Genomic DNA, 288358 nt, shown 5'->3' with positions numbered 1-288358 from the left:
AGATGCTAATGTTAGGGGAAGCTGAAGAAGGGTATACAGAACTGTATTCTATTTACAGTTTTTCTATAAGCTTAAAATTATTGCAAAATAAAAAGGTTTAAAAAAGTACATTGGATCATGTTGCTTCTCTGCTGTAAAGTTTCAAATAGAACCTAAGGTGAGATCCAGACTTCCATACCATAGTCTATAAATTCCTACATGATCTGGCCCAGCTTGCATCTCCAGCCACTTTTGCCCTTACCCACCATGTCACCTGAGGCCTTTTGCGCTCACTGTTTCTTCTGTCTGGAATGTCACTGGCCTAATCATCTCGAGAGTGACCCCTTCTTGACATTTAGAGCCCAGCTTAATGGTCACCTGCTCAGAGAGGCTTTTCCTGACCACCCAGCCCAACGCATCTTCTCTCACTCCCCTTCTTTTATTGCTCTATCTGGTATTTTTCTTTTTGTGTTTTGTGTTTGTGATGACAGATTTTTTATTTTCTGTCTTCTGTTACAGAAACAAAAGCTCCATAAAAACAGGGACCTTGTGTGTCTTGTCCATCTTTATATTTCCAGTGGTAAGAACAGTGCCTAGTACATATTAGATCATCCATAAATCTGTGCTCAGTGAATTAATGCTGCCAAGCTAATTGGTTTTATAGTTCTTTAGTTCCCTTTTTAGGATACATCTGAAAATCTAATCAGCAATTAAAAATGAATAGGGTTTTTTTTTTGGTGTGTCTGAATTCTTAAGTCCCAGTTAATTTAGACCTTTTAAGTGGAAACTGGCAAGTCATCTGATACCTGTGTTGCACCTGAATTTTAAACTTCTATAAATTAATTTCAGTATTTGAATTTTAAAGTTAAAATTAAGGAATGAACATCCCTTCTCGGAAAATGACAGTCATCACTTAGTAACCCAAGCTGGAGTCTGATGAGGCTGAGATGTTTTCCACCTCTCTCTGAGTAACACTGCCAATTAATTAGAGTCCAGCTCTTAAAAGGAAACCTGTTTCCCACCCCAAGTTTAATACTCAGGTGCATAAAATAACAAAAATAATTTTTCAAATGCTTCAACTTACTTGGGCTTATTTAGGAAAGAGTACATTTCACCAACTATATAATCATTTAGGTACAATGAATTGGTTTCTTCGTAGCCTTAAGCTAAATATGTTCATTTGTATGTGACTTGAGACTTCAAGGTAAAAAAGGTGACAGTAGTCTCATGCTATTATGAACAAAAATGTGAAATTGCTCTCCATAGGGACATATTCATTGTGGAATTGAGTGAGTCCTATATCAGTAAGTAGAAAGAAGTTACAGAAGGTATTAAAAACAACAAAACTTATAATTATAGTTTTTTTTAAATCTACATAGAATCATGGCATAAATATCAAATAAGCATTTAAAATGAAATAAAGTGGGATAGGAGGTGGTGGGGGAAAATAGTATATGAGGATAATGAGGCAAAAATTATAGTTAATTTAATTTTACAAGCACTTAACAGTGCCCTGAATGCCCAGCTTGGGGAATCCAGAGTTGGATGAGGTCCCTGTCCTGAGAAAGTTAGAGTCTCATGGGATAGACAGACACATACCCAACCATGAACACCCTAATATCAGATGCCGAGAGTGCGCTGCTATCCAGAGAAATGGGGATCAACTAATTCACAGCCTTTGAGCTTTGAGTAGTGAACTTGATTCTTGAGGGACAGAGAGAAAGGAGAGTAGTCATTTATTTCTCAGGAAGAATGGATTCCAAAAGATTCATCCTCTGCAATGTTTAGTGTGAGCTACAGTCACAAATTAATAAGGAAGCAGTAGCAAGTATAACCTTCACCTTTGGATTTGTGGTTCCTGGCTTATGCTCTCATTGGAGAGGTTATGTCAGGAATGGGATGCATTCTGAAGGAATTGTGGATTGTTTATGAAAAGGGACAAGAATCCTAGTAGCATTTAAAAAGCATTTTTAGAGACACATGATGTGTAAATGCATAAATACAGAAATGTGAAATAAGAATAGTGTTCAGAGTAAGTCCATAGAAATGCTGTATTTAGAAAAGAAAACATTTAGGAAACTCAGTGTCACTCTTTGCTCAGCTGTTGGTAAATGTGGATTGGGGACCAGTGGCTGTGTAAGAGCCCACTGTTCCATTGTTTGAAGACACACAGTTTTATAAATCAGCCCCAGTGTAGAGAAAGAGAGTGTTTTGCTATTAAAAATATTGATGCTATGATTATCTTTCCATATGCAGCTTTGTGCCCATTTCACTAATTCCTTGGAATGTACTCCTAACAGTAGAAGTGCACTGTTAAAAGATACATAGAATTCTGTAACATTTCATGTTTACTGCCAAATGAATCTGCAGAAAGCATGTACCAGTCACTAGCTTACCAACAGGGCCATCTCAGGTTGTCTTTAGAAATAAAGCCAAGTTTAGGCATGACCAATTCACGGTTCCAGCTCTGCATTTTTTTTTAAATTTTTTTGAAAATTTATTTATTTGACAGCCAAAGAGAGAACACAAGCAGGGGGAGTGGGAGAGGGAGAAGCAGGCTTCCCGCTGAGTAGGGAGCCCGATATGGGGCTTGATCCCAGGACCTGAGATCATGACCTGAGCTGAAGGCAGACGCTTAACGGACTGAGCCACCGCCCCCAGCTCTGCATTTAAAAAACCCATGAAGGCATAGGGTACCTGGGAGACTCAGTCACTTAAGCTTCCAACTCTTGATCTCAGCTCAGGTCTTGATCTCAGGGTCATGAGTTCAAGCCCCATGTTGGGCTCCATGCTGGATGTGATGCCTACCTAAAAAATAAACCCATGAAGACATTAAGCTGATTACCCCCCACCCTCAATCCCTACTCCCACTTCAAACCAAAAACCCACATCATGAATAAGGTATTGGAATTGCTTTATTATCAAGTAGAATGTAACTCAGAAAGCAGAGATCAAAAAGTCAGCGAGAGAGAATAAGCAGAGGAAACTGGCTCTGTATTATAGGCAGCCACAAAAGATTCCCACAGTCATAATCGACAAACCCAACTTTTTTATTTCAGCTTGAAACAGCACATTATCGGCTCGCTTTTCAGTGCAGAGGTCATTTTCTGGTTCTGATTACAGGGCGCCAAACACACTGACAGATGTACTCAAGTGAATTTGATCTTTCCTTTTGTAAATGGAGGGACAGCATGAAAGTTAAATGGTGGGAGGGGGGGAGCTTACCTTGTAGCTTGCCACGTGGATTTAATTTCATCCCGTCTTTGCCTCTAAAAGAGCGAGGACCGTGTGGTGTCTCTCTCCGCTCTGTAATAAAAATGCTTATTGTTCATGGCTCCTTTTGGTCTTTTCTTCATCAGTCTTGTCTCAAGAAGAAAACGAACTGGGAAAATTTCTCCGATCCCAAGGCTTCCAAGATAAAACCAGAGCAGGAAAGATGATGCAAGCAACAGGAAAGGCTCTCTGCTTTTCTTCCCAGCAAAGGTGTGTGGCCTTCACTGGGGCTCCATTTGGGGGGTCGGCAAAGAATCTGGGATCCACCCAGCCATGGAGGGGACTCTCCTGTTGTTCTCTAGAAGGCTCTTGCCTGAGACTGAGGAGCTACTCTGTTCTCAGTTATTAGTCTGTTCTTAACTCTCTGATTAAGATAACATGTATGATTTATTTTCCTCCCAGTAATTTTTAAGTTTTTTGGGTTTTTTTCCATATTTCTTCTGGTCTGTAGGGAGCATGTTATGTACCAATCACTGTGAGTGCTGCCTAGGCTTATGTTTGACCTTTAGCACTGCTAATAGCATTCAGTCTGGTCCCCTACCAGCAACTGATTAAAGCAGTAGCCTAATGAGACCAGGTGGAAGGGTTCCTTCTCTGCTCTCTGTGGGCCAATTAACTTTGGAGAGGTGGTGTTCACGATGCCCTGAACTATTCTGCTCAGACCCTGGACCAGCAACATCAGCAGCATCCCCTAGAAGCCTTTTAGAAATGCAGAATCTAGGCCCCATCCCACAACTGCTGAATCCAAATCTGCATCTTAATGAGATCCCTGGTTGATTTCGATGAACATTTAAAAGTTTGAGAAGCTCTGGTAGAGAGGAAATTGTGGCAGATGAGTGACATTTTTTTTTAACACTCTCATGACTCATTTTTATGGTTGGTGTAGAATAAGCAAGAGCCCCTGCACATAGTTGCATTTTGTGCCTGAGAAAAGTAACACTCCTTCTCTACTCCTCCCCACCTCAATAACAAACTAGCCCAAAAATGTCACTCACTAATATTAGGCAAGATTATACCTAAATAAGGCGTTGTAGGTAGTTTCCAAAAATGTTCAGGCTACAAAAATTTCACTTAAATTGTTCAACATTTTCTTCTCCTAATTTCTCTTTCTTTCCTTCCCTGTGGACCAAGAGCAGACATCAGCCTGTTACACAGGTGTTCCTATGAAATCCTGAGAAAGCTGGAGTAGCAGAAAGAGACCAACTGTGTCAGTTTCCCAGGGTCCCACTCCTGGGTGTGTTGGTTCTGCCTAATAACATTTGGACCCCAACTTTGTGGACAGTGCCAACTTTCACAGTTGAACAATACCATTTCCAATAGTTCTGTATCCATTTCCCAGGAAAAGTGTTGCTTATGATTTTTAATTGTACCTTTTAGGGGTGCCTGGGTGGCTCAGTCATTAGGCATCTGCCTTCAACTCAGGTCATGATCCCAGGGTCCTAGGATCCAGCCCTGCACTGGGCTCTGTGCTCCGTGGGAAGCCTGCTTCTCCCTCTCCCACTCCTCCCGCTTGTGTTCCCTCTCTTGGTGTGTCTCGGTCAAATAGGGAAATACAATCTTTAAAAAAAAAAAAATTGTACCTTTTAATCTAATCGTTTTTCCTTGTAAAAAATACGCATTGTTTCAGAGAAAATTAAAATGCAGACAAATCAAAAGAAAATTAAAAAGCAATTAAAATTTTACTAATAGAGATGACCCACTTTTAACCCCTTGATGGATATTTTCTATGCATATGTACTTACCCCACCCTCACCGAGATAATTGGTTCTCAGTCTTTCAAAGAGTAAATTCTCATATGTTAAACATATAATTATCACTAATTTCAGTGGGAAAAATTCTTATACCTACCAGTATGCCAAAACTTACATCCGTTTATGGGAAACAAAGCCAAATCCCTGAAAACAATCACTACAAGAGGTACCATTACTGATCCCATAATTATTTTATAATATGACTCTCTAGCTACACCCTTTCAGAGTTGGGTACCAAATTATCTCCCAGAGCACACATAGGGTACCTTGAGTTTATATAACCTAACCTTTGGTTACAAGCAAAAACAGAAATCGACAAAAACAATGCAAATGATACTTCAAAGCATCACTATAAACTAGCAAAGTGCACTATATCCATAATTTAATGCAGCTTGGACAACTTTAAAATTTGGAAGGTGACCTGCTGCAAGATGGCTCTGGTTTCATACCACTCAGCTGCTGACCAAGCACATGACATCCCAGCCAGTCCTCCTAACATAAAGACAGTACAGGATGACCTAAAACTCTCACGAAGTTAAATTTTCAGATCTTGAATGGATGTAATTTGGGATATGCCAGAATATGTTTTTAATATAAACAGCATCATGCCATACAGTTTTTGTATAGTAGTGCTTACTGATCATTTAGCAAATTGATTTTTTGATCAAATAACCGTAACACATTTTGCTTCTATGTATACATTTTTAAAAACATCTATACCATAGTATTCCAGGGCATCCACGATGCATTTAACCTGAGCCCTTCTGTCTATTACTTAGGTCGCTTCCACATTTTCCTACTAAAGGATAAATGTCTTTGGAGTAGACCTGTAGATACTTTATTAATCTTTCCCTTTGTGTAGATCTTCATCCATGAAAATGTGCAGCAGTCTTCCACTGAAGCTTGATATTTCTGGTTATTGCATTTTTCCTTGGTCTAGATGCAGTCCCTGGTACCACCAGGAAACAGGTTTTCACCTTTCTAATCTTATATGAAGCAAGTTACAGAAAAAAATTAGGTGATTTTATATGCTTTTTTCTTTTCTTCAAGATCTTAACATCTGTCATCATGTCATTACCTCTTCAGAGGTTTCTTTCTAACTTTACAATAGTCAAAGAAATCGAGAATATTTTATTCACAAGATACTTTTTCAGCCAGTTTAGGGAAATTGGTAAGATCCAAGGGAAAAGAAAGAGGAGTCCAGAAATGAACAGGATCCTTAGGGGGACAGCTGAGGGCTGTTTCTCTCTTTAAATAGAAGTCCCCAGTTTAAAAACCTTCACAGCAGAATTTGTTTTACTGACTTATTTGATAGTCATTGCTACAACTGTGCATTCAATTTGATGAAAGGTGAGTATTAAATTTAATCCAATGGCGATAAAGCACAAGCTTACTTTATGGCACCATAATATGTCTAAAACCACCTGCAACACTTACGTAGGATGATGTGAGCAAACTTTTTAGAGAATGCTGACTATTTAAAAGCAGTGTTTTACAGAAAAGAGGAAAACAGGAGAAAACAGTAAAAGGGTTTTTTTTTCCTTAAACAGTTTATTGCCCCCATCTATAATCTGATAGTACTGTTGGAACTGCCAAGCACTGACTTCAGCTCACTAACATTACTGTTCTCTTCAGCTTCATAAGTTTGCCTTTAAATTGAAATGTAATTACTCATTTTCATGTTTTGAACTTATGTGCTGCAATCTCATGGAGACAACTGTATTTTAAGAGTGTAGGTCATGTGACATTATTCATTTTGGGTAGGGAAGAAGCGGTATTTCCCTTCCCTGCAAAATAAATATTTCATCCAAAGTTTGATAAGCCTCAAACATTTTTTTCTTGCTAAATAATGTATGTTAAAGCTAACATTATAATTATTTTATATCCACCTTGTATAATATACATTCACTTATGGTATAGGATCCTCAAGTTTTGTTTCTCTATAAGGATCTATCATATACCCTATCTGTGCCTAACATGTAGATCCACAGTGCTTCTCTCCCTTCCTAGACCATTTAAAAATGCTTCTGGGGCGCCTGGGTGGCTCAGTCGTTAAGCGTCTGCCTTCGGCTCAGGTCACGATCCCAGGGTCCTGGGATCGAGTCCCACATCGGGTTCCCTCCTCGGCGGGAAGCCTGCTCTCCCTCTCCCACTCCCACTGTTTGTGTTCCTGCTCTCGCTATCTCTGTCTCTGTCAAATAAATAAATAAAATCTTTAAAAAAAAAAATGCTTCTGTTTGGGCCACCTGGGTGGCTCAGTCAGTTAAGTGTCCGACTCTTGATTTTGGCTCAGGTCATGGTCTCATGGTCATGAGATTGAGCCCCATGTCAGGCTCCACACTCAGCACAGAGTCTGCTTGAGATTCTTGCTATCCCCCCCCCCCCCCCCCCCGGCTCGTGTACTCTCTCTCCCCTGTCTCTAAAATAGGTAAAATCTTTTTTTAAAAATGCTTCTATTCATGCTCCATTCTCTGTGACTGTTGGAGCACGCAGCAGATTGCCCTGGCATTTGGAGAGTAATCCAAAATGACCTAGCAGGGGAGACCCTAATCATGCACAAGTCCATCCCTCCTCAAAGGGCCAGGCTTCAGAGGAGCAGAGACAGGGATGTCAAGAATAGAAATGGGAAATGATTGTGCGTTGACCTTTCTCCATTAACACAGGATTGGTTCCAGCTCCAGACAGATACTCTTTGCTCAGGCATGAGACTATCCCCAACAATACTGTTGGAAATACTTCCCAGTGGTCCAGTTAAATAACAGTAATCTAAGGGATCAGTACATGGCTAATCTGGTTGACTCCTCAGTTCATCTATTTCAATCAAATATTTCTGCAGCATTGTCTATATTCCGGGCACTCTTCTAGGCTCAGGAATTTAAGATTGGTAAACTGTCAAGGATGCAAACTGCTGGCCTGCTTGGTTTCAAGATTATGGCTTTATCCCCTTGTCTAGGTTGGCCTTGAGAAATCCTTTGTGTCGATTTCACCAAGAAGTGGAGACTTTTCGGCACCGGGCCATCTCAGACACTTGGCTGACGGTGAATCGCATGGAGCAGTGCCGGACTGAATACAGAGGGGCATTATTATGGATGAAGGATGTGTCACAGGAGCTTGATCCAGACCTCTACAAGCAAATGGAGAAGTTCAGGAAGGTAGGAGATTTTATGAAGGTTACCAAGAGGGGTACCTGCTGGAAGGTAATGAGGTGTGATTTGAATCACTCTAGTGAAGAAGACATAACTCAAAAGCACCAAGGATGCAATTAATCATTGCCAGTGTCTTTTTATGTGACAGAATACCAATTAATGTGATATATAATTCTCTAAGGGTAAGATAGAAGAGACAGCTGGAAATTGCTGGGATTTAGTAACTGGTTCTAATTGAAGTCGGATTTTCATATAATGTACACTTTTTGTAAGGTTGTCACTTTAAAATGCTTTTTCATGCATAACTAAAGATCAAGATTAGATCAAATGAAACTGGAAAGTGAGGACAGGCTATTGGAGAATCTTTTTTAATTGCTAATGAATTTTAACATTAATAGAATAATACTCCTTTGTTTTGTGAAGTGGTTGAGAAGTGGTGGGGTTTGGTTGGGGATTAACTAATGTTCCATCTGCAGTAGACCTCTTCATAAATTTGAATAGTTAGCTGAGAAGATGGGTATGCTCTTAAATTTCCCTGAAATAACTGGTGAGCAGCAGAGGAACAATGTTCCCTTGGTTTTTTAATTATCTTGTGTCAATTTAGCTGTTTGGGTATTTGGCCATACAAGGATATATCCCACCACTAGGTGGCAGTCATACACTGAGTATTTATGAAAATGCAGCGACTGTTGTGTACAATCTTGGTAGTTCTTTGTTTGGTTGATCTGGCTGTATTTCAGGGTGTGAAGGAAAAAAAATCAAGCAAATGTCAGGTTTGACATAATATTGTGTCAATTATCTTACTCATTTCAAATGATCCGTTTGTAATTAGTGATGTTGCTTAAAATCCCTAGATTTCTTTTTAGGTACATCATGTGGAGTTGTGAATGGGAAACCCTGCTAGTGCATAGGAGGTGAAGCGTGTGGGATGGGGGAAAGAGGGGACCTTCTGTTGCTTAAGAATAGGGTCACCAATTCTTGACCTACTATTAGATTGATGCATATTCTTTTAAAAGCCAAATCTTATTTTCATTTGTAATTTGGAGTCCCTCTCTATGAAGGAAATCAGAATTTATTTTATTTCTGATTGTAGATAACCTTAATGTGGTAGCAGTATCTAAATTCTTAGCAAGGCAGATTTCTGAATTCATGGAAAATCTGAACTGAAAAGTAAAGCTCATTCATTCTATAAAAGAGAAAATCAAGGCCCAGGCCACATTAGAAATTTCCTGACTTTCTAATCAGGCCAGTAATTTGGTTTGTCTTTGACACTTTTTTTTGCGGGTTAGAGGAGGATGGAGTAGAGAAGTTAAAACAAAACAAAAAAAACCTTATCTGCAGAGAATAGTGCTAATCATTTTATATCTACTACCTCCTTTAAGCCTCACAATAATCAAGGCACAGATTTAATTTTATAGATGAAGAAAATGATACCTATGTTAAGTAACTAGCCCAAGGTCAGACAAGGAAATGAAAGAATCCTAGAAAATATGAATGATTTTTTCCTTAAGAGAGAAAAAAGGGAATTGACCTAAAATTGACATTTTCCTAGTAATACCTGTCCTGTGATTTATTCATTCAAAAAATATTTATTGAGCACCTTTTATGTACCATGTAATAAAAATTAAAATATGGGGCACCTGGGTGGCACAGTCGGTTAAGCGTCTAGCTCTTGGTTTCGGCTCAGGTCATGATATCATGGGTCATGAGATGGCGCCCCAAATTGTCCTTGGGCTCTGCACTCAGCGGGGAGTCTGCTTGAAGATTCTCTCCCTCTGCCCCTTCCCCCAACTTATGCTTGCATTCTCTCTCAAGTAAATAAATCTTTTTAAAAAAATTAAAAATACAATTATTCTGGGAGGCAGGAGAATTTCACGTAGACCTGTGTTTATTTGGTTTTATTTTGGAGGGTGGTTACTAGCTGTGTAACAATGAAATAAAAAGCAAGCCCTTCATCATTTGGTTTGAATGTTGAAACATTACCCACTCTTTAGTGTCATCAATCTGTTGATTTTGGAAAATATGGTTTAAAAGAATCCTTTTCCATGCAGAAGTAGCTGAAGAGATGCCTTACTCTACAATCCCATGTGTGCTGGATTTAATTTAATAGCTGAACATGGTGTACTTTGAATTTAGGGAAACACTTCTTTTTTTTAAGAAGTCAATATTCAGGACTCCATCCTCCTCTATATTAGGCAGGACTGTCCATGAGGACAGGGACCATATTCGTCTCTTCACTATCATACCCCAGGGCCAGACTAGCATTCATAGAGCATGGTCAGATTCTAGTCATTGAGTTTCAAGTTCCAGACCCATTGTTTCTCAAATCAATTGGGCATTCTGATCCCACGCAACTCACCTTGTGATGTGTTGGAATTGACATAGGGTTTTGCAGTTAAGAAGTAGTATTATTAATTTGTGGCTTGCTGCTTTCTTTGGAATGAGTTTAAATTGTGGAGTTTGCTGTTTGCTTGGAGTTGATAACATGAAGTTTAACTGTGAGCAAGCTTTAGCGTTTTGTCCCAGCAGAATTCCATTTTAAACAGAGTCTCCATTTATCTCTCAGAAACAAGTTACCAAAACGCATTTCTGTGACCTCTGGAAGAGGGGTCTGGCTGTGGGTGGCTCCTTAGGAGTCACTGTGGGAGGGAGAGTCTCAGCCTCTGCAGAGCCAGCTGCCACCTTCACGTTTCAACTGATGAATCCAGAACTAAAGTAGCATTTTGCTATAAATTCAGTTCTTTGGAGTTTACACTTTCCGAGGAGACAGAATTCTAATTCATCCTCATAGATGAGATCCCCCTGGTTGCAGTCTTAAGTATGCATTCATTCATTTATTCATCCTCCCAACAAGTGATACGGAAGCCCCACTGCGTGCTGGGCCACATGCACAAGGATATAGTAGCAGATAAGCAGACAGGATCCCTCCTTCCTGTCACATGTAGTCACGTGGGGATGGAGCAAGTAAACGTGATGTAATAGGATGAGGTGTTGTTGTCTGAGGTGACCCATGGTGCTGCAGGGTCGCTAGGAGGGGCTTCCACAGGAAGTCACATCTGAAGGAGACAGGAAAGGATGAGTGGGAAGGAGCTGGGTGGAGGGAGTAGGGACTGCTGAGCAGAGTTCCAGGCTGAGGGAGAAACTTAGACAGTGGCCTTTAGATGAAAGCAAACAGGGCACCTGGAGGACTTGAAAGGTTTTTACAACCAGAGCACAGAGGCAGAGCAGGTGTGGGAATGGGGGTGACCATACTATGGTAGCTGGCAAGGTAAGCAGGACCAGGCTAGAAAGGACATCTCCGGAAGGCCGGGGGAGTGGGAGGGTGTCGAGGTGGGGAGGAGCATGATCGTCTTTGTGTGCTCACCAGCTCACCCAGAATGCAAGGTAGAGAAGGGATTGGGAGGACCCAAGCTGCTGGGAGGACGTGGGGAGACCTGGGTGCCTGAGAATGATGCTGCACGCAGACCCGGGGAAGTGTATGTTCTGCCCTCTCCCACACTCTGTAATTGCACCACTTTAATTACAGAGCTCTTCACTCTTCTTAGAAATGAGCAGAATAAGTATAAATAGCAAGATCAAGTGTACTTTCTCTTCCAACCATTGCTTTTCTCATCATGTTTTCAAGGTGCTAAAAACTTTTTAAATAATACACAGTGAGCATGACCAAAATGATGAATGAAAAACTTAAACAAAGCAAATAATCTGTTTTCATTCTGACACCGTTTGAAGCACATGGGCCTGATGACAGATCTCTCAGCAGCAACCCTAATAAGCATTTATTAAGTGCCTACATTTGGGGATGGAAATACAAAGAGGTGAAAAAGCTTGATCCCAGCCCTCAAGAAGGACCCTGCTAGTCATCTGTTCCTTGTCAAAATTACCATGATAAACAAGACACCTGGAGAGTGTGGCCATATGTAGCTCTTCTCTTAAAGACCAAAAAATAGGAAATGGTGGATGAATTTCAGTGCTCAGAACTGGATGACGTAGGAGCAGTTGGAAGCCCCCTCCTGACAGTGTGATTCAACCCAGGAGGGAAATGGATGGGAGACTACGCCATGAAGTATTTTATGAGCAGTTACAATATGTGATATATGTGCCCTTTGAAGGCAGAGTAAAAGGGTATGATTTAAAAATAGAAGTCAGCTTCTTGTAGCAGATTACATCAGCTTAAGTTGTGAGCTCACAGAAGAGCTTTTGCAGCCTGATGCCCTTGAGAGAGTCCTCCTGTGGTCAATTAACTGTCTTGTTTTTCTTGAAAGTCAGAAATGGGATGGAGGGTAATTATTCTAAATGGAATAAAAGCTGCGTTAGGTGTAAGAAAATAGTTCTAAATCCTCTAAAGAGATAATATGGAAATGTATATGTGGGCATTTGTTATGAGTCGGAGTCCTTATAGACAAGGACAAGGGAACCAGCGTTTTAATGAGGGCCATTTATTAAATGGCTTAATCAAATCCTACAGCATTTGTCTAGGGTTTCATCACCATAATTCAAAAGGGTATCTAAAAGGGTATTGTAGGAAATGTGAATGATACACACTGGTATTCTTGGGCTTGTGTCTATTTAAAATAGTGTTAGATTTTGGAGAGCTGTCAACTCACTAAAAGTCCTGTTATCAAAGGATATGTTACTGTGAGAGGTTTGTTAATAAATAACAGTGGCTTAATGTGTGGGGCCTTATTGGGGTCATCAGCCAGTGGTGTTCCTGTGTCCGACTGAAGGTTTGGGTCTATAGAGCTTGGGCAAGGACTAGTAAACAGCAGTATTGACGTTAGAGGCTCCTTTTTTTCCTGTGGACAAAGACTTGGGTTAATTAATTTGACAGTATCATTAATTACTGCTGAAATCATTGGTCTTTGTCAGAGGTCAGGCTCTTTTAGCAATTGAGGGCAGGTCCCACGGGAGCTGGAGACGCCAAGTAATGCAGGAATATTACCGCTCAGCCATCTCCTCATTCTGTGTTAAAAGCCTTTCCTTTTTGCCCAGGCCATCCAGCTTTCTGGCTTGCACTGGTGTTCTGCTTCAGTTCAGTGCCAAGGGCAGGGCTGAGACCGCCCCCCCCCCCCCTCAGTGAGTTGTGTTGAGTGAGCGTGGAGAATTTCAGGTTTGGGTCCACACAATAGACCAACCCTATGAGCCTGCTTAAGCAGTGCCTTGACTCCAGGGCTCTGCTTTAATTCATACATAAAAGGGGAGGATGTTTGACCCATTATCTTTTCTGTCTCTTCTAGGGCTAAAACCCTATGCACTGGCTTGAGTTCTTTGATGAGGTGAAAGTTCCTTTTGTAAAGCTAACACACTCTTGAACCTGTCTGTTTCATAGGTTCATTTGCTGGTTTTTGGTGTGTGCTTGTTGTTTGTTTTGGCTGTTTAACTAGGGAGCCTATTTTTTTGTGGTCCCCAAAAAGATCAAATCAAGTTGCTAAACCCTACCCCTGGGTGGTTGTTTCTTTATCCTACCTAAATGCCATAGGAAAAACGTGCCATTATCATACGGCACAAGTGGGAAGGGAACACATAATTATACCCTTGCTTTCATTTTTGAATTTCATGAGATGAGGCCTTTGGGGGTCTATGTGTCTATTGATTTCCCCCTTGAACTCAGTGAATGGCAAAAATTAGAGTCAGGGTTAAGTCAAGACCATTTGGAATCGCAGCATGAAACATAACTTGCAGACCTGGCGGCCGGCTGGCTAATGCTCCTGATTGGAAATAGAGAGGAAGGAGCATGACCTCAGAGTTGGGATGGCCCTACCCTCTGTCCCCAGCCCTGCCTACACCAGCTGTGACAGCTTGGAGAGGTCTAGTGAGCCTATTGCAGTTTTCCCATTCACTAAAGGAGAAAGAGGTACTAGATGATCACCAAGCTCTCTTCCAGTTGTAACATCTTTAATATTCTTTAAATTGTTAAGCTCTGGAATCATTAAGCTCATCTGTAGAGAAATGTAGATACTGGGGGTACAGAGCTAACCTGTCCTTTGTCAGTGTAGTGTTTTCCTCCTACTACAGGGTAAGTGCTGGTCTTATTGAGTCTGCTTGATCCTGTTGCTCTAATCTCAGACTCTGGAAAAGAAGGATATTTCACTCATAATTCTTGGGTAGAGGAGACTGAAATTTGTACAAAATGATTCTAATTATCTTTTATTTAGATAATACTTGTGCAAGGGTCAGAAACCTCTGGCCCACGGGCCAGCCACCTGTTTTAGTAAGTGAAGTTTTTATTGTAACATGAGCACGCACATTCACTTATGTATTATCTCTGGCTGCTTCCATGATACTGTGGGGAGTTGTGTAGTTACAACAGAGACTGTGGTCTGCAAAGCCAAAATATTTACTTTCTGCCCCTTTACAGAAAAGAGTTTGCTGGCCTCTGATTTATAGGCACCTCTAGTGCATGCTGAAGTTAAGAAGTTTTAAGAATTTAAAAAGGTTTAATTATGATAAAACATAAAACATAAAATTTGCCATCTCAGCCATTTTTTTAAGTGTCCAGTTCAGTAGTGTTAAATATATTCACATTGTTGTACAACAGATCTCCAGAACTTTTTCATTTTGCAAAACTGAAACTCTGTATGCATTAAACATCCACTCCCCATTTCCCTCTCCCCCAGCCTCTGGTAACTATCAGTCTACTCTCTGTTTTTATGAATTTGACTACCTTAGATACCTCATATATGTGGAGTCATGCAGTATGTGTCTTTGTGACTATCCTATTTCACTTAGCATAATGTCAAGGTTCATCCATGTTGTATCATGTGGCAGGATGTCCTTCCTTTTCAAGGAATAATAATAATTTTAAGGAACAATATTTCATTGTATGCTTATACCACTGCATTTTATTTATCTATTCATTCACCAACAGACACATTTAGGTTACTTCCATCACTTGGCTAGTGTGAATAGTATGCTACTTTATGAACATGGGTGTGGAAATAACTCTTCAAGACCCTCCTTTGAACCCCAAATACATAATAAACAAACATAATATGCATCTTATAAATATTTCTATTACTGAATGTAATTTAATCCCGCCGTTGAATAAAACTGAGACCTGGGCTCTGCAAGCAAGGAGTCATTTGATTTTATCATCCTAGAAGATATTGTGTACACATACTAATTCATAATTTATATTATTTAATTTCTGTGAGAATAGTAAATATTGCTATGTTTTTTAAAAATAAACCTATATAATGCCATAAAAGCAAATGTTTTGGTTTAAAATAGATTTTTTTCCATGGGGGAGTGAGGAGAAGTACTTCTCTCTTGAGAGAGGTATCACATCTTTGCATATGGCATTTCTCCAGTTGTTTGAGGGAAAAGCTTACTTAACTCTCAAGTTTCAGAGTAGACTCTGGACAAAAGTGTGTTATCTGAGTGTGAACTGATCCCAGCCAAGATAGTTTTCCTTTTGCCAAATTGTCTGGCTTTTCTTCCTAACACTTATATGTATTGGATGGCATATGCAAACCTGGTTTCTGGAATTTTGTGGATGATAATATACAAAACATAAGATTTTCCTGAGTAGAACCATCAAGTTCCAGATCAAAATGCTGCCATATAATAAGCCCATTTTATAACAAGGGCTTCTCAGTGCGTTAGCAGCTAGAATGTCTTAGATGGATTCCTTATTTCCATGTTTCATCATGTTGTGCTTTTGGCTGCAGGGTCAGAGGAGTGGTTGGCGCCCGTGACACCCTCCCTCCTTCCCTCCCCCCCAGCCCAACCGCAGACTGTTCCATCTGCTTCTGTCTCCATTGGTAGCTCCTAAAGAAGGTGTCATTTTAGATTATGCTTAAATGGAAAATCACTGTATTCAAGTAGTATGATCTACTAGTTACTGTCTCTCTAATTTCCGTCTCCAAGTTTGCCCTATCTGTCTACCCCTCCAGATTACCGTCTTCCTTTTGGTTAACAGCTCAAATATCATCTTTCCCAGCTAGTCCTCTTATTCTCTCTTGGCAAACTGGTTGCAATTCTTACCATCTTCAAAAATTTAGTATAAAAGAAGACAGTTGTGCCCTCGTGGGTTAGCTAAGCACTCTGGTTTTGAATGTTTATACTTTAGGGATCCATCCCACTGTGCTATTATTCTTATCTTACAAAATGGTGGTTTACTTAGGTACACAAAATAGAGTGTGATTTTATTTAATTTCAAACAGAGACAATATATCTACTATTTCCTGAATGCCAATAACGTTACAGTACTGTAAGTTACTTTTATTAGAGTTAAAAATAATTTTCTTCAGATACATTCTTCTTTACAACCAGACTTTTCAGTGACAGGAAAGAAAAAATAATGATTTGATGGTTGTCTGAATTGTCACTTTTACATCAGACTGGATTTTTTAATTGGCTATGGAGAATTAGTATTTCAGAAAGAAAACTCTAAATCACAATTGCTTTTGGGAAAAACCTGTGTTCTGTATTAGTTTGTCATCAGGGAATATTGAAAGGTTTTGAGTAGTACTTTTTAAATTATTGGGTTATTTTTTGAGAATCCTCCCCCACACAAAGTGTTTCTGACAAAATTTATCCAAGTAATATTGGCTATGTGATGGAGTCACAGACTGTTAGTGGTTTCACAGTTTTCCTCTCAGTAAAACTCAGAATCTTCTTGCATCCAAGTCTTAAGTCCATCTATACTTCGTGTTTGAACTACCACAAGAATGAGTTCATAGAAAACTGGTATTTCCATTCATAGTTCTGAGGTTAAAAAAAAAAAGACATTTGATGATTACTTGATCTTCAGTAAACTGACATAATAGCAATCTCAGAGGGAGATTAGCCATGGAGGCCCACATGTTATCCAGCGTATGACCTGGTCCGTGGTGGCTCTGTTCACTAAAGCATGCAGTTTCTCCACCAGTTTCAACTCACATGTCTCACAGTGGCTTCACTTTGCCTCCTTTAGTAAGTTTTGGTGAACGGAAAACCTTGAATAGAAAGCAGCTTTAAAATGTGTATGCTTACTCTTCCAGCATAAAATTTTCAGGACAATTCCAGGTATAATAGAACTATCCCAAGGGAAAAAATTCTTTTTCATATTCAACAGTTATCCCACACTTAATCATTACACAGGATGAATGAAATTCATATATAGGAGTCCTAAAATCTTACACTGGCCAATTTCACATGGACTCAGGGAGTCCTAAGAAGAAGCAGGCCCTTGAAAGGCCATTGGTATAACTTTGACATGAAATTCCCACATGCATTAATCAGGCCTCTGTTGTTCCCATCAAATGAAATATGATTTTAGGTCTTGGTAACACTTCACAGTTGATTGGCTCTTTCTATCCAACTACCCGTCTATCTGTCCATCCATCTATTTAAATTCACTCCCCAGCTGTGATCCTGAGACAACCATTGTCATTTAGATGCTGATTCCTTACTGTGGTTCTTCTGGTGACTGCTGACATTGGAATAAGGGATACTTCTCAGGATAGATTAATTACATAAACAAATTGAGGGATGGGTTTTTTTTCTGCTTTGTTCTTTTAAATAGCTGCCCCTCCCTCCCCCACGCCTTCAGAGGTAGGACTCTGCATTCTTCTAAGCAAACTTAGTTCATGGGTATTAGTTCATGTTATGAGAGAGGTCCAGGCAGAAAGACTTGGAAAATAACCCACATATAGAGAAGAAGGACCATATGAAAGTCCCATAGATTAATGCATGGGAAATAAATAAGTTTCTCAAATAGACTGGGAAGCTGAAAAGAAGCTAGCAGAGTAAAATTTATTACATTTAGGGCCTTGTTCCCATTCAGTTTTTTTTGGTTTTGTTTTGTTTTGTTTTGTCTTAAATTAGGGGAAAAAAGATATAGGAGAACCTGGCAATAGTGATTGCTTCTGCAGCAGGGGACTAGATTGGGGGATGGGAGACGGGGTATGAGAATGAGGTTGGAGTTGCACCGTACGCCTTTTTTGGGCTTTTAAAGTTTGTGCCCTACGCATGTATTATCCTTCCAGTTACATGTATAAAAATAATGATAATTAATGACATTCGAGTGAGAACAGATAATATTTGGTAGAAGGAAAGAATATGGATAGAAAATTCTTAAGTTGACAAAAACAGATGAAAAGCCAGGTTCCAAAGATGATGTCACATGAACAGCCAGATGAAGAGTTTGGAGGCTGAAGTCATTTTCAAGAGCCATCCGCAGGGAGAGAGCCATGTGAGGTGGTTAAGTCACTGAAGAGAAGAAGGATCAAAGGCAAATGCCTGAGGGAAACCCACCAAAATCCAGGAAGAGGAGAATGTTTCTTTTGAAAGCCTTCATGGTCCTAAGAGAACTGGAACGAGCCGAGTTATGCTTATCCCAAAGGGTTTGGGGAAAAGGTGAGAAAGTAAACAGATAACTTTTCCCATCTCCTCTCAGTCCTAGAAGGAACAAGTTCTCTGATACACAGCATTGAGAATGTAGAGAAAATCCTTTCCCAAAAAAGAATCAAAGGGGGAGCAGGCAGCTGTTTCAACGGGAGCACTCTCCACGGTTTGGACCCCATGTTAGGTCCTTGGAGTTGGGTTGTAGCATCACGTAGGCTGATATTGAGTCTCTTAACTTGGAGGTTTTCTGCTGGCTTGAATGACATGTTGTGTGTTCACTGTCCACATCTAATTCTCATGCATGCTAATTAATATACTCAGACAACATCTTTCTGGCACTACAGTCTCTCTCTCAACCCTTTACTCTAAATTTAGCAGTTTCATCAGTTCCTTTTTATTGGTAGCCTTCCAGGTTTTACAGATGAAACCAAGCATCCTTATGTGCCTGTGAGCACTGATTTTGTCATTAAAATTTCTGGAGAAGTAATATCAGTTGTCATAAATCAATCTCCACTTTGGCTTCCTAGTATTTATTTATTACTCGTTTATTTTTAATACTCTTACAAGGGCCTCCTAATGCTCAAGTCTAAAAAGAAATTGAAATACACGCAGATGCTAAACCACATGTCTTTCTGTGCACACATTATGAATTGGGCTCCCACTAAGCGAATGTACACATCAAAATCAGGTATGACTGGGAAGGCATAAGGGCTTTGTAGCTACCAGGGCTCCCAGAGACTGCAGTGTGCTCAGGTTTCACTGAGATTTTATCATGGTCACCATAAATCAGTGTTTTAAAAAGTTGGAAGCATCTTCAGTTTTAAAGATTTCTATATCTTCCTCATCCAGACAGTGTAGGCGATGCTTCCTCACCCTCCTTCCCCAAGCCCTGCCGGGAAAAGCCAATGATTTGTAAATTGAAGCTATGTCAGCTCAAGCTTTTATTGGTACTTATTACCCGGGCCTCCGTCTGCTTTTAATTTTAATTCTCTGCTGAAAGAACTAGCTCGGCCTTTTTTTTTTTTAATTTTTGCATGTCTTTCTACTTTAAAAAGCAACAGCTAAAAGTAGTGATGTGAGCCAGACAATGGTTTCCAAAGTTAGCCTCCCTCTTTCCTATCCTTAGTGTATTTTAGGTTTGGGGCAAACCTCTTGTTTTCAGTATTGACCTACTTGCCTCTCTTCTCTCCTGGCATGTCCCCATTTCCCCCACTATCCTGCAATTTCAGCTAATAAATCATGTAAGGAAAGTAGACATTAAGAAACTGATGTTAGGGAAGAGGGTTTTGAAAATAAAATGAAGATTTGATCAATTTTTTCACCTATCCTTTGAGAAAGCAAGAACAACATATTTTAATAGAATGTTAAACATAAGTTGTACAAAAGTCAAAATACTGCTCACTTTAAAGATATCTTTTTTATAGTACAAAAGCACAGCGGATATTTAAGTTCTACACTGAACAATATGATCGGTTTATTTATATGAGATAATTAACATATTTGAATTTTTTCCCAGCCAAGGGTTTTTCTTAGCATTCTGCCATATAGATAGATGTAGCAGCTACTTAAATATGTACACAATGCAGAATATTTCTGATTAAATATTTGTAAAATGCTCTTCAATTTAAAAAGCTGTTTCATATTCATTACTTCATTAAAGCTACACAGCAGTTCAGCAAGGGCGTGAATTCTTTGTCGTGTTTCACAGCTAAAACTGAAAAGGCAGAGTCTAACAGACTTGCTCACGGTCACATATTTGAATCAGGATTTGAACCCGAGTCCTCTGAATCCAGAATCAGTGCTGCTTCTCCCATTTCTGCCCTGAGTTCTTCCTAATCCAATGAATGGATCCCTGTGTGTAGTGAAGTCGCTATGGGAGAAAAGGTTTTTGTGGTGGAGGAGACCCAGCCTTGCATTAAAGCAGGAGCCACATCTTCCAGAACATTCTGCATCCTCCGTTCTCATTTTCTCTGACCCCAAATGACCATTTTACTAGTACTGTTAAAGAGTATTTGGATTTTTTTCTTTCTTCTCACTAGGCCAGCTGGTCAATCTGTCTTCTGAACATCTAGTCACATTTCTACATTCAGCATTTAGCACTTTTCTTCTACCTTGCTCTCTGAGTGCCCTTTTGAGGTGAAATGGCTGGTGTTCAGCATGGGTTCCTTGGGGTCAGGTGCCTAAATCCCACAGCAGGATACTTCAAGCTCAGAACCCCACATCCGAATGAATGATATAAGGCTCATGGATGGAAAATAAACATCACAAAGGCCAGCACTCTGTCCAAGGATCTTGTGCATATTGGCTTGTAGGTTTAAAGCCAGTGCAATATGGAAAGACTTTGACTCCTGAGAAGAAAGGAACCGACAGAGAGGCCCTACAGCAAATAGGCACAGATAGACAACAGTCCTCTGTGATGTTTCCCGTGAAGGACACACATACAACCAACCCTGAGTTAGGGCCTCTTTGGTTCATGTTGAGTATGAAAATCCTCTGAGAAGCAAGTTGGACATGGAGAATCCTGGATTCCACCTGAGGATCCTGATTCAGGAAGCCTGGGGTGGGGCCCAGGGATCTGATTTTCAGTGAGCTTCCAAGGTGATTCCCTTGCTGGGGAATCCCTTGACCACATCTTAAGACATATTTTCCCAGAACACCACTGTGGGATAGCTGATGCTCACAGTGATGACTAATCCATCAAAAAAGGTGATTTTTCTCTAACAAGATAGATACTCAAAAGGATGAGTGTTTAATGGACAAAGATTTCTCATTTTTAAAGTTTTTAAAAAATAGAGTACATTTGAATTATATGGAAAAGTCAGTTAAATGAAACCACTTGATTGTCCCAGGGGTCCTACTATATTAAGCATTATTGTGCTTTTTGGTAATCACCATATATGTTTTCTTAAACCCTAGAGCCTGGAGATTTGGGAGACACCCAAATATACTTACTTTGCTCATCTACAATCAGTATTAATCTTGCTAATTAAATCTTTTTTCCTGTTTCCACTAAACCCTCCTTAGTGTTCTCCAGGCTGACTCAGAAAACTTGAAAAAGCTAGAATGGAGCCTCAGATTAGTTAATATCTAGAATTGATTACTCAAGATCATACTGCTTTGTGGGCACACAGCAAATAATTCTGAGAATTAATTCACGTATGTTCAACACAGGGAATTTTCCAGGAGCAATCTGGCACTGTTAGTGTCCTGATACGCATGTTAAAAAATGACTGCCGCATTACAAATAAATCCTGCCTCCCCCCACCCCCCTGCATCCTTCCTGGTTCGTGTAGTTTGTCTACTGCCCGTCACTGGTCCATGTGCTTAGGACTAGATCAGCCTAAGATGGAGAAGGCTTCACCACCAGGTCCTGCAACACTGCCGTTGTTGTACTCTGTGGCTTGTTATGGCTACATTATTCATAAATAATGTCCTGGCTTTGAGGTACTTTCTGTAGTGAGTACCAAGATGTTGAGAAAGAGTCAGGGATGGTATGAAAACAGTACTTCTCATTTGTTGCAGAATGACATTTCTGTTCTTGCAGGGATGGATGAGAGGCTGTGAAATCATAAATGAAGAATGCCAGGGATATAGTACTTTGGCATTTCTTGACAAATGTTCAGCCATTCTTGAATAAGACAAATGAAACTTTGAAGTTGAACGTGATAGTAGAAATGATAACAAAATTAGTAAATGCATTATTAAAGATTTCTCTTGTGCCAGCATTTTACATAAACAAACTCATTAAAATTCTTCAAAGGATAGGTATCATGATCCCATCTTGACAGATGAGGATTTTGAAGCTTGAAGAGGTTAAATAACTTACTCATTGTCACACAAAATGTGGACCAGATGGGAAGGGGTTGTAAATTTACTCAGATCACCTCTACATACATATATCCTTATTTTCTAGACCAGAATTGTTTTCTTTATGAGCACGCATGGTGGGGCCTTCTAGACTTGTCGGTTAAAGGAGGTTAAATATTCTCCCTTGGTTCAGTTTAAATGCTGAATCTATTAAAAATGTGTCTTCCTACTAGCACTAGTTTAAGTAGTCTCTTTGGGATGCTCTTTCAGAATTCCGTCCTGCTTCTCCACAGGAGGGCATTGGGCGGACTATGTCCTGGAGGTGGGCAGGGAGGACGGCATTCTTGAAGCCACCCTGACTCCCCTGGCTCCTTTCCTTGTCTTTGCTGCAATATGGCCAGTCTGTGCTTGCATGGTATGTCCCTGAAGCCTGCGGCTAGGATAAGCCCTGGTCTCTTTCTCAGCTCTGACAACGTTCTAGGAGCTTCAGCCTTCCCTGGATGAAATCACCCTAATGGCAACTCAGACTACCTTAGACTCCAGTTTGGCCTTTAACCCAGGGCCACTTCCTGGCAAGCTCACCAGCCTGCACCATCAGCCACCTTCCACTTCCTTCCACAAGTCAGGTGAGATCTTCTGGATTTCTTCCTCTCCACACCCCAAGAGCCCAAGGAGATCCTGGGGAGCTAAATTCCACCCTCCCTCATCAGTTGCACTGCTTTACTTGGATGCAGCTGATCCTGTTTGGAGGAGAGACAGGCTTGAGAGGCAATCCCCTTGCAAACGCCCAAGCAGATAGTGAGGAAGACTATATTCTACCTTTAGTGTGTCCCTCCATGCTGGAAGAGAGGCAGACACATACATGATAACACCAGTGCTGTGAGCTATGCCCAAAGTCCCGGGAATAGGGAGGAAGTGATTTCTCAGCTGTTCACCATTCTGCTTCTTCTGGAAAATTTCCTTTCTCCTTCCCTTCATTTCACTAATAGGTACCTTTTCTTTCTCAAGCTGACTAGCAGGGCAGCCCTCAAAAATCATCATCAGATCCTCTGTCCTCTTTCACTATCCTCACATTCTGTAATGGACCTAGTAAGTTGTCACAGGTGCATTGATCACTGGATCTCATCCATTAAGCCTGATTTCTCACTTAAGATAATGGGACCCCATAAGTCTCTTTACAGTTTGCAATCCACTTGACATGACATTGCCTTCTCTCCATGTCTAGTCTCCTCAGATAAGCCTTTTGTTTTTACAATTTTCCTGGCTTTATTGATGGCCCTACTGTCTCCTAGACTCCAGACTCAAAACCTGACACCTTCCTTACTCTCATTCCCTTTATCTAGTCAGCTATGATATTTAGCCCACTGAGACTTCCTTCAGAATGCCCCTTGCCTTGGTCCCTTCCTCTGCGTCTCATGCAGCGACACCAGTCTTGGATTTTCATCACCTGGGGCTTTAATGAAAGACCTCTTAACAGATATGATTCCCCCTGTCTTTCTTGCCCTTTTCATATTCCTCTCCCCTCCCCCCGCCCACCGCATATAGACTCATACTAAATAGTACCTTCTCTAATGGTCTTGATGGTCTTGTCATGCTGTATCTCTGCCCAAGGATCTACTGTGCTTATCTGTTAACCATGTTCCCTGTGACCTTGCCCACTCTGTCCATCCAGTGCTAGCCCACACTCCAGTTTAAGGTTCTATAATCAGACCAGATTGCAGCACTACTTGGCAGTAGAGATCCTAAAGGAATAACTATTAATGTGGGAAGAGTCCTAAGGGAGCTGAAAACATCCTCCCGTTTCTATAGATTTTAAAGCAGTAAGAGGTAGACTCATTTGGATGTTTTAGATGCAGGAACCAATGGATGATCTTGTTGTGTCCTCTTCAGATGTAAGTGTGTATCTGTCCACATGACAGTTGCATCTGGTGAAGAGGTCTGGGAAGCCTTTTGCTTCCAACCAAAGAGGTAAGGGCGCTATCAACCTTACCTGACTGTGTTGTTTCTATCTTAGTAATGAAATGTGCATGCTTCCTCTAGAGACCCAATATACCTTTTGAGGAACTTAAATGAGACTATGCTTTGTGACTCCCTTTGGTACCTTTTATTAATTTTTACCCTCTGCTTCAGCCAAAAATCTTGTTCCTTTTGTATTCTGTCAAGCATTTTTATATGCCTGTTTGTGCATTAATTGAGAAGACCTTGTCACTTAGAGAATAATTCTTGTTTTCGAAAGCACTTTACAACCTTGCTGTTCCTCATCATCTTCCTGCAAATTGAGTAAGCAAGATCTGCCTTGTCCTTTTCACATCTTACATTGTGCCTTCTATAAAGGCAGAGTTTTTCCTTGAAACACTGGTCAGGATTCTGGTTCCCCTGAGTCTCCTAGAAAGAGGTTCCCAGAGAGGTAGACTGACCCTTCTGTGATGAACAGAAACTGGAAAATTAATGGGAATGTTGATCAAGGAAAGAAACAGATTTTTAAAAGGAGATGTGAATTCCAAGATGTTTGCCTTCTCTATGGCAATATTTGTGGGTTTTGGGTTTTTTTTTACCATTTTGCTTTGGTTTAGGAGCAAAAAGTTACATTTGCAAAAAGAGCACTCACTTCAAAGATAAATTGACTGTTAATAGAAACTCTAGGCTTCCTTTCCATTCTTTGATCTTCCTTCAGTGGCTTCAGTGACCCAGTTATTGAATGGGCCTGTTGTGTTGGATACTATGGAGAATAAAACAGATATATAAAATAGTTCCCTCCTCAATTTTACAGTTTAGTTGGGGGGATAAGGCATACAACTGTAAGAGAGACTATGCTTGGTTGCTTGGTATTCAGATGAATACTATTGTCCATGTATGGCATTTCCTTAGATTCCTGTCCCTTCAGAACTTCATGAGAGGACATGAAATCCCATCTAAATTGGGTGAACTTGCCACTTTATTCTAAACTAAATGTATTTGTATTCAAATTAAAATTCATAAGCCAGAGGAGGGAATGATCTCTAATAATAGCTACTCACACTCAAGAGTGTTCCATTTTTTTCATCTTTCATTTTATAAGTCATAGCTCCCATGCCATGAGAGAGACATCATAAGGAGGAAAGTAGAGGCTCCCAGAATGTGATTTACACATGGTCCCATTGGAGAGCCGGATAGAACTGGCACACACACTTTCCTGGCTGACTCCAGATGGAGTGCCCCTTTTAGCCAGAGCATGACTTGGTTGAGAGCTGGTTACAAGACTGCATTTACCAGTCAGGCTTTCTGCCTGGGAAATAGCAGGAAAGAAGCTTAAAGTTACTTCTGGATTCTAAGGTTCTGCTTAATTGGGGGGAAGAGAACAAGGAAAAACAGCATTATGGTGACTACCTTTGTATGGAAACCTAGAGGCACTACCAGGTGTTGGGGAAGTGTGTGTGTGTGGGGGGGGGGGACAAGAGAATGAGGACGCACAACCGGGAGTGTAAGAACACACATGCACCCTCAGAACCAGCAATGCAGCTGCTTCCAGCATTTTTCTGCCTGTCTTTACATGATTAAACCATAGCTGTAAGCAGTGAGCTACATTTGTAGTGGATGCTTTAGTCCAGCAGCTCTCCTCACCAGTGGGCACCTCTGTATCCCATGGCATTTGGCCTGTTTTCTGCATTTTCTTCATTGTTCCAAAACAATCCTGGGGTTTCTCTGTGTTCTGCTTCTGGTGCTTTGGAAGTTTCCATCCTCAACTCGGTGTAACTCATTCTCCAAGCATGTGTCAGTTTCCTCCCATTGAGCACGCATGTTGTTAGGCAACCTTGAGGGCACACAGCTTAATGGGAGACAGCAATTTAAAGAAAACAAATCCTAGATTAATGCAAGTGATAGATATAAGTGTGTAGATACCAACATGTAGCATTCCCCCAGGCATTTCCTGGCTCTCTGACCATCTCATTACTAGGTGCTATTTTATATAAATTGGACAAACTAGCTACCTTATTCTTAACAAGCTCCCATTAATATCGTTATTCAGCCTATTGTAATAATGGAAGAAGAAGAGCAGTACTTCAATTCACAGGTGCCATTAAGTGTTAGCATGCACTCATTTAACAAATGTTTTGAGCCCCTACTGTGTGCAGCACCAGGGATACAGTGCTGAGAACAGGCATGATCTCTGCCCTCATGGAACTAATAGAGAGATAGAGGTAGACGTGCAATAAATATTTCATACTGAGGAAAACATAACTCAAAATTGTGACATAATCTGTGAAAGAAAATTATAGTGTGCGATGGGAGTATGTGGATGGAACCTCGTTTAGGCAGGAAAAGGAGAGCTCTGCGTAGGGTCACTGATTTTAGCTTAGAGCTTGAGGATGCAGTAGTGACAACCAAGTTTCAAGGATGAGCTCTATGTGGAAGTAACAGAGTATGTGAAAGTCCTGGGATGGGAAAGGGCTGGGAGGAAAGAGACCTAGGTTGTGGGAGCACAGTCAGTGAAGGGTAGGAGCCACGTCACGGAGGACTTGTAGAATGGGTAAAGGTCTCAGAATTTAAGTTCAAGTACACTGAGAAGCTATTAAAAAAGAAGTAAAATGATCAGATTTGTGTTTTTAAATGGTTATTTTGTTGTATTTTTGAAAGTATACTAGGAAATGGGTGAGGAAGGGAGTGGAGAACAAGCATGGATTGGGGGAAAACAATGTAGAATTAAGGTGACCAATGATGGTGGCTTGGAGAAGAGTAGCAATAATCAGTGTGAAGGAAGGTTGAGGCATTTGAGATCTGCTTTGGGGTTAGCATGTACAAAAGTTGGTGAAGGCTTGCCTATGGGGAGAGAAGAGTCGAGGATGGGCCCCATGTATCTGGTAGCATTTACTGAGCCATGGAAGACAGGATGAAAGGCAAACTGGAGCATAAGAACAGTAATTCATTCTTTGAGTACATTATGTAGGAGTTGAATATGAGATACTCCCAAGTAGGATTGTGTATTTCATTTTGGAACTCCACAAAGAGGACTAGGTGAGATATTTACATTTAGGATTTGTTGGTATCTGTGACTGATAATGCATGAGAAAAGATGAGTTCCCCTAGGAGAGGGTTTGGAGTATGAAGAGAAAACGGACTGGAATTTCACCATTTAAGAGTTAGGTATGGGAGAAACCAGCAAAATAAAGAAAAAGCAAGACTATTTGGTGTCATAGCAACCAAAAAAAAAAAAAGAAGGTATTTCAAAGGAAGAATCTGTCAATTCTGAATTTCCCCACTGTTATGTAAAGTATGAATATGAATAAAAGTGTTCCTGGATTTAGCATCAGACAAATCCACTTTATAGAATTATTGAATAAGTGTGCATGTGTGGAAAGAAAAATGGGGAGATATGAGGAAAAGGATATATGGACGTGGGAACATCTCTTTTTGAGAAGCTTGGATGGGAAGTAGAGTGTACATAAAGGACAGAAGCCTGAGCCTGATTTTTCCTGATAGGAGACACTAAAGCATGTTTGACTGCAGATGGGAAATGGGAGGGAGATGGAGTACAAAGCTAACGAAGAGAAAGGGCTGTTGTGGTGCTAGTGGGTCCTCACCAAAAGACTAGAAGGATTGGAATAGACGGCACACAAAGAGAGTGGTCTTTGGTCGGACGAGGAAAGAATGGGGTGGGGGGGGCAGGCAATGAACAAATGGTGGAAAGATTGTGGATTTGATGGTAGGAAAATTAGGGAATTCTCATATGTTGGTTACAGCTCTTTCCTTGAGGTATCAGAAATAGACATCCCCTGAGAATAAAGGGGAAAAAGAAAAACAGAGTTGGGTTTAAGAAGGTAGGACAAAGCATGACCTATTTGACTAAAGGAACATTTAGTGGCTTGAGTGCCTCGTTGAAGGTAGTCATCAGGGCCAACGTGTACAGCTGTGTAGGTTGTATATTGCACAAGCTTGCCATACCTAAGAGGGGTGCTATTCACATCATAAGCGTAGATTTGTACATGTGTTATAGCAGGTTAGTGATAGAGGGCAGTAAAGTATCTAGTTCTTACAGAACCAAGATATCACCCTGGCTTCCTGACAGAGAAGTAAAGTGTCTTGAGGAAGGGACATCTTTTTTTTTTTTTTAAGATTTTTTATTTATTTGACAGCGAGAGAGAGACAGCGAGAGCAGGAACACAAGCAGGGGGAATGGGAGAGGGACAAGCAGGCCTCCCGTGGAGTAGGGAGCCCGATGCAGGGCTCGATCCCAGGACCCTGGGATCATGACCTGAGCCGAAATGAACAACTTAACAAAGCTGAACTTAACAACTGAGCCACCCAGGCGCCCCTTGAGGAAGGGACATCTTATTTTAATTCACACACAGGCACCATATGAGATTCTTTTATTGGCACTCATGCAGTTATAGGATAATACCACTCTGTCCATGGGTGACTTTTCTTCAGCAGCATACAAGTTACAGTAGGCACAGACATGAGAAGGTGGGTGATTGGCTCCATCCATTGCTGGAGTTTTCTCGGCAGTTGTGACATGAGTAGAAACGAGAAATGCTGATAGGAACCGAAGAGATGGTGCTCGTACAATATAAGCTAGATGAGGAGGAAAATGAGGAAGAAGATCAGTGGATCTGAAGCATCAATGAGAATGAAGCTCTGGCTATTACACTGGGGATTCCTGAGAAAGTGAGTCCCCAGGATAAGAAGCTATAAGCAAAGAGTATGATATTTAATTGGTGATTTTGGAGGTAGGAAGTTTCTGGTGAAGTCAAGGTCATTGTGAGGGAGGGGAAATTATGCTGAAATACTTAGTATTTAGTCAGTAGTATTAAAGAATGCCTTATATTTTTTTCCTTCAGTTGTCAGTGTACTCAGTCTAAACTAGAAAAGAGATAATGTACCCCAAACCAAAAACATATGATTATCTCATTTTTCTGCATGTAAGCTCCAAAAATATGAAAATAGAAATTAAGTAGAAACCATGGTCAGTGTTTTAAAATACAGTTTTATATACATGTGCTTTCTCAGTTGTTGCTTAGCTATTTCTTGGAAATTGCTAACAGGATTTAATTATTTTGCTCTTTAATGACCTGAAAAATATTTCAGCTCTGTTATTTTGACATATCAGTAAGGCTTGTTTTAAAAATAAGCCCTGTGTCTGGGTATGTCTAAGTTAATACCCAAGGATAGGAAAAGGTAGTATAGAGACTCAATAAATTATTTTTGAAAGTAGGCTAGCACACTGGAAAGCTACTTAGATGGGATAAAATACTAATTACCATGAATACGAAAATAGCAAAACAAAAACAGAAACAAAAACCAAAACCCTCAGAGTTAGTAAAGTATTTTAAATAAAGACCACTGCATAGACATTTAGGGTACATTTAAGCTGAAGTCTGGGAAATGTGTAAAAATATTGTCTTGAATTCAAGAGGGATCAGAATAGTACCTTCCAATATGTCTTATGACTATGTCTTGGATACAGGAATATGTTGTTTCTCCCTAATATTCATGTTCACTCGAATGGATATTTGGATGCAGTTTCAGTTACTATGGCTGAGTAAATTACTCCAAAACTTAGTAGAATGAAACAGCCATTTATCATGCTCACAGGTTCTGTGGGTCAGGAATTCAGACAGGGCACAGAAATGACCCTTGTGACTTCTAAGGCAAAGGACAATACAGCTTCAGACTGGTTCTGTTTTTGGGGGTGGTGGGAATGCTTGCCCTTAGAACCTAGCCAGCAACCAGCATCAACCACTAGACATGTGGGCAGTTTGGGCTTCCTCACAGCATGGTAGCATCCCCACATAAAGACCAAGTTGGAAGCTGCATTGCCTTTTGCCTTGGAAGTCACACAGCATCCTTTCTGCATTCTATTCATTAAGGCAATCAGTTACAAAGTCTCACCCATGTGGGACTGGAAATACTGCTGTGGCCGTTTTTGCAAAATACAGTCTGCCATGTATACCTATATGTTCCTTTAAGCATTTTTCAAAGATATCCTCCTGACATCCATTGGCACACCCCTTTAAAATATATATCATTTGCTGAATTTGTGGTTGCAAAAGTTCTGCAAAATGAAAGAACCTCAGGTACACGCAGGGTCAACCCTCTGAGAACACCTAAAGAATAGTTACCTCTCCTGACTATCCCAAACCTTCGTAACTCCCCTCTACTTAATCCTTTACTCTCACTCTGAGCTCATGACCTTGCCTTGCCTCCTATTTCTGTGAACTACCTGCTTTCTTTCCATGCCCTCTCATCAAAAGTCTCAAAAAAAAAAAAAAGAAAGAAAGAAAGTCTCCACTTATCTCTTATAGTTCAGCCCAGATGCCCAGGTACTCCCCTGGAATGTTTATGCCTTCCAAAGTCCAAATCCTGTCAAGTTTGTTTTTTTTTTTTCCCCAAGCTTTATCTTAAGGCTTCTTCTGTACAGTATTTTACAATGTTGACCACTGCTTCCTGCTTCAAACTTTGTGAACTTGACCCTGATATTCTATACCCTGGTCTTCCCACCTTTGCTGTCTTTGACTGCCATCTCCTACTTTGACCACCATGTTAATGTTGGACTTTCCCAGGGCCCCATCCTTGGCTAAACAGTCTTCATAACTTTCATGCTTTTCCTGGGTGATCTGTTCATGCTCCTGATTTAACTACAGTTGACTCCAAAATATTTATCTCTAGTGTAGTCCTCTTCCTCAAACCCACCCAAATATGCCTGACTTTGATGTGCAGAGGGACCTGCACTTTAAATACAGAGCATCTAAAACTGATTTCGTCTCCCTGTGCCCCTGTATTACCACCCATCCCCACACCCGTAACAGCTCACTTCTTTATTCTCACTGAAACTAAAAACCTCAGAGATACCTGGATACCTTACTTTCTTGTACCTTCTACATCTAACAGATAACCAGATTTGTAGATTTTGACCTTCTGAATATTTCCCAGATCGGTATCTTCTGTAAGCCCACTATCTCGGCTCTCCTTGGCCTTGTGACACTTGTCTGGACTACCAATCTCCAATATGCCTCCCTGCTTCAAGTCTGCCTTCCACACAACCAGTGTGATCTAAATGAAACCAAAATCTAACCACATTATCTCTCTGCACAGTGGCTGCTAAGGCCACAGGATTGAGTTCAAGCTCCTCAACATCCACAAAGCCCTTTGTGGTTTTGCTCCTGTCCAAGTCTAGGGCCTTACCTTACACCACTTCCAGCCTCATATTTTATGCTGCAAAAACATCAAGCTGCTTGGCTTAGTTTCCTCCAAACAATGAGCTGTTTCTTACACTGGTATTGTCTCCTCTGCCATGAGATGGGCTGAGGTCAGTACCACTTCAGCAGGTAGGCGGTTGAAACTGCCTCGGCCTTGAAACAGAGAATTGAAATATGCAAAGGAAGGGGAATGGAGTAGCACAGTGTATAGGGCAGGATGGGTGGATGTTTGTGACAATGGGTGACATTTACTCAAACCACATTTTCTGCCCTAGGCTATTAGCTTGTATTCTACTTCCATATTTTGGCTTGTGGTATACCACAATCAGTTTTGTTTGTCACATGCACAACTTACAGAAACTTTAAATTTCAAAAAGAAAATTCATAGAAATATGTCACTCCAGAACAGTACTCTCCTGATAAAGTTATATCTTACAGCAGACATTTTTGGTGAATGCTCCAACTACCCCAGATGGTTAGTCTAAGATAGTAGTTCTCCAGGTGTGGTCCCCAGCCAGCTGCATTAGCATCACCTAGGAACTTGTTAGAAATGCAAATTCTTAAGCCCCATCTTAACACCTGTTGAACCAGAAATTTGGGGAGTAGGGTTCAGCAACCTGTGTTTTAGTAAGATCCTTCAGGTGATTCTGATTTATGTACAAGTTGGAGAAGCCACAGGTCTAAGACAATCTAGATTATTTCATCCTCTCTGTCACTAACTAGTTTTAGAATGTATACAGGTAACCATATTATGGCTTGTGAGAGGTGAAAGGAAGTCAGGTAGATGGGAGCCTTCTGGGAAAAGTGTCCTTGCTCCTGGGAAGGATACTCCAAAAAAGATCACTTCTGTACTTCCCTGAGTATTATCATGTCTTGATGTGACCCTTAAAAGTGCCTCAGCCTTCTCGAAGGGTACCAGCTTAATGTTAAAGCCAGCATGCTAAGAATGGCCAAACAGGGGCGCCTGTGTGCCTCAGTTGGTTAAGCGTCTGCCTTCGGCTCAGGTCATGATCCCAGGGTCCTGGGATCGAGCCCTGCATCAGGCTCCCTGCTTGGCCGGAAGCCTGCTTCTCCCTCTCCCACTCTCCCTATTTGTGTTCCCCCTCACGCTGTCCCTCTCTCTCTCTCTCTGTCAATTAAATAAATAAATAAAATCTTAAAAAAAAAAAGAATGGCCAAACAGGAAATTGGAAAGAACTTTATAGAACCATTGAATTAGCCAACTTTCTTAATTATTTAGTTCTGTTTGAATCAGTTGTCTGATGCTTATTTAAAACAATAATAACAAAATTTATGCATATACTTAATCTTTATGTGTCTGATATGTTCTCTCTAAGCATCTTTGCCATAGACATTTTCCTTGCTACAAGCATTTTTGCCACAAACATTTTCACCACAAGGCAGTTTTGCCATAAAAGATAAAATCATGAAAAATAAAAGAGGGACAAATGAAAATGTATATACAAAGGGTTCTAGGCATTTTTGCTCTAAGCTTCTTGGTGGTAGACATCTTTGGCACAAACGTTAATCTTTATATACATTACTTAAAAGAATATTCATTAAAAAGACATAATGAAACATGAAAAATGAATAATAAAATTAAATAGATTTCATCATGAAACAAAATATTTGAATACATTCAAAATGTATAGTGTAGATTCATGGCAATTCTGCACAAATGTCTGAATTTATTTTGTGAATTGTACCTAAGCACTTGTCTTCAAAGTCTTTTATTCATAGTATTTTATATATATACATATATATATATATTTTTTTTTTGCTTATTGATTTGCTGCCTCATTCAGCATCTCACTTTTTTTTTCTGAAATCTCTTCCTTCATTAAGAGAGGTATCAGTTTCCAAATACTAGGATACATATTTGTAACTGAGCTTTGTATTGCGTTGTGAAAGCCTTCTACACTGCTGTTTGTTCTTGGCATCTTGTCACATGTCTACTGATAGGCATTCCAAAGTTTATGGGAAATGTGGGTTCACAACTCTGCTCCACTGTGCAGACCATCGTGAGGGCTAAGATTTATGTAATATAAAGATGGGAGTACTGCATCAATGGAGAAATGAAATCAAACTGTCAACCAGTTATTTTTTTATCTTTTGTGGCAAGTTGCCTATAACCAATTAGCTGTGCAGTGAACAACGTTGGAGCAAAAATGTTTGCAGCAAAGATGTCCATGGCAAAAGTACCTAGAACCCTTTATATATACATGTGTTTATTCACACCTAGAGTTCTTTCTTTGTTTCTGTAGGTGGCAGTAGATGGTGATTATAATTACTTACTGTGCTAGTGAGGTTCTTTGAAATTAATGAAGCCTGGGTGGCCCACTCACTTCCAGAATACAGTGGTTATGCTTCACTTTAACAATCAAATAATCATGTTCCAAGCCCTTTTCTATTTTTTCTAGAAATAAAGAACATTCTCAGGAGACCCTGCTCAGGCACTCTCAACAATCCCTCAAGAGTGCTATGTTCCTCAGTTCTTTGACTGTTACTCGTGTCCTCAATCAGCTGTCAGCCCCCAGTCTGCCAGGCCACTTTCTGAAGGTCATCCCTTATCATCCTGTAATGGAAGAGAATTACAGTGCGGATGTGTGACTCCTCTAATCTTTCAGTATTTCATTAGCCGAGTACTTTCAGAGTCCACTTCTGGAGGATGACTCTCTCTTCCATACCCAGCAGGTCCCCATGTCACAGGAGACAGCTTCACTCCGTCACCCAGAAGTGCCAGTGGCCCCATCTTGCCCCGAAGTGAGGTTCACAGAGAAGATTAAAGTCTTCCTTGTCTACAAGGGAGATAGCCTTACAGAGACAATTCACACACTAGGAAGATTAGCCTGTACTTTATAAGGCAGGGCTTTGTGGCTCTGCTTTCTCTCTCACTGTTGCCTCCTTTCCAGAATATGTTCTTGGCTTTGCTTCTGTATAATCAAAGACCTATTAAAGTGCTTTTCAGGGCGCCTGGGTGGCTCGGTCGTAAGCATCTGCCTTCGGCTCAGGTCATGATCCCGGGATCCTGGGATCGATCCCCGCGTTGGGCTCCCTGCTCCGCGGGAAGCCTGCTTCTCCCTCTCCCACTCCCCTGCTTGTGTTCCCTCTCTCGCTGCCTCTGTCTGTCAAAAAATAAATAAAATCTTTAAAAAATAAAATAAAGCTCTTTTCCCGAAAACGAAGAAGCAATTTCTCCTCAAAGATGAAATCAGACCTCACTTTCGAAGGTTGTTTCCCTTCTTTTTGCTATCAAGGCTTTCAAAAACATGGAATTGAGTTCTTGCTGATGTAGCACTTCATACAAGGACGGAACGGTGTCTGAAGAGTGGTAGTCATGGGGACAGGAATAAGGGGGATCTTGGAAATAAGGCAGCTATTGGAGCTACCATGCCACGCCTTTCAGGGAGAACAATGCAACTAGACCTCAAAGACTCTAGAGCTAGGGGGTACCTCAGAGTTTGAAAACTGGCTAATCTCCTCTCTCCCTCAGCAGACAGAACTCTTGGATTCCTAGTTGAATGCATAGCCATTCTCTGAGTTGCTGTCTTATTTAGTTCCCCACTGCTAATTCTTTCTTTCCATGTTCCCCAGTTCACATTTCCAGGAGAGAGAATTTGACTGGGCTAGTTCATCAATGTCTTTTGTGTTTGAGCAGAGCTCTTTATACCAGATGACCTCACAGGTCATTGACCCAGATGGAATGACTCCCTTGGGTCAGGTGACAACCCCCAATCTAATCAGCTGTGTTGACGACTGGAGGTGGGGGTGAGGGACAGGGTCAGAGGGTAAACTACAAAGCCACTCCTTCAGCAGAGGCTGTGGATGGGGCACGTTGCCTCGGAAGAAGCCTGTGGGCCTGCCAAAGGCAGTGATTGCAAGATAACCAAGTAGTACAATGCAGTCTTTCCTACAGGGAACACAAGGGAAGTCTGACTTTTTTTTTAAGCTTTTATTTATTTACTTGTCAAAGAGAGATTGAGAGAGAGTGGCAGAGGGAGAGGAAGAAGCAGACTCCCCGCTGAGCAAGGAGCCCTATGTGGGACTTAATCCCAGGACCCTGGGATCATGACCTAAACTGAAGGCAGACACTTAACCGACTGAGCCACCCAGGTGTCCTGGGAAGTCTGACTTCTAATTCATGATAGACATCCACATTTTGGCCTCAGCAAGTTTTCCTTTCAGAGCCTCAGTTTCTTCGTCTGTAAAATCAGACAGTCCAGCTTCGTGATTTCTAAGCACCTTGCATTCAGGGCAGATCCAGGTTTTATAAGCCTAGGCTTACATGTTTGGAACTCTCTTTAGAAAAAAAATGCAAAATTCGGTACAAGGTCTTAGAAGGGGCCATAAAACTCAAGGTTTCTTAGTTTCATATATAAATCCACCTTTGCTTCTATTCTTAAATTCTGTGGTTCCTTTCTGGTCATTGTTTTGAATTCTGCCTACCTCTTGTGCTCACAGCCTGAGGCCTTTCTGATGAACCCCACACAGGCTGGTTTTTAGCTTAATTCCCAAAGAACAGTGTGTTCCCCGGAATCCCTTAAATAGACTATAGGCAATTTGGTAGTTTAAGAGGGCAAAAGAAATTGGGCCACAAGCATTTTATAAATTTCAAGTATAGTGGTATCATGACATTGAAATTAATTAGCATGATTTTTACAGAAATCTAGTTACTTTCTTTTTTTTTTTTAATTTTATTATGTTATGTTAGTCACCATATAATACATCATTAGTTTTTGATGTAGTGATCCACGATCCATTGTTTTCGTATAACACCCAGTGCTCCATGCAGTACGTGCCCTCGTTAATACCCATCACCGGGCTAACCCATCCCCCACCCCTCCCCTCTAGAACCCTCAGTTTGTTTCCTGGAGTCCATAGTCCCTCATGGTTCATCTCTCCCTCCAATTCCGCCGCCCCCATTTTTCCCTTCCTTCTCCTAATGTCCTCCATGCTATTCCTTATGTTCCACAAATAAGTGAAACCATATGATAATTGACTTTCTCTGCTTGACTTATTTCACTTAGCATAATCTCCTCCAGTCCCATCCATGTTGATGTAAAAGTTGGGTATTCATCTTTTCTGATGGCTGAGTAATATTCCATTGTATATATGGACCACATCTTCTTTATCCATTCATTGTTGAAGGGCATCTCGGCTCTTTCCACAGTTTGGCTATTGCGGACATTGTTCCTATGAACATTGGGGTGCATATGGCCCTTCTTTTTACTACATCTGTATCTTTGGGGTAAATACCCAGTAGTGCAATTGCTGGGTCATAGGGTAGCTCTATTTTTAAATTTTTGAGGAACCTCCACACTGTTTTCCAAAGTGGCTGTACCAACTTGCATTCCCACCAACAGTGTAAGAGGGTTCCCCTTTCTCCACAACCTCTCCAACATTTGTTGTTTCTTTCCCTGTCCATTTTTGCCATTCTAACTGGTGTAAGGTGGTATCTCAGTGTGGTTTTGATTTGGGTTTCCCTGATGGCTAATGATGATGAACATTTTTTCATGTGTCTGTTAGCCATTTGTATGTCTTCTTCAGAGAAGTGTCTGTTCATCTCTTCTGCCCACTTTTTGACTTGATTATTTGTTTTTGGGTGTTGAGTTTGAGAAGTTCTTTATAGATTTTGGATACCAGCCCTTTATCTGTAGTGTCATTTGCAAATATCTTCTCCCATTCTGTAGGTTGCCTCTTTGTTTTGTTGACTGTTTCCTTTGCTGTGCAGAAGCTTTTTATCTTGATGAAGTCCCCAAAGTTCATTTTTGCTTTTGTTTCACTAGCTTTTGGAGATGTATCTTGAAAGAGGTTGCTGTGGCCGATGTCAAAGAGGTTACTGCCTATGTTCTCCTCTAGGATTTTGATGGAATCCTGTCTCACATTGAGGTCTTTCATCCACTTTGAGTTTATCTTTGTGAATGGTGTTAGAGAATGGTCGAGTTTCATTCTTCTGCATGTGGCTGTCCAATTTTCCCAGCACCATTTATTGAAGAGACTGTCTTTTTTCCATTGCATGCTTTTTCCTGCTTTGTCAAAGATTATTTGACCATAGAGTTGAGGGTCCATGTCTGGGTTCTCTCTTCTGTTCCATTGGTCTGTATGTCTGTTTTTGTGCCAGTACCATGCTGTCTTGGTGATCACTGCTTTGTAATATAGCTTGAAATCGGGCAACGTGATGCCCCCAGCTTTGTTTTTCTTTTTCAACATCTCCTTGGCAATTCGGGGTCTTTTCTGATTCCATACAAATTTTAGGATTGTTTGTTCCAGCACTTTGAAAAATGTCATTGGAATTTTGATCGGGATGGCATTGAAGGTATAGATTGCTCTGGGTAGCATAGACATTTTAACAGTGTTTATTCTTCCGATCCATGAGCATGGAATATTTTTCCATCTTTTTGTGTCTTCTTCAATTTCTTTCATGAGTGTTTTGTAGTTCCTAGAGTATAGATCCTTTACCTCTTTGGTTAGGTTTATTCCGAGGTATCTTACGGTTTTTGGTGCTATTGTAAATGGAATCGTTTCTTTAATTTCTCTTTCAACAATTGCGTTGTTAGTGTATAAGAAAGCAACTGATTTCTGTGCATTGATTTTGTATCTTGACACATTACTGAATTGCTGGATGAGTTCTAGTAATTTGGGGGTGGAGTCTTTTGGGTTTTCCACATAAAGTATCATGTCGTCTGCGAAAAGAGAGAGTTTGACTTCTTCTTTGCCAATTTGAATACCTTTTATTTCTTTTTGTTGTCTGATTGCTGTTGCTAGGACTTCTAGTACTATGTTGAACAACAGTGGTGAGAGTGGGCACCCTTGACGTGTTCCTGATCTTAAGGGAAAGGCTCTCAGCTTTTCCCCATTGAGGATGATATTCGCTGTGGGTTTTTCATAGATGGATTTTATGAGCTTGAGGAATGTTCCCTCTATCCCTATACTCTGGAGAGTTTTAATCAGGAAATGATGTTGTATTTTGTCAAATGCTTTTTCTGCATCACTTGAGAGGACCATATGGTTCTTCTCCCTCCTCTTATTAATGTGTTCTATCACATTGATTGATTTGCGAATGTTGAACCACCCTTGCATCCCGGGGATAAATCCCACTTGGTCGTGGTGGATGATCCTTTTAATGTATTGTTGGATCCTATTAGCTAGGATTTTGTTGAGGATTTTGGAATCCATACTCATCAGGGATATCGGTCTGAAATTCTCCTTTTTGATGGGGTCTTTGCCTGGTTTGGGGATTAAGGTAATGCTGGCCTCATAGAATGAGTTTGGAAGTTTTCCTTCTGTTTCTATTTTTTGAAACAGCTTCAGTAGAATAGGTATTATTTCTTCTTTGAATGTTTGGTAGAATTCCCCAGGGAATCCATCAGGCCCTGGACTCTTGTTTTTTGGGAGGTTTTTGATCACTGCTTCAATCTCGTTACTGGTTATTGGCCTATTCAGGTTGTCAGTTTCTTCCTGTTTCAGTCTTGGCAGCTTATAGGTTTCCAGGAAGGCCTCCATTTCATCCAGATTGCTCAGTTTATTGGCATATAGTTGTTGATAATAATTTCTAATAATTGTTTCTATTTCCTTGGTGTTGGTCGTGATCTCTCCCCTTTCATTCATAATTTTATTAATTTGGGTCCTTTCTTCTTTTGGATAAGTCTGGCCAGTGGTTTATCGATCTTATTAATTCTTTCAAAGAACCAACTTCTAGTTTCATTGATCTGATCTATTGTGTTTCTGGTTTCTAATTCATTGATTTCTGCTCTAATTTTAATTATTTCTCTTCTAATGAGTGGCTTAGGTGTCGTTTGTTGCTTTTTCTCTAGTTCTTTAAGGTGTAGAGTTAGTTGGTGAATTCGGGATTTTTCTGTTTTTTTGAGTGAGGCTTGGATGGCTATGTATTTCCCCCTTAGGACCGCCTTTGCAGTATCCCATAGGTTTTGGACCGATGTGTTTTCGTTCTCATTGATTTCCATGAATTGTTTAAGTTCTTCTTTGATTTCTTGGTTGACCCAAACATTCTTGAGCAGAGTGGTCTTTAGCTTCCAAGTGTTTGAATTTCTGCCAAATTTTTTCTTGTGATTGAGTTCCAGTTTTAGAGCATTGTGGTCTGAGAATATGCAGGGAATAATCTCAATCTTTTGGTATCGGTTGAGACCTGATTTGTGACCCAGTATATGGTCTATTCTGGAGAAGGTTCCATGTGCGCTTGAGAAGAATGAGTATTCTGTTGTTTTAGGGTGGAATGTTCTGTAAATATCTATGAGGTCCATCTGGTCCAATGTATCATTCAGAGCTCTTGTTTCCTTGTTGATTTTCTGCTTAGATGATCTGTCCATTGCTGAGAGTGGAGTATTGAGGTCTCCTACAATTAACGTATTGTTATCAATATGACTCTTTATTGTGGTTAACAGTTGGCTTATGTAGATGGCTGCTTCCATGTTGGGAGCATAGATATTTATAATTGTTAGATATTCTTGTTGGACAGACCCTTTAAGAATGATATAGTGTCCTTCTGTGTCTCTTATTACAGACTTTAGTTTAAAATCTAATTTGTCTGATATAAGAATTGCTACCCCAGCTTTCTTTTGAGGTCCACTGGCATGGAAGATAGAGCTCCATCCCTTCATTTTCAGTCTGGATGTATCTTTAGGTTCCAAATGAGTCTCTTGTAGACAGCATATGGATGGGTCCTGTCTTTTTATCCAGTCTGCAACCCTGTGCCGTTTTATGGGAGCGTTTAGGCCATTCACGTTGAGAGTGATTATTGAAAGATATGAATTAATTGTCATCATGTTGCCTGTGAAGACATTGGTTTTTTGTTTGTTTGTTTTTTTTGTTTTTAATTTTATTTATTTTTGAGAGAGAGAGAATGACAGAGAGAGAGAGAATGAGAGGGGTGAGGGTCAGAGGGAGAAGCAGACTCCCTGCTGAGCAGGGAGCCTGATGTGGGACTTGATCCCGGGACTCCAGGATCATGACCTGAGCCGAAGGCAGTCGCTTAACCAACTGAGCCACCCAGGCGCCCGAAGACATTGTTTTTATAGATTGTCCCTGTAAATTTCTGTTGTAGATCACTCTTGGGGTCTTTCTCCTTTTATAGAACCCCCCTTAATATTTCTTGCAGGGCCAGCTTAGTGGTCACATATTCTTTCAACTTCTGCCGGTCTTGGAAGCTCTGCATCTCTCCATCCATTCTAAATGAAAGCCTTGCCGGATAAAGTATTCTTGGCTGTATGTTCTTCTCATTTAGTACCCTGAATATGTCTTGCCAGGCCTTTCTGGCTTGCCAGGTCTCTGTGGATAGGTCTGACGTTATTCTGATGTTCCTCCCTCTGTACGTAAGGAATCTCTTCCCCCTAACTGCGCTTAAGATGGTTTCCTTGGTTCTAAGATTTGCAAGTTTTACTATTACCTGCCAGGGTGTTGGCCTGTTTTCCTTGATCTTAGGAGGGGTCCTCTCTGCCTCTAGGACTCGAATGTTTGTTTCCTTCCCCAGATTAGGGAAGTTCTCAGCTACGATTTGCTCAAAAACATCTTCTAGCTCTCTCTCTCTCTCCACTCCCTCCGGGATTCCAATGATTCTGACATTGGAACGCCTCATGGTGTCACTTATTTCTCTGATTCTATTTTCATGGATTCTGAGTTGTTTTTCCCTGGCCTCCTCTTTTCCCTTTTTATCTATTATATGTCTTCCAGATCGCTTAGTCTCTCTTCTGTCTCAGTTACCCTAGCTGTTAGATTATCTGGATTGGATTGGATCTCATTGATAGCATTTTTAAGTTCTGCCAATTCCCCTTTTACTTCTGCCCTTACAGACTCTATGTTGCCATTAATTGATTTCTCCATTCTAGCCATTGTCTTAACAATTGCTAGCCTGAATTCCATCTCCGACATCTTGGTTATATCTGAATCCATTTGTAAATCTGCAGCATAAGTCATAATCTCTGAGTCTTTTCTGTTTTGGGGGCTCCTCCTCCTAGTCATTCTGTTGATGGGTGTTTAAGGGAATGTATAGAGTCCAAATTATTGACCAGAACCCAAGCAAGATGCACCTGTTTTCTTGGGACCTTAGGGTTGCTGGCCTCTTGTTTTCCCAGCCTGTCTTCTGCGGGAGGGACCTGCCGCGCTGTTACTCAGGCAACCCTGTTTGGGCGGAGTTGCCCTGCGCCCCTGTGGTGGGGGATGGGCTTAGTGGGAATCAGTCTTTGGGGCTTTTGTTCTCTGGTGCCTTTCCCTGGCGGCTTTCCGCGTCTCTTCCGCGAGTCAGAGCAGAATAGACGGTTTCCAACCCTCTGCCTCAGAGCAGAGAGACCGCAGTCTGTTCTTCAGTGAGCCCTCCAGGCCACACCGTCTCCGTTTCTGTCCGTGCTGCTATAAACTGCAGCGTCCTGGGTTGTGCGCCCCTCCGCAGCGCTCCCAGTCCTGCCTTCAGGTGGGGGCATGTCTCTGCCCTTTGTGCTTCTAAAACTACCAGCCGCTCCCAGTTCCCCGCTTGGGGGTTCTGTCCCGGGGACTGCAGTTCGCCTGCACGCGACTCCGCCGCTTGGGGTTTCCACCCCGGAGGTTGCAGTTCACCGGCAGGACCCCGGCGCACCGGGTTTCTGTCCGGGAGGTTGCAGTTCACGTGCGCAGGACCGTCGCTCCAGTTTCTGTCCAGGGGTGCTGCAGTTCGCATGCGCAGGACCCCTCCGGTCTGGTTTTCCACCCCGGGGGCTGCCCTAAAGTCCTTTCCCAATGCTACCGGTCTGCGAGTCTGTGCCCCGTCCGCAGTGCGCGAGGCTGTTACTCACCAGCGGTGTAGGATCCCCATGTCCAGGCACCCTCCCGCTGCCATTTATCCTCCGATATCTCCTAGTTACTTTCTAAGTGCACGTTATTCAAGGTGCATCTTCGCCTTAAAGATAGAGGCAGTTTATCTCAGCTAATGTACCTTCAGGGTCTTGATTTGTTGCTTTGTGTGTTAGTTGAATTTGCATGTATTGTTATCATTGTGTTGCACTATAATTGCCTATTCACACATGTGGATTAGTAACTCCAAAGAGATTGCAGGGTAATGTAAAATTTGAGGTGAAAATATTGATGTATGAACTCAGAATAACTTTATAAATGTAACAGTGAACAATACTCCAGTGGGGAGAGGGGGGATTATAAATGTATATTTGCTGAGCTTGGGTTTCACACAAGCAACCAAAAAGGAAAAGTTCTAAAAGGAAGTATGGCATTATTGAAAAGCTGGGTTTCATTGACTCAGTAGTGCCTTGTCCCTAATGACAAAGATGAAACTTTGTCAAGTGGGGGCAAGAAGAGTCGATTTCCTTTCATTTTCCACAAAATGTTCAATGACATATCTATTAAACTAAGGGGCTCCCCTCCCCAGCATGAAACAAAATGATGCTTTCTTTCTAGTAAAATTTAATTGATTTTATTAGCAAAAAACCAAGAGAAGAAAGAAATGAGAGAGGCAGCATTGTGAGTTGCTCTCTGAATATCAGTTCCTGAAAGAGTCCAGCTTCTCATTTCTGGGCTGATAAGGTAGGGACCAGGTTTGCTGAAGAAGCCTGGACAATGGTGCAAATGCCTTTATTATTTAGGCTTACTGTTTGCCAACACCTGATGGAGAACACAACTGATGATCCATTGTTTGGAACAACTTAAAACCATATGTAGGGCGCCTGGGTGGCTCAGTTGGTTAAGCGACTGCCTTCGGCTCAGGTCATGATCCTGGAATCCCGGGATCGAGTCCCGCATCGGGCTCCCTGCTTGGCAGGGAGTCTGCTTCTCCCTCTGACACTCCTCCCTCTCATGCTCTCTGTCTCTCATTCTCTCTCTCTCAAATAAATAAACAAAATCTTTAAAAAAAAAAAAAAAAAACATATGTAAATACTTCAGTTGACTATAAAGGAATGTTTTCCAGAGCCCAGTGTAGCAAAACACTGTGTTGGAATATACTTGCCATCATCCCCCAAGTGGGCACAGCTTTCCAGGTTTTCAGTGGAAATGCCATTCAGTCAGCTGGTGAGCTGACTGTGCGCTTCGGTCACAAATTTCCGTAGCGTTGGTTCATGCTCAGTCTGAATAGGAAGACTCCATTTTCTTTGCTCCTCTTGTTCTTCCTCCTCCTTTTTTACTGTGGTTGGAAAATGGTAGACAATTTTTTAAAGAATCTGAAACATAGTTTGTATCATTCTTCTTTCTTCTTTATCATCTCTGTTTTTTCCACCCTTCCCATAGGTATTTTTTTTAATGCCCATACTATAGGTTCATAGCAAAATTGAGCCAAAAGTACAGAGAGTTCCCACATACCTCCTCCCTCTACCACACACATCGCCTTCCCCACCATCAGTATACCACATCAGTGTGGTACATTTGCCATAATTGGTGAGCCAGCACGGATGAATTATCAACCAAAGTCTGTAGTTTATGTTAGGGTTGTATTACTGATTCTGTGGGTTTTAACAAATGTGTAATATCATGGATATATCATTACAGTATCATATGGAATAGTTTCACTAAGCTAAAAGAAATCAAACTAAAGAACTAATAGAAAAAATAAAGCATAAAATGTAACATAATTTACATACTGATTATGAGCCAAAATATGACAGAGTTGAGACCCAAACATGTCAGTCTTACCAATAAATGTAAATGGGCTTAACCCCCCCCCCCCCCCCCCCCCTTCAAAGGAGATATTTTCAGCTGGACTCAAGCAAGATTCAACTATAGGCTGTATCCAAAATAAAATTAAGAAAGGCTAAAAATAAAGGGATAAGCAAAGATGTACCAAGCAAATGGAAATAATAAAAAAACAGATACAGCATTATTGATACCAGAGAAATAGGATTTTAAAAGCATTAAACATGACAAAAATACTTTTTAGTGCTAAAAGTCACAATTTACAATGAAGATATAACATCTATGGATATCTATGCACTAAGTTATACCATAGCAACTTTCATAAAGCAAAAAGTACAAGAGATGCAAGAGAGGCACAGAAACACCTACTAACAGAAGAATTTAATGCACCACTCTCAATATAAGACTAATCAAACAGACAAAAAATAACCAAAGATATTGAAGATCTAAACAGCATAATCATTAAGGGTATATATCATCTTTATACCCAGATAATAGAAAATAATATCTTCTTCTTAAGTGCCATGAAGGATTCACTAAAAAAAGATCCTATATAAATTGAAATTAGAGAATTTCTTAAAAAATAATAATGAAAAATAACACAAGAATCTGGAATATATATAAAGCAATGATCAAAGAAATATTCAAAGTCTTAAAGACTTAATAAAAATTAAAGATGGCAATAAATGAATTAAAGTCTCAACTTAAAATTCTAGAAAAAAAAAAACCAGAATAAGCGAAAAGAAAGAAATAACATAAATTGAGGTAGAAGACAAAAAAAAATAGTAAGTCTAATGAATAAATTAATTAGATACACCACTAGCTAACCCAGAGAAAAAAGAGGAAAAGTACACAAATAAATGACAAAGGGGAAATAACTATTGAATCAGAAGAATTTGGAAGTATCCTAAAAATCTAATTGTAGATCTTTGCAAGTTTGAAAACCTAAATGAAATAGATAATTTCCTAGGGAAATAGTTCATCAAAATTCATCTCATTAGGAATGGAACACTTACATAGAAAAATTCTTTAGAGAAAGTTACCTAGGAACTACCTCACAAGAAAAGCACCAAACCCATACTCTTTTACAGGGAAATCCTGCCACACCTTTAAAGACCATATAAGCCCCAGGGCTCCATAAGTTGTTCAACAGTATTATGAGTGAAGGAAATTTCCTGAATTGTTTTTATTAGCCAACTATATATCCATACCTAAACCTGATGGAAACAGTACAAAAAATTATAGACCAGTATCACTTATGAATATTATTATAAATTTTCTAAGTAAAATATTAGAGAATAAAGCCTGATACTACATGAAGAAAATAATACACCATGACCAGAGGGGACTTATCCCAGGGATGCAAGGATGGCTCAATATGAGGAAATCCAGTAATTTAATATACCTTATTAATCTGAGGAAGAAAATCATATGATTATCTTCATAGATTCCAAAAACCTTTTATAATACTCTTCACTCATCTCTGATAAAGTCACTCACAGAAAATGAATTGATGAATATTTTCTTTTTTTTTTTTTTAAAGATTTTATTTATTTGTCAGAGAGAGAAAGAGAGAGCACAAGCAGGGAGAGTGGCAGGCAGAGGGAGAAGCAGGCTCCCTTCTGACAAGGAGCTCAATGTAGGACTTGATCCCAGGATCCTGGGATCATGACCTGAGCCAAAGGCAGATGCTTAACCAACTGAGCCACCCAGGCATCCCAATTGATGAATATTTTCTGAAAATATATAGCTATATGATCAAATATAAAACGTGCCTTAGTCTTTTTTTTAAACATTTTTATTTTTAAGATTTTATTTATTTGACAGAGAGACACAGCGAGAGAGGGAACACAAGCAGGGGGAGTGGGAGAGGGAGAAGCAGGCTTCCCGCTGAGCAGGAAGCCCGATGTGGGGCTCGATCCTAGGACCCTGGGATCATGACCTGAGCCGAAGGCAGATGATTAACGACTGAGCCACCCAGGCACCCCAAAACGTGCCTTAGTCTTAAAGCCAGCTTAATGGGGAAACACTAGGAAATACTACTAAGCAAAGCAAGATTACCCACTATCTCACTAACATTCAATATTGTACTAGAGGTATTAGCCAAGGCAAGTAGACAAGAGAAACCAATTAGAAGCATAAAATTGGAGGGAGAGGAAGTAAAAACTATGTCTATTTGCAGATGATATCCTCATGGACTTAGAGATCTCCAAAGACTCAATGGCAAAATCAAATCAAATAATGAGTAAAGTAGCAGGAGGCTATAAAAGATATACAGAGATAGGGAAAATTCTTTTTATAGTAACAATAAAGAAGATAAAATAAGAATAAATGTAACATGAAATATTGTAAAATTTTTGTAAGGAGAACCTTAAAACATTCCTGAAAGACATGAAAGTAGACTTGACCAAACAGAGGCTACCCTTTACTTTTGGATAAGAATACTCATACAATAAAGATGTCAGTTATCCACAAGTTAATTTATAATTTAAAACAACCCAATGGAAATACTAAGTTGATAGTAAATTTCATATGGGAAAAATAAACATATCAGAATAGCCAAGCAAATCCTAAAAAGGAAATGCTACAAGGAGGGGGTGCGGAACTAGCCTACCAGACGTGTTTACTAAAGTTTCTTCTTAAAAAGTGTGGTACTGGCACATGAATGGGCAGACAGACCAGTGGAATAGAATAGAAAATAAGAATAAAATAAACCCAAGTACATATGGGACTTTAGCATTATGATAAAGATAGTATCTCAAATCACTGGTGCGAAAATGAACTTCTTAACAAATGATACTGGGACAACTGAATAGCCATTTGGCAAAGATAAAATTAGTTCCACATTTCACCATGCACAAGAATAAACTTCAAATAAATTAGGGATCTAAATGTAGAAAATGAAACTATGCAAGTTTCTCTTTAACTTGGGTGTATACAAAGAATTTCAAATTATGTCTCAAAATCCATATGCAATTAAAGCAATGATTGATAAATCTGATTAAATAAAAATAAAAATTTCTATACAGCAAAACAACATAAAGTCCAATGATAACTGAAACTGAGAAAATGTTTGCAACATATATTGCAGATAAAGAGATAGTATCACTAATATATGAAGAACTTTTTTTAAATTAATAGAATAAGGTAAAAAAATCATAGAACAATGGGGAAAGACATGCATAGATAATTTACAGAAAGGTATACAAATGGCCTTTAACATATGAAAAAAGTATTTAACCTCATTCGTGACAAAAGAATTGCGAATTAAAACCACTTTAAAATACCATTTTTCACCTGTTTTACTAGCAAATTTTAAAAGTATAACATGATCTCTAGACAAGGCTGTAAGGAAACTCTGTCAGAGATAGCTGCAGGGGATGCAACTGATACAGCTCCAGTGGAGGGGAATTCAGCCATGTCTAACAAAATTGCCTAAGTGTTTACCTTTGACCTAGCAATCCCACTTCTAAAATTTGCCTTGAAGGTACACTCCCAAATATACACAAATACTACACATAAGATTATCTAGTGCAACACTGCATTGTTTAAAATTGCAAATTATTGGAAATAACCTGAATGCCCATTCAGAGGAAAGTAGTTGACTAAATTACTCCATGGTACCCAGTGGAGTAGTATGTGGCTGTGAAAGAGAATTAGGAGACCTCTGTGATATGAAGTGATTCCCAGGATATAGAAAATGAAAAAAGGCAAAGTGCAAAGAGTATGTTACCTTCTGTGTAATAAAGAGGGAGAAATGAGAAAATATACATTTACCCCCTCATTTAAGGAAAAAACAACACAGAAATGAAAAAAACAGACCAGTAAGATCGGTTACCTACAGGGTATGTCTGGGTGGCAATGGGGTGAAAAGGAGAGGGAATGGGGGAGGCATAACACTTCTCACTATAACAGGTTATACAGACGTACCTTGTAGAATTATGTTAACATTTCACATAATTTTGGGGCACCTGGGTGGCTCAGTCGTTAAGCGTCTGCCTTCGGCTCAGGTCATGATCCCGGGGTCCTGGGATCGAGCCCCGCATCAGGCTCCCTGCTCCACAGGGAGCCTGCTTCTCCCTCTCCCACTCCCCCTGCTTGTGTTCCCTCTCTCGCTGTGTCTCTCTCTGTCAAATAAATAAAATCTTTAAAAAAAATATTTCACATATTTTTTTAAATGAATGAATAAATAGAAAAGTAAATAAGACTCACAGGATAGTGAGGGACTCTCAAATGGGATACAAACAAAAAAAAACAAATTATGTTTCAAATAAGTAATATAACCCTAAGAAGACAGTGAGCAAGGCAGGGAGGCAGTGAACCCAAGAAGCTTTTGAATGCAGTACTATGACTGTATGCTCTCAGGCTAAAAACAAAAATAACTCTGAACAAATTCTGAATTCTTGTTAGTAGACCTTCCTTTTTTGTAGAACCTTTTTTTTTTTTTTTTTATGTTCTAGGATTAAACAAATAAGTTGTGGATGATGCGAGTCAGGTTTTGAACTTTGGGAGAAGGAAGTTAAAATTATGCTAAAAGGAAAAAATAGAATGAACCCTACAGTACTGGACTGCATTGGAGATAGAGGTGCAAACTCATGGGTTCTGCTACACACACACACGCCTGTACACAAGCATGCACACATATATGTACTTGTACATATATGTAAATGGATATAGATGTACACAGATATATGTGTATGTGTTTTGTGTGTGTGAGTGCATATGCACGCATATTTGTTTATGTGTATGTATAAGCATTTCCCAGCACTGTCCTCTTACTAAGAGGGTCTTGAAGCAAATTGCCATGATCTTTGTTTCTATATACCCCATTTTCCACAAAAAGGAATTAGGGCCCATGGAGAAGTGCTTGAATTCAAGATTGGGGCAGGGAAAGAATTGGAACACCTTGTTATGCCAAAAAGTAAGAAAAAGTGCTTAAAAAATGATAAAGACATGTCAAAATAGCACAGGAGCCAGCTTGAAGGGATCCCGTGAAATCTGGGATAATGTAATCATTAAAATAAAGTACTGATTTAAGTAAATAATGATAGTAAATTTAATACTACTTAATAAAGTAAGGAGCCATGAGCTACACTTATATAAATAAACAGGGAGAAGGGAAAACTTCAGTAGAAAATCCACTAATAAATGTCGAAGGACAGGGGGATTTGAAAGTCACCTTTCACAAGCCTTCATAAAAATAAAGGATACAGGCAAGAATCATCCGTGAATGCTAAAACTAATTAAATGAAAATTTGAGAAGAAATAGGATATTTACATTGTCTCGAATATATCCATATTAGCTACTTTTTATTTACAAAGGGTAAAATAGTGTAAGTGGAGAAAACTAGCAAACACCTTAACCAAAAGATTAAAGTTAACATTGCTACTAGTAGGACTAATCAGTAGTATGTGCTTCCTAATATGTTGCACAAAGAAAAAGTCAGAATCACTTTTTCCATATGCTGCCAGAGGCATTTCACATTAACCTAATCAGGAGGACACAGAGGATAATTCAAAATGTGAACACTCTATAAAATACCTGGCCTGTACAAAGACTGATCCAGGAACTGTCCCAGATTAAAGGAGACTGAAAAATCACAACAACTAAATGCAATGCATGCTTTTAGAATTTCTTTTACTATAAAAGATGTTACTGGGACAATTGATAACATCTCAGTAAGGTTTTATAGATTAGATAATATTTCAGTATTAACTTTCTATAATTATACTGTTTATGTAAGAAGATTCCTTGTTTTTAGGAAATGCATATTGAAATATTTAAGAATAAAGCAGCCTCATATCCACAACTTACTCTTAAAAAGATCAGAAAAGGGGCACCTGGGTGGCTCAGTGGGTTAAGCATCTGGCTCTCAGTTTCAGCTCAGGTCATGATCTCATGGGTCATGAGATTCAGCCCCACGTCAAGCCCTATGTCAGGCTCTGTGCTCAGCAGGAAGTCTGCTTGAAGATTCTCCCCTTCTACTCTCCCCCTGCTCCTCACTCGTGCGTTCTCTCTCTCTCTAAAATAAATAATCTTCAAAAAAAAAAAAAGATCAGAAAAAATATAAAAGTATATATTTAGAAAAAGAAAAGACAGAAGTAGTAAATGTTGAAACTTTGGGAATCTGGGTGAAGGGTATCCAGGAATATGAAGAATTCTTGCACCTTTTCTCAAAGTCTGAAGTTATGTTTGATGACTTCATGGTTTAAATTAGTATGCTCTTTTATAATAATAATGGTATCCAAATTAAGAAGCTAAGCATTCAGTATATGATGGAATGACACTGAAAAAAATGTGACAGCAGTAGAAGTTTATATTAATTCTACATATAATATTATATATATTGTAACTATTATAAGAATAGTTACAATAATGTACAAATACAAGTCTTTACAAATTTAGTGAAACCTGGTCTGTGTCTTTTAGATGTGGTGATCTAAGACTGGAATGGTATCAGTCATGTTATGCACCAAGAAAGTGATTTCAGTCATTCTCATATAAATTGAGGGGGGGGGGCAGATGGAAAGCTATAATCCTATTAGATTATTGAAGTTTATTATGATTGGAGCTTACTGGAGTCAGACAGTGGTTCCTCACATCTGCTAACTGTTCTCTGACTATGGAATAAACAACTCTGATGGCCATTTAGTCATCATCATACTGGAGTCATGTCTCTGAGGAATGTCAGGGCAGTAAAATTTTAGAAGCTAAATGTTTAACTTTCCAGAATGTCTGTGCAAGACAAAGCAAGGTTCACAGAAGCAAACTTCCTTATTCACTAACACTCAGCTCAGAAAAATTGAGAGATTGCACATGTAACTGTGAACTTTGCACTGCTGGATTTATAAACTTTGTAAACCAAAAATAGATTCTGTCAGTAATCCAAAACCTTACATTCTAACAATAAACTTATGGTGGGTAAAATATTTTAAATGTTAGATTGAGTTCCTGCTCTTTGCCTCTGCATGGAATTGAGTCAGGTTAAGTTGATTTGAGCTTTGAAGAAGAAACACATTGCTTCTGTAGGGTTTTCTGACATCTAATGAAAGGTACTAAATAACCTGTTCTATTAGGTTTTAGAATCCTCCAGGGGGCACCAGAACATTCCAGTGTAGTTGACCACATTTCATTAAGTCCAGAAAGGCTAACTGTATTACCTTATTGTAATTGATTCACCTACTGTAATTTTTTCATTTCCATTAACACTGGATTTTTTTTGTACACTTGGGGGATTTTTTTGTACATTTGGTTTTACAACATTTATGAGTTTATGGAATATTTCTGCCTCTGAGGAGGTGGAGGAAGGAAAGAGATCTCTCTTGGATGAGCCCTTAAAAACTGGAGCCATGTCTCCTCAGGGTAAATATGAAAGCTTTCAGCCCACTCTGAAAGTAAGGATTTTCCAAACGTTCCTAATCTGGCTGAGGAAAAAAATTTTTTTTGATGAAACTGAGAATTCATTCACTTTCTCAGCTTAGTGCTGTGTATAAGCCACTCTGTTATTATCATTATTAATAATAAACACACTGAATGTCAGACAGGCACTTCATGGTAGATTTTTATATGAATTTTATGCAGAAGTAAGGGGTTGCCAGGCTACTGCATAATATTACTCAGTTCTGGTCCAGGAGTACAAAATTCCAACAGGCCTCCTGAGCCCGTCCCTCCAATTAGTGGCTACTTCATTACGAATAAAGAACCCTCATTACCGTGGGCCTTCAAGTGAAATAGGATCCCCTACCTCTTGAAATCCGCCTTTCTAAGTACAGACAGTTCCCAACTTACAAACAATCCACTTAAGAACCACCAAGGCATTCAGAGGCTGCCTAGCCTCCTGCAGCTGCTGCCCGGGCCCCCTGCCCAGCCCCCCGGCCCAGCCCCCGCCCCAGGCTCCTGGTCTGCTCAAGGGAGCTCTGCCCTCCCCCCTGCAGAGCCAGCTGCCCACCTGCCCCCCAGACTGCAGGCTCTAAGCTAGGGGTTCAGTGAGGCCTCAGAGCTACCGCTGGTTTTATAGTTGAGCTCAGCTATGGGGTAAATAGGCTTTTGTGGCCTGGCCTGGGAACCGAACCACCATTTAAAAAAAAAAAAAAAGGGGGGGAAGAAAAAACCTGTCTCCATGGGAAAATGTATTCTGCATTCCCAACAACCAGCCAACAAACATTAGAATGATTGTGGGAGCTGTGTTCATGCTCCTAGCAGGGTGAGGAGGAGAAAGGATGTCCCGCGTGTTCTGGGTTCCCAGTCCAACTCTAGCACTAACAACCCCCCCCCTCCCCCGCCCGTGGGGCCATTAACCTCTTTGGGTCTCACATCATCTGTCAAACAATAGCACTGGACTAAATGAGTTATAAGCCTCCTCCTGGTATAATAACTCTTGTTAATCAAAACCCTACCTCATTTCATTCATTCATTCATTCGTTCATTCGTTTGTTCGTTCATTCATTCACAGGCATTTTACTCAGGGCACCTGCTTTGTGTGAGGCTCTGGGCTAAGTGTTGGGGATATAGTCAAATACTATAGTTCCCAGTTCTCCAGGGGCTCAGTTGTTTGTGGCAGAGAAAAATATGTAAGCAAACGCTTAAAATCTAAGCAGGTGCTGTGATTGAGGTGAGCACTGGGTATTGTCAAAATTCAGGAGGGTGGCATATAAATCAGATGAAGCCTTCCTCAAAGAGAGGATGCCTCCCTGGTTTGCCCCTGTCTTGGTTTGTTTTGATTCTCCCTTCTACTCGGTTATCAAGACTGGTTCACTAGGAAGCTTGGCTTCTGCATCTGCTGTTCTAACACGTCAGCTTAGTCCCTTGGCCTCTCTGGGGGAACCTTACCCTCTCTGGGGGAACCTTACCCTCTTCTTGCATCACTGAGAGATGGAATGCAGTGGATGCTTCTGCCAAAACCATATGCTTCATTCCCATGAGTGACTCTCCCTTCTTCTTGGGGCCTTCCCTGCTCTTGGATTGCCAACAACTGGTATTCTCAGATTTAAAAAAATCTTCACCCCCAAAATTGTTTCAAATTTAGCCACCAGCTTCTCACCTTTATTTGTAATCCCTGAACTTCTACCAAAACTCCCTGCCAGGCTACCACACTTATTATTAAAAATAGTAACAATAAAGGTGGTTCTGAAAGGTCATCTTTTATTTGGAAGGTGATACAACGTAGTGGTTCACGTTCGAATCTTGACTCTGTGACTTGGTATCTGACATTATGAAACCATAGAGTGGCTGCTGCATGGTCCCTTTAAATCCGTGGTCCTGACTTAACTGTTAATGATGCTCCTTTCACTTGCAAAGTGCCCCTGTGGGGACCATAAATTATATGGTCACCCTTCTGTTATCCCTTTGGCCAAACTGTGTATCCCATGATTGCTCCCCTTTTCCTTTCATCTGGAATGTCCTTCCCTTCATCTGTGCTTATCCAAAATCTTCCTCTTTTTAAAAAAAAAACCATTCATGTGTTGCTTCCTCCACTCTTCCACTTTATATACGACCTTCTTGCCACCTAACACTTTCTACTTTGTATCATGATTATTTATGCTAGTGTAGCTCCTCTTCCAGACTGAGGTCCCTAAAGAAAGACACCATGTCTGATGAACACAGTGTTTCTTGCAGCATAGAACAAGGGGTCTTCCATGCCTGGAAAAATAACAGACATCAGTTACTGAGTGCTTATTAGGCACTAAGCACTGTGTGTATGGTGTATAGACACTGTGTGTATGGTGTATAGACCACGTCGGAATATATTTCTTTAATCCTAACAATTGCCTGAAAAATGCAGTGTCTCTGTTTATGAATTTGGAAACTAAGGCATGGGTTAAATGACTTGATCCAGGTCATAGAGACAGTACGTCTGGGTGCAAACATCTGAACCCACATTTCTCTGACTTCAAAGAGCATGCTCTTAACCTTATCACTCAAGGACACTGGTTCTCAGACCTTACCATGCAATGCAATCACCTGGGGGGCTTGTTAAAACTTGTGCTGAGCCCCATCCTACTTTCTGACTTAGTAGGTCTGGGGTGGAGCCTGAGAATTACCCTTCTAACAAGCTCCCAGGTGGTGTTGATATTGCTGGTCCAGGAAGTACATTTTGAGAACCACTACATAAGCACAGTTATTCGTCAGTGAGTAAATGGACAGATGATAGATCATTTGATTTAAAGTTCTGTAAGTCTGCTCCGCACTTTATATATTAGGGACATTCATATATTCAGTTATTATAATTCTTAAAAGATCAGGGTTAAAATTGAGTTTTATTTTAAATACCACTTTTAGCTATCTCATAGTATTGTTTAAATTTAAATTGACTTTTTTCTATTTTTTTTAACCAAAGAAGGATAGAACTCTTTTCATTTATCTTTTCTTTTTCATTTTCTTTTGTATCTTAAAAATGATTAGTTCTAAGTAATGTTAAAGATGGCTTATAGCTCTTTCCCCTCTCTCTCTGAGGTAACTTTATCTTCTCTGTACTCCTGGGTACATGTTTAAGACACAATAGGTTTTTAAACCACAGTAGATTATTAGGTATGTATGAATTACTTCTCCAAACCAACATGTATTCTGAAGGAATTATTTGTAAGTAGCCTGGGAAGAAAGCTATCTTGTGACTTTTATATTGTGATATATTCCCCAAGGATCATGATTAAAGCAAATTTCCTTTCTTCTGCTCTGTATCACCTCTTACCAAAGCAAACCATGATATGAATTCAGCTATTATTTCAGAGTAAAGAGTGGAGCCCTTTCGACATTGAGCATGTTGCCTCTCATTGATAAAAGGTACAGCTGGAGTGGAGGCAGAGTACCTACCCTTTTTGCTCACATCTCATCTTCCCAGCCATTTGAAATTTCCTTGAGTGGGGGTCATGCCTTATGCATCATTTAAAACTGTTTCTAGGGCGCCTGGGTGGCTCAGTCGTTAAGCGTCTGCCTTCGGCTCAGGTCATGATCCCAGGGTCCTGGGATCGAGTCCCACATCGGGCTCCCTGCTTGGCAGGGAGCCTGTTTCTCCCTCTCCCACTCCCACTCCCCCTGCTTTTGTTCCTGCTCTCGCTATCTCTCTGTCAAATAAATAAATAAAAATTTTAAAAAAAAAATTTAAAAAAAAAAATAAATAAAACTGTTTCTATCTCATTTTACCCTCACAAACACCCTTACATGGAGGCATAATTGTGCTAACCACAGGACCTTGCATGTAACTCCTAATAAGAGCCTTAAGCATTACAATTTTTAAAAAAGCTTCTGATATACATTCTCTCTTTTGTTAATCTCATGCTTATTTTCCAAATCTAATGGCAGAAACTCAGAAAAGTTAAATAACTTGCTCAGTATTACAAAGCTAGGAAGTTTCTGACCCATGCATAGAACTCAGGCCTTCTAGCCCTGGATTGGATGCCCTTTCCACTCCATCACACTGCTAGAGGTTTTAACAACTGCTTGTTGACTGATTACCTGAAATTGTACCAAAACTGCCACCCTCTACAAACCCCACCCCCCCCAACATACACATCATTAGTATGTGCCTATGTCTTATTGAGTTGGATTGGCTTCTGATACGGCTGCACTCTTCATGCTGTAGGCCAGACCATAGATGACCTAGGAGTAAAAATAGCCTTTACAGGAACAAAGATTTGGGGAAGAAGGGTGTTCAGAATGATGTTTACCAGTCAAGATACAGCCTTCACTTTCTTGGATAAAGATTTTTAGGAATGTAGGGAAATCTTCCTGTCAATCTCTGCTTGCTGGTTGCTAAGCTGATCTCCCCCATCCCCATAGGGGACCAAGAGCTGAAAAAAGCAAACTCAATCTTGTAAGTCAGTCTATTTAACTGTAAGTTCCTTCTCTTATCTATGTTTCCCCTTTATTATTCTCAAGTCTTTAGGAAAGTTGTGGTTAGAGGGTCTAGTTTGATCGCCAGTTATGCAGTGGAAAGTTAGGGAAATGTCATTGCAAGTCCCTGCACATCCAGTGTTGTTAGTGGGGAGCTGTGCCCTGAAGACACTGGTCGTGGAGGCACAAGTTCAGGGATATGCCACCTAGGCATCTAATTTCCTCATGTGGAGATTCTCATTTACATTGCCAACCTTGGGGTAACAGTGGGTTTCCTTTCCAAAAGAACTGTGTAACACAAAAGTGAAATAGAAAGCTATAACATATCATACAAAAGTAAAATTTTTAAAAATGAAACATTTTCAAAAATAGGATAAATCCTAAAGTTTAGATCTGGTGGCTATTCTGGAAGATGGTCTTCATTCAAAATAATCTTTTGCTTCATTTTTATTTTCTTATCAACGATAAAAATTAGGAAGAAATACAGCACAGCACCCTTAAGACAACCACCAGGATTCCAGAGATAATGGGCATCCTTTTAACTGATTTAACTTTGGGACAGCCCCCTGGTTGATCTCTACTGCCTCTGGTTTTCATGGAGGAAAAGAAAAGAATCGCTTCTTCTGCTCTGCTCAAACTTCATAGTAAACCTGTCAAGTATTTATTGAGTAATTAAAATACGCCAGGTACTATGCAAGGCTCTGGAGATAAAATTGTGAATAAGGCCATCACTGCCCCTGCCATCTTAGAATTCATAGTGTAGTAGGGGAGACAGACATTAATCAAGCCATCAGAAATGTAGTGCTAGGAGAGAGGGTCTAAAGGATTTTGTTGGGGCACATAGTAGAAATGCCTAATTCTGTCCTGTGGATCAGGATAGGCTTTTCAGAGATGCTGTGTTTTGTTTTGTTTTGTTTTTAAAGATTTTATTTATTATTTGACAGAGAGAGAATGAGAGAGAGAGAGCACATGAGGGGGGGGAGGGTCAGAGGGAGAAGCAGACTCCCCGCCGAGCAGGGAGCCCGATGCAGTACTCGATCCCGGGACTCCGGGATCATGACCTGAGCCGAAGGCAGTCGCTCAACCGACTGAGCCACCCAGGCGCCCGAGATGCTGTGTTTTAAGCTGAAGGCTGTGAGTGCATAGTTAGTAGCCTGGTAAAAGGGAAAGGGGACGACAGGAATTTTTCTGGCAGAGATGTGGGATGTGAGAAAGCCCAGAAAGGGGTGACAGAGAGAATGACACAAAGAAATGAAATTAACTGGAATATTATGTTTTTCTACCATAAGCTGTGAAAATAACTAGTGATAATTTTAATTTCATAATAGAGAAGTAGGTTCAAAGAACATTGTTCCAGTAATAATATATGCTCAGATATGTTCAACTCTTAGTAAGAAGACTTTACCATTCAGATAATCTTCTAGATAGTTTTCACTGTATCTATATTATATATTTATTTTGTATGTGGGTTGTATTTTATCTTTTAAGGAAGATAATGCAAATCCTAGTAATGCCTCACATTTTTAAATTAAGCACTGGCTTATTTTCTTAGCCACATTTAAAAACTGAAAATGACAGGTACCTATGAATACATCTAACCAAAGACATGCAAGACATCTATACCAAAACTACAAAACATTGCTTAGAAAAATTAAAGCAGACTTAAGGGAGAGATATACCATGTTTATGGATTAGAAGACTCCATTTTGTTAAGATGTCAGTACTCTTCAAATTGATCTGTAGGTTAAATGCAACACCAATCCCAATCGCAATGGGAAATTCACAGGATAATTATGAATTTATATAGAAATTCAAAGGACATGGAATACCCAAGGTGATCTTTAAAAAACAAGAACAAAGCTGGAGGACTTACATTCCTGGATATTAAGACTTACTGGAAAGCTACAGTAATTAAGATAGTGTGCCATTGACTAATGAATATAATCCAGCAGACCAGTGGAACAGACTAGTAGTCCATAAACAATCACACACACAAAGTTACCTGATTTATGTCAAAAGCATTACTGTGATTCATTGGAAGAAATAACGATGCTGGATCAATTGGATATCCATATGGGAAACAATGAACTTGACCTTTATTTCATATCATACACAAAAATTAATGAGAGATAGATCATAGACAAAGTCCAAAGGTAAAACAATATATCTTTCAGAACAAAACATAGGTGAATATCTGAATGACCTTGGGACAAAGAATTTTTTTTAATTTTTATTAAAGTATAATTGACATATAGTGCCATGTTAGTTTCAGGCGTACAATATAGTGATTCAACATTGCTGTACATTACTCAGTGCTCATCATGATAACTGTACTTTTAATCCTCTTCACCTCTTTTCACCCATCCCCTTACCCACATCTCCTCTGGCAACCACCATTTTGTTCTCTGTATTTAAGAGTCCGATTTTTTTGTTGGGACAAAGAATTCTTAAACAGGACACAAAAAGCACTAACCATAAAAGAAAATAATTAATTGTACCTTATCAAAATTAAGAAAGTCTGTTCATTAAAAGAACACTGAGGAAAGATAAAAACTATAGTGGAAGAAGATATTTGTAGTATAAATATTCAACAAAGAACTTGTATTCAGAACATCTAAAGAAGTCCTACAGAAAGAAAAATACCACCTAGTTAAAAAAATGGGGAAAATATATGAACAGACACTTGACAAAAGAAGATCTCAAAATTGCCAATAATAATATACAAAGGTATTTACATTATTAGCCATAAGGGAATGATAATTAAAACCTACCAAATGGCTAAAATTAAATAAGACTGATAATCACAAATGTTTGTGAGGTGTGGAGCATCTAGAACTATTGTACATTGCTGGTGGGAGTAAAAACTGAAAGAACTACTTTGGAAAACTGGCATTATCTACTAAACATATATACTTCTAGGGTTATATCCAAGGAAAGTGAGTGTTCATGTAAAATTCATGTACAAAAATGTTCATGGTGGCATTATTTTTAATAGCCCCAAAGTCAGAACAAACCAGATGTCCATCAACAATAGCATGGATGAATTAATCCAATAGGATACTATACAGCAATGAAAAATAATTAATTGTTACTACAAGGCAGAAATATGGATGAACCTCATGAGCATGGTGTTGAGTGAAAGAAACCAGACATCACAGAGTATGTAGTATATGATTTCATTGGTATGAAGTTCAAAAGCAGGCAAAATGAATCAATGGTGATAGAGGTCAGAATATATAAAATAGTGTTTCTATTTTTGAGGAGATATTGATGGAGCGGAACATGAAGGAATCTACTGGAATGCTGAAAATGTTCTATATATTGATCCAGATAGTGTCTAGGTATACAGTATAAATATATTTTAAAGCATATTGAGCTATACCTTAATGTACTTTAATATAAGCTGTATTAATAAAACAGTAACAAAAACACAAAACTAGTCTGAGGAGAGAAAGGGAGGAATAGAGGCATAGTGCATATAAGAAAGAAAGCACAGACTAAAATGAGTTTTAGTGGTATAATTATTTAGAAGCACTTTAAGAAGAAAAGGACTGTTGTACTGATGGTGTCTTATTTGTTTACATCTTCAACTTTCTGATTTCCTGAACATTTCAAGCATATATCTTCCAGCCCTAAATATCAAGAGACCTCTTCTATGCAAAAATATAAAAAAATGACTTTTTCTCCTTAAGAAAAGTATAATTAGCATTTGGAAGTTTGGGGGACTTGGACTAAGAGCATCAGAAGTTCACCAGAGAGTCATCTAGGACTTCTCAGTTCTAATGATAAAAAAAAAAACAAACAAACAAAAAACCACCAAAGAATTTTTCAGCTGTTTCACTCTTTTCAGATTCACCCCACCACACTTATCTTCTCCACTGTTGCTGTACAACATTTCTTTTAAAATTCAGTCGCATTAGGGGCACCTGGGTGGCTCAGTTGTTAAGCGTCTGCCTTCGGCTCAGGTCATGATCCCAGGGTCCTGAGATCAAGCCCCACATCAGGCTCCTCTTCAGCTGGAAGCCTGCTTCTCCCTCTCCCAGTCCCCCTGCTTGTGTTCCCTCTCTGTCTCTCTCTCTGTCAAATAAATAAATAAAATCTTAAAAAAAAATTCAGTAGCATTAAAATGAATTTTTGAACACCTTAGTAATCACCTGATATTATTAACAACATTTTTTTTTTAAAGATTTATTTATTTATTTATTTGACAGAGACAGCGAGAGAGGGAACACAAGCAGGGGATAGTGGAAGAGGGAGAAGCAGGCTCCCCACTGAGCAGGGAGCCCGATGCAGGGCTCCATCCCAGGACCCTGAAATCATGACCTGAGCCCAAGGCAGACGCTTAACCGACTGAGCGACCCAGGCACCCCTATTAACAACATTCTTGTTGATGATCAAAATAGTAATGGAAATATAAAATCTTCGGATAGCTAACAATTGTCTATGGAAGTGTTAGACTGTAACCTACTTCCAACATTATGTCTAGCATCTTGTCATTTAACTCTTCTTAATCCCTATATTAGGTAGAATAGTCTAGGTTAGGCCGTGTTACAGAGAGGCACCCAAAATTCCATAATCCCATGGCTTAACCCAACAGAAGTGTTGTTTTGTTTTGTTGTTTTTGCTCACCAAATAGTCCTGGGCAGGTGTCCAGGTTGATGAAATGGCTCTCTTCCAATAAGTTATTCAGAGACCTGGGCTGACAACAGCTTTGTAATCTTTAAAACATGCTTCCCAGTGTTCCCTCGATGTGGACATCCCAGTTATCCTGAAAGGAAACAGAGCATGCAGGAACATGTGTAGAAAGGCTTTATGGGCTAAGCTTGGAAATAGTGTATGTTACTTCTGCTCACATTCCATTGGAAAGAACTTTGTCTCATGGCCACACCTATTTTCAAGGGAGTCTGGAAAATACAGAAGGGCAAATGGATTTTGGTAGATAGCACAGCCTCAGTCATAACAGCACCTGGTCATCATACTGAAAATTTGAAATATTCTCAGGCCTATACTGACAAAAGGAATTATCACCAACACAAACGTTAATGGATTGGGTGTATACAAAGAACACAAAACCCACATTTTCCAGAACAGCTGATATAGAGCAAATTGGAACAAGTTGATTTGTAGCAGGAAGGGGACAGAAATGTTACAGAAATATGTTGAATCTGTACACAGAAAATGTTTTAAAAATGTAGACTAATGGGAAATTGAGGAGATGGAACGGCTTCCTTATTGGCATACAATTACTGTGACAGTGTCTTCTTCTAAAAAAATAAGACATCAAGTGACAGAATGTCCATCTATAAAAGTAGACTATAAAAATAGAAGCTATAGACCCAAAGTGATGGTGTGTATTCCTAGGCACCAGGTTAAAAACTAGAATTTTTAGCTCTTACTGTCAATATTGGGATGATAAAATAAGATATGACCCCTGTCACAGGCTCCCTGGAGAATATAATAGAAGACAGTCAATTAAAGTAATAATGACTAGGAGCTCCTGGGTGGCTCAGTTGGTTAAGCATCTGACTCTTGATTTTGGCTCAGGTCATGATCTCTCAGAGTCATGAGATCGAGCCCCATGTTGAGCCCTGCATTTGGCTCCGCATTGGCGTGGAGTCTGCTTGAGAGTCTCTCTCTAACTTTCCCTCTGCCCCTGTGCTCTCTCTCACTCTCTAAAACAAAAACAAACAAAATAATAATAATAAAGTAACAATGACTGTGCAGTGTGATGAGTGTGAGATAATAGAGGTGTATAACAAAGTGGTGTAGGGGCCCAGAAGAGGAGTATCTAAAGTCATACTTGGAGATTGAAGTGTGCTTCTTGGAAGAGGAGGCACAAGCTGAGTTTTGAAGGGACAACAAAGGAGGAGAAATACGATATCAATGGGAATAACAGGCGCAAAGGAAGAGGATGCATCCCCTTTATGATTTGGGAGATTGCACTGGGAGAAAAGAATGAGAGAGAGACAGAGAGAGGCCAAAAATGAAAGTGAAGTGGTCCAGGGCCAGATCATGAGGGGAGTGTATGCAAGTTACAGAGTCTGGATTCAACCTCAGTGTTGAGGGAACCAGGGAAGGCATTGTTCATGCTTCAGTCTTTTTAGATATTTTTTTTTTTAAGATTTTATTTATTTATTTGACAGAGAGAGAGCACAAGTAAGCAGAGTGGCAGGCAGAGGGAGAGGGAGAAGCAGGCTCTCCATTGAGCAGGGAGCTGGACGTGGGACTCGATCCCAGGACCCCGGGATCATGACCTGAGCAGAAGGCAGCTGCTTAACCGACTGAGCCACCCAGGTGCCCCTAGATATTCTTGAACATCCAGATCCACACTTTGGAAGTCAAGGATAGCAAAATGAATCCATAAAGGGAGAGGCCTGAACTTTTCCCTATTTGCTCTATTCAGGACCCACTGCCGAGTAAATAAATACAACACCTCAAACAAGATAATTTTTAGCCAGTCAGTTCACCTGTTAATTTATCAGTTGATTTATGTTTGTGAGTTATGATTACTTACAGTGAATGATGACCATCAATCAGTAAGCATAATAAAAATATATGGTAATATAAAGGACAAACAGGTTTAGCTTGGGCAGCCAAGAGACACAAGCAAATTCCCCAACCTTTCACATGGTGCATAAACATGAATTCAAAAAGGAATAAAAAGAAAAGGAATAATGACATATTTTTTAAACCACAATAAAGTACAAGAAATACCAATGGAAAAAAAGGACAGTATTGTAGCCTTTTACTATCCTGAAGTGTGTGCTTCTCAGATAAGAAAGAAATTGATAAAGCGGGTGCCCTGGGCTCAGTCTTGTGACCTGAGTTAATACTTCCACTAATGACCTGAAAGAGGAAGTGAAACCAGTCAGTTACATTTTCTGATGACAGCATTGCTTTCTTAAGTTAAAAACAGAAAGCAGAAAAAAAAAAAAAAAATCACCAGCTGAGCAAACATTAAGGATGTTGGGACAGTGTGATAGCTAGCTAAATTAATCTGGACTGTATCTGCATATTATACACTACATGGTTGTGAATAATTTTAACTGTGTTTCAACCAAGGGCTTGAAAACAGATGACCTTTTATTCTTTGATCCTACATCAGTAGATATATTGCATAGTGAGTAATTTACGGTTTGAATTTTAAAACAAGAAGCCAGGATCATAAACTTGTAACATATTAGAACATTTTAATGTAATGAGTGACAGGTCACGAAGAGAAAGAGTGATAGATGAAATGCCGACACCTCCATTTTGGGTAATGTACAGTTGCTCTTGCTGGTTTGAGATTTGCTACAATTGGGAAAGCAAAGTGATTCAGTGAAATGAACATGGACTTTCACATCCTGCCCTGTCCTGCTGGTCAGGTTGGCTTGGGCAAGTTACCTAATGGTTCTGAAACCCAGTTTCCTTCTCTGTGAAATAGAAACAAAATTATGGTGTTAGGAGTATTGCAAAAATCAAATGAGAGTACGTGCATGTATGTATTTCACCTACTCAGTAAATGGTGTGGTGCTGGTGAGGAAGAAGGATGGTGTCTGGGAAAGTCTAACAGTAATTCAGCAAACAGAGCATGTTGTGCTTTCTTGAAGAGCGCCATTATGTAGTAGGAAAGCAGGACTCATTCTGGAATCCTCTCTTCATTCAGTGTTTTGCATACTGACTACCTGGAGGCATATAGCCACAGCCTCGTGAAATTAAATAGTGTGTAGCTTTCACCCTCATGAGGCTGAATAGTCCAGAGCATAGCTGGGTGTACATGGGAGCAGGTTGCACACACCACAATTCCGTGTCATAAGGGTGTTTGCAAAGAGACTGACTGCAGAGAGGAGAAACTGCTAACTTAGCTGAGAAGCCTTACAGGAAAAGGTTCTCAGAGGAGAAACCCTTTGAGCAGAAACTTAAAAGGTTGAGTAAGAGTTACCATGTGGACCATGAGGGGAAGTTTGTTTTCCCAGGCATAGGAATTGTGCAGAAGTGTGGAAGGAGGTTTGGCATGGTGTAGCTGGAGAAGGGAAACTCAGTATGCCTAGAGCATATGGTGCCTGGGAGGTGATGTGGGATGGGCCAAAGGCAGGATGCAGGGTATGGGTGCAGGGTTTGTATGTTACCCAAGAGGAGAGAGCATCCAACCCAGGCCAGGTGCTGGCCTTTCTACTTACCTGCTGGTTGGTTTTGGGCAAATCGTGTTGTACCTCCATTTTCTCTTCTCTACCAAGGAGCATAATGTTACCTACCTTGAAAAACTGTAGTACGAAACAGTTGTAAAACACTGCCCTCCGTGAGGGTGCACTTTTTTCCTTCTCACCCAGTTTGGAACACACGATTAACTGCAATAAAGGAGAGTTAAAACTCTCTTACCTGGAAACTCAACAGAGAGTGGATTGTGGGATGGGCCCCCACTTCCCCTGAATCATCACTGGGATCATTATTTGATTAAGGTATTCATCTGCTGCAATATTTTATACATTCCTAGAACATGACCCTGACACTTTCTTTGGTGTGTTCCACTCCTAGTTGACTTATGCACTCATGATCAGAACATGTTATAAACCTGAACTTGTAAAGCGCAGAGTAGGGAAGAAATTTGGAGTGATTTCCATTAGTATCTGAAAATGAGCATCTGAATGAAGGTTGCCTACCATGCTTGTGTAAAGGAATTGAGATTATGTCAGCTGTATGTGTGCCTTGTCCTGATTACACAGATGGATCCAAAACTCTTGTCTTGAATAAACAGTTTTCATTCATCTAAAGGGAATGCTAGCTGAAAGATTCAATTCAGTCTATAAATTCAGCAGTGACATAACTGAAAAACCCCAGAATTACCATTGTGTATTTGTTATTGCTGAATTGTTAAAGTTCAAAATATGTGTTTAGGAGGAAATGAAGTAAAATGACACACATCTTCCTTGTTTTTGGCAAAACCCTGGTAAGTAACCATCATAGCCACAGCATTAAACATGTATAGATTCTTCTCTCTTTTTCCTCTCCTTTTCTTTCTTTCTTTGACTGCAGCTTCCCTCTCTCTCAAATCAGCCTACTCTCCACCTTTCTTGAATTAGGTTGAAAATCAGCTTGGACAACCCATTTATTCCCCTCCCCAGTTTGCCACCACACCCCACACATTTTTTCCAGCCTTTCACTCCTGCCCCACCTGGTTCATTAGCTGTGGTGCTGAGTCTAGCAAGACCAGGGAGTTGATCCCTTCTCTCTTTTGTTTCCAGACTGTGGAAGTGCTTTCTCCAGTGCCATGTTGATCTACCTTGTCCCTCTATTTCCTTGTATCAGTGGAGCATGCCTCTTTCTCGGGACTTGTTCTAGAATCTCTCTCTCGCTCTCATTCTTCACTATCTTTCTCCTGGTATTTAGAGGTAATTCTCTGAAGTACAGTGTTAGAATGATGCTGCTAAGTGTGAAAGTATTTGTTTCCTGCACTATAGAGTGTAAGTTTTGTGGGGTTTTTTCTTGCTGTGTTGAGGGAAAATCCCAAACTACGATGTGTGTGTGCGCTTGTGTGTGTGCATGTGGGTATGTAGTGGGGTAATAGGAATGTGTAAACTTTATATGTACATCTAAATATCATTCAATTCCAATGGACTAGATTCATTACAAAAGCATAAAGGAAAAAAGGTATATAAAATGAGTTTTCTCTAGAAACTATAGAAACATAGTTATTCATGCTATCATATGTTGATTTTTAAAATATAGAACTTTCAGAATCACCCACCAGTTGATTAAGAACATCATTTTATCTATTTGTTAATAAACTTACATTTTAATAAAGCATGTAAACCAGATGTGGAAAGTGTATAACTAAAGACAATGATTATAGTTCCTTGAACAAGCCAAGCACGCTCCAGCCTCAGGGCTTTTCCACTCCCCATTCTTTCTGCTCAGAGTGCTCTTCTCCCTGATATCTGCATGATTTGCTTCCCCTAGGTCTCTGCTCCAAGATCACCTTCTCAGAAAGCTTTTACCAAACCATTCCACTTTAAACAGAATCCTCAACCACTGCTCCCAAATCCTGCATATCTGTCTTTCCTGTGCTGCTTTATTTTCACCATCTAACAAAATATAGATTTATTTTAGTTGTTTATTGTTCCATGTCACCCACTAGAATGTAACCATCATGAAAACAGAGATGTTGCTTTATTCCCTGTTTCTCTGCAGCACCTAGAACTATGGGTGCTCAATAATATTTCTTGGGAGGAGAGAAGGAATTCAAGAGGCAAGAATGGTTCCAAGTAGAGCTAAAACCTCGAATGCTTTGAGGTTTATGAAACATTCTAGTAACAACAGTACTATTGTGAGTGTGGGAGATAGGCCCACTATTGGGAACAGGTGGTTTAATATATTATATATTCCTTCTTTGTTAATAAATTTGAATGGTTCAATAATGAGTAACTTTTCCCTCATCAACTATCAGGTCATCCTGCTACAGCACAGTTGGACAGGAAAGGCAGTATAAATGTTTGGTCCTTTGTCAAAATATTGAGTTGGTTCACTTGGCATTTTCAACAGGTGCCCAGTGAGGTCTTTTGGTTTTCAGTTAGTGTGTTCATTTCCTTCTTTTTAAGTATCATTATGAACTCATAGATTTGAATATGTTTGATGGGTCTTCATTGTTGCCAATAATACTTTATTGATGCTCAAATTGTCTTAACTTTGGCTAGTGAGAGCCTCTTCAGGTTGACTCTTGGGTCCTTTTGACATGATCCTGGTAATGGTCTAACTTGCTTTCTTGTACAACAAAATATTTTAGGACCATCATATATTTCCTACACTAGCCCTAGAATCAGCCATTTTGACAAGGATCCCTGGTTATTTTAAGAGAGACATGGTAGGGGCATCTGGGTGGCTCAGTTGGTTAAGCGTCTTCCTTTGGCTCAGGTCATGATCCCAGAATCCTGGGATAGTCCCGCATCAAGCTCTCTGCTCCGTGAGGAACCTGCTTCTCCCTCTCCCTCTGCCTGCCGCTCCCCCTGCTTGTGCTCTCTCTGTCTCTCTCGCTCTCTCTCTGTCAAATAAATAAAATCTTAAAAAAAAAAAGAGAGAGAGAGAGAGAGACATGGTAGTTAGAGACCATGGTCTGGGTGCTTAGGATGCTCATTACTTCTAAATTAGCCATTACTTTGACCTTTACTGTGGACAGAACTAGAAAATATATTTTTGGATAATTTAATGTTAATAATGAAAGCAAAGAAAGCAGAACTACTAAACTTCTGTTGTATTTTCATTGCCATTAAGGGAAGTTGTATTAAAACTAGAAAGGATAGAAAGTCACTCTTAAGGAAACCTTGAAGCTTAGTCTATTAAACTGGCTAATACATATTAAATGTATTTAAATACACTTAGATGGATTATGTCACAGAAAGAACTTATGTATCCAAGTCCAGAAATACTGCTAGTAAGCTCTGAGAAATCAGAGATGGCAGAAATTCCACAATAAGCAAGAATTATCCTATTTGTAAAAGGGAATACTAAAAACTCAAAAATTTAATATAGTAAATTTCACTCTGATTCTTCATCAAATTTAGATCTGATTACAATATAAATGGCTTTAAGGATTTAGAAAAAATTGGGATTTTTCTGAAGTCAAATGGATTCACTCTAACACCAGACTAACACCATTTTGTCTTATTTATAATATTTTGTAAGTCTCATATCATGCTCTATTAGATAAAATGGGTAAAAATAAGTTAGAGATCAGATTAAAAAAAAACAAGACTAAGCTAGGTCTAGTCTCAGGACGCACTTTAAATATAAAGATACAGATAGGTTAAGAGTAAAAAGATTTTTTTTTAAAGTAAAAAGATTAATATATCACCTGCAAATCCTAATCAAAAGAATTCTTTTTTTTTTATATTTTTTTAAGATTTTACCTATTCATTTGACAGAGAGAGAGACAGCAAGAGAGGGAACACAAGCAGGGAGAGGGGAGAGGGAGAAGCAGTTTCCCCGCTGAGCAGGGAGCCCGCCGTGGGTCTTGATTCCAGGACTCCGGGACCATGACCTGAGCCGAAGGCAGACGCCCAATGACTGAGCCACCCAGGCGCCCCCTAATCAAAATAATTCTTAAGTAACTATATTAATTTAGACAAAATAGACTTCAGAGCAAGGACTTTTACCAGAAATTAATATAATCTTGACAAAATATGGTAATCCAAGGAATGGAGATCAATTTAAAATGAGTAAACATAGTTTGCTATGTGAAAAGACCAAAACCACACTATATGATCATTTCAGTGGAACCAGAAAAAGCATTTGATAAAATCCAATATCCAATTCTGATAAAAATTTTCAACAAACTAAACATAGAAGAGAACATCTTCAATCTGTCATTGGGTATATATGAAAAATGTACAGCTAATATTATACTTAATTATGAAAGACTAAACACCCCCACACACATACACCCTGCCCCAAGATCAGGAGCAAGGCAAGTATGTTTGTTCACACCAGCTTCTATTCAGCATTATCAAAACTAGTACAATAAGGCAAGAGAAATAAAGACATACAAATTGGAAAGGAAGAAGGAAAGCTGCCTATAATCTTAGATAACATGATATATGCACACGGATCCATAACTCAGTCAATCCATCCATCCATCCATCTATCTATCTAGAGAGGAAATCCTAAGGGATCTCCAAAAACTTTTAAAACTAATAATCAAATTTAAGAAGATCATAGGATACAAGATCAGGTTATAAAAATTAATCATATTTTTAGTGAGCAGTTAGAACTTGAAATTTCTATTTTTATAGCATCAAAAAATATGAAATATTTTACAATAAATTTAATAAAATGTCAAGGCTCGTGCACTAACATCAACCAAACAAAATGCTAGGAGAATTTTAAAAGACCCAATAAATGAAAAGATACACCATTTTCCTCAGTCTGAAGATATTGTTAAGATGTCAATTCCAAGTAAATCTGTAGCTTCAGTGCAATCCTATCAATATCATGAAGGCTTTTTTGAAGAAATGGAGAAGCTGTCCCAAAGATATAATAAGAATAACTTGGAAGAACCAAAACAAAAAGGAAAAAGAAAATGTCATAGGATTTATACTACCTGACTTAAAGACTCATTATAAAACTGTAGTAATCAAGAGTGCGGTATTGGTATAGGATAAACATATAGATCAAAATAATACAAGAGAAAGCCCAGAAATGGATCCACACTTAATAATGCCTTGATTTTTGCCAAAAATGTACAGACAGCATAATGGGCATTTGGATAATCTTTCAACAAATGATGCTGGAACACCTGGATGTCTACTTCTGGGGAAAACAAAATGAACCAACACCCCTACCTCACACCATCTACAGAAGTTAACTTGAAATGGGTCATAGATCTAAATGTAATGGCTAAAAATATAAAATTTCCAGAAGAAAAAGCACAGGAAAAATATCTTTATGATGTTAGAGAATGGTTTGGTAAGACACAAAAAACCAGAAAATATAAAAACAATTAGATATAATCAAAATTAAAAACTTTTCTCTTCAAAAGTCACCATTAAGCAAATGAAAGGCTTATTGTAGGAATCATTTCATAATGTACAAAAATATTGAATCACTCTGATGTATACCTCAAACTAATAGGAGATTGTATATCTATTACACTTCAATAAAATCAACTTTTTAAAAAAACATGACAAAAGAAGAAAAAATGAAAAGCAAGTTAAAGATTTGAAGAAAATATTTTCAAGCTTATGTCTGATAATGGATTTATATTTAGAACATATAAAGAACTCAGTAATAAAAAGACAAACCTAATTTTTAAAAAAGTCGAAAGATTTGAATAAGCACATTACCAAAGATATGCTAGTGGCAAATAAGACATAAAAAGAATTTCAACATCTTTAGTCATTAGAGAAATGCAAATTAAAATCATAATGACTGTGACTACACATCCATTAGAATGGCTAGAACTTAAAAGACTGAAAATACCAACTGTTAATGAGTATATGGAACAAATGGAACTTGGATTCATTGTTGGCGGGAATGCAAAATGATATAGTTACTTTGGAAAACAGTTTGGCAATTTTTTATAAAATTAAATACACAGTTACTAAAAGACCTAACATTCCTACTCCTAGATATTTGCCCAAGAGAAATGAAAAACATGTCCATACAAAGACTTGTGCTCAAATGTTTATAGCAGTTTTATTCAAAATAGCCAAACCCAAATGAATATACAAATTACACTGTATCCATGCAATTAAATACTACTCAGTAATAAGAAAGAACACAATGCTAACATATGCAACAACACTAATCTCGAAGGGATTATGCTGAGTGAAAGAATCCAGCCACAAAAAGACTAGACTACATTGTATTATTCCATTGATATGAAACTCTTGTTCCAAGTTCAAAAATCCTTTAAAAAGGGCTCTGATTCATCCAGCTGGAATCAGATGCCTTTTCCTGAATCAGGCAACCATGATGCATTGTGATTGACTCAACTTGGGTTAAGATGGCCATCCTTGGGCCAGTCAGTGGGAGTGGAGAAATGCCCTATAAAAGGATATATCAGCTCCCATTTAAACCACATGATTAGAATAAAGAGAAGGAAGATTTTCCAAAACAGAGTGAGGATTTTATTGAGGGGAGACCAAAAAACAGATCACTCCTAAGTTAACAGTTGGCTGCCTACACACATGCATGGTGCACACAGTCTCTTACACATACTTTCATGCATAATACAGTGTCAAAATTGCTCCTGCCACCAATGCTTAAGTATATGATGCAATCAAGTGATACAGTAAAGTGATTCAGGAAGGTGTTTGGTTCTCTGACCCTCAAAGGTCTTGGTTCAGTGGCCAGAAAAAAAAGATCTTTTAATGAAGCCAAATACCTGACCGTTTGTTCTCCAAGTGACTTCAGATGGGCTAGACTTTCTCTTGTGGCACCTTAAAGCCAAAAGAAATAATTGCTATATTCTCTGATCTTGAAAATTTTCCCTGGATGTAGGATTGCTGCCTCAGAGGAAAATATGATGAACAAATCAGTTTTAATGAGGGAGGAGTATTGAGAGCTGGTTGGGAAAGAAACCAAGAATTTTGATGTGGTGTGAGGTGTCCGTGAGAAGTTGATATGAGTAGAAACATCTGGTGGAAAGGCAAATTAGATGATGATACTGGGTTTGGAGTGGTTAGATCCATAGGAGTCATCCTCCATACCCCCAACATCTAATCCCTCACTAGGTCCTACCTGTTTTACCTCCTAAATATCTCTGGAATCAGAGCACTTTTTTCTCCATATTAGTATCACTACCCAAGTTTAAAGCTACCATTATATCTCCCCTTGACTCTAGATCCATGCTCATCTACACTCATCTCCTTCCTCCAATCCATCCTCATACTATAATGAGTAGACTTTTCAAACTGAAAATAAAATTCTGTCTCTCCCATGGTTAAAGACCTCCATTGTTTTTCTGCAGCTTTTAGGATAAAAACTAAAATCCTAAGCATATGCCTCCAAGGACTGTGCCCTAGAATGTGCCCCAGCCCACCTCTCTTGCCTCATCTCCTACTATCCTTCTGATTGCTTCAGCAACCCAGCTACACTGGCTTTCAGGGACCTGCCTTATTGCCCTCACCCCAGGACCTTTGCATATGCTCCTCTCTCTGCTGGAGTATTCTTGCATAGTTAATCATGTTCAGTCCTTCTGAATAGAATTTGAGCACCGCTTTCTTGGAGAATATTCTCTTAGTCAGATTCTTGCTAAATCATTCTTGTGGGGCAGTGGGGCTTTTCTTTGTTTGGTTTGATATTATGCCCTCACTGATGTGAAAATGCCCACTGGACTGTCAGCTCCATGAGGGCAGAGACCACCTCTGTTTTACTCACTACTACGAGCATGTAGAAGATATTCAGTGAATATTTGCTAAATGATTGGATGGGTGGATGGTGGAAGGCAGAGTCATTTCCTGGAAGAAAATGTAAGAGTAGGATTGTAGTTTTGCTTTATTTTGTTTTTAAAGGAAAGAAAACACAAAAAAATTTAAAAACCACTCTCAGATTATTTGGTTATGGAGTAATATAAAGACCTTTCCCACTGGATGGGGAAGTCAGATTGAAATAAGAGGATGAATAGCTTTGACTTCACTATATGTAATTCAAGTTGGGGCTACAAGAGGTAGAATTTCAGGTTAGGAGAAATAAGTACAGAGAAATGCCCTGTAGTTTTGGCACTGAAGACATTGCTCCCTTTTCTGATAAACTGAATTTCTGCAGCCTGGGGAAGGCAGGACTCACACTAAAGGGAGTTTAATATGCGTGATCATTTCCTAGAGCTTAGAGAATAAGAAGAGAAAGGTGGGGCAACAGAAATAAAACTAAAAAATAGATAAAGGGTACATTTATTTGACTGAAGATATTTTTAAAGAACTTTGAGAACCACAGGAGCTCCTCAAGATGTTTATGTAATTGAATATAATTTATCTGGGATTGAAAGGAATAATAAAACATTTTTCACTTAAGTGCTTCTGGAGGCATATGAAATTGGACTCTTGATGGTGGCCTATGCTTGACTGTGTCCTCAGTGCTTTGTCCTTGGGCTGCAGACTGGAAATGTGTTTTAGAGAGTAGACATGAAGTACAAAATATTAAATGAACTTTACCATATTCAAAATGCCCAACAGTGTAACATCCTCCTTGTTTGGCAGGGAAAGGACTCAACATTTGGAAACTCAGCAGTGCATTAAGTATTTTAATAATCATTGTTGACACCCAAAGCATATGGCCTTTCAGAACTCACTGGGTCAAATGTTGAAGTCTTCTTCTAGGTTTCTAAAATTACTTTACAAAATTAAACAAAATAAATTAAGGCACATTTCAAAGGATATTAATGCATGAGCTTTGTATTATAAGCAACTGAAGTAAGTTTTCTTATATGATAAAAGAATATCTACGTAAAGGAAAAAGCAAAATCCACAGTCCCCCAAATTAATTTGCATTTAATTAGAAGATCTCGAACCTCCCCATTAGCAGGCCAGTCTTGTGGATACGTTGTATTTATTGTTTACTCCTATTCATGCTCAGATATCCCCCTGCCTCATCTCAGAAGCCTTTATTGTCCACCTGCTTATCATTTATATCTGTTATCTGTGGCCGCAATAATGCTGTGAAATAAGCAATTCTAACATTCAGTATCTTAAAACAATAGGCATTTCTTATTGCTTACAAGTCTGTGGGTTAGCAGGGTAATTCTGGTCTCTGTTAGGCTCACTCATGAGTCTGTGGTCAGCTATAGGGTAGGGAGGGCTTCTGCTCATCATGGTGGCCTCCCCCACATCTCTTTGGGTCAGCTGGCCAAAGGCTGATCTGTTGGGACAGCTGGGCTCTCCTCCTTGTGTCTCTTGCATGCACAAGACTCTCACAGCCCTCCAGCTGGCCAGCCTAGACATATTCTCAGGTTGGCCTGGGCATATTCTCATGGCCATCTCAGAGAGGCAAGAAAGTGGAAACATGCTAGCATTTTTTTTTCAAGCTTCCAGTTTCATCACATTTGTTAACATCGCACTGGCCAAAGCAAGTCACATGCCAAGCCCCGAGTCAGAGTGGGAGGAGCCTACAAAGTTAAAGGGCAAAGAGTGGGGATACTGGGAGGCCAGTATTTGGGGCTTTAATGACATCAACCTACGTCCCTGCCCTACACCACCCCCAGCATTAATCAATCCCTGTTCTGCACTCTTAGTTTTATTGTTGTATTTTTCCCATTGCATTATAATATAGTTGCTAAATAGTCTTCTCTAAAATACTAGAGGGTCCTTATTCCTAATGAATAAATACTTATTCATTCATAAGTATTTACTGACCCATTGCTACAAGTCTTATTCCTTTATAGAGGCCCCAGTACCTAGCACTGGTCCTGACACATAATAGGCGCTCACCAAATATGTGCTGAATGAATGCATATGTGAAAGTTCATACCCATATTAATCTCCTTCCCCTTCTGAAGAAAAGGGTGGAGACAGATGCCTCTCAGGATCCCATTGAGGAAGTCTTCCTGGCCTGAGCAACTGGTGAACCAGTGAGGGCTTGCAGTGAGGTTCTCAGATGCTTTGATATATCTTTCTCTTCACATTCTCCCATTTCTTCCCTCTGGAACTTGGGTTTTCAATTAGCAGTAATCATGCCTCAGATAAACTCATGGGCTACGATCCTGCCACTGTGCAAAGCTGCAACTTGGGTTTTCTTTTTTGTGTCTCCTTATTCCTCTCACAGGAAGATGGAAAATCACTACTTTTAACTAATTCTAAATTCCTTTTATAGTCTGTGCTCCCAGGCATCTTTGCCTAGAGTTTCTCCACTCTACAGTGGGAAATGATTGAGCTCCCGGATTTATTTAAGCTCATGATGTGGTCAGTTTGGGAGCAGCTAGATGGCTTCTATTCTCTGGTTTTCCCGGGCCTGTAGACCAAAGATACAGAAGAATTTTTAGGAAATGTTTTTTTTTTTTTTTTTTTTTTTTTTTTTAAAGATTTTATTTATTTATTTGACAGAGAAAGACACAGGGAGAGAGGGAACACAAGCAGGGGGAGTGGGAGAGGGAGAAGCAGACTCCCCGCCGAGCAGGGAGCCCGATGCGGGACTCGATCCAGGGACTCCAGGATCATGACCTGAGCCGAAGGCAGTCGCTTAACCAACTGAGCCACCCAGGCGCCCTAGGAAATGTTTTATATAGTTACAGATACAAGACCCTATTCATACAGGATATTAATTCTATCAAAATGGTGTTAAATGCATTGGCTCATTTTTTTCCAATTCCATATAATCTACAGGAACAACTTGGGTTTCTGGATAGAATCATAATTCCGAGCTTCTTGATTTTCCAGTGACCAGTGTTAAGTTGCTTGAGAGGCAGAATTGTATGGCTTTGGAGTCAGGCAGGCTAATCTAGAATGGCAGCCGTGCTCATTAGTTACTTTCCCAGATGAATCCTCTTACCCTTAGCAGTCAGAGAGGGTAATAACAGAGGCTAAAAGAGAATGGCTGGCATGTGGTAAGTGAATTGTATTAATTGTTCAATTGTATCAATTGTATTAATTGTGAATTGTAGCTATTGTTAAATTGCTTCAATTGTTAAATTGTTGTAAATGGTAACAGTTGTATCAATTGTTGCTATTATTATAGAATGCCCTATAATTTTATAAGCTGTGACTCTAACTAGTATTATCAGTGATAAAAATTAATGTTTTATATCAATAATCTTCGTGTTTATTTTTATTAAAAAATAAAATCATTTCTAAAACAACTTTGTAGGTTATACCTTAAAATGGTACTTAGGCACTTTACCTTTTGAAATGGCCTGGAAAATTTCTTCATTCAGTCACCAAATATGTATTCAGCGCCTGCTTTGTACCAGGTCACTAGGTGCTGAACATGCAATGGTGATCAAGGTAGACATCACCCTTGCCTCCTGGTATCCTGTGATGGAAGAACTATCACTAAAGAGTCAGCATTACTCCCAGAGTAATTACTTACCATTACTTAACAGTTATCTACCTACTAACTACAACTGCATGAATTATCTGAAATAAAGTGGTATTTGGCTGGCTTTCCCTGGATAAAATATAGTGTGGTGATGCTTCAGATTTGAGGAAGGAGAAATTTTGAGTTCACCCTTTTTAAAGTAGCTGTATTATTTTTAAAACCTATTTTATTTTTTAAGATTTATTTATTTTACAGAGAGAGCATGCACAAGCATGAGTGGGGGGAGGGGCAGAGGGAAAGGGAGAGGGACAAGCAGACTGCACTGAGCATGGAGCCCAAAGAGGGGCTCGATCCACAACCCTGAGACCATGACCTGAACTGAAATCAAGAGTCAGAGGCTTAACCAACTGGGCTACCCAGGCACCCCTTAAAAGCTTCCATTTTATTATCAAATAATGTATAGAATTGACATTTCTGAATTTTTTACTGACCTCCATTTTGAACTACTACATGGCTGAGGGATAGAGGGAGAATTGCTTGTGTACATACTCAGTAATAAAAACTTGAAAGTTTATCAGCTTTTTAGGCTGTGTCACAATTCTCTTATGTGGTATCCTCGGTTGGATCTTGGAACAGAAAAAAGGACATCAATGGAAAATCTAGTCAAATCTGAATAATGTCTGTTGTTTAGCTAATAGGATTGTGTCAGTGTTGAGTTCTTATTTTTAACAAATGTACTGTGTTATGTAAGATGCTAGCATTAGTGAAGCTGAGTGAAGAATATACCAGAAGTCAGCTTCAAAGAAATATAGGGAAAGAACAACAGGGTGAGAGTTATTCCTTTGCCACTGTGCATGTTTCCAGACGTCTCCCCACCATGGTTACTCAGTGAATGCTCTGAGAGGAGAGGAATTTTAACTTTTGACTGACAAATAGGATGGCAAATCTGCTGTAAAATCATCATATGCAGTACTGTTGTTGAAGTCCTTTGAAGGTAAAGAATGGATGTTGCAGGATCTTCTTGCTTGCCTGGAATTTTCAAAGGTGTTTTCTTGTGTGAGAGAGATAAGCCCACTATGGGTCTTCCCTCACTGGCAAATTTTAACCACCTAAGAGTCTGAGTGGTTCAAAAGCTCCCTTTTACTTTCATAGGTACAAACACAAGTACGCCTTGCCAAAAAAAGCTTTGACAAATTGAAGATGGATGTGTGTCAGAAAGTGGATCTTCTTGGAGCAAGCCGATGCAATCTGTTGTCTCATATGCTAGCAACGTACCAGGTAACAAAGTGATGTTGGTTATAGTGAACCAAGAATGTTTCGAGGTTTAGGGGGACAGAAAGACAGTGTTGGAGCTAAAAGTATGGTTTGGGCATTATGAAGTTCTGAATGTCTTGCTCACAATTTACTTTCCACCCCTTTCCCTTCTAGTAGACCTACAGTTTACTCAAACTGAATATTAGCTATTTCCTGTGCCCACACTGCTTTCTCACTTTCCTGCATTAACTTAGGTGGTTCCATCTGCCTGAGTGCCTTTCCCCTCCATTGTACCTTTCCATAGTCCCCTCTGTTTGACGTACCAGTCTGAGTATTGCGTCCTTCAGAAAGCCTCCTCTGAATTCACTCTGCGTTGTGGCCTCTACTTCCCATGGCACCGTCAATCACCTACTCATCAGGTTGTCATAATTCAAGGAACTATTAATTTTTGTCTCCTTCTAGCCTGAGTTCCTTCAGGATAGTACTCATATCCAACAACAGTGCTTTTGGGCACCAACTGAGTGTGGGAGGCCAAATTCTGGGTGTTGTAGGGAATATAAAAATTAGTAAGACCAAATTCCCTGTCCTCAAGGAACTTAGTTTCAGAAGGAAATCAGAGATAGTACATACAGTCTGACTATATTGTCTGTATTTCAAGGAGAAAGCAGGGTATGTGTGCTAAGTGAAATAAGTTCTACAAAATCCAATGAGATTTTAAAGAGGGACAAATCGAATCAGCGGAGAGATCACAAAAGCAGATTGGTAATGATCCCTGGGTTTTGGGGGATGGATCACATGGGACAAGTACAGAAAACAGAGAGAAGAATGTCCCAAAATGGTGGAGCATTATTAGCCATGGGAGGCAGTATTGGGGGGAACTGGGAAGCATTGAGTTTGGCTGAAATACGAGGTATAAAGAGGGGCATAATGGGAAACAAGCCTGCAGAGGTGAGTTGGAATCCTATGTGGCCACCCTTCTCCAGGGCCTGTGGCTAGATCTGGGCATTCGAAACATTAATAGCTGCACTGTCTTTCCTTACAGACCACCCTGCTTCATTTTTGGGAGAAAACTTCTCACACTATGGCAGCCATCCACGAGAGCTTCAAAGGTTATCAACCATATGAATTCACTACATTAAAGGTATGAAAGCTAGAGAGGCCATTAGAAAATCTTATGAAAAGTAATGTTTTGTTTACATCAGAGTGTCCATGGCAGCAATCATCATTACTGCAACAGACTCCCAATGTCAAAGAGGGAACTATGTCCCCTAGTATAGTCTTTTTTTGCATAAGTATTCGTCACAGCAATACAAAAACACAGCTGGAACCTTGGGGTACATATTAGTGGAAGGTGAATTGTGGGGACTGGTCCTGCTTCTTTAAATGACTTGTTTGACTTTGTTAAAGGGAAGATTGTACAAGTCTAGTATACTCCATAACTTTTTAATTATTAAATTCAAATATGCTCACTTGAAGAGGTATTTTTCTTTCCTCTGTTACTTCTGACAAATGTCATTTTATTCTGTGAGTATCATCTAATACAGAATTAGATTCCTGTAAGACTACAGGAATATTTTCCGGTCGAAAAAGCAACATTAAACTCAGTGATTTCTCAACTTAAAGGGGATATATGCAAATATCTGATTCTCAGGATTGCAACTGAATGTGGAATCATTTTGGTTGCTGAGGGAGAATGCATGTCGAGAAGGAAGTGACTTGGGTTCCAAAAGGATTTTGAGAATGAGAGAACACTAGGTACTTTGTTGCCAGGTCATATCTTTGGGGGGAAAAAAGACCAGGAAAGAACTTGTTAATACCTTGAAATTACCTTCCTTCTAATTTTTCAGGCAATTTGTAAATGACTCATCACCTTGCTTGAGAAAACATTAAAAAGCCTTTTTTTTTTTTTTTTTTTTGCTTTAAAACACCTCTCTGATTTTGAAATGTTTATAATGTCACTGCATCTATAAAAGTACTAAGACAGAAACCTTTAAGACCCTGGCCCTTTAAATGAAAGTCCCTAGAGGAACCCAAAATAGTTCACTCACCTTGAGATGCACCTGCCCTGACTCCAGACAGGACATCTGGCCAGTGAAGTTTGTTCTTCATAATCCTCCCGTCAGCTGGTCATTTGCTCATTTATTGGCACTCGCTGACATGCTGCATGGTAACCGGATTCAGAATATGCCCCTTTTTTTGCTCTGTCAGCTGGACTGAAGCACTTGAGGGGAGGGACTTCTTATTTCCTAGGTATCCTCCTTTGTCCAGCCAAATGTTTGTATCCAGTGACCCCAAAGCCTTTCTTATCACATCATCAATATTACCATTGTTGGTAGGACTGTATTCCTTCCCCATAATTTATTACTCACTTTTACCACCTTAGGAAGCAGCTATCCTGACCAAGCCATGTTGATTAAAATTATTACAACTCACACTCTTCACATTTCTTATACAGGCCTGAACAGAATCCTGTCACTTATTCTTTGATAAGGCAGAGAGTTTTAGGTTTTAGGGTGTGTATGTGCATCAGATTTTATTTTATAATAAATACAGTTTCAGAGTTTGTCTTTTGAAAGACAACTGTACATAACTCAGATCAGCTAGGTGGAAGATGGAATGATGCATTCTGCAAAGACGATTTAAAAGAAGTTCAGGTTTGAGTTAATTGCATATAAAGCACACTATGAAATTGAAGTTGTGCCACAAGCATGGAAGAATCCTTATGTGTCGCTCTGGCCTCCTGTGCTGAGGAAAATATGGCTCTTTAATTGTTGCCATGATATTTATCCTGCAGAGAGGATCAAGCTGATTATGTTAGAGGATTTCTGGGCAGAGAATTTCGTTAAAGTTTGATGGCACTGGTTCAGGATATAATTACAAATATTTTGGGCACATGACTATCCATTGCCTTTTACATCCCCAGAGTCTTCCTTAAATATATGGTTTAAGTAACAGTTTATGGTTTAATTGTAATATAAACTCAGTAGAAATAATATATCTGTTGAGGTATAATATAATTATAGTAATATTAAGAATGTTAAGTGTCCAGTAATCAACCAACTAAACTAGGCTGTTATTACTTTTCTAGAATGCTATTCGTCTAGTCTTTTCAATGATGTTATATTGGAATCACAAGCTAGTCACTAATTATTTTCTTTATATGGACCTAAACCTATAGAATAGAATCCTGTTATCACACAGCTCATTATTGCCCACATAGAGGCATATTACATATCATCCTGCATGCCACAAAACATGAAAATGAAAATCACTAATACCTTGTGTATTACCAGCAAGCATGAAGATATTACCTGACTTAGCAACCTCTGGCACTAATGTATTTTTTTTTAAACATACCTTGCATTTAAAAGATTTTGATTTGATTGAGTCATTTTCAAAATGTCATTTTCTTCTGAATGGCACTATATATTAATAATGGATATTTTGAAATTCAAATAAATATTTTCACCATTTATTTGTTCTCTGGATTTACCTGAGCAAATAGCCCCTGAAATGCCTTTTGGGATCTGGCTGGAAAGAAAACATTGTCTTTGGAGAGGTTTGCCAAGCTCTGTTAATGAAAAGCAACCCATTTGTTTTCTTTGCTGCAGGGTGTATTCTGAGTGTTGGTAATTGTGCCACTGCAGCTGGATTTCCTGACTGTTAGTTTTATGCTTGATGAAGGATGATAATTAATGTGTTAAACACTCGATGCATCCTGTTTGGAGGGAAGAGACTTCTGCTGCAGAATTACGGGGATATAACTCATGCCCCAGAAGTTTTAAGTTTTATTTCTAATGAACCTTTCTCTAGAAAACATGTGTCATTCTTTCCCAGAATAATTTTATTGTAAAAATGAATTGAGTCTCCACCTCTTACAACTTGAAAAATACCCAAGTGACTATGTTGACATTTTGCAAATATTTTGTGGTAATGTTTTATGTGACAACTATTGCTTTTTTACTCAGGCCTGATATGGTTCTATTAATTGTACCTTTATTGACATAATCCTTCATCATTTAAATTTTATGATTAATAAATTTTTGTCACATTTTAACTTTATGGGAAATTTAGCATTGAAATTTAATATTACAAAAAAAATTTTTAATATTACAATTTTTTAAAATCTAAATACAGCAAAGCTCAAATTTAAAGTGGAGAGAACCATCTTTTGAAGTGATTTCCAATAAAAGAAGCAATGTTCTAATCTCGCATTTTCAAACAATAAATATTTATTGTTTCATTAAAGTGCTACTAAACATAGGGATTTTGCATGGGTTATTATTAATGTTAATTTTATACTGATTCCAAATCATCGGAGAATGTCTTTCACATGGTAGAAATAGTCATGGAGATAGGAATGGAATATTTCTAGCCATATCTCAAAAGCACTGTCACTTTTTTAGAGAAAGTAATTTAGACCATGAGTTTAAAAGCATTTTTTTAGAAAGCTGAATGAAATGCTGTTTGTAGGAAAACAGTGCCCTGTCTTAAATTATCGACCCTCAGATGTGGTCATGTTTACTTCATCCTTCCAGGATGCCGTTTACTTACACATTTCCCCACAGATCCAAAACAGGCTTCAGAGAAGGCAAAACAAAAACAAAAACAAAGGCAAAAGCAAAATACCCCTGTGGAGTCGAGTTGGCTTTTCCCTGGAAAAATCTAAAATTCTATTTGTATTAGTGGTCTTTTCTCCCCTATTATGTGGGTTGAGTTAGATGTCTTTATAGAGAAGTGAGCACTGGGGGCCCTTTGAAAAAGTGGACACACCCACTGGGAGCTGGTTGGGGAGAAGGCATATCCTTCTCTGATTTTTTTTTTTTTTTCTAAGAGATCAGAGTGCCTATATTTAATGAAAACGGCCAGTAGTAAAATGGAGTTCTGTGATGTGCCCCATTCCAGTGTTTTTAGCAGGAAAGCCAGGTGTTTTACTCTGGATACATGATAAAACAAAGTATGTAAGGTCAGAAGCTCTGGAGACAGCCAGACCTGGCTTTAACTTCAGCTCTGACGCTTCCCGGTTATGTAGAGGGGGTGGTGGCACCAGTGGTCCCACAGTGAGGGTCGTAGGGATGGATTTATCAAGAATTCTAAGGTGGATCCAGAAGACAGCCATTGGTAGTATCGATACAGAGGGTTTTGTTGAGGTTGCCAGGTTCTGTAGCCTAGTGTAAGTTCCTTACTGTTTTTACCCTAGATGATAAGTTTTGCAGTGAGTTTCGCAGGCAAGGCTGTGAATGGCAGTGGGATAGGTGTCCCAGACCTCGCCCAGGATGACCCACTCCCTCCCTGACTCCCACAGATGCTCTGGCAGCTCCATTGCCAAACCTGTGCTTTGGCCCTGCAGGCCCTGGTCTGGGCTGAGAGAATTCCCCCAGGGATAGGAGAGGGCAGGGCAGGCCTGCAAGCAAGAAAGGCAAGGAGGCTTCCCACCCTGCAAACAGGCCTAATTCTAAAAAAATGTACTTTGACTTTGCAACTGGCTTTTGCCCTGCGCCAGGATTTTAACTAAGGAAACCCGAATTTGAAAACCTAACTTTGGGCATGTTCAAAAATAACCATTGAAACAGATGTGCCCATGTTCCCTTTCTTCTCTCCTGGGGTCTAGGGCTTAGCACTCTTATATGGAACATCATTCTGGAGACCAAAATGCTTTTAGCTTTCACAATTCAAAAAACATCCTTCTCTAGATTTTGTTTTTCTCAAATTTGTATGCTTAACAGCCTTCTTCCACCCACCTCCACATTTCTCAGTTAATCACTTGAACATTTACCGACAAGCCACACAGCTCTGTAGTTACTTGCTTTGAAAATAAAGCCATAATAGTTTTTATGAAAATTGGGTAAATATCTCTGCAGTGCTATTTTAGTTGCCAGTCCCAACATGGCAATTATTCATGGCGAGCATCCAGAATATCCTTGTAGACTTTCAAGTTTTCTCTCAGTGTCATTACTTTACACAGCATTTAGCAGAATGACTTTTTTCCCCCAAGCTGCTCCAGGTCAGATCATTGCAAAATTAAGATGCATCCAAGTCATGGGAGAGGAGTGTGTAGGGGGGCTGACCATGGCCACCACTGTAGTCTGAGGTGGACAAGCCAGAGTGTGGGTGATCATCAGTCCGTCCATCCTTTGTGATGACTGGCATTGGTTCTTCCAAGCAGCTGGTGGTAGCTCAGGCTCTCCTCATAACGGTAAGTTTCCTCTCCATCCTTTGCTTCTCATTCCCTTACTTTTACTCGAGGGGAATGGAAAAATATTATCATTGTGTGGGCAGTTACTTAATGCCAGAAACTCTGCTAAACGTGAGGTGAAGTAACGTCTCAGAGAATTTGTCATGGTATGCGTGACTCTAATGTGCCAAGGTTGGATATTATAATTAGTAATACTGTTAGGTTCAGCACTAATATATAGAAAGTGCATATATTTTATCCTCAAATAACCTTGAGAAGTTGGGTCTACTTGGGTTTTTTCCCCCTGTGTTTCAAAATGAAGAAACCAAAGCTCAGAAAGGTCTAGTCATCTGTCCAAGGCCACATGCCCAGGATGTGATAGCTCTGGGAACAGGGATGCTCATGCTTTTCCCACTCTACCACATGTCACTTCTTCAAGGGGTACTTCCGGCTGTGAGGCAAGAGAGCAAGAGAAGGCACAAGGGCCACCTTTAAAAAGTCCAGTTGTAAACTTTCAATTAAAAGTAACACTTTGAGGGCGCCTGGGTGGCTCAGTTGGTTAAGCGACTGCCTTCGGCTCAGGTCATGATCCTGGAGTCCCGGGATCGAGTCCCGCATCGGGCTCCCTGCTCGGCAGGGAGTCTGCTTCTCCCTCTGACCCTCCCCTCTCTCATGTGCTCTCTCTCTCTCATTCTCTCTCTCAAATAAATAAATAAAATCTTTAAAAAAAAAAAAAAAGTAACACTTTGAAATGTTTGCACATAGGTGAAAAACATCCTCTGTATGTCAGTCCCTCAGATACCTAGGAACCTAGGACCCTTCTTTTACAGTTTGGAGTGGAGTCTCCTTAATCTCCTTTGGCACTTCATATGAAGGAGTTCAGTAAATGTTCTTGGCTCGGCTATTCAATACTATTTCTTAACTAGTTGTAGAAGACCTGGAATCAAATATTGCTTCTACCTGTTCATGTAATTCAGTAAGTTACTTCACCTGAGTCTCCATTTCCATATCAGGAAACCAGGAAGATAGTGTTTATCTGGGTTTTGTGAGATGTGTAAACATGGAGTGCGGTACCTAACACAAGATGAGCCCTTAAGACATCTAATTCCTTTTCGACCTTGAAAAATTGTTGATAAGAAAGCACATTTTGATTGCTCACGATGAGCTTGGTACTGTGCAGAAGCATTATCTACATTAATCCTCAGTGTTCCAAGGAAGGTATACTTGTCATTAACTCCATTGTTCTGAGGGGTGAGCAGAAGCCCCCAAGGGGTGAAGACCCTTTTCCATGCCCCAGCACTACTTGATCTATCCAGTAGTTGCACCTCTTTCCAGGACACTGTGATGCCTTCCCAGTAACAATTTTCCATCGTATTTTAAAGAACAAGATTATATATCTTACTTATGATTGTGTTTATTTTTCTCTAATCTTACCTTTTGTTCTACAGTACAATTCAAGAGTACCTTCTGGTCCTAGATTAACAGTGCTCCTTATATAGTATCTTCAGAGATTTATAACTGCATGGGTGGGGAGGCCACGTGTGCTAAACGTCCATGAATTGTGCGTCTCATACACATCATTGGCCTCTGCTTTTTATTCCTCATGTGCTACCAATTATATAAACACAAACATACACACACCCAACTGAGTTCACCATCTTTTAACCATGCCTCACTATTTTCAGCACTTCCATTTCCTTTTATAGACAATCACTTGGCACCTTCATATGCATACAGTATAATTAATGGAAAGTAGCCTAAGAAAATTAAATGTCGTAATTAAAGATTAGAGAAAATGTCACTCAATTGTCAAGGCTAAACTTAAACTTAGGTCATTATATTAGGGCTGGCTGCTAGCCTTTTGTCTGTGAAATTTGTTTTGTGAGTAGTTTTGCTTTCATTCAGATGAATGTTGCTCTTGCTTTTATTTTCCTAATACAGGAAGTAGTAACTCCCATTATTATATTAAGCTGCTTCCTTTCTAAGACACTTTTGCAAGCTCAGTCTGCGCATTTCCTCTGTCACGCTGATCTTATATATTGTGTGTGTGCTTCCTGAAACCATTTAAGCATTGATGGAAACTATTAGCATGTCAGTGCAGCCTTAAACAGAGAAAGGTTACTTAGTCTAAAAACATTCTTTCCTCTGTACAAAACGTTTCATTCTTGAACGATGCTGTATTGCTGCTAATACATAGTGATTTTCACAAGCAATTTTAATGAAGGACCCAGTTGGGTTTGGGGTCTAGAAACAGTGTTTTGACGTTTCATTTCTGGACGTGGATTTGAATGTGGCTTCCATCAGCCACTGATTCAAAATAGTTCCATCTGATGGCCACCCCTGGCTGTGCAATCAGCCAGGCCTCTTAGGCTCATTTTGCCTGACCAGATGTTCATGTCACACAGAAAATGCTGTCACCCCTGACTTTTACAGATGCTGTAGGGTCAAGCATTTTCAGCTGAGTTGTGGACTTTAAAATACTATAAAGAATTTACCTCCACCGCGGCCCCCACTTAGCCCTTTTCATCAAACTTTGAAGAAAGCACTGGTTCACCATGTAGAATATCCTGTATCGGACAGGCACACCCAGGAACTAGTGCTGAGAGAGGAAAGGGGATGTGATTCGTGCTCTGTGATGTTTCAAAGTGCCTCTAAGTTTCTTTATTAGCTATATTGTTTATCATCTTTGTAAGAAACAGGTTCCATATGTGTTGTTGTGGTTTTTTACCCTTGCTGTATGGAGGAGTATTTAGCTCAGTTTGATCTAAAAGTCTCTCTTGCTTCAAAAGATGCCACTTAAAAATATCCTAAAATTGACTATGGTGATGGTTGCACAACTCTGTGTCTATACCAAAAACCATTGAATGGTATACTTTAGATGGGTGAATTCTACGGTACATGACCCAGTCACTTTGTATCCCCCATGATAGATTCCCCACACAAGATTCCCCTTAGCTCAAAATTCTAATATTTAATAAATAAGCCCAGGTGTTCAGTATTAATTTTCTTATGGTTCTATAAACCTTTTCCTGTTATTCCCCTGAGGCTTTGAATTTCCTAGCTAAAGAGCTATAATTTTTAACCTTAAAGTTTAACCTTAGGTACATTAATTTATCAACCAAACACGTGCATATTTAGCACCTCTCTTGAGTGGCAACAGTCAAATGGTTATAGGGACAATGGTAATAGGAAGAGAGGAGCAATGGTAACAGGAATTATTAATAATAAATTAGCGATTGGAACTGTAGCCATTCTGTTAGTGAAGCACAATAGTGACTTAACTGTGATCATGGTGACAGGGAGCCAACAATTGAGTCCCTGCTAATGGCCCAACAGGGAAGGGGTTGAAAAGAAGGAAGGAGTGGTTTACATTACAAAGGGATTGTCTGAGAGCTGCTGGAGTGTGGTTATGAGGGGAGGTCGGCCTGGAGACAGAAGGGATGATAACCATGGAGCTGTCAAGGGCATCTCAGGGGCTTAGGCAAGCCCTGTGGCAGCTAGACACAGCTGGCTGAGAGCAGACATGTCCTGGCCCTGCCTAGTGCTGATTGAGAAAAAGGAAATGCAATGAGAAGGTAATTGAGCAAACCAGGAGGCCTGGACAAAGCGTCACAGAATTGAAAAGTATGTCTTGGGGCCATCAGAACCTCAGCTGAAAATACTCCCGGCTTCACTTTGACCAGAGTTGGACCATTCTATGGACAATAAAGCTGCTGGAAGGGTGTGTGTGTGTGTGTGTGTGTGTGTGTGTGTGTGTGTGTGTGTCTGTCCCTGTGTGTGTGTGTCTGTGTGTGAATAAAATGCTGTGATTGGCAGATCTATTGAAAAGAGTAAGTCTTTGACATCTGTTGAACTTCTCCTTATGGTTGCATATTTCCAAAATACACACACACACACACACATGCCCAGCTTTTTTTTTTTTTTTTAAAGATTTTATTTATTTTTATTGGAGAGAGAGAGAATGAGAGGGAGTACATGAGAGGGGGGAGGGTCAGAGGGAGAAGCAGACTCCCCTCTGAGCAGGGAGCCCGATGCGGGACTCGATCCAGGGACACACATGCCCAGCTTTTACCAGATGCTTTGGGGTATATGATTTTAAAAAAGAACATCTATACTACAGTCCATATTCCAGTGGCCTTGTTTGTTCCAATACTGTCCTTTATCACATTTCCCCCTCCAGCTGATAATCATGGATCCCGTTTCGTTGTCATGCACTGGAGAGATAAAAAGGGCAAAATAATATGATGAAGCCAGTGGGGCACAATGTTAAATATTGATGAATGTGGGTAAAGAAATGTTATCCCTGTGTGACCCCTGCTGGCCTCTGTATCTTGATCTCCTAGGACTTGTACTCTTGCCCACTATATTATAATCGCAGTGGATTCATTTTGTTCCTCCACCAAGCCGAGCTATTCCTTCCTTTAGGCCTTTGCCCTCAGGCCTCCGTTTCTCCCTGACCTGCACACGGATGGCTCCTGCCTGTCTTCTTTTTTTTTTTTTTAAAGATTTTATTTATTTATTTGAGAGAGAGAGAGAATGAGAGAGAGCACGTGAGAGGGGGGAGGGTCAGAGGTAGAAGCAGATTCCCTGCCGAGCAGGGAGCCCGATGCGGGACTCGATCCAGGGACTCCAGGATCATGACCTGAGCTGAAGGCAGTCGCTTAACCAACTGAGCCACCCAGGCGCCCCTCCTGCCTGTCTTCTGACTCTCAGCTGAAATGTCACTTCCAAGAGAGGATGTTCTTGCTAACTGAAGTAGTGACCCAGTCACTTTGTATCCCCCATGTTAATTCCCTGCCTTAGACCCATCATTAACTAGTAATTCTGTCTGTCTTGTTCACCATTGTATCTCCAGCACCCAAAACAGCACCTGGCTCTTGGTAAATGCTCTAAAACTATTTGTTGACTAAGTGTACTAATCTAAATGTCCAGAAATAGTCCTTACCAATGATGGCAATGCCTTTGGGATGCAAGAAAATGCTTCAGAACTACAATCATAGCACATATATTCAATGAAAAAACCTTGACCTTATGTTAGAAAAATGGTGAATGAATGTGTATTTACCTATTTTAATTTAATATTGAATGTTTATGATATATAAAATCTTTTTTATATTCTCTGATGAGGAATATTTTTTATTATGAAATATGTACACATATTGCTTAAGAAGACATCTATATGCAATGATTCCAATTATATAAAGTAGTATGAGTATGAAAAACCAGAAAGGAAATACATGCAAATAATAACTAACTTTGGGGGGAAATCAAATTATGAGTAGTTTTTCCTTTTTAATTTTCCAAGCATTCTACGTGTGGTTCTATTATTTTTCTAATTAAAAAAATACTTTTTTAAGAAACAAAACACAGTACAGAATAGATATAATCAAATGTGAATAGGACTGTAAATACACTTTGAAGATGGAAAGACTTTCTTGAATTTGGCGTGCTTAGTGAATGAAGCTTTAAGGAAAATACCAGTACTTGATCTGGGCTTTGCAAAGACTGATCAGACTTTTTTTTTTTTTTTTTTTTTTTAAAGATTTTATTTATTTATTTGACAGAGAGAGACACAGCGAGAGAGGGAACACAAGCAGGGGGAGTGGGAGAGGGAGAAGCAGGCTTCCCGCCCAGCAGGGAGCCCGATGCGGGGCTCGATCCCAGCACCCTGGGATCATGACCTGAGCCGAAGGCAGACGCTTAACGACTGAGCCACCCAGGCGCCCCCTGATCAGACTTTTGAGGGTGGACAAATAGGTGGAACTTTTTTGGGTAAAGAACCAGAATGAACAAAGATAGGAGGGGGGCAATTAGCACATAGAAGGCGATGAGGAGACAGGCCTACGTGAATGGAAAGCTCCCATTTGGAAGCCACAGGGAAGCAATCTGGGAGATTAGGATAGGATCCCATCTTAGAAGATCTTTCAAATCAGGCAGACAGGTTTAGACTAGAAGTGGAAAGAAATACAGAAGTACTGTGGGTTCTTGAGAAAAATGGTACCATGATTGCTTGGGTGTTATAGGGAAATTATTCTGTATAGGGAGTGAGAGCATAACACCAGTGTCCACCTGGCATCCACAGCAGACACTGCCATCCATCATAGCTCTGCTCTGCAAAGACTCTGTCTCCAGACCATCTCCGTCCAACCTGCAGCTAGACATCACAGATCTGTCAGAGTTGGTGTAGGGAACGTGCTTGTCACCTTCTGTGTGTAGGTCACACTAGAGAAGAGAAAGATGGGAAGGGGAAGGAGGACGAGACAGGAAGGCCCAAAGGACAGATTTTAAAGGTTCTAAGATTATAAGCAGGTTAAGTATCTTGAGATGTTTCTTGTGTAATTTGTAGGTTTGTGGTTTAATTAGAACCACAAGTAGAGATCTCTTTTTATAACTCATTATTCAGTTATTATGGAAATGTTTTGCTTTTTTCAGGTTTGCTGCTGGTGTACAGTTTTTAGGCACTGGATTTTTTAAAAAAGTCTTTCCTTAAATATTTAATAAAACTTGAGAACAATAACTCCAAGAAATTATGTTCCAAAAAAAGATTCCCACCCGTTTTTAATCTACAAAGATTTGGATGCACCTGCTCTGTCCACTTGTGGGAGTTGTCAGAATATGTTAAGCCACTATTTTGTTTTGTTTTGTTTTTTCTTAAAAAAAGGTTTTGTTTTCTCTTATTTTTCAAAAGCTGTTTTTAGATTATAAAATCACAAACAAAATTAAAAATAAAATGAAATTGTCTCATCTTTGGGGGAGAAAACTTCTATTTTGTCAGTGTGTGGGCTGCAAGCAGAACGGAATGTTTATCTTTGCTGCATGTTAAAGATGGAAAATAAAGTTAGCAATAGCCAAAAGGCCTTCTTTTGAATAACTTATCACGAAGGGGAAAGCATAAATCTAGTGGCAAAACAATTTTCCTCTATAGGCTAGTATTTCTTGGATGTGTCTGAGAACATTTAAAATCTCTTTTCTGTCTACTTGATAGGATCAAAGGTAACCTCCCCAAACCTTGAATTGAAGGTTTGGTTTCTGGACCAGAGGAAGTTGAGTTTTTTATTGATCTTTCTTTTTCTTTTTTTCCTTTTCATTATCGTGATCAAGAGCTTACAAGACCCTATGAAAAAACTGATTGAGAAAGAAGAAAGGAAGATCACCCAGCAGGAAAGTGCAGAGGCCACCGTGGAGGAGCCGAGGCAGTAAGTTATGGCTGCTTCTCTTGGCAAAATCTTTATTTCCACAGGCAAGGGCGGCAAGTCTGTTGGGGTCTCAAACACAGGCCAGTTGCTTTACTTCCTCACTTCTCTGGGTTGATGTATTAAAATGAAGCCCAGACTTGGCCTGCACATAGTCCTGCTCGGCCAGGACTCATCCCAATAAGAGACGCATTTCTCGGGTCTTAGAAGGAGCACACTTGTGAGGAGTTGACTGGGACGAGAAAAGGCACACGTCTCCAGTGCTCTCTGGCTCTCTGTATGGTGGCCTCAGCCCCAGCTTTCTGCTCTGTCAGGCTTCTGGACCCAATCTGGTCCTTTTGTTACCATCATTTACAGAATCCTGTCCCAGATAGGAAATCCCCTGGCTTTTTCTCTCGTAGAAGGAAATAATAACCTATGAGATTGCCTCAGGAGACATCGAGTACTAAGGTGTTATCATACAAAAGTGTTGGGTTCTGACATTTTGTTTCCTACTCTTCAGACCTTCTGTTTTTTCCTCTGTGAAGCAGAGTGCAGGAAGTGACTGCTCCATCTCCATTTCTTGCCACTTTACAGAGAAGGGGCCTCCAGTCATGTTACCTACTGAGACAAATTTCTCAACATATGTGGTGCATGATGTGTCCTGATCCCATTCAGCAAGGAAGTTTCAGTGTGAATCCTTTCCTATTGAGATATCAGGGCTTGCAGGAACAGGGTTAGTCTTGAACTGGCTGACCTAGGAAAGTGGATTACCTTACCTCCGTTTGGGATTCTTTCTCCACACAAAAAAATTTAGATGATAATTGTATGGTAAAACCAGCTTGTATTTTTACTGTGTTTCTGAAATTTCAAATATATATTTTTGTCCCACAGAAGTATTTGCTGCCAGTATTAGCCTTTTTAATTTTATTTATTTATTATTTATTTTTTTAGTGGAGGTAGGGGCAGAGAGAGAGAATCTCAAGCAGACTCCCCACTGAGTATGGAGCTCAACGCATGAGATCCTGAGATCATGATCTAAGCTGAAATCAAGAGTCAGACTGAGTCTTAACCGACTGAGCCACCCAGGCACCCCAAGCCTTTTTAATTTTAAAGCAAATACTAGAAAATTCCTTTAGTGTAAAACAAAGACAGGTTTTCACTGTGGGAACAGCTATAGAATATGATCTGAAACTAATAAAATTAACTATTTTAGGGAGAAGCAGTTTAACCTATTCCTGGTAATAACAGTAATGCTTAGTACCCTTTAGTGAGCTCTACTATATATTAAGTGCAATGTCAGGTGCTTTGTTATATGTTTTCTCTACTCATTCTCACAACAACCCTTTGTGTAATCAATGCCAACATTTCCTCATTGTTTAAATGATGGCAGTGAGGCTCAAAAGAAGTGAAGAGACTGCCCATGGCCCCTGGTGTAGTAAGAGGCAGGACCTGGAATGAGTTCTGGTACCTTCTTTTCACCCATATATGTTACTGCAATCAAAGTATTAGCCTTCACTCAGAAAGGAGCCACCCGAGATTGTTTCGATTAGTTCTCCTTAATTTCAGGTTTCTCCATTATGTTAGTACTTCTTTTTAAAAGCTCAAAAAGTGTAATCCAGTAACTATTTTAAATGCAAAATGGAAATTTAGCAAGAATTTTTTTTTTTTTTTTCAAAAATAGCAGGTAAAGGTGCTTTAGAGGGGGAGGTTCAAAGGTACCAGCTGAGTCTCAGGGTGGTGATATGTCTCTGCCGTGATCTTAACTGGTATGGTGAGAGTTCAGTAGGTGACAGTCTTCTGGATTTGAGACGGATCCTGCTTTTGCTTTTCAGCCTTAGTAATTTAGCTAACCTCCTGAGGTGTCCTCTCCTGTAACAGCAGGAATCAGAATAAACACTCACTTGCCCATCAGTTTTTTAACTACGTTTTTAAAAGTGATAACTATACAGTATCTATTTTAGTTATACCTAACTGCCCACCTAGATATTTACAGAATATATGACTTGTGATGAAAATTCAGTTATTAAGATGCTACTAACCAGCCTTAGGAGAGGAAAAAGCCAGCAAAAGTATTTCCTCTTAAAAAAATGAATAGCATGTAAATGACTGTATGTTCATGTGTGTGTGCACACGTCTTTGTGTTGTAAGTGCAGTAATATTGTACAGAAAAATCTGGCTGTATCATAAATATAAAATTTTCAGAACTAGATTACTAAACTTTTTTTTTTTTAATTTTAAGGTTAATTTCATTAGAGGATGAAAACCAGCACAAGGAGTCTTCTAGTTTTAAGAGTAAGTTTTGATTTTTATTTAGAATTGCTTCTGAAATACTGCTCAGCAACCAATTCATTTTCTTTTTTGGCAGACTCCTCCTAGGCCTTTCTTCTTTTCCATTTGAGAAAATACTATATTAATTTGCTTTTTCTTTTTTTACCATTTCGGTTTTAAATTTTCAAATATCGGTGATGCCGACTAAATAGCATTATTGGGAGAGGGTTTTATATTGTGAGCCAGAGAATAGCACCGTCAGTCACTTCTGCAGCAGCCCGTCAGAGGAGCATCCGAAATGGAGAATTAACAGAGAGCGATTTCTTTTACAACAGATGATAACATTTCTGCTATTGCCATTACTAGTTCTAACTGCCATTCGGGCTGTAAAGATAGTTTTAATAAGATTACATGATCAGATTGGGTGAGTTGGTTTCCACTGTGTTGTGGGGTGGGGGCTGGTCTTTGTTGGGAACAGATGAGGAGAGCTCAGACACGGCTCTAGCAGGTGATTCCTGGGTCTGCTCTGTAATGAGTAACACCTGCTCCCTTGGGTGTGCTGATCCTCCAATTGTTGGGAAAGCGATCGGAGAGTTAGTAGATGATGCAATGTGCCATGAAAGGTTTGTCAGCTATTCCTGGCTCCTGCCATGATGGCTAGTTCTTTCACTGGTTCTTCTCATAATGGAGTGGAGGGTACAGTAAAACGTGGTGGGACTAAGGTGATGTAATGCTGAGCTTTTCACTGGGACTCAAATCCTCAGGGATGCAAGGGAAAGCTTTACAGGTGATATGGAGAGAACTGAAATTACCCCAACCCTCTGCTCAGCCTGGCCCTTGAAGGGGGGGGGGCATATCCGCCTTTGCCTCACTCTACCCTTTGCTGTGGCAGCCCTTCCAGGAGATAGGAGGAGGCAAAGCAGACCCTGGGACTTCCTTTCTCTTCTGTTCTTTTCCTCCACTCTCTACCTTCCTTCTGTCTTTCCTCCTACTTTTCCAACCATTTGCTTCACCTGCTTTACTCTCCTCCCACTTTACTGCTTCATTTGCTTTTCCCTCATCTATCTTTCAAAAGAAAACAAAAACCTCTCACCTATCTGCCTCTCTAACTTGGCTTCATATCATCATTTCATGCACATACTCCCTCCTTTACTCCCATATTTGTTCATTTGTTCAACAGATATTTATTTTAAAATTTTATTTATTTATTTGAGAGAGAGAGAGCACATTGAGCAGGTGGAGGGGCAAAGGGAGAGGGAGAGAGAAAATCTTAGGCAGCCTCTGCGCTGAGCACAGAGCCGATGCAGGGCTTGATCTCACAACCAGGAGACCAAAGCCAAGAGTCAGACACTTGACCAACTGAGGCACCCAGGCACCCCTGTTCCACAGATATTTATTGAGTGCTGCCTGTGTGGCAGGTACAGCAGGAGGCTCTGGGCACACAGTAGTACACCAGACATATTCAGACCCTTCCCATGATGGGGCTCACAGTCAAAAGGGGAAGCAGGTGGTAATCTAATAATTTGCACAAGTAATTGGGCAACTCCAACTTTGATAAGAGCTGCAAGGGTTCTGGGCAGGTGCGATAGAGAGACCCCACCTGTTTAAGGGGCTCAGGTCCTAGCTAAGTCAAGTGCTGTTGCAGGAGTTATCAAGGTAAAAGAAACAGCCTGGGCCAAGACTATGAGCCAAAGAGGACCAGGAGAAGGTCAGAAAGACACTGTTCTGGAGACTGAGAGAGGGAGCAAGTGATAGAAGACAGAGAAGCAGGTCAGCCTGATGCTGTTGGCCATGTAAGAGCTCTCTGAGTGTATTGATCCACACCTCCAACCTCAGTATCTCTTGGGTGTTGACAGCATGAATTATGTTGTGGGAATCTAGAAATATTATAGTTTTGAGGGAAAATGTAAACTCCAGTTTATTATGTCTTCAAGTTCCATATCAATATAAATCACATAATAATACGAAAGAATCAAATTTTTTTCTTTGTGTAGTATGTTCCCTTGTTTGTGGTATTTGCATAATATTTTGAGATTGCAAATGTTGATTACCTTGTTTTAGGTATACATAGAATGGAATCCACCATAATTAAAGTGTCATCTGTCTTATTTTGTGACCTACAGAAAGTCTAATGTACACAGGAGCAAACGCAAGGTTTTTATTATTATTATTATTCATTTAGGAGAGAGACAGAGAACATGAGCAAGAGGGGAGGGTCAGAGGGAAAGGGAGAAGCAGACTCTCTGCTGAGCAGGGAGCCCAAGACGAGGCTAGATCCTAGGACCCCACGATCATGACCTGAGCCAAAGGCAGATGCTTAACCGACTGAGCCACCCAGCCACCCCAAGCACATCAAGTTTTAAGTCTGTTGTATTGTGTTGTATATACACACACATACACAGACACACACTTTATTATTTAGAGCAGTTTTTAGTTTACAGAAAACTGGGCAGAAGGTACAAAGATCTCCATATATACTCCCTGTCCCCACATATGCATTATTAGCATCCCCTACCAGGGTAATACATTTGTTATAGTCAATGAACCAACACTGACACATCATTGTCACTCATAGTTTACATTAGGGTTCACTCTTGGTGCTACACATTTTATGGGTTTTGACAAATATACAATGACACGTATTCGCCATTAGAGTATTATTCAGAATAATTTCACTGTCGTCAAACTCCTCCGTGGCTGCACCTTGTTCATCTCTCCCTTCCTCCAAACACTTGGCAACCACTGATCTTTTTACTGTTAACATAGTTTTGCCTTTTCCAGAATTCTGTATAGTGGGAATTATGCTGTATGTAGCATTTACAGGCTGACTTCTTTCACTCAGTGATCTGCCCTTTTTATTTTAGCCAGGCCCCAAATGGCTAAGGTTCATAGCACCATCAATAGTCAATTACTTGAATCACACATTTGTCCATGAAAGGAGAATTGTTAAGTCAGTGTCATATAGTTTTCTACCAAACAGAGCAAAGAGTCGAGGTTGTTAATTCAGAATTCATGGAGAGCCAACAGTTTGAGCAGAATGTAATCTCAGGACCCCTGCTTCTGTGTGATGAGCTGTGTGTTTACCTTACACTGCAATAGCATATGAATACACACCATTCTGAATTGGTGATAACCAAATGCGTGTGTTCTGTTGACAGCTGAAGATGGAAAAAGCGTTTTATCTGCCTCAGACAAAAGCTCTACACATAATGCATGCTCAGGTAATCTAGATTAAGGAAAATGACTCAATTTTAATAAATTTGACAAACTCCTTACAAAATGAAACTGACTCATAATTTTGTTTTCTTTCCCTTCCTCTAATGGACCTGTAGATGAACTATTAGACATGAAACCCGAAGAAGGTGGTAAGATTTATACATTTCTTTGGGGTTATAATTTAATTTTTTAATACTGTTTTTATGTGCAGGAAAATGTAATGTTTATCTTTTGAATAGCTTTTCATTCCCAAGCAAATTGTTTTTAGGCGACTGTCATTTGTCTTTATAAATGGCTTTAAATATGCCCAAGCACAAATTAGTATATATGGATTTGTCATCCTAAGTTTAACTACATAATGTTCAAACTCCTAAACCTAAAAGTTATGACATCAAAAGTCATATGCTGGGGCGCCTGGGTGGCTCAGTTGGTTAAGCGACTGCCTTCGGCTCAGGTCATGATCCTGGAGTCCCGGGATCGAGTCCCGCATCGGGCTCCCTGCTCGGCGGGGAGCCTGCTTCTCTCTCTGACCCTCCCCCCTCTCATGTACTCTCTCTCATTCTCACTCTCTCAAATAAATAAATAAAATCTTTAAAAAAAAAAAAAAAAAAAGTCATATGCTGTAGTAGAAAAAACATGGCTTGCAGAATCAGACCTGGATTTGAGTTATTAGTTCTACTATAAAGCTAACTATATGGCCTTAAGTCATTTGCCTCACCCTTGAACTCCTTCAGCCTCCTTTGCTCTCATTTGTAACATGGAACCAACAGCAACAGTCTTGCTGGGTTGTTGTCAGAATCGGAGATCATGTATATGGAGGGTCTCTCATGGCCGCTGACATGGGGACACTCTTGAGATGGGAAGCGGTTGAGAAAGTAACACTAGAAAGATTGTCCTGTGCTGCACCTCCACTGAGCCTTAGTTAAACAGAGGAAGAGTTTGCCTGGCTAGGGCACCCACCCAAGTTCAACAGACCTACAATCGCTTAGTAAATACCCCCCAAAAGAGAATCCAGAGGCATGGATCTGGATGAGACAGTCATAGTCTGAAACGGCCCCGGGAAATTGAGTGCGTTCAGCCTGATAGAACCTTTGCTTTCCATCCTACCAAGGGTTACCTTCTGATGATTTATCATGAGTCCAGAATACCCCTGAGATTCTGAGACAAACTTTAGAGCACCCTCTATCCTGGGTGGCTGGTACACAGCCTGCCCTGGTTTTACAGGTTTCTCATAGGACTGGAAATGGGGCACGATCATCCTGTAGGCCCCAGTTAACTAGGGCAGACAATTTTCTCTACTCAGTTTGAGCCTGATCTGGGTCTAATCCCCAAAGTGTGAGAGGAAGAAGGTCTGGGAAACAGAAGGCATTGGTTAAAGTTTTTTTCAAAATTGGAAAGGCAGTAGAGCTCCTGCATTAGGTTTCCAGGGTTTAGGATTATCAACTTGAGGGAAGAAACCTGTTTTCCTTTCTAATTTCTCTTTGCAGGCAGTACACTGTGCAATATCTCATGATGTCCCCATGTATTTTTGTCATAAGTACTACCTATTTGGTAAATATAGAAATCTCGTCAGGTTATGAAAGTAAAAAGCAAATAGTTTTAAAGCAAACCAGTCACTACATGGCCTCCATTTTCATAAAAACGTTTCCCCCTTGTATAAGGATAGATTACTTTGATGAAAAAAAGGAAAATTTCTTACACATTTTTTTTTTTTTTTGGAGGGGGAAATATTTCAGTCTTGCAAAGGTGGGCTACAGACAATAATATAACACACAGTAGGGGCCCACCATCTAGTTTTAGCAGATGTCCCCATTTAACAGGTTCTTTACAAGTAAACATATGTGTCAGCTTGTTTTGGTAGGAAGATTGTTATTTCTCCTTTTGCCAACCTCTTGTTTATGTAATTTGTTCTTTGCTTTTACTGTCTCCTATTTAATTTCATTATTTTAATAAACATAATTTTTGAATTAGGTATATTCACATGGCACATGATAATGATAATAAAACTGTAGGCAATAGAAAACTCTGACTCCCATTTCCGCTCTCCACTCCTCTCTATTCCAGTATTCCCAGCCCCATTCTATCCTCCTGGCATTTTTTTATGTACTCACAAGCAAATATGAGTCTATGTTCTCACGTTTCCCCCTTCTTACAAAAAAGAATTCTTGCTTTTGGATGTTGACTTTTTTTTTTTAATTTTATTTTATTATGTTAATCACCATACATTACATCATTAGTTTTTGATGTAGTGTTGCATGATTCGTTGTTTGCGTATAACACCCAGTGCTCCATGCGGAACGTGCCCTCTTTAATACCCATCACCAGGCTAACCCATCCCTCCAACCCCCTCCCCTCTAGAACCCTCAGTTTGTTTCTCAGAGTCCATAGTCTCTCATGGTTCGTCTCCCCCTCCGATTTGCCCCCTTCATTTTCCCCTTCCTACTATCATGTATCATATGACCTCACTGATATGAGGAATTCTTAATCTCGGGAAACAAACTGAGGGGTGCTGGAGTGGTGGGGGGGTGGGAGGGATGGGGTGGCTGGGTGATAGACATTGGGGAGGGTATGTGCTATGGTGAGGGCTGTGAATTGTGTAAGACTGTTGAATCACAGACCTGTACCTCTGAAACAAATAATACATTATATGTTAAAAAAAAAAAAAGAGGATTTTGACTTTTTCAACTTGGATAGTAATGGTACAACAAAAACTAACCCAGTAGCTGTGCATTTCTTCACAGAATTAAATCAGAAATGCTACTTCCTGTGATGCATGCTTACTTTCATAAGCTTCCTCCAGAGCATGTGCCATGGATACACTGGAATAAGATTGATGTCTTTCCACTTACTTAGAACTTTTATATCTCATTGGTTTATAGTTAACAGTCTTTGTTTCACAGAATAGAGGCTCATACCCTTTTTTTGAGCGCTCACGCAATTCTAACAATAGAGAGATGAATGTATTCTTCTCCAAAATGTGTACTTGTTTTCAGGCAGAAAAGTTGATTTACAGACTGTCTCAGTTAAATGCCGTGTCACATAATCTCTCTTTTCCTTTCCCTTTATCACTGCCAATGCATAAAGCCCTTCTAGAGGCGTGAGCCATGCTTTGTCACTATCTGACTCTTCTGCATTGGCAACCCCTAGGGCAGCATCAGCTTAAAGATTAACATGACCGCCAAGTATAGAAATACTGTCAGACCACAGAACTTGTGGTGACTGAAGAAAAGAGCACACGATAATTAGTTGACTTCAAAATGTGTGCCCTTCAGAAAACTGCCAGAAGGCCCAAATCCTGAATTAAAGCACTGATTATAATATGCAAGACATTAAACAATCAAGAAATAAAAAGAGCTTAATCCAGGGATGGCTGCCTTTATAGGACTTGGGGGCTATAAGCTCTAGCACCCTGCTGCTTGGGGGCCAGTTCACTCCCACTGCTAATTCTGTTAGACAAGTAATGGCCAAGCTGTGGCACAATGTTATCAAAAAGCAGACTGCTTATGACAACAACAAGGAGACAATTCTCCAGGAGCCATGCCCAGAAAATCACTCTGATTCAGTGTCATAATAAAATGTGTTTTCTCCTACTAAATAGATAATGTAAATATAAAACCAATATTTGGCCAGTTTATAAAAATTTTTAAGTAAAAAACTGAGTGATATTTTGCAATAACTTGAAAGTGGCTCTGAAATCACCTTGTGATGACATGTGACAATCCCAACCTCAATTCATGAGTTAGTTGTAACTTATAGAAGTTTTTGTGTTCCTCACAGTTGGGCTGAGAAAAATAACTAGTAGATCGGTAATTGAACAGAAAGTGATATAAAGCAGAGAGAGATGAATTTAGCCCACCTAAATCTCATTACTTGGATTTATCCAAAAGATCCTTCTCTAGGACAGGATTAACTGAAATTTTTAAGAATTGTAATTGTTGGGCACCTGGGTGGCTCAGTTGGTTAAGCGACTGCCTTCGGCTCAGGTCATGATCCTGGAGTCCCGGGATCGAGTCCCACATCAGGCTCCCTGCTCAGCAGGGAGTCTGCTTCTCCCTCTGACCCTCCTCCCTCTCATGCTCTTTTGTCTCTCATTCTCTCTCTCGCAAATAAATAAAATCTTAAAAAAAAAAAAGAATTGTAATTGTTACACATTACAATTAAAATGTTTTGTTTCCTGCCATTTCCTTGGTTACTACTTTCAAACTTGTTCTGGCCAAGCATCAGAACAACAAAGAGGGTCATTCAGTAGCTCGCTTAGGTCTGGGTGCAGATCTTTAGCCCTTAGCAATAATACAGGCTTATGTCCCCGTGACTGGTTTCTCCCAAGATGTTCAGAACTATCTCTTGCTGTTCTCCATATAGAGCTGACTAGGGATCTGATTGCTTTCTCACATGTAGTGAGGCAAAGACTAAGCTTGTTATCTTTTCTCATCAACTTTTCCTTCTCCCTGTCTCCCTCAGCATCTGAGGATGGACTGCTGGCTCTGGTCCTTTCATAAAATAATGGTGCACTTTTAAAACCAAACAGTCTACTGTTCTTACTTGATCACCATGGAGTCAGTAGTGTTCTATATAGAGTTACTCCTACTGCTCAGGTGTCAAGTTTTCCAGTAAGATTGCTTGCTTGTTGAGATCTCATGCTGAAATGGAGGACCAAGGCTGGGGACCATCAAGAAATATTTTTTGAATGCCTACTCAGGAACTAGCACTGTTAGGGTTTTTGTTTTTGTTTTTTTTGGAGGGCGTGTGCACGTGTATATCCCAGAGGGTGGGTAGAGATGGATTTTCCCCCATCTATTATTATTATTAGCTGTGTCTTTTTTCACCAAAAGGGAGTTTTTAGAAGCAGTATTCTTGGATTCCGAACAAGTACAATTTGTTACCAGAGCCTTTTATAAGGGCGAATACTTTTCTCGTTAGACATTTTTGTACGGTGGTTTCCCACCCCATCTTTCTCCCCCATACTCTCTGTTGGGTGGTGTGAGGTCTGTGTTGGTTGTTGGGGTTTTCATGTGTATTACAAGTGTGCAGCCTTTACATTAGTCATAATGCTGAGAGTGGGGACCAGGGAGAAAACCAGAGAAACAGTCTTCCTGTTTCACACACAGATGAAGGTAACTTATGTGACATTTACCTCGTTGTTTTCCTGTGCTCTCATTTTTGGTCTATGTAGCTATGTTTCCATCTTTTGGGTTCCTAATTCATGCTGAGGTCATGAAACTCAGTATGATTTCAAAAATATAACCTGAGTGGGCTGTCACCAGTTTCCCACATTTACTTTCTGTCACCCACCCTCTGTACACCCTCTCTGAACTTAAGAGAGCTTCCTCTGTATGTCAGTTTTCACTCTGAAAACTCGCTGGGTCAGAATCAGAGTGCATTGGCTCAGAATCCGTTTTCCTGGAGAATATTTTCCCAGGAGCATAGGATTTTTATTTTTGAACCCTTGGGCAGTGTGAGGCAAACATGCCGAGTAGGTCTGCCATCTCGGCCATTCTGCCATTCTGCCTGCAGCTGAGAGCTCTGCCTGGCTCTCAGTGCAGCCATCTGACCTTAGAAACCCTCCAAACTTTACAAAAGCTTGAATATTCATTTATATATGACATCTTGAACAGGCTGTGAGGTAAAAGCAGTGTATGGCACTAAGAAAACATCTTCACCTATAGCCAGGGGGCCCCAGCCAGATAATCTGTAACTAATAAGTTATATGACCTTGGGCAGGTCATCTAACCTGGATGTCTTTTTCCTTATCGGCAAAGTGAGTTACAGGGGATACTCTCTAAGATCCCTTTCAATTAAGTATGATTCTTCTCTCTAGGCATCTCACTGGGACAAAAAGAGCAGGTTCCCAGACAGGAAGGCAGGAAAGCACAATTGAAAAATGGCAGATGTGGCAGAGTTTTGCCGAACTGTAGGCTTCCCTGAAGGAGTTGCTGGAAGGGCTGCATTAGAGCTGGACCACAGAGGTCCTGAATACCACTATAAGGAGTGTTACAGGGGAGCCGTTGAAGGTTTTCAAGTAAGAAAGTAATAATCTCACAGCTGAACTGAGCAAAGGTATACAGCGAGAGGGTGTCTTTTATGGAGTGCCAGCAGGCTTGCCAATGGGCAGACCCCAAAGGACCCTCGAGTCAGGAGTTTGTCATCAGAGGTCAAGAAAATGTGGAATTGGAGATGGAGATTTGAGAATCTTCCCAGGTGAGATTGGAACCATGAGACTAGATAAAATGTTCTGTAGATAATGCAGGAAAGGGAGATATAACTTAGGAGGAGACTTTAGGGTAACTAGAGTAGGAAGAGGCAGCAGGGAGAGTATTGTCAAAGAGATGGAAGGACATTCAAAAGAGCCACTTCATGGAGACCCCAGGAGATGACAGCATTTCCAGGGTGGGCAACGGGGCAAAGTGCCACAGGGGTTGAGGCCAGAGAAAAGGGGATTGGAATCGGCCATGAGGATCTCACCAGTAACCTTCCGGAGGGCCACTTCAGTGTAGAGTGGGGGTAGGAACTTGACGGCAGGCCACCAAAACAAGAGTGGTTGACAAAGCAGAGTATGTGGCTGTAGAAGGAGAAACCAGAGAGGCAACATTGGGGGGTGGGATGGGGTGCTGGGGGAGACAGGAATCACAAGATTGGCCGTTGTTGGTACGTGCACACGTCTTCTGAGGTCAGGAGAGGAAGCTTTGGAGAGAGAAAGACTAGAAACGCTGGAGCTGAATCCCGGTGGGGGCAGAGCAGGCTCCAGCAGGAGGGGAGAGCGTACAGTTTTGTTTTTTTTTTAAGACTTTATTTATTTGTCAGAGAGAGAGAGCACAAGCAGGGAGAGTGGCAGGCAGAGGGAGAGGGAGAAGCAGGCTCCCCGCTGAGCAAGGAGCCCGATGTGGGACTCGATCCCAGGACCCTGGGATCATGATCTGAGCCAAAGGCAGTCGCTTAACCGACTGAGCCACCCAGGTGTCCCTGTTGGCCTCTGTTTCTGTAGTAATGTCTGGAGTTGTGTTATCTGATGTGATAGTGAACATGGAGACTCAGGATCCTGCAAGAGCATGAAGGGAGCTTGGAGTGGTATCTCTGGGTTTGGCACCTGAGAGCTAGGAACGCTGGTTCACCCTTCAAGGATGGGTCGCCATAACCCAGGAGCAATACTTGCTCAGCTCCCTGGTAGAAGCCCTGACACCACCCGTACAGCCCTTACCCGGGCTTCTCTCAAAGAGCTTATTCTGTGTGTGTGTATCCCGTTTTCTTACAGTTGAGTTGAATTATTCCCAAAGAAAATGATAGCTTGATTCTTAAGAGCCAACTGACTAGTGTTATTTTTCAAGTCTTGACATGTCTGGTTACAGACCTGAACCTGTCCTTTTTTACTTGTAATTAAGTTTTTCTTACAAGTTATGTATGGTAATTTCAAGCATCTTAATTATCAGGGCAATAATTGGGCTTCCCTGTTTTCTGGTTCAAGTCAGTACCAGTTTCATTGCTTTTAGGGAAGTAATAAGTTCTCTTAGAGAAAATGTCCGCTGTGCAGCCCACTTGAACAGTTAAATAACCAGGACACTAATAGGCCAATTTCAGTGTCGACCTCCAACTAAATCTCTATTCAGAACTAGCTCTAGACAATATCATCCTCACTGAGGGTCCTTTTCTCATTTCTGTCAGTAAAGTTGAGTTTGACAGGATACAACATTAGTCAGGAATCTTTTGGTTGGAAGTAACAGAAACCCTTCTCTAAGTAGTTTAGCTTTCAAATTAAAAAGAAAAGACTGTATTGGGAATTGGTCCATGAAACTGGGGACATACAGTGATGGATTGGCTTCAAGCAGAACTGGGACCAGGGCTTAGACAGTGTTGTCAGGATTTTCTTTCCGACTCTTGATGCTGGTTTGCCCTGTGTTCTTCTCCATCATCCCTGAGAGCCTCAAAACTGCATCTTTAGAACTTGCAATCTGAATGAGAGACCCTTCTCCTTCCACCTTCCATATAGCAAACTCAGGGAAGCCTCTGGCATGTGCCCATCGCTGAGCCAGTCACCATGGCCTGAGAAATGAAGGACACTGGCCAACCTAGAGGCACTGGACATGGTGTCTCCACAGGATCCTGTGGAGAAGGTGTTTCCCAAAAGGGAAAACTGAAGAGGAGGAGGGAAGGGATGCTAAGTTAACAAAACCCACAGAAATCCACTCAATACCCTTGCACACAACCTAAACAGTAAAAACAAAGATAGAGCTTTTGCAGTTTCTGATTGTTTGGGGAAAGCTTAAAGTTCATTATTTATTCTTGCTGATGTTAGTCATGATCTTCCCTGGATTGACATCTTGATGAAAGCAGGGAAGCCTCTCCCAGGGTTTGACTTAGCACTGGGCTGTAAAGTGACTTCAGGAAGACTGCACATAATTTTCAGTGCTCATCTAAAGTCATCCCTTCCTCTAGAGTCTACTCTTTGATTTGAATTGGTTCCAATAAAACAGGTTTGATTCAGCAATCATCTGATTTCAGTCAGGCCAGATAGTAAACCACGAGAGAAGGTTTGGGTATTCCAGTCCCAACTGAAAGTAGAAAGTACAGAGATTTGTGAAGTTAATACGTTGAGGGACACAGCCACGCTTCCTGCCTGCATTCACATATATGGGCTGTCCTACCCTACCCACCTGCCCTTCCACCACACACAGGCCAAGGTGGGTCCTGGCTGCCTACCCTCCTACTGCAGAACTCTCTCAAAAGCCTGTTTTCTAAAATGCCGTTTCCCTCATCTCCTCAGCACCCCACCTTACAAGCTGTGTCTCAGTGCAAATTTCTGCGATAACACAAACAATAAGAGTTCTTAAATTAGACATTTGTCCAATTGAAGTGATATTTTGCCGCTATTTTTAAACCAGAGTGATAGGAGAGTGTCTGGACTCCTCCCTTCCTGGGTGTATAGCTAGTCTGCCTAGCACATCAAAAATCCTCTCAATCAGAAGCCCGTTGTATTAAGTGTGGTTGAAAATAGATCCAGTAAAGCTGACAGATAAGCTGTATTCCTTAAAAAAAAAAAAAAAAAAAAAAAGCCGTCACTTACTAATTATCTCATATTTGAGGAAAACCTGTTAATCTCACTTAATATGACAGTATCAGAATTGCAGTATAGCTCAGAGAAAATCATGATTATTCCTTCTCTTCGTGACTTACAACAATGTTTGCAGTTTCCATGTGGCTATTAGATACCATAGCAAAGCCACAGTTAATAAGACCATCCATTCTTGATGTTCAAAATAGGTGGAAAACCCAATGCAAAGTCTTGTTGTAGTTTTCCTGGTTAGCAATGCCCCCATACTACTTATATTCCCTGTTCAGTATTTTGTCAGTGTTCATATTGCAAGAATGGATCTCTTCTTTAAAGTCTCCCTTTTGGATAAGCAATGAGATTTAAAGGTCCATTTCTTTTGGTCTTCTTGACAGTGCTTTGAGGTGGGCATTATTCATATTATAATTTTACAGGTGAAAAAGCAGAGGCCCGGAAGAGCTAAGGGTCTTGCTGTAGTCACAATGGTCTCAGGGCTTCCCCTCTGGTCGCGAGCTCATTCCAGCGCTCCAGGGCTGCGTCTCTGGCCTTCTCTGGGCGGATCCGTTATTTGCCCTGTTTTCCAGTCATTCTTTCACTGCTGCCTACAAGCAAACCAGACCCACTTTTCCTGTGCTTTGGCAAGGACTTGTGGTTGGGTTGCAGTCGGTTGCAGCAAAGGGAAGCCAGAGGCCTCCCTTGGTCATCGTTGGGTGTCCTGACATCCTCCGCTCCTGCCCAGCGTGTGGCAAGAGTCCTCTCCCCATCCTGGATGACAGGGCAGGCTCCCACATGGTGTGTTGGCTGCGGATTTAGGGCTTGTTGTGTGAGAAGATTCAGGAAGCTATGCAAACAAGGAACTAATATCTCTCACCTGCCTTCAATCCTGGCTTTGCTTCCTGTCTGAGAAATGTTTGGGTGGTAAATTTGCTTTTACATTAAGAAAAAAAAAAAACAAAACCCTTGAGTTTTGGTGGAAACTGGTTCAGTACAATTCTAATGATGCTCGGAAATGGAACTTGCTTTGGAGGAACGGGGATGAGGGACCATGGGACTAGAAATTGAATTCTGAAAAAAAAATTTTTTTAAAGATTTTATTTATTTATTTGACAGAGAGAGACACAGTGAGAGAGGGAACACAAGCAGGGGGAGTGGGAGAGGGAGAAGTGGTCCTCCTGCGGAGCAGGGAGCCCGATGCAAGGCTCGATCCCAGGGCCCTGGGACCATGATCTGAGCTGAAGGCAGATGCTTAACAGCTGAGCCACCAGGTGCCCTGAATTCTGAAATGTCTTAAGAGAGGCTATAATGAGAATAATTTATAGTTTGATAAACCTTTTCTTAAATCTAGCCATCACCCAGTCTGTTCCATCCCAGCCCCCACTACATTTACTCCCAAGGGCTTGGGCCCTGGGTGGTGATGCGTTTTGTGTTCTGTTACTTTGTTCAGCTTGCCTGGGCCCAACGGCAGGGACCCCAGAACCTGAAGGTGCTGACAAGGATGACCTGCTGCTGTTGAGTGAGATCTTCAATGCTTCCTCCTTGGACGAGGGGGAGTTCAGCAAGGAGTGGGCTGCTGTGTTTGGAGACGACCGGCTGAAGGAGCCAGCGCCTGCTGTGGCCCCAGGAGAGCCAGACCCCAGGCCCCAGACAGGCTCAGGATTCCTTCCTTCACAGCTTTTAGACCAAAACATGAAAGACTTACAGGCCTCACTACAAGGTATGTACCATGGGGATTGAAATAGGGGTTTTTTTGGTTTGTTTGTTCTTTATTTTTAATTCAAAAGCCTCTTCCTTCCTTGTCTTTTTTTAATGTTTCCTGATTTTTATTTTATATCTAGTGTCTTTTTGTGGCTGTTTTTTCATCTTTGTATTTTTCTTTTATATCCAGTGACTTTTTAGTTGAAATCTCAGAATCATATTCCAGCTTTAAGATATGTTGCAGGGTTTAAGATCTCTTACTTCTCATCATTTTCTCCTCATGTTCACATTTCCTTTTAATAAAAGGTTAGAGAGGTGGCCCTCAATCTTACTATCTTGCTCTGATCGTAGGCTTTTGCCCGGCATACTTTAGAGGATTAGATTGTCTTCACAGTCATGGACCAGTTGGCTTAGCCATTCCTGCCTGGACAGATCTCCACATGGCTATAGTCGTGCCATGTTTCTGGTGCCAAGTAACATCCCACTGGGCTTCTTAACTCTTCTCACATTGGATTTTATCTTGCTTCTTGCTGTCTCTCCTTCCTGGCCCATCCCTGCCCTGAGGATGCTCTCAGCTCAGCTGTTCCTGTTGTTTCTGAAACACGTGACCCAACAGCCCCATGCGTCTTGGCCACCACAGAAATGCAGTTGCCACACTGATCATCTGTGGCCGGCAACACTGGTCAGGGTGCAAGGCACGCTGGTTGAGAACTACCGGCCTGGGGAGCACCTTGATTTAGAGTAGAGAACTCAAACTCAGATTGAAATTGAAATTTTAGTTTGAGTTTCTAAATAGACCTTGGGAAGGAAACTATTTTCTAGTATTTCAACACCTTTTTCCTTCTTTCATGTCACCTTAATTGTAAGACAGGAATCACTATTAAGAAATTTTCAAATTGTTTTGGTTTTTCCATGAATGTGGGCTATCTCCTTAATAAGTGTTTATCTGGTACTTAAAGCTGAGAACAAACAGCAGAGCTGGAATGATTAAGTAATTATGAGCTATTAAAAAAAAAACCTCAGGTCTTTGGAGATGAGATCATGGACACAGCAAGAGTTGGTGGGCAAGACCAAAAAAAAAAAAGGTCTTCCCTCTTTTTTTTTTTTACAAAATACACCGTTCCTTTTATCATCTTCTGTGAGTCTCATTTTGTAGCTATGTCGTTTATTTTCGGTAACGGAGTTAGAGATAGGAGGGATGAATGGAATCCAAAAATACTTCACCCCCAGTCTCAGCCCTGGGTTTCGCCATCTCTTTCGTGGGGCTCCAGATGAGCCAGGCTGCCGGTGACTTGAGTTTCACCCCCGCCCACCTGTGGTAGAGGTGCTGACAAGCCGTGGGAGAGCTGGAAGGCCAGAGCCAGGATCCACTACTCAGATCTGGGGGCTGCTGGAGACTCTCCAGCTGTGCTACAGGATGAACCCCACTCAGGCCCCCAGCTGTGAAGGCCCACAGGGACCGTGGTGGCAGTGCTCCCCCTTAGCTGGGGTGGCTGCGTGTCACTCACTTGTGAGTAGCCCCCACTGACAGCTGAGAAGTCAGAGCTCCATGCCCTCTTCCTGAGCAGGCAGAGTGAGATCTCAGCTCAGGGCCCATGGCCCCGAACTATGCCTGAGAGTTATGACAGGAGCCGTGGCTGTGGACTTCACACTTTAGCCTTGTCCCAAGTCCAAGGAAACGGCACTGGAGAATGCTTGGGTCTAAGGAGGGAGGTGATCTGACAGTGAGAAATGTAAGCTTGTTGTAGAAAGAGGTATTCTTGTACTGGGAGACCAAGGGAGCCCATTTATTTCTCAAGGTACCAAAATCTCACATAAGGTTGCCACCCTACTCCTAGCTCCTTAGCAAGTTTCTCATTGATTCAACAGAGATTTATTGGGTCCTTCTCTGTGCCAGGCACTGGAGATTCATTTGAGAATATAACAGAAAAGGCTTCTGCCTTCCTGGAACTCACATTCTCATGAAGAGGAGGTAATGAACAATAAACATCATAAAGAAAAAAAATCACAGACTAGGTTAGAAAGTGATCCGTATTATGGAGAAAAGGAAAAATAGAACCAGGAGATAGAGAGTGCTGGGTGGATGGCAAGGCAGGTCAGTCTGTAGAACTAAATAGGATTCTTATAGAGAAGATGAGATCTGAGCAGACTTGCAGGAGGTGAGGGAATCGGCCATGGGGAGATGGGGACAAGGGGAACACAATGCCGGTCAGTGCCTAAGGCAGCACATGCTTGGTGTGGTCAGGGGTCTGCAAGAAGAGCTCTGTTGTTGGAGTGAGGCAGGGAGGCAGAGGCTTGGCCATACAGGGCCACATAGCCTTTTTTGGGGGTCCAAGCTAAGTTGGGAACCATCACAGTGTCTTAGACTGATGATGGACATGATCTGATTTACCATTTAAAAGGATTGTCCTGGCTGCTAAAAGTTTCTTTTTCTCTGCTGGTATTCTATGAAGACCAGTGTTAAAGGAGTTGTTTTTTATCCTCTGAGTTACCATGTTTCCTTTGCATGCCAACAGCCACAAATTGAATGTCTATGGGACTCAAAATGACAGAAAAAAAAAAAAGTGGCACCTAAGTGTTTGAAAGAGGAAGCCCATTTAGCTTCTACCACACCTATGGATTCCCAACAGGTGCTCCCACAATTCTAGCCCTGATGCTGTCCTGATGCAGGGAACCTTCAAAACAGATGTGGTACAAATAAAGAACAGTTACCCTGCTTCGATGACCGATCATATTACCCAGTTACAACCACATTCTGTGCTTTTGCCAGGACTTTCCCCACCTGCCTAAAAAAGAGGAAAAGATGAGTATTGGCTCTAGATTTTTTTTATTACTTCCATGTTCTAGATAAAGTCCATCTATATACATGAATTACAAAAGCATCTAACTTAAACTTCTGATACCTCGTATTGAAACTGCTTCCCCTGATTATCCAGATCAGCTCAAAAACCAAATTAAATAAACAACGGAAACAAATAAGTTTTCAAACACAGCATGGAGTAGAAAGGCTCTCTGGCATGTTGGTTTAGTGAAACCAGCAGTCACAGAGTTAACTTACCTAATCCTCACCACACCCTTCCCAGGCAGGTACTATCATCATTTCCTTGTTAGGGCTCAGGAAACTGAGGAACAGAGGAGCTAGGTAATTTGCCTGAGATCATACATCTGGTAGGAGGCAGACAGACTGTGAACCCAAGCCATCTGACTCTGGAGCCTGTGCCTTTCACCATTCTGTTGCCTCTCTGCACCAAGTCTCTGATGGTAAATGTGATTCCTCTGTGGGTTCCTTCAGGCCTCTCCTTGGATGCTCCCAGAGGAGCAGGACTTGTCGTGATTAGTCTGGCCCTGGGTGTCCTGGACACACACAGAGACCAAGGACAGGCGGTTGCCATGGAGGAGGAATGTAGGTGTAGGGAGGCAGGGTCCCTGTCGACCACAAAAATTGAATGATGTTCCAGAAGGAATCTGAAATCAAGATTGTCTACAGAATCTTCTCCTGTGCTAGCAGCCACCCACATCTTCCCTGGAGTGCATTCCTGCTCAGTCTCACCACCATTGTCCTAGTTCTATGTGAGGTCCGGGTGGGGCTGCATCCTCCAGGTCAGAGTGCCAAGAGAACTGAGGGGAACACTCCAGGCTCCAGCTGCAGCAACATCTCTCTTCCACAGGCTGCATTTTCGTCCCCTCTCCCCTCCACACTTCTCCTTTACCTCTTCTATCTCCTCCCCTCCTCTGTCTCCCCATTTTCTTCTGCTGCCCTCCCTCCTTTGTCCACTCTGCTCCCTCTGCTCCCCTATGCTCTGGGAGAATAGAAAGGAAGGGAGATTTAGTAAGATAACAATTATATTTTCCTCCTCCCCCCACCCCAACTTCAAGCTCTAGGAAAGCAAAACAAAGCAACTTACATTTAGGATCAAGTTGGGCTGAACATTTAAAAGAGGAGTTGTGGGGCGCCTGGGTGGCTCAGTCGTTAAGCGTCTGCCTTCGGCTCAGGTCATGATCCCAGGGTCCTGGATTGAGCCCCGCATCGGGCTCCCTGCTTGGCGGGAAGCCTGCTTCTCCCTCCCCCACTCCCCCTGCTTGTGTTCCCTCTCTCGCTGTGACTCTCTCTGTCAAATAAATAAATAAAATCTTAACAAATAAATAAATAAAAGAGGAGTTGATTTTATGTAGGATTTCTAAGAGTTTCTGAAGTTACCAGCATGATAGGGGCTGGGGTTTCCTGTCATACAGTGATGAGAAAATCGTACCTTCTGGAGGCCTCTTAAGGTGGCTAGAAAGAGAGCTGGCCAGAGGGGTTGCCCAAGGTGGGAGACAAGGTGAGGCTGAAAAACCTCATTTGACATTTTTCTCCATTCTCCACCAATACCCCAAATTTAATTTAGAATTAGATGCTGATACTGAAAAGACGACCATCTGCTCAAAATAAATGCACCAGGACATCTTTTAATTTAGGATTCTGCAAACCAAAGTTAGGAGTCTTGTTCCACATTCTCACAAACATACAGCCCTGCGTTCCTTCTGGATATTCTTTTGTTTTACACCATGCCTAGGTGCTATTGCCATCTGGGTGGGTTTCTATTTAAGGCTAATGTAATGTCAGACCTTGCATTATCTCAAATTCACCTTTCCTCAAACTAAGCTCACCTCTTGCCATTCCTGGCTTAACTTGCTTCCAGATAACTGATCTGAGATGAGTTGGAGAGGACTGTGGGGTGCAGTTAGAGTTTGAACACGGAGTAGGCACTCTCGGCATCAGCCAGTAGAATTTTTGTTCCATTAAAGAAGGAGCTTGTTGAGGAGCATCTGCAGGTCGTGGGTATGTGCAGAATTTAAGTGCCTCAATTAATCCATAGAAGGAGACTTGATGATCACCTACTCCACCCTCATTTTATAAATGAGGAAATCAGGAAATCCCAGATAGGTCTTGTGACTTGCCAAGTAGTTGCAGTTTTATATCCACCATTTGCCTAAGTTCTAAACTCCTCAGCTTAGCTTACAAGGTCCTTTAGAACCTGACCCCAGTCCCATTGCTGCCTACACTTCCCACACCTTTACTTAGCATGACTTAATAACCTTGTTTTGCCGGAGACCCATGTATTATGTCAGTAAGTTGGACTCTAGCCATATCGAACTTGAGTGAGTCTGGCACATGCTCTTTCTCCTCCTTAGAGCATGTCTCCTGCCTCAGACCCATGATGCTTGCTTTCCCTGGTTAAGTTCTCATCCTTCAGGTTCTCAGCTTCAATGTCATTTTATCCAGGGAGCCTTCTTGACTCCCTCTCCCCGCCAGCAGTCAGGGTTAGGTGTTTCTGCCTCCATTCCCTTTACACCCAGTACTTACTCATTCCTCTTCTCTCACATCATTGTAAGATTGGTGTAATTTTCTGTCTCTTGCTTTTGGTTGTTATGGGCCGGGCCCATGTTTATGTTGCTCACTGTCATATTTCCAGAACATGGCTGAGTGCCTGGAATACAATAGATGTTCAAAAAAAGACTAGATGGATGGATGGATGGAAGAATGGATGGATGGATGGATGGATGGATGGATGGATGGATGGATGACAAGAAGGGAGAGAGAGAACAACAGACATTGTATCAGTAGATGAAAAGAAAGCAATCCTAAACTAATCTCAGGGGTTGCTCCTCATGTCTGCTGAGCTGTACTAAACTTTAGATTCAGCTTAGATTTATTGGTGGCCTGCTCTCTAGCCTCTGTGCTCCCTGGTTTCACCTACAAGATCCCATTTTATTCATGCAACAACCTAATGAGGCAGGAATTTTTATCCACCCTTTGCAGATATGAAAATTGGGGTCCAGAAAGGGAAATGTGGATGGCAGGGTGGTACTTGACTACCATGATTGTGGTGTTCCCACTTTCCCCTTCACTGCCAACCCCAACTCAGTGTCCCCAGGCTGTGATCATCAACCCAGCCCGGGCTTTTGCTCTCCCAGCTAGTTAAATTACATTCATGGTAAAGTGCTCCTCTGGATGGTGTTTTTTTTGGCTTCACTTAACTGCTCTAGCTGGCCAGTGTTATTTCTGGCTGATTTATATTTTCCCTTATGTAAGTAAAGGGGGCAGGATTGCTCCAATAAAATTTTATATGTGTTTCCTGCAAATGGGTAGCACAGTTGACATATCAAAGGATCTGTGAGCTAGAATCATCATTTTGTTCACAGAGCTCTCCGCGCTTGCTCTGCAGCCCCCACCCTTCACCACCCTCTCCTGACACAATTACTCAAAGATGGGGAGACATCTTTCTAGCCACACCTTCATGTTAAAAACACCTCAGCCAACTAACACCAACTAGAGAACAGTTGATGGCAATTACAGGAATATTAGCTACACTAAGTTCTCTTTAAATAGCATTTTTTTCCTGACAGAAGCCAAGATACTTGAAATCTGACTTGGCATTCCATCCATAATTACTCTCATTGCACCCTTCCCCTAAATAATTCCCAAAGTGATATGAGTGAGGATGACATTGCAGCTGAGCTTGGTGTTTTCTTTTCTTTTTCTCTTAGCTGGTGTCTCGGCCATACCATTTTCTCCCCTCATGCACATATAGTCCATTGTTAGACTTACACTTAATAGCTGTTCTAAGGAAGCAATGTGACTTGGCAAACTAGCTGTTGTTTCTGCCTCTCACTATGGGGCAAGGGAATAATGATACCCTGTGTCTTTGTGAAAATTCTGAGGTATGCTGTCCCCATTATCTTAGTCCCCAAAGAGGGCGTATCTTCGGATTCATCATTCTTCATGTCCTCTGCTGCAGAGAAGCCCTCAAATCCATAGATTCTAGATGTTACTTGTATGGTTCATGAGTGTTTAGGCGAGCAATTAAATTAAATTAAATCATCCATAGTTACAAATGAATCCAATTAGAAGCCATTTATTGTCTTTATAAAGGAATATGCCATTATAATCCTTGAAGTGATGGGCTTGAAATATGATTTATATTTCTGGTACTTTTAAAATATGGCTTGATATACAGACATTTTATTTATTTATAACTTTTCGGGAACATGCTCATTATGTAAAGTGAGGGGAGCTCCATTTTGACATGTGGATTTATTTCTGCCTCCTTTAGGAATGTGTTCCATTTTATAGTCCGAAAAATACAATGCTTTGAACCTGCCTTGCTTTTCGAACATTATCTGCAACCATTTTAAAAAATGAATGTTGTGCATATTTTTGAAATGGGAAGAATTATCTCATTGAGTTCCCACTGTATCAAATAGCATACAGAGATCAGGGAGGGTTGACTTCTATACATCTCATTTGGCTTTGCTCTGAGTCAGTTCAGATTCTATCTGGAAGTGTGGGCCTCCTTGAACTCAGAGAGCTTCATGGGACTGAAGGGCTTAAAACTGCAGGACCTGAGAAGGTGGGGTTTTGAGACAGACCCCTCTGTTTCCTAGGAGGGCCTCTGTCTTTGTCTGGCTCTGGCCTCAGCCAAGGTGTTGGACCTTATCCTGATGGACATGATGAGCCTCGCAGCCTCCTTGGAGACCACTTATGACAGTGCTTCCCAAACTTGCACTTGCATAACAATCACTGGGGGGTTGTTAAAACAGTTTCCTGGGCTCTGCCCCTAGGGATTCTGATTCCCTGGGTCAGGCTTGGCCCTGGGAACTTGCATTTCTAGCCAGCTCACAGGTGGTGCCCATGCTGCGGGTGCGGGCACCACAATTTAGGAACCACTGCTCTGAGAGATTGAGGTCAGGCTTGCAGGGGTTGGTGGAAAGGTTCCATGGGTCTTGACTACTTTGGTGTTGGGGACAGGGTTGTAGGGAAAAGGGTAAAATTTACTCAGTTACATTCTACCTCTTTCAGCTTTATTTGGCATACTGTGGATCCACAGCTCTAACTTCCCACATTTACCACTGTTTTATGTGATTTGTGCTTTGAAGTAATGCTCATGGGCCAGTTATCTAGGAACTAGGGAGGTTGTGTTACTCCTGGATTACACAAATATGTCAGTTTTATAACTTTTTTTGAACTATAATTTACATACCATAAAAATCAGCCATTGTAAAAGTGATTCAGGGATTTCTGGTAAATTTATACTGTGCAATAATCACTGTAGTCCAGCATTAGAACATTTCCATTATCCCAGAAAGCTCCTTCAGAATCTGGTGCTTTTGACTGTTTATGAATTATGTTAATGACATATTCAAATACCTTTCCAATGAATAGTAATACTTTAAAAAACCCTCTCTATGTTCGCATTGTTTTAGATCCAATAGATAGATCGCAGGCCACCTGTTTCATTTGTCATTGGTTAGTCTTCATAGAGTTTTTTGTATGCCACTTGCCCAAAATAAAATAATTCAGCCAGTATTATAACATCTACTGTGCCAAGCATTGTTTTGCCATCTCTTAAAATAATGCTTCGTAAGTGTACTTCTCATGGTTTAAGAATATTCTCCAAGAGTTTATCATAATTCAACAGCCATCATGTGCCAGAAGGTGCACTAAAGGATGGTAAAGATGAATATGTGATTCCTGCCTTCAGGAGGCTCACAACTCTAGGGGATGACACAAAAATGCAAACTAATAAATATAGTAAGATTTGCTAGTTAAGTCCCCTATTACGCATCTTAGAATAATGGCAGGGGAAATGAATAGCATGAAATCCTGTAATTTTTTTGGCATAAGCTCTGTGACTTTCTTGCTCCAGAAATTGGTTTCACTGGCCCAGCTGAACTGTGCCATCCAAACATGTTGTCTCATGAGGGCCTTATCAGAGACAAAACCTTTTCTGAAGAAAATGCTATAACCAGAGCATCCCAGTAAAAGGATACAGTTTTAACAATGCTGGACCCAACAGTGGTGCATCATCTGATGGCCTGTGTTCCACAGTGAGAATCAAGAATGGATTTAGTCCACAACACCTTTCCTATACTGCATTAGGTATTTTGGAGCACAATGAAGAAACAATTTCTTGTCTCACTGAGAAGACAGGACTTCTACACCAAGAATTAAAGCAGACGTGCAAAGAAGTATTTGGTAAAGTTCTAAATTAAATGTAAGCCATACCCAAATATCTAGCACACATAGTGAATGCCCTGGGAAACGAGGCTTGCTTCCCCCAAAGCAGGACTGCCGAATGCAAAATGCCACGTACACATGAGGGGCGGGCAGAACGCAGGGACGTTACAGAATGTTGGGTTTCACAGGCTAAATGCCACTGTAAGATAAAGCATCAAGTTAAGGGGGGCTTGCTTTCCCCTCATACATTTGGACTAGACTACCACTTATTTCTGTGTATTAACTAAACTTCTCAATTTAAATTAGCTGTATAGAGAATAAATGAGCTGGATCATAATAAAGTAGAGAAGACTTGCAGTTTATTAGTTATATTGCTACATTTACTGGTGGTCACTTCTTTAAGCTTTCTCCATTTATGACAGAAAGGCAAGGCACTTAATTTCCTTGGAATGCTATGGATAATCTTTGGTGTGACCATGAAATAATGTTCTTTGAGAAGAAAAATGGGGATAGAGCTAAAAGAAAAAATGTCTTAACCTTAGCAATTTCACGGTTTCTTTTTTCAAAATCCAATCTTTTCCCTAATTTTCCATACTTATGAATTGGGCATGATTATACATATCTACTGTCCCCTAAAACCTATCCCAGGTATGAGGATTATGGCAGAAGGGCCTGTCACGCCACCCTCTTCCCTTTCTTTGGAGGCCACTGTGGGTGAGACCGTGTGTGCGCCCAGCAACTGGCGGGGTGGTGTGTCTGCTCTTCCCTAGACCTAACCACCTCTGGTTTTGAACATTAGGCTGGTCAGAGAGCAATGTCAGTCCTCCTCCTACTCCATGGCCAGCACCACAGGCAAGCAGTCCAAATGACAACAGCCCTGCAATGAAAAGTAATACAGTGTTTTATTCCCTGGCAATGACAGTTGCCTTCCTTTCCATTGGCCTATTTTCTGTCTTTCTTTACTAATTTCTGTTTGAGCACCCAAGGGTGCAAATCAGGGGCTACAAGGGTGGAGAGTTTTGCATTCTGACTTTTTCTGGCATAGTGTCCTAATTCATAATTCCCTTTATCAAACCAAATGAGGAGGAATCAAATTCCCATCTCCACGTGACTGGGTGCTGCCCGACATCGGGTGGATACAGCAAGGTAGGAAAGACCACTGAGGTCTGCTGTCTTTAACTGAAAATACCATTGCCACCACCAAACAAGGCATTTAATTAGTGCTCCTTGGAGAGAGCTGGCTTTCCTTCGTTGTCACGGGAGGGCCTTTCAAGCTCATGGGACTGTTCTTTTTTGAGATAGGCCCCCAAAGAGAACATGTGCTCTACTGAAGATCTCTGTATTTGCAGCTCCCTCTCTCTTCCTTTGGTCATCACCCACTTTCCCCGTGTTGATCACAGGAAGTAACAGGTAGTGTCTTTATCATCCAGAAGCATTCCCATGATGTTCTTTTAGGTATTGCGCAGTTGCACCTGGTTTCCCAAACTCCAGCAGTGGAGGTCTAGGGAATGTGAGGGCTGCCCCCAAAGTACAGTCACCTGACTCCTCCTAGCAAGGCCATAGCTATCTCTGAGGGCTGCCCTAGATCTTTGGGAGGTTAGGGGGAAGGGGGAGTGGGTGTAGCGTATTTTTGCTGGAGATATCTTTAAGATATCTTGATATTCCCTATCAAGACTAGAAATAGGCTCATCCTCTTTAAATCAGTCTTCCTCCATAGTTTCCTGTTATGGCCTCCTACATGACTAAAAATGAGTTATTCCCTTTTTTAAAAGTTGTTCCCACTCTACGACCCAACCAAACTATATTGAGATCTCTTAAGTCTCAGTTTATCATGTCAAACTAAGCCAAGTGTTCTGCAGGCTAATTGCCCATGGAATTCAATTAATGTTAAACAGTAATAACTTGCACGTTATCAACTCGCCTTGCTTGCAGTAATTTTGTCTATAAAAGATGCATTGATTCTCTCATGATAAAGTAATCTATGAGAGATTATATATAAAAAAACCGGGAATCAGAAGTATACCACGATTGGCACATTATCTTAATATTTCAGTGCCATTTTCATGAAAAGACCAAAGGCCTGTTGATGTGGGACAATTCCATCACCACTCTTCCATTACCTTGGCATAACCTCTTAGCAGTGTGTCCCACCAACATTTTCCGAGACGCTTTAAGCCAGATGGCAGGCACGTTCCTAGCTGCTCTCAGCAAGGAGGATAACCTGTCAGACATTTTCTTTGTGCTTTTGATACTCCCACCTGTTGGGGAAGGGAAAAAAGCCTAGGTCATCCAAGCCAATTCTCATGTGGAACTTCGATCCTCATGTGGAATGATTTATATAGAGAAGAGCCCCCAGCTTATGTAGAAATCACTTGCATCAGGCACTCATTGGCAAATATTCTCATCTGGAAAAGAATGTGGTTCTCTAATTGTTGTCATTCGGGAAGTTAGGGCAGGTGGTTCAGAGAAAGAGCAGCTGAAGGGGAGGCTCTAGTGAGGGTGAAGTGGAAGGGGGGTGTGGGGGTGATTTAGAGCCCAGCAGGAGGAGGGGGGCATGTCAAAGGCCTCCTTCCTCTGACGGGAGAGGGTGGAAGAAGGCAGTGACCCTGAGAAAAGAGGAGTGGCCAGGCCTTAGGTGCCAACCCTCCTCTAGGCCTGTTGCTTTGAAGCCTGAAAAGAGTGGCCACAGTATTTCCCTTGACCCAGCAGATTTGAAAAGATTCCTCCAGTGGGCACTGGAAGGCAACTTGCTTTCTCAGCCATTCGGTCTGATTTCTGAAATCACAGTGTTATTTCCTGCTTGTGTTGAAGCAGCACGGTCTGAGGTTTGGGGCAGCTTGGTGGGCGGTGCCGTCCACTGGAGCGGGGTACAGGTGTGGGTTAACACTGGGCTCGTTCTTCACTGAGCTTTAGGCCGTGGTTTAGAATTGTTTATCGGCCAGCCCACAGGGAGACACGGAATTCCCTAACTAGTTTTAGAGGCAGAGTGTAGTGGGATTTGTCTGACTGAGCAGCATAGCATCCTCCCTTTTCAAGAGGAGCTTGGACCCACCTGCATGCCGCATGGCAGAGGTGGGTGTTTGGAAGGGGCCTGCATTCATGTTTTCTCTTCTCTCTCCAGAGCCTGTGAAGGCTGCCTCGGACCTGACTGCCTGGTTCAGCCTCTTTGCCGACCTCGACCCATTATCAAATCCTGACGCTGTTGGGAAAACCGATAAAGAACACGAATTGCTCAATGCATGAGTCTGCAGCCTCATGGTGGGAGCCCACGTGCCACTCCTCGGTCACACCCCTGGGGGCACGCAGACGTATGAAGTGATCAGTATGCTGTTTTAATATTTACGTGCCATTTTAATAAAATGAGAGGGTCAGAGGCCCTGTTTATATTGGTATAATTATTTACTCTTATTTGATATAAAGGGTTTGAGTGTATTCTCTGTGTGGATCTGATAATACAGGATTGTCCAGGAGCACTTTCCAGGCTGCCTGCTCTCCTGCCTACATCTGCATCATGGCTGCTGATGTGTCACTGGGATACCGTGAGATCCGAGCTCAAATCATAAGCCTGTTCTGTGTTAGGTTTAAATAATGAATCCTGTCGCCTTAGATGGGCAGCGGGAGGCTAACAGACCTTAAATGCCTCCTCGTGTACCCCCTGCCTCTGTGGCCCTTAGAGGGGGCTGCAGGAAGACCCTCCCTTCCCACCAAGCCACCTTCCAGTGAGCTCTGGGTGAAGCCCCGGCCACCACAGACACTCTTCTGCAGCCCTTGCCAGGTGGGCTGTGTTCTCACGTGGGCAGAGGGCTGGGCTGGAGGCCACTGCACGGACCTTTCTGTGGGAAGCAGCCATAGCTGCAGATGCTAGTGTCTCCTTCTGTCTTCTCCATGGCTGGAATTCAAAAGCATGTATTTCTGGAGTCCCTTGTGATATTAACTGTTTGTTTTTTTAATTAAATGGCAGAGATATTTGACATGCGAAGGCAAGTTAATAGAGTCTGTTGTGGGGACTCAGTGGGGGAGGTGCCATGGGTGTGGGGGCTGGAGAGGAAGAGGACAAGGACTAGTTCCACCTGTGTGAAGCTATTGACATGATCCCATCCACCGCCCACATGCGGTCCAGGGGAGAAGGGCATGGACTTCTGTTGGCTCAGGCAGAGATGGGAGCAAGTCTTGCATGTGGGCATGTAAGCGGTTCAGACACTCCACCCATGTGGAGCCCCCGGGGCTGGTGGCTCTCCTCCCTTCCCTGTGTCGCCTGTGGCCCTGAGTGGGGGCAGGGTTGCTGATTAGCAAGAATTGATCCTACGTGCCCAGCTGGGCCAGGGAGGTCTCTGCTGCACTCTTGCTAGCTTCACTCTCCAGCTCTGAAAGGGTCTCCTGTGGCCACTTCCCCCAACACAAGAATGCGGCTTCTCTGCTCTCTGCGGTGTGCCCTCATGGAAGGACCTGGTCCCAGCAGTAGCCACTGTCCTCTGCAAGACAGCCTTGGGGGACTGGAAAGCATTCTCCTCCTCCTCCTCCTCTGTGCAGGAGTAGACCTGAAGGCGAGTTGGGGCTGGGACTCAGTGTGTTATATGGCTGGTGTAGCTCTGCTCACTTCCTGGCCAGCCCAAACTGTCCATGGAGTCTGTTTGTAAGAATCTCACTGAATGACTCCTTAGCCTGGCACGCGTGGTCTTTGAGGATATCAGGATATAGCCCTAGGGCCCCCACCCACCCACCCTCCCACACATACACAGGAAAGCTTGCTGGATCCTTAAGCCCTTCCTCTCGATTCTTGGCGTATCATTTGCTGCACACTCCACCTGGGATGGCCCCCTCTCCTTACCCTCAGCTGCCATCACACTCCAACTCACCCCTCAGGAGCTCCTCACATCCCACCTCCTTTAAGTGTAGCACGCAGTTTTCCTTCAAGGAACCACCCCTCATCTCTCCTTCCTGCCCTTGTCTGTCTCATGATTATTAGCACATGCTGGGTGCTCTGCCTGGCCTGGGAGGCCTATGTGTATGCATCTGCCTCTAGCACTAGGTGTTGCAACCTCAGAGAACAGGGTCCCTGTTTCCCCAAATCTTCTGTGTCTCCCTAGTAATAACCACCCTGGAGTCACCTGGCAAGCACTGGACTCATGATTGCTGAATGGAGCTGCCCTGTGTGGAATGAGGATTAAGGACTCATCATTTCCTCCTGGGTCACGTTTCCTTACAGCCGTGGAAGCCCACAGCAGCCGCAGGAAGGAGACAAGCAGCGAAGCAGGAGGGGTGGGCTTGCTCCATCCAGGCTGGAGGCACAGGGAGCTGGCTGGGGGGGCTGGGGGGGCAAAGGGGTGTGGGGTCTTTCTCTGTTGAATGGATCACTTTAAACACTAGCAGGTTGCATTTTAAAGTTGATCTGTGGGTGAAGGGGAGTGGAGGATTGTGGTAGTTGAACAGGCTTTGCTACCAGTAAAAGGAAAGTACTGCACATGGAGGCATTTTCTCCCTGAATTTTCTTTACCCATTTTTGTTTAAAAAAAAAAAATTCAATTCCGGTTCCCATCTGCAATGCACTTGGCCAGGCTCTTGATCCCTCTTGATAGGCGTGTTTTGATCCTGGCTCGCACAAAGCCCCCTCGGCCACCTCTCTAGTTTAAGGAGAAGCAGCTGCTGGCTTGTTCTCTTATAAGCAGTCTGTGTGCCGTGCAGCCGGGGGGCTTCCTTGGGGGCCCACCTCGGGGCCCCTCCCCAGCCGCCTGTAGAAGGGACTGTCTCTGGCTGGAGGAAGACAAAAGTGCCCCACCCCCTTCATGCCCAGTCTCACTACTCCCTCATTTTCATCCTGTGTCTCCAGGCTGGTCTGCACCACAATTGCGCTGGAACCCTCGGGGAAATTCAGAGAGCACCTGCTCCTTGAAAACTTCCCTGCCGTTTTAGGTGGTCTGCAAGTTTCCCTTCCCTTCTGCTGCCCCAGCCAATATAGAAAGAATATTCACATTTAAGGGAGGGAGCCAGAAACATTTCTTTCCTCCTTTTTTTTTTCTCCCAGCTGGCATGGGCTTTGGTGCACTTTATAGATTCATTGCCTTCAAAATGTAATTTTAGAAATGTCAGGTTGATTTTGAGCTGTGTGAGAGTGAGAAAAGCATCCGTCAGCTTCAGAATTAGAAAGGCACCAACTTAGAATTTTTGTCGGAGGCTTATGCCCAAGGAAACGTGGTCTGCTCCGAGTTGGCAGCCCCGAGAGCCCTGGGTTGCCAGTGGGCATGTAGAGGGGTCTCCCCGTCATGCCGTGGCCAGTGTTACGTGGGGTGTGGCGCCAGGGCCGAGGCCCCCGAGGTGCCATGGGAGGCTGCCTAGCCATTTGGGTCAAGATGCCTTCTGCCCATGCCTCAGCTCCAGGAGCCAGTTAACTGAGCTCCATGCTTCCCTCTCTCAGACGCCACCGCCCAGAGACTCCTCCCTCAGGGCCGACCCTGGCAATCGCTCCGGGTTTAACTATTGGCACTATTGATTTTGCCAGTATACCAAAGTGCATCTGTCTTTGTGATTAGTGTCCTCCAGACAGGCCATGGCAGTCAGTCCTTTGATTCAGACCATCTCTAGTCCTCTGACTGGCACCATGCACAGTGCAGTGATGCTTTGTTGGAAAATAGACTTCAACTTGGAGCCAACTTCAGTGATTGGCAGTGGCTGCCAAGAATTCTGCACAGAGAAGAATCCTGATAAATGAGTGCTGTTTGTGCTGGGATTAGGGCAGGGAGTGGTGGTAATCATGCTGTGTGTTTCCCAACACCACATTAGACCTTGTCTTTCGTGGGGCTTTTAGAGTTTACTATTACTACTACAAGTTACAACTACTCTCCTCCTTCTCCTCGTCCTCCTCCTTTTTAAATAAATAACTAGGATTCCGGAACCCTGAGAGAGGGTTCTCAAAAAAATCTCAAAAAATGCCTAATTATTACAACCTAATTCAACTTAAATTCATTTAAACAACAACAGAAAATGAGGGTGGATTTATTTGCTCAGTTAACTAAAAGGTCTCAGTGTATGCTTCAGGCATAGGGGCTCAGGTGGGGGTCTCAGCAATTTTCCCCTCTTCAGCTCCCACCTTTGATTACCTCTGTGTTGCTTCATTCTAACAGACTTCTTATAAGGAGGCAGAATGGCCACCATGGTATCTCCAGCCAAAGTCTTGGAGTTGAGCCTGCCTTGAATCCTGTGTCTAGTCTTCAGTCAGCCACTGGAATCAAGGTGGGTGGGGGTGGGAAATAGGCTGTTTCCCCAGCTTTTCCTGGGCCTGTCCTGGAGCCTGAGCCTGAGAAAGGATGGTTCCTCTAGGGGAAGCTGTGCTTCTGATACCAGAGGGATAAATGGATCCCTGGGCAGGAAAATGCCATGGTGATCCACTCCAGTTTCCCCTGGAATGACCTTGAGGACACACTTGTGTATTGTTTCTGGAGGGGGTGTGGGTCCAGGAGGCTGAAAGAACTGGAATGTTTTCCAGAAACCCGTTGGAGGCCACCCCCAGCCCTGGGACTAGAAGGCTTGGTGCCTACTGTGCAGCTCTTTTATAGCTGACAGCCAGGACATGAGAAGGGACCACAGAGCTCTTTGCATCCAACCTGCTGATATCCAGATGAGAAAACTGAGGGACGTATTTTAAAAACTATAATTTAGTGGGAAACCGGATTAGAACCCATATTGCCTAACTGCTGGGCCAAGGCTGCTTTTACTTCAAGGGGTTTGCTAGAAACGGAGAGCTGAAGAAAGGAATTCAAAGACACACAAAACTCCTTTAAGAGCCCACATCTTTTTTCTCCTCCCAACTCTGTCTCTCTTTTTTTTTTCTTGCCAATTACTAAACACACCTTGGGGGATGCACTCCAGGACAGTAATGTAGGGCACTTGTGAAGAGTTTGGGTTCTGAAGCTGGAGAAATCTGTGGCCAAGCCTCCCAAGTTGGGGCTCCACCAGCTATAAGTCACAAACCCTCTCTGCACTTCTGTTTTCCCTTCCTCCCTAGTAGCATTGCCTCTAATGGAGTCATTACAGGGACTGAGTTGATGCCCCAAAGATGTGGCACTGGGCTCCCACACTGCAGCACACAAGGGTGGCCATTCCCCTCCCAGAAGGTCACTTGCTTGGTAAACGATACTGAAGATAGGGAATGAGAAGCTGCTCTCTCTCCACAGCTTTCTGAGAGACTCTCCAAGCCCCATCTTCTGTCCCCATCCCTTATGAACTCGTTCCTAAGCATCATGAGAATGGCAAAAGCTAGTAGGAAGGGACTAGAAAGTCTAATGAGTAAGGTGCCCCGGATTTTTCCACAAAGTTGGACAGAATTCTGTGCGTAGACCAGGAGAAATGAAGTGGGTTCTCTGCCAGTTAGAAGGGACATGCTGCAAAACTTGCCAAACTTAAGGGTATTTTTTAAATGAACCGCTACCCAGTGCACTGATCAAAAGGAATTGGGATGCAGAGCAAATTGGAAGTCTTACACACTGTTGATGGGAAAGCAATATGGAACAGCCACTTTGGAAAAGTTTGGCGGTTTCACATAAGGTTAAACACACCATACAACCTGGTCATCCTACACCTAGGAATTCACCCTAGAGAAAAAATATATATATATGTTCACACAAAAACCTAGATGTGAATGTTGGTAGCAGCTTTACTCATAATCTCCAAAAACCAGAAACTCAAATATCCTTCCCCTGGTGAATGAGGAACCGTGGCACATGCATCCATTGAGATCTTATTTAGCAGTGAACATGAAGCAACTATTGATTCATACAACCACCTGAGGATTCATGTTGCTATCATGTACCTCTGATATGATGCAATGAGAAGGGAACTTCACCTCTCTTAGTATTCTTTCCCAAAACTCATAACCCAGTCTCGTCGTAAGAGAAATATTAAACTCAAATTGAGCGACGTTCTATAAAATACCTGACCAATGTATCTCAAAAGTGTCAAGGTCGTGAAAAACAAGAAAAGACTGAGAAACCACCACAGATGGGAGGAAATTAAGGAGGCAGGACAACCAAATGTTGTGGCAGATCCTGGAACAGAAAAATATTAGTGGAAAAATGGGTGAAATCCAAATAAGTCTATAGTTTCATTAATAGTATTGTCCTAATGTTAATTTCCTAATTTTGACTACTATGTCAAAATACTATAGCTGTGCAAGATGTTAGCATTAGCAGAAGCTGGGTAAGGAACTTTGTACTATCTTTGCAACTTTCTGTCAATCTGAAAGTATTCCAAAATAAAAAGGTTTTTTGTTTTAAAGGCTATATCTGTGTGGTTCCATTTGTATGCCATTTCAGAAAAGGTAAACCTATAAGGATAGGCCTCAGGTCAGTGGTGGCCAAGGGTTGAGGCCAGGGGGAGGGCTGGACTCCCTCCAAAGAGGCCCAAGGAAAAGTTGGTATTGGTTGGAGCTCTTCTTCTTCTTCTTCTTTTTTTTTAAGATTTTATTTATTTATTTGAGAGAGAGAGAGAGCATGAGAGGGGGGAGGGTCAGAGGGGGTCGCTCAGCAGGGAGTCCGATGCAGGACTTGATCCCGGGACTCGAGGATCATGACCTGAGCCGAAGGCAGTCGCCCAACCAACTGAGCCACCCAGGCACCAGGTCGGAGCTCTTCTATAAATTATATTGGTGGCTACACAACTGTGTGCATTTATCAAAATCTATGGAACCCTACACTAAACAGGATGAATTTTACGTATGTAAATTAATCCTCAGTAAGTATGGTTTTAAAGAAATAAAAGAAGGAGGGCGCCTGGGTGGCTCAGTTGGTTAAGCGACTGCCTTCAGCTCAGGTCATGATCCAGGATCGAGTCCCGCATCGGGCTCCCTGCTCGGCAGGGAGTCTGCTTCTCCCTCTGACCCTCCCCCCTTTCCTGCTCTCTCTCTCTCATTCTCTCTCTCAAATAAATAAATAAAATCTTTAAAAAAAAAAAAAAGAAATGAAAGAAGGAAAGAAATTGAATTCTGGATCTTTCACAAAGTGATGCTGCTCTACATGGTCAGTGAGCCTCTGAAATAACAAGGGAAGCAGAGAGACTCCATGGGTTTGCAGAGTTGGGAGTCTGCTCAGCTGGAAGGTCCACAGAAGATCATTCTATTCACAGTGTCCTCCTGGGAGGTGTCCGCCATCCGTCTGTGGGTAAGTCAGGATAGGGCAGGCTGTGCTTCAGCAGCAAGTACCGAAAATCTCAGTGGCTTATAACCAGGAAATTTCCTTCCTTCCTCACTTATGCTCTATGTCCAGTGTGGGTCAGTGGGACTGTGCCCCACGAAGCCCCAGGGATGCATGCTGATGGAGCATCACCAGCCTATGGCTGATGACACAAACACTTGAGCTGCTTGGGCACCGCAGCAAGGAAAGGTAGAGGTGGAGTGCCATCACGTATTGGCTGTGCTGTTTCATCTGAAGAAAAACCCACTTTTCTTCCTTCCACGGCCCCCTGGCCAGAAATAGCCACATGCCTCACTGCCGGGGCCTGGAAGATGGGACAGCATAGATGGGGTATTTCATGAGTACTTCTATTTCTGCTTTAAAAAGACTCTTGGGGGGGCGCCTGGGTGGCTCAGATGGTTAAGTGTCTGCCTTCGGCCCAGGTCATGATCCCAGAGTCCTGGGATAGAGCCCCACATCGGGCTCCTGGCTCAGCGAGGAGCCTGCTTCTCCCTCTCCCTCTGCCTCTCTCCCTGCTCATGCTCTCTCCCTCCCTCTCTCTGTATCTCTGTGTCTCAAATGAATAAATAAAATCTTAAAAAAATAAAATAAAATAAAAAGTCTCTTGGTCTTTAAAGCTGACTTTGAAAACCTTAAATAAAATCTAGTTTGGTCAAAAGAAACAATATATGTGTGTTAAAGGAGGGGGTTTTTTGGTGGGCTGTTTTGTTTTCTTTGTGGCAGACCAAGGTCTGGTAATACTAGCAGTTCTGTCTTACGGGAGATGAGGACAGTTCTGGGTGAGTGTCCTGACAAAGCATGTCAGTGACACGCACGTCCCACCTCTAAGCAGTCCCAGCTCCCATTCTGCTACAAGGGACATGGTCTTAGCTGGTAAGTCACGCTGTCAGACACAGGCCCTCCCGGTCTCAGCTGACTAGCTCAGGAAGCCAGTGTGGTGGGCCTGGCACAAGACCTTTTCACCCAGAAAGGAGTCAGAGTTTATCAGCTTCTCCCGCCTTTGATTCTGAGCTGGCGATGATACAAAGCAATTTGTCAGTTACAACAGCATAGATACCCAGATGAACAGAAGCCATGCACAGTTGCTATAAAGTGATAGGAGCCTTCTGAGTCATCAGAAACCGAGCAAGCAGCAGCAGAGGTGCAGTGTAGACAGATAACACGGGGGAGGAGGGGAGATGGCTAGTAGAGGCCAGACCACAGAAACAGCCCAAGTCGCTTCGTCAGCACGGGCATCCCTGCTCAGCTGCTGCTCACCTAACTTTCTGGAGCCAATGGGACCTCTTTGTATTTTCCTCTGAAAAGAGAACTTCTGGTCTTAATATAATACCTATGTCCTGCCTTCTGATCATTAATTCGTAGAAAGCTGACCCGAGGGCCCTACTGTTCTCAGCATGCCCAAATGCTTGCTGTAGAGTGCTCAAGCATTTGGCCATATTCCTTGAACCAGTGCTCTCCTGGAGAACAGGATTAACCTCAGTTGGACTCTGAGGTGCCACAGACGCCTTGACCAACGTCTTCCTTTCTCCTCTACTCCTACTGCCTGACATTCTTGTAGCACTTCAGTGGTCCATCCAAGCACAATGCGATGCCCCTTCTCCCACGTCTGGAATACACCCCCGGGGAAAGATCTCAATGTGGATAACTGCTGGCCTTTGCAATTGGGTGAGTGACTTTTCTATAACTTGCCCTAGCAGAGAGCTGATGCAAAGTGCTCAGGAAATCTCTGAAGCCCGACAGGGGCCTGCATCCAGAGCCTCTGGCATCCAAGGAGGAGGCAATTGATTTTAGAAATGACTCATCAGTAGAGGCTGGATCGTGTATCAGCTCTGGGGCTTCCTTTTTCAGCCACTTCCCAGGGAGCTCTCTTACTGATTTTGGTCTGAGGTGTCTCCTTGCTGGTATTTCTGGACCTGGTCCGTGGTGCCCCAAGGGTCATTACCACATTTAGAGCATCGTCCGCTGTCCCCCTGTCCCCGGCACAAACAGAAGGCATTCTCAGGACACAGCGCTTGACAGATCAACACCCTTGCTTCCATTCTCTTCCTACACTTCATTGCTATTCCGATGGCTGGGTTATAAACTCTTTCATCCCTTTTGTACTCTATTCTGGTCTAGGGATTTATGGACCTCTTAGCCTCAAGAGTTTTGTACATCCTCTGAGATATGTAATTTTTGTGTGTGTGAAAATGCACCTCTGTGGATTTTTTTTTTTTTTTCCTGAGGAAATGGTCTAGAGCTTCCATAAATTCTCAAAGGGGGTCGATGAACAATAAAAGAACCATGCTAATCACAGGTTTCACGCTAATGGCGAGGGCACCAATGTGACTGGAACCTCCCTGAGCACTAAAAGCCTGCCTCATGCATGGGCCAGTGAGCAGGAGGTTCCTCTGGCCACCTTTCCCTGTGGGGAAGTCACAACCATCCTGGACTGTTCCCTCTCTCCTTGCCTTGAATGGCGGAGTTGGCCGGGCGCGGGCCTCCGCAAACTGAGGGCTATTTTTATCCTGCCAATGGGAGCTGCCATCCTGGGTGAGCTGTGACTTGGACTCCAGCTGGAAAGGAAGAAGCTAGCAGGGAGAGAACAAATCCTGACAACACACGACCCCGAGCTCTTGCTACCTGCATTCTGCTGCCCATCTGTTACCTGCCCTCAGAACCAGCCCCAGGGGAACCCTCGCTGCTTTATCTTGGGCTTCAAGGCAAGCCTGGGGTGAGAGAAGCCCAGAACCAGACAGGCTGGTTTTTCTGCCCTATAAACCAGGCCCGTGGTTAAAGACAAAGCACCTGGAAAAGACAGGAGTGGACCCAGGCTGGAGCCTGAAGTGTCCTGTCCTTCTGGCCTTGCCTTCCGGGTGTGGGCAGGTAAGGAGAGCTGGGCCCACAGGCGCGGTGAGCAGGGGAGACGTGGGGGTCTGTGGGAGAATGAAGTGGGAGGTGCACACTTGGGCTTTTTACATGGCAGCCAGGGTGGTGGGTGCCTGACTGACCCACCTGCTGAAGGCGAGGAGAGATGCAAATGACAGACAGTGAACAGCACAGGAAGAAGTAGGGCCATGCAGTGAGTGTCCTTGAGGACATTAGAGACAGAGATTTTAGGCTCATGGAACCATGTGTATGGTTTTACCACCTTCACATTTTCTGACCCTACATGGACTATAGAAAATAAAAATAGCTATTATCCATGGGGTGCTTTATGCCAGACACTCTGCTACATGCACCTAAGTCCCTTTCATCCTCTTAATTACCCTACACAGTAGGAACTTTTGGCATGTTGAGTTCTATTTTTTGAATTACAATTCACATACCATAAAATTTGTCCTTTTAAGGTGTACGACTCCGTGATTTTTGGTATATTCACAATGTTCTGCAACAATCACCATTATCCAATTCCAGAACACTTTTCGTTACCCCCAAAAGAAATGCTGTACCCATTAGCAATGACTCCCCATTCCAGCCTACCCCAGACCCTGACGACCACTAATCTACTTTCTGCCTTTATGGATTTTCCTGTAACAGACATTTCATATGACTGGAAGTATATATGGTCTTTTGTAACTGGCTTCTTTCACTCAGCATGTTTTTCAGGCTCATCCATGTTATAGCATGTATCAGTACTTTTGATTGCTAATACTCAGTTGCATGGCTCTAACACATTTATCCCATCATTAAATTTATGGACATTAGAATTCTTTCCATTTTTTTGGCTATTATATATGATGCTGCTATGAACATTTGTGTACAGGTTTTTGTGTAGACACATGTTCTTACTGTCTTGGGTCCATACCTAGAAATGGAATGGCTGGGTCATATGCTTAACTGCCAGACTGTTTCCCAAAGTGGCTGCATTATTTTGCAGGACCGTCAGCAGTATGTGAGAGTTGCGATTTCTCCATATCCTCACCAACGCTTGTAACTACTTGTCTTTTTGATTATAACCATCCTGGTGGGTACAAAGGGATATCTCATTGTGGTTTTTTTTTTTTTTAAGATTTTATTTATTTATTTGACAGAGAGAGACACAGCGAGAGAGGAACACAAGCAGGGGGAGTGGGAGAGGGAGAAGCAGGCTCCCCGCAGAGCAGGGAGCCCGATGTGGGACTCGATCCCAGGACCCCGGGATCATGACCTGAGCCGAAGGCAGTCGCTCAACTGACTGAGCCACCCAGGCGCCCTATCTCATTGTGGTTTTAATTTGCATTTCCCTAATGGACGGCAGGTATTTGCCCTGCACTAAATTGTGTCTCCCCAAAGATTCAGATGTTGAAGCTGTTGGTTCAAATGTTGGGAACCCTGAAGACTCAATGTATTTGGAGATAGGGACTTGGGAGGTAATTAAGGTAAAATGAGGTCCTAAGGGTGGGGTCTTATCCAATAGGATAGTGTCATAAGAAGAGACAGGGGAAAGGCCATGTGAGGAGCTGTCTGCAAGCCAGAAAGGTTTTCCTAGAAACCAGACACTGCTGGACATTGATCTGGGACTTCCTGCCTCCAGAACTGTGAGAAATAAATTTCTCCTGGTTAGGCCCCCCAGGCTGGGTTCTTTCATTACGGCTAAAGCTGACTGAGAATGATTATCACTATATTTTACAAATAGACTCCCACGCTCATTCTTGTCTGAGGGCCAGTCCTGGACCATATTGCCTTATACCACACTGCCTCTAGCTTCCAACATGCCGGAACAGGTGTGGCCTGTCAGCTGATCGAAATCACAAACAGCAACGTGCTGAGAGTCAGTTGGGTGCGTAAAGGGGAGAAATGTACCAAGAAAGAGAAATAAGCAAGTGTCTGAATCCCCAAGCGGCTTATGCAGCTACAGATTCAAAGATGAATGGGAGGAGCCAGATGCTACACTGGTGATTCTCGAGCCAAAGGACCCACTGCAGCCTGTCTAGGGCCTCGATCCCCAATCTTCTCTAATACAAATTCTGATTGACCTCCATCTCACGTTCATCCATTTCAGACAATCTCTAAAATGAGACTAAACAGATCTCCATCAAGAGTGTATTGAGAGGGCGCCTGGGTGGCTCAGTTGGTTAAGCGACTGCCTTCGGCTCAGATCATGATCCTGGAGTCCCGGGATCTAGTCCCGCATCGGGCTCCCTACTCGGCGGGGAGTCTGCCTCTCTCTCTGACCCTCCCCCGTCTCATGCTCTTTCTATCTCATTCTCTCTCTCAAATAAATAAATAAAATCTTAAAAAAAAAAAGAGAGTGTATTGAGAAATGTGGATCACATTCAAAAACAATCTCTTGGTCATTTTCAGGTTTCTGTTGTTTTCTAGATGAGGCAATTCAAGAAGGATAAATGACAGGACAGATTTCTGGGCTCTCTGGTGCCCACTTCATAAATCCATCTCAACTGATGGAGGGCTGGTGGAGGGCCACACTCCAGGGAATGCTCTGTCCCCTGAACTACAACTCCAGACTTCCCCAAACATCATTCTAGGCTTAAATAATTCAATCCTGTCTATGGGAGTATGAGGGTGTTGAGGCCATTTTTTTTTTTTCTGAGAAAGTGGAAAGGGCATGAAACTATATGTACATTTGGATTCTTCCATTGAACTGAGTTTACTCTTCCAGGTAGTCTCTCCAGCCACCTTGACTTTAAGAGATCTGCTGCTCATTTCCATTAAAACTCTATCTTTTGCTGCCATATCCTTTCTTTCCTACTTTTCTCCCCCCTCCCTTGATATCTGGAAATTAACATGCATTTTTCTCTCAAATTATAAGGTTTCTGAGAAAACTTAGGAAAACAGAAATGCAAATGTTAAGGCAAAGTATCCACAATCAAAGCATAACCACTATTAATTTTTGTACATTCATGTCTTTTTTTTGTTGTTTTTACTCACATATATATATTTTTACAAAACCAAGAGATCACACTAGTTTGTGACCTGCTTTTCACCCCTAGGTGTAAGTGCTACCACGTTCTTGTTCAGAAAGGATGTACTGATTTATCCTTTTTTTTTTTTTTAAGATTTTTATTTATTTATTTGAGAGAGAGAGAGCACATGAGAGGGGGGAGGGTCAGAGGGAGAAGCAGGCTCCCTGCCGATCAGGGAGCCCGATGCGGGACTCGATCCAGGGACTCCAGGATCATGACCTGAGCCGAAGGCAGTCACTTAACCAACTGAGCCACCCAGGCGCCCCCTGATTTATCCTTCTAATAGCAGATGTGAGAGTGACCCTATCCCCTCCACCCCCTTAACACTATCATCCTTTTTAATCTTTGCCAATTTAAAGGCAACAAATTATTGTTTTAATTTGCATTGCTTTGATTACTAGTGAGGTTAAACATTTATTTTCATGTTGATCACTTCCCTTGAATTTCTCCTTGTCTTTATAGGGACTAGGAAAAGCAGTCAGCCCAGTGCTATCCACTAGCTGTTGCAGACTGGTTGATGGATGGACGGTGGGTGAGAAGGTGGTGTGGACACAGGGAAGAGGATTGCCAGCAATGCTGCAGCAAGAAGGTCAGGTTGCTTCCTTGTCTTCTTTTATGAAACATGACAGCAGGAATACCTACTCATTGGCAGGAAAAAAAAATTAGGTATTTCAAAAGGACATATGAATATTGTGAAAGCTCGCCTCACACTCTCTTCCCCTTTCCCACAGGCCCTATTTCCCAGGTGTAACCATCTTCAGTCCCTCCTCCCTGGTTGTCCCCTCCCCCTGTGACCGTCCTCCTGCACGACCAGCTGCAATGGTCATGGACTAAGGGGATTGATGGGGAGAAAGGGTCAGGGATTGGAAAAGGAATCCGTTCCCCATACAATAGCTCCCAGGGTGGTCACAGGGAAGGGAAGCAGAAGAGACCACACCAGGCTTTTGTTGGTAATCAAATGGGCAGATTAAGAGTGAGTTAAGATTACCCCGTTTGCCTTGATTTCGGTCCATATGGAAAATGGCAAGCTGTTTATTGCAGCACCTGAGCCGTGTCCTTTGTTAACTTTTGTCCCTTGAGTGTAACCCTTTTCCTTTACGAAGTGGAAGAGAAAACCTGAGAAATGGTTTGACTTTCCTGCATGAAGCCTCCTCCCCATTTGGCAGGTCCTGTGGAGCCCTGCATCCACCTTTTATCCCCCTTGCTTCCAGACAGTGGTTTGAAATAACATCCATTGCCTCCGGGACCTTACCCAATTCTTTCTAAAGGAATCATCAAAGTCTTGCTTAAAACTGATGCCAAGACTTGAGTAGAATTTATAGTGTGAAAGGGGACCCATTCCTTGTTATCAGAAAATTGTCTGTAGGAAAAGTGATCTAATTATTCAAATTCTTAGTGTTAAGAAAATGGCTGTTTTAAATGGGAGGGTCCATCACCAAACTGATCTGGAACCTTTGAAACAACCTTCCTCTCTTTGGGAGACGCAAATGCTTGTAAAATGGAATAGGCCATTTTAGAACCAGTGTGTCACCAGCCTCCCACTAAGGAAAAAAACTAAGACATTCGAGGTGGAAATAATTCTGTCTTGAGATTCTGCTTTTTCTTTTTTTCCAGCTTTGAAAACTGATCACCTGTCCCACTTCTTCTTGTATCACTTTCCATAGGGAATGCTTTTCTGCAAGGGTTTAATTTCTCCCCCTATTGTCTTCGATAAGATGGTTTAATATTAGACAAGATAACTTTTAGGCACATACAGTATATGTAACGTCGTGAGTTGTTCAAATAACAAACTCCTGTGTGAGGAAGCTTTGTCTTCAACCTAGTCCAACAGGGCTTGTTTTTTTTGTTGTTTTTTTAAGATTTTATTTGTCAGAGAGACAGAGTACAAGCAGGGGGAGTGGCAGAGGGAGAAACTGGCTCCCCGCTGAGCAGGGAGCCCAACACAGGACTTGATTCCAGGACCCTAGGATCATGACTTGAGCCGAAGGCAGACGCTTCACCGACTGAGCCACCCAGGCATCCCCCAACAGGGCTTTTTTCAAGAAGTGTTCATTCTAAAAAGGCACGCCTCACTTTCTGGACCCAGGGGACAGGATGGCATAAACAAGACCCTAGGTGAGACCTCCATGGCAGTAATGGGTCGATGTGGGTGGAGAGAGGCACGGAGGGCACTGCTGTGTTGTATTAGTTGTCCAACTCTATGTAACAAATTGCCCCCGAACTCAGCACCTTAAAACAACAAACTGCTGATCTCACACGGGTTCTGAGTGTCGGGAACCCAGGTGTGGTTTAGCAGGCTTGGCTCAAGGTCTCTCGTGAGGCTGCAGCCAAGATACTGGCTGGGATTGCAATCATCTCAAGGCTCAACTGGGGCTGAAGGATCCGCTTCCAAGCTCACCCACATGGCTGCTGGCAGGGCCCCTCAGTTCGTTAGCTGGCAGCCAAAGCTACTTGCCATGTGGGTCTTTCTCCACAGACTTCCTGAGTGTCCTCACAGCAGAGCTTCTCCCATAGCGAGTGATCTACGAGAGTATTCGCCCGACACAGAAGCCTGTCTTTCCACAACGTGATCTTGGAAGTGACAGCCCATCACTGCTGCATTCCATTCATAAGTCCAGCCCACACTTCAAGGGGAGGAAAATGAAGCTCTACCTCTCTGAGAGGAGTATCAAAAGAATTTGTGGACATATTTTATTTTATTTTATTTATTTATTTTTTTTAAAGATTTTATCTATTTATTTGAGACAGAGAGAATGAGAGAGAGAGAGCACATGAGAGGGGGGAGGGTCAGAGGGAGAAGCAGGTTCCCCGCCGAGCAGGGAGCCCGATGCGGGACCCGATCCCGGGACTCCAGGATCATGACCTGAGCCGAAGGCAGTTGCTTAACCAACTGAGCCACCCAGGCGCCCTGTGGACATATTTTAAAAACCACCACGTGTATGATCCAAGTTGCCTATATCCAGTTTGCTCTTTGGTCTATAGCAAAGGTCAGTACGTTTTTTTCTGTAAAGGACCAGATAGTAAAATATTGTTTTAGGCATCGTGGGCCAGACTGTCTCTATTGCAACTACTTAACTCTGCCAATGTATTGCAAAATAGCCATAGGTAATACATAAGTGAGTGTGGCTTTGTTCCAGTAAGATTTTATTTACAAAAATATGCATGGGGCAGATTTGGCCATGAGCTATAGAGGTTATTGGAAGTCTGTTTCCTTGCCATCAGAATTCCAAAAGAAATTTATCCATAAGACATAGCTGTCTGAGCTGTAGCTTGAAATTTAATAGCAAGATAATAGGAAGACAGAAAGGCAAATGTGAGAGATTTAGGTGGAGAAAAACTTCAGGACATGGGATTCCAGTTGTCCTCTGGGAAAAAGGAAGAATTGGAATATAAAGGAAAAGAGCTGATTTGGTACAACATGAGACAAGACAGTGTCTTCATTCCATTTAATCAATGAAGCGGAGATGAGACAAGAAATCTGAGAAGAGCTGTCCTCTAGACAACCAGAACCGGGGCAGGGGGGCTGGATGATAGCGTTCCGGTTCTGACTCAAGGTGTGAATTAAAGGACCCATCTTCACAAAGCTCCTCAGCTCCAAAGAGCCCAGAGTTCACCAGAGATGTGTGTGTGTGTGTGTGGGGGAAAGACTTGTGAGTCCCACAGATGGGGTCGAAGGGAGGAGCTGCTGGGAACACGTAGAAATAATGGAACTTCAGAGGGGAAGGGGTGGGGGCAAACATTTAATTTTGCACTGTTCACAAATAAACTTCAAGTGATTAGTTTTAGCTAACATAAGGCTAAGCATCTATAAGTTCTTAGACCTAATTTCCCCCTCCATGTTCTTCAGGTTTGGTTTTGGTTTGGTTTTGGTTCCTTAGGTTTCATTTTGCACATACGAACTTGTTCCTCAGGGCTGTTTATATTAAGCTTGTATGACTGAGAGTCAAGCAGAGGCGGAGCTGAGAATCCCACTTTTCCTTAACAGTCACCTGTAATGGAACTTTTAACCTAAGATAGTTTCCGGACTAAATTATATATCATCCTCAAGAAGGTGGTTGGTAAATCTCACCATTAAAAAAAGTTACATTTTACTTTTTTTTCAGCCCCAAACACAGCCATTAGTCATTTTTAAGTTAATCTTAAAGGTAAAATCTTAACAACCTCTTCGATGAGATGTGCTTTGGAAGGAACACTCTGCTGGTAAATTATTTCTCAAAGCGGTTTTTGCTCTCGGGCAGTGGCCCGAGACCAAAATGGGGCCTATCATGACCCTATTTGGATAACTGGGCATAACATCAACACTTCTTTGTTCTGTTAAGGTTTTCTCCCTCTTATCTCGAATCTAAACCTAAATAATGAGTAAAAAATTAAAAAAAAAATTTTGCTGCAGTTTTCTTTGCGAGAAATACCCTACTTCCTTTGAGATGATGTCACTGAATTTAAACAAATTACTTCCATAAATAATTCCTGGGTATAAAATAAAGAGGTGGGGACAGTGTTTTCTCTCTTTAAGGTGCTCATAGCTGGGAGAGCAGTACAAAGACTTGGAACGTTAGTCATCCAGCTTCTTACCTTGTGATGGAAAGCATATAAATGACATGTCCAGAGGAAACCGGCTTGGAAGTCTGATCCAGTCAGAGTCCCTCTAGTGCCAGAGATGCAGGTCAGGAATTCAGTGAGCACTGGATACCGCCATCACCCTGATCTGAGTCCATCTCTGTCAAGGTAAGATGCCAACAACCCAGTCTTTCCAAAGACATATGTGAACTATTCCAGTTTTACTAATAACTTTATTTAAATAAGACACAGGAACTTCTATACTGAAAAAATACAAAACAAAAGCCACACATTTCCTTGTGTAAAGCCATATTGTATGGTAACTCGAATACTGTTCAGCGCAGTGGCTAGAATTAAACAGTACAACTATATACAAAATTTAAACAATTTCTGACAAATTTCTACAGCTGGATGTAGGATACATTTGAGCTCAACAACTTCTGGGAAATTTACATGGCAAAGCATAAGCTTTAACACATTTGGTTCAAAACTTTAATATATGCTAAGAACAAATGTACAACACAATTAATATTTAGTTTCTCATGAGAAAATAAAAGCACATGTCACTATAAATACCGTACATCAGATTTCATCACCAAAAAAGCATTCAGTCCAACTTTCAGAAATTGATATTGATACTATTGCATATTTGGACAAAAGCAGAGCGTAAGATCAACACATTATGTAATGCTAAACCAGATATCAGAAGTTAATGGAGCTCATATTTATCTTACAGAACTAATAATTTTCTCCCTTTAACCATAATCTACAAAATATAGTATTTTCATCAAGGCCTGAGATTATTAGGGTTAAAGGTGTCTGCTGCTGAAGAGATTGTTTTAAAAGGTTCCCCTGTGAAAATGGCAAAAGTAAACTGAGTCCTTTTCCATGACAGCCTCCTACAATATAACACTGACTAATATAAAGGAGCCAGGATGCACCTTCAGGAGAGAATATTACTGCAAACTTTGGTGGAAAGAAGATAATTGGGATCATAACAAAATAATACATAGAATACATACACACGCAAACATATACATATATATATATCATTTCTTAAAAAAATCAATGGTGTTGCTTTCTTCTCTATCACCTCTTCCTTCTTCAGCCTCCTTAGAAAATAAAACCAAGAAACCCCGAGGAATGACTGAAGGGAACTGAAACGTTCCCGTGACTGTAGGCACCTTATTCCCCTAATTCTTAAGAAAACGGTGCCATATGCTGTAGGTACAGATGAAACAACTCTATGCTTTACTGAACTAAAAGCAATGGAATAAAAATACGAAAACTTCCCTTTGCTTTTGGAAACTCTCTGTGCTGCAGAAAACAAAGTTTGAGAGTTGGGCTCTTCCACTGACCACTCGGGATTATCTAGGGCTCTCTTCACACAACTTTGTTGAAAATTCAGGTCTGAGTCTGCAAGTTCAAGGCAATTTACTTGGGTTTTTGCTTTACTTTGCACATCTGAAATACAGAACCATCCAAGATACTGTGAGGAGAGGCCTGAAGAGACAGCCGCAAAATGCTGCTTTTCTAAGTCCCCAAACAGCCAGCTTCCCGTGCAGCATTACTTCTGAGACCCACACATTCTCTCTCCACATGAATGCAACTAATGCACCTCAACTGCTCGAGAAAAACAATAACCAAAAGCGTGTCATTTGTAAACCCTCAAATTAAAGAACTTCCGAGAGAGAAACTGAACAATATGCCTTTAGCTGAAACAGCATTTCCTGACGCTGATGGCCAACATAAACAGAAAATCTCACCCATCCCCTGTGAAAGTTCACTGTTTTACTGTTAAACCTAGACTTTCTTGTTAAATTCCATCACACACAATTGGAATGTTTATGTACAGTCTGGTACCGGAGACACTTTCTTTGCAACATTATAAGTCATGAACTGAGCAACACCTGAACTTGTTTGAAAAAAAAAAAAAAAAGCCACATTTACACATGTTGAAAAGTGAATTCAACAGTTGTTTTACTTGTAACCGCATGACAAAAATGATGTCAGACACCACAGATTTGCTGGTTCTCCTCATGTTCACCCATGTCCAGGATTATTGTTCTCCTAGGGTTGAATGCACTTCTTATTCTAAGAATGTGGAATGTAATGAGGAAAGGGAAATGCATAAAATAAGGAAAGGCAAAAGAGTGATGTTCCCTCTTTAGCTTTTTAGCTGTGAAATATTTAATATCCCAATATGATATACATTCCAAGTTACCTGAGTTTAGACTTCAACTGAAGTACCTGAAGCTAGGCCATAGGGTGGGCACTGTGCAACTGTTGTGGCCATTTATTATTATTATTTTTTTGCATTGTATGTATTACAGAAGTTAGAAACAAACACCTGGATCAATTGTAAACATAATCCTGAAGTACAGTATTTTCCATAGGACAAAACACAGCAAGACATTTTCTATTTAGACAGGCAACTTTTTGATATAGAGCTTATTTATACTGAAGAATTTGGAACAAAACACAGGACACAGTACTAATCTGTCAAACATACTATGAAATGCATAGTCTCCACTTAAAATGCTGAATGACACACACATTTTGCAAGCAGTACTGCTTTCCACAAAAACTGCTGAATAGGAGTTCCGTCCCTGCCAAGATCAGTGTTAAGAGATACTTTATGATGCTGATAAGTATTCTGTTGGTGGTGGTGGTGTTCCGAAAGTTTGTCACTCCATGCAGATAAGATGTCTGAGGTCTAGTTCCTAATCCGTGAAGGTAGGGTAGAGGCCAGCTCCCCCTTTGCTTTAGATGATCACATAGTTCTGAGCAGAGATGTGTTCCTCACCCTGCAGGTCCTGCAGGAGCTGCTGCTGCTGGGATGGCTGTTGGACGGAGGCCTCCAGGGCGCCCACCGAGCTGGTGTCATCAGAAAGAGACGTAAAGGAAACCCGGGAGGAGAGCTGCTCAACGGTCAGGGTGGCCAGGGCCGAGCTCTGGCCTGAGTTAGGAGAGTTCTTGAGCATCAGGTCGGAGGCAGGTAAGAGAGGGCCTAGAAGTTTTACAGGACAGAAAGCTGATCCGGTTGGGATGAAATTAACCTTGTTTTTGTCAGGACATGAAAAGAGAGGGGCTGAGATAGGCTGACGAGACCTAAAACCATAAAACAAAATGACATTCACAATCACTAAAAGCTTCCAAGCTTTCTGACTTAGCTGGAGTTCTCTACAACAGCTACAATGTGAATGGCAGGGAATGAGTTAAGTGTACACAGAGGGGTAAACATCTTCCATAGCACAAGTCAGCTGGCAGACCAGGGACGTACACAGCACCAAGTGATATTTGAGACAAAATGATTTTCAAAAGGACAGGGCAAATTTTTTCAGAGATCATTAGTTTGCTTTCAATCATTTAGGAAGATGGAAAAACCTCCTATGCTTTAGTTAAAAATTATGCCAGGTAGAATGACCTTTTCTGCTAAGGAAAAGTATAATGGGAGAGGGATTACCTAATCATGTATTTGGTTTTAAGCATTTTCTCCTTTTTCTGCATCACTATACATACTTCTAACAGATCAGAAAAAAAAAAAGTTTCAATAATTTCTTAAAGAGCCAGTCAGCCCAACAGAGCAGGGTTCTCAAGCCTTTCCTCCCTTCCCATTCCCAGGAACTAAGCCATCAACTCCTGCAATCCTGCAAGACCGGTCTCTGTCCCCTTCCAGGTCGCAAGAGTACAGCGGCCTCCCCCAGGCACCGCACTGGGACAAAGGGATGAGTGAGTCCAACAGCTACACAGCCTTTTCTTTTTTTTTCCTGAGCCACTCTGCCAAGTATTTACAGCATGAACTTCGTTTCCTTTAATTTCTAATTTACGCACACTGAAATTTCAAAAAGAAAAAAAAAAACCGTGCGAATGAGAAGTCTACATTAAACGAATACACATGCTAGATGTGTCTACAGGGAGACAAGTTAGTTTCCTTCTGGCCTGTGGGATCCTGTCATAAGGCCAGCCACACTTGGATATTAACTTTGCCGCTCAACGCCTTCTCGTTAGCCATCCAAATTAATAGAGCTTTTGAAAGGAAAATTTGTAGTGATTAAAAAATAGATCTTTTAGGTCGTAGGGATGAATTTCCAGGTTTCTTTGTACTAGCTTATGTATTTCCAGCACACAGGCTGCAGTTGTCCACTAAGATCCCTCCTGCCTATTCAATTCCCTTTTCATAATTTGGTTTTGAAACACATTATCAGCTGGATGGAGTAGTTGATTCATCTGTGATCAACTGGTCTCAGTAAAAAGCTTTACAGCTTTGCGGATCCCAGCTGATAGAAAAGACATTACTTACGCCATTTCCTCAAAGACCTTCACTCGCTCACATCCCTCTGGGGGCTCCCGTTTGAACATGTAGCTGTTGTTTGGTTTGGGAGATGAAGCGTACTTGGGTAACGGTGAGCTACTCCCACTGTCTGTAAATTTAAAGCAGTTATATTAACTAGTGATTGAAAGCTCTTTTAAATTAAGTTTGACTTCCAAACAAGCAGCCTTTTGCACAGTTTATCCACTATGGCCCCTCTGCTTCCACCACAGAGCTTCCTTTATTGCAAAGCTATTACTAACACCCTCATGTAGTACATTTCTTAGAAATAAAAGCTACGATGCAACAGCAATCTGCCATACCACAAAACATAAAAGGAGGTTATTTTGGTCCAGAAACTGCATTTTGAATAAAGTAGAGCTATAATCTGGAAAACAAATACAGTAGCATGTATTTCAAAATGTAAATGAATGGTGTAATATGTATAAATCATGCAAAAGAATTATAAGAGATTATAATACAGGGTCCTCTAGGTTTTCTCACTGTCCCACCAATTTTAATTGAAAATTTTAGTATGTGGAATAATCATTACAAACGTTCTTAGCAGAAACATTATTTTTACTGAACACCATGAATAAATATATGCAGGGGAAAAAGAGGTTTTCAACACATAATGTCTTTTTCCCTTAGCCCACTATGAAGAATAAAATTTGCTCAGAATTTCGCCTTTAAAAGATCTATATAAAAGAATTTTTCCAGTAGTTTGTATTTTTGCTACGAGAAGCATGAGAAGTCTAAAAGCATCACTACCTAATATGTTTTCTTCATATTTTTGACCAAAAAAAGAAAATGGTCTATTCATGAAAAGCCATAAAACCTATATGTAATTTCTCCCTTTCCTACCTGGCAAAGGATTTTGGAAATTCAAATCCACCAAAATGTGTCATTATCTTTGTAAGATGCCAAGTTGTAAAGTCAGTCACATACCTGTATAAATACAATAGTCCCATTTAAACAAATTCTGACTTAATGCAAAAAAAATCCCCACTGCTAAAATACTGCTAAAATCCCCAGTGCAAAATACTGTATGATTTTTATGTGTATTTTTGAAAGACAGCATTGCTACCATAATTACGCTTGTCACAATTTTGATGAGTTGCTTTAGTTTAGGCTACAGAACACAGCGCAACATTCAGAATCTGAGTAATAGGGATGTTTTTATCATCATTAATGAACTATAATACATGCTTAGAAAGTAGACTCTTGAGGCACACTTGGTGTCTTTGGTGAATGATTCAAAGAGCATCTATGTTAGTCTTGGGACTGGAGATGCGTGCTTACATTTAAATATGGCCATAACTCTGTGAAATCAGTGCCTACCAAATAATGAGGCCACACCACTGGGAAACCTAGAAAACCCCCAGTTTCTCTGTCACTACTGTTACGGATATTCCTACGGATTATACACAGTCCTGTGGAAGGAAATGGGTCTTAGAATTAAGTTTGGTTTCTTCACGTGCCATTCAGATGTAAGGATTTTCTTAGATTAGACATTCATCTTACATTACTTAAACAAATGGGAGGCGGGAGGAAGAATATAATTTTCTCTCGTAGGTGGATGCAAAACATCATTAACCTGGCTAGAGTCTGAGTTTGCTGCTCTCTATTTGAGCAAGGCTAGACCGAAAAGATTGGTCCACAATCAAGTGGCGAGAACGAGGCCTTGAGCTTGGTGTAATACAGCCTGACCCCACTTTCCCATCCAAGCAGCAAGAGGGCCCATAGAGGCCACACAAGACAAAGGAGAGGTGACGTGTGATGCCTCCGTGGAGCTTCCTACTGGTGACGGCAGTCCCTGGGGGAGGGCACAACTGGCCTGAAGCCGTGGGCTCAATGGCTGTGACAAGCCTTTTTGGACTGTTGGCGGGGGTGTGACCATGTCAGTGGTCGAGGACTCTCCCCATCAGCACGTCAGAAAAGTCATCTTGGCCACAGCTGCAGTCTTCTGGGCTCTACTTCTTTACTACGTCACTAGGCCGACCATAGGATTTCTCTGCTGACTCCAGTAATGGCTTCAAGGGCCTCTCCGAGAACTGAAGGCTAGATGTGAGTTGGACAGTCTGTAAAACTGATTATCTTCCTATTAACATCTACACTACATTAGTGTTTCTTATTAAGTGTTTTTCTAATTTCAGAGGTTTATATTTTGAGAGTTTTACCCACTTAAACATTCTTGTTCTTTTTTGGGGGTGGAGGGGGCTGATTAATGTTAAAAAATAAATAAACATACTGCTATCCTAGAAAGACAGTATTCAATACTATTATCTCTCTTTGCCTCTTCAATTTAAAAAGTTGGGTTTTGGGCGCCTGGGTGGCTCAGTTGGTTGAGCGACTGCCTTCAGCTCAGGTCATGATCCCAGGGTCCTGGGATCGAGTCCCGCATCGGGCTCCCTGCTCTGCGGGGAGCCTGCTTCTCCCTCTCCCACTCCCCTGCTTGTGTTCCCTCTCTCGCTGTGTCTCTCTCTGTCAAATAAATAAATAAAATCTTTTAAAAAAAATAATAAAAAAAAATAAATAAAAAGTTGGGTTTTGTTGTTGAGGATATATATATGTAACATTTATTTGAATGTTTGGTGGTCTGGAAAGACAAAGCTTGAAAAAAAAATTGAAACCATCAACCATTTTGTTCAATCTGGAGTTTTTTCCTCAGGTGAGTATGCAATCTGGTAGAGGACAAAGAGGAACAGGGAATGGAGACACCCCATCTGAGATTTCAGCTCGGTCACTAGTTGTGTAACTTTGAACACAACTGCCTTTCTGAGCTTCTAGATAACTAAAGGAATTACCACTCCTAAATTCTGTGACATTTTTAATGGTTCTAACATACAAGGTATTTTTTTGCTTTACAAAATGGCATGATATAAAAACAACCCTCATAGGGGTGCCTATGTCGGTTAAGCGTCCGACTCTTGGTTTCAGCCTAGGTTGTGATCTCAGGGTTGTGAGATCGAGCCCCGCATTGGGCTGTGCTCAGCACAGAGTCTGCTTAAAACTCTCTCTGCCCCTCCCCCCATACTCTCTCTTTCTCTCTCTAAAGTAAATAAATAAATCTTTAAAAAATAAATAAAAACAACCCACATGAACAACCTATTCTAACCATTCCAGACTTGGAGTCTAATGGATTCATTTGAAACTCTGTGTTGAATTTAATAAACGTTTCAGTAACAGAACATAAATGTGAGGTAAGCATGCCTGCTCAGGAGATTCAAGATGAAATATCTCACAGTAATCTTAATTCAATCCCTCTTATTCACACGCATGGTAAATTTTCACATTCTGTTATCTCTCAGTAGGAAGTAACTAGACATGTAGTTCACATTAAGTGTTACTTTATGTTCTTACATCATAGCCAATGTCAATTAATAAAATGAAATGTAACAAATATGATTCTGCCTGTATTTATAACAGTCTTATCTATCTTTATAAAGAATCACCCAACTCTGAAAATCAGGAGTATGGAAATATTTTATTGGCTATTATAACAGATCATACTTACATATGTGTACCATATTTACCATTAAAATACAAGTAGCTTGTCAAATATTTTTAAACTCATGATAATGAATTAAAGCTTGGAAAAAATTAGAGACATTTTAAACAATGGAATTCCATATAGAAACAGTATTTTTTAAACTACATGTACTTTTATAGTTTAAGAGTTTTCTGAATTTCTCCTTATATACAGCCTTCATTATTTCTGGTATATTAAGTATGGTCCACAATTTCAGTATTAAAAAAATCGTATTATTCAGTTGTTATTCTGTGGGTAGGTATGTAAAATCTTTGCCATGGTTCTATTCTAGCCCGAAGTCTTTAGATGTGCTCTATCTCCTACTATCAGATCACTTTATCAAATTAAGTGAAATTAGTACTAAAACAAGCTATGTAATTATAGAGCTGCAGTTCTTAAGTCTGGTTTCACATTAGACTCATCAGGAGATGTTTCCAAAAATACCAATAAATACCACTGTCCAGACCTCATCCCTAAGATATTCTGATTTAATTAGTCTGGGGCTCCTCGCCAGCATGTGCTTCCCCCCCCCTTTTTTTTAAAGCCCCCAGATGCTTTTAAAGCAGAGCCAAATCTGAGAGCCAATCATAAAAATGTCAAAACACTGGTTTGGAGTCAGGCTACCTTGCGTGACTTCTACCAGGCCTGACACCATGACCTAGGAAAAGTCTGATCCCTTTTTTGATCTGTAAAATGGGACTAACCACTGATATGATAGCTATGAAAAATGGGTATAAAAGAATCAGGATAGCGCCTGAAACAGTGAGCTCTCAATAAATACGACTGTAACAGTAGAAAGAACACGTCATTCCTAGTTTGCAAACTTAAAATGGTGAACCATTCAGAAATTAAGCAGCTATTCTACTTTCTCTCGGCAGAAGAGAAGGAGAAAGTTATTCTTAAAAGACCCACACATTCTACTTCTATTCAGGTGCATAAAGGTAAGATTTGGTGTCTGGTGGGGAGGCAGGGTAATATCTGAATACCAGATTCCCCAGGTTAGATTGCCTAGCATAAACTCTACCGCTCATAAGGTCATCCTTCAGCATATAGAAATCTATTATCCTGAAATTCAAATCAATGTCTAAAGCACAGATTCTATAGATTCCTCTACGAAGACCTAACCAGGAGAATGTCCTTCTTATTCTATCTTCACAGCAGAGTAAGAGCCTGGGTGAGTGAGGGTAGAGTTCCACCAAAACTATACTCAATGACAGATGAGGAACATAATGAAAAGTTAGCCAATAGAGTTAGATCAGAAATATGATTGACCAAATAGGACCTAAACAATTACCACTCTAGTATTAAAATTACTTCTTTTGCTTCAGGAAATGAAATTATCAGCTGTAGTGTGGTTCAATGGCCTAATGTAATCAGGGGAACACAAAACTGTATAGCCTTTCTTGGCAACAAATTTTGGAACCAGCCGTCATTACCAATTGTATTCAAAGTGTGTTCAGTTAACTCCAAGACCAAATTGGGAACAAGTAAGGAGAAAATCTGTCTTTTAGAAATAGTCTCTAAGGTGTCTCTAAAGTTTCAAAGTCAACCTGTTATGAGAAGGTTACAGAATTTTAGTAAAACAACACATCAGTTGTCGCTAATAGCTCCCTTCGACCAGCATGCAATAAAGGGTAAGGAGGAAAAACTACCATCAGGACCTTCACTACTTAAGTTTTTGAACTCTCTTTCAAATAAGATTCTGTTGTGAATACTGGACTTGACTTACATTCCAAATGTTTGGTTCCATTAATTAAATATTTGTCATATGGGGGGAGGTGTTTTAATCACTTACTGTTCCCTTAGTATTCACTGAATTGATAACAATTTGTAAATTAAGCATACAAATCATAGCTGCTCCTTTATTTTTGTGTACTCACAATAAGTACAATCCTTCTTCCACAAACATAATCCTGATATGCAGAACAGGGCTTATTATTACCTCCAAATGTGACCTGGAGTCGTTAATATGCTAACTACTCACTCTGAATTTGACTATCTTGACATGGCAGTTAAAAATGAAAGCAAATTACTGTATTGAACATAGTCCTCAAACCAATTTATGGACTAAAATCCTGCCTCTTGTAAATATAAATCACAATGGCTGTACTGAAAATGAATTTCAGATTATACAGAATATTTTATATGTTGAAAACTAAGGTTCTCAGGAAAATCATTCTGATATAATCTTAGTTTTCATACTCTTGAGCTTTTTAAAGGGAAATATTTCCAGGGACATCAGTTTTCAAAAAACTAAAATACACTGTTCATATTAAATTGCTCCTGAAGTATCCTAACGGGGAAAAACAAACACTTCTAATAAATGTTTCACTCTAATTTTAAATGCTCACTTAAATATTTACTGAGCACTTAATTATGTGCAGAATAGAAGGCAAAGCAAAATGCTTTAAATGTTGTCTTACTGTATTAGGTAAAACTCAGTATTTACGTTTTCCCCCCCCAATTCTTGCTAAAGAAAAATGGTATTATAATGTCTTTGGGCAGAAACCAACATAGAATCTTAAACTTACGACTGTTTTCTCCTTAAAGCCTCTTCCTTCTCTGATACTCAGTGCCTAATTAATGGTAGTAATCACCTTCTGCATCTCTCATACTAGAACTCTGTTAGAACCTGGCCTTTACCCTTCTTCACCTCATCCATCCATCAGCCACCAGATGCTGCTGAGTCCTCTTCAGTCCCTGTCCTCCAACTCCTCTGTAGCCCCCAGTCTTGCTCTGTCCTGCACCTGTGGTTTCCCAGCTCAGGGCACAAAACAATCTGCTGACATGCAGGAATATTAGAACATTTATACATACTCACTTTCTATCTTTAAGAATAAGAAAGTATGCTTCGCTAGTATATGTTTAGTTTGTGGACTGAATTAAATATATACATAACTTAGAAATATATGAACAGATTAAACACTGCTGAAAGGGCATGTGATAAACCAAGTTTGGAGACCACAGGACTAGGCTATTTAAAGAGCACCTTATCTTGTCCTTCTACTGTCTCTCCACTTCTGTAGTTCCACCTGCATGTGGCCCTTAAAGATAAAGCTGGTCATGTCCTTTAGCTGACAAAGCTCTGTGCTTGGTCCTTCATTTCTCTTCACAAGGCCTACAAGGCCTCTTATGAAACAGTGGCCTTTCTACCGCTCTCCCCTCACTGCTTTCTGCTCCCCACCATTCACCCCTGAGTTCCAGCCACACAGTTTCTGACTGTTCTCCACACACCAGGACCTTTCACAGTGGAAGGCCTGCATGAGGCTATTCCTCCTGCAAGGGCAGCAAGTAGTCGTATGAGGTTCCTACAGAAGATCACTGTTGGACTCCAAAGAATTTAGGAAAGTGACTTCATTTTCTACACCTCAGATTCCCCTTTCTTAAAATAACAACACTGTCCCTACTCATAGGATTGTTACAGTGGTTAAATGTGCTCAGGTGATTTTACTTTTGTCATCTATAATATTACCACAATCCTATGAGGCAGGTACCATCATTATCCCTAACTTATAGAGGAAAACACTGAGATAGAGAGGTTGAGTAATTTGCCCAAGGACACGTGATTCAGTAATTGGCCGAGCAGGGATTCAACCCGGCTGTACCCGAGTCGGAGCTCATTACCGTTAGGCTCTCTGTCTCACTAAGTTTTGATCTATCTCAACTCTAGTGCCCTCACTGGAGATATGAGGAGGGGACTAGATAGATGATCGATCACGTTCCTTTCAGTCTCACGTTCCATGCTTCTAACTAAAATCTCATAGCTCAGGTAACAGCCTCATTGGGCTTGCCTTCTATTAGTCTCACAAGGAGACACAGTGTAAGGAACGGCCTCTACGTGTTGATACTTCTTCTTAGAGGAACACAAAAGATAACAGGGAGAAAATTAAATAGATCCCCTTTTCCTCTAGCTGATACCCTATTTTCTCCCCAGTCATGAACAGAGTGGAAGATGAGATGGATTTTAGCAAAGTTACTTCCTTTCACATCATTTCAATAGGGGAATTTGAACTTCATGGCTTCTTTTCCACCAAAGGCCCATCACTAAATTAGTATACTCTTAGTTGTTTAGTTCTGTTTACGGTCTTGTTTTTTTTGGTGACAGTGGGGGAGGAGGACATTATCACACCCTTCCTGAACATTCAAAAGCCTAACACATACAATTTAATAACCTAAAGAAAAAGATACTGATATTCAACACAGCTATAAAAATATACCCTGAAAAATGGACATACCATAAAGAAAGGTCCTAAAGGAATACTTGAAAGACTCTCCACTAGGCACTACTCTGTGCCAGGCATTACCCTATTCGCTGAGGAGAAAGCAAGGAGCAAAATGAAGTTACCTGCTCCTACTGGAGCTTATATTCTGGTAAATAGATAATAGGAGATTAAGTGAAATATATATATGCAGGCATGTTAATAAATTTTGGTTTGTTTCTATTCTAGACTCGGTTGTAACTACTAGAACTGAGATGCATACTTATTAATTAGTTTTGAATTATAAATAATTACTCATCATCCATAGACCGCTAGCACAGCATCTGCCCTCAGGGCAACAGTGAACATTTTCTAAAGAGGGGAATAAGCATTTATTGGATGCTTCTTATGTGCTGTCAGACAATGGGAATATATATGATTTTACATATTATCTTGAAAGAGAGAATCAGGGAGATGATGTTAGGGACAGGATTCTAGAATAGGTCATCATTAACCTATGGAATAATTCCAGTGTTGTATCTCTATACTCTTTGGGATTTTACCACCAAGAGGTTCTTCTAAGATAAGGCATCCTAGAACATCTCCTCCTATACATGAGGAGATTCTTTTGATAGAGAAAACAGACTCAGGCTCAAAAGCAGTGATTTTAAGATACAGTGGCTAAAAGCAGTATATCCAACATATTTATTTTCACAGAATAAACACAAAAAGTACCACAAAATCTCGGCTGATTGTAGGCTCTCTAGAAGATAGAGGGTTAAAGTCTGTTAAGGGCAAAGGTCAAAGAAGAGCCCTAGAGATACATGAGCCCTAGCGATAAATGCAAATAGAATTAAAATGTTTGTAGAAAGGAATAAGATGATGTCAAAAAGAGTCTCTTTCAAAAGTCTGACTAGGGGCGGCTAGGGGCGGCCCTGGACCCAGAAAAGACAAGATAATACTTTATTTTTTTCTCCCCTACAACCAACGGATACTCAGTCCTAACACCCAAAGTTTAAGAATATTAATGAGTTCATCACAGTATGAGGTAAATAGGCCTTGGGAAACTCCATCCACATAACATACGTTGTTCTTGTGGGAAAATTCAGTTTAAGTTCCAAGTACCCAACTTATGGACTCTTGGAATATGACGGTTAGTAGCTGGCCTGGGTAGAATGGTTTAGTTGACTTCATGATTAGAATAATCAGTGTTTCCACAATATCTTGCAAAATTGCAGAAGGTAGAACAACTGCCTAAGCAAACTGTGCCAAAGATCAACTCTAAGTGGCGGGTTCATGTCTTGAGTTTGTGGCTCACCCAGCTCCACTCTGGCCACCATCAGGAGTGCTGGCAGAGCTGCTAAAAGAATATTCTGATGCTGCCATCTGTATTATATAAATGACTATTTTCCTCCTTGCATTTTGGGTATGATAATGTAAAAAAAATTTAGGCTAACTCTTAGGGTATATTCTGAGGATGTCAAGATGAGAGCTCTTATTCTGGATCCTGAATTCTCCACATGGACCATAATGTAGGAACTGTGGTGGGTACTAGGTTAGTTAGCCTGACAACTTTATACATGTGACCAGGCTGCCTTCAGTCTTTAGGTCACTGGGAAAACCTAGCAAAAAAAGAAAAAAGAACAAAGAAATCCCAAACCTGAAAACAGTCTCTTAATGGCTGGACCTTTCTCAATAGTCAAGAGTGTTTTTGTCTTGGCACTGCAACTGAAATAGCCAAAGGAAAAAACCAATATACTAATCAACTGAAATTATTTTGTAGGTCCCAAATTGTACATGGTTCATGGAAAAGAATATATGTTAGGAATAGGAAGAAGTATTGTTACCAAAATCAGAAAAAGGATAAGTATGTCACAGATGAGTATTAGAAAACTAATGAGCTCACCAGCACATCGCTCATGAGAGCATGTATTCACAATGGCTACCCCTTCCCCTCTCGAGCATGCCTATCCAGGGGCCTAACAATGTCTGAGCTAGCTATTCTACCACAGAAAAAGTTTCTCTACAGGAACTGCAGAATATGTAGGTACTCCAAATATATTCGAGTTGATTACAAAATTACAGTATCAATGCTGTTTTCATAGTTAATAATACAAACCTATTCAAAATCTATAGCTTCCATTTGTTTCTTTACTGTAAAATGCAAATTATAAGACAGAATGAGTATCTTTAAAAAACACAAAATTCAGACTGTACATAGAGAAGTAATGAGTCAGAGACTATTTCTATAGTTTAAATGATATAATAACATATGTAGGTTTCAGAAACTATAAAACTAACAACTCCCTCTTTAGTACCTTTGGTATTCTAAACCTACTTGTATAATAGTGTATTATTTGTTTACATTACTATTATTCCATATTAGACCATAAATTCCTTAAAAACAGATTTCACATCTTAGTCATCTCTATTTTTCCACTCTCTAGTGGAGTACCTGACATATAGTCCATGTTCAACAAATGTTTCTTAAACTGGAAAGTTAAATACATAAACCTCCATTCCTGATCCTAAAATCCATACGTATGTGTACATATAGACATACATGCATATATAAGAGACAGATGTTATTTTAATTTTTTCTTCATAAAGAGGGGACTTGATTTATTTAAGAACTAGAAAGTTCACACTGTAATATACGTATAGACATACATGCATATATAAGAGATAGATGTTATTTTAATTTTTTCTTCATAAAGAGGGGACTTGATTTATTTAAGAACTAGAAAGTTCACACTGTAATATACGTATAGACATACATGCATATATAAGAGACAGATGTTATTTTAATTTTTTCTTCATAAAGAGGGGACTTGATTTATTTAAGAACTAGAAAATTCACACTGTAATATAAGGTCACCTATTTGTCCAGGGAACAGTAACATCAGCTTCATCTTAATCACAAAGTAATGCTCAAAGCTAAATATGGTCAATATGTTAAGAAACTAGTGTCTTAATTCCCAAGCTGAAATAGTCTTGTAGAAAACAGAAAAATGTCTAAAATGATTCTGAGATCTCCATAATTTTTACAGAGATTTTTAAAAAGTCACAATTAGCCACACCCAACACAATTTATTGTTTACTATGGACGAATGGTTGTGCTAAGTACTTTGCTATAATATCTCGTTAACCCCAATAATGATATGAGGTAGGTATTATCACCCCACTTTACTAAGAAATATTTTTTTAATTAGGAAAAAAACTGTTGGCTCTTAGAGATGAGCTGGACCAATGTTCTCATTTTATATCAAAAAAAAAAAAAAACAAGAGGAACATAAGGGAAAAAAAAATTTGTGTGATGTGGGCAGATATCTGGTATGGAAGAATAAAAAGACATAGAGGAAAATATACAAAAAAAGGAAAAGTCTTAGAAAAAGGTCTAACTTATCTAAGAAATGGTCAGAATTCAGATTCTTACACTATCTTGAAGAGACACCTACATTCCTATGTTCACTGCAGCATTATTCATAATAGCCCAAACATGGAAATAACCTAAGTGGCCCTCGATGGATGAATGAAGAAAATAAACACACGTGCACACAAACACGAACACACACACACATACACACAGGAATGTTATTCAGCCATAAAAAAGGAAATCCTACCATTTGTAACAACATGAATAGACCTTGAGGGCATTATGGTAAGTGAAATAAGTCAGAGAAAAATACTGTATGATCTCACTTATACGTGGAATCTTAAAAACATCGAACTTATAGAAATAGAGAGTAGGATAGTGGTTGCCAGGGGCCAAGGATGGGGGAAGATGACAAAGAGTACAAACTTCCAGTTATAAGATGAATAAGTTCTGGGGATCTAAGGTACAGCATGGTGACTCTAGTTAATAATACAGTATTGCATACTTCAAAGCTGCTATGAGAGTAAAACTTTAATGTTCTCACCATAGCAACAACAACAAAATGGTAATTACGTGAGGTGAAGGATATGGTAACTAACCTTATTGTGGTAAACATTTTGCAAATCTATACATGTATCAAATCATTACACTGTATCCCTTAAACTTACATATGTTCTATGTAAAAACATATACTGGCTTAAACTTGGATCTAAGTGAGTACCTTTTCTGAAATGCAGAAACCATGTATTTACCTGCCTCACTGCATACTGGCACACAGAGGCCCCGAAGGCAATCTCACAAACAGTTAACCAGAGTGGAACTCACTCATCACCTTCCTAATACACTTCCTTTTTGGTTCAGTGTCTCTCAGTTATCCACAATATTAAATTTAGAAAGAAGAAAACAAAACTCAAGAAATTCACTGCCTAGCCTTATTATTACTGCTATTTTTTACTTTTCCCAACTACACGTACTAAAAAATAGCAAGAGTGGTCAACCTGAACTGCACTTATCCTTTCTACTGATATAACAAACACAGAATACAGGTTTTGGAATCAAGACAGACCTGTCTTGCCATCTACCACCTGGGTAGCCTAAAACAAATAACTATTCTTTAAATATTTCCAATGACCTTCAAAATCCTATGAGAAGCAAGGTGTCTTCTTGTTTGTTTAACTGTGAAACATCCATAGTATATGTTATGAGGAAGTGACTAAAGGTGTTTGCGCCAGTAGGATGATGCCTCAGTGAAATCAAGGTTCCCTCGTCTGACATTCTATGATCTATCAGGACTTCCCACCTGAAGCAAAGAGATGCCTGTGGTACTGCCTTCAAGACATCCGTAATGGAGCCAGGAAGTGCACAAGGCTTGTCAATCAGGAAAAGGTGAAAAGCAAGTGGAGAATGGCTGAGATCCACCACAGAAAGAAAAGGAGAAGACAAAGTCCAAAGTAACTTCTATTTAACATCTCAGCAGAGTTAGGCATAATGATGAGTGAAAGAAGCCAGACACAAGAATACACATGCACCATTCCATTTCTGTTAAATACAATAACATGGAAAAATTAAATTATGGTGGTGGAAATCAGAACAGTGGTTACTTCCAGATGGAGAGGGAAGGGGGCCTGAGGGAGCCTTCTGGGATGCTAAAAATGTTCTGTATCTTCAGCTAGGTAGTAGTTTCGTGAGTGCATACATATGTAAAAATTCAATGGGCTGAGCACTTAAAATCTGGCCATTTAAATGTAATAATACCTCCAAATAAAACAAATGAAGGGGAATGACAGTCAAATGAGGACAAGGACCACAAAAATCCTACAAGATTCTGTAACCTTTACCTTTTTAAGTTTTAAAAGTCTGGTCGCCTATGGTGGATTTCTCTATGGTGAGAAGCAGTAAATGTGTGATACGTTCAGTGTTTCTTTGGAAGTAGCTAGGGAGGTAGAAGCTGGGCTATCTTTGCTGCCTTCTGTGTCTGGGTCTGAGGGGGCCAGCAACTGAAAGGAGAGAGTAAGTGGTGGCCAGGTGCCTGACACAGGGACAGGAGAGTCAGGGGAGACAGCTGAGGCCTGACAAGTAACAAAAATCCCAGAGGTGCCGCACTCTCGTTGGAGTTAGTTAACAATTCTTTCACATACCCCACCAACACTTGATATCTGGTAGGTACTTATCAAACTTTACCTACTTGGTTAAAAATATCCCCATCCTTCCAACAGAGTATCTAGAAATTACTTCCTCCTAAGTCGATCTGGGATGACAACATCTACCGTTAGGCATGTGCAGTATAACCTCTACCACAAGCATCATCAGCTCGGACAATACCCTGTGTGTTATAGGGTGTAACGCTGTGTGCCACTCCATGGGATAGCTTTCATCAGCTGTCAGAACCATGCGCTGCGCTCCTCTGACACATTTATGGAAGATGTTTGTGAGAGTCACAAAGAAGGGGGCACGGGAAGCCAATGAACGAACCTACATTAACCAATCCTTTACGATCCCACCCTTCCACCAAAGGAAAAAAGGGATGTAATGGTCTGAGACGGAGAAAGTATAACGAGCACGGCCCTACAACGAACCGTCTATTTAAGCGGCTGATTCCCTTCTCACCTTTATCACGCTCATAGAGCAAGTCTTCTGTTGAGCAAGGGCTACCGTCCTGGGACCCGGGGGGACAGAAGGGAGAGACACAAGGTGAGTGGCTGCTGCAGCTACTGCTGCGCTCCTGCACCGAGGGCGTCTGGGTGTCGATGCTGCGCGTGCTGCTGCTCCGGCAGTGGGCGGGCAGCGGGGCCCTCCGGCCGTCCGGGATCTCCACGGGCTGGAAGAGAAAGAGGCGTCACGCGTGGGAGTGCCAGGGCGCACGAACAAAGGGCCTACAGGGGAGGCGGCACGCCACACGGCCCGGCCTTCCACCTTCCACGACCACCTCGCCACGGCCGGGCTTCAGACAATAAAGACACCAGTCTCCGATTTCTGTACGTTGCCTCGACTGAGCGAGAATTTTCCTTCTAGCCACTAAGGAAGGATAAGCTGTCCTACAAATTCCATAGCTCTCTGTAGGTACCCGAGGCTAGCCCTTCCCATAACGCTCCTCGAGGGTAGGGGAGTCCCCAGCGCCTACCACCGTGTCTGGCCCAGGCAGACACCCATGCAACAAACATGTGCTGCGCGAAGTGCTCGAACTGCAAGAAGTCACTCGGACTTGCTAGTAGGAAAAGCAGAATCGCATACTCGCAGGTAGAGATTTTTCTGTCTGTTCATTCTTTATATTTTTTAGAGATCAGAACAGAACCATGTTTTCCACTTCCTTTACAGATTACCCAAAATTTCTAATAAAGACATTTATTCTATTACTATTCCATAAAGGATGTTAATGTAACCCAAAACAATTCTACTGTTTTGGTATCCATCTATGTAGGACGACTCATAATTTGGCTTGGTTCTAATGCATTGTTCTGCGCGGCAAAAATAAGAAATAGAAATGAAACTATAATCACAGAAACATATATTTTAGACCCGAAGAGACCGTAGAGCTCTTTTCAGCCTCCTTACAAATAAAGAACCTACGGCTTAGTGCAGCTGATGTCATGCTGAATACATGGCCTCAGGGCTTCTGTCACAGTGGACCCTCCCTACTCTGCTTCGGCTGTAAAGATAAATCTTACTCCATTTTCCCAATCTGCCTACTAACAAAGTTCAATGAGTAAAATTCTATTATTAATCACTTAAAATATTTTGTTCTTATATAGGCAAGATTGCAAGGCTAAGAAAAAGTACCAATATATTCCTATACTCTTAGTTTATTTACAACTTATTTTCACTATTTACTGTTTTTACTCTGAGCTTTGTCATTTCAGAGTTTTCAGAAACACTGTCAGAGAGAAAAATGGAGTAAGATAAAACTAGGCAAGACTCAAGATGGATAATTTTTTCTATAACAAATAATCAAGTTAAGTGAAGGCTGAAACCATTAACTACTGAAATACAAACTGCATTTATCTACACAATGCTATTAAACCAAACCTATAGCATCGTCACAACCTGACAATGACTACTCTACTATAAAAAGAATATTCAATTATGTAAATATTAGTTCATTTTGTAAACAAATAAAAAAGTAAAACTTTCCAATTAAGGAAAGATATATTCCCAAAGGAATATTACTTTACTTGGTCAAATGCTAAGAAAATGTTACTTTATTTAAATTTTTTTCTTTCATTTAAATAAAGTTAGATTTTAATTACAACTCTGCACTAAACCTTAGAATGAACAAAGAATAAATAATTGGTGCAGGTGTTTTTGGACAAAATTGCATAGCAGTATAAGATGTGTGAAGTTCCAGGGTAACCCATGAGCAAAGGGCATTTTCAAAAATGTATTTGAGGACTTCATGACAGAAGTGTTTCTTAAAATTTAGATATATAAGTCAAGGAAAATGTTACTTTTTATAAAAGCGTCAGTATTGTTAATCAGTAAAAGAATGATGTATAGATTTGTAGTTAAAATACTTAAGAATCTGAGTTCTCTTTCATTTGTGTCCTTTTTGATAAACACAGTCTTTCTGTATTCCTTTTTCTTAATCTATAACAGTAATATATATATATCCATTTCCTTAACCAACTTGTTTTGTTGGAAGGTTACAAGAATTATAAGAACGAAACAGATTTTTAAAAACAACTATTCAGGGCGCCTGGGTGGCTCAGTTGGTTAAGCGACTGCCTTCGGCTCAGGTCATGATCCTGGAGTCCCGGGATCGAGTCCGCATCGGGCTCCCTGCTCTGTGGGGGGTCTGCTTCTCCCTCTGACCCTCCCCCCTCTCATGTGCTCTCTCTCTCTCATTCTCTCTCTCAAATAAATAAATAAAATCTTAAAAAAAAAATAAATAAAAACAACTATTCATACAAAATAACAATAGGAAATATAAAGGCTTAGAACACTGATACACTTAACAGGACAATTTTCTTTTTTTAGCTCCTGGCAGGTTCACTAATGGTGACATTTTGTTTATTAAAACTTTGGGGCACACTTAATTGTCAATCTAAAAAATTCTAAAAATCAATATTTTAGTTGTAAGTGTGAAGGTTACCCTAGAGTAATTCTGAAATGGCTACTATGAAATTAGAATACGACTTATTTAAAAGCAGAACATATATACACAAAATTTTATTTATTAAGTATAATGTACATTAAGTAAAATGTACATTAGTTTCAGGTGTACAACATAGTGAATTGACAACTCTATACATTATGAAATGGTCACCACAAGTGTAGCTACCATCTGTCACCATATAATGCTATTATAATACCACTGAGTATATTCCCTATGCTGTACCTTTCATCTCTGTGACTTACTCGTTTTTTTTTTTTTTTTTTTAAAGATTTTTATTTTTCAGAGAGAGAGCCAGCGCACAAGCAGGGGGAACGGCAGGCAGAGAGAGAAACAGACTCCCCACTGAGCAGGGAGCCCTACATGGGGCTCGATCCCAGAATCCTGGGATCATGACCTGAGCTGAAGGCAGATGCTTAACTGACTGAGCCACCCAGGCGTCCCTAACTTACTGGTTCTATAACTAGAAGCATAGACCTCCTAATCCCCTTCACCCATTTTGCGCATCCCCCTCCCCCCTCCCCTCTGGCAACCACCAGTTTGTATTTATGGATCTGTTTCTGTTTGCTTGTTTTGTTTTTTAGATTCCACATATAGGGGAAATCATATGGTATCTGTCTTTCTCTGACTTATTTCACATAGCATAATATTCTCTAGGTCCACTCATTTTGTCACAAATGGGCAAGATCTTATTCCTTTTTATGGCTGAGTAACATTCCATCGTGTGTCTATTATATAATTATATATGCTTTTCATATATTTTTCGTATTAAGTTTATACATATTTAAACACACACACACACCACATCTTCTTTATCCATTCATCTATCAATGGACACTTAGGTTGCTTCTATATCTAGGTTATTGTAAATAATGCTACAATAAGCAAAGGCGTGCATGTATCTTCTTGAATTAGTGTTTTTGTTTTCCTGAGGCTATATTAGTAAGTTTTCTATCCTAGTACAGTTTTGTTTTGAAGTTCTTAAGGAATCAGCAAATATGTGACAGATTCTTTCATCCTCAAAAAATTAGATTTTTCACTAAAGTGAATTTTTTTGGAAAATTTCATTTCCTTACATTTAATGCTTTTAAACATTACTTAATGTATTAAGGAAACATTTTAATGATCAACAGCTAAGAGACAGCATAATTTCCAAAGAGCTCCTTTATAGTATGATAAGTACAAAATAGAATGTTAACATGAAACATCTAGGAAGAGTAAATGGTACAAATTTTTGGTAAGATAATTTTAGCAATATTCATCAAAATTTAAAACATACAAATGTTTTGATCCACCAATTTCACAAGAGTACATGTTTTCTAAAGCACTGCTTCTGATGAGAAAAACTGAAAACAATCTAAATGCCCATCGACAGAGGACTTCTAAGTTATGGTGCATTCATACAATGATTCACTAGATATTAGAATACACACACATATCAGGAACGATATACAAGATATTTCCCATAATGCTCATATCTGCTAAGCAATACTGAGAGTTGAAAGAAAGTCTTACTTTTTAATTGTATAAATATAAAATTGAACTGTTTGGATTTTGAAATTAAATCAGTTTTAAAACCTGTACATTACTTAAAGGAAAGACACACATTTGACATAAATTAAATCATTATTTTGGTTCCCCCCAAAAAATCACAGGGGTAATTAAGTCAAAGGCTACTTGATGTTTTCTTTTGTTGAGTATACATTTAAGATGTGGTCAAATATAGGTTCACATGCAGTAGTGTCCAGATTTCTTTTCTAGGACATAGGTAATTTATAAAGCATTTTTGGCAAATTCAAAATGGTTCAATGACCTAATCATAAGGGAATGTTAAACTAAAAAACTCTTAGAAAAAAACACAATTATCATTGTGACCTGAGATTAGGCAATGGTTTCTTAAATATGACATCAAATATACAAATAACAAAAGAAAAACAACAGGAGTTCCTGGGTGGCTCAGCCAGTTAACGTCTGTATTCAGCTCATATCATGATCCCAGGGTCCTGGGATGGAGCTCCCTGCTCAGTGGGGAGTCTGCTTCTCCCTCTCCCTCTGCCCCTCCCCCTGCTTGTGCATGCTTGTGCTCTCTCTCTCAAATAAAATCTTTAAAAAAAAAAAAAAAGAAAAACAATAAATCAAACTTTATAAAAACTGAAAAAGTGTTTGTTTCAAAGGACATCATCAAGAAAGTAAAGAATGAAAGACAACCCACAGAATGGGGGATATTTTCAAATCATACATCTAATAAAAACTTATCTAGAAAATAAACTTCATAAAGAATTTCTACAATTCAATAATAAAAGGATAAATAATCCAGTTTTAAAATGGGGCAAATGATCTGAATGGACAAATTTCCAAAGAAGATATACAAATGGGGAGTAGGAGATCTGGATTTTGTCTGGTCCCAGGAATTCAGCTAGATAGGGATCAAACCATTCTGAACACCTACAAACTCAACAGGAGATCGAAGAAAAGAATAGCAACAACTCTCTAAACAGAAAAGTGACCACTTTCTGGAAGGTAGGACGTGCGGAGAAGTGAATCCGAGGCAATATTCAGGAGGACAGACGGCGGGGGAGGGGGCCTCCGTCGGCCGCTTCTGGCAAGTGAAAGAGCCTCGGAGCACAAAATCGGAACTTTTAGAAGTCGGCTCTGCTGAGGGATGTCACTCCGGTGGCTAAGCAGGGGGTGGAACCCTCGTGGGACAGTGTGGTCTCAGGACCCTCTGGGTCACAGAAAGACCGGGGGTGCCTGAGTGAGGCAGAGCTCCCAGGTATTGGAGCAGGGAAGCCAGCTGCAGAGACAGGAGCCAAGGCATGGGCTCTCAGCTCGGGGTTGCCATAAACTGTGATCTGCGGCACAGTCCGGCCACTGCTCCTCCAGCAGGGACCCAGCGAGTGACAGATCCAGGGAGACTCCCCTTTCTCCCCCAGGAGGAGCGGCGTGGGAACGCACCGCAGGACTCTGCTGGGTTTGGAGACTCCACACGGGGTCGTGTGCCAGAGACAGAAATGCTCGGTCACAGTCCGGGTGAGCACGGAGTGCGGCCACAGACAGGGAGACGGGAGTGAAAAATGCTTTTCTCTGGGGGCTCACTGAAGAGAGGGCCCCGAGTTCTCGGCTGCTCCAGGGCGGAGATTGGGAAGCCGCCATTTTCACTCTCGGCCTCCAAAGCTGTATGGAGAGCTTGCAAGGAACAAAAGTTCCCGACAGCAAACCCGAGCAGATTACTTAGCCCGGAGGGCAAGGGCGGGGCAATTCCACTCCGGCAAAGACATTTGGGAACCACGGCAACAGGCTCCTCCCCCAGAAGATCAGCAAGAACAGCCAGCCAAGACCAAGTTTACCGATCAATGAGAATGGCAGAACTCCAGTGCTAGGGGAATACTGCACATAGAATCCATGGCTTTTTTACCATGATTCTTTAGTCTTTCAAAGTTAATTTTTTTTTAACTTTTTTTTTTTGAATTTTTCTTTTTCCCTTTTTCAACCAACATCTTATCAATTCCTTTTTTAAAAAACATTTTTAGGGCGCCTGGGTGGCTCAGTCGTTAAGCGTCTGCCTTCGGCTCAGGTCATGATCCCAGGGTCCTGGGATCGAGTCCCACATCGGGCTCCCTGCTCCACGGGAGGCCTGCTTCTCCCTCTCCCACTCCCCCTGCTTGTGTTCCTGCTCTCGCTATCTCCCTCTCTGTCAAATAAATAAAAAATCTTTAAAAAACAAAAAAAAAAACAAAAAAAAAAACACATTTTTATTTTTCATTTTTAGAGTCATGTTCTATCCCTTCATAGTAGTTACCGTATTTTTGGCATATATATATATAAGTTGTTCTCTCTTTAAAATTTTGAGATAGTTTCTTCTTTTTTTTTTTTTTTAAAGATTTTATTTACTTATTTGACAGAGAGAGACACAGTGAGAGAGGGAACACAAGCAGGGGGAGCAGGAGAGGGAGAAGCAGGCTTCCCGCAGAGCAAGGAGCCCGAGGCGGTGCTCAATCCCAGGACCCTGGGATCATGACCCGAGCTGAAGGCAGACGCCCAATGACTGAGCCACCCAGGCGAACGAGATACAGTTTCTTCTAACAGATCAAAATATACTCTAAATCTCTAGTGTAAGGCTTTGTTCTAGTCTCCTACCTGATCACATTCTCTCCCTTTTTTTAAAAATCCTCTTCTTTCTTTTTTCAAACTTATCAATTCCTTTCATAAAATTTTTTATAATTTTCATCTTTCCAGTCATATTCCATCCCTTCGTCATATCAACCCTTGTTTTTGTAAATATGTAAGTTTTTCTTTCTTTAAAATTTTGGGAGGCACTTTCTTCTAACAGACCAAAATACACCCAAAATCTAGTGTGTGGCACTGATTTATGTACCAGCCTGATCATATTTGATCATATTCTGTTTTTGTTTTGTTTTGTTCTGTTTTTGTTTGCTTTTATCTTTTTCTTTTTTCTTTCTTTCCCTTTCTTTTCCCCTGGCTTCAGGTCTTTTCTGATTTGTTTAGAGTATATTTTCTGGGGACGTTCTTACCCTGTTAGCATTTTGTTCTCTCATTCATCTATTCTCCTCTGGACAAAATGAAAAGATGGAAAAAATCACCTCAACAAAAAGAACAAGAGATAGTACCAACTGCCAGGGACCTACTCAATACAGACTTTAGTACGATGTCGGATCTAGAGTTCAGAATCATGACTGTAAAGATACAAGCTCGGCTTGAAAAAAGCATGGAAGTTATTAGAGAAACCCTTTCTGGAGAAGTAAAAGAACTAAAATCTAACCAAGTCGAAATCAAAAAGGCTATTAATGAGGTGCAATCAAAAATGGGGGCGCTAACTGCTAGGATAAATGAGGCAGAAGAGAGAATCAGTGATATAGAAGACCAAATGATGGAAAATAAAGAAGCTGAGAAAAAGAGAGATAAACAACTACTGGATCACGAGGGCAGAATTCGAGAGATAAGCGATACCATAAGACGAAACAACATTAGAATAATTGGGATCCCAGAAGAAGAAGAAAGAGAGAGAGGGGCAGAAGGTATATTGGAGCAAATTATAGCAGAGAACTTCCCTAATTTGGGGAAGGAAACAGGCATCAAAATCCAGGAGGCACAGAGAACCCCTTCAAAATCAATAAAAATAGGCCAACACCCCAACATCTAATAGTAAAACTTACGAGTCTCAGAGACAAAGAGAAAATCCTGAAAGCAGCTTGGGAGAAGAGATATGTAACCTACAATGGTAGAAACATTAGACTGGCAACAGACCTATCCACAGAGACCTGGCAGGCCAGAAAGGACTGGCAGGATAGACTCAGAGCACTAAATGAGAAAAATATGCAGCCAAGAATACTATACCCAGCTAGGCTGTCATTGAAAATAGAAGGAGAGACAAAAAGCTTCCAGGACAAACAAAAACTAAAGGAATTAGCAAACACGAAACCAGCCCTACAAGAAATATTGAAAGGGGTCTTCTAAGCAAAGAGAGAGCCTAAAAGCAACATAGACCAGAAAGGAACACAGACAATATACAGTAACAGTCACCTTACAGGCAATGCAATGGCACTAAATTCCTATCTTTCAATAGTTACCCTGAATGTAAATGGGTTAACTGCCCCAATGAAAAGACACAGGCTATCAGATTGGATTAAAAAACAAGACCCATCGATATGCTGTCTGCAAGAGACTCATTTTAGACCCAAAGACACCCCCAGATTGAAGGTGAGGGGGTGGAAAACCATTTACCATGCTAATGGACACCAAAGGAAAGCTGGGGTGGCAATCCTTCTATCAGACAAATTAGATTTTAAACCAAAGACTGTAATAAGAGATGAGGAAGGACACTATATCCTACTTAAAGGGTCCATCCAACAAGAAGATCTAACAATTATAAATATCTATGCCCCTAACATGGGAGCAGCCAATTATATAAGGCAATTAATAACAAAAGCAAAGAAACACATTGACAACAATACAATAATAGTGGGGGACTTTAACACCACCCTCACTGAAATGGACAGATCATCTAAGCAAAAGATCAACAAGGAAATAAAGACTTTAAATGACACAATGGACCAAATGGGACTTCATAGACATATTCAGAACATTCCATCCCAAAGCAATGGAATACACATTCTTCTCTAGTGCCCATGGAACATTCTCCAGAATAGATCACATCCTAGGTCACAAATCAGGTCTCCACCTGTACCAAAAGATTAGGGTCATTCCCTGCATATTTTCAGACCATAATGTTTTGAAACTAGAACTCAATCAAAAGAGGAAAGTCAGAAAGAACTCAAATACATGGAGGCTAAAGAGCATCCTACTAAAGAATGAATGGGTCAACCAGGAAATTAAAGAAGAATTTAAAAAATTCATGGAAACCAATGAAAATGAAAACACAACTGTTCAAAATCTTTGGGATGCAGTAAAGGCAGTCCTAAGAGGAAAGTATTTAGCAATACAAGCCTTTCTCAAGAAACAAGAAGGTCTCAAATACACAACCTAACCTTATACCTAAAGGAGCTAGAGAAAAAACAGCAAATAAAGCCTAAACCCAGCAGGAGAAGAGAAATAATAAAGATCAGAGCAGAAATCAATGAAATAGAAACCAAAAGAACAGGAGAACAGATCAACGAAACTAGGAGCTGGTTCTTTGAAAGAATTAACAAGATTGATAAACCCCTGGCCAGACTTACCAAAAAGAAAAGAGAAATGACCCAAATCAACAAAATCATGAATGAAAGAGGAGAGATCACAACCAACACCAAAGAAATACAAACAATTATAAGAACATAGTATGAGCAATGCTATCCAGCAAATTAGATAACCTGGAAGAAATGGATGCATTCCTAGAGATGTATCAACTACCAAAACTGAACCAGGAAGAAATAGAAAACATGAACAGACCTATAACCACTAAGGAAACTGAAGCAGTCATCAGAAATCTCCCAACAAACAAAAGCCCAGGGCCAGATGGCTTCCCAGGGGAATTCTACCAAACATTTAAACAAGAATTAATACCTATTCTTCTGAAACTGTTCCAAAAAATAGAAATGGAAGGAAAACTTCCAAACTCATTTTATGACACCACCATTACCTTGATCCCAAAACCAGACAAAGACCCCGTCAAAAAGGAGAATTACAGACCAATATCCTTGATGAACATGGGATGCAAAAATTCTCACCAAAATACTAGCCAATAGGATCCAACAGTACATTAAAAGGATTATTCACCACGACCAAGTGGGATTTATCCCTGGGCTGCAAGGTTGGTTCAACATCCGCAAATCAATCAACGTGATACAATACATTAACAAAAGAAAGAACAAGAATCATATGATCCTCTCAATAGATGCAGAAAAAGCATCTGACAAAGTACCGCATCCTTTCTTGATCAAAACTCTTCAGAGTATAGGGATAGAGAGTACGTATCTCAATATCATAAAAGCCATCTATGAAAAACCCACAGCAAATATCATTCTCAATGGGAAAAACTGAGAGCTTTCCCCCTAAGGTCAGGAACGTGGCAGGGATGTCCACTATCACCACTGCTATTCAACATAGTATCAGAAGTCCTAGCCACAACAATCAGACAACAAAAAGAAATAAAAGGCATCCAAATCGGCAAAGAAGAAGTCAAACTCTCACTCTTTGCAGACGATATGATACTTTATGTGGAAAACCCAAAAGACTCTCCCCCAAAACTGCTAGAACTCATACAGGAATTCAGTAAAGTGGCAGGATATAAAATCAATGCACAGAAATCAGTGGCATTCTTATACACCAACAAGAAGACAGAAGAAAGAAAAATTAAGGAGTCAATCCCATTTGCAATTGCACCCAAAACCATAAGATTCCTAGGAATAAATCTAACCAAAGAGGCAAAGGATCTGTACTCAGAAAACTATAAAATACTCACGAAAGAAATTGAGGAAGACACAAAGAAATGGAAAAACATTCCATGCTCATGGATTGGAAGAACAAATATTGTGAAGATGTCAATGCTACCTAGAGCAATCTACACATTCAATGCAATCCCCATCAAAATACCATCCACTTTTTTCAAAGAAATGGAACAAATAATCCTAAAATTTGTATGGAACCAGAAAAGACCCCACATAGCCAGGGGAATGTTGAAAAAAGAAAAGTAAAGCTGGCGGCATCACAATTCCGGACTTAGGCTCTATTACAAAGCTGTCATTAAGACAATATGGTACTGGCACAAAAACAGACACATAGATCAATGGAACAGAATAGAGAGCCCAGAAATGGACCCTCAACTCTATGGTCAACTCATCTTTGACAAAGCAGGAGAGAATGTCCAATGGAAAAAAGACAGTCTCTTCAACAAATGGTGTTGGGAAAACTGGACAGCCACATGCAGAAGAATGTAACTGGACCATTTCCTTACACCACGCACAAAAATAGACTCCAAATGGTTGAAAGACCTAAATGTGAGACAGGAGTCCATCAAAATCCTAAAGGAGAACACAGGCAGCAACCTCTTCGACCTCAGCCGCAGCAACTTCTTCCTAGAAACATCGCCAAAGGCAAGGGAAGCAAGGGCAAAAATGAACTATTGGGACTTCAAGATAAAAAGCTTTTGCACAGCGGGGCGCCTGGGTGGCTCAGTTGGTTAAGCGACTGCCTTCGGCTCAGGTCATGATCCCGGAGTCCCGGGATCGAGTCCCGCATCGGGCCCCCTGCTCGGCAGGGAGCCTGCTTCTGCCTCTGACCCTCCCCCCTCTCATGTGCTCTCTCTCTCTCGTTCTGTCTCAAATAAAAAAAAAAAAAAAAAAAAAAATCTTTAAAAAAAAAAAAAAAAAGCTTTTGCACAGCAAAAGAAACAGTCAACAAAACCAAAAGACAACTGACAGAATGGGAGAAGATATTTGCAAATGACATATCAGATAAAGGGCTAGTATCCAAAATCTATAAAGAACTTATCAAACTCAACACCCAAAGAACAAAGAATCCAATCAAGAAATGGGCAGAAGACATGAACAGACATTTTTCCAAAGAAGACATCCAAATGGCCAACAGACACATGAAAAAGTGCTCAACATTGCTCGGCATCAGGGAAATCCAAATCAAAACCTCAATGAGATACCACCTCACACCAGTCAGAATGGCTAAAATTAACAGGTCAGGAAAAGACAAATGTTGGTGGGGATGCAGAGAAAGGGGAACCCCCCTACACTGTTGGTGGGAATGCAAGCTGGTGCAACCACTCTGGAAAACAGGATGGAGGTTCCTCAAAAAGTTGAAAATAGAGCTACCAAACGATCCAGCAATTGCACTACTGGGTATTTACCCCAAAGATACAAATGTAGGGATCTGAAGGGGGACGTGCACCCCGATGTTTATAGCAGCAATGTCCACAATAGCCAAACTGTGGAAAGACCCAAGATGTCCATCGACAGATGAATGGATGAAGAAGATATGGTATATATATACAATGGAATATTATGCAGCCATCAAAAGGAATGAGATCTTGCCATTTGCAACGACGTGGCTAGAACTGGAGGGTGTTATGCTGAGCGAAATAAATCAATCAGAGAAAGATATGTATCATATGACCTCACTGATATGAGGAATTCTTAATCTCAGGAAACAAACTGAGGGTTGCTGGAGTGGGGGGTGGTGTGGGAGGGATGGGGTGGCTGGGTGATAGACATTGGGGAGGGTATGTGCTATGGTGAGTGCTGTGAATTGTGCAAGACTGTTGAATCACAGATCTGTATCTCTGAAACAAATAATGCAATATATGTGGAAAAAAAAAAAAGATAGCAGGAGGGGAAGAATGAAGGGGGGGAAATTGGAGGGGGAGACGAACCATGAGAGACGATGGACTCTGAAAAACAAACTGAGGGTTCTAGAGGGGAGGGGGGTGGGAAGATGGGTTGGCCTGGTGATGGGTATCAAAGAGGAACGTTCTGCATGGAGCACTGGGTGTTATGCACAAACAATGAATCATGGAACACCACATCAAAAACTAATGATGTAATGTATGGTGATTAACAGAACAATAAAAAATTTAAAAAAAAAAGAAGATATACAAATGGCCAATAGCACACAGAAGATGCTTAACATCATTAGCCTTCAGGAAATGCATAGCTACACCATGAGAAGATACCCACACCCAATAGGATGTCTATAATAAAAAAGAATTACAAGTATGGGTGACGATGGGAGAAACTGGAACCTTCATACAAGTAAATGGTGTAGTACAGACACTCTGGAAAACAGTCTGGCAGTTTCTCAAAAGGTTAAACAAAGAGCTACCAAACCAGCCATTCCACAACTAGGTATATACCCAAGAGAAAGGAAAACATGTGCGCATGAAATCTTGTATATGAACTTCATAGCAGCATTATTCATAATAGCCAAAAAGTAGGAACAAGAACATGTTCATCAATTGATGACTAGCTAAATAAAATTCACACACTGAGTATTTGACAATAAAAAGGAATGAAGTACTGATTAAGTGTTACAACATGGGTAAACCTTAAAAACATTATGCTAAATGAAAAAAGTCAGTTACAAAAGGCCATGTATTGCATGATTCCATTTATCTGAAATGTCTAGAACGGGCAAAGCTGTAGACAGAGAAAGCAGATTAGTAGTTGTCTACAGCTGGGGGCACTGGAAGGAAATGAGGGATGATTGCTAAAGGATCAAAGTTTCTTTCTGGGGTGATGAAAATGCTGTAAAATCGATTGTGGTGATGGTTGCACAACTGTGAATATACAAAAAAAAACCCACTGAGTTGTACAATTCACATGGGTAAATTGGTGGTATGTGAATTACAGCTAAACCAAAAAAAGGACTTTTAAGACAGTTCTAAATATTAAAGAAAAAAGAAGGATTCAAACATTGCACGTAACCTTACCTTGGACACTTCCTCCTTCCCATTATTTTCTTTAATGAATACCTTTTCTAATTCAGGACTTATTCCTTCTACATTGCAGGGCACACGTGAAACGGATGATTTTGGCACTGATATATTTGACAGCGGCATAGGGACTGATCTTGATCCAGTAGCCTACAAAACATAAGATAAGGTGGTGTCAAATTATTTGTGGCCAAAAAAATCAAGAAATCAAGAACTAAAGAGCACGGTAAATCTGAAAATGGAAACTCAAATGAGTGGAGTTATTTCAATATTTCAAATACAATTTATAAATTCAGAATCACATCCAGAAATTTAGGTTCTAAAGTAAGGAAGGTAAAAACTCTAGAGTCAAAATAATCCTTTAAGGTGAAGTGTAAAGGTATAATGGCATAACATACACACTATTTCATTAGGACAGCAGACAGACTCTGCACTGTTTCTTTTTCCGTTTGCTGTTTTTACTGAAAAAGCATAGTTGAAATACTGTCAGTTAAGTGGATCATGTGGCTTTACTGGACAGCTCTATGTGTGTTTAAAAGATTTGTTTCCTTCACTGTTACAATTACCTTCTAGTATTTTTAATTTCCATTTTGAAAACCTTATGGATTATTAAATAATGTGGCAACAATACATCATGTTCAGTTCAGTGACACTCACTTAACAACTTTAAGGTTGTTTTCAAAAGTCTTTTGGAGAAGTTCTCAAGAGTTAACCACCTCTCACGGTTGTCACAGACAGTACCAAAAAGTGTAAGATAAGCCTTTTAGAAATTTTTTTTAAGATTTTATTTTATTTTTTTTTAAAGATTTTATCTATTTATTTGACAGAGAGACACAGCGAGAGAGGGAACACAAGCAAGGGAAGTGGGAGAGGGAGAAGGAGGCTTCCCGCCGAGCAGAGAGCCTGATGCAGGGCTCGATCCCGGGACCCTGGGACCATGACCTGAGCCAAAGGCAGACGCTTAACGACTGAGCCACTCAGGCGCCCCTAAGATTTTATTTATTTGACAGAGAGAGAGAGAGCACACAAGCAGTTGGTGTAGCAGGCAGAGGGAGAAGCAAGCTCCCTGAGCAGGGAGCCCGATGGGGGGCTCAATCCCAGGACCCCAGGATCATGACCCGAGCCGAAGGCAGCCACTTAACTGACCAAGCCACCCAGGGGCCCAAGATCAGTCTTTAAAAAAAAAAAAAATCCAGTATAGTTAACATACAGTATTATATTAGTTTCAGGTGTATAATAGAGTGATTCAACAATTCTATACATAACTCAGTGCTCATCATGGTAAGTGTACTCTTCATCCCCACACCTACTTCAGGTACCCCCCCCCACCACCTCCCCTCCGGTAACCGTCTGTTTGTTCTTTAGAGTTTAGAGTAAGATAAGCCTTTTGATGCTCAAGAAACTTCTACCACAGAAAGGAAATAAGGAAAACAAAGATGAACAAGGTAAAAATAAAAATAATCATGTTCTCTATCTTACTCGGAATGATTAAAGTTGATCCGTAGGATTCATAATGAGGTGGACTGCTAATCACTGATTAACACATGAATAATATTTCCTGTACTCAGTGCTGTGCTTCTGCCATCTGTGAACCGCGCTGCCTGCTAATGTCCTTTGTTATTGATGCACAAGATTTTTTCATATTGAAGTTGTACCTCTTTGTCATACATGTGCTGCTTACTTTAGTATCAGATACCTTTCAGTACTTTTATCATTTTTCATTTTTAAATATTTAACCTATCATGATTTATTTTTGTGTATGGTGTGAAGTAGTATGTTTTTTGCCACCCAGTAATCAAACTGCCAACATTTATGATTCTATATTTGATTTCCTTATGGATTTCTATATTTGATTTGATTCTGATTTCATTTCCTTAACAGATATTCCCTATACAGAGCTTCACTTTAATTGCTATTTTATAGTACATGTTGGTATCTTATAGGAAAAACCTTTTCAAATTTTTTCTATTAATTGGCATTAGTTTTCCATAGGACCTTTGAGAACAACTTTTCAAGTAACAAAACAAGTCCTTCTAAATTTCTGTTGGAACTCAATCTGTACATTAATTTCAGGTAAATTGCTATGTAAAAAATATTGAGTCTTCCCTTCCCATACATGAATGTGTTGGGACTTCCCATTTAGGTCTTGGTTTTGTATTTCATATCCTCAATAAAGTCTTATAATTTGCATATTTATTTTATGTCAAATTCTAGGCATTGTATATATTTTTCTTATATACGTGTTTGAGAACTGTAACATAAGAAGTAACATATATTTGGTGTCTGTCCTGGTTCTTGACACACATTTCCCAAAATTCTTGTAATTTCCTGAGTGATAGGTATGCTAGGGGCATCTTTTGGGTTCCTGTATTTGGTTTCTTACCCTGGAACTGGACACAGAGCTCCTAAATCCCTTGGAATTTCCTGGATGATAGAAGGAACAGTCCTCTATTCTAATGAGGTGACTCTTGAGGGGCTCCTGGATAGCTTCTAGTCAACAGAAAGATCAAGCCATGATTATAAGCTTGGAACTTCCAGCCCCACACATCCTCTGGAGGGGGCAGAAGGGCTGGAGATGGAGTTAATAATGGATCATGCCAATGTGATGAAGCCTTCATAAAAATCTCTGAACTATGGGTTCAGAGAACTTCCAGGTTGGTGAATACGTATCCACATGCCAAAAGAGTGGCACGCCCCGACTCCAGGGAGACAGAAGCCCCTGCACTTGAGACCTCTCCAGACCTTGCCCTATGTACCTCTTTATCGAACTGTTCGTCTGCATCCTTTATGATATCCCTTATAATAAAAGAGTACACATAAGTGATTCCCTGAGTTCTGTGAGCCATCTAACAAATTATTGAACCTGAAGTGGTTGTTGGGAATTACTTTTTTATAGCCAGATGGTCAGAAGTACAGATGACAATCTGGGACTTGTGACTGGCATCTTAAGGGGGGAGGGTGGGCAGTCTTGTAGGGCTGAGCCCTTAAACTGTGGGGGTCTGTGCCAACTCCGAGTAGTTAGTGTTATATTGAATTGTAAGACACTCAGCTGGTGTCTGGAGAGTTGGCAAATGGTATGGGAAAACCTCCCACACATGTGGTGTTAGAAGTATTCTAAGTAGAGGGTACAGTGGTTTACCTTCATTCATATAAGAGAAACTACCGATTTTTATGTTTACATTTAATCGTTTAAGTTCTCAGTTTTTTCTTTTTGTTACGAAAAATTATAATCATAAGCATAATAAAATGCTATACCATAATGACTCTCATGTGCACATCATCCAGCTTCAAAAATTACCAACATCTGCCAATCTTGTTTCATCAAGTATCCACTTTTCTTCTGTTCTTAGATAATTTTAAAGCATATTCTAGACTTCATACTTCGCCTACAAATATTTCAGTATGTATGGCAGATAATTATTTTTATACCTAACCACAATGTCAAAAATTCAGTGTAAATTAGGAACACCTGCCTAAGTCTTTTTTGTTAAATCAGCAAGTCAATAGATCTTCCATAAATGCACTGGGCTCTTACAGAAAAGGTGCTTGAAATAAACAGAGTAAGAATAAAATATATTATTTCTACCAGATAAGAAAAAAATCATACTTTGTCTCTATAATATTGCCTTTTTGAGAATTTAACATAATGAATCATACACTATGTAGACTTTTGCTTCTGACTTCTTTCACTTAGCGTGATGTTTTTGAGATTCAACCGTGTTCTCGTAAGTATCAGTAGTTCCTTCCTTTTTACTGCTGAGTAGTATTGCATGGATATTATGAAATGTTGTTTTATCCATTCACCAGCTAATAGATATTTGTTTCCATTTTTTGACTCTTATAAATAATGCCTCCATGAACACTGATGTAAAAGTCTTAGTATGGACATATGTTTTTATTTCTCATGCCTAGATATCAAAGAGTGGAATTTGGGGGCTCTATAGTCAGTGTATGTGTGTTTAACTTTTTAGGAAAATGCCAAACTGTTTTCCAAAGTGGTGGTACCATTTTGTGTTCCCATTAGCAATGAATGTCTGTTCTAGTTGATCCACATCCTCACCAACACTTGGTACTGGCTATCCTATTGGTTTCGATGGTTTAGTTCATTCACTTTGATTTTATAAATATAATCATATCATATACAGATAATGAAAGCTGTTTCTTTTTCTTACTGCTCTGTCCAGAGCCTCTAAACCACTAGCAAGTAATATCAGTAATTATGGGCATCTATGACTTGATTTTTATTTTAACAGAAATGCTTCCAGTATTTTATTGTTAGGATCTCACTACACTTGCAGTAAGTCACATTAGGAAGTATCCTATTTTTAGTTAATAAGGTTTTATCACATAAGAATACTGAGTTTTTATCAAATATTGTTCAGCGTCTACTTTGACCTTCTGATGCAGTTAACTAAACTAACACCTTTCTTAATGCTGAATCATCCATATGTTTCTGAAACACCCTGTTTAGTTTTGTTTTGATTCACTACTTGGGTTTTTCTATACTACTGTATTTGATTTACTAAAATTTATATCAATATTTTAAGTGAATTTGGTCTAGAACAGCATTCCCCAAACTTATTCCATGGAAGTACATGTTCCTGGGGTGGGGGGGAGTTGGGGGATCCCCAACAGAACTCTAATCCTCAATTTCTTCTTATGTAAAATAGGGGTAAATATAGATAAAGAGATATAGATGGCTTAAGGTACTATTAGGAAGATTAAATGAGATAATGCCCATAATTGCTTAATAAGTGAATGAGCTAGGATTTTAGTATCAATCATCCTTGAGGTGACTACACTCTGTTAGGTCTATTATTAAAAGAAAATTATGTATATGGAGGGGTGAAAAAACTTCTTGCAACAATTTAACCAGTAGTAGTAATTTAGTAGAGCTAGGGATTTATATTATTAATTTTTTAATCCTAAAATAATGGATCCCCCCTTTATAATGAACCCTTTAAAAGGAATTATTCAAATGTGGACAAGAAATTAGCCTACCTGAGTGTGACTGATCGTTACATGGTTGCCATGAAGAGGTGACTGACGATCTTTCTCCTTACCGTGCCGACTACTCTGTTTACTACGTTGTAGTTGCTGCCTCAGTTTGGCAATCTGCTTTGGGGAGAGGGGAGGAGAAATAAGATGAGAACAAAAGTGAATACCAGTTTTTAAGTACTTCTTATTTTAATTTTTGGATACTAATAAATCATTTTTTTCCTCACAGGTTTCAAAAAGAGATAATATTTCACTGCAAAGATTTATTCTTCCAAGTTTCTAGGATTAAAACTATCGAAAATAAGAGGTACAGACTTCCAGTTATACAACAAATAAGTCGTAGGGATGTAAAGTACAGCATAGGGAATACAGTCAATAACATTGTAATAACTATGTTTGGTGACAGAAGGTAACTAGACTTGTGGTAGTAACCATTTCAAAATGTATATAAATGTTGAATCCCTATGTTGTCCAACTGAAACTACTATGTCAACTATACTTCAATAAAAAATAGGCTATAAAAATGCTTCACTTGTACAGTTAAAATAGTGTTTTGGTAAACATGTAGACTAAATTTTTCCACATTATTTCAGATTTTACCTTTGTACACCATGAATATCTTCTTCTTTAAACACTTTTTATAAGGCAAAAAACTAGTATTTTGGATGCCAATTGATTGAAGTCAAAGCCAATACATTAATACAGAGGCCACATTAGTTTCTAAGTTCCCATCTTAGCTTATCAATTACTAAACACTTCAAAATTGTAAATGGTATTAGCAACTCACTAGTATTGAATATCTTACTGTATGTTACTCTTTAGTCACTCAACTTTTATTTTACTTTCCAGTTTTATGGAGATATAATTTTGACATACAGTATTGTGGAAGTTTAAAGTTATTGAACATGTTGATTTCATACCTGTATATACTGCAAAATGATGCCACCATAGCATTAGTTAATACCTCTACCCCGTCCCATAATTACCATTTCTTTTTTTGTGGTGAGAACAGTTGAAATTTACTCTTTATAGCAGCTTTTAAATATACAATACAGTATTATTAAGTATAATCAAAATGCTATACATAAGATCCATAAAACTTATTCATCTTATAACTGGAAGTGTGTATCTTTTGACCAACCCCAATTTCCTCTACCCTCCCGCCCCTGGTAGCCACCACCATCACCACTCTACTGTTTCTATGAGTTCAACCTTTTTAGAACCCACATACAAGTGATATCATACAATATTTGTCTTTCTCTGCCTCACTTATTTCACTTAGCCTAATGCCTTCAAGGTTGACCCTTGTTGTTATAAATGGCAGGATATCCTTCTTCCTCATGGCTGAATAACATTACAGTGGAGATATCCACACACACATATATACACTACATCTTCTTTATCCATTCATCTGTTGATGGACATTTGCTATAATCATAACTTAGAGTGTATTCTCCTAAACGGAATGGTAACACTCTCAGGTTTATGAGAAAAGTCATTATTGCAATATGGCTTGGAATTCATTAAACTACTGGGTATTTACCAAAACAAAAAACAAAAAAACACCACACACACACACACACACACACACACACACACACAAAAACAAACAACAATGCTAATTCAAAGGGATATATGCACCCCTATGTTTATAGTAGCAGTATTTACAATAGCAAAACTATGGAAACAGCCCCAGGGTCTGTTGACAGATGAATGGATAAAGACAATGTGGTATATATACACACTGGAATATTATTCAGCCATAAAAACGAATGAAGTCTTGTCATTTGCAAAAAATGGATGGAGCTAGAGAGTATAATGCTGAAATAAGTCAGAGAAAGACAAATACCATACGATCTCACTCATATGTGGAATTTAAGAAACAAAGAAAAAAAAGAGACAAAGACAAACCAAGAAATAGACTCTTAACTATAAAGAACAAACTGATGGTTACCAGAGAGGAGGTGGGCGGGGGATGGTGAAAGCAGGGGATGGGAATTAAAGAGTATAGTTATCATGATGAAAAAAATAATTAAAAAAAAAAAACAAGATTACATATGCAATCAAATGGTGCAGTTAAGGGTCTGCTGAATTGAAAACTGTGCCCATTTCTGGTTTGGAGAAATGGCCCCCACACAAAGTCCCTTGGAATCACCTGGGAAATTAAAAACAACAAAACAAAACAAAACAAAAACAACAACAAAAAAACCCCCAAACTCACAAAGTCCTGACCAACGCAGATCCCTGTACCTGTCCCAGACTGATTTTTGTGGTTCTATATAGTCTCTATGCATCAGCATTTGGGAGCCCTTGGTCCAGAGTGTTTGAGGTTATAAAATTGCAACCATCAGACCCATCTCCAACTGCGTATAGCCTAGGATGCCAATACTTAGCAGACGGAGGATTCTATCATGCCACTGCAGCACTGTAGGACACCTTCCTTAGAATTTATCGTAGCAGAATAAATTTTCTCAAAATTAAATAAAAGCTCAAAACTGGAATGTAAGTATTGCCAGAAGGTACACTTCTAACAGAAATAACTTATATTGAACACCAACCTGGTTGGAACTCAAAAAAAAAAAACTAATATATTTTAGATGATGTATAATCTGCTTCAAATATGCCAGACCAGGAGTAAAATATTCCTGAGCATTTTATAAGGGACTAATTGGCAATTTGGGGGAAGTTATTTAATATTGACATTATTTTCTTTGTAGAAAAGATGACACTAATCAACTAACAGTTATTCCTTGAACACCTATAGTGAGCCCAGTTTTATATTACCTACTTAGGCAAAGTGTAAACACAAGTAAAGTCTGTAAAATACATTGATTTCCACAAGGACATAAAGCAAAAATACAATGTATTTTATTTTATTTTTTTTTACAATGTATTTTAATATTAGCTAAATACTTACCTTGGATAACCATGGCAATAAAAAGCAAAACAGACAGTTGCTACTAAAGCCTATAAATGCTCAAGAGGAAAAGTATATAGGTTGCTAGAAAACTCATTTTTTATCTATGGCAAATAGAAGACAAACAGCATGGAAGGAAATAAAGCACCCAAACAACGGAATGGTTTACGTTCTTTCTTTTATATTAAGTTCCTTAGGTTCCTTCAGTTGTTGTTTTTTGGGGCTTGTTATTTTTTTTTTTTTTTAGATTCCTTCAGTTTCTTAAAAGCTCTTTGTAGCTTATGGACCTCTCATACAATGTTGTTGCAAAGATATACAAGTAAGATGATCTATGTTAATATTTGTGTTCCCTGCTCTCTGTTGAAATGACATAATTTTTTTCTAGAGAACATTAATTTTCATGAGAGAAGGAATCAAAATTAGTAGGTAATCATTATAAATCAGGACAGATTATTCTCTATGATAAAAAATAAATAGGATTTCAAATTGTACAAGTCATTTAATTAGGATAGAGGTATAAAATTAAGTGTTTTCTGAATATTAATGATGTTTCAGTGCTGTTTCAAAACTGGCAAGAGCTTGTACAGAAGAGCCCATAATGCCTAGAGATTAATCAAGGCAATTTGTAATTTTTCATTTTAAAAATAATCTTCAAAAATAAATAAACAAAAATAATCTGAGAATGATCAATTCAAATCACTCTATTTTTAAAGGCTTTGAACCATCAAAGTAAGCCAGAGAAGTTTTTGTTCTTAACAGCCTTAACAAATCCCTGAAAACAAAAAGCATCCATCATGGTATACACCTTACTTTGCCTGGAATACCCAGTTCAACTATGCAACCTTATAGTTTTCACATAACATTGTTCATCTCTGAAATATTACATAGCTACGTTGTTTTCAATTCAGTAGAGATTAGGGTAAATGGGACCCCATCTTCCTAAACATATATACTCAGATTACAAATTTTAGTCAAGAACTATGTAAAATGAAAGCAGGACACTGTAAGTCCTCCTTTGCTTCGGAACAAGGTGGTCCCTGTGCTGCTTACAACCACATTCAGAAGAGGGGCAGGCCTACATAACAACGGCAAACACTCTCATCTTCCATACTTTTGTTTAGAATGTCCCTTCTCTTTTTCCTATGATGCTCAAGAGCCCACGGCCATCTGAAGCCAGTGGAGAGTTGACTTTAGAACCAGTGGAAAGTAGACACAAAGTTGTCTCTGGGAGGAAGGGGCAGAAGGGCAATACTCCTGCCCCACACACATACACACAACCCGTCCCATCTCATACACAGCTCTGCAGCTCTGCCCAAGACAGCCTCTGTAGGCCCACATTCTATCACATTGCGCAGAAGCTCCTTGTCCTCACTTCAGGGGATCTACCCACCCCAGTCACTAAGATGAAATACCCACACAACCTTCATTTACAAAGCGAACATTAAGCTTTACTGACTTGATTTTTTAAACTAAACTATAGATATATCTAACTTTGTGTTTCTAAATACTCATTAGCTACTCTGTGGCCTTAGAAAAAAAATTAAGAATGGACCTTGAGGGTATTCTGCTAAGTAAAATAAATCAGCTGAAGAAAAATACTGTTTGATCTCACTTATATGTAGAATCTTAAAAAAAAAAATTCATAGAAACAAAGAGCAGATTGGTGGTCGCCACAGATGGGATGGGGGCAGGAAATGGGCAATAGTGGTCAAAGGGTACAAATTTCCAGTTACAAGATGAGGAAGTTCTGGAATGTAATGTACAGCATGGTGACTACAGTTAATACTGTACAGCAATTTGAAAGTTGCTAGGGGAATAGATCTTAAAAGTTCTCACTACACACAAAAAAACTGTAATTATGTGAGGTGACAGATGTGTTAACTAAGCTTATGGTCAAATCAGTACACTGTATACCTTAAACCTACAAAATGTTATATGTCAATTATAGCTCAATGAAGCTGAAAGAAAAAAATATTAAGAGGGAAGGAGAGAGGAAACTCTTTAAACATGAAAGGGGTTTCAAGCACATGAGCTCCAAGGTTTAAAAAAGCCAGGGAATAAGTGACCCTGGGTCACAAAGAAGAAATAATAAGTGTAGAGAGGAGAATTAGCATAAATACAAAGAACTGACTAAAACATCTGTGAAACTAGATGAAGAAAAATCAGAGACTGGCCCCACTTAAAATCTGAGAACTAGGAATACATTTTATTGTGAATTTTTGGAAACCTAATTAACATCGTGCCCACCATTCATTTGCTATTTCTGTCCTGTAAGTTTTCCCCCACTATTGTTAAAATTTAAAAACAAAATAAAACAAAACTCAGCCTCAAAGACTGGTTGAGTACCTTCGCCTCAGATACTGAAAGGAAGAGAAAGATTTCTCACAATGAATTCCACTCCAGAGTAGGCCAGGGAAATGAGAAATCTTAACTTAAAAGGACTAAGAGCTAGCAGTAGGAAAGGAAGCAGGGTCCTGGGGCTTTGGGAAGAGAAGAAAAAAAAAAAAATGAGAAGAGAGCTAGTTTAAAACCAGGAAGGAGGCACTATGCCACTTTTATGTAAATTACCTCATTTTTTAATAAAAGCATATGAAATAGGTACTATTATCTTCCCCATTTTATAGGTGAGGGAAACTGGGGTAGAAGGTTAAAAAGCTTACTAAAAGTCACACAGTTAAGTGCTGAAACAAATACTTGAACTTAGGAAGTAGAATTCCAGAGTCTGCTCTCCTAAGCATTATTCCCTACTGTCTAAAGAAACAAGTTAATAACTTACAGGGAGACAACAAAATCTTAGAAAAATTTGACAACTGCTAAACTAACAACAACAACAAAAAAACCCTGAAACAGCTATAAAAGATATTAACCCAGCATTTTTTTCTGAAAATAAGTTTGAGAAGTCATGAATTTCAAGCTGTCGTTCCCTTTTATATGAAAAAAAAAGGAATATGTGACAAACTTTAGTGTTTATAAAGATCAAGTGTCTCCAAAGGTTCTGCAGTCCAAAAACAAATTTAACATATCCCTTGTCAGTGTTCAAAGGAATTTAACATGCAATAGTGCCTAATGTAACACCAAAAATAAAAATTTAGAACTTCTTGTAATTGCTCCATAAATACAAATAATTAGAGTTATTTTCCTGTTTTTTTAAAGTGCCAATAGGCAAACCCTAATGAACTAATTGCTATTCATTCAGCCCCATGAAATGAACACAGGCATATGCAGGCACAAACATCCATAAAGAAAGAACACAGATACATGCAAGCACATATACATGCAGAGGTCACCTGCATGCACATCAACCCTTGCATGCCCACAGACAGACATACCCTACTCACCACGTGCATGCACACATAAACCTGCTAACCCAGGAATAGAGGGAGATACTCCCACATACAAATTCATCCCCACAGATACAGCTAGCTTTGGGACTTTTATACGTGTAAGTTTTAATACAGAATTATATTTACAGCCACCAATAAGGCATATTTGTCGAGAGGCATGTAAGTAACACCACCAGACTAACATTTAAAAAACATTTAGTTCACAAACCTGCTTGATCCCATGAAGTTATTATATTTACTTTACAGATGATGACACATTATCAAAAATAAAATACCGTACCCAATGTAATGTAACACAGCTAATAAGTGGCAGACCCAGTCCTCTAGCCTTTAATTTATAACCTCTTTCTATTACCTACCAATGCGGCTGGAAGTAATTCTATGTTAATGTTCAACTGCAAGTAATTACCAGTCACTGTGTATTAGCTCATAATCTCAACCACTTTGCAAAGTAACTTCCTTTCTTAATGTTGAAGATATTGCAAGATGTGAAACTGAAATAAAGATGAACAAAAATTTGATGAAGCCGTTAACATACTAACCTACTGATCAGTGTCTATTTTTTTGACAAGCAGTTTGTATGACCTTAAAAATTCTTCCTATTGGAGCCAATTTTAAATAATGAAAAGATTATAAAACATCTTTCTAATTCAATTTAATATGGATTTAGACAGACTTTATTAGATAAATATTTGTATTTTTTAAAAGTTTATCACATAATTCCTTTGAGTTCAAAGGGATAATCAAAATTCTTCAGACTGTTGTCTTTTAGGTCCAGAGAAAATACTATTGCAATTATTTCCCCTTGGTATAATATGATAAAAAATTTTAATACCAAAAATTAACAAAATGTTAGGGCAGAAGGTATATAAGGAAACTTCTATTTTGCTTACTTAAAAAAGGAAGACCACATCAATAATATGTATTTATCACAGTTTGATCAGATGTGAGAAATATCCCTAATCATTTCACTTACTGCTCTAGATGGTTCCATCCAAGAAAAACTATCTTACTAATGAAAGAAAAGCTTATTGGTGAGGTAAGGAAGCAACCCATGCTTTTTCCTTATTTCCACTGAAGACTTAAGAATGGCAAACCCCTTTTTCAATTTATCTCTATGAAAATCAGAGATAGTAAAAAAGAAAAATCAAAACAACAATACAACAGTATTATTCATGTTCTTTCGCTGAATGTCACCCTCTGGGATAAAGAGCAGGTTTGCTAACTGCTTACTATAAAAATAGTGGATTCCCCCAAGCTCTGTAGTCCTCTCCTATAATGTGACCTACTATATGTGCATGAATCCATTTGGGCTCTCCCCACCACCCCATGGGACTTGATTCAGGGGAAATAAGGCAAACTTGATAGTCTTGATACTTGCTGTGCTGGGAATAACAAAGTCCATTGGCTCTAATTCAGGCATTTCATGCCTTCTGCCAGCATCCATGAAATAGTAAAAGACTAATTCATTACACTGTAAGTATGAAAAAGTAAAACCCAAGACCTGAGAGGGAATACTTCTCAAATGAAGAAAAAGGAATTTTTTTTTAAGATTTTATTTATTTGAGAGAGAAAGAGAGTAAGAGAGAGAGCACAAGAGGAGGGTAGGGTCAGAGGGAGAAGCAGATTCCCCGCTGAGCAGGGAGCCCGATGCGGGACTCGATCCCGGGACTCTGGGATCATGACCTGAGCCGAAGGCAGTCGCTTAACCAACTGAGCCACCCAGGCACCCAGAGAAAGGAATTTTAAGAAACAACTTGGAAAGATCGATTTATGTTCCCTACAGATAAGGGGACATGATGGACTGGTATCTGACTTCTACTCTACATACTGAATGTATGAGAGTTTACCAGGATCCATTTAGGAAATCTGAGTGAAGAGTTGTGCAGAGTTGTCTTTGGTTCTACATAAGAGGGCCGCCTAAAGGAGTGAACTGACTCAGCAGCTGAGAAACTGGATGTTATTTCTATGATTCTAGAGGCTAAGGATGGAGTAAGGGACTTACAAACCCAGAAAGACAGAACAGTAGGGAAGAGATGTATAGCAACAAGGGATCTCCAGAGACTCCATGAAATTACTCTCAAAGAAAGTCAGTTTTAAAAATCTGTCAAGCCCAGGGGACATAAAGACATCTTATAATATATATAAACCAGTCAAGGAGCCACATTTCTATTCCCCTTACCTCCCCCTCGCTCCGGAGCTCTAACTCCAGAGGAGTGAGGAAGAAGGTGAGCAAGAAACAGAAGGGGAGGTTCCCTGATCACTTCACCGAGGAAGTCACCCAACCACAGTAGGCCCTAACTAGGACAAGGGGAGTAGCTAGAACCATAAAAGCTGCTGGAATTTGACTATTTTAAGAAACTAGAAAGCATGCTCGCTCAAAGGGACCACAGGGGTGTAAGAGTGATCAGATTCTAGTTTTGCACCATGGGCAGGAGACGAACTTCTCTCACTCAATAAGGACAGTGGGAGTTAACATAAAGTCCTTTGTGATTATTCCTTAAGGTCTTAGTTGTTTTTCCCACTGTGTAATTAAGTTCTTTAAGAAGTAGACTGTATCTATTGTTTCTTTTGAAATTCGAGATCCTTCACACGCTCTTGGGCATACAGTCTTACTCATTTGATGTTATTCCATCAACAAATCAGTGCTACTGAATGCTGATGATATATGCTAAACCATATCTTCAAGATTTACCTTTCTTCTCTTTTACTCTACTAAACATACAAATGAAGTACCATAAAAAGTGATGTTAATTAAACCCTTATCATTTACTTACAGACTCCTTAAATTCTAGTTATGCTTTATAAATTAAATTGTGTTTTATAAGCAGGGAACCACATTTCTAACAGGTGGAAAAGTGCATTTGCACATTCGCTTAGTTGGGCTGACAACCGTCCAGCGAACGTAACTCAAAGGAGGAAAAGCAGTCTTTTCATAAAGGAAAATGCCTCACTTGGATTAGCTTCCTTAACATGAACACAACCCACAAGTTCATGTATAGTGGTATCAGTTATAATTTCTGACAAATGCATTGATAATCTGCCATTTCTTTCCTAATTGCAAGAAAGTGTGAGTGTGTGTCCTTGATCTACAATTCCATTACACTATACCCAGGGGGGTAATTTTTTCTTTGTCTTATTTATCCTCCTTGAAACTGGTGGGCTTTTTCAATTGCTCTCCAAATATAGCAAACTTTCAACCTTTAAAAAATTTCTCTTTCCCGATGCTTACAAAATATTCTTACCTCCTGGAACCCTTAATCCAGTCTATATTCCATGTTTCTTAACTTCTCTTTCATGTTTTCAACCTCTTTATCTTTTTGTTCTATATTCTAGAAGATCTGCTTTTCCAGACTGGCAACTCTCACTTGAGAGTTCTGATTCACTAATTCTCTCTTCTGTTAACGTGAATTTAATCTACCAAAGAGTTTTTTGTTTTTAATTTCTTCCATTTTTGTTATTTACAAGATTTGTCATCAGTCCTTTATCATTCTGCCTGTTCTTGTTTATTCCTTATTGCCAGTTACCACTTCATTTGAAATTCTTCTTTTTCTAAGATTTTATTTATTTATTTGACAGAGAGAGAGAGCACAAGCAGGGGGAGTGGCAGAGGGAGAAGCAGGCTCCCCTCTGAGCAGGGAGCCCGATGTGGGACTCAATCCCAGGACCCTGAGATCATGACCTGAGCCGAAGGCAGACACTTAACTGACTGAGCCACCCAGGCGCCCCTCATTTGAAATTCTTACACATTCTTATACTTAAGTGCTTTTTTTGAGATTGTGTTCTTAGTCTTATTTCCTTGGATGTAAATGATCCTATTTGATGTATCTGCTGTCTCTTGTGGTAACAGATTTCCTCACATGTCCTAAAATACTTGCCTGCAAACACACCTTATGTGGAAGTTTTATCCTTTGTGAGCTCTTTCCTGCCATGTTGTTTCATGGTTGCTCACACTATCCCTCTGGAGTTGTACAGATCCAGAGCAGGTCTTAAATTAGAAAGACTGGGGCTTTGGTTCCACATGGGTAGAGCTCTATTCCAGATGCCACATGCACACACAACATATGGTTACTATTTCCATTTTTGCATAGTTGCCTCTTTGGCCCACAGGAAAACACCAACAGTGTCAGGTGGAGTTATTTCAGGTCTAGTTTTACAGACTAGAAACATGGTCCCAGTTCTCTGCTTTATGCAGACAGCCCAGTTCCAATCTCCTACCATTTGTAAGACACATTTGGCATTCTTAAAATGTCTAGCAACCTACACTCTCTTACATTTGGCTTAAAAACCCACTTTTTAAGCCCTGGCCCACATGGCCCAGGTTTCTGTGAGCCAGACAGTATCAATACCCACCCATTACTAAGGGTTTCTTGTCTACTCATGGTCTGCAGGGATTTTCTTTGTCTTAAATGTAACTAGAATGTAGTTACTTATTTCTCTGAAAAATTTTCACATCATGTTCTCATAAACTTGGAGCAAAGTGGAGACAGATTATACAGGTGCTTTCACTGACATTTTAATCTGAAATCTTGATTCAAATTATGTGAGGGGGAGAATATGTATGTGATTCAGGAAAAAAGGATGTGTACTACTTTTGACTTTGATCCTATTTCAAGGAAGCAGGTCAAAAGTTATTTTTTAATTAGCACAATTTTAGTAGTATTTAATTTTTAAAAATACGACTTTCAAAAATACTTTTGGCTTTTCATAATTTTCTCAAATTCCAATTCTGTCATCTATTACAACTATTCTTCTTTTCACTTTTTGTCTTTACCAACGTATTCTTATCATTTGCTAGCCTCAGTTATATATCATATAGCACTTGGTATCTTCATGGTTCACCAAGGAAAACCCACCAGTCTTTTATATCTATTCCTTTTATATTTTTCATCTTTACTGAGATATAAGTTACATTCCCTTAACTTCATTCATTGTAAGGGTAAAAAGTCCGTAAGTTTTAATCACTAGAGCTGTAGAGCTGTACAACAATAATCACAATGCAGTTTTATAACTTTTTCATCACCCCCCAAATTTGCCTTGAGTCTGTTTTTTTGCAGGACTCTTCCCAGCCACATGCAACCACAAATGGGCTTTCTCCTCTTTCTCTAACTTTGCCTTTTCTGGCATTTCAAAATTAAATGGAACCATATAATATGTAGTCTTAGTCATCTCACTTCTCTCACTTAGCAGGGATTGGCAAGCCATAATCTGAAGGCCAAATCCAGGCTGCCATGTGTTTTTGTAAATAAAATTTATTGGAACATAACCAAGCCCATTCCATACTGTTTATGGCTGCTTTCACACTACAACAGCAGAGTTGAACAGTTGCAGCAGAGATTATAGGGCCCACAAACCCTAAAATATTTACTATCTGGCCTTTTACAGAAAAAATTTGCTGACTCTTGACTTAGTAAAACACTTTTGAGGTTCATTCACATTGTAGCATTGTTGATATTCAGTGTATTGTTCCTTTTTCATTGCTTACTAGTATGTCATTGCATGAATACACCACGTTTTGTCTCTCCATTTACCAGTCTATCGATAGGTGGACTCAGCTATAAACATTTTGTGTACATGTCTCAATCTAGACAGGTGTTCTCAGTTTTCTTATACAGATTCCTAGGAACTGAATTGCTGGGTTATATGCTAAGTTTCTGATTAACTTTAAAAGAAACTGATAAACTGTTTCCCAAAGTGGCTGTACCATTTTATGTTTCCAAGAACATCTGAGGGCTCCAGATTCTCTTTATCCTTGCCAACACTTGGCACCGTCGATCTTTTAAATTATAGTCACTGTATTGGATGTGTAGGTGTATTTTTTTTATGGTTTAAATTTGCATTTGCCTAATGACTAATAATGAACATTTTTTCATGTGGTCATCTGCCATCCATGCATACATCTTTGGTGAAATATTTCTATTCAATTGTCTTATCCATTTTTAAGTTGGGTTGTCTTCCTATTATTGATCTGTAAGAGTTCTTTATATATTCTGGATATAAGCCCTTTGTCAGATATAGGATTTGCTAATATTTCCTCCACTCTGAAACCTGTCTTTTCATTCCTTAGTGGTGTCTTTTGAAGTATAAATGTTCAATTTAATGAATTTATTATTATTTCTTTTATGGCTTTATTCTTGGTGTTGTATCTAAAAATGCCTTGCTGATTAATACAAGGTCTTCCACAAGTCTTATAATTTTAAAGCCTATATTTAGGGCTATGATTAATTCTGAGTTAATTTTTCTCTATGGTGACAGTCAAGGACTTGTTTTTTTTTTTTTTTTTGCCTTATATATGGAATATAATTATCCCAGCACTAATTGTTGGAAACATTGTCCTTCACAATTGAATTGTGTTAGTACTTTTGTGAAAAATCAACTGACCATAAATATAAAGGTTTATTTCTGAATTCATAATTTTGATCAACTTATTTATGTCTTTCTTTTGCTAACTTCATTAATGTAAATCTATAAGAAATAGAAGAAATACTGAAATTGTGTAATTTAAATATTCCAAATTTCTTGTTTTCAAAAATATTTTGGGGGTGCCTGGATGTCTCAGTCAGTCAGTTGAGCATCTGGCTCTTGATCTTGGCTCCAGCTGTGATCTCAGGTTCATGAGATCAAGCCCTGCATCTACAATCGACAGGGAGTCTGCTTCTTTCCCTCTGTCCCTCCCCATGCCCTCTCTAAAATAAATAAGTCAATCTTTAAAAATAAAATTTTTTGGCTACTCTAAGTCCTTTGCATTTCCACATAAATTTTAGGATTAGCCTGTCAATTTCTACCAAAAACAAACAAACAAAAAACAACCATGGAATTTTAATAGGGATTACAATGAATCAATTTGCGGAGAATTACCATCTTAATACTGAGTCTTTCAATCCATGAACAAAGTAAGTCTTTCATTTATTTAAATCTTTAATTTTGTCCAGCAATGTTTTGTTGTTTTTAGTGTACAAATCTTACATTGCTTTTGTTAAATTTATTCCTAAATATTTTCATCTTTTTAAAAAATTGTTTTCTTATTTTTTGGACTATTCCTATCTAGTATCTAGAAATATAACCGATTTCTGTATGCTGATCTATCCTGTAACCTTGCTGAATATGTTTACTAGTCTAGTACTGTGTATCTCCATATTTCTTAGCAGTTTCTAAATATAGTTTCTACAGGTTTTCTGTAAATAAAGGTAGTTTTACCATTTCCTTGACAGTATGGATGTCTTTATTTTTCTTGCCTGACTGCACTGACTAGAACCTTCTATGCAATACCAAATAGAAGTAGTGACAAGGCGACAGTGGATGACATTGCCTTGTTCTTGATCTTAGGAAGAAAACATTCTGGCTTTCACCACTGAAATGAATGAATATGAATATGATGGGGTACCTGGCTGGCTCAGTTAGTACAACATGCAACTCTTGATCTCAGGGTTATGAGTTCAAGCCCCATATTGGGTGTGGAGCCTACTTTATTTTTTTTTTTTTTTTTTTTTTTTTTTTTTTTTTTTTCTTTTTTTAAAGATTTTATTTATTTATTTGAGACAGAAAGAATGAGAGAGAGAGAGCACATGAGAGGGGGGAGGGTCAGAGGGAGAAGCAGGCTCCCTACCGAGCAGGGAGCCCGATGCGGGACTTGATCCAGGGACTCCAGGATCATGACCTGAGCTGAAAGCAGTCGCTTAACCAACTGAGCCACCCAGGCGCCCTGGAGCCTACTTTAAAGAAAAAATTAATAGGATGTGAGCTGTAGGGTTTTTTTTTTTTTTTTCCCCAATAAATGCCCTTTATCACACAGAGAAAGTTTTTTTTTTTTCCTGGTTTGTTTAGAGATTTTTATCATGAATGGGTGTTGAGAGTTTGGCAAATGCTTTCTCTGACCCTACTGAGAGGATTATATGGTTTTGTTCTTTATTTTATTAGTGTTTTACATTAATTGAATTTTAGATCTTAAACCATCTTTGCATTTCTGGAACAAATCCAACTTGCTCATGGTATATAATCCTTTTCATATGTGGCTAGATTTGGTTTGCTAATATTTTGTTAAGGATTTTTGCTTCTTTGTTCAAGAGAGATACTGATCTGCCATTTTATTTTCTTGAGATGTCTTTGGCCTGGCTTTGAAGTCAGTTAAATTGGCCTGACAAAGTAAATTGGGCAGTTTTTCCTTCTCTCCTATTTTCAGAAAGAGTCTGTGAAGAATTAACATTACTTCTTTGAATATTTGATAGAATTCACCAAATTTGATCCTGGGATTTTCATTGTGGGAAGATTTTTAATTCCTTATTCCCTTTCTTTACTTATTAGAAGTCTATTTCTATTTTCTATTTGTTCTTTTTTTTTTAAAGATTTTATTTATTTATTTGAGACAGAGAGAATGAGAGACAGAGAGCATGAGAGGGAGGAGGGTCAGAGGGAGAAGCAGACTCCCTGCTGAGCAGGGAGCCCGATGTGGGACTCGATCCCGGGACTCCAGGATCATGACCTGAGCCGAAGGCAGTCGCTTAACCAACTGAGCCACCCAGGCGCCCCTCTATTTGTTCTTAAATTAGTTTTTACAATTTGTCTCTAATAACTTGTGTCTTTCTAAGAATTCATCCATTTTACCTTAGTTTCTACAGTGATGACATAAAATTGATCATAATACTCCTTTTTTTTTAAGATTTTATTTATTTGACAGAGAGACAGAGCAAGAGAGGGAACACAAGCAGGGGGAGTGGGAGAGGGAGAAGCAGGCTTCCCACGGACAGGGGGCCCGATGCAGGGCTCAGTCTCAGGACCCCGGGATCACGACCTGAGCCGAAGGCAGATGCTTAACGACTGAGCTACCCAGGTGCCCTGATCATAATATTCCTTTATAATACTTTCAAATTCTGTGAGGTTGGTAGTAATTTCACCCTTTCACTGCTGATTTTGGTAATCTGTGTCTTCTTTTTTTGGTCAGTCTAGGTAAAGTTTTGTCAACTTTGTTGATCTTTTCAAAGAACCAACTTCTAGTTTCACTGATTTTTCTCTAACATTTTTCTGTTCGTTTGGTTTCTGCTATATTCTTTATTAATTCCTTCCCCTGCTTGCTTTTGGTCTGGTTTGCTCTTCTTTTTCCAGTTTCTTAAGCCGGAAGCTTAGGACTGATTTAAGAGTTTTCTATTTTCTTATATATGCATTTAAAGGTACATATTTTCCATGAAGCACTGCCTTATCTGCACACACAAATTCTAAATTTTTTGTTTTCATTCATTAAATATTTAAAAATTTCCCTTGTGTTTTTAGTTGACAACTTTTTGGGGCTTTCTAAGATTTCTGTTACATGATTTCATCTTTTGCACTCTATTGAGATTTCTTTTATGACCAAGCATATGATCTATCTAACCTAGAGAATGTTTCCCATATGTTTGAAAAGAATGCAGTTGCTGGGTGGAATTTTCTATATATGTCAGTTAGGTCAAGTTGATTGATAATGTTGTTGAAATCTTCTATCTTCTTGCTTATTTTGTGTCTAGTTAGTTGTTCTATCAAGTATTGAGAATGGGGATTGAAATCTCCAATTATTATTGTAGAAACTTTATTTCTCCTTTCACAGTTTCACTTCATGCATTTGGGGACCATTGTTAGATGTATACACAATTTGTCATTATTATATCTTCCTGATGTATTGACCTTTTTATCATTATGAAATGTCTTTGTCTTCAGTAATACTTCTTGTCTTAAAGTCTATTGTGTCAGTTAAGCTTTCGTATCATTAGGTGTGCTTCTTACAGACAATATATAGCTGAGTGTTGTGTTTTTATCCAGTTTTGACAAACTCTGCCTTTTGAGGAGAATGTTCAGTCCATTCATATTTAATGTAATTATTATGGTTGGATTTACTTTTGCCATTTTCTTAATTATTTTCTATTTGTGTCACACCTTTTTTATTCCTCTGTTCCTCCTTTATTGCTTTCTTTTGTGATAAATACTTTTAGTGTACCATTTTAATCCTCTATATTTTTTACTTTCTATTTTTTCAGGGTTAGTTTCTTAGCAACTGTTCTAGGGATTATAATTTGCATCTTAATTTATCACAATACTTCAATATAATAATTCCAGTAAAACAGAAACTATACTCTAGTACTTGTCCATTTCTTTGTCCCTCTTCTGTACTTTGCCATATATACATTTCATGTATACATGTCATAACCCAACATAACAGTATTATAATTCTTGCTTTATATGATTATATGTATTTTAAATGTGGAAAGTGAGAAAAATATATCTACAGACTCTTTTATATTTACCTAAACATTTATCCTACTCAACACTCTTTAAGTTCTTCCTACAGATTTGAATTAACATCTGGAGTCATTTCCTCTCAGCCTGAAGAATTTCCTTTGGTTATTTATTATAAGACCATCTAGCAGCAGGAAATTCTATCAATCTTTGTTTATCTGAAAATAATTCACCTTTAATTTGAAGACTAGTTTTTCTGGATACTGAATACTTGGTTGACTTCTTTTTTCTTTCAACATTTTGAATATGTCAAGCTTTATGGTCTCTACTGTTTCTGATGGGAAGTCAGCCATTAAAGGTATTATTAGTTCAGTTCCCTATGTGTTAATAAGACATTTTTTTTCTTCCAGCTTTCAAGATTTTCTCTTTTCCTCTGGCCTTCAACAGTTTAACTATGATGTGTCTATCTGGGTTCTCTTTGTGTTTTCCAACTTGGGGTTTGCGGAGTTTGAATCTATAGATTGTTTTACATTAAATCTGGAAAGTTTTCTACCATGGTTTCTTCATATATTTTTTAACTCCTCTTCTCTCTCCTCTCCTAGACCTCTCATTATGTGTATGTGTATCTAATGTGTATTTAATGTTTTCTTGCAGGCCTCTGAGGTTCTGTGGACTTTTCTGCCATCTTTTTCTCTCTATTCTTCAAGGTGTATAAACTCTATTGACCTATATTCAAATTCACTCATTCTTTTTTTGCCATGTCAAATCTGCTATTGAGCCCAGAGTGAACTTTTAGTTACTATACTTTTTAACTCTAGAGTTTTTGTTTCTCTTTTATAATAATTATCACTTTGTGGAAATTCCTTATTCATTGAGTCACTGTCACCCTACTTCCCTTTAATGCTTTAAACATGGTTTTCTCTGGTTTTTTTGAACATACTTATAATTGCTGCTTTAATGTTTTTGGCTGCTAAGTTCAACATATGGAGACACTTAGATACAATTTCTAGTGATTTTCTTAAGTATGGGTCATATTTTCTTATTTCTTTGCATATCTCTAAATTTTATGTTGGATATTGGACATTTTAAATAATGCATTATAGCAACTCTAGATTCTGATTTTCCTTGAGGGTGGTTGTTGTCTTATCTGTTTGTGTTTTATAGTATCTTGATGAACTAAAAGTCTATTTCCCCTGCACTGTGTGGCCACTGATGTCTCTACTCCATACCCCCGACCCCATTTTTCTTTTTAAGGCTGCCTTTTTAAGATCTTTTCAAGCTGGTCTCCAGCGTTCACCTTAGTGTCTGACTAAAGACCGATCAGAGATTTTATTCAATTATCTCAATCCAGTAAGGCTTCCACTCCCAGGATGGGATTTATGTGTAGAATGAGGAGTGCATTCAAAGTCTGAGCCTTTCACAAGATGGCCCCAGATTTTATTACCACTAGGCTTGCTTGAATCTCCTCTCCACATATTTCCTAGGTTCCACTGACCAGTGATGCATGGGTGGCTTACGCCCACTTCATTTTCTGCTGTGCATATCTACAGCCTCCAGTCAACCTAGGATATGTCGTGAACTTATCAATCCCCCATGACTATCTTATCTCCTAGAGCTCTCTATAAAATCCTGCTACTTCATGAGTCTGTTACTTGCTACAAACTGGACTATACCTCTCACTCAGTTAGCTCAGACATTCCTTTTTTAATAGTGCATATCACGTGTTGCTGTAGTCCAAAATTTAACTACACCAAATCTTGGTTATAACTTTGAGATTGTATTTACCTCTGAGATAAAATTGCAAGTTCATTTTTTTGTTATTCATATTCCAGGCACAGATGTGCAACTATTTTAGACTAGACATATGAGACTCACCCTCCTTTCTTTTTTGTTGCTTCTGGGAAGAACTCATTTTTTTTTTTTTTTTTTTTTTAAAAGATTTTATTTATTTATTTGAGAGAGAGAGAATGAGAGACAGAGAGCATGAGAGGGAGGAGGGTCAGAGGGAGAAGCAGACTCCCTGCCAAGCAGGGAGCCCGATGCGGGACTCAATCCCGGGACTCCAGGATCATGACCTGAGCCGAAGGCAGTCGCTTAACCAACTGAGCCACCCAGGCGCCCAGAACTCATTTTGTGCATATGTGCTTGTGTACAGTGTATATAGAAAAGTTGAGGATTTCTCTACATCAATAAAATAAAGAAGCTACTAAAAATGTAGTAAAGTCACAGGCAAAATCATGCTAACAGACTATCTATTCAGTCTAGACTCCACAGTGTATGAGAAATACTGATAACCTACAGTATATGAAAGTAACGCTAAGATGACATATGAAAAATATTTGAGAGAAATGTCAATCTTTAGCCTGAAAAAAAATGACGTGTTGCTAGCCTTTCAAATATTTAATGTACACTTACTTAATACTGATACAAAAGGCAGAATCAAACTTAGGGGTATAATTTTGAGTTCAATATACAAAATAAACTAACAACTTAAGCTAAAACAATTGAACTCATTTGGTTCTTTCACAAAGTGATGAACTTCTCTCACTGAGAATGATCATAATAGACTAGATGACCACATTTTTAAGGACTGTTTATTTAGGAGATGAACTAGATGACCTTTCAACTCTAAGTTTCTGTAATTTTATAAAAACAATTATATAAGAATTTAGATGGATAAAAATAACACTATCATGGAAAATAATCCAAAGTATACATAAAGATGATCATAATTTAGGTTTTGGTAATAAAGGAAAGAGTCATAGAAACTATTCCTAAAAGACAGGGATTCTACTGCACTACTGGGTCTCAAAGGGCAACAACATGTTGGATATTACAAAAAAGCTATGAGAAGCAGAAAAAACTTTTCAAAAACAAGAGAGCTGAAGTGGAAACAGAAGATGGCTAAAAGGAACAAGATATAGAGACTGTTATATAAAACCAGACTTCACTCTGGAAAGGCTCAAGCTGAATGGGTGCATAACAAACATTTATAAATGATAAGAAGGGCACAAATAAAGTAAACTCAGACTTGTTCACCCAAACCTGGAAGGCAATGCCTAAACTCTGAAAGAGGTAAGGTTAGCACAAATAAAGAAAATATCATTATATTCATGAAACAGTAAGATAATTTGCTAGGATTAAAACAGGTTATAGGCTGAAAACAGAAATAACTTACCTCTTTTAGTTGATCAGCACTCCCCCATGATGCAGAACGCTGATGTGACCTCTTTTCTGCTCCCTCTTCTGCCCAACAGCTGGGTGTCTTTAATTAAAAAAAAATAATAAAAATAATAAAATAAGGAACTTTGTCTCTACTTCTTAATCTCACAGCAACTAAAACATATTTCAAAATCTTAGCACGTACCAGTTAAGGGTTTATACTAAATACTAAAATCCCTTAAATGCTAAGATTTTCATGACCCATGAAATGTTTAAACCATTCTGTCATATTATGAATTAGATATGATCAATCTACAACATCTCTGAGTAATGTTACTCAAACATTTGTTTTTTGACATTAACATTAATAACAAAGTATCAAATAAAAGAGAATTGTGAAGATACACATATTGGTGCTTTTAAAGAGACTGCCAAACTAAATATAAAATGGCATTTCTACTAAGTAAAATAGATGGAAATGAGATTAATAGAACTAGCTCAGAAGCAGTGGGATTACAGATGACCTACATGTCAAATATCTAGCTAGATAAAGGGTTGATTGTACTATTCTTCCTATACTCAGGAAAGAGTGTTAGCAATAGTATTCTTTTTTGAAAACCATCCAGCATCTTTATTTATTTATTTAAAAAAAAATTTTTTTTAATTTGACAGAGAGAGACACAGTGAGAGAAGGAACACAAGCAGCAGGAGTGGGAGAGGGAGAAGCAGGCTCTCCGCCAAGCAGGGAGCCCGATGTGGGGCTCGATCCCAGGACCCTGGGATCATGACCTGAACCGAAGGCAGACGCTTAACGACGGAGCCACCCAGGCACCCCAACATCCAGCATCTTTAAATGAAAACATAAAATTATAATAATGAAAAAGAAAAACATTAAGCTATATAAACTTACTATAATCTGAAGCAATACATCTTTTTTAAAAAAGAACTTGAGCTACATGTCAGAAAAGAGAATTGTTTTTACCTAAAACCTCATTTTCAATAATTTTACCAGTAACAGACACTATATATACCCAAATGTAACACAAAACACTAAATCAAATAGCAAGACTATTTAGGAGTTGCTTAAAATATCATTCTTAAGATATGAAAAAACAGTGTAATGCAAACTAGGGAAAGTAAAAATCACTAAAGACAGACAAAGGATAATGATTAGCACAATAAATATATATGGCTTTAAAAATGACTCATTGCATACTGAAAAAAATCAATCCTTATGTTGAGGTTGACGCTATATGGCTTCTTATGAACAAGCCATCAGTTCTACTTTATAGAATTCAAATGCTTGCGAACAACTTTTTGAGTAATTACCACCTCTTAAAAATAATAATATCCCCAAATAAAACCAACAGTCAAATGATAGTTGAATAAAAACACAAATAAACTGGTTAACCAGTTCAAATATCAAAGTGAAGCTATTTAGTGATAAGAGCAAAATAGTTTATTCAGTTGACAAGTTCAAGGATAAGAGGTATCACTATATCAAATAAGCTGCTTGCAAAGAACTAAGTTATTAAAATTTCCTAAGTTCAGGCCTAGATAAGTCAAACTTCACTGAAAAAATTTAGCACGCCCTCTACCAAGTAGTCGTATCTTTAATAATGAACTATTCTAAAGTTATTCAGTTATGACAGTTTATCTTCATCAGAGTTTTGAGAATTTATATGCCTTATTACTTTTACTTTTCTACCAAGTGTAAGCATTACTCTTGTCAAAATCAAATGATTAAGGATCACAAGGTTTAAAACTCAAAAGTACATTTACAGAAAATGAGTGAAATTTCGGGTATGTTCCATAATTATTTAACAATTACATTTATAACAGGAATTATTTTCACTTTGTACAACTCTAACTTTTTCAAAAGACATTTACATAAACTATATCTCCAACTTAGAGATAAATCAATAGCCACAAAACTTTTACAATTGTCTTAATACTACTAAATATGCCAATGGCACATGAAACTACATCTGAGGTCTCTTATCTCACAGATCTTTTTTCTTCATATTATCATACTTTTCTTAAAACTGAATGTGAAAACCTATTTATTTCAGAGTGTAGTGTTATATATATACAAGAAATAAAAACTAACTACAAAATAACACTTATGTTCCTGACATCTAGCTAGTAAAATAGGTAGTTTTTTAAGAATGCAAAACCATTAGAAGACTTCTCAGTCATGTGGCTGCAGAATTACATGCATATAAATTGTTTAAATATAGTATCATACTATCAACTTTTCAAAAAAAAAAAAAACTCCCCAAAAAGTAATTTCATTTTAATCACAGCAGTTTAAAATAGTATGAAAAATGCTCTAGTCTGCAAATATATTCTATAGACTACGTTGTCCAATAAAACCGCTACTAGCCACATGCAACAGTTTAAATTTAAATTAATGAAAATGAAATAAAACTAAAAATTCAGCTCCTCAGTAGCACTAGCACATTTCAAATACTCAATAACCACATGTGGCTAGTGGCTACTGGCTGCTATACAAGACAGCACAGATGTGGAACATTTCCATAGCTGCAGAAAGTTCTATTGAGAGCAGTGTTTTATACATTTAATCACAGATTTTGAACAAGTTATTTTAGTCAAAGCAAAACCAAAGGACGGCTCCTTGGTTTATTAAATCGATGTAAAGTTCATGCCTGTGAAGTCACAGAAGATGAACTAATTTGTATCTAATTTATTAAATCTGAGGATCTGAGAAATGCTTTACTATTTAAATACATAAACAAAGCAGCAGCAGTTCTTTCCTATCAGTAAGCAATTCCTTCCGACTGGACTGTCCACTGATCTAGAGTAGAATTTTATGAACTGTGCTACTTATAACATGCTCCTGGATGTTGGTAAGATATAGAAAAGAGTTCAATGGTCAAATTAATTTGGGAAATACTGTGTTTCATACCTTCCCATACTCCATGTACAATGCAATTAGCATTTCAAAAATTCAAATACACACACTTTTAAAAACCTGCTTTACTTTCTCTTATTTATATAACCCCAGAACACTTATTTTACAAGCAGACTTTCAACATCTTCCACAGAGAGCTTAGAAAGAAATCTAATCCTCAATAATTGATGTTGTATATAATTGCTTGCTTTTCATTCACCACACTTAGGGGATTCTTCCTTTCTAGTTGCCTCCACCTACACTACCAAGGAAGAGAAAGTAAACCTTTTGTACACTTGAATAATGCAGAACCAAAGCCATTTCTAAGACTGTTGACCAAAAGGTAGTTGGCTAAAAAAAAATTCCCTCTATGTGATAAGGATACCTATAGGTGAAAAAGTCCATTTTCTATTTTCATCTCAGAACTGTCCAAAGTCTAGCCCATGAAGCTTTCTCTCCAACCCTCAGGTCCATCCACTACCTCTTGGTTTCCTATGTGAGGACCTCTTCTTCTATGAGTGAAATACACAGAAAACAAGTTCTATTGGCACGGGACCATACACTCATTAAAAGATAATTTTTTTTATGAGAAGTTTTACGTCCACAGCAAAACTGAGAGAAAGTTACAGAGATTTCCCATATACCCCATCTCCCCCCTTCATGCACAGCCACCTCTCATCAAAGTGGTACATCTGTTGCAAACTGATGAACCTACACTGACCCAACACTATCACCCGGAGTTCAGTTTACACTAGGGTTCACTCTTGGTGGTGTACATTCTATGGATGTGGACAAATGTATATATGACATGTATCCCACTAGTATAGTATCATACTGGGTATTTTCACTGCCCTAAAAATCCTCTGTATTCTACCTACTCATTCTTCCCCACATCCCCTGATGCCTAGCAACCACTGATCTTTTAGCTTTCTCCTTTTTGGCCTTTTCCAGATGTCATGTAGTTGGAATCATAAGGTAGGGTCACATTTTCAGAGTGGCTTCTTTCACTCAGTAACATATATTTAAGGTTCCTCCATGTCTTTTCACAGCTTGATAGTGCATTTCTTTTTAGTGCTCAGTAATATACTGTTGTCTAGATGACCAACTTTACCTATCCGTTCACCTATTGAAGGATATCTTGGCTGCTTCCAAGTTTTGGCAATTATGAATAAAGCTGCTATCAACATCTGTGTCCAGGTTTTGTGTGGACAGAAGTTTTCAACTCCTTTGGGTAAATCCCAAGGAACATGAATGCTGGATGGTATGAAAAGGCTATGTTCAGTTTTCTAAGAAACCACCAAACTGTTTTCCAAAGTGGCTGTAGGCTATTGCACTCTCACCAGCAATGAATGGGAGTTTCTACTTCTCTGCATTGTCATTGTCCTGAATTTTGGCCATTCTAATAGGTGTGTTTCATTTGTATTTCTCTGATGACAAATGATGCAGAGCATCTTTTCATATGCTTGTTTGCCATCTTTCTTTGTGAGGTATGTTAGGGTCTCTGGCCCATTTTTTAATCACATTGTTTGTTTTCTTACTGTTAAGTTTATTTAAGAGTTCTTTGTATATTTTGGATAACAGTCCTTTAACAGATGTGAATACTGGGTAATTTTGTTATATCTTTATTCACAAACTAGCAAGAGCAAATGTGCTTTCCTGCTTTATCAACTTCAAAACAGATTAAATGAACTCCTAGCAAGAAAGTACACTTTTTCAATATGCAAGAGCCCAAAGCCACTTCCAAAACCCCTCACAAAACCAAAAAAAACGAATCACTTCATAAAATTCTTGTAATCTTATTTAAAACCTAAGTAAAACTTTTTTTTTTTTAAGTAAACTCTATGCCCAACATGGGGCTTGAACTCACGATCCCGAGATCAAGAGTTACATTCTCCACCAACTGAGTCAGCCAGGCATCCCTTATGTAAAACTGAAAAATCTATTTTTTGTACAATTAATCTCTGGTCTTGGAATTTAATGTAGTTTATAATCTATAATAGAAATATGATTACTGACTGCTAATGATTTTACAGTACTTAAGGAGATGATCCTTATAAGGTATTAAAGTACTGATCAACCTGGCAAGAAATGAAATGGAATTACATGAAAATCAATGATACTTAAATTAATAATTATGATTGTAGACTGATTTTAAGTTATAAAAAGCTTTACAATAGACAATTACAAATCATTATTTATAAATATATCATTTAGAGTTTGCTTTTCCCCCACTAATAAAAAAATGCTTAAACTTTTATAAAACTTTTAACTTAAAAAATTATTTGGAAAAGTCTATCTTGATGAAGCATTAAAAGCACAAAAAAGATTATATGATTCTACTATTATTACCCCTTGTTCTTCTGATAACAGTATACAAATACAAATAGCTTCATAACTAAGCATAAATATAAATTGCTGTTTCACTTGTTAACAAATAATGTAGAAAAGGAAGAGTTCAGCTGCAAAAGCTTAGGAATTAGTGACAGCAGCAGTTACATGCTCAAATTTTTTGTCACACTTCAATTATATAGCAAGTTATGTGCTTATTAGGTTAGACCAGTTTCAAAGTGTGGTCTGCAGATGAGCAGTATCAGCCTCATCGGGGATCATGTTAGAGATGCAAATTCTCAGGGTCGATTCCAGAATTACTAAACCTGGAATTCTTAAGAAAGATATGGTTCACCAACCCATGTTCTAACAAGCTCTCCAGATGATTGTGATGCAAGCTAAAGTTTGAAAACCACTATTAGACTAAGGAAATAAAAATGAGTAAGAAATAGATTCTGCATTCAAGGTGCCAGACTGACCATATACCCACACATTTTCCTTGTAGGCTAATATCCATTAACAAGTATAATATCAATTTGCATATAATTACATCTTTGGAAATTAACATAAGCTAAGCTAATGTAAATATCATTTGGAGCCATGTGGAAAGTTATACTGATAGGGAGAAATTTTTCTTTACTGAGGAACATTAAACAGTAGTGCCTAGCAAGGATTAACATGCCTGAGTATTTAAGCTAAATGTATAAAATCTGTTATCTAATTAGGCCTCAATATGCTCAAAACACAACTGAATGATAATCTGTGAAGTAATGGTTTGTGATTTTCCAGATTAGTACCAAGGAACTTATTCAGAAGACTTAAGAAGCTATATTTCTTAAGCTTAAGGTGAGGGGGAGGGAGGGTGTTGGTGAACTGCAATTTCTGAAAACAGGAAATACCACAGAAATCAACTACTGCATATGATAAAATGAAATCATCTGCCTTACTCTGTAAGAAATGCTAATTTGAGAAAAAGCAATCATAAATGTGCCAACAACCTTAACAATATTCATAGTAATTCTATTTCCAAGAATTAACCTGAGATGTACACCCAGAGATGCACTGGAAATAAATGTCTATCAGTAGGGAAATGAAAAATTGTGGCACGTTCTTACAACATAAAAACCACTGCACATGGACTACAATCCCACTTTAGGAAACAAATACAAAGAGAAAAAGACTAGAGAGAAATATTTCGACCTATAAATAGTGAGAATTCTAGATAATACTATAGTAAATCCGTAAGTTATTTTTTCAGCTGAATGAGAAAAAAATCAGGAAAAAAAGACTTAAAACCATGCTTAGGAATATTTAGTGTCATGGGAAAATGCTAGGACTTATTAAAAAGATTACAGAACACTACCTATCATATCATCTGAATTCTATTTTTATTTATTTTAAAGATTTTATTTATTTATTTGACAGAGAGAGACAAAGCGAGAGAAGGAACACAAGCAGGGGGAGTAGGAGAGGGAGAAGAGCAGACTTCCCGTGGAGCAGGGAGCCCGATGTGGGGCTCGATCCCAGGACCCTGGGATCATGACCTGAGCCAAAGGCAGACACTTAACGACTGAGCCACCCAGGCGCTCCCCGCCTCTGAATTCTATTTTTTTTTTAAATGGTCATATTTTTTAAATGGAAATAATCAAAAAAGGATATATATCACAATGTTAAAAAATGGCTATGTCTGGATATTAGGAATACAGGCAACTTATTCTGTGATTTTCAGTATTTTCAAAATTTTCTACAATGACTACTGTTTTCAAAAGTAGAAACAGGATTTTAAAAAAATAATATAGCTATGCTATAGAATTGGTAAGTATGCCTATATGTTACACTGAGAAAACCCTCCTAACTTTAGACACAAATGTCAAATCTATTTTGGAAAACAGGTTACACATAAGTTACATGTAAGTTAGAACGCTAGTATACATTACATTAAATATTTTTCAGTAGACTGGTTTCTTTTGACTAGGGCATTAGGGTTTTCTCCAAACTCCAAGGATCTAAACATAGATCACCAGCTATCGGCTATGGGAACAGAGTTGGGGGACCTCAGATAAGCAGGAACATTTAATGTTTAGAGTAACTAAAAAGTGAAGGTCATTGAAATGTCAAATACTCAGAAATATTAGTGGAAAGTTATTGATGAAAATACTGACAGGAAGTTATAATTTAGTTTAGATATGCCTTTCATGGTACACTTTAATTATGTAAGGGAAAAAATATCTATAAAAATGTTCTGAAAAAGTCAAACACAGAGCTATCATATGATCCAGCAATTCCTAGAGAAACAAAAACATGTGTCCACACAAAAACTTGTACGCAAATGTTCACAGCAGTACATCAACTCATGAATGTATAAATAAGTTTTATTCAACACCCTGGACTATTAGTTAGCAATAAAAAGGGATGAAGTACTGATACATGGTACAGTATGGATGAACCTTAGAAATACTATACTAAATAAAAGAAACCAGATACAAAAGGCCCCATATTGTATGAGTCCATTTATATGAACTGTTCAGAATATCCAAATCTACAGAAGCAGAAAGTAGATTTGTGGGTGCCTACGGCTGAGAGAAAGAGGATTCAGGGAAAACAGTGAGTGACTGCTAATGAGTACAGTGGTTTCTTTTTGGAGTGATGAAAATATTCTAAAACTGATTATGGCAATGGTTGCACAACCCTGAATTTAATATATTAAGAAAGAAACTGTACACTTTAAATAGGTGAACTGTATGGTATATAAACTATATCTCAATAAAACTGTTACTAAAAATAGTTAAGTCAAAGAGGCAATTATAAATCAGCCTCATTTTTCAATTTAAAAAAAAAAGCCATGTACTGCTGAACCTGAAAGGCTCAAGCATTATTTGCATTTTCTCAAAAATAACTGATATTTTCTGGCATGCTTTTCTTGCCAAGTTTCAAATCACAAAGAGGTACTAGTCAAGAAATAAAACAGAAGACGCCAGGAGGGATTGCACATTAATAATCTATCCAGTTAGGTTTCTCAAGTCATGTTGAGAACATTTAACAAAAAAATTAAAGATGTAACATAAAATAAAGTGTACACTGAAAATACTATTCTCTGGCTTCTTATAGAAACAGAGTTACTAACAGACTCTTGACAAATAACCAGCTTCTGCTTTAACCAAAAGGAAATGGTTATGTGAGGAATTAAAAGTATAAACAATATTTCAATTTATTACTTGGTATTTACACCTAACAATACCCTTTCTGACCAGTTTTATCACTACTATCGGGAAGAGATTTAAAGTCAAATGAGATCTAATTTTCAGTTTTTAGAGAGTATTACAATGTATTAATTCTTTGGTGTTATAATCTTTTTTTTTTTTAAGATTTATTTATTTGAGAGAGAGAATGAGATAGAGAGCATGAGAGGGGGGAGGGTCAGAGAGAGAGGCAGACTCCCCGCCGAGCAGGGAGCCCGATGCGGGACTGGATCCCGGGACTCCAGGATCACGACCTGAGCCGAAGGCAGTCGCTTAACCAACTGAGCCACCCAGGCGCCCTCTTTGGTGTTATAATCTTTCAAATTACAATTTACCTTGGTTACTGGGTTTCAAAAAATTGATTCCACATGTAAAAAAGTAAAAGCAATTTTACTTTTTAAAAATAATATTCCCAAACACTTTAAATAATATATTTAACAATCACATTGGAGTATAACTGCCTCTGAATTATCCAAGAGATGAACTACCTTTGTTGCTCCTTGATAGCTTTTAACATTTTAAAAAAACCTCTCATGCCTGACAGAAAATCAGCAATGTAAGTGACTGCGAGAGGTCTTCCAAAAATATTTCCACACCATTCCAAAGTCATAAAAACTAACAGTGCTCAACTGATGGCATGAATATCATCAGTGGGATACCTAAGTGATGATGAAGGAAGCAGTTTCCTTAACAGTCTATCTCCACTTTCCCATACCTGGACCCACCAACCTGAAGTGCCATTTCTTACTTGTAAGACTGCACAGCAGGCAACAGTAGCTACTTAGGACTGAGTGCATCCTGACCTACCAGGAGCTGTTTATTGAGTTTCAGACCCCTATCATGCGGCAGAGTTAGCTGTATAATTTCTATGCCATTTCCTACCAATTCAGACTTAATGCTCATAACTGCATACCAATTGTTGATACTAGTAATAATGACGTTTTCTGTCACTTAATTCACTATCATTATATTTAAGCCTCCTGACAGTAAAATATTATAGATTCTAATACAAAGGCAACTAACATTTACCAATATCTACCATGTCCTAGATACTATTCTAGAAGCTTACCATGGATTATTTTATGTAATCCTCACTGTAGCAGGTACCAGCGTTATCCCCTAAAAGCTATGAGAATTCCAACAGCAATGAAAACTGTTTTCACTCAGTTCATACCAATGTTTCCTATCTCAATCATTCATTTATACAAAGTAGTTATTAGTAAGTTGAAAGGCATGTTGCTTTCTCATACTATGCCCTTGGCTATTGATTTAATTCTTAAGTTCTTAAAACTTAATGTCACTAACCAATGTCTAAGTAAATGCTAATTATTTATTACTATTATAGGATTTTTGACAGAAAATTGATGGGCTAAAAGATATAAAAAGAGAACCAATGTACCAGACAACAAAGGTCAAGATTATAGAGTAAGAGGGTTGTTCCAAATAAATACAACCTATTTCATAATTTTACCTACAGCTAAATTAGGGGGGTAAAGGTGTTGGGGGAAGCGACCAAGGAAAGCAGGTTAATTTTGCTACCTGTTAAATATTTCTGATAATGGGAGGAAACCCAAGTACTATATGGATAACAGGAATATGAGAAAGGCTCTTTGCTAAAAACCTTTTACTTCTGAATCAAGTGACTTTACTACCTATTGAAAATTAATAAGTAGAATTTTGAGTTTCTGATAACTTTAGAGATAGTGTTTGGAAATGATGAATATTAAATATTTTAGCCATGGGTTTTAGTTTTTCATCAGTACAGCTGAGGATATTCTTTTGGCAACCAAAAGTACTACTCCCTAAGTTAGGAACATGTGGACTTCCATGTGGACTGTTAAACTCTAGGATTATATGATCCTCTGTCTCTGAATTAGCTCATAGCTGAAAGAGAGAGTAAAGGTGATCTTCAACAGGAAGGAATCTTTATACACTCACTCGACAGCCAGTTAGGGACCAGCTCAGTAAAAATAACAACTTAGGTCCCTGGAACACAATCTAAGAGGCCACAAGGATCAAATCTTTAGACTTGTTTCCATTTCCAGAGAAGCCTCCCACCCCCCAAAATAGTTCCATCAACTGTTGCTTCTTAAACAAACTTGTTTAACAAGGACACAGGAAACCCAAACAGCTGTATTAAGCATGACTTTTGGTCAGGAAATGAGTTTTTGATCAGAGTGGTAAAACTGAAAGTTCTCTTTCATATCTATTACTATTTGAGGTATATCATCCACTCCTTTGATTAAATTCCTCCCCAGCCAAGCTCCTTTCACAAAGAGAGGAAAAGGACAGATTATTTTAAATGTAATTTCAACAGCAAAAATTTATACATTTTAGTTCAGAGTTGCTGACTTTATCAAATGTAGCTAAAGCCAATGCGAAGTACTTATTCCAGATCTGATTCTTAAAAATAAATAAAAATAGGGGTGCTTGGGTGGCTCGGTTGGTTAAGCATCTAACTCTTGATTTCACCTCAGGGTTGTGAGATGGAGCCCCCCGTTTGGATTCCGCACCGGGCATGGATCCTGCTTAAGATTTTTTCTCTCCCTCTCACCACCCTCCGCTCTGTAAATAAATAAATATAATAAATAAATAGATGAATGAATAAATAAATTTGTAGAGAAAGATGCTGGCATAGACTTAGGATCATAAAACTCCATATATTCAAACTTAATGAAATTAAGAAAAATAAATTAAAATGCTATTTTATGTACTTATTGGCATGTTTAAATATTTCATACTTCAAATTTTGTAAATTAATTTTAAACAATAAAATACCAAACATCATCTGGAAAATAAAAGCAGAGTATGCAGAATTTCACTTAGGATCTAACCATCCCATCTCTTACTCTTCAAAAAATACAATAGGTAAAGGAGAAAAATTCTGAAGTCTTCTCTGATACCAAATTTGGAGGGAAAATGAATGAGGGGAGTAGATAGGACATCTAAGTGGAAAGATTTATATATGGTAAAAGCTATTCTCACCTCAATTGCCCATCAGAAATTTTTTTTTAAATATAGGGGAAAATGGCAGAGGACTCCAAAATAAATAAATAGATACATAGACAAATAAATAAATAAATAGTGCAAAGCTAATTATTTCCAGCAATAAGCAAGATTTACCAGAAGAGAAAGACAAAAGACAAAAACAAACTAAGAAATAAAAAAACATGGGAAAGAGGTGGGAGAAAGGAGGAAGAAATTTCCTTTTGAAGTTCCCCTTTTCTAGCTGTGAATTTACAGTGCCAAGGCCACTATCCAAACATGCACCTATCTTTCGCTCTCTCTGCTGGTAAATGTAAATAATAATAGCAATTATTTATTGACATTTAATGTGTTGATCCCTATTCCTAGCATTTCAAATACATTAATTCAGTTTAACCCTTATGATAATCCTATGAGGTACAATATCCCATTAACAAATGAGAAAAGTGAGACACAGAGGTAAAGTAATTTGCCCAGAATTACAAAGCTGGAAAATGCTGGAGCCAAGATTCAAAACCAGTTTGATTCCAGAACCAGAGGTCCTGACCAATGAAGAATGAATGAATGAATGAATGAATGAATGAATGAATAAAACAGAGTTTTCAATACTAACTTATATTATGAAAAGCTTAAATTCAGGGGAAAAATATTAATCAAGATACAGAGTATTCTATAATAATAAACAATGCCAACCAAAAGGAAAATATAATGGACATAAATCTTTATACATATATATTATTAAGATATATATGGGGCGCCTGGGTGGCTCAGTTGGTTAAGCGACTGCCTTTGGCTCAGGTCATGATCCTGGAGTCCCGGGATCGAGTCCCGCATCGGGCTCCCTGCTCAGCGGGGAGTCTGCTTCTCCCTCTGACCCCCCCCCCCCTCATGTACTCACTCTCTCTCTCTCAAAAAAAAAAAAAAAAAATTTAAAAAAAAAAAAAAAAAAAAAAAAAAGATATATAAAGCAATGACCACTGGAAACATACATCAACAGAAATTTTAATTCAATAACTGCTAGCTTATGATGGAGCAAAAAGACATAAAGGAGCTATATGGAAACTGAATAACATAATAAGGTTGAATTAATATGTAATGAATTAATTCTGTATCTAAAAGTAAAAACTATGCCTTGTTTTCAAATACCCACAGAACATTAAGAAAAAAACCAATCTTGTATTAGGCCACAAAGAAAATTTCACTGCAGTTTCCACAGATACATATTTTCTATTTTCTAAATACAATAGAACTAGAAATTAAATTTTTACTCAGAAAAGAAATGTTAACCATTTAGAAGTTAAAAACAAAATAAAAAGCTCTCATATACTAAACAGGGTATCAAAACTGAAACTACACAGTATCGTGCAAATATGAATAATGGAAACATTATATACTAGCCAAAGCTGGGCTCAGAGGATAAATCTTGGCATAAAACAACTATATTACTGAACAGAAAATATCACAAATACAAAAATTAAGCATTTATCTCTAGAATTGAGAAAAAATATGTATATATACTCCAGGGAGGCAGAAGAAAGGCAATGAAAGAGCAAAGTCAGACAGCAATGAACTAGAAAAAAAGAAAAACAGGAAAACAAATTTCAACACTTAAATTTTTAAAAAATACTATATAACCTAATTTAATACTATATAACCTAATAAATTTAATCACTCAAAACACAGATACGCAATATAAGTGAAAAAAATAACTACAGATACACAAGAAATTAAAAGAATTATACAAGAATATTTTGTGAAACTATGCAAATACACTTGGAAAAGCTGGATGAAATGGATTACATTCAAATGAAATATTGAACAAAATAGAAACTAAAAGAAACCAAGAGCCAAAGGGGTGCCTGGGTGGTGAAACTGGTTAAGCGTCCAAGTCTTGGTTTCTACTCAGGTCATGATTTCAAGGTCCTGAGATTTAGCCCCGTGTTGGGCTCCATTGTGATCCACGCTCAGCGCAGAGTGTACTTACAACTTGTTCTCCCTCCCCCTCTGCCCGTCCTCCCTGTGTGCGTGCACTCCCTCTAATAAATAAAAATAAAAATCTTAAAAAAATAAAAAGAAACTGGGGTGGCTGGGTGGCTCAGTTGGTTAAGCGGCTGCCTTCAGCTCAGGTCATGATCCCAGGGTTCTGGGATCGAGCCCCGCGTCAGGCTCCCCGCCAAGTGGGGAGTCCGCTGCTCCCTCTCCCTCTGCCTGACGCTCTGCCTACTTGTACTCTCTCTCTCTCTGTTAAATAAATAAATAAAAATCTTTAACAAAAAAGGAAAAAAGAAAAAGAAACCAAGATCCATGGAAAAAATTGAGATTTTACTAAAGAGTTACAATCTGAAAACATACTAGTCTAGTTAGCTTCACAGGTAAAATTTTTTCAGACTCAAGTAGCAGATAATTGGGATGGTATTTTCACCATTTGTGCCAGAGCGCAAAGGAAGGAAATCTTGCAAAATCTTTTTATGAAGCAAGTATAACACTAATCTAAGGATTACATTATGAAAAAGAAAAAAGTTCAGACCTCATTTCTGAATTCTGAAAACAAACATAAATATTAACACCTCATTTGCCGCTGTATATTTTATTCATTTATTTTTAATATCTTTTTTTTAAGATTTTATTTATTTGACAGAGAGAGACATAGCGAGAGAGGGAACTCAAGCAGGGGGAGTGGGAGAGGGAGAAGCAGGCTTCCCGCTGAGCAGGGAGCCCGATGTGGGGCTCGATCCCAGGACCCCGGGATCATGACCTGAGCCGAAGGCAGATGCTTAACGACTGAGACACCGAGGTGCCCGCCATTGTATATTTTAAAAAAAGGACTCCATAAATAGCATTTATTCCATAAATGTAGTCATGACCAATTATTAAGCAATCTATTAAAGAAATTCACCATCTTACAGACTATGAGTCAAGACAACATACTCTTTTCAATGATGAAATATTTCACATGTAAAGAATCCCTTCCAATTTAAGAAGAAAAACAATTAGTAAAATAAGTATGTTTGATGCTACTCCTATCAGAGTGAATGCACCAGCTCTTTAAGTTTATTGAGATATAACTGACATATAGCATTATATTAGCTTCAGATGTAAAACACAATACAGTATTTGTATATGTTGTGAAGTGATCACCACAGTAAGCCTAGCTAACATGATCACCACTCATAGTTCTGGAAATTTTTTCTTGTAATGAGAACTTTTAAGATTCTCTTTCTTAGCAACTTTCAAATATGCAATACAGGATTTGTAACTATAGTTGCCATGCTGTACATTACATCCCTAGACAAACTATTTTATAAGTAATTTTATTTTCACCCATTTCGCCCACCCCCGCAACTCCCAGCAACCATCAATCTGTTCTTTGTATATGTGAGCTTTTTTTTTAAGATTCCACATATAAGTGAGATTATATTTGATCATGTTTGTCTTTGTCTTTATTTCACTTAAATATAATGTTCTCAAGGTCCATTCATGTTGCTGCAAATGACAAGATTTCATTCTTTTTTATGGCTGAATAATATTCCATTGTATACACATAGCACAACTTCTTTATCTATCTTTTGATGATCATTTAGGTTGCTTCCACACCTTGGCTACTGTAAATAATGCTCCAATGAACGTGGGGGTGCATGTACCTTTTCAGGTTAGTGTTTTTGTCTTCTTTGGATAAATACCCAGAAATACAATTGCTGGATCATATGGTAGTTTTAATTTTTTGAGGAAACTCAAAAAACTTTTTCCATAGTGGCTGTGCCAATTTATATTCCCACCAACAATGCACAAGTATTTCCCTTTTTTCACATCCTGGCCAACACTTGTTGTCTCTTCTCTTTTTCGTAACAGTCATTCTGACAGGTATGAGGTGATATCTCACTGTAGTTTTGATTGTATTTCCCTGATCATTAGTGATGCTGAGCATCTTTTCATATTCCTTCTGGTCATCTAAATGTCTTCTTTGGAAAAATGTGTATTCAGATCTTCTATCCATTTTTAACTGGATTGTTTGTTCTTTTGCCATTGAATTATAGGAGTTCTTTGCTATTTTGGATATAATTTGTAAATATTTTCTCCTGTTCAGTAGGATGCCTTTTCATTTTGTTTATGGTTTCCTTTGCTATGCAGAAGCTTTTTAGTCTGATGTAGTCCCACTTGTTTATTTTTGCCTTTGTTGCCTTTGCTTTTAATGTCAAATCCAAAAAATCATCACCAAGACCTATGTCAAGGAGCTTTGTTTTCTTCTAGAATTTTTTATGGTTTCGGGTCTTACATTCAAGTCATTAGTCCATCTGAGTTAAATTTTGTGTATAATATATGATAGTGGTCTAGTTTTCCCAACATCATTTATTGAGGAGACTTGTCCTGTCCCCATTGTATATTCTCTCCTTTGTGATAAATTGATAATATATGCACGGGTTTATTTCTGGGCTCTCTATTCTGTTCCATTGATTTATGTGTCTGTCTTTATACCAGTAACACACTATTCTGATTATAATAGCATTGTAATATAGTTTGAAATAGGATTTCATGATGTCTCCAGCTTTGTTCTTTCTCAAGATGCTTTAGCTATTGAGGGCCTTTTGTGGTCCAATATAAATTTTAGGATTGTTTGTTCTATTTCTGTGAAAAATGCCACCAGAATTTTGACAGGGATTACACTCAATCTGTAGACTGCTTTGGGTAGTATGAACATTTTAACAATATTAATTCTTCTAATCCATAAGCATGGAATAGCTATTTATCTGTGTCTTCATCAATTTCTTTAGTCAATGTCATATAGTTCAGTGTACAGGTCTTTCACCTCCTTGGTTAGATTATTTCCTACATATTTTATTCTCTTGATGCAATTGTAAATGGGATTTTCTTAATATGTCTTTCTGATACATTATTAGTGTAAAGAAACACAACAAATTTCTGTATATTTATCTTGTATCCTGCAACTTCATACTGAATTCATTTATTACTTCTACCAGTCTTTTGGAGTTTTCAGGGTCTTCTATATATAGCATCATATTATCTGCAAATAGTGTTACTTCTTCCTTTCCAATTTGGAAGCCTTTTATTTCTTTTTCTTGCCTAAGTGCTCTGGCTAAGACGTCCAATACTTTGTGGGAGAGAGAGTGGGCATCCTTATTTTTTTCCTGATGTTAAAGAAAAAGCTTTCAGCTTTTCACCATTGAACATGATGTTTAGCTATGGGGTTGTCACAGATGGCCTTTATTCTCTCTCTATACTCTATACATTCTCTCTATACTCATTTTTTCGAAATTTTTTTTATCATGAATGTTGAATTCTGTCCAGTGCTTTTTCTGCTTCTACTGAGAAGATCTAATAATTTTTATCCTTCATTTTGTTAATGTGGTGTATCACACTGAACAATTTGCAGGTGTCAAACCATCCTTGCATCCCTGGAATAAATCCCACTGATCATGGTGTATGATCCTTTTAATGTATTGTTGAATTAGGTTTGCTAATATTTTGTTGAGGTTTTTTGCATCTAAAGTCATCAAGGATGTTGGCCTATAATTTTCTTTTGTGGTGTCCTTGTCTGGTTTTGGTGCACCAGCTCTTTAAAGCTTCTTCCCATAGTAAGTCTCATGGCCAAACTTAACTTTAAGTGGGCAGAGAAGTAAAATTCTACCATGTGCCATGGAGAGAGAATGTATATATTTGTGAAAAGCCCTCATCGCTACCATACCTGGGAATTCAGAAGAAACACCTTTTCTTATTGCTCGAAACTATTTTTACTGTTTGACCACTTTATAAAAACTATATGCATTATTTTCTCATTTAAAAACATGCTCACATTCAGAATTTTAAATCTGTCCAGAGATGAAGTTTTAAACTATATGGTGAAAGCTGAGAATAAATACTATTGTCTGATTACTGTAACCTTAACTGCAAGTTCAATTTTAAGAGTTGACAATAATTTTTTGTTTAAAAAAAGGTTGTATCTGCACAGCTAATGTATTAAAGTAATATTAAATTCCACAAATGGGTTTTTAGTTTTTATTTCTATTAAGCTACACAGATTATTCTAATAAGCTGGCAATGATCCATGTCTTCATTGGCCTTAAACATGTGAACCTGTCTCTTTTAGTCCTCAGAATAAATGCATGATTCTGCAAATTGGGTATTGTTAACTTCAGTTTATAGAAAGGGAAAGTGAAGTTTGGACCACATGACAGTTAATTCAGTGGGCCATGATTATTTTCCCAACACATTATTTAAAAAACTGCAAACATGGGGCACCTGGGTGGCTCAGTTGGTTAAGCGACTGCCTTCGGCTCAGGTCATGATCCTGGAGTCCCTGGATCAAGTCCTGCATCGGGCTCCCTGCTCGGCAGGGAGTCTGCTTCTCCCTCTGACCCTCCCCCCTCTCATGTGCTCGCTCTCTCTCATTCTCTCTCTCTCAAATAAATAAAATCTTTTAAAAAAAAAAAACTGCAAACATAACCCAGTTTACTGAAAAAAAACAAAAACAATAACAAAAAACTGCTTAGTGAGCACTCATAAAGTGAACAGAGTCTATATGTAACACTTTGCTTTATTTGCTTCATCATATATCTACCTATCCATCAACTAATCTTATTTTTGATTCATTTCAAACTAGGCTGCAGACAGCAGTACACTTCACCCCTAAACAGAGTTCAATTATTTGTTTACTGCTCTATATTTTTGAAATTAAGTTATACAGTAAAATGCACAAGTGTATACATGCATACGTTTTGACAAATGCATTCACCCACATAACCAAACCTCTATCAAGATATAAAAAACTTCCATTATCCCAGAAGGTTCTCTCATATTGGGCCTTGATTTGAACACATGATCCATCTCCAAAGTCCACAGTGTTTTCCACAACACTATGCTACTTCTTTCTAAAAGGTCCAGTGTGTAAGTATATTAAACATTAAGAATTTTATTCCTAACCTTCAATAATTAAAGTAGTTGAAATATGGAAATATGAAAGGAAGAAAATACTAGAGACATCCTCCACCAAAACCGGACAGCCTCAATATTTAATATCTGTAGTAAACAGATTGTACTACACTCCCTCCATTGACTTCCCCTAAATAAACAAAAACTTCTACTTGCCTCCCTAAGAGCTCAAGAGTTAATCCAAGAAGAATGGATGTGACAAAAAAAAAAAAATTCATATGTTCATCTCTTGTATCTTTAATTAAACCAACAGAGGCTTGGGGGTAAGACCATTTCTTATGCTTCTGAAGCAAGCAAGGTTAAGTGCCATATGCTTTAACGGTTACTATGAGAGGCAGTGGGGAATTGGAGAAAAAGCAAAAGCTTTGGAATCAGCCAAATCTGGGTTCAAATCTCTTCATTTATTAGCTATCTTAACAAACTACCTAACTTCTCCATGCCTCAGTATCTCATCTGTAAAATGAGGCCTATGTTTTACCTTCCTTTCAATGTCCTTTCTCAAATAAATGATCTAGGGCACCTGGGTGGCTCAGTTGGTTAAGCGACTGCCTTCAGCTCAGGTCATGATCCCAGGGTCCTGGGATCGAGTCCCGCATCGGGCTCCCTGCTCTGCGGGGAGCCTGCTTCTCCCTCTCCCACTCCCCCTGCTTATGTTCCCTCTCTCGCTGTGTCTCTCTCTGTCAAATAAATAAATAAAATCTTTAAAAATAAATTAATTAATTAAAAAAAAATAAATGATCTACATGGAGATCCAGGCAGACCTCTGCCCTGGACCTCAAGTTTTAGGGGGGAACTGCTCTGGCCCTCTTCTAGTCACACCCCTCCTCACAGGTGAAGAGACCATGGGTCCAAAAGAACATACACACCATGAACCCACACCTCAGCCACAGCCTATGCCCTGGGTAATCTAGACCCAGGAATTCCTTTGCCTAAACAGAGTAGCCTCGCCTCCAAGGTCTGAAAGAACCTATTCCCTGGGTCTCACTTGCTCAAGGAATATGAATGAATCATGGATTTGACGACTGGGGGGTTGAAACATAGGTGTGAAGCCATGTGAAGAGAATGGTGTGTGGGGTAGGAAGAGATATGGGTTTAGGCTCAGAAGGCGGGATGGGCTCAACACAAGCAGACACATTCTGGCATGTAAGTCTGAAGAATCCAACTTCTTAGTTCAAACCTGAAGTTCAAGGTCCATATGAAGGCTGAGAATGATGGACAAACTAACTTGTGTTAGAAACCTGGCTCCAGGGCGCCTGGGTGGCTCAGTTGGTTGGGCGACTGCCTTCGGCTCAGGTCATGATCCTGGAGTCCCGGGATCGGGTCCCGCATCGGGCTCCCTGCTCGGCGGGGAGCCTGCTTCTGCCTCTGACCCTCCCCCCTCTCATGTACTCGCTCTCTCTCATTCTCTCTCTCTCAAATAAATAAATAAAATCTTTAAAAAAAAAAAAAAAAAGAAACCTGGCTCCAACACTTTCTAGATTTATGATCCTGAGTTTTTGCTTCCCCATCTGTGTCATCTTATAACATTCCTGTGAGAATTAAATGAAATTCAGGATATAAAACACACAGCACATGATCCATAGTCAATAAATGTTAACCCCCTGCCTCCTTTTCCTGTTGCTTCCAGGTGAATACATTAGTTTTCTCTCTTCCCTCTGTGCATTTCCAAAGACTAAGTCCTTGGTCTCTTGACCTTTCTTTATGTTCCATGTCTACACTTTATCACACTTGTGAACCCAACTCCTCCAGAAAGGTGGTCCTGAATTATCTGCGTCCATTTCTAAGTGTCCAGGCCTACATCTCTAAGTTTTACTAGTTATTTCTACTTGAGAATCCCACTGCCTACCAAATCAAACTGATCCTTTTCCTCACAAAGTGAAGAATGGAAAGCAAAAGACCGGGCATAGCATAAAATATTACAAAGACAAAATTGATAGGATGAATGATAAAGAAGCTGATTTCATGGTTTCAAGCTTGTCTGAGAAAATTACAAATATTGAGAAGATTCTCATAAATCATGTCCAAAATTTTCTCCCTTTTTCCTTCAGACATGAAGCTCTAATCCTTCCATTTCCCTAACCCATGAAGCCCAAAATCTTCTCATTCCTTTGGATTCTCTCACATTTAAGTGCTCTGTTCATCAAACATCTAATTATATACTATCTCCTATTACTGATTTTCATAAATTTACATCCTATTTTCCTAACTATGCTGCAAGTTCTTTAAGGCCAACAACCATCTCTTATATTTTTAGTGTTCTTCATAATGCTGATTGACTACTATTATGAAGATATGGTCAAGAACTCAGAAATCATAAATTAAGATGTTTTCAGATTTTTCCCTGACTTGGAAGGAAAAGCTTCTCAAATCAAAAAGGCTGGGGAACCTTCCACACATAGAAAAAGTGTGACAAACCATGTGTTAATACTTTGTAAATTATTTCCAAGAACTGTGTAAACTTTTCTCCAAAGATTATTTCTATTTTCTCATATAGATACTAGTTATTATATTAATTTGTTAAGCAATTCTTAAAACTATGTCTCAAAAACCGTGTACTACAGACTGATGTGCTACTTATTAAATTTTAAATACTTTTAAAACTTTTAAAACCCAAATGACAAAAAACAATTAGTCTAAAGTTTATTTTTTTTATTTTATTTTTTTTTAAAGATTTTATTTATTTATTTGAGAGAGAATGAGAGAGAGCACATGAGAGGGGGGAGGGTCAGAGGGAGAAGCAGACTCCCTGCCGAGCAGGGAGCCCAATGTGGGACTCGATCCAGGGACTCCAGGATCATGACCTGAGCCAAAGGCAGTCGCTTAACCAACTGAGCCACCCAGGTGCCCAAGTCTAAAGTTTATTAAAAGAAATGGCTTCCGGGGTGCCTGGGTGGCTCAGTTGTTGAGCGTTTGCCTTCGGCTCAGGTCACACTATCTCAGGGTCCTGGGATCGAGCCCTGCATCAGGCTCCCTCTCCGCGGGAAGCCTGTTACTCCCTCTCTCACTCCCCCTGCTTGTGTTCCCTCCCTCACTGTGTCTCTCTCTGTCAAATAAATAAAATCTTCAAAAAAAAAAAAAAAAAAAAGAAATGGCTTCCTTCTTTGGTTGAATACACTATATTTCAAATTTGGAAAAATTTAATGAAATTACATTTTCTTTAATGTGATCAAAACAGAAGAACTGCAGGATAATAAAGCTGATTTTGATTTGCTCTTTTTACCTGAGTAGCTTTATCTTTCATGCACGAAGGGTAATGAACATGAGGATCCCGTGGCCACTGTCCTGTGAGGTAAGGTCCTGTTATCGTGTCCAAAGAAGAGGTTCGTCTGATTGTACTAGAGTTTCGAACTTGCTGAGCTTTTGGCCTGTCCACTATAAAAAGTGAAAAAAAAAATGAGATTAGTCACTGACAAATTACATAAAATTTAAAATTATTTAAACTTCATAGCTTAAAGAGAATGTTGATTTTCCCTAAATATGTATTTACCCTAATAGCTCTCTTATATGACCTGATGAAATGTATACACCCTCTCTGAAGGAAAATATGTTCACATATTAAATCTTGCATATCCTTCCAGGGCTGTTACAGATGCTATGAAGCCCACCCATTTTAGAGACCCATTCTAAAATCTACCGATCATCTTCACTGCCATTACTTTAATTAAGACTGTCTCATGTCTCACCCGGACTGCCAGTTTCCTAACTGCTATCTCTGCATCCATCTCAATTAAATCTTACAGGGCTACCTCCCAACACCACCAAAAGAACATTTCCATGGTTAATCATTGTCTTTAACTTAGAGCCTGTATTTTTCACAATTTGGCTCCCATAGACCTCAGTGTTTAATGTCTTGCTACTCCTCTAGAAATCCACGTTACCTACAAAGTGCCAAATGAACTAATTGCAGTTTCCCAAATGTAAAACACTCCCTTGCCTGCCTCTATACATTCTATTATTTAATGAGCCTAGAACGCTTTCCTTCTTTGTTCAGTTGACAAACTCTTATCTCCCTGACCAGCTCAGGTGTCACACCAACTCTGTGAAACCTCTCCCAGGGCTTTTCTTTCTCCATCTCTGTCTTTAGTTTAAGATACATGTGTCCAGCTCTGCTTGCATGGAACCCTAAGTTTGTCTTTCTCCCCAACCAGAACATAAGTTTAAAAGTCTCTACAAACTGAAAAGGAGCCAATGCTCAATACTTATTTGATCAATTTATTCACAGCTACACAAAAATAATGGGTATAAAGAACTCTATATTTTAATTCAATTTTCTCATTTATGTATGAAGAATCTGAAGCCCAGAGGGATAAAACTGAATTGTCCAATGAAAGAGAACTGCTAACAGGAGACAGAGGTAAAAAGGAAGCAAGATCTCCAGACATTCTATACCAATCAATCTACTGTAACAATCTACTTCTCTCCATTTGGATACTGTAAGTACCTCTGTTGAAAATTAAAATGATCATAATGAACTCTGTAGTTTCTTTACAAAGAAATTATAGAGGGTTTTTCATATATACATCCCCACTAATTTACCATCAATGTGCTTTCCTATAATAAAATCCCTTGAATTACAAGCTCCAAGGCTCAGAGTCTTATTCAGGGTTATAGCTCACATCGAACTAAAATGCCTTGCACATTACAAACAGTCAAGAAACATTTGTTATTGAATGCTGTCCTTTAACTATCTTCCTGAAGCCAGAATACATAAGTAGCTTTCATCAGACAACAAAACACAGCATACTTTGGTGTTACATTACTTATGTATCTTAAAACTGCAGTTTTGATTTCTTTAACCCAAGAGAGTTAGAGAAGATATAAAAATTACAAATTTCCTCCCTATCTTTATTACTTAGCTCTAATTTCATTTCACCGTGGGCAGAGAATCGAGGATGACCTATTTCTATCTACTCTGCAATTACCTGAATTTTCTTTATGACCAAAAACATGGTCCATTTTTATAAACATTTCATGAGTCACGGAGAAGATATATTTTCTGTTTTCAGAATATATAGCTCTTTATTTGTCTTGTACATCAACTGAAATAAAAATATAGAATACAGGAATAATATAATTACCAGTGGATCTGTCACAGATTTAGAAGAGAACTCTCAAATTTCTAAACTACTATTGAGAACTAGTAATTCTCTTTCTTTCTTACAATTTATTTATTTATTTGAGAGAGAGAGAGCACGAGCACGGGGAGAGGAGCAGATGGAGAGGCTGAGGAGCAGATTCTGTGCTGAGCATGGAGCCTGACACGGGGCTTGATACCAGGGACCCTGAGATCATGACCTGAGCTGAAATCAAGAGTCAGATGCTCAACCAACTGAGCCACCCACATGTCCCTCTTTCTTGCAATTTTTTATCATTTATATTTTAGTTCTATGTAATTTGACACATACTGATTCATGATGTCATCATCATGGTTTGCATACTTCACCATTATAATCTGTTCCATTTATCACTTTTTAAACTCTTTCAAATTAAACATTATGACCCCCTTCTCTCTCTATTATAATTTGCCTGGTATGCCTATTCTTTAATTTTCAATTTCTTTCAATCATTCTGTTTATGTATGTCTCTTGTATACAGTATATAAACTAGGCTTTTTGAAAAAAATACTTAGTATGCCTTATTGTAGAAAGTTAATTTATCCTACTTATGTTATTGCTATAATAAATTTAACTTGTCATGTAACTTTTTTCTTCCTATTTGTAATGCTTCCTTGCTACATGTCCTCTATTTCACTGTTTTTTTCCTTCTCTCTTCTTGTCATAGCTAGTATCTATGCAGACTGTTTGTAGTAGTAGAAGTTATTTCTATTAATTCTTTCAAGTATTTTTTTCTGGCTATAAAAGCAATACCCACAAATATTAGCAACTCTAGGAAACATGTCTCTCATAATCTAATTTATAATAATTTGTTTAAAATTTTTAGAAGTTACTTTATATTCCCTCCACCAGGAGGACACAAAAGACAAAAACAGATTATCCTTTAAAAAAACCAACATTTATAGCAGTACACTACTAAATTAAAAAAAAAAAGGTCCTACATAAAGGTCAGCTATAACCAGGAAAAGAAGAACCATTAGATGTGAAAAACCCATGCCTACACTTAAATTGCTCCAAACTATTAAAATGTTGTATGTACTCTACTTACAGCTATTAAAACTTCGCCTAACTTGGAAAACAAACTATTGGGTCCATTTTAATGTTTTATAACGAAGAATCTATATAAATAGGCCTCTTGGTCTATATATTTTAATTTATATTTAGTAACTCTTACTATTTAATCACTGGACTTTTGCCTATCACTCTCAAAAGATCACATGTTCTCCTCTTAGTATCCATTCTCTATGATTAGCTACTTTGTCAGAACTGTGGTCTTCAAGCCATTTTGACTAAGTACTCCTATTGGTAAATAGGTAAGCATGTAGCAACATGTGTAGTCATTTATTTATAAATGTGATATGTACTAAATTACTAATATGCTAAATATTATAAAACAGACAAAACATACATATATGATATGGAATAAAAAATTAAAATATACATGTATAAAAAACAGAAATTATGTTTTCTCCTTGTATCTCAATAGATGGCCTCACTCACTTTAATGGACTGAAACTGGGTGCTAGACTCAATGCATCAAGTGGCCACTTAGCTCTACTTTCACGTTTTACTACCCTACTGCTTAATTGAGTTAAGAATGTGTAGATAAGCACCAGACATTACCAACACCAAAACAAACAAACAAACAGGTCTGCCTTAAAAAGAAAAAATAAGTTAGGACAACACAGTATCCATATCTTGTTACAAGATTTACTCTACCAGTCATCATTTTTTTAGGAAATTAAAGTATATGAGGCAAATATTCTTGAAAGGTCTTATTTCAATCATATTCTTTAAAATAAAGATTCTCACCACAGCTCACAACCAGGAAAATTTCAAAGACATGGTATTATTAATTTCCACATTTTTTGAAGTGTAAAAATTCAGAATAGGTTTGAAAATTGGCAAGGAGAGCTTCTTCCAGGATATGATTAGTCATAATAACCCCATCTATCAAATATCACGAAAGCCTTAGATTTAACAAAAGGTCGATCATAAACGATGCAATTCTATTCCAACAAGATGACCTGTTACTATTATCCAAACTATCATGGCAATGAGTTAGCCTTTAACTGTCTCAACATCTAAGCCCTGATTCTCACAAATTTTTGTTTATTTCATAGTATCATCTCCTACCAATTCAGGTTTTACAATGTAGTGCAATAAGGAAAATCAACACTGGTTTTGCATAATTTATATACTCAACACAATAAATTGTTTATTTCATGATTACAGTTGTGATTAGAATATGTATTTAGTTTTGAATCGGGTAATCACAGTATTTCTCTACTAAATACAAAATTACCTCAATTCAAGTTAGATCAAACAAGAGGACACCTTATGAGCTAGAAACAAGCATTACTATAGACAATCTTTGAATTAATTTACAAGAGCTTGAATAACTTAATAGAACTGCTAAAATAAATATTGAATTATACTTATGTAAAGTATGAAAGAAAATCAATTAAATAAATACTATCATTACTTAAGGTAAAGAGGCATCAGAAAAACAGTACCTTCATAAGTGGTGAAACCAGGTAATCATTATTACTAAAGAAAACTTGCTAAATGTCTACCATATGGAAAGTACTGTTACATGTACCAAGGGAAATTACAAAATAAGTTTCAGACTCTCTTCAAGGAGTTTATATACTGGTTGGGGGAGATATGATACATATAATTAAACCATAATATAATGCAGTATATGCACAGCAAGTGCACACCAATGAAGGACAGGAGGGCAAAAAGGCAAAAAATAAATTACTCAGCAGGTAGCAAGAATATAGCTCTCCAATACACCAAAGGAGTAGTAAGAGTTTTTGCCATGCTACTTACCAGTCCTGTTGCTAATACCCTTACTTAAATATTTGAGGATAAAATGCAGAATAATTAACTTCAGCAAAAAAAAAAAAAGGAAAAAAATAATCACATCCATTTCCAGTACTATCATCTTTATATCAGAACCAGAAAATGACTGTTGATAGCAACAATCTGTAGAAAGTCTTCCTCATTACATTCATCTACAGGTTGCACTTTCCAGCCCTTCTTCGCCTCCCTGAATAGAAAGCCACATGGCAGGAGCAGTTGGTAGGCCTGGGGCTCCTCAGGGACCTACTGAGGACTGTTACAAAATAATTCTTGCTCTCTAACAACCAACTGGAAATTCAACTTTAAAGTAATAATAATGAAATAGGTTTAAAGGCAAGAAGCTATATATTAGGTAACCCTAATAGCATTTGAATTTGAATAGCAAACTAAGCACTGTTTAAAACAGGCAAAACCTGCCAGAGTAATGTAACATGATGTCAAATTAATTAATTTGTTACCAACAATTTTTACTTTAGTGGCAATGCCTGAGGATTGGCTGGTTAGTGAGTTTGGAAATCTCATGACTTAAGAAGCTAATCTGCAGTGGAAAACAAAGTAAAACTTCCACAAGTTAAAAAAAAAAAGTTATTGGATATTGGAAACTTAAAGAACTTCAGCTACAGAATCATATGAAACAAGCCACCACATCTTCCAAACTAACCTTACTAAGTGGCAAAGATGATATATTTTTGAGTGCCATAATGTAGCCACACAGGATGTAAACCAACACGCAAAATAAAAAAGTGCTCATATTCTTTCTGGGGCTATTAAAACACTCCAACCTTTTTCGTATTATATTCAATCTACATAAGCAAGTAAAAATTGTCAGTCCTCTGTGTTTAACTCTCAATTGATGAATATTTGCCAAAGCTTTCCATTTACACTTATTACACAAAGCACATCTAAACTTAAAGCATTTAAATAACTATTTAAAACTTTTTTGAAAAAGAGCTATTACTCCTTCAACCATTGTGTAATGACAATAATTCCATGAAACTCAGCCGTTATAATACCATGAATTAACTGCTTCTTACTTTATTCAAAATCCATCATGGATTACAATCATAAAGAATCTTCAAACCATGCAATGGAGCAAAATGCTTACGACAACTAAGTATTAATCCAATTTTTCCAGTTGTCTGTATCACAGAACTCATAATAACTAGTTTTTAAAATGTCCCATTAACACTGCTAGCCAACAGTATCAAAGCATACATAATGATATTTTGTCTTAAATTTAAGCTTCTGACATGTGTAAAATCTTTTTATCATTTAAGTTACCATACTAAAAATAATCATGTTTATCACTGAACCTTGTTAACATTCAAAATGAAAACAGTCATTAAGTCCCATTTATGCATGTGTGTGTGTATGTATATGCCTTAAATTACCTAGTATTGATTAGAACAATGTTAAAAAATGTTTTAAAAAACTGGCAATTCTTTTTAGCCACTACAACGTTAACACCTGGGCCTGTCTGAGAAGTAAAAGAAGCAGTTTTTTAGTATTTCATCTAGAAATGAGATCTTGGGAGATCCCAGAATATAAAGACATAAGACCCGCAGGCAATTCAATGGTGGACTAAGCGATAGAACTCAAGGATGGGATCCTATATGGCTTTCTGTATAAGGAGCACCAGGCAGCTTGTTAAAAACTCAAGTTACCAGGCCACACTCCCAGAAGTTATAGGGTGGAACCAGGTATCAACATATTTTTTTTATTTTATTTTATTTTTTTTAAAAGATTTTATTTTTATTTATTTGACACAGAGAGAGAGATAGTGAGAGAGAGAGCACAAGCAGGGGGAGTGGGAGAGGGAGAAGCAGGCTCCCCACTGAGCAGAGAGCCTGACGCGGGGCTCGATCCCAGGACCCTGGGATCATGGCCTGAGCCGAAGGCAGCCGCTTAACCGACTGAGCCACCCAGGTGCCCTCAACATATTTTTTTAAACCAAACTAGACTGATTCAGATGCATCATAAGGGTTAGGAAACACAGAAGTCCTAAAGCAATGCTTCTCAAAGTTTAAGACTTATTAAATATGCTCATTTCTGTGCCCTATTTCTTATCAACCATGTGAGACTCTCTGGTAGTGGATCAAGAAATCTGAATTTTTAGTAAGCATCTCAGGTGACTCTTAATGCTACTAAAAGCTCAAGAACCTATGTCTGAAGGATTGGTACTAGACCCTTTGGAATTGTAGGTGCTCAAAAATAAAATCCTTTTATGACAATAACTTACTCCCATTTAAAGGCACTGAAAGTTTGACTACATATACCTAAGGAAATATCCTGCTGCAAAAATATCACCCAATTCTTTGAAATCGGCTCCCAGCAGCTAAACGTCTAGAATCTAATACTTTTTATTTTTATTTATTTTTCTTAGAGACAGAGAAAGAGTGCGCGTGAGTGGTGGGGTGGGGGAGAGGCAGAGGGGTGAGAGAGAGAACCTCAAGGAGGGAGCCCAGGGCTCGATCTCACAACTCTGAGATCATGACCTTAGCTGAAATGAAGAGTCCGATGCTTAACCAACTGAGACACCCAGGCACCCCTAGAATCTAATAAATTTAAACACTCATCATCTCCTTCAAAAGGTCACTTTCTAAACGTAGTGCCAGCCATGACATAAGAACCTTCAAATTTTAATACAGAGCATTCTAGGCAGAATGCTTAGGGGCACCAGAAAGATAAGATAACAAAGTTCAATATAGCTTCTTTTGGACAGAGACCTTCCCACCCAAACAGGGCATTTTGCATGCAAATAAAAGTTAAGTACAATAAAATCTACTTCCTGAAAAATATGAGGAAGTCTGAAAAAATATATTAAGTAGGTTCCCTTATAAAATGGAAGTGCAAAAGCAAAATTAAATCAAATATATAAGCAGAGTAAAATTAAATGTTAATAATTAATTTGATTAAAGCATCTAGGCCTGAGTTTATTAAACAACCTTTACCAGAAAATCAATGAGCTTTTCATGATGTCTAACTTATCCATATTACAATTTCAATCTTCATCATTGAAATCAAAATAACAAATTAAGAGCCAAGACTGAAGACATTAAATTGTCTTTTTCAACTTGAAATGATAGTTTCTGATCTAGTGGAGATCAAGAACAACCATAAATAAATACAGGCTGGAAATATTCTTCCTACTGGCTCACTGAGGTTAACCATAATTTTGCTAAAGATCTGTTATCAGAGGTTTGCTTCAGTATTTCTGTAATAAGACCTCTTCCTTGAGAGTTATAGTTTTAAATTATTATCACTGTCAAAGAGTTTCTCCTTGACCAAACTTTAGTCAGGCTCCTCTGAATGATTCTCAAGTAGGCCCTAACTTTTGGGCTTCCATGTTTATCTCTGCACTGTCCAGTTTTAGAAAGTATCCCCCATCCTCATTTTCTGATCACCCTTCATATCTGATCAGGTTTCTCAATCTCCACCACCCCCCATGTGATATCTGATCACCCTGGCCTACCTTTAACAATAATCCTGTGAGGTCTGTTTAGCCAGAATCCCTCCTTACCCTTCCTCCATAGTAATTTTTCATCCACGAATACTCACCCTGCTCCTTGCCTAGAAATCCCTACTAATCCTTGTTGTATTCAGAGTTTGAGCCTAATCTTTCTCCCCCATTCCAAAACTCCATGGCAGTGGTCCCTACACTACATTCATTCAGACATGATAGTCTCTCTGAATGAAGTTTGGCTTACCTTTAACAAGTCTCATAAATAATTTTTTCTTTAACATCACTAACATTGAGTAATTTCCTCCTTACCTTACAGTTATAGAGAATGATTTTCAAAATAAATTAACTAAAAAAATTTTTAACTGTATAACCAATAATTAAAAAATGTAGAAAGGAGACTAGTATACTTCTCTAGCCAATCTAACATACATTAATATTGGTCATCTAGTAGAATTATTACTAGGTTCAGTTTTCCAAAATCAGCATTGTCCAGGGACTTTACTAATGGCCTTTATGGGTCTTTCTTCCTTGACATATATATAAGAATATGAAAAAACATTGGCCACATAAAATCATGAAAATTACATAAATTTCAGATAAGAGAAATGAAGGACACGAGATCTGAACATGCTATCGGAAATCAAACTAAAGGGCAAAAACTGAAGCCCTCTTAGTGTGGGTAGATTCTGAAACACTAATCAACCAGACCTGGAATTCTGCCACGGAGGCAATCTAGAAAACATGCAGAAATGACCATATGGCTGCCCTGCAGAAATCTGGAAAGGAACCAATCAAGAAGTTGACAAGAGAAACAAACATGCTTCTGACCAAACGAAGCCTGACACAGCCTGTAACCTGAGGTCTGTCAAGAAAAAGTTTTTAAAAAAATGTAGTCACACAGCCATTTAGGAATGACTCTCTGGGTTATAGCTCACTCAATCAAATTTGTGTCAAATGGCACATAAATTGAGATAAGACATTTGGAGAAAAGCCTTCAGCCTGTTTTCAAAGGAAACCCAAGAGAGTATCTTTTTGAATCAAGGTTATAAAAAAAATTTCACTAAGATCACCATAAAGCCTGGTGACAAGCAATGGAAGAATACACAACAAAGTAAGATGGAGCTCTGACATTTGGAATACATCTACAAAGCAATTACATATATGACAGATAAGATGCTAAAGATGTTTGGGTTCATTTTTTTCTGGTGGCAAAATAATAGTCCTTTATTTTTTTATTATTTTTAAAAAAGATTTTATTTATTTGCCAGAGAAAGAGAGAGTGTGTGTGGGGGAGCACAAGCAGGGGGAGCAGCAGACAGAGGGAGAGGGAGAAGCAGGCTCCCCACTGAGCAGGGAGCCCGATGCAGAACTCAATCCCAGGACCCCCTGGGATCATGACCTGAGCTGAAGGCAGACGCTTAACCGACTGAGCCACCCAGGTGTCCCAAAATAATAGTCCTTTAAAGAACCTTGGTGAAGTCATAATTAGTAGAAGGTTCATAAGCTTATGAACTTCCAATGAATTCAATTCATAGAGACTCCAAACATCTAAATCCATTATGACCAATGGGCTTAGACACTAAAGAAATAATCACAACATATTAGAAACTATAAAAGAACCAAAATAAGATGGTCAAAGGATGGAAAGTAATATTGTAATCGAAAGGAAAGCAAATATTCTGTAATCAGAAGAATGATTCCACAAAATTGCTTTAAAATTTTGTTTTAAAGAGCAAACTTCCAGTTAAAGCTTTGGTAAAGCTTAGAAAAAAAATTTTTTTTGCCTCATTAAAAATTTTATTTATTTACTTGTTAGAGAGAGAGAGAGAGCACAAGCAGGGGGAGCCTGAGAAGCAGGCTCCCCACTGAGCAGGGAGCCCAATGTGGGGCTCAATGCCAGGGTCCTGGCATCATGACCTGAGCCGAAGGCAGATGCTTAACTGACTGAGCCACCCAGGCTTCCCAACACTTGGAAAACTTTTAACCAAATGAGATAGATTCACTATTATATCCCAATTTAAAAAGAGAAACAAACAAGTCCCTCTTTAATACCCGTCAACCATTTAACCCAATCCTCCCCCACTCCCATGCCCTCTCCAGTAATGCTTAGTTTGTTCTCTAGAGTTAAGAGTCTGTTTTCTGGTTTGCCTCTTTTTTTTTTTTTTTGGATGAACACTGGGTGTTGTATGTAAGTGATGAATCACTAAATTCTACACCTGAAACTAGTATTACATTGTTTGTTAACTAACTGGAATTTAAATAAAAACTTGGAAAATGAAAGGGGAAAAAAAAATAAATGTTATAAAGTGAAAAAAAAAAAAAAAGGCTACAAAATGAATCATATTTTGACCACAGTGTAACAACCAATATTACTGATGAACCCTTAATTTTTAAAGTAGGGAAAAACTTCCCCCAAATTGTGATATATAAACTTCCCCCAAATTGTGATATATAACAAAGGCATTTTTCCTCAAAGTTTACCTTTTAATGAGGGAAAAGGAAGAAAGTCACAAACAGAAAAAAATCCATCCATCTAGAAGAGAATACTACCAGCATTTTTTCAGCTACTTTTATTTGGAATGTATGTCCATAAATTCAGTAATTCTCTCTCTCTCTCACACACACACACACACACACAAACACACCCTCTCTATATATGTCCAGGAACAGTTTCACTTCATAATACTAACATCTTATTTTTTATTTTAGCATTATGGCAGGTTTCTAATATATGTAGCATTTTCTCTCCATTACGTAGAGCAGTAAGTCAATATTCAAGACAGTTCTTCATATAAAAGTTATGTCAAAACATTCCAAAAGGAGAAAATATGGTAGCAGAAAAGATTTTAAAGCTCCCTGTGACAAAAGAGCAACGAAACTAGCCAAACCAAAGACTCACGGACAGCATTTGCAACATAATAAGGTCACAAAATAGCCCCACAAAAACTTCAAATATAAGTTAGTAGGGACAAAGATTCAGAAATTAACCATCATGTTTTCAGCATGTGTGTGAGAGGCAGCAGAAGGAAAGTATGCGGGCTTCTGAAGATCCTGAGAACAAAAGAACACCAATCACCAGAAGGTAAATGTAAAAGGCCAATCTGAGAACAGTAGCCAAAATTGCGAGGGGGTTCTACAGGAGTGCAAGGGGACACCAACTGAAGAAAGTCTGAAGTACTGGAACTATATGACTAGTCTCAAACCTAACAAAAGCTGCTTCCAACACAGAGTCCAACACAAAAGAGAAAATTACTGTGAGTCTAAGCTAAACTGAACGTTACAGGGACAATACAAGCAAAGGGGAAATTGAGATAAAGTTGGGGAAGGTAGTCAAGGAGGGTGATAACAGAAGGAAGAGATTTTAAGTCATTTTATAAAAACGAGAAGTGAGAATACTAGAGTTCTGAGGCTAGAAAAGCTATCCTGAATGAGGTATCCCTCCTAAAAGTACAGGAAAATTCATTTCCCTTAAATTGTGAGCAGAAAAAAAAGCTAATTAATCCCACATAATTATACCATGAGGGAAAATGGCACAAGGAATAAATGATGGTCTATGGATAATGAAAACATGCAAGAAAAACATGCCCACATAGGATGAAAATTGTAAACCAGTAGGTCAAAACTAGCTAAAAAAAAAATTTTTTTAATGATAGAAGCAATGAAAAATCTCAGAATTAGAAAAATCAGAAGTGATGTGTTTGAGGGCAAGGAAGATAATAAAAAGAGAGGTGACCAAACTCAGGAAAGACTTAGAAACCTAAGAAAAATTTATTTCAGGAATGAAGACTAAATTACAAAAAGCACAATGGGCAATGCCTTAAAAGAAATAGAAATAGAACATGGAACACAAGACAAATTTTATACTTATCAAAAGATTTCAAGAGAAAATGATTAATATGTAACGTAAGCAAGATGGTCCAACATGTTTAATAGGAGTCCCTGAAGGAAACCAAAGCAACTAACCAAAAAATACAGAGGCACCTGGGTGGGTCAGTCAGTTGAGTGTCTGACTCTTTTGATTTTGGCTCAGGTCATGACCTCAGGATCATGAGATGGAGCCCCATGTCAGGCTCTGCGCTCAGCATGGAGTCTGCTTGAGATTCTCTCTCTCTCCCTCTCCCTCTGCCCCTCCTCTCCCCTCCCCTCCTGCGCTCTCTCTCAAAAAAGCAAAACAACAAAAACGTAAAAATCTCTAAAGTATATGTGTGTGTATACATATGTGTATGTGTATATATTTATTTATTTATCTTGAGAAAATTATCCAGAACAGCCTACATTGAACACATTTTAATAAAGCTAAAGTGACCTTCAAGTATTATAGGCACAGATTAAAAACTACAGCTGAGTCACTGCTACATAAAGTATGGAGAACACAAGGAATATTGTTCCAATGAGTTTTTCCTGAAGAATCTACCAAAAACTAAGCTTCATACAACCAACAGCTTGGAAAGGAATTAACATAAAAGCTGCTAGGAGGTATGAGCCATTCAGGTAGTAACTTTGAAAGGACAAGGGAGCAGCAGACTGCCTAATATTGCTAAGGCAAGTCTTCTATCACTACACAAAATAATGACCAGAGGAAATCTGAAATTCACAGTTATCCTCTTAGCATATTTGAATCTAAGACTATAAATTTACAGAATAGCTGCAAACCAAATGTGAGTTAATTAAGTTCCTTCTAGAACCAGATACATGTATTTTTAAAATTTTAATATTCTTCTAATATTGTGATTGTGGGGACTCTGAGAAAAATTGAAGCTAGCCTTAGAGAGGTACACTTTCTTCCTAGGTAGCCTGGTAAAGAAATGAGCCCTTGCCTAACCTAGAGGGGAAACTACCTGAAATGGAGCATCCACAGTCACTCCACTGATAGGATTTTTGCCTATCCCCTCCCTCTAGAGAGGGCAATCACAGATTCAAGTTTCCAAGTGTATCTTTGGAAGCCTGCAGCAAGAACCAGGAAGGGATCAACGGACAAGAGTTCCTTTTATGGGAAAAGATAGAGTTCACCATGACAAATGGAATGGCAGGGCAATGGACTGAGGGGTTTGAAGAGTCATGTGGACAAGACAGGACGGAAACAAGCCTTGAAGAAGACCTCTCCTTGCAAGGGGCTAAATCTAGAAGGGACAAAAATAACCAGGCTCTTTTCACACTATCCCGCCATCTACTGGGTATGTCAATAAAGAACGAAGAGTCTTAAAATAATTTTCAAGGCTGAGAAAGAATTGATTATGACTACTAACATTATGGGATCAAGGTCTTACCACCACTAAAAAAGGACAAATTATACCATGTAAAATGAGATCTTTAGAAATCTGTATGACAACTGTAGTTCCTCTGATTCTGGAAAAGCTTCTGAAAAAAAAATTATCAGCATTCCGACCCCTTATTTGAATTAAGAATGAATATAACACAAAACGCACTAGTCTCCTAAATCATTAAATATTTTTTCTCATGATATCTACACTGAATATTTCTAAGAATTCTAAATCCAAATCTATTTTAACATACAATTTATAAACAAAGGTAAGATTTAAGCACTTAAGTCTAAGCTATAAACACTTTGCTTAGGTAATAATAACTATAGATTAGCTCATAATAGCATAATAATAGGTTAACTCCCTGGTTAAATGTAGAAGTTAAGAGTAAAGGCCTAGAGAGTTAACTGCTTAATCTCAATGAGATATGACTGCCAGGAAAGCAAAATTATTGATGGTAGGCAAATGATAAATGGAAATCTATACTGGAATATGTGTGGATATCACTGATCTGCTTAATGAAAAAGAATCTAATAAATTAAACTTAGTCTATGAGCTGTATTTTCCCCCACATTGTGTCCCCCAGTCCAGCAATGGTGAATATGTCATTGACTGGCAAATACACAACTAACTACACTTCTCTATAAACCCAGAACCAATAGGCTGAACAGAATGAAGGCTTCAGAAATAAGGAAACACAGATGTTTATTCTAGCATTTTCTTTCCTAAATATTGACACCAAAGAATCAAATATGTAGCTGTGAAGCAGTAGTTTATCCAAAATTGGATGCTTCATTAAAGTTGGAAATGGCCAAAAGCTGCAGGAAACATCCTGAAGGAAAATGTCTTATACAAATGACACCTTTGTCGAGGCTATGGAGTAAAACAGAACGTGGTAAAAAACCAGTTCTGTGTTTGCATACAGAACACCTTCCACCTCAACAATTCAACAAATATTGTGCATAAAAGGTTGCCAGGAAATGCTGCCAGGGACTGAGAGCAACTTAAGAAAAAATAAAACTACTAGTGGCATGACTAAGTGCAGGGGAAAAGTGTCATAAAATATTTTAGAATAGCATGATATTTTATTCCTCTAAAATAGCCATAGAACTGCCCACAGAACTGGCCATAATCTTAGTCAAAAATAGTCTATTGATACTGATTGAACTGTACTTCAGTAGGCACTGCCTAGGACCTACCAATGGAATAAAGTCACAAAGTTTCAGAGTTTATTATATTAGATCTGAATTATTTTTTCCCTGAAATGATGAAATAACAATGTTCAACCCAAGTGCCCAAGAACTGAGTGAACAAATATCAGACTATAGTTTTGGATACAGGTTGAATCATTAACAATCAGTAACAATTCTATTCTATCTGAATAGAATAGCTGGGACATTTGGAATCAAAACCCTAACAAACATCTCCAGATATACTGGAAAGACTCATCTCAATGTGGGAGGAAAACCAACCTAGACGAAGCCAATTACACAAAGAAGGTGGGTCAGTGGATTTATATTTCCCATTTCTCTACGTTCTTTCCCTCTTTACTTCTGGTTAGAATTTTTTAAATCCTGGGGCGCCTGGGTGGCTCAGTCGGTTAAGCGTCTCACTCTTCATTTTGGCTCAGGTCATGATCTCATCGTCATGAGATTGAGCCCTGTGTTGGCTCAGCATGGGGTGTGGAGCCTGCTTAAGCTTCTCTCTCTCCCTCTGCCTCTCCCCTCCTCCCTTGCTCCTGCACTCTCTCTCTCTAAAAAAAAAAAAGTGGGGGGGGGCGTCTGGGTGGCTCAGCCAGTTAAGCGTCTGCCTTCAGCTCAGGTCATGATCCCAGGGTCCTGGGTTCAAGCCCCGCGTTGGGCTCCCTGTACAGCGGGGAGTCTCCTTCTCCCTCTCCCTCTGCCTGCTGCTTCCCCTGCTTGTGCACGTGCTCTCTCTGTCAAATAAAAAAAAAAAAGAAGAAGAAGAAGAAAAAGAATCTTTAAAATCCTTCCTATGTAGTGGTGAGATACAACAAGTACTGAACAATATATGTCTAAACATTATGAATAATGCAGTTAACTTATTTTTGATAGAGATATCAAGTCACTCACTTACCTTTCTCTTTCCACCTATATTTTAGCTATTGTACTTTCACTTAATAAAGAAAGAAAAACCCAATACCATTCACTAATCTGTTTAGTTTGTACCTAGTTCGTACTTAAATGATTAATGAAAGACTTATCTACCAGAGATTGATTCCATCCCACCAAAAGTAAGGCTTTTGTCTCTCTCTTTTTTTTTGGTTTCTCTAACACCTAGCACAAGAAACGTTTGCTGAACTTGTGTATATCATTTATCCATCTTCCCTTGGCCTTTATGAAATAAGTATTAAAAAACTGGAAATCACCTGGCATATATTCTGGACCTCCTTACTGAAGACTTTTTAGAAGAGCCTCAAATAGAGTAGCTCCATATTTCTTTTTAATATTCTGTATGTGAGGCTCATCAAAAAAAAAATCATTGTGAATAAAGTACAAGATAGTGACAAACACTCGAATTCAGGTCCTACTGTCATCCTATTTGCCACATCTATTTTTATTTTTTATTTTTTTAAAGATTTTATTTATTTATTTGACAGAGAGAGACACAGCGAGAGAGGGAACACAGCAGGGGGAGTGGGAGAGGGAGAAGTAGACTCCCTGCCGAGCAGGGAGCCCGATGCAGGACTCGATCCAGGGACTCCAGGATCATGACCTGAGCCGAAGGCAGTCGCTTAACCAACTGAGCCACCCAGGCGCCCTTTCCACATCTATTTTTAAAAGACTAAAATTTCCATGCTCAGGTATTTCACAAACAGGTAATTAAAATAGGTTCATTCAGTACAAAACTCTTGATATGGTGTATATTCAAGAACTATGTTTGTATGAAATAAGACCATTTAATAAATACACTAAACTTCTTGTCCTGCCAAGCACCCTGGGAGACCATGGACTCATTTTTAGAAGGCTACCATTGTGGAAAACGTCTCTGAACTTTTCTGAAGATGGTCTTTTAAAACTGTAGTCAAAGAGTAGATATAGAATCTTTAGTTAGTGAGAATACACAGAAAATTACGTAAAAATACATTCCACCAAGGTCACACAATCAAACTTGATACAGTATTTCTTGCATATTGACACAAGTACTGATAACAATGAACCCCACTTGCCGAAGTGTTGAATCAGATGAGAATACAGTAGATCTTCCAAGGTGAATTTTCAAAGTAGTTCTAGTAGTAAAAGCTGGTGGACCACCTTTCTTTAAACTCTGAGATGCAGTAAAGTTGGTAGCACTAGCATCTACAATTATCCTTGCGGAGAGTTTGGTCCAGATTTTACAATCTCACTAATTATCATCATAAACTGTCACCACAAGGAGGGTAATCTAACTTAATCTAATTTAAGGTAATCTATTGTACCCTACCCTGACAAGGAACATGTATTCAAAGTATGGAGCTATAAAAGGATAACACCATTAACAATAAAAAGTGAGTTCAGTTCGCAAAGAACATGAGGTACACGACAGAGGGTGCCAAGATGAGTCTTTTATGCCAAGCTAAGGATTTTAAACTTCAGATTTTTCTTTTTTAAGAAAGACTGTACTTATAGCAGTATGATGGCTTGATTAAAGATGGGAGGTTTTAGGGACAACAGTACAAGCAACAATAATTAACATGGAAAGGATGGAAAGCAGCCACCAGATTCAGGACATAATTCAGAGGAGATGGGACAAGATACAGTGATGAGCAGGATGGGAGAAATGAGAGAGGAAGAAAAAGTCAATGATTACACTGACAGGAAGTAAGAACTTAACCCAATGATGCCCTGGGTCTGAAAGTCTTAATCAAGGTTGTGTTCCATAGTGCCAATTAGCAAATAAAAGAAACCATTCAACTCCATTTCTGTACCAAATCTCTGAGTTTAAACTTAACTCATTTGATATTCTTTACCTTGATAACTGTACTCCTAATCATATCTTATTATATATGAATAATTAGAGCACATGACCCAAATTTGGAATTATATCGGGTAAAAGTTATTAATAAGTTATTGTTTTTCTCTCAGTAGCATAGAAAAATAGGCCACGTTTTAAAAGCATGTTAACTAAGAGAGTATGATATATTCCACGCTGTGAAACATAGGTTGAATACACTTTATTTTCTTTTAAAGATTTTATTTATTTGACAGAGAGAGAGAGAGAGCACAAGCAGGAGGAGAGGGAGAAGCACGCTCCCCACTGAGCAGGGAGCCCGATTCTGGCCTCAATCCCAGGATCCTGGGATCCTGACCTGAGCCAAAGGCAGATGCTTAACCGACCGAGCTACCCAGGTGCCCCGGCTGAATACACTTTAAATTAAAACCTTTTATACAGATGGTAACAAGACTAACAAGAAGATAAAGAGCATGAGCAAAACAACCAAACACATTTATAATGATGTGACAACTTGCAGAATGTAAGGATAATGTCTATTTTAATTTGCTATACACAGGTCCCACTTAGAATACCCTCTCCTGTCTGCAGAAATGCAATTACACCTTTCAGTGCTTGTTTAAACTTTGAAATTAAATACCAACATAATCTTCTGCTCAAAAATCACAAAGCCAACTTCAGAGAAAATTATCATACATTTGTTAATAAAATTAAACTGCATATAACTGGGTTGGCATTCTAAACTGTTAGATAATTTAGAAAAGGGAATTTATATTTGAACTGATTAATATGTTTCTCCAAACCAACCCAACAAACTTATTTTTTTTACCAAATAACCCTGAAGTAAACAGTTTAGTCAAAGAAGTCAGCATTCAAGACGTGCCTCCAGGAAGGAAATATAACTGTAACATGATAAATAGCAAGTTTCCCCATAATCACAAGGGAGATGTTTAGAATTATACCTAGTTATATGTCCACTGCTTTCATCTTTCATGAGATAAGCCAAATCCCTAAGTCACTACCACCAGTATATTGAAAGTACTTAAAGTATTGTGAAAAGATGACCATGAATCTCTACTCTGTATGGAGAAAAGTATCAGGAGCCAGTGATTACCCAGTAATTGCTGATAAATGAATGTGAACTTAAGGGACTTCTTTTACATACACACACATACACACACACACACCCCCATTCCCATACTGTATAGACCTTCAGAATGAACATATTAGTTGGTTAATTAATTTCCTGGTCCATAAGTATATAAAAAAACTAAGTTAAAATCAGCCTATAGTAATATACAATTATAAATAAAATCATGATCCACAGCACTAATCATCTTTCTAGTCTAATTATGCTTACTTATTGCTTTGTCTTCTTGACACTAGTAACAGTAGAAGACTTTGTGGAAGTTTTTCATGAAGGAAGAAATACTTCCTCCATGAAGCTGGTTAGAAACAGTTTGCTAGGAGATTATAACTGAATAACTTCTTTTTATAAGGACAAAATATTCCAGAAAAAGCCTTGGAATATTTATCTAATTTAAAAGCATATCTTTCCACAGAGAAATGTGAGACATAAAATCATTAGTGCATATGAGTTCTTTCCCTTTTAGGGGTTAGTTGAATACCAAATTTCTTAGAACCTTTAAATTCAGACTAGAAAGGGAATGGAAAATATCTATTCATGCTCATTTGTAACAACGTCTTAGGATATTAGTTAATTCTGCTAAATGTCAGTAGAACATTTTATGCAGCAATGAGAAATTACACTATTCAGTAATATGTTTTTACAACCTCAGATGAACCTCAACCTTGTGTAACTGACTTCCTAAAAAGTTTGTGTAAATAACACTTTGGTAAATTGAATAATTTTACTTGCACGTAAGTTAGACATTCTCTAAAGCAAATAATTACCCCAAAATCCACTCTACAGTTAAAATTTTTTTACATTATAATGCAGCACAAATTAATATGTAATTTATATTCTCCTTACTTGGAGCTTAGTATAATCATGATCTTTATGAAAGACTGTAAAAACACTTAGAATTTTAATTGAAAAAGCCCATCGAATTTGGGGAATGATAACTTTAGTTTCTCTAAATTTAACAGCTTTAGAAGCTGATTCCACACAGCCTCAACAGGGCAAAATTCACTTAACAGAACTCTCACTGTAACTTAGAAACTCACTCTGTAGTAGTGTATTCTCCATCTTTCAAAATGTGGACTGTCCTGACATCATCCATCCTCGTCCTACCTATTTCTACCAGCAGGAGCACCCAGCTCCCATTTCATATGAAGGTTTAAATCAGTGCTTTTCCAACCTTCCATACTACCACTGAATGATAGGCCCTAAATGAAGATAAAAGCCATCAGTTCCCCAAACATTTAGGGATTTTAGAAAATGGCAACACAAATGTAATCTATTAATTTTCATCTTTGCCAGATACCTATAAGACTGCATGTCATAAAAATGACTGTTCAGTGATTTGAACCCTTATATACCCAAAATAAATCTCTCGTAATTCCTATGTAAAGATTTATCAAGTGTTTGCTGCAGGGCTTTCTAAGTACCAGCCACTATGCTCCACACTGGAACACTAAAAATGACAAGGTGCTATTTGGTGAAGCACGCACATCCACCAAAATTACTCTGAATACAGAATTACAGAAACATTAAGACAATGCTTGGAGGAAAAATCATAAGTAAACTGTTAAAGTCTCTTGAATTGCTATATTAACTATGGGAATGATACAGTCAGTCTCATCGAAAATTCAGCTACCATAATCTATATTTACTTTCTTTTACATTTTGAAGCACTTAATTCAAGAATGGAATAGTGATTTTAAATGACACAGCAAATATTAACAATAATTTATTTCATTACTTTTCCTATGCCTTCCTATTTTCTAAAACTCCTACATACAATTTTACATGGTTTATTATATGGTTATATTCAGGGATTATAAGAATTTCTTCAATGCTCCATAAACAACAACAACAAAAAAACTGACCCAGAACATACACTTCACCTAACATCTGTTTTACCATGAAATTAGGTGTAATACTTACTCCATTAAATGGGAATATCTGTATAAAGATGTTATTTTTGACCACTTGGCTTAGCACAAAGTAGAACAGGACAACTGTCTTAAAGATTAACTAATATAACCAAATACTAATACTAAAGACTTTAAGGCTAATAATTCTTTAAGATAAAAACTTTTATGAATAGATAAAAATGAAAACTGAATTCTGAGTATAGTAAAGACAAATAAGTCATTGTGCATTCAACCAAGGTATCAATTACTGGTAATACAACATATGAAAAGCTTATTTTCCATTCTCTTCTAGCTCAATAATAGCAGATATTTAGCCAAAACCAAGTTGTACTCATTTCAATAGGCTCACAAGCCATCAGTGTCCAGGTATCACCACACATCATTACTACATACTACTACATTTCTATACAAAAAGTCACATCCAGCAATAACGTTCAGAATACCGAGAGGGTATCTGGGTATATGTGTGCACAGAAAGTGTCAATGATGTAATCCTAGGCCAACTATAGCAGAATATTGTACATCCATGCAAGAATGTAAGTTAGACCTAGATATATTATAGAAAAGCCACAGAAGGAAGGTCTCCTAGGCTTCATCTAACGAAAGAAAACACATATAAAAAGAATATTTGGTATTCAATAAATACCAAAAAGTTCAACTTAACTTAGAAAAGCAAGCAAAGGAACATAATTCATATGTGAAGCCCAAAGCTCAGAGAAAAGAGTGGGTTAAAATCTTGGCAGATTTTAAATGAACTGACTTCGTTGCGAAATATAAATGTGAGCATATCAACTGTACCTAGAATATGTATTCTGTAAGGGTCAGAGTTCCTCAGATACAGTGGGGACTCAAAAAATATTTATTGTGTTAAAAAAGGAGGAATTCCATTAGTTTTACTCACCAACATATTGCCAGCAACTAGTACAGTAATTGAAACATTTCTTGAATGAATGAACAGTTATGGAAATTACATTAAAGCTACATTAAACTTTGGCCATATGTTAACCAAAAAGCCAAAGAGTAAGCAAATGTGACTGACTAGAGGTTTGGTTTGGTTTTGTTTTTTAATAATGGGTCACTCTGGCATGTAAAGGATTTTAAAATGTTTTTTAAGCCATCTAATCAAAATATTGCAGAATACTGTAGTTTTCAAAAAACCTTATTTCTGAGCACAGTCTAATCCCCCACTTCTAAGAAACTAATGAAACTGCATTTAGCAATGTTTGCTAACCTCTATTTAGTAAATGTTAGACACTTAAATAGTCTAACTTACAGCTGATTCTTTTCACAGCAAGATATCAGATTGCCTCCAGCTATACTTTAGAAGAAAATGACATTGTCACAGAACCCTCAAAGATACTGTAAAAATATTTTGTTTACAGACTATCAGCTCATATATAAACAAATCTGTATTTCACTATGATCTTTTTGTACCTTCATGGAAAGATCCCTGCACAGGTATACATGAGACTAGCAAAGTTTTTTATGGCTAGACCTGATGTAACCCTGAGCAACTGAGCCCTACCAGTTTTTATTATCTTCTAAAATCGAAATATTACTTCACTGATTCAACTTATAAACTGATGTATTTAACTAGAAAAGTTAATTACAGAATATCATGAAAAACTCAATCCATCACACAGACTCTATACAACACTTTCAATATCATAACAATAAAAATATCATTTCTAATGTTACTTATGAAATGGCTCATGTTCCACACTGACTATTAAAGAGAGCTTACAATAAGCAAAAATGACACTGAAAAAAAAAAAAAACACAAAACCCCAAATCACCATGGAAGATATTACTAAAATGGAGCTCAGAATATCTTTTCTGGATCACATCAGCAAACCCAGAGAAAGTGAAAGAGTTCAGGCAGTTATAAGTTGAGAAGATAGTGCACCTTGTTGTTTTGCCATGAGAGTGATATGTAAAAAGGTACTATTTTGAATGCTGCTAAAATATCAAAGGATGGCAAGAGTAAAGAATCAAGTTAGGGATGAATGGAGCCTTATGATGCTTTATTAGACATGTAAAGTTTAAACTGTCAAATAAGAAAATACAAAAGACCTTATTCGATCCAGATTTTGAGAATTCATATGAAAGGCAGTTTTAAAAAAATGAAATCTAAATTCTGCTTTAACAAAGTGGTAGATCCTTTTAGGACCAAAAGGAAGGCTTATTAATGGCATAATAAGGTTTTGAAATGCTACAACATTCTTATATGCATACCTGAGGCCTGAATCATTGGGAATACTTGCAACTATTTTAAGTTCTATGGACCCTAGAGTCTAGTCCCATTTAGCTTTCTCTTCACCCAACCCTCTAATGCTATTTTTGGCCTTTCTCTGACTTAACTGTATAAGCAATGGGATAACCCATTATGCTTGCTTTCCTGTCCCATAATGAACTGGGTTCCAAAAGCAACTCTCAGTTAACTTGAAGTCGGGACTTAAGAGTTATATGGGCCCTCTGGGCCTTATGTGCATGCTGCCTGACCTTGGGCAATTACTTAACTTGTAGGATGTCATTTACACAGAGAAGCTATAAAAGTACTTTACACTAGGTTTCAGTGAAGACTAGTGGCTGACATAAAAGCTCAATAAATGATCATTTTACTAAGAATTATCTAGTCTATACAACAGTAATCAAAACAATATGGTACTGGTACAAAAAACAGACACATAGACCAATGGAACAGAACAGAGAGCCCACAAATAAACTCAAAGATGTATGGTCAACTAATCTTTGACAAGGGTGCCAAGAACACACAATGGCACACAAAAGGACAATCTCTTCAATAAATGGTGTTGGAAAAATTGGATATCCACATGCCAAAGAATGAAATCAGACCATCTTCTTATTACCAAATACAAAATTAACTCAAAATGGATTAAAGCCTTAAAAATAAGACCCAAAGCTGTAAAACTCCTAGGAGAAAATAGAGGGAAAAATCTCCTTGACATCAGTCTTGGCAATGACATTTTGGATATACACCAAAAGTAAAGCAACAAAAGCAAAAATAAATAAGTGGGACTACATCAAACTAAAAAGCTCCTGCACAGTAAAGGAAAAAAAAATCAATAAAATGAAAAGGCAAGCTATGGAATGGGAGAAAATATCTGTAAACCATACATTTGATAAGGAGTTAATACCTAAAATATATAAGGAACTCTTACAAATCAACAGCAAAAAAACAAAACAAAACAAAAAAACAACCCAATTAAAAAATGGGCAAAAGAGTTGAATGGACATTTTTCAAAGAAGACATATAATGGCCAACAGGTATGTGAAAAGGTGCTCAACACCACTAATCATCAGGGAAATGCAAATTAAAATCACAATGAGATACCAGCTCACACCTGCTAGAATGGCTATTATCAAAAGGTAAGAGATAAAAAGTATTGGCAAGGATGTGGAGAAAAGGTAACACTTGTATGCCATTGGTGGGAACGTAAATTGGTGGGAACAGAAAACAGTATATCTATGTAGAAAACCCAAAAGACTCCACCAAAAAAAAAAAAATGGAAGAACTAATACATGAATTCAGCAAAGTGGCAGGATATAAAATCAATGTACAGAAATCTGTTGCATTTCCATATACCAATAATGAAGAAGCAGAAAGAGATATCAAGGAATCAATCCCATTTACAATTGCACCAAAAACCGTAGGATTCCTAGGAATAAACCTAACTAAACAGGTGAAAGACCTGTATGCTGAAAACTACAGAACACTTACAAAAGAAATTGAAAAAGACACAAAGAAATGGAAAACCATTCCATGCTCATGGATTGGAAGAACAAACATTGTTAAGAGGTCTATACTACTCAAAGCAATCTACACATTCGATGCAAACTCTGTGATTCAGCTATAGCAACTTCTTACTAGACATGTCACCGGAAGCAAGAGAAACAAAAGCAAAAATGAACTACTGGGACTTCATCAAGATAAAAAGCTTCTGCAATAAAACTAAAAGGTAACTGATGGAATGGGAGAAGATATTTGCAAATGATATTTCTGATAAAGGGCTAGTATCCTATCAAACTCAATACTCAAAAAATAATCCAGTTAAAAAATGGGCAGAGGCATGAACAGAGACATTTATCCAAAGGTGACATACAGATGCTAACAGACACATGAAAAAACGCTCAACATCACTCATCATCAGGGAAATACAAATCAAAACCACAATGAGATACCACCTCACACCTGTCAGAATGGCTAAAATTAACAACTCAGGAAACAACAGATGTTGGCAAGGATGTGGAGAAAGGAGAACCCTCTTACACTGTTGGTGGCAATGCAAATTGGTGCAGCCACTCTGCAAAACAGTATGGAGGTTCCTCCAAAAGTTAAAAGTAGAACTATCTGAACTACCGTATGATCCAGAAATTGCACTCCTAGGTATTTATACAAAGGATACAGACATACTGATTCAAAGGGGCACATGCACCTCAGTGTTTATAACAGCACTATCAACGACAGCCAAAGTATGGAAAGAGCCCAAATGTCCATTGGCTGATGAATGGATAAAGATGTGTGTGTGTGTGTGTGTGTGTGTGTAATGGAATGGAATATTACTCAGCCATCAAAAAGAATGAAATCTTGCCATCTGCAATGACATGGATAGAGCTACAGGGTATTATGCTAAGCAAAATAAGTCAGTCAGAGAAAGACAAATACCATGTGATTTCACTCATCTTGGAATTTAAGAAACAAAACAGATGAACATAGAGGGAGGGAAGGAAAAATAAGATAAAAACAGAGAGGGAGGCAAACCATAACAGACTCTTATTAAAGATAGAGAACTGAGGTTTGCTGGAGGGGAGGGGAGTGGGGGATGTATTAAAGGGTGATGGGCATTAAGAAGGGCACTTGTGATGAGCACTGGGTGTTATATGTAAGTGATGAATTACTAGATTCTATTTCTGAAAACTAATACTACTCTACATGTTAACTAATTTGAATTTAAATAAAATCTTGGAGGGAAAAAAAGAACAGTATAGAGGTTCCTCAGAACACTAAAATTAGAACTATCATATGATCCAGCAATCCTTCTTCTGGGTATATACATCCAAAGGAAATGAAATCAGTATCTTAAAGAGATATCTGCCCTCCCACATTCATTGCATTATTCACAATAGCCAAGATACAGAAATAACATGAATGTCCATTGATGGAGGAATGGATAAAGAAAATGTCACACATGTGTGCACACATTATACAGCCTTAAAAAAAAAAAAAAAAAGAAGGAAATCCTGCCACTGGCAACACAGATGAACCTGGAGAACATTGTACTAAATAAAATAAGCCAGACACGGAAAAACAAATACTGTATGATCTCACAACTGGAATGTAAAAAAGTCAAATTTATAGAAGCAGAGAGTACAGTGGTGGTTTCCAGGGTCTTGCAGGTGAGAGAAATGGGAAGATACAGGTCAAGGGTACAAACTTTCAATTACAAGATGACCAAGTTCTGGGTAAATAATGATGAATACTACACAGCACAGTGACTCTAGTTAATAATACTGTATTGTATACTTGAAATTTGTCAAGAGTAGATCTTAAGTGTTCTCATCGTACACCAAAACAAACAGTAACTATGTGAGGTGATGGATGTGTTAATTAGCTTGACTGTGATAATCATTTCATGGTGTATACATAGATAAAACCATCATACTGTACACTTTAAATATATACAATTTTTATTTCTCAGTCATACCTCAATAAAGCTGGGGGGGAATACTTACAAAAAATTATTTAGTTTAATAACATTTTTCCTTTCAGAATTTTTTCTCTAACCAAAATCTTAACAATCCCACCTCTCACTTCATTTTTAAAAAATTTTATTTATTTATTAATGAGAGACAGAGAGAGAGGCAGAGGGAGAAGCAGGCTCCCTGCTGAGCAGATAGCCCAATGCGGGGCTCCGTCCCAGGACCCTGGGATAATGACCTGAGCAGAAGGAAGACACTTAACCGACTAAGCCACCCAGGTGCCCCCCCACCTCTCACTTTAAAGACAGAGAAAATAAGATGTCAAGAGTTGGTGACTTGCTGTAAGTCAAATGTTAAAACTGAAAATAGAACCCAAGTCTCTTAACTCCAAATTTAATATTTTTCCAGTATACCTTTTTGTTTCTAAGACTCTTATAGTACCATTTAGGAAATAACCTGGACTTTAATGTGACTATTCTGGAGAAAAGAGCTAGGTTATTCTATTAAGGAATAACGTAGTCACACATTGCTTCATTCCACTTTCATCAGAAAAAAGACAATCCCGGGGCACCTGGGTGGCTCAGTCGGGTTAAGCATCCAACTCTTGATTTCATCTCAGGGTCATGAGACTGAGCCCTGTATCGGACTCCATACTGGGCATGGAACCTGCTTAAGATTCTCTCTCTCCATCTCTTAAAAAAAAAAAAAAGACAATCCCAAAAGCAAATTTATAGAATCAGTTATAGGGCAACTCTAGTTGTCAGTCAATGCTCATTCAATCTTATATTCAATACGATCTATAATAATTATTTTGTTAGGTATGTAAGTATTAATAAAGCTAAACAAGCCACAAAGAGTTCACTTATGTTTTGTTTGTTCTGCTTAAGAAAACAAGTGCATGATACCTTTAGAAAGTTTATTTCTTAGTAATGTAAAAGTTAAAATTAGCTATATGGACTATTCACAAAAGTTCTCCCTGTGGTTATACCAGCTAAATAAGGAGTTATTACTGTCAGTAGGTGGTAGGTATTTGATCTTTAGTAACACTAGGCAGCAAGTTGTAGCAGTTTATGAAACATTCAGATGTTTAGTAGATTTAATTTTAATGACTTGTTAAGACAATTTTGGACACTGATTTTGCCACACAATAGTGGGTTTCACCAGTTTCTTCCATTCATCCTTATTTTTGGTGAGCCATCATTAAGGTACAACATGGTGGCACTTCATTAAGCTACAAACATTCACAGTTCAAACCCACAAATTGCAGTGATAACTTCTTAGCTCTTGGGAGGGCTGAATTAACCTAGCACCAGTTGCTGAGACAATCACTTGAGACCAGTCTCTGCTTAGTGATTCCTGAAGCATTCATTACTTTACCACCATGTGTAACTAACTTCTAACATTCGTGGAGAAAAGTACTTCTCACTATGATTCAAGGACAGCACAAATTCTAGATGGGAAGAGGGCCAGAAACAGTCAAGTTCATATCCCTGAGTCCTTAGGAAGAAGGATTTCTCACTTTCTTGCCCTCTCTCACACACACTTACACTTTTAAGAACAAATGGAGAAATACGACCAATCCATATATATTCTATTCCGGTTACATTCACCATCCCGTGTCTTACATGTTTAGACATTCTGAAAATGTCAAGGCACATCCTAGCAAAGTGTAATAGTGCTGTGAAAACAGAAAACCTATTCTTTAGTAATTCTTCTAGCTCAGAAATCACAGCTGGTCACCAATATCAGTCTTTTTGAGTTAGGAGCAATGGGATAGTCTTGTGGAATAAACGCTAGATCTGGAATCAGAAGATTTGCACTTCAAATGCACTTCCTTGATAAATGAACATATACATTGCCTAGTATATAAAAAAGCACTAAAATGCTTTCTTCCTTTCTACCTACAACTAGAGACACAACATAATACAGGGGAAGTTACTCAGGTATTCATGAACTTGCCTCCTCCTGTTATTTGCCTCAATAACATTCCTTTGAAAACAACACTGCTCAAAGGTATCTGCCATGTTTGTCCCTAAACCGAAATACTGGAGAGGTATTTTTCTCTACAATTGTTCATAATGTAAGGAAAACCCTTATTTTCTTTCTTTCTGATCTGTTTTGCAGAATAAGCACAAATCTTATTCTTTCAGAATCAGCCGGATGATGGGTGGACTCATGGTCAGTTTAAGGGGTCCAGATAAAGGGTGGAGGGGATTTCTGGCTCTTCCATCAGTTCCTCAGGCTCCCCATTATTAATAGGTGAGTAGTGTTATCTCTTTCCTCCACTTTTGGCAAACTCAATTAAAAGACCATCAGTCTCAAAATCAACCTCTTGTTAAAATACAAGTATAAAAGGACAGAAACAGCACCACTGATTCGGTTTCCTTATCATTTAATAACAAAATTATATATTGAAGACAAAATACAACAGCGCCAGCACAGGTGCTGTGGAAAAGCCTGTCTTGGTGGTGTCCAGCAATTTTAAACACTGGAGAAAAGACTGAACTAAAATTAAGACTATCATGGCTGTCAGTATATACTCTTTGGCAGACTATTAGCGACATGTGAAAGTTTTGATAAAACAGGTGTCTAGAAATTTGTTTAAATTTCAGACTTAAGAAAAACCTTCTCCTATTAGCCATTTACTGAACACTACCATTTATTTCCATTGTTATTCATTGCCATGGAGCCCAATTATTTGTTTTCTTATTCACATTTAGTCTGCATTATCACAAATAAAATAAAGACCACAAGGATGTCATTACTCTTCAGCATTTCCCAATGCATAATTCCTAATTTGCATTAAATCCTCGAAGAAATGTACACTGCAGTGAATGACATGTCCTTCTGTAATAAGTACTGTAAATAATGAAATCATCTTTAGCTCAATATACACACACAAAACTACACATACAGTTAAATTGACCAAGGTGCTTTTATATATCTTAGGTGTATGATATTCAATATGCTTAGCATACATTATTTGAGAGGAATATAATCTTTGAACATAAGACAGTAGTTTAAGAAGAAATAACTCCTATAATTTCACTTATCTATTTAAGTGAACTAGAAATCTTATGCACCATAACTGATGGGAAAAGCTAAATAATCAATGCTGCTGATACTTAGTGTAGTTCTCAAAGGCCTAAAACCTTTCTCAAAAACCAGTATTTGAAACCTGTCATTTTAGAAACAAAACAAAACAAAAAACCCTACAACTCTTAACTATTTTTACTCAAGTACAGGAAAGCTTTGAAATAATTTCCTCTAAGCACTCAAAGAAAATTAATTTTAAAAGAGGGGGCCATGAGAAGGACTTTAATTTCTAAGAATACCCTGAGAGGTAACTTTGTATGAAGAGAATGTCTGAGTATCTCTAAAAACTGAGGGGAGAAAAAAGTAATTAAAAATGTTGCATTCCACAAACTGAGCATAGCATAAAAATGACTCAAAAGGGAAAATTTAATGAAAAGATTAAAAAACTGAAAGCAAATTAATTGATTAAAACACAAAGACATACACGTACACATTGCATGAAGTCATTCAACATTACATGCTGGCTGGCTTTGTATTTTCTTTTAAAATACAATCATAACTTCTTAATGCATAAAACAATAAAGCTCTCAATAATAATCATGAAAAATTCTAATCAAATTTCACTCTAGAGTTAGTCAGTAATCTGCTAGCATATTAAGCCTAAATAAATGTTATGTTAAACCAGGAATCAACACATGCTATTTTCCATAACAGGAGCCATATAAATTACAAGCTCTTCCATGTTTTTTTAACTAGATTTGGTACACTTAAGAATCAGCAGTATTGTCCATCCAGAGTACTCTAATGCAACTGATTTTATATCTTTTAGAATTTATAATTCATCCTAATGCTCAATCCTTTAAAAAAAAAAAACCACAATAGGATCTGCTACTTACTATCTTATCTTGCACAGTAAAATTGTGAGCATTTGCTAGGTTTCTAAATCCATAGGTTTTGCTCTGAGGTTTCAGAAAAAAGCAACTTTATTTTCTTTGGTTATTACATATGATTTTAGCTTACAGATTATTAATTTTTAACACTAACATCCTGCTATATTCTCATTTGAGTTGTCCTATTTATTTCAAAGGTAGACTTTATGTATTACCATTACAAAAAAATAACTATTTGCATAATACTTTATGATTTTACATCTATTACAAACACATCACAGGGAGCCTGAGGATGCATTCAGCAGCTTGTCATTCACCACTTCAAAACCCTTCAGAACCAAACAAGGGGGAGGGTGACATTTTGCTAATGGCAGAAGTAAAGAAATGAATATAAATAACAAACCTTGAAGTTTTAAAAAATACAAACAAAAATATGATCCACATGCATAAACAAGATAGTTTTAATTTGTAAAAGTCCAGGTAAAGATGTATGTGTCTTCTGTTATGATACCCTTTTAAATTATCTAAAACTGTGCTACAAAAATAAAGAAAACTGCCATCTTGTTGAATTTTATAAACTAATATATTAAAATTTGATTGTACCTCTTTACAGAATTCAGCTTTTCTTCAGCTTTGTGAAATAATCTGAGTATCCTTTCTTTATTACTACTGATTTAACCCTATAAATATGCATAGTAAGAATGTTTAAGAGGGAAATAATAATGATCCAACATGTTTAGAAATCATGTTGTTCCATAATTTCTTCTTGGTAAAACAATTACAAAGAAAAGTGTTTAAAGCTTCTGTATTTTCTTCCATAACCACCAGTCCAGATAAAAAAAAAAATACTGAATGCTCAATTATGACATCTCCAGTCTAAATGCTCATAGCACTTGAAGCTTTTTGTAAACAATATGCCTCTATACTACATACATATCCCTTGAACCACCAGCTACTTAATTTAACATTTTTAAATGTAGTTTCAAATGCAGTGTAACACCATCTTACACACACACACACACACACACACACAGAGGAGTGTGCAGAAAAGGAAGGAGGTGGAGAGCAAGAAATGGAGCACGTTGTTGTTTTTCATTCATGCAGTATAGTGATGTCAGTGTCTGCAGCAGCAGCGGCCGCGGCGGCAGGAGCCTTGACCTGTGGAGGCTAAAATCCACTGAAGTCAGAACCTCACAGAATTCAAAAGAAACTGAGTAGATAATGTTTGAAAAAATGTTCAAATGTTCATAGAATGGATTTTAAATGGCTAAACAGAATAGATTAGTTGCACAGTTTTAATATGGGTAGAGAGGAGCAAGGCGGGATGTGGAGAAGTAACATAAAGGTAATATAATCAGGGAACTGGGGGCTCAAGAGCCTGCATTCAAAATCCCTTAAATGTAAGAAACTGACAAAACCACCTGGTGTTAAAAACAGCAGAAAAGCCTCTTCTATTCCCAATACAAGCTCTGTAGTGATGCAAATCTGTCTGCTGCACAACCAGACTCAGGGAAGTGTTTTCATCATGATTACATTAAAATTGCATTAAACTCAGATATGCCACACTACAACAAGGGGGATAGTTTAAGCCTGATCACAAATTTCATTAAAACTACTTTATGATGGACCATGTAATTCTTAAGCAATTAAGGCTTTTGAAGGATGCAGAAAAACAAGTTGTACTATGACATGTTGTAAGATGTTAGTGTTTATCAAAAGGGGAGCAGGCACTAGATGGCCATTATCCTGTTGCAGCAAATACTCTTACTTTGCCCACAAAACCCTCTGTACACAGTCTGAAATGCTTATTCTATGGCTGTTACATTAGTCCCTAAAAGAAAATCCCAAAACTCAATCTATGCACTGTTGAAGTTAAATCACTCAAAAATTTCTCTAACTGCTGCCTTCTATTTGTTCTTTTACCTCTCATTTCATATAGCTCCAGAAAATGTGCAAGGGAGCTGCATATGGCATTAATCTGTTAGAAAATGGTGGCCTTTTCTATAAAATACAGCCAAAGATGTGTGTTCAGTTGTGGTCATTATTAGGGCGATCACGTTGTTTTCATTCATTCATTCAGGATTTGCTGGAGGATGTCAGTTTCTGCAGCAGCTGGCTTGACCTGGGGGAGGAGTGGGGGAGCAAATTCCTCCTGGTGCATACAGATTACAGGAGGTATTTCTTGGTGCTCATGTACACATACCACTGCACTACATCCTACTCTGCCACACCATCAAGTGGTCTGAAAACAAGTGCCTTAGCAACATGCTAATTACCAGCCAGAAATATTAAAAAAACACCACCACCAAAACTGCAATCCATCATAACATAATCACTTTCTCCAAGTCTAGGTCTTTCATTAAAAAGCTCCATTAAAAAAAAAAAAAATTTCCACATACCACATCAACGTACAGAGCTCCACAGTGTTTCCCTTCCAAGCAGAGAGTTTTCCACTCGGTATGATCAGTTGTCTCCACAATGCTGCTGCAGCAGCAGCATCTGTAGCTCTAGCCTGGTATCTAATTATATTAGCTACACCACTCTCCCTTATGAGCTTTAAGTCCCTGTTTTGGCTAATCTTCCTTTTCTCCCCCAGGACCCAACTAGATCATGCACTGTGTCCCCAGACATAAACAAAACCAAACCAAAACACAAAACATTAAGGGAAGCCGACAGCATCCACTAGCTCACCATTACCTTTGACACCTAACAAAAAAGAAACTTGAGATCCTTTAACAGCTCAACTGAACTGTTAAGTGTATTTAAAAATGGAAGGAAAAAGTGAGCACACTCCACAAATAGGTCTTCAGAAATTTACCATGAAAATCTTGAGTTGGGCATAGACGATTTTCAGCGAAGTACTGCTCTGATGCATATGACTATATAAAGTAGAAAAAAAGAGACCAAAAAAAAAAAAAACACCCCACCAAAACACTATACACTTCAATTGCATATCCAAAACTGTCTCTTCTACACATCCAACAGATATCCTCATAACTAATGCCATCACCCTTCCAAAAAAGAAGAAATATATATATCCCAGTAGTCACAGACACGTTAGGAACTTTGTAGGAAAGCACAAAGAGGCTGTGGATTACAACCACCACCTTATCGGCTGCCAGAGTTTGTGTGCGTGTATTTTTAAGTGTTTCGCCCAGCTCCTCCTTCCCCTGCTACCAACAGCAAACACATGAGTGAGCTAATCAGCTCACAAACTGAAAAACCTTTCGATGCAGGCGAGTGATGGAAGATAAAATCTGAGGGGCGGCATGTGGGTCAAATAAAAGTTGCTTTTCAGTTCGCTCCTCCAAGCCCCGCAACGACCGCAGGGAGGTGAGATTCCCAAAGCCACTTTCACACCTTCGATAATGCACTAGCAAAGAGAAGCCCGGAGAGGCTGAAGTTTCCACGGAGGGAACCGTCGGGGAAGACGCAGCCCGGGAGGACGGAAGGGTTGGGCTCGCTACCTCTGCACACGGGCGAGCCGGGGCTCCGTCTCTCAGGTGAGTTGCTCCTCCGGTGGTTCTCGGGGGACCGTCTCGGGCGGCCCTTGGCCCGCGGCGCCTGCTCGGTCGGGGCCGCGGCTGCGGCCGGCGGCAGCGTCGGGCTGGGCGGGCTGGGGCCGCGGGCCGCACCGGGCCCCGGGAGGTTGCCCAGCGAGGCGGCGGCGGCGGCGGCGGGTGGGCGCGTGGGACTGTGCTGGCTGCCCCGCAGGAGCTGGTAGGGCACCGTGGCGCGGATGGGCTGCAGCAGCCGGCCGGCTCCCGCAGCCGGGGCGCAACCCACGCCGCCGCCCGCACCGTTCCCGTTGCCGGCGGAGGGGGCGGCGGGCGGGGAGCCCGCGGCGCTGCGCCGCATCCTCTGCGGCGGGGGATGAGGGGTCTGAGAGGAACTGGAGGAGGAGGCAGTGGACATGGTGGCTCCGAGGGCCCGGGACGACGCCGGCCGACACGGAGGCGCAGAGCGGGAGGCGCGCGAGCGTGTGGGAGCCGGCGCGATAGTGCGTGCGAGTGTGTAAGGGGGAGGGGCGGGGGTATCGGGGAGGAGGAGGAGTCTCTCGGCTCCCCCTTCCCAACGCGCACCCCCGCCGCCTCGGCGAGGGGGGGGAGGGGAAGGCTGCGAAAACAAACGCCCAACGGCCCCAACCGGCGGGCCGTGCTCGGTGTGGCGGTCACGGCCGGGGCCGCGAGGAGCCCGGAGCCGCCGCCGCCCCGGGCATCGCGCTGACAGGGGAGAGGGGCAACAGTCCGGATCACGCAGCCTCGGGGGCCGCTCGCTGCCTCGCAGGGCTGCACGCGCGGGATCGCCCAGCAACTGCACGCAGGCCCGGACCCCTGCTTCTGGGGATCGGGACAGGAGGAAAGGGCCTCGAGGTGTCTCGCTCTCCGCGGATCCCGCGCCACCGCAAACACCGCCGCCGCCGCCTCCGCCTGCTCCTCACTCCAAATGGCAACTGATTTCTCCACCCGCACCCCGCCCCCGGCACCGCCTCCCGGCCCTCGGACCCGGCAGCTGCCGCAACGAGCATTCCCATTGGCTCCGCCGCTCTCCACCAGAACTCGAGTGATTGGTTGGGGAGTAGGAGTGAGAGGAGCACTTGCCAATGAGAGTGGTGCGTGCTACTTTGGAGGCGGGGCGTGAGGGAGTAGAGAGTGAGGAGGGGGCTGGTTGTGGACGCAGGGAGAGGCGTGAGAGTTGACAGCCTTTGAGGTGAGAGCGAGAGTTTGATTGGGCTGCCGTAGGAAAGTGGGTCCGTGCGTGTCCTGCGTGTGCCCCGACACCCAAAGACACACGCACACCCCGGTAAGCCAGTTGCGAGGGCTCCACCCTCCTGCGCCGATTGTACAACTTGAGATAGACGACACTTAAGGCTAACTTTACTTTGCAAGTACACCTGTTCTCTTGGGACGTTTTAGAGTTGGAACCAGAAGAATCCATCCCTTCCACTCTAACTATAGTAATTTGAGTTTTTGTGGCAAGTAGACTGACTAATGGATCAAAAGAACTTCAAGGCATCAAAAGCAAAGTCTAGAAGCTGGCCTGAACCAGAGGCCAATATTTTTATAAAAGTCTATCCTTAGATTTGTAGTTATGCAGTGAAAAGAGAATCCAATCTTAGGTTCCAAGACAATAACTGAATTGCAAGGGTTAACAAGGAATTGTACATCATTACACCATCAGTTAGATATATTAATGGAGGGCACCCTGTTGCCTTTCCCCAGAAGCAGATGGCCTCTTGGGAGAAATAAATACCAGACTTAATGTAACAATCCACTGTGGTAAATTTAGTTTTTATTCTGCAGTGAGACTGAAGAGATATGAAGATTTTGGATGACTATCAAAAACCTAAGTTTACCCCATAGTAAACCAAGGTTTTAAACCTTAGGCAGAAAAAAAATAAATACACCTTAAGCAGGAACAGTTAATTTAAGGGTCTACATCAGATACTCTCTATTAATTTCCATGAGATAATGAGAGAGAAGTGGGTTTTCAGATTGGTTTACTCTTGGTGTCTGCCCACACTGACAAGGTTCCTTTGATTTTAGGCACTATATGCAGGGTTTAGTTTCACTTAGAGGAGTCATCCCTCTCTGCTTCCTTGTGCTCTCAGTCCAAAAAGCATACTAGCTTCTATAAAAAGTAGATGAAACCCAGTAAAAATTCAAGAATTGCATCCAGTACTTCCCATTAAGAACAGTGGTAGTTCCTCACTTTATCACACACTAGAATAATAGCTAACATTTAATGAACGTTCATCACGTGCCAGCCACTGGTCTAAGAATGTTTTATGTGTTAACTCATTGAGCTCTACTATAATCCACAAGGTAGATATGTTCTCAGCTAAAGCACAAAAAAGTTAAATGTCTTACCTGAGATTACTTAGTGGGGAGCTAAGAATCCAACCTAGGTGAACTAACTTGAATCTGTGAGTAAGCCCTCTGTTCTAGCACATCACAGCTTAAAGCTGTGGATTACATGATTGCTAGAGTATTTACAACAGTCCATGAGTGTGAGATAAGTTCCCATTAGTTCAAAAGAAATTTTACAAGTGAAGATAGCCACTACCTATATGTTTTTCTTTCCACAATAACATGTATTTTAGTTATACATACAGTAAATTCTCTTTTAAATTTGGTGTAATTGATCTATTGTGTTAGTTTTTCCATCTAAAATTAAAGACTCTTCATTAATTAGGAAATTGCATTCTTTTATGAGGAAAAAGCAAGTAGCTTCTTTGCAATGACTTTTTTAGAATATCACAAAAATCTTGAAAGATTAAAATATGTGAAGTTAAAAAAAAAGCTAGTAAATTACTAAGTTGTTGATTTGATTACAGCATAGTTTCATTATAGAAATGTCCTCTCTGGCCACTCCTAAATATAAGTATGGAACAACCTCAACACATTAGATTACAATAATTCTAAATTTATACCAAGCCACAGTCATAATGACCAATACTTGATTTGGATCTAAAACCACATACCTAGCCATATTTTAAAGGCTTTCTATGTCTTTCAAATCTACCATAGCCAATTAAATCAGGCATCTAAAACAAATCTAAACAACCCACACAGAGAACTACTATGACATTAAAATCCTATTTTCAGTTACTTATAAGTCATCATGACCTATTTGGATGTTCAATCAGCTTCTCTTTGCTAAAGAAATCTTGATCGTCTCTTAAACCTTTATTCTTGCAAAATAAGTACTGATCTTCATATGTAAGGAATTCAGGCTCCAAACAAATCAAAGATGGGCTAAAATAAACTAAACCCTGCTTTCAAATGTCCATTTGTTGAGTTCTTAATAATGTTTTATTCTTATCAAGGATGAGAGTAGGCTCTCAGGGCATAACAGAAACTTTAGGAAAATGTTCTCCTCAGGAAACTGGAAAACCTTTGGAAGGAGGTGTGGGTTGCTTGGCTAGCGGGGCACTGTTATACTACTGTGCTAGCTATGGGATAGAAAGGTCCAGAGCAGATTATTTCTATTGGTTGAATATAAGTGGGACAATCTCTGCAAATTCTATAGGAGACTTAATGTTAGTAATGATCTCTTTCCTATGTTGCCCTGTCTAGAAGAAAACAACATTGAAAAAACAATTTGGTGGCATGGGAACCACCTTTGTTCCCAGTAGCCTTATGTCTTGGCTGTCTGTGGGACAGAAATCCACCATTAGCTCATTTGAGGTAAAGTTCTATTATATTTACTTCTTAGTTCATATACAGTAATGGACATATTTTGGATTAAATTTACACTTGGAATCAGTGGCTACATATGATTAATATGCAGGCCCATGGGGAGAGAAAATGAGGTAAAGAAGCATTGGGCCTACTCAGCTTTCAAGACTCTTTTTTCTGGTTTCATCCAGGTTTGCCAGGCTGCACATCCAAGGTTCATCCAAATCTAAGAGGCAGGCCAGGCTGTCAGTATTAGCAATGAGGTCATGGCTGAGAGACAACACTAAACAGATCTGCACTGATGTTCATCTTAAGCTGATTAAACTCTCTTGTAGGTGGATTCTTTATAGCAACAACAAAAAAAGCCTTGCCTGAATTTTTGTCCCTGGCAGATGCTTACAGTAATACTCCTTACTGCTTGTGACAGCCTACGTGCGCCTTTGCACTAGGGGTTCCCTCTGCCTGAAAAGTTCTTGCCCCAGATACCCACGTGGCTTGCTCCCTCATTTCCACCAGCTCTTGACTCAGACGTCACCACCTTCATGATGAGAGCTTTTCTGAAAACCCTTGTTAAAATTGCAAGCACCCCTAGGCATTTTCTATTCTCTATCCTACCTTCTTTCCCCCAGAAAACCTATCACAATCCAACCTATTATATATTATAGTTATTTTGTGTTCTGTCCGTCTAGAATGTAAGAGCTGTGAAAGCAAGACTTTTTATTTTATAACTGCTGAATCTTCACAACAGTGTTGGTACATGGTAGACAATCAATATTTGCTCAATATTGTTGAAAGAGTAGCAAATTTTTACCAGTGCTTGTTGAACCCAAACTGTGCCTTTTATCAGAAAAATATATATTTATAACCATGGGTAGATCTGCTGAAAAGACATAGCCACAGAGTGGAAAAATGTTCCATGTGGCTCCTATAAACCATACAGATATTTGCATTGGAGGTGGGTGTTCAAAAAAAGAGCACATCTTGTATTCTGGTCCTTATACAGGCAAAGTGAAAAGTATTAGTCCTGTTGGATATTGGGGGCTCATCAGAGGTTGGAAATGGACAGTGAAATTGGTGATGGAGAAACAAGCAGTTGAAATTTGCAGGAAAAAAAAAAACCAAGTGAAATTGACAGAGAAGCACAGTTGAGGACAGTTAGGGAATGACATCTGCTGATTTCTAGTCTGTTCTCTCTCACTGTTAGGAACAGTTATTCCCAAGAGGCCTGTATAAAGGAACTGAAAAAAATTGTATTTAAGTGGAAAGGAACATTTCATGTAAATAATCAAATTTTTGCTTTCTTTTTCCCTAGCTTTATTGAGATATAATGACAGAAGATTATATAAGTTTAAGGCGTACAATGTAATGATTTTGCACTATATAGGTCTATAGTGCAAGATTAACACAATAAGTTTATTTAACATCCCTTACTTCACATAGTTACATTTGTGTGTGTGGTGAGAACTTTTAAAATCTATTTTCTTAGCAACTTTCAAATATATAATATAGTATTGTTAACTACAGTAACCTCACTGTACATTATAGCTCCAGAATTCATTCATTTTATAATTGGAAGTCTGTATCTTTTGACCACCTTCTCCAATTTTCCTCACTCCCCACCCCCTGCCCCTGGTGACCACCAATCTGTTCTCTGTTTGATAAGTTTTGGGGTTTTTTGTTTTTTAAGATTCCACATATAAGTGAGAATGTATAGTGTTTGTCTTTCTGCATCTGACTTATTTCACTTAGCAAAATACCCTCAAGTTTCATCCATGTAATTACAAATGGCAGGATTTTTTTTTCTTTTTTATGACTAAATAGCATTACACTGTATTATATATATTTTATATTTATATACATTTCCATGTCTTGGCTATTGTAAATAATGCTGCAATGAACATGGGATTGCAAATACCTCTTTGAGAGACTCATTTCATTTTCTTTGCATATATATCCAAAAGTGGGATTTACATAGTAGTTCTACTTTTAACTTTTTGAGGAATTTCCATACTGTTTTCCATAGTGGCTGTACCACTTTACATTTTCACCAACAGTGCTCAAGCATTCCCTTCTCTCACCTCACCCGCACTTGTTACCTCTTGTCTTTTCTGAAAAAGAAATTCTAACAAGTGTGAGGTGATATCTCATTGTGGTTTTGATTTGCATTTCCCTGATGATTAATGATGTTGAGCATCTCTTCATGTACCTGTGACCATGTGAATATGTTTTTTGGAAAAAGTCTCTGTTTAGGTCCTTTGCCCATTTCCTTTGCCGTGCAGAAGGCTTTTTAGTTTAATGTAGTTCCATTTGGTTGTTTTGCTTTTGTTTCTTGTACTTTGGGCGTCATATCCATAAAATCCTTGCTAAGACCAATGGCAGGGAGCTTTTTCCCTCTGTTTTGTTTCTAAAAGAAGTTCAAAAGAAGCAGTAGATATAGTGGACATTTTATTTTTAAAGGATAAGTATGTAATTATTCCTACAAGGATAGAAAACAGTGATGAGGACCCCCAGTTTTCCAGCTTTCATTTCCTCAGCAATTTCTATACCCAACTATGATGCTGGGGCATATTCCCTAAGCTGATATACAAGTTGGCTTTTATCATTTAACTAAAAGACTATATTGTACAAAGATAGGACATTCAGAGGCTAAAGATGTGGGGACCAAAGAAACTGCAAATATTCTCTTTCCACGCTGTGGCATTCCATTTGTTTTAGTTCCAAACATGGTGTCAACAATGCATGAGAGCAGTAGTAGTCCTGTGAAGAGAGTATGCTTGATTATCATAGTGTTATTTTATTTTTTTATGAGACTTTAGAGTGATCAAAATGTGTCGTGGGTTAATTTCCTGTTATGTGTCTGAATTTTACTTTTTACTACATGAGTGAGTTGAGGAACTGTTGTTAAGGTGCAATCAATTCATCAGCAGTGCTTAACGAGAGAAGTTTCTTGTTATTATTTTAAGTTTTTTGTAGTACACAATTTTCAGTGTCCTACTCCACATCCTATTGAAAAGGCCTGTACTAATACATTTAATAGGCCTATATGAAGGTTTACTAGCACATCACTAGCAGCAGGCTTCATCAAGTTCCTTATTAAATGTCTTCAGAGTGTCAGACACTGTTGTATACTCTGTAGGGCACACTGGTTCTCACATTGGTAAATTGTGGTCTGTCAGAGGCAAAAAGCTATGCCTACAAATCAAGGTAAAAATGATGTCTAGACATGTCTTCGAGAGGAGAGAGGTATAATATGGAAGTGATGGGAGGGAAAGACCTCTTTTTAGGAAAGACATCAGGAAGAAGAATATGAGGAAGTCTTGTCATTAGGAAGACACAGGATATGTTAGGAGACAATTGGACAGTCTAACTTGATTGATTGTTAATGAACAATAAACCTGGATCTGCTGATGACCGGCCATGGAGGTTGGTAGGCAAGGCTTGTACTTTATATAGAGTATGCAGTGAGGAGCTGTCAGATTCTTGAGTGGGTGAAGAAGACATGAGTGGAGCTGTGCTTCGTGAAGATTGACGCAAGGACAGTTTCTAACCTGGATCGGAGACTGCATACTGGAAGATGATTTAGCAGACTTGGACAATAATCCATGTGAGTTTATGTAATGAGAGTTAGGGGAATGACAGAGGATGTGGAGAGGAGGAAAAGATGAAAGTGATGGACCTTCTCAACTGATAGACCTTGGAAGTAGATTAGACAACTCCGAAGCTTTAGGATTGTAATGGTGGCAGGATAGTAGTGGCTTGAACAGGGCAGCTAGGAAAATGAGTAGGTTTGGTGAGAAGATAATTATGAATTCAGCTATAAATAAAAGAACCAAAAGAACTTTCTTTCCTTCTTTCTTTTTCTTTTTGTTTGTTTGTTTCTTTCTTTTTTCTCCTACTTAATTTTTAAAAATTTTAATTACAGTGTAGTTAACATATAGTGGTATATTAGTTTCAGGTGTACAATGATTCAACAATTCTATACATTACTCAGTCCTCATTACAATAAGTGTACTCTTTAATCCCCAACACCTATTTCACCCATTCCCCCCACTGACCTCCCCTCTGGTAACCATCCATTTGTTCTCTGTAGTGAAGAGTCTGTTTTTGGGGGGTTGTCTCTCTCTCTCTCTCTCTTTTTTTTTTTTTAATTAGAGAGAGAGAGAGTGCGAGCCTACAAGCAGGGGGCGCGGCAGGCAGAGGGAGAGGGAGAAGCAGACTCCCCACTGAGCAAGGAGCCTGATGCGGGACTTGATCCCAGGACCCTGAGATCATGACCCGAGCCGAAGGCAGATGCTTAACCATCTGAGCCACCCAGGTGCCCCGGGTTGTCTCTTCTTTTATCCTTTGTTTGCTGTTTTGTTTCTTAAATTCCACCTATGAGTGAGATCACATTGTATTTGTCTTTCTCTGATGGACTTACTTCACTCAGCATTATACTCTCTAGCTCTATCCATGTTGCAAATGGCAAGATTTTGTTCTTTTTTAATGCTGAATAATATTCCATTGGTACACACACACACACACACACACACACACTCTACACCTTCTTTATCCATTCCTCTGTCAATGGACACTTGGGCAGCTTCAATAGTTTAACTATTGTAAATAATGCTGCAATAAACATAGGAGTGTATGTATCTTTTCAAATTAGTATTTTCATATTCTTTGGGTTAATACCCAGTAGTGTGATTACTGGATCATAGGGTAGTTCTGTTTTCTTTTTAATTTAATTTAATTTCATTATGTTATGTTAGTCACCAGGTAATTCTGTTTTTAATTTTTTTGAGGAACATGTATACTGTCTTCCTCAGTGGCTGCACCAGTTTGCATTCCCACCAACAATGCATGTAGATTCCTTTTTCTCCATATCATTGTCAACACTTGTTTCTTGAGTTTTTGATTTTAGCCACTCTGACAGGTGTGAGGTGATAGGTCACTGTAGTTTTGATTTGCATTTCCCTGAGGATGAGTGATGTTGAGCATCTTTCATGTGTCTGTTGGCCATCTGTATGTCTTCTTTGGAGGAATGTCTGTTCATGTCTTCTGCCCATTTTGTATTTGGAATATCTGTGTTTTGGGTGTTGAGTTTTATAAGTTCTTTATAGATTTTGGATACAACCCCTGATGGGATATGTCATTTGCAAATATCTTCTCCCATTCGGTAGATTGTCTTTTAGTGTTGTTGGTTGTTTCCTTTGCTGTGCAGAAGCTTTTTATTTTGATGTAGTCCCAATAGTTTATTATTGCTTTTGTTTCCCTTGCCTCAGGAGACATACCTAAAAAGATGTTGCTATGGCCAGTGTCAGAGAAATTACTGCCTGTCCTCTCCTCTAGGATTTTTATGGTTTCAGGTCTCACATTTAAGTCCTTAATCCATTTTGAGTTTACTTTTGTGTATGGTGTACAAAAGTGGTCCAGTTTCATCCTTTTGCATGTAGCTGTCCAGTTTTCCCAACACCATTTGTTGAAGAGTTTGTCTTTTCCCATTGCATATTCTTGCTTCTTTCATCGAAGATTTATTGGCCATATAATTGTGGGTTTGTTTCCAGGCTTTCTGTTCTATTCTATTGACCTCTCTGTCTATTTTTGTGCCAGTACCATACTGTTTTGATTATTACAGCTTTGTAATATAACTTGAAGTCTGGAATTGTGATGCTTCCAGCTTTGCTTTTCTATTTCAAGATTGCTTTGGCCATTTGGGTCTTTTCTGATTCTTTTCTGATTTTAGGGTTATTTGTTCAAGTTCTATGCAATATGCTCTTGGTATTTTGATAGGGATTGCATTAAATCTGTGGATTGCTTTCAGTAGTATAGACATTTTAACCATATTCTTCTAATCCATGAGCATGGAATGTCTTTCCATTTCTTTGTGTCATCTTCAATCTCTTTCATCAGTGTTTTATAATTTTCAGAGTATAGGTCTTTTACCTCTTTGGTTAAGCTTATTCCTAGGTATTTTATTATTTTTAGTGCAATTGTAAATGGGATCGATTCTTTAATTTCTCTTTGCTACTTCATTATTAGTTGTATAGAAATGTTATGGATCTTTGTACATTGATTTTGTATCCTGTGACTTTATTGAATGCATTTATCAGTTCTAGTAGTAGTATTTTTGGTGGAGTCTTAAGAGTTTTCTATACATAGTATGTCCTCTGCAAATAGTGAAAGTTTTACTTCTTCTTTACCAATTTGGATGCCTTTTATTCCTTTTTCTTGTCTGATTGCTGTGGCTAGAACTTCCAGTATTATATTGAATAAAAGTGGTGAGAGTGGACATTTTTGTATTGTTCCTGACCTTATGGGAAAAGTTCTCAGTTTTTCCCCATTGAGTCTGGTGTGAGCTGTGGGTTTTTCATATAAGGCTTTATTATGTTGAGGTATGTTCTCTCTAAACCTACTTTGTTGAGAGTTTTTATTATGAATGGATGTTGTACTTTGTCAAATGCTTTCTCTGCATCTATTGAAATTATCCTATGGTTTTTATCCTTTCTCTTATCGATGTGATGTATCACATTGATTGACTTGTGAATATTGAACCACCCTTGCATCCTGGTAATAAATCTCACTTAATTGTGGTTAACAATTCTTTTAATGTATTGTAGGATTTAGTTTGCCAGTATTTTGTTGAGGATTTTTGCATCTATATTCATTAGAGAGACTGGCCTGTAGTTCTCTTTTTTTGTGGCGTCTTTATCCAGTTTTGGTATCAGAGTAATGCTGGCTTCATAGAATGAATTTGGAAGTTTTCCTTCCTCTTCTATTTTTGGAACAGTTTGAGAAGAATAGATATAAACTCTTCTTTAAATGTTTGGTAGAATTCATCTGTGAAGCCATCTGGTCCTGAACTTTTGTTTGTTGGGAGTTTTTTGATTATTGATACAATTTCATTGCTAGTAATCTGTTCATGTTTTCTCTTCCTTCCTGCTTCAGTTTTAGTAGGTTATATGGCTCTAAGAATTTATCCATTTTTTTTCTAGGTTGTCCAATTTTTTGGCATATAATTTTTCATAATCTTACAATCCTTTGTGTTTCTGTGGTGTCTGTTGTTATTTCTCCTTTTGCATTTATGATTTTGAGTCCTCCCTTTGGTTTGGTTTGTTGGTGAGTCTGGCTAGGGGTTTATCAATTTTGTTGATCTTTTCAAAGAACCAGCTTCTGGTGTCCTTGATCTGTTCTATTGGTTTTTTTTTTTTTTTAGTTTCTATAATAGAAACCAAATCATTTATTTATTAAATCATTTATTTCTGCTCCAATCTTTGTTATTTCCTTCCTTCTGCTGGTTTGGGGTTTTGTTTGTTCTCTTTCTACCTCCTCTAAGTGTAAGATCAGATTGTTTATTTGAGATTTTTCTTGTTTCTTGATGTAGGCCTGTATTGCTATAAACTTCCCTCTTAGAACTGCTGTTGGTACATCCCAAAGATTTTGTACCATTGTGTTTTAATTTTCATTTTTCCCCATGTACTTTTTGATTTCCTCATGATTTCATGGTTGACCCATTCATTAAGTAGCATGTTATTTAACCGCCTTGTATTATTAGTCTTTCCAGATTTTTTCTTGTGGTTGACCTCTAGTTTCATAGTGTTGTGGTCAGGAAAGATGCATGGTATGACTTCGCTCTTTTTGAATTTGTTAAGACTTGTTTTGTGGCTTAATATGTGATCTATTTGAAGAACATTCTCTCTGCACTTGAAAAGAATGCGTATTCTGCTGTTTTAGGATGGAATGTTCTGAATATATCTGTTAAATCCATCTGGTCTAGTGTGTCATTCAAAGTCACTGTTTCCTTGCTGATTTTCTGTTTGGATGATCAGTCCATTGATGTTAATGGGGTGTTAAAATCCCTTACTATTACAGTATTATTATCAATTAGTTCCTTTATGTTTGTTATTAACTGTTTTATGTACTTGGGTGCTCTTCTGTTGGGTCCATAAATATTTACAATTGTTATGTCTTCTTGTTGGATTGTCCCATTTATTATTATATAGTCTCCTTCTTTGTCTCTTGTTAGTCTTTAAGGACTATTTTGTCTGATAAAAGTATTGCTACCACAGCTTTCTTCTGACAGCCATTTGCGTGATAAATGTTTCTCCATCCTTTCGCTTTCAATCTGCATGTGTCTTTAAAGATTTTATTTATTTATTTAGTTTGTTAGTTAGCTATTTAGAGAGTGAGCGAGCACAGGGGGGCGGGGCGGAGAGAGAATTTCAAGCAGACTCCCTGAGGAATGGGGAGCCCAATGCAGGGCTCGATTCCAGGGGAATTCCAGGGCTCATGACCTAGCCAAAATCAAGAGTTGGCCATTCAACCAACTGAGCCATACAGGCACCCCTGCATGTGTCTTTAGGTCTGAAATGAGTCTCTTGTAGGCAGCATATAGACGGGTTTGCTTTTTTTTTTTTTTTAATCAAAAAGGGGAATTTTATTTTTATTTTTTTTATTCTTATGTTAATCCCCATACATAACATCATTAGTTTTAGATGTAGTGTTCCATGATTCATTGTTTGTGCATAACACCCAGTGCTCCATGCAGAATGTGCCCTCCTCAATACCCATCACCAGGCTAACCCATCCTCCCACCCCCCTCCCCTCTAGAACCTCAGTTTGTTTTTCAGAGTCCATTGTCTCTCATGGTTCGTCTACCCCTCCGATTTCCCCCTCTTCATTCTTCCCCTCCTGCTACCTTCTTCTTCTTTTTTTTTTTTCTTAACATATATTGCATTATTTGTTTCAGAGGTACAGATCTGAGATTCAATAGTCTTGCACAATTCACAGCGCTTACCAGAGCACATACCCTCCCCAGTGTCTATCACCCAGTCACCCCATCCCTCCCACCCCACCCCCCACTCCAGCAACCCTCAGTTTGTTTCCTGCGGTTAAGAATTTCTCATATCAGTGAGGTCATATGATACATGTCTTTCTCTGTTTGACTTATTTCGCTCAACATAATAAGACGGCTTTGCTTTTTTACCCATTCATCACCCTATGTCTTTGATTGGAGTGTTAAGTCCATTTACATTCAAAGTAATTATTGCTAAGTATGTATTTCTGCCTCCCACTTTTCCAACCAGTCTTGTTCAGTGTCCCTCAGGGGCTTTTCTTCCTCCAATCGCCTCTAAAATCAGGCTCTATCTTCTGCTTTCTTCTTGGTGATCTCAAGCATTTCCATGACATCAAATACTCTAAAATGCTGGCAACTCCCAAATTAATCTCTCCAGCCCAGACATTTCCTCCAAATTCAGTATTCTGCTGCCTATCTGATGTGTCAAATCTCCATGAATATCTGAAAGTAATGTATCTGAAATAGAACTAAACTCTTCATTTCTATATTCCTGCTTTCCCCTCTATCAAGAAGTTCTACCTGTTTTTTTTCCCCACTTCCGTAAATGGTATCACCATCCACCCAGTTATTCCAAATAACATGACCTGAGCAATATTTTCGATTTCTCACTCTCCTTCCCTCCCTAGCTCCAACCCATCAGCTTGTCCTCTCATTTGCTCCTCATAAATAGATGTCTAAGCCATCCCCTTTTCTCCATGTTCTTTGCTACTACATAGACCACGAACTACCATCATCTCTTACCTGAGCTATTGCTACAGTTGCCAACTGGTCTTTCCACTTCTTCTCTTGCCTTCTTTAATTGATTCTCTGCTTATCAGTTAGGGTAAACCTAGAAATATATTGGACCATGTTGTTTGCTGCTTAAATCAGTTAAATGTCTTCCAATAACTTTGCAATGAAATCCAAATTCCTTAAAATAGCTTCAAAGACCTGGCCTGTTCCAGCTTCAGCCTCCTTTCCCAGCCTAATCTTGCTCTGTTCTCTGCCTCACCTTTTAAGTTCCAGCCACAGTGGCCTCCTTTCACTTACTCCAAAACCCTACTATAGGGTCTTCACACAGGTTATCTTCAGCCTGAAACACTCCTTCCACATCCCTCACACTCCTCAGTTTCCCTGAGTGGCTTCCTCACATTCTTCATGGTTCAGTTTAAATGTCATGTCTTCAGAGTATCCTTTGAGTCCTCACCTATCACTAATAACCTATAATAATCTATCATTAAGCAAGTCTGTTTCATTTGTAATATTCATCACAAGTTGTAAATACACATTTGTTTGCTTGCTTATAGTAAGCCTCCTCTACTAGATTGTAAAGTCTCTAAGGTCAGGGGCCTTGTCTCTTCTGTTCAGTACTTAACACCTAGCCAGTGCCTAGAATATAAGAGGTGATCAATAATTATTTGTTAAAACTTTATTGGTTACTGATAGCTTCCCAGTTCCTGATTCAAATCCTTGTACCACCCTATTACACATTCTGTGGGAAAGCTTCCTGTGGTCTTATATTAAAATCCTCGTTTCAATTACTTGAATAGATTTCTGTTCTTATAATTATCATGAATTGATTAAGTTTTGAAAAAGATAGGGTTATCAGCAATATCAAATGCTACTGAATGGGTAAGAAGGTTAAGGGCTACACAAAAAGTCATTGGATCTCAACACTGGTAATCTCCAAACCAGCAGTATCTATAAAATGTGGCTCTGCAGAAGCCAGGTTACGGTTGGCTTCAGAAGATTGAGAAGGTAGATACGACCAATGTAGAATGTTCTTTTTGAGAAATTTGACCGTAAAAAATAAGGCATGAATGAAAATGGGATCGTGGGGTTCAACAGAGATCAAGAAAGCATATGTTGGTTCAGTTTAAAAAGCATAGGAAAGACCTGTCTATTGATATGCCTATAAGCTGAAGAGGCCAAAGGAGAAGAAAATGAAAAAGCAAGGTTTGAATAAGGAGGAAGATTCATAGATTTAGCATCCATGAGGCAGTCGAGAGTTTGATCAGAGCACAAGTTTGACAAAAAGGGACAATGTTTTTCCCCCCATTATGGACAATAGGAGAGTGGAGGTAAAGAAAAATTTTATGTAGCACAAAGGGAGGTTGAGTGTGGCCACTTCAGGAGGCAGCAAAGTCATCTACAGCTGGTCATCAAGGGGTGGGTCAGAGTCTCTAGAAATGCATCTCTGAATCACACCTCCATTTGTCGGTTCCATCACCTCACTGCCTAAGACTGTAGATGTGGTCCACTGCTGCTGCAGCAGAGTCCATGCTGAGGGCCGCAGTGGTGGGTGGGAACGCACCTTATTTCTTAGGTGGGATGGAATAGGAAAAAGCCTGCAGTCCCTGAGGAAAAGTGAGATGTGAGGGTTTGAAGAGCTCTGACATCATGAGGAATAGGACAAGGACAGAGAACTGTGTTTTCCAAACGTGTAAATCACAAGGCATAGCTGGGGTCCTTGCTATAAAAATACAGATTTTAGCCTTCCTTCCTGAAAAGTCTAATTTTGCATATCTGGGAGCAGGAAGGGTAGGACTATATAACTTTTAACAACTTCCCCAGGTGATCATTGTGATCAGGCAAATCTGGGAAACAATGCATTAAAAATAAATTTCACCAAATTTAATTGCAGGCCCCAGATATTTTCTCACTTGTAGCCAAACACAAAGAAATGTTGATAACTGACATCAGTTCATGGAAATTACCCAGAGAAAACAGTTTTGAAAGAATCAGTAACTCTGTGGTTCAAAAAAAAAAAAAAAAATCTAGGGGCACCTGGTTGGCTCAGATGGTACGCATCTGCCTTCGGCTCGGGTCATGATCCCAGGGTCCTGGGATCGAGCCCCGCATTTGGCTCCCTGCTTGGTGGGGAGCCTGCTTCTCCCTCTCCCTCTGCTGTTCCCCCTGCTTGTGCTCTCTAGCTCTCTCTGTCAAATAAATAAATAAAATCTTTAAAAAAAAATCTACACTGATATTTATAATGTAAGACTAGTTTAGAGATTTTTTTTAATTCTAGGGAATTTCATCGAGGAATAGGTAAATGGAACTGACTGGCTAATATTATTTATAATATAATAATGAGTCAGAGATTTTAAAGCCTGTTCTGCTTCTAGTTTGCTTGGCTCCTGGATTAATGAACTAAACTTAATACAATCTAAGAATGTAACTTGATTTCATCCATTCCCAACATTCTTAAAGGGAATCTTTTAGCACACCAGATTCAGGTCCTTTAAAATATTTTTTCCATCCCCTCCCAGAAAGGGTGATTTGTATTGATATACAACAGTCGGGCCCCAGGCCTCTTTCTGGGACCCCAGGGCCCCACTAATTTGTACCAGTTCTCTTCTATTCTAGTTGGCCCCGACCATCAGGTATAAATTAGTGCTAAATCAATATTAGCTGATACTTCCCCAGGTGTGGGAAGTGCGGAAACCTGATCACATGAGCAAACATAGCCCTTCCTGGCTACATTTAAAATAAGGTGGTTATTATTATACTATATGGGGAAAAGGCTTTTTTTTTTTTTAACACATCTCCTGCCACCTTAATTTGCCTCAACTTGATATACTGATATCTATAGTCAGAATCAATTTTCAGTTATTAGTTTCCCTGCCACTCTTTACACTTTCTTCATTTTTCGAGGGAGACTTCTCCTGCCCTTCCCATTCTCCCCTCCAGCCATGTCATATGTCACACAATTGTTCATTTCTAGTACTACTTATGGGGTTGACTAGATGAGCCAAAGGGGACTTAGTTTACATACATGCTTTAATCACTCACCTTGGGCGGAGCAGTGTCCTAAATAGACTTCAGTTTTGCACCATTACTCAACAAGGTATTTATGTAAGTGTCAATAACACAAAAATAAACAAGGCACTCACACATGTTATCGAGGCAAGAAGCTTTAGCTCCCCACTTTTTTTTTTTACCCAAGGGCCAGTCTCACTTTAGTTTTCTTAGAAAACTGTTAAGTTTTCTGTAAAGAAAATCAGGCAGAACACAAGTACTATGAGTCAGGTCTAAGCTACCTTTACCTTTGAAAGGATTCATTGCTTTTTAATTTTCAGTGACAAGGAATCTTGTCCTTTCTCACAACACTTCCAAGTGTAGCTACTCATAGTGTAGCAATGCATTCAACACTCAGAAATACTAAAAACATAAATGTTCAGTGTTTAGCCATAGATGAAAGCAGAAACCAATGACCAAATTTCCAACGAAATGGTGTGACTCTGTTTTTTTTTCCTCTCCTATATCCTGAGTTTTATAGAAATCTCATAGTATTTTTAAAGCCTATTCATATCTGTGACCTTTTTGTATGCAACAATTCTATGATTATTTCCATTTTACAGATGGGGACATTGAGGCCTGCTTAGAAACTGAGGAAAGCTTCTGCTGGGCTCACAGTTAGCACATGAGGGATTCATAACTGGAAATGAGGTCTCCTGACTCCAGGCCCAGTGTTTTTCCCTCACAATAAAGTTCCCTTTATAATCATTCTCAGGGATATGATCACTCAGTAATACAGAAGCATGGTTCTTTTCTACCCTTGGTCTTTGAAGGACCTTTGAGCTAATAGTGTATGTGAAAGAGGACATTTACTGCCAAGAGATTTGATTATGTACATTCCGGGCAACCTGATGATGCACCCTGATAGGAGAAGGGCCTGTCTAAAGGTCCTAATGTACTTTAAACATCCCAAGTTCCTGATAGGAAAATGGGGTGTGGTAATTATATATCTTGGTTTTGGTTTATCTTCTTCATATCCTCACCCTCACAGATGTCTTTCAAACATTGGTAATTACAGCTTTCAGAGCCAAAGCCTACAAACTCCTAATCCACACAGATGACATACTAAAATGTACTCAAACATATAAGACTGAAGAAAACTTCAGTGGTACTGGACTCGCGTTAAAAGAAACCTGCTTGCAAAAGAGGTAGCCATTATTTCTGTCATGGCTATACTCTGCCACATTGATGTGGAATGGTTTCTTGTTGATCTGTGGGGGGATGTATTAACTCATTTGCCTCTCAATTTCACCAGCAACTTAAAAATAGACAAAAGTACATGTGTGGATGACAAGACCATTTGATTAAAACCAAATAGTCTGATATTGGAAAACATCCAAGTCAATGAAACCAACTTGAAACAATGAAGGAACTGCTTCTAAGCAAGATGAAGAATCAGTGTCAAGAAGTAAGTTTGGCACAGGGAAGTGGTGATTATGGTAGCCAGTAAGTGGAACCTGGGTTAATAACATCATAACTTCTTAAGAATAGAGGGGCAACAATGTAACAATATATAAGGTATAGTGGAATTTCTTACCGTTTGCATTCCTGGCCAGACCAATGGTGATCTATCCTAATTTGGGGCCTCAAAATTTAGGAGTCTGAATGTGTAAAGAATTATAAAGGTAGACTTTAGAAAAGTCAAGTGAATTAGTTTGGTTTGGAGAAGCAGTTCAGAGGATTTAGTAATGGTCGTCAGGTATATTTAGTGCCATAAATATTGCTGTATGGGTATTTTTTCACTGTAGAAAGAATGCAAGGAAATGTTATAGATTTGAGAAAAACCGGGTAAATAAAAAGAACTGGCATATGTTCAACACCCACACTTTGTTGGACACTCTCTATATTATCTCATGGAGTCCTTGCAGAAACCGTGCAATGGAATCCTTAAAGAAACTGAAAATGAGAGCAAGTAATAAAGTCAACGTCAAAGATCAAAGTCCTTTATCTGATATTTGGTCCTAGGGTATGTATACCTCCAAAGCTTGTGCTCTTGACACCAACTCTCTGTAATAATACATTGGGAGGGGTTATGGAATTTGCTTCCCTCATTAAATTCAAGAATAGTTTCTAGAGTACTTCATCTAGGATAGTGATATATTCCTATCCAGAAATAGGAAAATGGACTAAATTCCTCTGAGGTTGCCTTCAACTCTGTAATTTTAGATTAAAATTCAGACAATAGGGATTTAGCTCAAAGCTTTTACTGGGCACATTGGCATTATTATTTCTTAATCATTAAATCTGATACCTAAAGTGTGAATAAGACTTTAAGTGTTTAAAGTTTTCTACACCTATATAAATGTCTGACAATAAGGAATTGGTCCAATAATTAGAGTATAACCATACAACAGAATTCTGTGTTGTGCTTAGAATTATTTGGAAGAAGGTTTAATGACATAAGAAAATATTTTGATATATTATCAAATAAATTTTAAAACTCAGAAAAACCAAACCAAGCTACAAAGTACATTTCCAATTGAATTTAAATATATATATTTGCATATGCATGGATAAAAACAAATGGGAGAATATATGTAAAATATAACCAGTGGTTTCCTGTGGGGAAAAACAACTGACTTTTATTTTCATCTCTGGGTCTCACATTTTTCTAGAATAAATGCGCCTTACATATATTACTAGGAAGAATGGTTTATACACCACACACCACAATTTTCTGAAAAAGTTTAAAAAGTTAGAAGTAGAATAATGTATTATGAATGCAATTATGTGTAGGATAAGGGCAATTTATTAAATAGAATTGAGCCCACTGGAGACAGCAAAATGTCAGTGTGCCCATCACTGGAAATAAAATTGGCCCTTCATGCAATTTCTTATTATGCTGAAATTATTATTTATAACCACCAGGTTCTTTTAGCCCCTGCCTAAAACCCTCTACCCAGAAGGCACAGAGAAAATACACAGCTAAGCACACCATACTGTGTGTGTGAAATGGAGATTATAATCACACCTAGCTCACAGGGTTCTCAAAAGATTTAAATAAAATACTTCTAAAGCTCCTAGCAGAGTACCTAGGACATAGTAAGCACTGAATAAGTGTTAGCTATCTCGGTAGTTACGTTTTTACTGATAAGCTAAAGAACAGAACAGAAGCTAAAGAACAGAATAATTTTACAGAGGAAGATGGTGGTTGATCTTAGAAGGTCATATCAGCCACCTGGCACACATTCATTTCATTTTAAAATAGCCTTATAATTAATGTAGGTGGTGTCCAAAGGAATCTGTGGCACACTGTAATTATGTAGTACATTTCATTCACCACACTTATCAAGGTTTAATGAGTAATGAAAACAGGAAATGAAACCATGATATAATTCAATTTTTCTTTAGTCTTTTTGCTTGTATTTATATTACTAAAAATGATTGAAATATTAAGAAAATATTACCATGTTATAACTACATTTTTATTTGCCTGCATTTAAGATTATTTATGATTAAAAATAGCTTTGAATTTAGATATATCCTATACAATATCATACAAACAAAAAGTCCATATAAAATTCTTTGAAAATGCCATCATCCTTTGGAGATTTAGTTCAGACTGCCATAACAGAAACACCAGAGACTCCATTTATTATTGTCTCCTCACACTTCTGAAGGCTGGGAAATCTAAGGTCTGGTGAGGATCTGCTTCCTGGTTCATAGACCGCTATCTTCTCACGTGTCTTCATATGGGGGAAGGGGCGAAAGAGCTCTCTGGGGTCCCTTTCATAGGGGCACTAAGCATACTTAGGAGAGCTCCATCCTCATGACCTAATCACCTTCAAAGGCCCTGCTTCTTTTTTTATATATATCTTATTTTTTTTTTAATTTTTATATATATCTTATTTTAATTCAATTAATTAATATATAGTGTATCATTAGTTTCAGATGTAGAGTTCAGTTATTCATCAGTTGCATATAACACCCAGTACTCATTACATCACGTGCTCTCCTTAATGCCCATCACCCAGTTACCCCATCCCCAAAGCCCCCTCCCCTCCAATAACCCTCAGTTTGTTTCCTATAGTTAGAGGAGTCTCTTATCGTTTGTCTCCCTCTCTGATTTCATCTTATCTTATTTTTCTCTCTCTTCCCCTATGATCCTCTGTTTTGTTTCTTAAATTCCGCATATGAGTGAAACTATATGATAGTTGTCTTTCTCTGCTTGACTTATTTCGCTCAGCATAATACCCTCTAGTTCTATTCACGTCATTGCAATTGCTAAGATTTCATCCTTCTTGATGGTGGAATAATATTCCATTGTGTATATATACTACCTCTTCTTTATCCAGATGTCTTCATCTGTTGATGGACATCTGGGCTCTTCCCATAGTTTGGCTATTGTAGACATTGCTGCTGTAAACATTGAGGTGCACGTGCCCCTTTGGATCACAACATTTGTATCCTTTGGGTAAATACCTAGTAGCGCAATCGCTGGGTTGTAGGGCAGCTCGATTTTTAACTTTTTGAGGAGCCTCCATACTGTTTTCCAGAGTGACTATACTAGCTTACATTCCTGCCAACAGTGTTATAGGATTCCCCTTTCTCTACATCCTTGCCAACATTTGTTGTTTCCTGACTTGTTAATTTTAGCCATTCTGACAGGTGTGAGGTGGTATCTCTTTGTGGGTTTGATTTGTATTTCCCTGATGCCGAGTGATGTTGAGCACTTTTTCATGTGTCTGTTGTAAAGGCCCTGTTTCTTAATAACATCACATTGGAGGTTAGGATTTCAATATATGAATTTTGAAAGAACACACTCATTCTATAGCAAAAGCATACACTTGTTTTAATGTATTTTAGTCATCTACATTAGGCAAAATTGGGATGGTTAAATGTCCCACATTTTTTAAGGGATATCATTTTATTTTTTATTTTTTTTAAATATTTATTTGACAGAGAGAGACAGCGAGAGAGGGAACACAAGCAGGGGGAAAGGGAGAGGGAGAAGCAGGCTTCCTGCCGAGCAGGGAGGCTGATGCGGGGCTCGATCCCAGGACCCTGGGATCAGGACCTGAGCCGAAGGCAGACGCTTAATGACTGAGCCACCCAGGCACCCCGAGGGAAATCATTTTAGTAGAAGTTAAATTTCTACAGAGACATTAACCCAGTGATTGCAAAATAATATGGCTTGGTTTGGCATCCCATTTCAAAATCAAGAATAAAAACCTCAGTTACTTCTTAAGTGAAAGATGCTACAATTATAACTGCTATGAAGTAGTAGAGAAATAGAAGTGGGATTTTAAACAATTAAACTTGTCTCCCACACTGATTGAAGATTTATTTGTAAATACCACGAGAAGTATTTACTCACGGGAGCAAAAAAATCCAGATGACTTGGATGCAAATGTTTTTGTTATTTGGAGAATATGGATGTCTTTGGTCAAATGTAACCATTTCTAAAATGCAGTTATGGACTACCTCAGCCCTCCTTCTCTGACCATCTTCTCAGAAGTCTCTTGTATGATTCCCTCCAGGACGATGGTTAATTAATGCCTTCTGGGGTCTATTTCCCTACAGATATTGAGGCTTTTTCTGCTTTCAGAGGAAAAAGTTTGTCCTAGGTCATACATGTCAACCCTTGCCCAGCGTCATCTAGCTTGTTTTCCAGTTAACAGGTTTAGTTTTGGCCCCAGGAGGCAGGAAAATGAGAGAGATGGAAAGGAGCCTGAAGGGGCTCAAAATACCATCACTATTCAGTACAAAACAAGGTAAACTAGTTCTGCCAAGGACCACAGATTTCTGTATTTCCTTGTGTATGCTCAGTGTGATTTTTTTTTTAACTTCATCAAAGTTTTACATTTTAAACATTTTTATGTTTCTTTTGTTTCTATCATATGCTTTAAAGATTATCTATTTTAAAGCAAGAAAATGAGAATAAGGTAAAATTCTAAGGAAAAAGGATGGGAGCCTATGAGAAGTTAGATGTTCCCTTACTCTACCCCCCTCAGAACTAATTCATATTTGACTGAGTGGGGGCTCTACATTTATATTCTGGATAGCAAGTTACCCTTATGGACAAATAGGGCATGTGTCTTTCTCTCCCCAACGGGAAACTACATTACTAGATTTGGATCCTAGACTACATCTGCTAACATGGGGCAGAATAGTTAAAAAGGTGATAGAAATATGAATTTTCATTTCAGAAGAAGAGAATAGATATCTCAGGCAACTGAAAGAACATGTTTGGATCAGTAAAACTAAAGTGTAAAGAATATTGTACTTTTGTGTTGGACGGACTTCTCTAGACAGGAAAGAACCCATCTAAATGCTGAGGGACAAACCAGTTAAGTGGCCTGAGCCTTCCTTTTTTTGCAGCTGTAAAACCTGGTAATTAAACTGGCCAAACAGAAGATATAATAAACATAATTTGGAATAAATCTGCATTTTCCAAGCCTAATGAATTTTTAAAGATTGAATTAAGTGACTAACTGGAATCTTAAAGATGAAAGAACTCATGCAAGCTTCTTGAAGTAAAGAGTGGTCTAACTTAAAATTCTATTGTCTGAGGACAAATTACAAAGCGCTAAAGGGAGTCAACATCACATGAATAGTCTCTGCTTCCACTCTAAGACTGTGAAGTCAAGTCTGTAAAAGGAATATTCTGTATAGAAACATAAATGTTAAAATATGAACATTTTGCTTTGATTTCAATCCAAAAATAAATAAATGAATTAAATGTCAAAAATGTCTATTCTAATTTAAACTTCTCTGTACATAACCTAATGTGTAGTGTGTGCTAAAAATCTGTTCATGCTATGTGACTGAATATTCTCTATGCAATGTGTAGGTGTTAAGTAAATGCATAGTTGATTTATTACGAACTATTTTTTCCCATTTTAACCTCTTTGTGCATAAAATTTGAAATCAATGGCATGCTGTAGTTTAACTGGCAGCACCTTTCTTCTTAGCACCACTTCAAGGGTGATACAACTTACAGTGAATGGTGTCTTATGTTTGATGTAGTATTCAGTACAGTTTAAAAAGCAAAACTCTGTCTAGAGTCCTAAGAATCCCAAAGATGTGTTAGTATTTGAGTTATTTAAGAGTAAGCTGGAAAATGCTGAAGAAATTCTCTAGAGAAGACCTGTGCCTAGGACCAAAGATGATAGGCCTGGTCAGGAGGAGGTGAATGAGCAAAGAAAATGAGCTGAATGAAGACATTGGTGATTTAGGTCTGGTATTAAACTCATCTAGGTCTCTCCTGCCTCATTTCCTAAACTCCTAAAGCTGGGTCTAGCCAGTTTCCATTCCTTCGCATTGTGCTGGAGATCTCTGATACACTGGAATCCATGAAAACGATTCATATATCCTAATACTGAGCAGAATAGTAGGTATGATATACTTTCTAGGTATTATATTTATCCAAAATTTATGGAAGGTGTCTTGTACTTCCAAAAGATTTAGAACCTCCTAAGACTCAGAGTAAATGTATTTTTAACATCTTTAAAGCATTTTTGTCACCCTACTTAGATCATCTTTTTTTCCCGTCCTATTTAGATCATCTTAAAACAGCATCAGTTCTTCCATAAGGATTTCAGAAATCTTAAGGGAGTAAAGTAGCAAAGAAGTCAGGATTATTGAAGATTAATGCCAACAACTTATTGTTTTGAAAAAGATATATAGAGCTAAGGCTGTGGGAAGGCGTGTAAAAGTGGTTACTTTTGAAAACTATCCATTTTTCCCCTTATCAATATCTTTAAACTTTGCCACAGTAAATGTATTGCATTTGTAGTGATTTTTTAAAAAGGAGTAAATGTTTTCCTTTTTTTAAAATTAAGTACTCTAACGTACAGCTGGAATCTTCAAGGGTGCATTTTCAAGGATACATTTGCTTAATAATTTCATCCAAAAAAGTTATAGGCACCATCCAGTCCAGCCACAAAGTCCAAGTTAGTCATTCACCAATAGAAAAGCAAAGAGGACTCAAATCAGAAAAATGAAAGAGGAGATGCTGCTGCAACTATTGCCACAGAAACACAAAGGACCATAGGAGACTATAAACAATTCTATGCCAACAAATTAGACAACCTAGAAGAAATGGACAAATTCTTAGAAATGTACAACCTACCAAGACTGAATCATGACAAAACCAAAAATCTGAACACAGACCAATTACTAGAAAGGAGATTGAATTAGTAATCAAATCCCCACAAACAAAAGTCCAGGACCAGATGGCTTCACTGGAGGATTCATCAAAAAGAAATTAATACCAATTCCTCTCCAACTCTTCCAAAAAATAGAAGAGTTGGAAGAACTAAACACACTTTGAGGCCAGCATTACCCTGATATCAAAGCCAGACAAGGATGCCACAAAAAAATTTTTGGCCAATGTCCTTGATGAACTTAGATGTAAAAATCCTCAACAAAATATTATCAAATTGAATTCAACAGTACATTAAAAGGATCATACACCATGATCAAATGGGATTTATTCCAGGGATGCAAGGATGGTTCAACATCTGCAAATCGATCAATGTGATAAGCCACATTAACAAAGTGAAGGATAAAAATGATATGAACATCTCTGGGGCACCTGGGTGGCTCAGTTGGTTAAGCGACTGCCTTCGGCTCAGGTCATGATCCCGGAGTCCCAGGATCAAGTCCTGCATCGGGCTCCCTGCTCAGCGAGAAGCCTGCTTCTCCCTCTGACCCTCCCCCACTCATGTACTCTCTCTCTCTCATTCTCGCTCTCTCAAAATAAATAAATAAATCTTTAAAAAAAATGATATGAACATCTCATTACATGTTAAAAAAAAAAAAAAAAGCATTTGACAGGCACCTGGGTGGCACAGTTGGTTAAGTGTTGGACTCTTGGTTTAGGATCAGGTCATGATCTCAGTGTCATGAGATTGAGCCCCATATCGGGCTCTGTGCTCAGTGCAGTCTGCTTAAGATTATCTCTCCATTTCCCTCTGACATCCCCCTCCCCATACACACGCACTCTCTCTCAAATCTTTAAAAAAAAATTGACAACATACAACATTTTTTAATGATAAAAACTTTCAACAACACAGGTATAGAGGGATCATACCTCAACATGAAAAAGGCCATATATGACAAGCCCACAGCTAACCTCATACTCAGTGGTAAAAAGCTGAAAGCTTTTCCTCTAAGATTAGGAGTAAGACAAGGATGTCCACTCTCACCACTTTTATTCAACATAGTATTGGAAGTCCTAGCCAGAACAATTAAATGGCAAGAAAAAGAAATAAAAGGCATCCAAATTGGAAAGGAAGAAGTAAAACTATCACTATTTGCAGATGACATGATACTATATATAGAAAAAAAATCCATCAAAACACTGTTGGAATAAACAAATTCATGAAGTTGCATGATACAAAAATCAATACACAGAAATCTGCTGTGTTTCTTCACACTAGTAGTGAACTATTGGAGACCTTAGGAAACAATCCCATTTACAACTGCATCAGAAAAAATAAAATACTTAGGAATAAGTTTAACAAAGAGGTAAAAGGCCTGTACACTGGAAACTATATAAGACATTGACTAAAGAAATCAAAGAAAACACAAATAAATGGAAAGATATAGCATGCTCATGTATTGGAAGAATTAACATTGTTAATATGTCCATACTACCCAAAGCAATCTACAGAATCCATGCAATCCCTATCAAAATTCCAGTGGCATTTTTCACAGAAATACAACAACAGTTCTAAAGTTTGTATGGAACTGCAAAAAAACCTGAGTAGCTAAAGCAATCAAAAAGAAGAACAAAGCTGAATAATTTAAACAGTATGGTATTGGTGTAAAAACAGACACATCACTCAATAGAACAGAACAGATTCCCCAGAAATAAACCCATGCATATATTGTCAATTAGTTTATGACAAAGGAGCCAAGAATATACAATAGGAAAAGGAGTCTCTTCAATAAATGGTGCTGGGAAAACTGGACAGCCACATGCAAAAGAATGAAACTGGACCATTATCTTACACCATACACAAATATTGACTCAAAATGGATTAAAGACTTGAACATAAGACCTGAAACCATAAAACTCCTGGAAGAAAACATAGGTGATAAGCTCCTTGATACAGATCTTGGTGATGATTTCTTTTTAATCTGACACCAAAAAGCAAAAGCCACAAAAGCAAAAATAAACAAGTGGGATTACATCAAACTAAAAAAGCTTTTGCACTGCAAAGGAAACCATCAACAAAATGAAAAGGCAACCTACTGAACAGGAAAAAATATTTGCAAATTATAAATCTGATAAGGGCCTAACATCCAAAATATACAGAGAACTCTTATAATTCAATAGCAAAAAAATCCAGTTAAAAATGGGCAGAAGATCTGAATAGACTTTTTTTTCCCCCCCAGAAAAGACCTACAGATAACCAACAGGATCATGAAAAGTTGCTCAACCTCACTAATCATCAAGAAAATGCAAATCAAAACCACAATGAGATATCACCTCAACACCTACTAGAATGGCTATTATCAAAAGACAAGAAATAACAAATGTTAGAATGTGGAGAAAAGGGAACCCTTGTGCACTGTGGGTGGGAATGCAAACTGGTGTAGCCACTGTGGAAAGCCGCATGGAACTTCCTCAAAAAATTAAAAATAGAACTATCACGTGATCAGCATTTCTGCTTTTGGGTATTTTAAAGAACACGACACTAATTTGAAGAGATATATACACTTCCATGTTCATTGCAGCATTAGGTACAAAAGCCAAGATATGGAAACAACCTGAGTGTCCACCAATGGATGGATACAGAAATTGTGTTGTTTATATATTACTGGAATATTATTCAGCCATAAAAAAGAATGAAATCCTACCATTTGCAGTAACGTGGATGGTCCTTGAGGGCATTATGCTAAGTGAAATAAGAAAGATAAATACTGGGTGATCTCTCATACTTGTGGAATGTAAAACGAAGCAAAACAAACCAAGCTCCTAGATACAGAGAACAGATTGGTGGTTACAGAAGGCAGGGGCTGGGAAGTGGGGGAGATGGGTGAGCTGGTTTTTTTTGTTGTTGTTTTCTTTTTAAGACAAAAAATTAATATATACAGTCATACAGGAGACAGCGAGGGCCCACAAACTGATGCAAAAGGAATAATTCTGCCCTGTGATTTGAGAGATGGCAACTTCTTCATGTTTTTGTGCATTGTACATGTACATTTATGTTGTCCATCTGCTCTCTCTGGCCAGGCCACGGAAGGAGCAATTCACTTCAAAAGATAAATTTCTTAATCTTGATTTTTCAAAATGCTGGACCTGAAGAGTTTTCTTTGGAAGGTACTTCAATCCTTTAATGCAGAAACCCCCTTCAGTGGATGTCTTTATCCTACTATAACGACGTTTGTGTCAAATTAAATATATTGATAAGCCCTATTTGAAAATAAGTGATGCAATAAATAAAATATCTTTTTTTTTTTGCTTAGCTGTTAGCACAGTTTTAGGATGCTGTGTCTCTTTTACTACATATTGGGTAGAAAATTATATTTCTGCTTTTTATATTACTCAAAAAATGTCAGTATTATTCAGGTTCTTTGTTTTCTCAAATCGTGTTATTAACATTTTCTGACATATAGTTCTTTCCTCCTTTATGTTAGGTATATGTAATTTTATCAGCTTTGCGGGAAAAACAGATACTCTTAAGGTCTGAACTGGTATTTGAAGAGATAAGCTCACTTTTAGCTCATGCCTAATAACATTACATTATCGTTTAGAAGGAGATAGCAGGCCATGCCTTATAAATTTTAATATACTCTTTCTGTCATCAAATAACAAGTGAATTATCCTACTGATAAACCATGGGACTCCTTTCAAACTGTGGATGATGTCTGGTGACCCTATTTTTGCCAACTAAGCACACAGAAAAACATTATGCAATGGGCAGTATTTTGGTGACTTTAGGAACCTGCACAGAGTTAACACCTCTTCCCATATTGCTCAGAAAGCAGCATTCTTTGTAATGACTTCAGAGGGAGGAACGAAAAGGAATGGAAAGGAGAATTGACTAAGTATTTGTGAAACTGAGTAGTGGAACCTCTCAGCCTCAGTTTCCTCCCTGGAAAATACGAGAATTCCTTCCTCGCAAGGTGGTTGACTATTAGAAAGGTTGGTGTAGTTGGAGGAAAACAGTTTGTAAAGCACTATGCTGACTATTACAATTGCATAAATGTGAGCATTGAGCACGTTAGGAAAGACCTTATTAAGTTTGGTGCTTTAGCGCTGAGGGTAACCCTTAACTGGAGAGGTAGACAGGGGACTGGCGGAACACGGTCGCCCTAGCATTACAAATCCCACTCCCAGAATCTCCTGGTTTGCAGTGCATTCACACTTAAGCTAGAGGGGTCTATTCCACTCCTCTCCCAGCAAAGGAACTCCCCCTCCAGCAAAGGTGTCCGATGCGGCTGATGTCACCCACTTTAATATCAGTAAATGTGGGAGTATTCATGGAAAGGAGGAGGTTAACATTCTCTTGAAGACATTCAGGGAAGCTCTTCCAACTGGGAATTGAGATGGGCAGCGAGCTATGATTTAAACAGCTAATGGGCGTTAACTAATTACGCCACATGGAAAGCTGGCTGGATGGAATACAGATCAACTCTTCCTGCCTTTGTGTACACATCTAAGTCCTGTGGACACAATAGTCCCACACCCCAAGTAAAGTAAGAGTTGAAGATAAGAACTCGATGACTCCGGTCTCCTGGGGGTAGGAAGATGCCTGGTGGCTGAAGGGATCTGCTCTGTTTTCTGTAAGCAGAGATCCTACTATCATCATCCTATTTTGTGGCAACAGGGACAAACAAAGGGGAATTTCCTGACCAGTGTGAATGACAAAGAAATGAGGCAAATTATTGAGAAACTGATGGGTGTTCATCGAAGAGCAACAAATACAATTTATAAGCCTGAGGGACTGCCTTCAGAGGAAGATGAAAGAGACAAGTCTCCCAGCATGACCGCCAGCTCTAACTAACAGGGACTGGCTTATCGGCCCCTAGTACTTGGAGGGTGAAAATAGCAGGGATGGAGAGAAATTATATAGTGTGGTCCAAGGGGACAGGAGGACAAATGATGGAAATGAAAGTCAAAACAAAGATGATTTAGGTGGCTGAGCAAGTCTCATACCCTAATGGGAGAGATCTATTATAGACTGTGCTGCCCTGTCCCCCAGGAGGTGTGGAAGCCCCATCACTTTTGCCACTTACAATTGGAAAAGGCACTAAAAAGTAGATCAGCATATTGGAGAGGGGAAAAACCATGACATGCCCTCAGAGGATCAGTGGGATGACTTAATAGGTCTTTTCCATCTCAAATTACTGCAATGTGGCTTATGTGCTTGGGGACCTGAGCTGCTAGAATAATTTTCCATCACCTGGGCTTCTTTTCTGTTACTACAGGGCCTCTCTGAAGAAATAATAGGTATCAGAGAACAGCTTCTGCGTTCTAAATAGAAGCCTGCAGTGTACCGATGCTTTAGTGTGAAGACAGAACTGACTAGGTTCAGTTTTGCATTGTGACATCAGTGTGTGTAAATACATACACATACTGATTGAGACCCAAAACAGCTGAGACCCAAGACAAAGGGAGAGGAGCTTGGCTGCATTTGGATGGTAGTTGCATAAATGAAAAGTTCAAGTAGTTTGTTCCCTATGCTAGGAAAATAAATGTCCAAATAATTAAACTCTCTCTTTAATTAAAAAAAAATAAGAAAAACAATTATTTGGCCTTCAAAAACTAGTAAGAAACATTTACTGGGTAGGAACTGGAGGACCCATGTTTTGAATGTTGTTGATACCATATTTCTGTCCACAGCTGCAGTTGTATTAGCAACTGACACATTCTGAAACTCCTGGTGGCCCAGAAGGGCACATGTGGGCTGGAAGCAGAGGCAGTCTGGGGTGACAACTGTGGTGGCAAGGCAGGGGCACGACTTGGTCAGATGGAAACTGGGGCAGGCAGAGAAGGGCCGGTGTCCCTGTGATTGCTCGAAGGAGCACAGCTGTGACCATAACAACCCCTCTCAGGCAGAGGATGACACAGAAGCAGAAGGACAAAAACGGTAAGAGGATGCCAGGAGGGGAGGCAGTGAGAAAGAAAGCAAAAGAATCTGGTGGGTTGGGGGAGGGGTGGGGGGAGACCCACAGATGTTAAGTTCTTCGCAGGTGGAGTGTATCACAGTTCCTGATAAAAATACTGTATGTGGTTGGGCGTAAGTTCAACTTGGCGCTCTGGAACACTGAAGTTTGCTACAGATTCAGGGTTTGACTTACACCCGACAGATATAGGTCAGCCCTCATCCTGCTGCTCTAGGTCAGCTGTAGCCAATGGGAGTCAGAGCTGCCCAGCACGCCAGTTTAAGCTGCTGCTAATAGATGGAAATCAACCTAACCCCATTTCCTGCCTTTCTACTGTCCTCACTTGTTTGTTCATGGCCAAGGTAGGCACAGGCTGAGCTGCTGGCTCACTGTAACTGCCGGGGTACTGATGGGGTAGGATCTGTTGCTGGCACATTCCATTTTTATTTAAATGGAAGATCTGTTTTTAAGTCTCTAAAAGGAGGACTGTGTCAAATACAATAAATACTCTCCCATTAGCTTAAGGGCAATCCCTAAATTCATAGAGCAATTTTGCTGCTCTTTCGCTTCAATGAAACAGAGATGTTTAGACAGAGGGAAATCTATGACAGAGGCCTGTTTTCAGAAAAGATACAGCAGAGGTTAAATGACTTGTCCAAGGTTACTCCGAGAGATGATGGTAGGGTCAGGAAGAAAATTAAAGGAATAGTCTGAGAATAAATGGGGGAAATTATCAAATTAAATCTGGAGAAAGAACATCATCACTGAATAAAACTGATTTAATTAAGATCCTCACCTTGGGTTAAATATTGGTTGGAAATCCCAGTTCCGTAGCATACATTCCTTTATCCTAGGCGTTCAGACCCTTAACTTAAAAGTGAGTTCAGATGTTTTTCTATGCTCATATTTTTTTAAATGTCCAACCTATTCTCTTCAGTGAAAGTGACATTAAATCAAGCTAAGTCTGGTCATGTGGCCTCAACTGTTTACTCACTAGGGCCAACAGGCAAGGGCCTATGGAGTTGAGTTAGAGGTTGAATTAGAAGGACAAGCTTTATGCTAAATGTTCAGTAGTAACTATACATCTTTCAGCAGGATTTTTATGCCTTGTCTTTTTTTTTCTTCTTCCTGGATTCTAAGGCAATTGGAACTAAACTAGAACTCCAGAAGCAGAGAATTCCGTAACTCAGATCTTTGATTCAGACAGATGCTACTTTCTTTCCATCATTTTAAGATAGCAAATGAATCCCTGAAACTACTTTTGCTACTTGTACTTAAGCTTCCAGAGGGTATTCCTCTGGAAAGTTAGTTAGCCATTTTCTGAAATAACAGGTTACTTCATGTTCTTTGTGTTTAAGCAAATGAAATTGGGCTTGTTAAAAAATATTTGGAAAATATTTAAAAGAAAAAAGCACCCATAAATGTACCAGCCAGTGACAACCACAAGAACATTTCTGGGTTTCCTCCTTATTTCCACACACACGTATACATTCCCAAATTTATTATATTTGAAATGTTTTTTGTATATTGCCAAATTGCCCTCCAGAAAGGTTAAGTCAATGTATAGCCCATTTTCAATGAGTAATATAATTTTTTTAAAAGCAAACTTTAAATTTTGGAGTTGAACAATGATGCCTTGCTGATATTTTTATTTTCTTGTATCTTCCTCATTCCTAAGGTTGACCATTTCTCTCCAATGGTTGTGTGGCCAATGTTAGTGGACATTGTATTTGACTCAACAGCAATGTGGTTTCTGGAATTGACCTCAGTGCAGGAATGGGTCCTGATTAAAATAAACCAAGCATGGCAATCCAATTTCTTTTGCTAGTTAGTGAATGGCTCAAAATTAGAACATGGTATTCCTCTGACAGCAGATTTGATCTAGCATGGTCCTAAATTGACTCAGTAAGGCTGAAGAGAAGGACTTGTATTTCATTGCCAGGAAAGCGACTACATTTCTTTTCTTATAGATGTGAACACAAAAGCATGTTGCTCCCACTATTTGCTGGGTATCATCTTATGATCCTGAGAGAAGCCATCCTGTCCTTCTAGCTACATGAAATAATACATTTCTTGATTATTTAGGTCCGTATGATTTGGTGTTTTGATTTTTCCAGTGAGAAGTTGTCATAACCCTTTCTATTCTATGGGATTATTTTGTTTTGTTTTTGTCAATTCCTATTGTACTTTTATTTTTGGTGTGGCAAGAATTCTCTGAGGATATAATCTTTGTATTATCAGTATGTCTCTAATTTCTCACTTATTTACTCTTGTTTAATGTACAGAAGATCATAATTTAAATCTATTAAATCCATCAGTGTTTTTCTTTGTGATATATTCTATTGCTTTTACTTTTATCCATTCATTCATCCATTCAAGAATGTATATATATGTGAACTACAAGGTGCCAAACACTAATAGACTATATAAAAGAGCCAATAAAGACATAGTCTCTGTCCTCATGGAGTTTGTATTCTAGTGGGGGGTTGAGAGGAGGTTAGACATTAACTGAAAAGCTGCACACATGAGTATGAACTGTCAATGGATAGATCCTACAAAAGGAAAGTCAAAATATATGAGAACTTTCATCAAAAACTAATGATGTAATGTATGGTGATTAATATAACATAATAAAAATATATGAGAACTTTAATAGGACTAGATCTATTTAGGGAAGTCAGGAGAAGCTTCCCTGGAGAAGTGGTGATATGAATGATAAAGAAGTTGGGTAGCTAGGTAAGAACGTTACAGGCACTGGAAATAGTAAGTGCAAAGTTCCTGCTCAGGGGCAAACACAAAAAATATGAAGGATTGAAAGAATGTAGTACAACCCATACATTAAGAGGGGCCTGGTAGAAGAAGAGTGGAGGGTGGAGAGTGAAGGGTGGGGGATCCTGACCATGCAGGGCCAATAAATCCATGTTAAGGGGTTGTTCCTTCTTCCTAAAATCTATAGGAAATTATTGAAGGTGTTGTCTTTGACAATCATATTACCCTTGCCTCCAACATCCAATCCAATATCAAGTCCTATGAATTTTGTCTTCTAAATATCTCTTCAGTCTGTCCACTTCATCCACTTCTCTCCATCATTACCAACACTTTTTTATTCCGTTTTGTCATCACTTCTGCCTGGACTAATGGAATAGCCACATCCGTGATCTCTTTACCCCCACCCTTGCCCCACTCCACTCTATTCTTACATGGCCACGAAAGTACAGACCCGACCTTGATACCACTTGATGACACAGAAAACACTGAAAGAGGACCTGTTTGGTTTTTGTTGTTGTTTGGTTTTTGAGAGGTGAGGGTGTGGAATGGGCAGTTTGTGAGTTCAATTTTGGACCTGTTGCATTTGAAATACCCATGGGATGTCCTAGTGAAGAAGCTAAATAGGAGGTGAAGATTAGGTAAGTGTCTTCTGTTTGCCCATCTAGACCCAGTCTCTACCCTTCTCTATTCTCTGTGTCCAAAGAGACTGAGCTGTATGGAATGCGTTACGATTTCACATACCCTGAGCACCTGGCCCCCATGACCTCTGGCTTCTAGCTGGGTTCGGTGAATGGGAGGTACAGGCAAAAGATTGAAGGAAGAGAATGAAAGTGGAATATTTATTCCTTATTATCTGCATCCTGCATTCTCTCTTCCTCTCCTGCCCCCTTTCCTTACCTCCCCTTTCTGCCCTGGCTCTTCCAAACCCTCCTTTTTTTCTCCCTCTCCCTTCTGCCCTTCTTCCTCCCATTTCTTCCTCTTCCCTCTCTCTCTCTCTCTCATCAGGTAACAATTTCTATCTCCTTGTTTCTTTAGGCCTAAGACAGTAATAGGTTCCTGAGATACTATACCACCATCCTCTGTCGCTTTCCCCAAACCCTTTGTAAATGATCTTTTAACTAAAATCTCCTTAACTACCCATTTTGAGTGTGCCACCTATTTCTTTCAGGAATCCTGACTAATACTGATAAAGTAAGAAATGGTTGGGCTAGAGTTAAATTTGAGTTGCCTGGGTAGAGGTTGTAATTGGAGCCATGGGTATGAATGCAAATACCTTGGGAGACAGGGTAGAGAAGGAATGGGCCCTGAAGAACTCAAACATATAATGGTCTCCAGAGGAAGATAATCCTGCAAAGGAATTGGAGAAGTAGTAGCCAAAGTGGTAGGAGAAAAATCAGGGCAGTGTGTGAATGGAAGCTAAAGGAAGCACAGGGAAAGAAAACAGAGTTCGTAGTCAAGACTATCAATTGGTTCTGCAAAGTCACTTTAGTGACTTACACTGTTGTGAATCTGTTATATATTTTCTGTGTTCCCTTTATAATGCTTTAAAATATTTTTATATTTATCTAGAATTTATTTTAGATGCATATAAATATAGTCAAATTTATTTTAGAATACATTTTAAGATGAAAATTATCCACCTTTCCTTAGCCATTATTCCAGCATCATTTATTAAATAGTTCATCACTGTTACCATTATTTCCTTCATCAAACATTGTTTTTAAAAGCACAACGAGATGTTTGAACACTTTCTACTAGATGTTTAAGAGTTTCCTATTTGCATTTATATTGGTTCAGCGGTTGTCACTTTATCATTCATTTTAGCATCCATTAGAACAAGTCTGACCATTTAATTCTTAATTTTCAGAGTTCTATTATCAATAGACCCATTTATTCTTCTAGATGAACTTTAGAACCATTTTATCAATTAAAAATCATCAAGATTCTTTTTGGGATTTTTAAATTTTATTTTCTTATTGACTTAAAATTGACATACAATATTATTAGTTTTAGGTATACAGCATAATGATTTGATTATTTGACATACTGTGAAATAACCATCACAATAAGTCTAGTTAACATCTGTCACCATAATCTAGTGACAAAAAATTTGTGTGTGTGATGAGAACTGGGATTGTTTTAATCCTATAAATAAAATCGGGAAGAATTTAAATCTGTATTTAGTCTTTTAGACAGAAACTTGATAGATAAATCCTTTCACCTTCAAATCTAATTTTTTAACTCTAGGAAAACTGTAGTCACTTTCTTTAAATAACATACATAGTTTGTGAAGGTCATTCCCAAATATTTTATATTTACATTCTTCTATCTGATATTTCTTAGATATGCTTTGTTATTCTTTCTCTGACTTTTTTAAAAAAAATTTCAGTATGAGAGTAATATGTTTCTGGTAAAAAAAAAAAAAAAAAAGAAAGAAATCAAGAAGAAAAAAACCCCTCATATATAATCGTAATAGCCAACACCCAGATCTCAACACTATTAATTTTTTGGTGTACTGATTAAGCACTCCCTTCATTTTTATGTATGTGCATTTTTATGTTTCTTATTCAAATGAGATACTATATTGTTTTGTAACTTCTCTCACCTACTATACAACAAACATCTCCTATCACTATGTGCACTTCTAACTTTTCATCCTTCATTGGTGCATGCTATTCTGTTATATAGGTGTACCTTAATTTATTTAACCAGACTCTTATTGCAGAGTTGCTGTTTCCAACTTTCCAGTTAAATCATTCTGTGATAAACCTCTTTTACCTCCTCAATTCCAAAGAGCCTTGAAATTTTATTTTTATTAAATATTGAATATATACAAAAGAATATTTGTAAAATAAATGTTTAAGGATAAAAAAGTAACAATACAATGATCACTTACTTGTATACACCTGTTCTAAGACATAGAACATTTAAGGGGCGCCTGGGTGGCTCAGTTGATTAAGCCTCCGACTCTCATTTTTGGCTCAGGTCATGATCTCAGGGTTGTGAGATCGAGCCCTGTGTGTCAGGTTCCACACTGAGCATGGAGCCTGTTTAGGATTCTCTCTCTTCCTCTCCTTTTGCCTACGCCCCACCCCTCCAGCTTATGCTCTCTCTCTCTCTCTCTCTCTCTCTCAAAAAAAAAAAAAAAAGACATAGAATATTTAAGTCCCTGTGTGTCCCTCTCCAATCCCATCCTTCCTTCCTCATCATTCCCTTTATTTCTGTTTTATCACATGTACATATGTACATGAAAATATAGTATGTAATTTTGCATTTTTTAAAATTTCATACAATTGGAATTTTACTGTATGGATATTTTTGTGACTTGCTTTTTCCACTCAATAATATGTTCCTGAGATTCATTCATGTTGTTGCAAATAACTATAATTTATTCATTTTTATTGTGCAGTATTCAATTATATGAGTATATCATAATTTTTTTTTTAAGATTTTATTTATTTATTTGACAGAGAGAGACACAGCGAGAGAGGGAACACAAGCAGGGGGAGTGGGAGAGGGAGAAGCAGGCTTCCCGCGGAGCAGGGAGCCTGATGCGGGGCTTGATCCCAGGACCCTGGGATCATGACCTGAGCCGAAGGCAGATGCTTAACAACTGAGCCACCCAGGTGCCCCTGAATATATCATAATTTTTCATCCATTCTACTGTTGGTGACTATGTTGGGTATTTCCAGTTTTTGCTTTTACAAGTATGCTAGTATGAATATCTTTGTACCTATCTCTCAACACGGGTACTAGGGTTTCTATAGGCCAAACATCAGAAAGTGGAATTTCTGAGTCAAAGGCCATACACATTTCAACCTGATAGATGATGCTGAATTGTCTTTCAGAATGGTTGGAATAAATTTACTCTCCCACCAGCAGTTGTATAAGAATTTATTGGTTCCACATCTCTAATTCTTGTTATTTCACATTTAAAAATTTTTGTCAAACTGCTGAGATTGAAATAACATACCACTGTGGTTTTAACTTGCATTTCCCTGGTTACAAATGAAGTTGAATATATTTTCATAAGTTCATTTACCATTTGTGTTCTCTCTTCATTAATGTGCCCATTCAAATCTTTTCCCCATTTAAAATAAATTAGGTTGTGTTTTTTAATGGCTTACAGTTTTTATGTAGTCTAGTTACTAACCTTTTGTCACATAGGTAAAGCAAATAGCCTCTCCCAGTTTAAGGATCATCTTTTTACTTGTTATGGTATCTCTTGATACACAGAAGTTCTTAATTTTAATGTGGCTGACTTTAATAATATTTTCCTTTACTCTTTGTGCTCTTCTATCTAGCTTCAGAAATTGTTCCCTTCCTTTAATTGTAAAGGGCATTCTCTTATTTTATCTTCAAGAGGTTTTAAAACTCTGCCTAATATTGAGTCTTTAATTTACCTAGAATTGATTTTTAGCATGTGGTGTGAGGTGGGGGTTCAGATTCATTTTCTTTTTTTCTGTATGAATAACCAGTTGTCTCAGCATCATGTACTTAAAACCCATACTTTCTCAGCTGATTTTCAATGTCAGCTCTAGTACACTTGAGAATCAACTCACCAAGTTCCATTATCTATTCCTCAATGCCCACCTGCCAAAATAAACACCTTATTGGGACTTTAAATGTAATAAAATAAACCTATGGGTCAATTTTTTTTTTTTAAGATTTTATTTATTTATTTGACAGAGAGAGACACAGCGAGAGAGGGAACACAAGCAGGGGGAGCGGGAGAGGGAGAAGCAGGCTTCCTGCGGAGCGGGGAGCCCGATGTGGGACTCGATCCCAGGACCCTGGGATCATGACCTGAGCTGAAGGCAGTCGCTTAACCAACTGAGCCACCCAGGCGCCCCCTATGGGTCAATTTGAAAAGGAGTGACAACTTTATAGTATTAAATCTTCCTATCCATGAACATAGTATCTCTTTCCATTTAGGTTCCCTTTAATTTCTCTCAACAGTTTTATGATTTTCTATATACAGGTCTTACTCATATTTTGTTAAACTTATTCTTAGGTATTTAATGTTTTTGATAGTATTATAAATGACATCTTTTTTATTACATATTCTAATTGTTTGTTGCTGGTATATGAAAATGCCTTTTTTAAATACCTTGCAAGTCGCAATTTTACTAAAAGATTTGAATTCTGATTTATATATAGATTCTTTTGTATTTTCTATGTAAAAAAAAATCTTATCTCCTACAAATGACTCCCTAGTTTTTGCCTCTCTAATCATTACAAATTATATGTAAATTTTGTACCATCTGATAGTTCCAATACCTGATTACTGTGGGTGATAGTTGCTTGTTGTTTTTGTTGGGTCTCACTTATGTTGCCTTTCTTTTTAAATTGTGGATTCCTATTTCTACAGGTATTCTCTGAGGTGTAGATTGAAGGGAGTTAATTTAAAAAGGATTTGCATTTGTTTCGCCAGGTGCCCATGGGTACTACCAAAGGAGGGCCCACTTTAAACTAAATTCTCAGCTTAACATTTTTCCAGACCACCTAGGTAGTACAACTCAGGCATCAAAACTCACCTGTATGGGCTAGCTTTTACTAGTAAACTTTCAGGAAAGATTTTCCTTCCCCTTTACCCAGTGCCAAATTTTAAGATGAGCAAATGTCCTTGTTGTTTGGAATGGAGACAATTTTATTTCTAGTGTACCCTTTTGAGCTTTATGTAGGATGTTGTCTTTTAGATTGCCTTCTTTGGCCTGGACCTGGACTTTGTTACCTTGCATCCATATCTTGCAAGGCTGCGAATGCTGGAACTCAAGATCCCCTGATCTATCAAAAGCCCTCAATGCAAAAGCAAGCATCAGTGCCTGATCTTACTAGGCCCATCTTACTAGGGCCTTGCTTTGAATTCATGTTGGCCTTGCCTTATTACCATGTCATTAATGCATTTAAAAATATAGTTCTACATTTTATTAATCATTTTTAGTATTGTCAATAGGAAGGTTTTAAAGGGTATCTAGTTTGTCAGTAGTCTTCCATCCACTCCACTTCAGCTATATTTTCTCATACCATAGATCTTTTCACTTCTAATATCTTTTTTATGTCCCAAATCTCAGTTTTCAATATCTTCTTTATGGCCATCATCTCCTGTCTTTGAGTGATTCGAATTTATTACTCCCACTTGAACAACTATTCAACCCTATTAGGACTCCAATCCAGTCACTACCAAATGCTTACTGTCCATTTTCTCAGGTTCATCCTCATTCAGATTAGAATTTATGCAGGGTCCCTGTGTTGCAAAATACAGTGTAAATAGGGTCTTCCAGAGTTGTGCCATGTCATGGTCCATCACAATCATTCCCTTATCCACACCCTCTGTGTCCTTGATTCTTTCCCTTCTAACATCTGATCTGGCAATAGTTATTGATTAAACCCACATCTGTCTTCCTACTCTGTCCCGAGTTCTGGAGGAAAACAAGTGACTGTGCCGACTGGTTTCCTTCTAAATTTGTGTGGTTTCAGTGTGTGCAGCAATCCTACTGTATTTTCTCTAGTCTCTTCAACTCTACCATCCTTCAAAGCAACTTCTCTGCAAACCTCAGCCTTCCCTGATCCCACCTCCCTCTCTGTTGATGGCTTCCCTTTTTATTTCAAAGATTGATTGATTGATTGATATGAGAGAGAGCTAATGAGCATGTGGGGTGGGCGGTGGGGAAGAGAGCAGAGGGAGAGGGAGAGGGGGAGAGAAACTCAAGCAGACTCTGAGCTGAGTGCAGAGCCAGAAGTGGGCTCAATTCCATGACCCTAAGACCATGACCTGAGCCAAAACTGAGAGTCAGACACTCAACTGACTGTGCCACCCAGGCGCCCCCTTCTTATTTCATTGAGGCAATGGAACCTAACACTAGAGAGCTTCCTCATTCATGTACCACCCAACCCACCAAACTCCCTGCATTTGTAATATATTCTCAGTTTCCCCTCCTGTGACTGGATTAACTATCCATGTTCATATTTAAGGCCGTCTGTCCACATGTGCATAGGATCTCGCTCCTTCTTCTTCTCTCCAGCCATCTTTATCAATGATTCTCTGTCATTTTGCTTTTCCTTCTGCTCTAAGAATGGGCACATGCCATCGATTTGGTTTTTCTTTCTTTCTTAATACAAAACGGGAGCTTTCCTCTTCTGGGAAGATGAAGTTGATATACTTTTCTATATTCCTCTAAGCTAAGTAAAACTAAAACCCTTGGATATTAACACACACACACACACACACACACACAGAAAGGTGAGAAAGGAGAGGAAGGCAGACCAGCTAGGGATTTGGGGACACAGTGCTTAGTTTCCTACGTTTGTTTGTTTGCCTGCCTCATATATCCCAGACTTGCAGCTAAAGAAGCTGGCAGCCCACAAACACCAACAGGCAGGCAGAAAAAGCCCCAACAAAAGCCTGCTCTGTTTAGCCAAAGGGCCAGGAAAGTGTCAGCCTAGCAAAATAGAAAACTTTTAAATTATCTAAAGTGCTCTACCCCAGCCAAAAACCACAGAAAAAACTGTGGCCCCACTCCCACTCACGCCAGCAAAGTCCTAGTGGGAAAGCCAGATTTCAGCCCTCAACAAGGCTGTACCAAGGCACCCCAACACCTGCCAAGGTGGCATCCGAGGAGGATAAGTAGGGAGCTGTGATTTTCATCCCCACCAGGCAGTAATAACACACACTTCCCCCTCTCCCCCCTCCCCCAGTGCCAGTGGGGACCACACAGGAAGCCTGGACTTCCATCCCTACCTGGCATTAGCAAAGCCTTCTTCCCCTCCCCGATGGGGTGCTGTCAGACAAGGCCTCATGAACTTCAGGGCTTTCACCCAGCAGTAATGAGGCACTTCTGCCCTCTAGCCATGAAGGTATCAGTGGAGGCCCTGTGGGGAACCAGAACCCCCACTCCTGCCGAGCAGTATTGAGGACCTATAAGAGCGCGTTGACTTTGCCTGTCTGCATCACTGTTGTAACTCCAATGCCTGGAACATTGCCTAGCATATGACAGGAACTGGTTGCATGATCTTGCTCAAATCACTGATCCCTTCTCTGCAAAACAATAGTACCTACCTATATGTTGTTGTGTGGATTAAATGGGTTGATACATGTAACACTCCTAGAACAGCGGCT

General features: G+C 39.1%; 2 protein-coding genes across 6 annotated transcripts in view; one reads left to right on the top strand and one right to left on the bottom strand.

Annotated features, from left to right (window-relative positions):
* ICA1 (islet cell autoantigen 1) overlaps positions 1–118539 on the top strand; it is a 135223-nt gene extending 16684 nt beyond the window's left edge. Inside the window, exons 5-14 of one of the 5 annotated variants that reach the window (XM_021689561.2) lie at positions 3339–3462; positions 7957–8155; positions 76502–76627; positions 77646–77744; positions 89880–89974; positions 92193–92245; positions 95380–95442; positions 95554–95586; positions 105922–106191; positions 118292–118539. In XM_021689561.2, coding sequence (XP_021545236.1) covers positions 3339–3462; positions 7957–8155; positions 76502–76627; positions 77646–77744; positions 89880–89974; positions 92193–92245; positions 95380–95442; positions 95554–95586; positions 105922–106191; positions 118292–118413 — 1184 coding nt within the window. In that variant the 3' untranslated portion in view covers positions 118414–118539. Of the gene's footprint in view, positions 1–3338; positions 3463–7956; positions 8156–76501; positions 76628–77645; positions 77745–89879; positions 89975–92192; positions 92246–95379; positions 95446–95544; positions 95587–105921; positions 106192–118291 lie in introns of all 5 variants that reach the window. The other 4 variants (XM_044919899.1, XM_044919897.1, XM_044919901.1 and 1 more) reach the window with 4 other exon arrangements.
* Positions 118540–136018: 17479 nt separating this feature from the next.
* GLCCI1 (glucocorticoid induced 1) lies at positions 136019–248547 on the bottom strand. Its single transcript, XM_021689535.1, has 9 exons — positions 248409–248547; positions 247077–248039; positions 213466–213617; positions 191851–191937; positions 172215–172331; positions 167211–167363; positions 153820–154030; positions 140097–140217; positions 136019–138904 (listed from the first exon to the last, which is right to left on the bottom strand). The coding sequence occupies exons 1-9, from the start codon at positions 248545–248547 to the stop codon at positions 138559–138561; spliced, it is 2289 nt and encodes a 762-aa protein (XP_021545210.1). The 3' UTR covers positions 136019–138558.
* Positions 248548–288358: the final 39811 nt, after the last annotated feature.

The sequence above is a fragment of the Neomonachus schauinslandi genome, chromosome 12 (genome assembly GCF_002201575.2).
Source record: "Neomonachus schauinslandi chromosome 12, ASM220157v2, whole genome shotgun sequence".
Classification (NCBI taxonomy): Eukaryota; Metazoa; Chordata; class Mammalia; order Carnivora; family Phocidae; genus Neomonachus; species Neomonachus schauinslandi.
The sequence above is the reverse complement of the archived record's forward strand: the minus strand, read 5'-3'. Positions and strand labels throughout refer to the sequence as shown.

Bases quoted from the DNA above. Each gene is read 5' to 3' on its own strand.
- GLCCI1 (XM_021689535.1), bottom strand. From the start codon at position 248,547: ATGGATTCTTCTGGTTCCAACTCTAAAACGTCCCAAGAGAACAGGTGT. The intron at 248,040-248,408 runs GTGTGCGTGTGT...AGTGAGGAGCAG, and splicing joins CTCGCAACTGGCTTACCGGG to GCGGAGGCGGCGGCGGCGGT. The intron at 172,332-191,850 runs GTAAGTTATTTC...CTCTCCCCAAAG, and splicing joins GTGCTGATCAACTAAAAGAG to CAGATTGCCAAACTGAGGCA.